Here is a 249,947-nt window from a genome sequence, read left to right on the forward strand (position 1 = left end):
GTACAGGAAACCATGGGAATGTGACCAATAAAATCCAGACCATGGAACACTGCAGAATAAACAACTTCAACAAACCAATTACAGGGAAAAAAAGAGATAGAAAGGCCTATAGATTTAAAAAGACATAAGAAACATATCAAGTAATTACAAAGGACCATTTTAGATCATAAAAAGATCAGACAATTGGGGAAATTTGAACACTTAGATATTTCATGACATTTTAAAAATATTGTTAATATTTAGGTGTGATAATGGTATTGTTATGTTTACACAAGAGTCCCTGTCTTTTAGAGATACAAACTATCAATATCTTCCAAAGATCACCAGGGACACACGTGGTTGAACAACGTTGGATTTATTGACTTGTGGCAAAGAGAGAGAATGCATACCATTGGAACCATGGGACGTCTCAGCAAGAGGGTGTTCGCAGGGACTTATGATAAGATTTGGACTTATGTTAGGTGATTTGGAGGAAGGTTCAAAGCTGCAGGCTTTACTCAGGATTGGATTCTTTCAGGAAGTGGGAATAATGATATGATTGGGTGTCCTAATAATTCTTAACTAAAAGGCTAGAAGAACAGAGCAAGGCTAAAGCTCTGACTGATGAAGAAGCAGCAGTCACTCATCTGAGCCAGTTTAAGGGGATGTTTGCCCATTTTTGTGGTTTGGACAATGTTCGTGTCTTTACCTGGGTTCAGACATGATTACAGAGTCAACTTCTTTTTGTCTCCATCCAACATGGTCATAGAGTGGCCTTGTCTGGTATTGGTGTTCTAGCTGTGAGTGACAGGTCAGATCCTTGTCAGGTCAGTTCCCAACTGGCAGGGGCTGCTTTTCTCTTTCTCAATACTGAAATTTATGAATGAAATAGTATGCGGTCTGGGATTTGCTTTAAAATAAAGGAAGGGAGTGGGGGCAACTGAAACAGGACCCACCACAAGTTCATAATTGTTGAAGCAGGGATAATAGGTCTATAGGGGATCACTATGCTCTCTTCTCTACTGTTATGTTTTAAATTTCCCCAAACAAAAAATTTAAAATAAATAATGGACAAAACAAGCCACCAGACATAATGTTTGGTCATAGAACCTGGAACTTTAATATTTCTAAGTCAGCATAGCCAGTCTTAAGAGAGTCCATTTCATACAAACTCCCAGTTATAAAATAAGTCATGGGGATGTAATATACAGCATGAGGAATACAGTCAATAATATTGTAATAACTTTGTGTGGTGACAGATGGTTACTAGACTTATTGTGGTGATCATTTCACAATGTACATAAATGTTGAATCACTATGTTTTATACCCGAAATTAACATAATACTGTATGTCAACTATACTTCAATAAAAAATATATATGAAAATAAATAAAATAAAACAACTATGTTTTCTGGACACAGCAAAAAAAAAAAAAAGAGTGAGAGAGTCCACTTCAGGCCCTCACTGGCAGGAGAGGGAGCAGGCACAAAAGAGCTTGTCAAAGCCACCCATCTCTCACTGGGAGGGGCCTCTATGGGCGCTGAGGCTTCCTCACACACTGGTCAGCCCGGCTATGCAGGCAAGAAACGCTCCCCCTTGGAAAGTTCACCGGGAACCGTGTCTCCACCACCTTGACCCACAAAATGTGGCTAGACAACCGCTGAGTTATTATCAAGGGACGTTAACAAGGACTTTCCCTTGTGTTATTTTGTTTTCCAGAATTCCTTTCTCCGAAGTTGTCCTCAAAAACGGATGCAATCATGCAGGGTCAAAATGTATCTCTAATTTGTTCCAACGAGAACAAATCACTACAGATCACCTATGATTTGTTTCAGGGTAAGAAACACCTGATAAACCAGCAGAGAAAAGGTGAACCCATGATTTTTAACATGAGCATTTCAGAACCCCAGGATTTGGGCCCCTACAAATGCAAAGCCCAAGTTTCTAACTGTTCAAAATACAGTCAACAGTTCAACTTCATATTTGTCGGTAAGTAGGGTGCTCGTTCCTCGGGGGCTCTGTGATTTGTGAGATTCTTTCCTGTTCTGTGATGGGCTCTCCATTCCCCTTGCGAACACTCACTCAAGAGCCTGGAAAGTATGTCAGTGAGATCCTTATTCTTGATCATTCTTTTTCGCTTTCTCTCCCAAAGACTTTTGGCTGTTTCAGATAATAATAGCTGATTGCCTTAGACAAAAAGTCTTATAGCAACAATTTGGAAAGTTGCTGAGATCTTTTCTAGATGCTTTACTTGAATTCTCATCATGGACGCAAAAATGACTTTTTCTCTGAAGACTCAAGTAAGAAGTCTTAGAATCAGTGTTGGACCATATGGCAAGAGTCTTGAAAGCCTTAGGCTTTTTCCACCTGCTTCTCTTTGTAGTGACCATTGGCCAGCATTTCTCCTGCCCAACCACATCTTATTACCGCTATATTTTTCTCTCCCATCTTCCCACCCCAAGCCTCTCACAACGTAGCATTAATGGCCTCATCGATGAAGGTGATCTTGATAATGGACTCCGGGGAGAGAGAGAGAGGGTTTCCAGGTAATATGTGTACATCGTACCTGGAGACTTCTAAACATAGGAGACCTAACTTACTGATGAAATTTCTTTAAGTGATTTTCTAGGTCTGTGCTCTCCACTATGGTAGCCACTAGGCAAGTGTGGTTGTTTAAATTTAAACTCAAATTAATTAAAATCAGATGAAATAAAAAATACAGTTCCTCAGTCTCATTAATCACATTTCAAGTTCTCATTGGCCACAGGTGGCTGGCGGCTGCTGTATTAGACAACACAGACATAGAACATTTCCATCATTACAGAAAGTTCTATTGGACGCCTCTACTAGAGGTCAATGGTTCTTAGCTTTTTATGTTATAACTGTCTTAACAATCTAATAATGATGGATACTTGAATACTCAAGAGACTGCAGATGCAAGTTTCTGCATAAGGCTTTAGGGGATGCCCTGGGCTCTGGATTAGAACCAACATCTTACGACAATTTTGAGCACAAACTGAATAAAAGCCATAATTGTAAAAGAAATGTGAAGAAAGGGGAAAACTCTGCAAACGTGGTCCTGCGATATAGTGGATAATTTTTGTTTTTTGAGGAAGATTGGCCCTGCGCTAACATCTGTTGCCAATCTTCCTCTTTTTTTTTTTCTTTTTTCTTCCCAAAGCCCCAGTACATAGTTGTGCATCATAGTTGTAGAGTTGTAGCTCTTCTGTGTGGGACTTGGCTTGGCTTGATGAGCGGTGAGTAGGTCCGCACCCAGGATCCGAACCGGCGAACGCTGTGCCACCTGAGTGGAACACGCAAACTTAACTGCTACGCCACTGGGCCGGCCCCTGTAGTGGATAATGTGAAGGCAGTACCCTAGCTGATAACAGTCTCTGGTGGTCAGACTTTTGCTGGACTGGGCAGCCTGGTATTGCTGAAGGAGCAATGGAATGCTCATCAGGGAACTGGTGTCCCTCTACCTTCCTGTGCAACTTTGGATATTCCATTTGGATATACCTTAGATATATCTCCAGTCCTCAATTATTAAAACATGAATTGAGAAGATAGGCAGTATGACCCTCACATTGTCTGATTTTAACTCTGGATGAGAATCTCAGGCCATGGTGGGTGGAATGGGGTAAGGAGGGTAGGCATTTAATTGGCAGGGAAAATATCTGATTGCCCTTCAAATCACTGAGATTCAGTGTGAGAAAAGATGGCAAGACCCACCATTGGTGTGGAGTTCCTCTGTTCGAATAACAGGGGCCTACATTCCTGTAAGAAATAAGCCCAGTCTTCAATGGTTTATGAACTTAAAGGTTGAAGCCTTAAATCAACTGATTGAAAAACCCCAAGTCTTCATTTCCTGAGCTTCTGTCCCACAGATACATATAAAATCTCCCCACATCCTGTCTTCCAAGTAAATGCACAGGTTTCCTGCAATCTGTTACAGTGATTACACTGCCCTGTAGAACTGTTTTGATAGATTATAAAACTGTATCATCTTCATTTAGGTCAGATTAATAGGTATCTGAGTACCTACTCTGTGCAAGTAATTGTGTTGGGTGCTCCCAGGGTTTCCTTGAGGCCTAAGACATGATCTTGTCCCCAACCCAGGAGGGTATATGAGCCATGAACACAAATTCATTAATCATTGATTCACTCATCAAATATGCAATGATATCCTAGATGTGCCAAGCCCTGGATATACACTAGTTCCTGCCCTGGTGGAGTTTATAGTCTAGTTGGGGAGATGCAAAACCCAAGTACCAAAACAAATAAGTTCATAACCACAAACTGTGTTCATTGTTATAAAGAAAAAGAAACCGACACAGTGATGGAGAGAAGCAGGGGTTGAGGGAGGGATCTACTTAGACAGGTAGTTAGGGAAGGCCTGTCAGAGGGGATGACACTTAAGTAGAGCCCTGAAGGATAAGAAGGAGATAGCTATGTGAAGAGACAGGGAAAGAGGGCTCCAGTCAAGGGACAATAGCCTGTGCAGGGGCTCCAACTTGGGAAAGAACTTGGCTCGTTGGGAAGGACCTAATAGGATGCTGGTGTGGCTGGAGGTCAGCTGAGGGGAGTGTGACCCCAGGTGAGATGAGACTGGAGAGGGAGGGGGTCCAAATCAGGCAAGGCCTATGACCTAATTTATCATCTTCGGAGTGAATTCATTCTAGGTGGGGCAGGGCAAGAGTAGAGGTTGGGGACTGGTTGGGGACTGGTTTGTCATCCAGGAGACAAACGATGGTGGAGATGGACAGAAGTGGACAGATTCAAGATATATTTTGGAGGAAGAAACAATAGGACTTGCTGATTGATTAGATTTGGAATCACAGGTAGTGAAGCTGAGGAAGGAATCAAGAATGACTTCCAGATGTCTAGTGTGATCAGCTGATGAGAAGTGGTGCCGGGCCGGCCCGGTGGCGCAAGCAGTTAAGTGCACGCGCTCCGCTGCAGCAGCCCGGGGTTCGCCGGTTTGGATCCCAGGCGCACACCAACGCACTGCTTGTCAAGCCATGCTGTGGCGGCGTCCCATATATAAAGTAGAGGAAGATGGGCATGGATGTTAGCCCAGGGCCAGTCTTCCTCAGCAAAAAAAAAAAAAAAAAGAGGAGGATTGGCAGATGTTAGCTCAGGGCTGATCTTCCTCACAAAAAAAAAAAGAGAGAGAGAAGTGGTGCCATTTACCAAGATGGAGAAAAATGCAAGTTGTTGTTCATTGGGTATAAAGTTTTGCTTATGCAATATGAGTAAGTTCTAGAGATCTTGCTGTACAACATTGTGCCTATAGTTAACAATACCGTACTGTGCACTTCAAATTTTAAGAAGGTAGATCTCATGTTAACTGTTCTTACCACAATAAAATGAATGAACAAATAAAAACATTTTTTAAAAGACAAGATTTTAATATATGTTTAAAACTGTATCTACTGATTGATTCATTAACTAGCAGATTAACTAGAATTCAAACGGGTTCTGTTGAGGTGACCATGAGACATCCAAGTGGATCATGTAATAAGAGGTAGAAAAAGTAATATGATGAGGGGTCCAAGCACTGGAGGAGGCAGGGGAGGAGTGAGCACTTCTGCCTGGAGTGTTTTATGGGGACCTGTTTCAAGGAAAAGTTTTATGGGGAAGGTAGCAGCTGAACGAGCCTTAAGGCACCCTTTGAAATTTTTTAATATAACTTTTTTAATGAAGAGTTTCAACTATCCCCTGATCACCCTGATGCTGTGATGCCCTGTACCAGTCCTTTACAAACTCTCCAAGAAGTTTACGTCTTTCCAGTCCCTTTAGATAACAATCCTTGGTCCAGTTTAAATCATCTCATCTCAGAGAGGAGTCCATGCTCTCTGCTTCCTCATGAATGTTTCAATGCCTCCTTCCTTAAAATTACAGGAGGTAGATTTCAGTTCTGTAGGGAGAACATCCTATTGGTGCTATTCCCAAAGTTGCTCTGTGAGGCCACCATCACTGGGTGCCACTCTGTTGAGGATGCTACCACAGGAATTCCTGCTCAGGGGAAGGATGGTGCAAGGAGACTCTAAATTATTTTATTTTATTTTACCTATACTTTGGTCCCCATATTTCATTGTTTCTGTGCCAAATTGATATTGTTAAAAAAAAAAAAAAAGCATCTGCTCAAGAGTTGGCCCTGGCTTTGCCATTTACTAACTGTGCGACCTTGGGCAAGTCTACTAACCTCTCTGAATCACAGTGGGCTCATCTGTGGAATGGGCATGATACTATCCACCTTACAGTATTGTTGTGAAGTGAAATGAGATAATGTGGGTAGCAAGCCTGGCACATGATGGATACTCAACAACTGTCCTTCTTTTCCTATAATACTCTCTTATTAATGAATTACATAATAAATCATGTGGCTGGATTCGCCCACGAAGTAGGGTATGATCTGACAGATACCCTATTTCTTATTTCTGGTTGAGAATTTGCCTTGAATCTATTTATCAGGGTTACTTCCTGTTTTTGGGAGGAAGTGGAATGTAATTGTACAGCTGAACTCTATAAATAAAAATACAGTTAGAAAAGATAATATTTTTAGATTTCTTTGATTAAAAAAAACTCACTATAATCTTCTAAGGATTGTGGGCCGGCCCTGTGGCTTAGTGGTTAAGTGCGTGTGCTCCGCTACTGGTGGCCCTGGTTCGGATCCCGGGCGCGCACCGATGCACCGCTTCTCTGGCCATGCTGAGGCCACGTCCCACATACAGCAACTAGAAGGATGTGCAGCTATGACATACAACTATCTACTGGGGCTTTGGGGGAAAAAAAAAAAAAGGAGGAGGATTGGCAATAGATGTTAGCTCAGAGCCGGTCTTCCTCAGCAAAAAAGAGGAGGATTAGCACAGATGTTAGCTCAGGGCTGATCTTCCTCACACACACACAAAATAATAATCTTCTAAGGATTGAGAATAAAGCACCTCTCAACTTCATACTTGGAACTGAATCTTTGATAACATTATGCTCATTATCAACAATAAACAAATTGTGAATTTTTTTCTTTTTTTTAAAGATTTATTTATTTATTTTCCCCCCAAAGCCCCAGTAAGGATGTGCAGCTATGACATACAACTATCTACTGGGATAGTTGTATGTCATAGCTGCACATCCTTCTAGTTGCTGTATGTGGGACGCGGCCTCAGCATGGCCGGAGAAGCGGTGCATCAGTGCGCGCCCGGGATCTGAATCCGGGCCGCCAGCAGCGGAGCACGTGCACTTAACCACTAAGCCACGGGGCCGGCCCCAAATTGTGAATTCTGATGATGGTAAGTTTGCACTCTGATCCCTTAAAGCAGAGAGACACTCTCCACCTTCTGACTTTCTCAGGACCGAGCTCATGTTACACGGCTTCTCAAGAAGGGTGTCATTCATCTTTGGGTCCACAGCCAGGAATAGAGTAGGGGCTCAATCCATGTTTGTGGACTGAGTGAGTGAACCCAATCTGCTTATCCCTTTAACATGCACCTTTATTTTTCTAGAACCAGTGACTACACCAGTGCTGAACATTAGTGCCATTCAAACAGAAACAGACCAATATATAACACTACGCTGCATCTCATTTAATGGCTCTCTGCCCATCAATTATACTTTCTTTGAAAAAGACATCGCCATATCACCCACTATTTCCAAGAATGTCAGGGAGCCTGCTGAATTTAACTTAACCAAGAGGGACACTGGAGAAGGGGAAGAGTATAGGTGTGAAGCTAAAAACAGATTGCCTGACCATGCAGAATACAGTCGACCCTTCACCAGGCCCTCAACAGGTAAGGGCTACCTGAGCTCTTTCAACAGGATCTGGATTTGCTTCCAGAAACTGCAGCTACTCCTCTGCCCGCCCTCTTCCCACTTTGGCCACCTGCTTCCAAATGCCTTTCCTTTGATAGGGTCCACACAGACTCTGATGAGGTTGCTTTCTGCCATAAAGGAACCATAGAAAAGCCTAGAAGCTGGGGCAGGAAGGGACCTTGTAGTGAGACTTCCTGACTGGACTCTGCTTCCTGTCCTTACCTTCCACCGCCCAGGTTCTAAGCAATCACAGAATTTGCGTCTCTCTTGGACCTGCAGGTCTCTTGACTTTCTTTTGCTTTTTCATCATTTTTTATTGACTTATAATACCTATATCCACCTGCTTGGCTGCTTATTGCCCCACTGCTAATGCTTGGTGAGGCTAGACTTCAGTACCACCCTTAGCTTGGGCGAGAAGGGCCTCTGTCCCAGTCCTGTTTGGGGCTGCTGCTCTGGTGCTTGTTGGCCACGCACCTTCCCACAGGCTGAGGAGTCCAGGGGGCCACGGGAATGTGCCCACTTGGACCCTATATCTCCACTTTTCCACATCACACTCTGGGTACCCGAACCAAAATTCCCTACCCAGTCAGATTAGAACCATCTTCGAGGGCCTGCACAAGTCTCTTTCCCAGCTCATCCTCCCGAGGGTGGACCACAGTGAGGATGTGGGCATGCCTGGACCCGAGTCAAGGCACCTGTTTGTTGGGGGTGTGGATGGCATTTGGACATGCAGGCTGGGGGTCCACGTGCATGCGAGGCCCCTTAGGGTGCAGGTCAGAGCCTGGGTGGGAGAGAAGTGGGCCAGGCCGGGGCTGGGGCTGGCTCTCCCCGTGCTGTCATGTTCCAGCGCAGAACACAGAGGAGTCTGAGAATTCTAGATTCAAACCTGGCCTGCCGGGTCCTTTTGAAGGGACAGTGGTCAAGAGAGGAGAAGGTTAGAACAAAAACAAGGTTAGCAAATGCAATAGGCATGCTTGGTCATTGAATACTTCACCCGGCTTCATCCTCAGAAGAACAGAGCCCACACACACCCTGGTGTTCACTAAGTTCTAGCAAGTGAGGCAGCTATCAGAGTCAGGCCCCAGAGTCAGGCTTTTGCCTACAAATCACAGCATTTCCAAGATGTGTGACCTTAGGAAAGTCACTTAACCTCTCTTGAGCCTTATTCTACTCATTGTAAATTGGGAGTGATACCAATGACATAAATAAGGCAACACATGTAAAGTGCTCAACGCAGTGTCTGGCATGTAGTTAATACTCAATAAACAGTAGCTGTTTGGGTGACATAAATCATGCCAATGTGACTAAAGGCTTTGCCCAGTAAACAGCCAGGCTGCACTGAGGCTTATGACCCTCACAGTGTGGCCAGTAGTCAGTCTGTTAAATGCTGTGCTGCTTTTCTCTCCCTCATATGACCCCTTCTGGAAGATATACTTGGTCATGACTTAACTTGGTCACTGACTAACAAGTCAACTCTCAAGAGTTGCAGGTGTCCATCACATACGGGGCCCAGGTGTATAGTAACTGGTTACCTTGGGAGACAGTGTGATCGCTCTTTCCAGAACATTTCACAGTTCAGTGTCATAGGAAAAGAACGCTGTGCAGTGACCAGCGAATGCTGTCTTCTTCCAGGCGCAGACGGCTGTCCTTTCTGCCTGCAGCTACTGCTTCCGGGGTTATTACTGCTGCTAATAGTAATAATCCTAATTCTGGCATTTTGGATACTACCAAAGTACAAAACAAGTAAGTTCTTTAGGAGCTTTTCCACTGTTTTCCATGGGTTTTGGATATGGACAGCAGGGAAAGGGTGAGGAGGAAGGGAAAGGGGAATCAGAAATGGGATGTGAAGAAAATGAAAAGAGAAGGAAAAGAAGCGAAAGGGAAAGGTAATGAAATCAATTTCCTGCACAGTTCACGCATAGGCTGGTGCTCATTTCTCTGGTAAAAGCCTTTCTTATTATTTTTTTTTTTTTGGTGAGGAAGACTAGCCCTGAGCTAACATTCATTGCCAATTCTCCCTCTTTTTGCTGAGGAAGATTGGCCCTGGGCTAACATTTGTGCCCATCTTCCTCTACTTTATATGGGACCCTGCCACCACATGGCTTGACAAGCGGTGCATCAGTGCGCACCCAGGATACAAACCTGAGAACCCTGGGCCGCCAGCAGTGGAGCGCGTGCACTTAACCACTACGCCACCGGGCTGGCCACAAGCCTTTCTTATTTAGATTGCTCATGGGTGTGTGGCCTGTGCAGTCACACAGGGCCCTGTTACGCTGTGCAGTCACTTTCTTAAAATTCTTAATACTTTTTTTTTACTCTTTTTTAAATTATTTTTTTAATTGTGGTAAAATATATATAACAATAAAATGTACCGTCTTAACTACTGTTAACTATACAGTTCAGTGGCATTAAGTACACTCACATTGTTGTGCAGCCATCATTACCATCCATCCACAGAACTCTTCATCATGTAAAACTGAAACTCTGTCCCCATTAAACAATAACTCCCCATTCCCCCTCCCCCAGCTCCCGGCCACTACCATTCTACTTTCTGTCTCCATGAATTTGACTACTCTAGGGGCCTCATATAATTGGAATCATACAGTATTTGTCCTTTTGTGTCTGTTTTATTTCACTTAGCATAATGTCCTCAAGGTTCACCCATGTTGTACATGTGTCAGTCTATCTTCATTTTTAAAGATGAAGAATATTCCATTATAGATAGATATAGATATAGATATACACTTTGTTTATCCATTCATCCATCGATGGACACTTGGGTTGCTTCCACCTTTTGGCTATTGTGGATAATGCTGCTTTGAACATGGGTGTACAAATCTTAATAATATCTTAACAAGAGGCCCTTATTTTCACCTTGCAGTATGCCCTGCAAATGATGTAGGTGGTCCTGATTGCCAGCTCCTCAAAGGCAAAAGCTTTGCTTTGTATTTTTCAGCATCCTCACTGGGTCTGCCACTGGGAGGAAGCTCAGCACATGAAGACAAACAGAGCATCCTTCCTCTCTGCCCCACCTGAAGTGCTGCATCAGGCCCCAGTAACTGCTTTTCACTCTACACGTCTTATGACTCCCTCCAGTTACAATTTCAAAGTGGCCTTTTCATTTGGCACACAAGAATGGAGGAATATCGAGATCTGCACAACAGACAGTTAGTGTCACAGCATCAGCACCCACCAGCGAGCTGAGGGGCTCTGAGTGGGCTCCTTTGCCTGCGTGAGCCTCAGTGTTCTGACCTGTAGAATGGACCCAAAGGAGATAGTGTATCAGAACTGGGGAGAGAACTAAGTGATCAATGTTGGGCTCCTGTGCCTCCCTCCATGTCTAGAGAGTCATAACTCAGAGAAGTCAGGGACTCAGTTGACACAAAACTTGAAAATAGATGTCAAAATTAGTACATCTCATACATTTTTAAAACCTGTCTCCCCTTCCTACAGAAAAACCCAAGGTCTTGCAAAAGTGGAATTAATATTCTTGATTACTCGCCAGGGCTAAATAGAACTCAGCTGGGTAATTTACTATCTCTTACAGATATTACAAAGCTTTTTACAGACTGTTCTTCTCAGCAAAGGAAAGAAAATGTGTCTCTGGCCATCTCAAACGTAATCTGATAGTCAAAGGATGCTACTTGCAGAGCTGGGAAGATAAAGGAGAAGGGTTCCTGGCTTGGAGAAGCAGGAGCAATGGACTCCTTGCTGAGTCCATGGTTTTCCTTCGATAGACAACAGTTTAGGTGGTTGGAGCAGGTCATTCTTTCTTTCAGAACTTTGGGGAATTCTGCTCCTTGGCAGAGGAGATGAGAAAAATGTGGCTGAATTCGTTTAATTTAATGATTCTGCACCAATTTATGTAGGAAAAGCTATGAGAGATAATGCACCCAGAGACTATGGATATACACCCAAGGAAGTTGGAATATATGCAAATATCTGTCAAAATCAAGCAGGTAAGAGAACTTTGTTGAGTATTTTGGTTGGTTTTAGGTTTTTGTCTTTTTTGTTTTTTTAAGCTCATACAGACACATGGTTAAAAAATTGAAGAAAAGGAATAGAGAACAATGTCTCCCTCCCACCCCTGACACCCAGTCCCACTTTCCAGGGGGCAACAACCAGTTTCTGAAATCCTTCCATAGATATTCTATGTGTCTGTTAGCATCTAAACAAACAGTAGCATTGGTAGCACGTCACAGATATGCCATTCTACACCTTGATTTTTTCACTTAACATATCTTGGAGATTTTTTCTATTAGTTCAGAATGATCGGCACTGTGTTTCAATCTCTTTTATGACTACCTCTTAAAGCAGGCATCATACACTGCTTGAGGGTAAATAGACCCAAGCCCTTGGCCAACAATGAGAAAAATCCAAGTCAACATTGACTGAGGGCTGGCCATATTCCAGGCACGGTGCTAAGCAATTTGCCTGCCCTGTCTGATGCAAACACCACTAACTCCCAATTTACATCGTTCCCATTTTACAGATGAGGCATCTGTGCCAGGCTTGGAACCGAGGCAGTGTGTTTCCACAGCCCAAGATGGTAAGCGCTCTCTGCAAAGCTCAGAGGCTACACGTCATTGCAAGGGCAGCTGGCTAAGCCACTGCCCTCAAGTGATCAGAGATTTGAATTATAGGCCCAATATCTCTGCTCTTTGTCTTTTGCCCAGGGACTGGACACTCCCAGGAGATACACTATGCGACCCCCGTGTTCCAGGAGGTGGCGCCAGGAGATCAAGGTGAGCCGCAGCTTGGGATAAGAGATGCTATCGAAATGAGACAGTGGTCCCTGTGAAGCCACCATACTCCTGGGTTTTAGGATCCCAAGGATGGGATCGATGAGGGCAACATGCACACCCCAGGAAACCAAGAGTGACCAATACCACGGATCCTAACAAATCTAATCTCATCAGGAGATGGGTGGGTGGGGAGGAGGGAAGGATGTGGGGGGAGAGTATCATATAAAAATTCCAGAGTGGGGGATGCAGGTGCACTTCTAAAACGTTTTCAATAATAAATTATTTAATGTAGTCCAGGAAAAAACAGTTCATACTTGGTTCTGTCAGTCCACCCAGCTACTAAAATTGGATTTCTTAAATAGCCTGTGTGGATATATATCCTAAATTTGCTGCATTATTTTCTCTTTTATATTTCAGAAGCCTGTAATGATTGTAAAACTGGATATGTCTATTCTGAACTCAACTTCTGAAATTTAAAAATACAAACTACATCTCAGGGTAAGATGCTTTTTATGAAGCTGATTTACATGAAGAAAAAGCAAACTTGATTGACACTTAAAAATGTTTCACCTGGTTATCTAAAGCGAATGACTGTTTCATGTTTAAACAGTATTCCCTTGGCTCATTCAGGTACACCCAATCCTGTCATCAGACAACAGTTTTGTCTGTTGGGATCCTGACTGGTGACAGTTTTTAAATACTTTTGCTATTTTTAGGCATGGACCGTTCTTCCCATTTCCATATAATTAAAAAAAAACAATTGTTAGACCACTGTGCTCTTCATAAGCACATCCTAGAAGCATTGCAATGATCATCTTCTGGGTTTCCCCGTTCCCATGCCCACTGAAGGTTGAGAAGCAAAAACACAAAGCAAAAACCAAGTCTATATTCTAAAATAAAAACTGATGACCTTGAAAATAGATCTGAAGAAAATAGTGCCTGCAGACCCCATGGGAGGAAGGCAAGCTTACTCAGCAAGTACACATTCTTACCCGTTGCCATTTAAATTTTCTCTCAGATTTTAGAAGGCTGCGAAAATATTTATATTGACTTTCATGGGCTTTCTCAGCCCTCAAGATTTAGCTAATGTCAAAGGCATGTCATTGTGTGCTGCATTTCCCATCAGTGTTCTGTGCAGGGAACAGCCCAGAGTTGAGTTTGGGGAGAAGGGAGAATGGATTAGTTTCCTAGGACTGTTGTAACAAATTACCACAAACTGGTGGCTTAAAACAAATTTGTTTTCTCGTAGTTGTGGAGGCCAGAAATCCAAAATCAAGATGTGAGCAGGGCCCTGCTCCCTCCAAAGGCTCTAGGGGAGAATCCTTGCCTTCTCCAGTTTCTGGTGGCTCCTGGTGTTTCTTGGCTTCTGGCTGCATAACTCCAATCTCTGCCTCTGTCTTCACATGGCCTTCTCTTCCTCTGCCTTTTTCTTATAAGGACACTGGTCATTGGATTTAGGAAACACCAGGATTATCTAGGATGACCTCATCTAGAGATCTTTAATTACATCTGCAAAGACTCTTTTTCCAAATAAGGTGACATTCACAGATTCCAGGAGTTAGGACATGGATTTATCTTTTTGGGGAGCCATGATTCAGCCCACTACAGGGGACAAAATGATTTCTGGTTTGAATCTCTCATCCTAGGAGTTATAAGTAAAGGCCAATAAAAGCCAAGAGGCATCTCTAGGGTTCCAGACAAACAAAACAACTTGATCAAAATTTTTCTGCTCTGCTCTTCTTCTGGGGATTGCCTGAACCTCAATCTTAATTGTCCCCAACAATAGACCTCTGACTGGAAAAATTATAGCTATCAGTTATTAGACACTAACTCTGTATAACATCCTATAAGACCAATATTAATTTGCCCTTACAAGTAAGGAAACTTAGACTCAAATGAGGGGGGTAATTTTACAAGGTCGCCCACAGCTTGTTAAGTGGTTGAACTGGAAGTTAAATCCTAGCAAAGAACAGCAGAAGCACTGGCCATGGGAAGGGATACTGTACACACATGTCCAGATGAATTTGAAGATTGTGTTGCCATAAAGCAGCATTTGTGAGCATAATTTCCAGCCCCCCACACTGATATTTTTATTTGGAGGAAATCGGTATATCACAGAAGCTAAGAGTGTGGGGGGCTCTGGAGTCAGACAGACTGAGCTGAATCCGGGCTCCATCATGTGCTGTGTAACTCTGGATAAGTTACCTAACCTCTCTGGGCTTCAGTTTCCTCATTTGGAAGGGGAGAGAGAGAAAGAGACGAGAAATAAAACCTACATCATGGAGCTGCTGTGAGAATTAACTCAGGTAATGACTGTAAAGAGCTTGGAACAGGGCCAGGAATATAAGAACTCAAAAAAGGCTAGCCATTCATGGTATGATGAGGGCTACTCTGAGTCTACTAATTGGCTGGTCCCCTTAGAAACCTTTAAGTCTTTGAAGTCATAAACTTGGCAACTTGGCCATCATTGGCTTCTTCATCTATCTTAACCTCAGCTCCTTCTTGAAGCAGAGCCTGAGACAAGGACTTGGGTGCAGATAGTTTATATGGGAGGTGATCCCAGGGAGCAGGAGTGAGGGCCCAGGGAGAATGAGACAGAGAAGAAAAGAACCACCACAAGGGGTGGAGAGGAGCTAGCAAATTAGTGACCGTATCAGCAACTAACTGATCCTGTTAAGATCTTCCAAGGTCGTGAAGTCCAGAATGCCTCTAGGGTTCAGAGAATGCCCTGAATTGATAGCCTCTCATTTTCTCCCTGCAAAGCTTCTAAAGCAGTTAGTAGAAACCAACCAACTCCACAACACATAATTACCATTGCCCCATGCCTTTCAAGTGCTCGCACTATTGCATAACCTAGTGCTTCACTTTCTACCTCTGCAGGGTAAAGTCTTGGTAACTGTGAAGCTATGGCATGTAAGGGGTATCACCACTCCCCTTACCACTGGCAACAGGGTCCTTGTTGCCATCCATCCAGGGAATAATTCCATTTCCCAGGACTGCTTTCTACAACCTTGTGATCCTTTGTCTTATCCTGGGCTAGCCCTGAAAGCAGAGTCTGAGATAAGGCCTTCTGTGCAAATAATTTATTTGGGAGGTGACCTGAGGGAATAGGTGTGAGGGGCTGGACGAACAGCCAGTACAAGGGTGCATTGTTGAGTTGGGCATTGCTGTTGGCAACTGGGGCTTGATCCCACTGGAACGTTCTGGGGAATGAAAGAATGTCTCTCAGAATTGTCCACTTGAGGACCAACAGTGAGAGGCATTTGTCCATTAGCTTCCATCCCCCATTAACAGAGGGTTGCCCAGGGAAGAGATGCCTCCCCCACTTCCAGGCTATGCATGTGGGCATTCCAAGTGAGCTTCCATTGGTGTCTCACCCAGGGCCCTGGAAAGCCCCAGGGCAGAAAATGAGTGATATGTGTTGTACACTTGAAGCAAGAAGCTGTCAACATAAAGTGAAGCCTCAGATGCAGTTAGAATCAGAGGTGAGACCCAGAGGATCCGGTGACGCAGGATACAGAGATGGCTGGTACGTCATCTCTCAACATTCCCCTTATAACAACCATAATAACGACAATAATAGTAACTGCCTTGTGTTGAGCACACACCAGGTTCCAGGTGCTGTGAACTGCTTTGTGTCCTTATCCTCAGGTAGTTCCCACAACAACGCCCTCCTCCCCAGCTCCCACCTACTGACTTCCCGCTCCACCTTACCGTACCCTGCACACACATTCAGCCCTACCCAGTGGCTTCTGGATTGAATAGTTTAGGAAGGGAAGAAGAGGAAAAGGCAGAAGAACATCTATTGGTTTCATTTTAACAGCTACTTTTTTTTTTTTTTGGTGAGGAAGACTGGCCCTGGGCTAACATCCATGCCCATCTTCCTCTACTTCATAAGGGATACTGCCACAGCATGACTTGATAAGTGGTGTGTAGGTCTGCACCTGGGATCTGAACCTGTGAACCCTGGACCACCAAAGCAGAGCACATGAACTTAACCACTACGCCACCAGGGCAGCCCCTCAATAGCTACTTTTTGTGTGTGTGTGTGAGGAAGATCAGCCCTGAGCTAACATCTGTTGCCAATCCTCCTCTTTTTTGCTGAGGAAGATTGGCCCTGGGCTAACATCTGTGCCCATCTTCCTCCACTTTCTACGGGACGCCGCCACAGCATGGCTTGACAAGCGGTGCATAGGTGGGCGCCCGGGATCTGGGCCTGCGAACCCTGGCCGCAGCAGCGGAGCATGCGCACTTAACTGCTAGCCACCAGGACTGCCCCTGTCAATAGCTACATTCTTTTGATGTCCAGAAATTTCACTTTGGTTCTTTTGCAAATCCGAATTTTTTTTTTACATTTCATTTGTATTTTTATTTGCATATATCTGCATAGATTTACATTTTAATGAAATTGGAATTCTAGTATACATGTGATTTCGTATCCTAATTGAGAATTTCCAAGCTAAATGAAAATTCTCCTAATGCATGATTTTTAAATAACTGCATAATATTCCAATATATGGATATGGGTTTTTTTCAGTTATTTTATTGAGGTCATAATGGTTTCTAACACTGTGTAATTTCAGGTGTACATTATTTACCAGTTTCTGCATAGACTGCATCATGCTCACAATCAATATTCTAATTTTTATCTATCACCATACATATGTGCCCCTTTACTCCATTCATCCCCTAACCCCCTTCCCCTCTGGTAACCACTAATCTGTTCTCTTTATCCACGTGTTTGTTGATCTTCCACATATGAGTGAAATCATACATCGTTTTTCTTTCTCTGTATGGCTAATTTTGCTTACCATCATATCTTCAAGGTCCATCCATGTTGTTGCAAATGGGACAGTTCTGTCTTTTTTTATGGCCAAGTAATATTCCATTGTATATACATACCACACCTCCTTTCCATTCCAGGCCCTTGGGTTGTTTCTGCATCTTGGCTATTGTCAATAATGCTGCAATGAACGTAGGGGTGCATAAATGTATTTGAATTGTTGATTTCAAATTCTTTGGATAAATATCCAGTAGTAGGATAGCTGGATCATATAGTATTTCTATTTTTAAATTGTTTTTTTTTTGGTGAGGAAGATTGGCCCTGACATCTGTTGCCAATCTTCCTCTTTTTGCTTGAGGAAGATCCGCCCTGAGCTAACATCCGTGCTCATCTTCCTCTTTTTTATGTGGGACGCCACCACAGCATGACTTTTTTTGTGTGTGTGTGTGTGTGAGGAAGATCAGCCCTGAGCTAACATCCATGCTAATCCTCCTCTTTTTGCTGAGGAAGACCGGCTCTGAGCTAACATCTATTGCCAATCCTGCTCCTTTTTCTTTTTCTCCCCCAAGCCCCAGTAGATAGTTGTATGTCATAGTTGCACATCCTTCTAGTTGCCCTATGTGGGATGCGGCCTCAGCATGGCCGGACAAGTGGTGTGTTGGTGTGCGCCCCGGATCCGAACCCGGGCCGCCAGTAGCGGAGTGCGCACACTTAACCGCTAAGCCACAGGGCTGGCCCCCACCACAGCATGGCTTGATGAGCAATGTGTGTAGGTCTAAACGTGGGAGCTGAATCCACGAACCCCAGGTTGCCAAAGCAGAGCATGCGAACTTAACCACTATGCCACGGGGCTGGCCCCTGTATCCTTAACTTTTAAAAAAAATCTCCACTGTTTTCCACAGTGGCTGCACCAGTTTGCATTCTCACCAGCAGTGTTATGAGGGTTCCCTTTTCTCCACATCCTCTCCAACATTTGTTATTTTTTGTCTTGGTAATTATAGCCATTCTGACAGGTGTAAAGTGATATCTAATTGTAGTTTCCATTTGCATTTCCCTAATAAATAGTGATATTGAACATCTTTTCATGTGCCTGTTGGCCATCTGTATATCTTCTTTGGAAAAATGTCTGTTCATATCCTTCGCCCATTTTTTGATTGGGTTGTTTTTTTGTTGTCAAGGTGTATGAGTTCTTCATATATTTTGGAAATTAACAGCTTGTCAGGTATATGATTTGCAAATATTTTCTTCCAGTTGGTGGGTTGTCTTTTCATCTTGTTCAAGGTTTCCTTTGCCTTGTAAAAGCTTTTTAGTCTGAAGTAGTCCCATTTGCTTATTATTTCTTTTGTTTCCCTTGCCTGAGTAGACATGGCATTCGAAAAGATGCTGCTAAGACCGATGTCAAAGAGTGTACTGCCTATATTTTCTTCTAGGAGTTTTATGGTTTCAGGTCTTACATTCAAGTCTTGAATCCATTTTGAGTCAATCTTTATGTATGGTGTAAGATAATGGTCTACTTTTATTCTTTCGCATGTGGCTGTCCAGTTTTCCCAACATCATTTATTGAAGAGACTTTCCTTTCTCCATTGTATGTTCTTGGCTCCTTTGTCAAAGATTAACTGTCCATAGATGTGTGGTGTTATCAAATCCACATATTGTTTAAACTTTTCTTGTGAAATAGAGCCCACATTATCAGAAAATGCATAAAAACGTATGGGTGCAGTTTAATAAGTTATATCAAGTGAACACTAGTGGTGGAGTGTTCCAGCAGCCCAGGAGGCCTCTGCCTGCCTCTTCCCAATCACAACCCCATTTCCTCAACCTAACTACTCTTTTATGGGAATCACTTCTTTGTTTTTCTTTATAGTTTTACCACCTAAGTATGCATTCCTATACGCCATCTTCAGTTTTGCCTCTTTATGAATTTAATATAAATGGAATCATTGCATTTATTCTTGTGTCTGGCTGTTTTTGCTCAGCGTTATATTTGCGAGATTTATCCATGTTGCTGCATGTGGCTGAATTCATTTATTCCATTACTGAATAGTATTCCATTGTTTGAATATAAGTTATCTATTCTACAGGGTTGTTGTCAGTTTGGGGCTATTACAAATAATGTGGCTATGACCATTCTTACGCTACGAACATGTCTCCTGGTTCCATGTACATGCAATTATGTTGAATACAAGTAGGAATGGAATTACTGGGTCATGGGGTATGCTCATCTCCAATCTGAGCAGATAATGCCATACTATTTTCCAAAGTAGTTCTTCTACCTCTTCCTTCCCACAAGCAGTATGCAAGTCCCCATTCCCCTACATCTGCACCAACACTGCCACTGTCTGTCATTGTAATTGAACCATTCTGTGGGCATATAGTGGCATCTCATTGTGATTTTAATTTGCATTTTTCTGATGACTAATTGAGTACCTTTTCCTATATTTATAGATAATTTGGATTTCTTTTTTTAAGAAGTGCCTGTTTGAGGCTCTTAGCCTGTTGTTCTACTGAGGTGTTTTGACTTTTTCTTATTTTTTAATAGTTGTGCTCCTACACTGTAGCTTGATTTTTCACTTTCTTAATAGTGCCTTTTGATGAAGTTTTAATTTAAGAACTTAGTTTGTCTACCTTTTCCTTTATGATTAGCGTTTTTTTTGCATATGTGTGTCCAGATGAAGAAATATTTTCTCAGCTTGAGGTCATATAAGTATTACTGTGTATTACTATCTACTAAAGGCTTTTTTAGTTTACTTTCATATTTCGGTTTACATCCACTTGGAATTGTTTCTATGAGATGTGAAATTGGCATCATATTCCTTCCTCCTCCCCTGCATGGATATACCTGGGTGCTCCAGCACTGTCTACTGAAAAGACTGTCCTTTCCCCACTAAACTGCAGTGTCATCTTTGTCACAGATCAAATGTCCATATATATGTGGGTTTCTTTCTGGGCTTTAGATTGTTTCATTGTTCTGCTTTTCTCTCCTGTATTAATACCATACTCAGCTTTTAAATATGTCTTGATAACTAGAAGAGCAAATTTTCCCATCTTGTTCTTTTTAAGCACGTCTTAGCTATTCTGGACCTTTTGCATTTCCGTGTTAATTTTAGAGTCAGCTTATTACTTTCTTAAAGAAAAAAAATTAACATAACAGGGATTTTGATTGATATTGCATTGATTTTTATAGATCAATTTGGGGAGAATTAGCATTTTTAAAATAGTAAGTCTTCCAAACGACAAATATCTCACCATTTGTTTATGTCTTCCTCAATTTTCTCAATGGTGTTTTATCATTTTCTGCATAAATATTGTGCACATTTTTTGTTAGATTCATTCCTAAGTACTTGATGTTTTGATGCTATGCTAAGTTGTATTTTTATTTCCTGTTGTTGATATATACAAACACAATCATTTTTCTTGGTTGACTCTGTATCCAGTAACATTGCTAAACTCTCTTTTCAATTTTAATAATTTATCTGTAGATTTTCTTACAATCTGGAGTCCAGAGAACTACTGCTGCTACTGCTACTGTTGTTGCCTCTGCCACAACTGCCTCATGCCAGAAACTGGAGCCCAGACAGTGTAATGTGGACCTTTGCCACTGCAGACATTAGCTTCTCAGCAAAAACCACCACCTCCTTCTACTTTCCAGATCCTGGGCATTTGTATCAAATTAGTGGAAGATATTCACAGCCATACCATGGCAGCAAGGGAATTGTAATTTTTTAGGTTTCTGATTCCACCAAACAGGAAGAGGGTTATGATGTGGCTTAAGAGAGCCAATCAAAACATCTACCACACTTGCCAAAATCTCAATCAAGACTGAGGGTGAAATAAAGATATTTTAAGACAAAGACTGAGAAGGAGGTTTTCTAATCACACGTTCTCACTGAAAGAACTACTAACAACTAAATAGTGTACATGATGAAGAAGGAAACTGAATACAGAGAAAGGGTGTAGGATTCAAGAGGTTTATGAGTAAATATAAATGAAAGAGGGAGAGGGAGAGAGAGGTGCGTATAAGGTTTGGAAACAACATCATAAAGTTACCATGATTCTAAAAGTGTGGTATTGGTATACGGGTGGACAAGTAGAACAATGGAACAGGATAGAAAGTCCAGCTATAGATCTAAATATATATGGGAATTTAGTATATGAAAAATATGGCATTTTAAATCAGTGGGGAAAAGATGGATTATTCAATATATTATAAAAACTTGAGAACCATATTGGCTCCCTACTTCATTCTTTACAAAATAAATTCACATAGATCAAATATTAAAATACCTAAAGATAAATCCACAGATATGCTAGAAGAAAACAGGAGGAATTTAAAAATAATCTTTTTTTTTTTGGTGAGGAAGATTGGCCATGAGCTAACATCCACTGCCAATCCTCCTCTTTTTGCTTGAGGAAGATTGTCCCTGAACTAACATCTGTGCCAATCTGTCTCTATTTTGTATGTGGGACGCTGCTACAGCATGGCTTGATGAGTATTGCGCAGGTCCGTGCCCAGGATTCAAACTGGCGAACCCCGAGCTGCTGAAGCAGAGCACGTGAACTTAACCACTATGCCACCAAGTCAGCCCCTTAAAAATAATCTTTAAGAGGGGAAGGCTTTTCTAGGTATGACTCACAATCCAGAAGACATAAAAGATTGTTAAATTTAATTAGATTAACCATTTAAAAATAACATTTAAAACCCATAAACTAAGTCAAAAGAATAACTAGTGGAAAATATTTTGAACCCATGTCTCAGATAAAGTACGAAGTTCCATAATATATAATGAACTCTTACAAATCAATAAGAAAAAGACCAATAGAAAACTGGGAAAAGGCAGTATCTGCTGGGTAACACCAGTACAGCACAAAAGCCTTGCTGGGATGAGGAGTTGCAAACAGGTGTGCTCTGACCAGCTGCCCTTGAGCATTTGTCCCTCTACCCCTTCTGCTCCAGGGCTGGTGGATTACAGCCTAAGGAGACTGCCTTCTCTCAATGCTGCTCCTCCTGAAGGATGTAAAGGGGAGATTAGCCAGAGGAATGATCAACAGTGGTTTTGTGATGCCCGAAGCTCATCAGTTTCCTTCTTTCTCCTTTACTGCCCTGGAGGGACATGGACTAGTGCCTTACCTTTGACCCTTCCCCAGGACACACCACCAGACACAGTAAGTGAGGTCTCCAATAGCACATAAACTTATAGGTTAGAAAACATAGACATCTAAGGATTACAATGATCTCCAAGCATGTCTCCTTGGCCCCTCAGACATCCCATGGGGAAGGGTGTAGCCAGAGAAGGGCCAGAGCAGGACCCTCCACACGGCAGGGGATCCTCTTGCCAGGTCTAAGAAGGGTATTGCTACCTCTCTTGTCCTGTCCACCATCACCTGGGCTATTGTTGGAGCCCCTTCACAGTTCTCTTCTACTTCCCTTCTCCTCCTCTACATTCCATTCTCTACAGTGATCTTTTCAAGGTAACAGTAAGTCTCTTCTCTGCTTAAAGCATCCCCTCCTGCCCCAGTCACTTCCCAACTCCTCACCATGGCCCCCATGGCTCGGAGTGATGTGGCCCCTGACCACCTCTCTGACCTCATCTTCTACCAGTCTCCCCTCTGCTCACCAACTCCAGCCCCTATGGCCTGCTTTCTCTTCCTTGATCCCTCCATACCTTTTCCCTCCTAAGGGCCTTGGCACTTGCTAGTCCCGCTGCCAGAATGTGTTGCCCCAGATCTTCACAGAGCTGGCTCCTTCATATCACTCAGTCTCAGTTCAAAGAGCACGTCCTCAGTGGCTTCCCTGCTCACCTATGTAAAGTACACTACTGCAGCCATGATCTAGCACATCATCCTGTTCCATTTCCCTTACCAACTACAACTATCTGCAATTACCTGAAATTGTCCATGCACCTACCTGCTTATTGTGTGTCCCCACCTGCCCACCCCTACAAGGGCCTTGTCTGTTTTATTCACCACTACATCCACAGCACCTAGAGTCCCTGGGACTTAGGTGCTCAGAAAGCCTTTGTGAATGAACAAAATGAACATACAAACAGATATCACATACAATAACAGGCCAGTCTTCAGGAGAAGCACAACCATCCCTGGAATCTAAATCTGAGAGAAACTTCTCCTATGCTTCCTCACAGGAAGACATGGTATAATATAGCAAACAAATGCCTTCAACAACAAATTGCTAAACCAAAAATGAGTTTCATAGAGCTATTTCTAATAACATCTTTCAATATATATTGGTATTGCACAATACCTGAGAAGGGTATTTGGTAAGAAAATGTATTAAAAGCAATTGGGTTGGAGGGCCAGCCCAGTGGCGTGGTGGTTAAGTTTGCGTGCTCTGCTTCGGAGGCCTGGGGTTTGTGGGTTCGGATCCTGGGCACGGACCTGGACGCTGCTTGTCAGGCCAAGCTGTGGTAGCATCCCACATACAAAAAAACGGAGGAAGATTAGCACAGATGTCAGCTCAGGGCCAATCTTCCTCACACACACACAAAAAAAAGGCAGCAATTGGGTTGGAAGGAAGTTGTGTCAAAACAATACCATCCAGCTCTCTGATAAATTTAATAGTGGTTACTACTTGGGTGAACATCCGAAACCACATGTAAATTTAAAAAAATAAGCTTGTGTCGGGGATGGCCCCGTGGCTTAGCAGTTAAGTGTGCGTGCTCCACTACTGGGGCCTGGGTTCAGATCCCGGGCGCGCACCGATGCACCGCTTGTCTGGCCATGCTGAGGCAGCGTCCCACATACAGCAACTAGGAAGATGCGCAACTATGACATACAACTATCTACTGGGGCCTTGGGGAGAAAAAAAAGGGAAAAAAAATATATACTTGTGTGGGCCCCACTGTCAGAGATTTAGCAGGTCTGTCTGGGCTAAAGCTCCATAGGAGATTCTCATGTGTAACCCCAGTGGGACACCTCTGATCTGGATAATCCTCCATAAGTATTACTTACCTCAACTGCAGTGTCAACATTCCAGGTTGCCAGTTAGTGCAGATGCCTTAACAGTCAGCTGATCTGAGAGCAGGAATACAATTCCCCTGTGAAGGCTGAGGCTCCTAAGAAGACGAGGTACCTAAATAAAGGTATCTGTGGGCAGGACTGAGATTTTACTCTGAAAAATAATTTTTTAAGACTTTTTAGATTCTCAGTTATATTAAAAACTAAGTATTGAACCCAAAACTGCAAAAATGAAATTTAAACTTTTAAGTAGACATATGGTGGTAATATTGATATTGCAATTCTGAGACTGCTGTGATTAAGATGAGATAAAGCAAATGAGCAGTTGTGTGGCATAGCATTCTGATTCTATCACCCTCAGTAGTCTTAAGAATTGGGATTCTTGACATGGGATGAGATAAAGATGTACGATAGAAGAAATTAAGTAAAAACCCTGCAGTCCTAAAGGCGCATGAGGAGACGTTTTTTGGGGTGATGGAAATGTTCTATACTGCATTGTGGTGGTGGCTACACATTTGCCCAAACTCATAATTTCTACATTTAAAATACATAAATTTATTGTATATAAATTATATCTCAATAACATTAAAACACACACACTCTCTGCAGTACTGAATTTGAATTAAAAGTATTAGTGTGGAGTGATGTCAGCAACATGGTGGAGTGAGCTGGTCCCTGTTGTCTCTCCCCCTTCGAACTACAACTAAAAGGACACTCATCGATCAGCGGAGGATACCCACAGCACACCAGGACGCCTGACAGACCCGAGAAGCTGTATATCTGAAGATGGATGGACTACCCACCCCCCGCCAAGGAGGTGGTGGAGATAGGTGAGCACCCTCTGGACCCCAGGCAGCCCAGTGCACGTGTGCAACTACTTTCCCAGCTGGAGCGATCATAGCACTGCTGTGGCCCCGAGGGCGGGAGCCTACCTCAGCGCGACTGTGGAAACAGGTGACGGCAGCCCTGAGCCCCGCCGTGTGATCACTTCCTGGTCTAGTGGGGGAGCCCTCAGGGCCACGAGCCCACAGAGAGCAGCACAGGCTTGGACCCAGTGGGGAAACCCCACCCACCAAGCACAAAGGCCGGTGCTACCTAGGAGTAGGGGGCAGCTGAGCTGCCGCTCAGGTGAACAAGCTCCCAGCTGCCATAAACACCCATAGTACTGCTGCGGCCCCGAAGGAAGAAGCGTGTCTTGGTGGGACTGTGGGAGCTGGGGCCAGTAGCCCTGAGCCTCCATGTGATCACTCTCTCATCTGGTGGGAGAATCCACAATCCTACCCAGTCCCAGGGAGTGGCTGGCTTGGTCCCACAGGGGAGCTCTCGCCCACCAAGCACAATGGCCGGTACGACCTAGGAGCAGAGAGCGGCTGAGATTCCAGTCCAGGCGACAAAGCTCCCAGCTGCCACGAACACCCGTAATAAAGCTGTGGCCCCAAAGCAGGAAGCGTGTCTCGGCAGGACTGTGAGAGCAGGCAGCAGTAGCCCTGAAGTCCGCGTGTGACCACGCTCACCTCTGGCGGGAGAATCCACAACCCTACCTGGTCCCAGGGAGTGGCTTTGGCACAGTCCCGGAGGGGAAGTCCCACCCACCAAGCACACAGCTGGTGTGACCTAGGAGTAGAGGGCAGCTCAGATACCAGCATGGGCAAACAAGCTCGCGGCTGCCGTGAACACGCATAGTACCGCTGTGGCCCAGAAGCAGGGAGCACAACCCCCAGGGTCTGTGGCAGCAGGCGGCAGTGTCCCTGAGACCCCCATGTGACTACTTTCCCATTCGGTGGGAGACCCCACAGGGCCACTGCGATCCCAAGGAGTGACCCAGGCTTGGACAGGCACAGCTGACAGGAATTGCGGCAGTGGGCTCAGATTACACAGCTCCTGCCCCGCCCCCCACCAAGTGGCAGCAGGTGGAACCTGCATCCAGAAACTATCACTATGCGCTGGCACAAATCCACTCCATCAAATGGTATAAAGAAATTTATTAATACTCCAGACCAGAAGGAAAAAGACAAACAACCAGAAACCAATCCTGAAGGCACGGAAATCTACGATCTAAATGACAAAAGAATTCAAGACAGCCATCATAGGAAAACTCAATGAGCTACAAGAGAATTCTGAAAGACAGTTCAATGAAATCAGGAACCAAATTACTGAACAGAGGGAATTCTTCACAAAAGAGATTGAAACTATAAAGAAAAACCAAACAGAATTGTTAGAGATGTAAAACACAATGGATGAGATAAAGAAAAATCTGGAGTCCTTAAACAACAGGGCTGATAATATGGAGGATAGAATTAGCCATCTGGAGGACAGGAACACAGAAATGCTTCAGATGGAGGAGAGAGAACTTAGACTAAAAAGAAATGGAGAAATTCTCCAAGAAATATCTGACTCAATCAGGAAATGCAACATAAGGATTATAGCTATTCCAGAGGGAGAAGAGAGGGAAAAAGGAGCAGAAAGCTTGTTCAAAGAAATAATAACTGAGAACTTCCCAAACCTGGAGACAGAGCTGGAACTACATGTAAAAGAAGCCACCAGGACTCCTAGTTACATCAATGTAAGACCTTCTCCAAGGCATATATTAGTAAAGCTGGCAAAAGTCAACGATAAAGAAAAAATATTAAGGGCAGCAAGGCAGAAGAGAATAACCTATAAAGGAAGCCCTATCAAGCTTTCAGCAGATTTTTCAGCAGAAACCTTACAGGCTAGGAGAGAGTGGAATGATATAATTAAAATTTTGAAAGACAAAAACTTATAGCCAAGAATACTATATCCAGTGAAAATATCCTTCAGATAGGATGGAGAAATAAAAACTTTCCCAGAAAAACAAAAGCTTAGGGAGTTCCTTACCACAAGATCCCCCCTACAAGATTTGATCAAGAAAGACCTCATACCTGAAAAAAAAGAAAGAAAGGGTTTACAAAGCCTTGAGCAAGGAGATAAATAAGCAGACAAAATAAGAAATTGCAACTCTCTATCAGAACAGATTAGCAGGGGCGGCCCCGCGGCTTAGCGGTTAGGTGCGCGTGCTCCGCTGTTGGCGGCCCGGGTTTGGATCCTGGGCGTGCACCGACACGCCGCTTCTCCGGCCATGCTGGGGCCACGTCCCACGTGCAGCGGCTGGAAGGATGTGCAGCTGTGGCATGCGGCTGTCTACTGGGGCTTTGGGGGAAAAATAAATAAATAAAATCTAAAAAAATAAAAAAATAAAATAGCATATAAAAACATCAAATACCTAGGAATAAGTCTAATAAAAGATGCAAGAACACTACACAGAACAGATTAGCAGACAGTTAAGTCTAAAGATAAAGGAAAAGAAAACATCAAAAATAAACATTATCACTTCATTTTAACCACAAATTCACAACACATAACAGAATAAGTTGTGACAACAACTTAGAAGGGGATGAAACCTACTTAGACTGAGGGAACAAGAGGTTATCAGGGAATGGACTATCTCATCTGTGAGATCTTTTAGACAAACAGCAATGTAACCACTAAACAAAAAATCAGAACAAAGACAAAAATGATAAATAAAGAGAAAACTGAGAAAACCATCACAGAGAGCCACCAAACTGAATTAGCAGTCCAAAATACATGGGATGAGAAACAAGGGAAATACATAACAACTGAAAAACAAGAGATAAAATGGCAGCATTAAGCCTTCATATATCAATAATCACTCTAAATGTAAATGGATTGAATTCCCCAATCAAAAGACACAGAGTGGCTGGATGGATTAAAAAACAAGACCCAACAATTTGCTGCCGCCAGGAAACACATCTCAGCTCTAAAGACAAACACAGGCTCAGAGTGAAGGGATGGAACACGATACTCCAAGCTAATGGCAAACAAAAGAAAGCAGGTGTTGCCATACTTACATCAGACAAAGTAGACTTCAAAATAAAAAAGGTAATGAGAGACAAACAGGGGCAATATATAATGATAAAAGGGACAATCCACCAAGAAGACATAACACTTATAAATATATATGCACCCAACACAGGAGCACCAAAATACATAAAGCAACTATTAACAAACCTAAAAGGAGATATCAACAACAACACAATAATAGTAGGGGACCATAACACCCCACTTACATCAATGGATAGATCATCCAGACAGAAAGTCAATAAGGAAATAGTGGACTTAAATGAGAAACTAGACCAGATGGACTTTAATAGATATATAGAGAGCACTCCATCCAAAAAGAACAGATTACACATTCTTCTCAAGCGTGCATGGAACATTCTCAAGGATAGACCACACGTTGGGAAACAAGGCAAACCTCTATAAATTGAAGAAGATTGAAATCACAACAAGCATCTTTTCCGACCATAATGCTATGAAACTAGAAATCAACTATAAGAAAAAAGCTGGGAAAGTGACAAAGATGTGGAGACTAAACAACACGCTACTGAACAACCAATGGATCACTGAAGAAATTAAAGGAGAAATCAAAGAATATCTGGCAACAAGTGAAAATGAAAATACACCATACCAACTCATATGGGATGCAGCAAAAGCGGTCCTGAGAGGGAAATTCATAGCAATACAGGCCCACCTTAACAAACAAGAAAAATCCCAAATAAGCAACCTCAAACTATGCCTAACAGAATCAGAAAAAGAAGAACAAACAAAGCCTAAAGTCAGCAGAAGGAGGGAAATAATAAAAATCAGAGCAGAAATAAATGAAATTGAAACCAAAAATACAGTAGAAAGGATCAATGAAAGAAAAAGCTGGTTCTTTGAGAAGATAAACAAAATTGACAAACCCTTAGCCAGACTCAACAAGAAAAAAAGAGAGAAGCCTCGAATAAATAAAATTAGAAATGAAAGAGGAGAAATCACAATGGATACCACAGAAATATAAAGGATTATAAGAGAATACTATGAAAAACTATATTCCAACAAATTGGACAATCTAGAAGAAATGGATAAATTCTTAGACTCATAGAACCTCCCAAAACTGAATCAAGAAGAAATAGAGAACCTGAATAGACCAATCACAAGGAAAGAGATTGAAACAGTAATCAAAAACCTCCCAAAAAATAAAAGTCCAGGACCAGATGGCTTCTCTGGAGAATTTTACAACATTCAAAGAAGATTTAACACCTATCCCTCTCAAACTATTCCAAAAATAGAAGAAGATGGAACACTTCCTAACACATTCTACAAGGCCAACATCACCCTGATACCAAAGCCAGACAAGGACAATACAAAGAAGGAAAATTACAGGCCAATATCATTGATGAACATAGATGCAAAAATCCTCAACAAAATATTGGCAAACCAAATACAGCAATACATTAGAAAGATCATACACCACGATCAAGTGGGATTTATACCAGGGACACAGCGATGGTTCAACGTCCGCAAATCAATCAGTGTGATACACCACATTAACAAAATGAGGAATAAAAACCACATGATCATCTCAATAGATGCAGAGAAAGCATTTGACAAGATCCAACATCCATTTATGATAAAAACTCTCAACAAAAAGGGTATAGAAGGAAAGTACCTCAACATGATGAAGGCCATATATGACAAACCCACAGCCAACATCACACTCAACAAGGAAAAACTGAAAGCCATCCCTCTGAGAACAGGAACAAGACAAGGGTGCCCACTCTCGCTACTGTTATTCAACACAGTGTTGGAAGTTCTGGCCAGAGCAATTAGGCAAGAAAAAGGAATAAAAGGAATCCAAATAGGCAATGAAGAAGTGAAACTCTTGCAGTTTGCAGATGACATGATTTTATATACAGAAAACCCTAAAGAATCCATCAGAAAACTATTAGAAATAATAAACAACTACAGCAAAGTTGCAGGGTACAAAATCAACTTACAAAAATCAGTGGTATTTCTATACTCTAACAACGAACTAACAGAGAACTCAAGAATACAATCCCATTTACAATCGCAACAAAAAGAATAAAATATCTAGGAAGAAATTTAACCAAGGAGGTGAAAGACCTATACAATGAACACTAAGACATTATTGAAAGAAATCAATGATGACATAAAGAAATGGAAAGATATCCCATGTACATGGATTGGAAGAATGAACATAGTTAAAACGTCCAAACTACCTAAAGCAATCTACAGATTCAATGCAATCTCAATCAGAATCCCAATGACATCCTTCAAGGAAATAGAACAAAGACTCCTAAAATTCATACGGGGCAACAAAAGACCCCGAATAGCTAAAGCAATCCTGAGAAAAAAGAACAAAGCTGGAGGCATCACAATCCCTGACTTCAAAACATACCTCAAAGCGATAGTAATCAAAACAGCATGGTACTGGTACAAAAACAGACACACAGATCAACAGAACAGAACTGAAACCCCAGAAATAAAACCTCACATCCACAGGCAGCTAATCTTTGACAAAAGAGCAAAGAACATACAATGGAGAAAGGAATGTCTCTTCAATAAATGGTGCTGGGAAAACAGGACAGCCACTTGCAAAAGAATGAAAGTAGACCATCTGCTTTTGCCATACAAAAAAATTAACTCAAAATGGATCAAAGACCTGAAGGTGAGATCTGAAACTATAAAACTCCTGGAAGAAAATGCAGGCAGTACACTATTCGTCATTGGTCACAAAGGGATCTTCTCGAATTCCATGTCTACTCAGACAAGGGAAACAAAAGAAAAAATAAACGAGTGGGACTTCGTCAGACTAAAGAGCTTCTGCAAGGCAAATGAAACCAGGATCGAAACAAAAAGACAACCCAACAGCTGGGAGAAAATATTTGCAAACCATATATCTGATAAGGGGTTAATCTCCAAAATATACAAAGAACTCACACAGCTGAACAACAAAAAAACAAATAACCCGATCAATAAATGGGCAGAGGGGGGCCGGCCCGGTGGTGCAAGCGGTTAAGTGCACGCGCTCTGCGGGGGCGGCCCGGGGTTCACCAGTTCGGATCTCGGGCGCACACCGACGCACGGCTTGGCAAGCCATGCTGTGGCGGCGTCCCATATAAGGGGGAGGAAGATGGGCAGGGATGTTAGCCCAGGGCCAGTCTTCCTCAGCAAAAAGAGGAGGATTGGCAGATGTTAGCTCAGGGCCAACCTTCCTCAAAAAAAAAAAAAAAGGGCAGAGGATGTGAACAGACATTTTTCCAAGGAAGATATACAGATGGCCAATAGGCATATGAAAAGATGTTCAACATCACTAACCATCAGGGACATGCAAATCAAAACTACACTAAGATATCACCTTACACCTGTGAGAATGGCTATAATCACCAAGACAAAAAAGAACAAATGTTGGAGAGGACGTGGAGAAAAGGGAACCCTCATTCACTGCTGGTGGGAATGCAAACTGGTGCAGCCTCTATGGAAAACAGTACGGAGATACTTCAAAAAATTAAAAATAGAAATACCTTATGATCCAGCTATCCCACTTCTGGGTATTTATCCAAAGAACTTGAAATCAACAATCCAAAGAGGCTTATGCACCCCTATGTTCATTGCAGCATTATTCACTATAGCCAAGACATGGAAGCAACCCAAATGTTCAACAGATGATTGAATAAAGAAGATGTAGTATATATATACAATGGGATACTACTCAGCCATAAAAAAAAAAGACAAAATCGTCCCATTTGCAACAACATGGATGGACCTGGAGGGTATTATGTTAAGTGAAATAAGCCAGACAGAGAAAGACAAACACTGTATGACCTCTCTCATCTGTGGAATGTAAACTAACACATGGACAGAGAGAACAGTTTAGTGGTTACCAGGGGGAAGGAAGTTGCGGGGTGGGCACAAGGGGTGAAGGGGCACATTTCTATGGTGACTGACAAATAATAATGTACAATTGGAATCTCACAATGTTATAAACTATTATGACATCAATAAAAGTATTAGTGTGACTTCATGATGAATTTTTAATTTGGGGGGAAATACAAATACACCACACTTACATATTTGCTAGCTCTAAACACTGAAAAGGGCTAGAAACAAAGACCACCTTCTAACAAGGAGCAGCCCTAGTACCTAGAGTATGGTCTCCAAACACTGTTTTCCAATAAAAGGAACTAGGGCTCCCTGGAGAAACTATGAAATATATAATCTTTATGTTAGATATTAGATACCAAGGAAGCTACTGAAGACTACTAAAGTTGTGTCAAAAGGACTCAAGGCCAACTTGAAGAGGTTCCCATTGGCCAAAGAGAGGAAAATTTGAGCATCAAAAAGAACAACTTTAAAGGGGACGAATCCACCATTTATCATACCTTTCCCATACCTCTAAAGTAGATGTGATGTTTTTCTTTATAGAAGTATTCTAGGGCCGGCCCCGCAGCTTAGAGGTTAAGTGCGTGCGCTCCGCTGCTGGCCGCCTGGGTTCCGATCCGGGGCGTGCACCGACGCACCGCTTCTCCAGCCATGCTGAGGCCACGTCCCACATACAGCAACTAGAAGGATGTGCAGTTATGACATATGACTATCTACTGGGGCTTAGGGGGAAAATAAATAAATAAAATTATAAAAAAAAAAACAAAAAAGAAGTATTCTAGCTAACGAACGAAGAAGGAAGACAGAATCAGATTATCACCATTTTGCTGTCTCTGACAAACTGACTGATCTAGGCATTGATCAATGATTGCTAGCATCCCCAAAAGAGAAACAATCAGACACTACTGCCTCCTGATGCCAGTAACAACCTACGAAATAATCTTGCCACCAAAAACTGAACTTGAAGCTGATCAAGCCTCTGGATTCGACTTTCAATCTATAGGAAATAGAGAGAGAGGAACAGGTTAAACTACACCATGGACATGTAATAAGCAAAATCCAAGCAGTGAAAAATCCCACAATGAACAACCCAATTCCTCAAAAAAAAAGAGAAAAAGAGCCTAAATCTATAGGATGAGAGAGATTAAAAGATCTAACCACCAATTTCAATAAATTGGCCTTATTTGGATTCTGATTCAAACGAACAGTACAAAATTTTATGAAATTATTATGCAATTGACAACTGAGTGGACATTTTATATTAAAGAAATGTTTTTTAAAAACTTATTATAAAAATTCTCAAACATACACAAAAACAGAGGCAGTATAACGAACCCCCATGTACCCGTCGACAGGCTTCAACAACTCAGCACCATCCTTGTTTTTCATCTATATTCCACCACTTTTTTTTTTTAAACTGGAGAACTTGAAAGCAAGTCTCAGATATCATATTATTTCACTCAGAATATTTAAGTATGTGTCTCCATCAGATAAGGACTTTTTAAACAGAAAAATAAAGCTATAATACCATTCACACCCAAGGAAATTGTCAATAATTCCTTAATATCATCTAGTATTAATTTTTTTAGTTATTGTAATGGTTAACAAGAGACTCTTAACTGAAATATTTACAAATGAAATGATAGCTGCGATTTGCTTCAAAATAATACGGAAGGGTGCTGTTGGGTGGATGAGGCAAGACTGGTCATGGATTGATGGTTGTTGGTGCTTCATAGGTATATGGCGTTAATTATACTATTCTGTATATGTCTGTATTTGAAATTCTCCACAATAGCAAAAAATAATAACCAGAAAATAAAAACCTACTAAGTAAAGTCAACTAAGACAAGTTAGCCAAACTTTCAAGATATTTTTACTTGATATTTTAATTCAAATTATCAGTTGGAATTTTTATCAGGTTGGTAATGATATTATAATTAACACAAACATAATCAGCACATAAAAGCTCCAAGATTTCTTATAAACATATCTGTTAGAATCAGACATGAAATACACTAATAGATTATGCATCTAACCCTTATTTTAGCTTGCTTTTCAAAAATCAACGTTCTAATTTTTAAAAGTTTAGTTTTAGGCTAACCTTCGATATTTGACAGTGTACATGTTGCAGGTTCCATAAAGACCCCTTCTTTCCTGATAACAAAACCCATTTTAGAGAGGATAAGACACTACTGTAGCCCCAAGGGATAAAACTGTTTGATCCAAATTAATCATGATATTCTTATTCCCTTGCATAGTGACTGACCTAGGAATGACCATGTGACCCAGTTCTGACGAATGAAATGTAAACAAGTCTTCTGATTGGGATGTCTGGGAAAGCTTTTACTTTCCTAATTAAAAAAGGAAGAGTCTTGGGTGGGGGGAGGGTGGAAGGGGTAAAGGGGTATGGTGATGGATAAAAACTAGACTTGGTGGTGAACACTACACAGTTTATACAGAAACTGAAATATAATAATGTACACTTAAAATTTACATAATGTTATAAGCCAATATAACCTCAATAAAATAATTTTTTAAAAAAAGAGGGAAGAGTCTTGGCTGGATAACTCTTATCTCTTTGACTTCCTAACTAGAATGTGGATGAGAAGGCTCATATAGAAATATGAGCCTATAGAAATATAGTGGCCACCTTGTGACGAAGAAGCAACAAGTATAAAAATAAAAGCCAACATACTAAAGATGGTGGAACAGAAAGATAGCAAGAGCCTAGGTCCCCAACTACAGAGGAAACAATTATACCAGCTCTGGACAGTCTAGCCCCTAGATTTCTCGTTATAAGAAAAATAAACTCCAATTTGCTTAATCCAGTACAGCAGGGTTTTTGTTTCTTGTAGCTGAACAAATTCCTGATACAACCGAATATATCAAGAAATATAAGTAAGAAAAACTGAATCAAAAGAAGCACCAAAAATGTCCACTTCATAAGTGCAAAGGGACTAAAACAAATCTAAGTTAATATAAGACAACCAAATTCGGAAAAGGAGAATATTTATTATACAGATATTAAAATCTATACATTGTTAGCTGATGATATATACTTGGTTAAAAAGTCTTTTACTTTGGATATATGCATCATTTCCTTCATTGTGGTGTCTCTACTTCTCAGATGTATTAATCCATTCTCCAAAGTAGCTTCAGTAATCAAAACTGTGAAGAGGATACTCATTTCATCATATCTAAGAAAAAAAGTAAACAAAATACATGAGCACAAATATAATCTGTAAATTCACCACATTACTAGCTTTAATCACTTTAGAGTCCATGCCACATTCAAGAGTCACAAAATTCAAAGGCATAGCTTGAGGGCTGGATCAAAAAAACCTTTTTTCAAGTTTCTGAATCATATTCAAAGGAAAATTTTCAGAAAGTTTCTGACTTATTGTAACAGCTGAAAAGTCATAAAAGAAAATAAAACTGAGAAATAAACACTGGTATCTCAACCCATCATTTGGGGTGATATTATGGATGAAACTCAGAATAACCTCAGCCTTTTGGTACTTGGATACAATCCAAAAAAAAATTATTTTAGACTCATGTCTTTTATTATACTACTATAATAAAGATCCAGTGTATAACAACTTATACCAAAATCATGCTTAATATATAACTTAGTATGCTAACTTATACAGTTGTCCCTCAGTATCCACTGGGGATTGATTCCAGGACACTCCCCCACCCCATGGATACCAAAATCTGTTGATGCTCAGGTCCCTAATGTAGCATAGTATTTGCATATAACCTACGCACATCCTTCCATCTACTTTAAATCATCTCTAGATTACTTATAATACCTAATACATGCAAGTGGTATTGAATAGTTGTTATACTGTATTGTTTAGGGGATAATGACAAGAAAAAAAGTCTGTACGTGTTCAGTACAGACACAACCATTGTAGGCCTTTAGATCCATGTTTGGTAGACTCTGTGGATGCAGAACCAGGGATTTGGAGGGCTGACTGCAGTTTCCAGTTCAGCAATAAATGAATATATCCACACTGGCCTTCTTTCTGCATATCCAGTCACACTATCTCAATGTTTCTTTGCTTTGTAGGACTCCATCAGAAATGATCTTATTTATCTATTTACTTGTTTATTGTCTATTTTCTCCCACTAGAATACAAGCTGTATAAGAACAGGAAACTTTTCTGTCTTGTTTACTGCTGTATCAAAGTACATAACACATCGTAGGCACTTAATAAATAAATATTTGGATAAAAACATCCTGGGACAATAAAGCCTTTACCATATAAAGAACGACTGTAACTTGATAATGTCCACGTGATTCAAAGATTAGGATTTTAGAACCCAAAAGGACTGGAAAGTTCAAGTACCACCCCTTCATTTTATATATGATGAAACCATTAGTTGCTTGATCTATAGAAACGTCCTTTTCTTCTGACATCATCTGAAAGGTATATTTTAACAAGTTACTAGAGAACTGAGGACCAAAACACAAAGCTTCACAACTTTTCACCTAAAAGATATACATTCAATACAAAAATCTAAAGAAATAACAAAATAAACCCAAAGGTGGGAAGAATGAATTACTTTACCAAAAAATAGAAGCTAGTGAAAAAGCAGGGGGTAAGACCAGAGACAGCGAGATCAATTAGGAGATTATTTCAATAATCCAGCCAAGAGATACTGGTGATCTTAACTTGGGTAGTGGCGGTGAAGATGGAGAGATATGGATCTGAGACATATGTAGGAGGCAGGATGACAAGATTTAGTGATGGACGGGATGTGAAGAGTAAGGAAGAGAGAGGATCCAGGTTTCAGTCTTGAGCAATAGGTGAATGGAGGTGAAGATCACTGAGAAGACTGGTTCTCTGTCCTCTTGGATGGAATTATCTTCCACTCAGCCTCAGAATGAACCACAAAGCCAGCAAGGAAAAGGCACTCCACTCAGCCCTGATTCAACAAATGCGTCCAATATACATAATTCCCACCCTGATAAAATGATCAACTCAGGTACATATACTTCATGCTATTAAGTCTTAAAGTTGCACATAGTATGCGCTCAGATATACCTGATGAATATTGTTCCCTGCTGTAGCAGTTAACTAAGGGCACATGGTTCTGTAAACGGGAAAGTTAGGAATAATTTTTAATTATATTATATATACATTTAGAAGAGATTTGTTACTCATAAAGAAACATCATGTGATCAAAAACTGAATAAACACAGTTTTTTAGTTACAAAGACAATTCTTACTTTGAATACAGTTGTTCCGACGAGGACTGCACAGTTTCCAAATAACCAGGCCACACAGAAATTCCACTTTCTAGTAATTCATTAAATAGCCCTTGACAAACCTGGGGAAAAATACAAAAACTTCAAATACGAAAGAAAAGTAGCCAGAGTGTTTACCCTATTTTTGCGAAACCACAAATCACGTTTCAATTTTTAAAATGGACATAAATTCCTTTAACTATGTGATCATATCATTTATAATTTATATATTGTATACTTATAAATTGTATAATTCCTCTGAAAATGAAGAAATTAAGCACTGTGAAGCTGAATACTAAATGCAGATCTTCTTTGAGAGCAATTTTTCTGCCAAATATAAGAATTTTTAGGGGCTGGCCAGGTGGCATAGTGGTTAAGTTCGCACGCTCCGCTTCCGTGGCCTGGGGTTCTCAGGTTCGGATCCTGGGAGCAGACCTATGCACCACTCATCCAGCTATGCTGTGGCGCAGTTCCATATAAAGCAGAAGAAGATGAGCACAGATGTTAGCCCAGGGCCAATCTTCCTCAGTGAAAAAGAGGAGGATTGGCAACGGATGTTAGCTCAGAGCTAATCTTCCTCACAAAAAAAAAAAAAAAAGAATTTTTATTATCTAAAACACAAACAAACAAAACCAAACAGATTCTATCAGAGAAAAACAGAAGTCCAAAAGGGTATGTTAACTCTAAACTCATCTGAGAGTTGAGAATTGAGCCCTAGGGTTATACTACCATGTCAGGAAGAGAAGGAAGAGTCAGTTAAGAAACTGAGCAGAATTAGCCAGAAAAGTAGGAGGAAAACCAGGAGAGTGGTATTCCTGAAGCCAACTCTTGAAAATGTTTCAAGAACAGAATGATTGATTCGTTTCAGTGGAATGCTGGAGACAAAAGCCTGACTGGAAATACAGAAGTAATAATGACTAAACGACTTAGTAAACTTTACTGTTTTCTTAACAAGCAATGGTGAAGCAAAACAAAGCAAAATTTAAAACACCCTTAACAATCTAGAACTAAAACTCTAAAGCAGGATTTCTCTCATTCCGCACTGCTGACGTAGGATGTTTAACAGCATCCCTGGCCTCCAATAGATGCCTGTAGCACCCTCCTCCATCTCTGGCAACTAAAAATGTCTCTACACATTCCAAATGTTCCCAGGGAGTGTGGGGGTGTAGGGGGTGCGCCTGAGCTACAGCACTGTTTCTCAAACTTTCACTGGCATCAGAATCACTTGGAAGGCTTGTCAAAACACAGATTGCTCAGCCTCACTCCCAGAGTTTCTGATTCAGTGGGTCTGGGGTGAGGACCAAGAATGTGCATTTCTAACAGGTTCCCAGGGTAAGACCATAGTGAAGTAAACGGGCATCAAGGTACTTGATATTTTGGGGATAGATGAGAATATAGATATTAATAAATCTAAGAAATTAACAGGGAAAAATAAACATGAGTTTTAATAAGTTAGTGGTTGCCAGCAGAAAATTTGCTCTTTCTAATGGAAGGCAGAAAAGGAGAGAAAAAGCTCTAAGCATAATTAAACGCTGAAGACATGAGGAAATGAGAACCCTCACACCATGGGTGAGAGTACAGATAGGCGCAGCCAATCTGGAGAGCAACCTGGCCGATACTGTGAAATTAAGGATATATATTCATTTTATCCAAAAATCCCATCCCTGTGTATATAACCCACAAAAACTCTTGTATAGCCCAGAAAGTTACATGCATAAGTATTCTCTCCATCATACTGCTAAGGGAAAAAGTTAAAAACAGAATAAGATATATAACACACTATCCTTTTGGTAAATTACAAACATTCAAGGCACAAAATACTACAATATTCTTTTAAGAAAACAAAAACAAAACAAAAAAGGCCCGCAATTGTAATGACAAAAATCTAGGGGGCTGAGTTCTTCTTTGTTCTTTAAGCAAAAAACTCTAGGAACTGGCTACCTACCAGGGTGTTGCGTGGTCTGCCACAACCCTGGGGGAAAATGTGGAAATTAAGCCATTATCTTCCCTTTCTCTGAGCTCACTATCCCCACCTTCCCAGACCTGTCCACAGGAGTCCTCGCAGAAAGCTGAGAGACTTTCAGTCTTTAAATCTTTCCAGTGTCCTCCTTCACTCAGGTCCTGGATGGGTCTGAGTCACCCAGACAGAAATGACTGCTAAAAGGGTCTCTGGAAGGAAATTAAAACCACCCTCCTAGCTTTTCTTAAGAGTAATTAGACCAGATAGATAGAAAAATCAAAATAAGATTACAGATCTACAACCTGTGTTTATACCAACAAGTATCAAAAGTGTTAAGTTAAAAAGAGAAGGGGGGAAGAAATAATTCACTAGACATCTGTACAAATATTTTGATTACCAAAACTATGCATACTCACTTTAAAAATGCAACTATGACCGGGCATGACGTTAACAGCAAAATCTACCAAATTGTATTCAGCTTCTTTAATATACTGTACTTCAAATTATCTATAACTATCCATAGTATTTATCCACAGTTCATTATTTTATTAAGATTTTTAAAAAAGCAAATGAAGCAAATAAAACTTTAAATGGAAAGCTACTCATTTACTTGGAATAACAGTTATAATTAAAATCATGACATTAAAACTCATTGAACCCACCTGTCTTAGTTCCACTGTTGGGCCTCTTCCCACATCCAAAGCAACCTTAATAGGGGCTAAACAAGGGTGAAGTTTAAGTACCTAAGGCAATTTAAAGAGAGGGGAAAAAGGACAGCACATCTTATTTAAATATAACACAAGCACTAACAAACATAGAGCTTCCTATAGTTAAAATTTTCTGTGTGAAAACGGAAGCTAGCTGAGGTCATAAAAAACCATGTAATAAGCTATTCAGCTGTCTATATCCAGCTGCTCATGGATTTCTCCACTTAAGAAATTCTGCAGAAATAAGTTCCCTGGATACTCACCCATTTTCCGACAACCCCATTTTCCCTCAGGCAAAATGCCCCTTTCTAAAAGGCATCACTGCCATCCCTACCCAGCCTGGGCCACGTGGCTTATCATTTGGACCTTCTCTCGCCCAAACCCACAACTCTTCTCACACATTCATCCATTTATCAAACATTTGAATGGCTCGTTGGTGCCAAAAACAGTTCTAGGTGCTAGGGACAAAAATCCCTGTCCCTCATGATGGAAAGAAACAAAATAAATAAGTAAATAGTGCTAAAAAAAAAAAAAGGGGGCGGAGGAGAAGATAGGAAGTGCTGGTCAAGGGGTAGGTTACGGGACGGCTGTTTGCAATTTTAAATAAGGTGGTAAGAGAAGGTGTCCTCTCTGAGGTGACATTTGAACAAAGACTTGAAAGGTGGCTGAGGAACAAGACTTGTGGATACTGGAGGAAGAGCATTCCAGGCAAAGGGGAGAACAAATGACAAGGCTCTGAGCTGGGAGCATGCCTGGCATGATCCAGAAACAGCAAGGAGGTCCGTGCTGTTAAAGTGGACTGAGTGAGGTAGAGAGCAGTAGCAGGAGGTCAAAAACGAAAAGGTTCTGTAAAACATTTTAGGGGCTTTGGCTTTTCCTTTGAGTGAGATGAGGAACTTACTGGAGTGTTTTGAGCAGAGGTGCAAAGTAACATGTACCCTTTAAAAAGAGCCACTCACTAGGGGGCGAGGGGATGATAGTGGCTTAGACCAGAGTGGAAGCAGTGGAGGTGGTAAAAGATGGTCAGATTCAGGATGTATTTTGAAGGTCGAGTCAAAGAGGTTTTGCTGATGGTTTGGATGTGGGGTATAAGAGAAAGAAAGGATCACACTTGTTTGTTTGCTATATATATACTACAAATCCCAACCCCAAAACAATTCTATAATCTGACTTTCTCTATGGCCATATCAGGCTAACTGAACACTGCATAATAAATCACTTAACTATGCAGAGTGTTGCTACAAACTCACGGCTGCCAATCCCAGTTGAGCACCCAACATGTTAAAACTTTTGATTTGGAGCAGCTCCCTTTCACATTCAAGAGGAAGCTGACTCACTCTTGCCACGTAAACCCCAACTCCTCCACATTTTAAGCTAATAATCTTGCCTCCTAATTCCCTAAGAAAACAGAGGGTCTGAGTAAAACTTCCTTCAAAGGCTAACACACCCTGGTAGCCTATTTATATCGTTCTCCCCTGCTGTTTCAAATAACTCCCTTTCAAGACCAATCCTTCCACTTGTATTCTTGATCCTGTCTTGATTCCCTCCTGCTTCTTCCAAAATCTTGCTCTATAAGTCATTTCTTTTCTCTCCAATAACTTCAACCCCTCCTCTCTCTTGATTTTGAGCCTATAAAAATGCTCAAGCTGCATGTCCTAAAATAAGCCTTTCCCTTGACTCAGGCCCATATCTAGTCCCTGTGATCCAGTGATCAGCCACTGGGGTCAGACCAGAAGCAGACAAGACTTGCTGGTCTGTCTTACTCCTACTTAACACTCAGCTTCTAATATAAACGGGAGCCATCAATTGAAAGGCTCAGGGGCTAAGAATTAGAGATAGCTGTCTAGCCGCCTATGATCAAACAGAAATGCCTTTGGGACTAACCAATAGGGATGCCTTGTTCTATTCTGTGACAACCCACTTCTTAGTCCTGCCGCCAGATTCTAAAAAAACTGAAAAATACTTAAGTTACTTGCACTAAAATAAATTTATTACTCAGAGTTTGTTAGAAACCAAGCATACTAATGTTAAAAAAGGGGGCAGGACATATATTTTAAGTTTCCCAAGTCTATCTCTGAAATATCAAAAGCACCTTTCTATGAAGATTTTTCTTTCTTGTAAAGGAGTTATCTGTTAGCTGGAAAGAATCGTAGAGGTAGGCCAGCATGCCTCGGTCTAGATCTCCATGTACAGATAAAACAGAAGGAATCACACTTTTTCGTCCATCTCGGCCCTTCACAGAAAAGTAGAGCAAAAATAAAGTCTCATTTAGCAGATCTATCTCTTAAAATCACGTATTTTAAACTTATAGAATCAGAATACAAACTGATGAATAAATCTAGAAGGAATGATAAAATTAATTTTAAAAATCACCATTTGGAAAACCTCACAGTAATAATGATTTGGGCAAGAATCATCAATGGATGCTGTAACGAGTAGGTCAAAATTTGGTGAGAAACAGGTTATTTACACAGTCTTAAAGTATCTGCCCACAAAAGACTTATTAATTACTCATTGCAAAATACTTATCAGTTTTACAGTGGAGAAACCTGGTAGAAACCTTAACCAAGTGATAAAAGTTAACATCACCAATAACAAATTGATGTTATATGCCTCCTGATATGATGCACTGAGAAGAGGGCGGCACCATTTCTGTGGTATTCTTAACAAAAATACATGAGGAAACATCAGAGAAACTCAAACCAAGAGACATTCTACAAATGTCTATACTCTTCAAAAATGTCAAGGTCAAGAAAGACAAGAAAAGATAAAAGGAATTATTCATTTGAAAGAGACTAAGGATACATAACTACATGAAATATGTGATCCAGACTGAATCCCGGACCTACAGAAGACATATTGGGATAACTGGTTATATCTGAAGGGTTCTGTGGATTGGATGGTAATAGTAGATTACCGTTACTTTCCTGATTTTGATGGTCGCATTGTGGTTATGTAGGTAAGTGTCCTTGCACTTGAGAAATACATACTGAAGTATTAAGAGGTCATGGGGCACCGTGTCTGCAGCTTATTCTCAAATGGTTCAGAAATAATCAGAGAATCTGAGTAAAGGATACACAGGAGCTCAAGGTAAAACATACGTGTAATTGAGACCCATTTCCAGGATACATGTGCAAAAGTTCATGATCTCCTAAATTCCACAGGGTTTCTATTGGCTCCTTTCCCCAGGGAAAATTGTAATAAAGTTTGTTTCCTTTTCGTCCCTCTTCATCCTGACAATCGCTGCTGCTGAAGTTAGATGGACTCATGGCAAACTGGAAAAAAAGTTTAAGTCTGTCTTATTAACTTATTAAAATAAATCTTAAAAAGTAAAGTTGCCTGAGATTTTTTATGCAGCAACTGAATGAAAGTGGTCAAGTCCCAAATAAAAATTGTTAAGTTTAATTAACTATGAGTGAATGTACTGCTAAAAATACTGTTTTTAGTCTGAAAGACCTACAGAGAAAAACAGTTGATGCTATCTAGCCTTTTTGTGGTCAATTAATAAGAGGGGAAGGTAACCATGAACTAAGTGGGATAAAGAAGAAAGTATTATATACTCACCATTCTTATCCTTCTGTGAAGAGCTTAATTATTTGTGATTATTCCATTTAGTTTAGCAGGGTGTTTGGGGATTTTAAGAGTTGGAGAAAGGTAAGACAATGGCGAGACAAAAATGCTTTCCTCAACTCTTTTCTCTTCAGCATATACTAAAACTTGATTGTAAATTACAGAACCAGTTTGACTAATATGGAGAGTTCATGGAGGTAGGAAGCAAAAGTTGAAGCTGTATGAGTGAGAAAGGGAAAGGCTCAAACTCTACACCAGCCAGGAATGCCTGGTGAGGGAGTTGAACTTTACCTTGAACGTAAAGACTTATCAACAAAAAGCTTCTGAGCAAAAGGGAGATAGCAAAGAATGTCTTAACCAAAGTAACTGTTATATGGAACAACAAAAATCATTACAAAGAGTTTTTTATTTGTACTTGTTGATTTATTATAGCTGCCTCTTATAAATATAGCATAGCTACACCAAATAAAATTTCATTTATTATAGAGAAGTATTACCTTTGACACACTAAGACAATTTACCTATTAACTATTAAATTAAGGGTAATTATTGTAGTACCTTTCTCCACCACAGGAGTCGATGACGTAACCAGAAATCAAGCCATTGGCTTGCAGTTCTTGCTGAAGTAAACCATACCAGTGAAGCTTCAGTCTTCTCACCGATTCTTTGGCTATCAGAAATACCAGATATTACTTATTTGAAAATTATATAATCTATCCCAAAGTGAAAATGACTGGTTCTTGACTATTTAAATACAAAGCCAAGTTATTTGCCATTATTTGGTACCTTTTAACACCATCAGGTGTCTGCTTAGTATCAGAAACAGGATGAAAACACACTCCAATCTGAGCAAGGCCAAAAGGTAGCCTCTTGTTTACCAGATCCAGGCAATTAACATAGTGTTCCAAGGCACCTGTCAAAAGATAAATCAAATCTATTCTATAAACCCACATCATTTTGGTCAATTTATAGACAAATTACTACTAATAATAATGCTAACACAGCAGTACAAGTAGCATGGATCTATTAAGGTAGATCTTAATTGATTACAACTTAATTTTAGGTAGCTTCCCTCCAACTTCTTAGTTTGAAGATTTTCAAATCTCCAAGCAAACTGAAAGAATAGTACAATAAACACCTGTAAACACTTCACCTAGATTCACCAATTGTCAACATTTTGCCACATTTGTTTTTTCTTGTTCCTCAAACATTTCAGTATGCATCTCCTAAAATTAAAAATATTCTCTGTATACTATGCACTATAAAATTAATCATATAATTTCATCTAACAGATGGTTGATATTCTGTTTTCTCTGATTGTCACCCAAAATGTCATTTATTGCTGTTCTCTTTCTCCCTAATTAAGGTTCATGCACGCATTTTGATTAGGTCTCTTTAATCTCTTTGAATCTAGAACATTTCCCCTGACTCCTCCTTCTCTACCTTTGCTTTTAATGATACTGACTTTTGATTTGAGTCCAGGCCAATCATAGATTATCTCACATTAGAGATTTGTCTGATTGTTTCCTTATGATTTAACTTGGGTTCATTATTTTTAGCAGGAATAAATACTACATAGTTGATGTGCATGTCTTTTTTTTTTTTTTTTGTGAGATCAGCCCTGAGCTAACATCCATGCTAATCCTCCTCTTTTTGCTGAGGAAGACCGGCTCTGAGCTAACATCTATTGCCAATCCTGCTCCTTTTTTTTTTTTTCCCCCCCAAAGCCCCAGTAGATAGTTGTATGTCATAGTTGCACATCCTTCTAGTTGCTGTATGTGGGACGCGGCCTCAGCATGGCCAGAGAAGCGGTGCGTCGGTGCGCGCCCTGGATCCGAACCCCGGGCCGCCAGCAGCAGAGCGTGCGCACTTAATCGCTAAGCCACGAGGCCGGCCCGATGTGCATGTCTTATTGCATCCTAACAGGAGGATCATAATATCAAACTACCCCACTATAAATGAAACTAAATTTGATTACCCGGTTAAGGTAGTAAACAGCTATTCCCCAACAATATGCTGCTCCCCAACAATCTTCCACCCAATTTTTTAGAATCCAGTGATGATCCTTGCTTGAATCAATTATTATACTGGGGATTGCAAAATCATAAAATAGTGATTCTTCTAATCTACCTTTCCTTCTACACTTATTGCATAGCTTCTGTAAAAACAAACTTTCTCCATCTCCTCCCTCCGCTGGCAGCCTCAATTACTTATTTTTTAAATTAACACTAAGGATTAAAATTTTATTTAATGTGTTAATGATCCATTACCATCAACATTTGTTTTAATGTTCAATTGGTCCCAAATTTAGCCAGTGGGAGTTTCCTTCAAGCCAGCACCTGTGTCCTTCTGACATGACCCCACTAGTCTTCAAGTAATTCTTTGCTTTCTAGCACTATAAACTGTCCCAAACTCACCTCGTACTTTCCCTGCCCCAGACCTGGAATCAGCCATTTCTCCAAGCACTGGTTCATTTTAGAAACCAAATTCTGGGTACTAGGTGTACTCACTGCTATTGAGTGTAATTGCTTCTAGGCCCTCTCAATGAAGAAAGTTAGGAAATATATATTTTTAAAAAATCATGAGGTCATATTGTCAATTCAAATTTAACATTACAAAGTTTATCCCTGCCTTCGTTTTTTTTTTTTTTTTTGAGGCAGATCAGCCCAGAGCTAACATGTATGCTAATCCTCCTCTTTTTGCTGAGGAAGACCGGCGCTGAGCTAACATCTATTGCCAATCCTCCTCCTTTCCCCCCCCCCAAAGCCGCAGTAGATAGTTGTATGTCATAGTTGCACACCCTTCTAGTTACTGTATGTGGGACGCGGCCTCAGCATGGCCTGAGAAGCGGTGCGTCGGTGCGCGCCCGGGATCCGAACCCGGGCCGCCAGTAGTGGAGCGCGAGCACTTAACCGCTAAGCCCCGGGGCGGCCCTATCCCTGCCTTCTTTTACATCTGTATCTCTTTTCTCTTACAGTGAAAATCTTGGAGCCTAATAACATTAATCTATCCATCTATTTGCTTTATCTTATAATATATATGAAATAGCTTCTGAATTATAATTCCAACATTTCTACTTATTTATTTTTTCAGGGTGAGGGGGACTAGCCCTGAGCTAACATCCGATGCCAATCCTCCTTTTTGCTGAGGAAGTTTGGCCCTGGGCTAACATCCTGCCTATCTTCCTCTACTTTATACGGGACGCCGCCACAGCATGGCTTGACATGTGCGCCCGGGATCCGAACCTGCGAACCCCGGGCCGCCGCAGCAGAGCTCGGGCGCTTAACCACTACGCCACCTGGCCGGCCCCCCAACATTTCTACTTAGAATAAATATAAGTTCAAGACTTCTTTGTAGTTCTTTATGCACTTAGATTATATCCCACTAAATGACAGCACTGTGTTCAAAAGTTACTTGAATTTGAGATTTCCACTTCTGGTAAGAGTTGACTAGCTTGTTGATAACAAGAAAAGCCGGTCAAAAAACATTAAAAAAAAAATCTGTTTAAAGACATAGGAGAGCTATCAAGGCAGTAAGTACTTGAGGGTCCAAGATTTGGAGAAAAGGGAAGAGCAGAGAGGTGAACCCAACACTTAGTGCTGCTTTTCCAATTCTCAAGCAGCAGAGCTGAGAAGTTGAAATGCTGAGTAGAGCTTCCAGACATGTTATGAGACTGGGAAGTACAAAAATTGTAGTTCCTAGCTCACCAAGGAGGAGCGGCCCTGGTAAACAAGACAGCCTCTCACGAGGGACACTCAAGGGACTACACTCTCGGAGTAGAGGCGAAAAGACTGAAGCCCAGCCCCCAATAAACTTAATCCCGGATTGTATTAAGAAGATATGCTCCCGGGCCGGCCCCGTGGCTTAGTGGTTAAGTACGCGCGCTCCACTGCTGGCAGCCCGGGTTCGGATCCCGGGCGCGCACTGATGTACTGCTTCTCCGGCCATGCTGAGGCCGCGTCCCACATACAGCAACTAGAAGGATGTGCAACTATGACATACAACTATCTACTGGGGCTTTGGGGGAAAAATAAATAAATAAATAAAATTATAAAAAAAAAAAAAAAAAAGAAGATATGCTCCCACTCTAGCGGCCTACCAAAAGCAAAAGTAAACCCTCCCAGGAAGAAGAAAATGCCACCCAAAGCTTCAATTTATCTCTACAATTTACACACAAATTACCTAGAATATCAGGAGAAAAGTCCAAATGACCAAAAGCCCAGAGAAAAACAGATACTAGAAACAGATATATCTGAGTTGCTAGACAGACTTTAAAATGTGATTAACGTGTTCAAGAAAGTTGATGACAAGATGGGGAAAAGGTCTAACATGTATAATTAGTCACAGAAGAACAGAAGAAAGAGAATGGGCATTTACAATACTTGGGGACATGACTTAGAATTTTACCAACTACTCATAAGCAGAGGCTACCACAGTAGTTCAGACATGGAATAAAGAGAGCAAGGGCATTGGGCATAGAGAGAAGTGGCAAATTGATTACTCTAAGCTAAACACTAGACAACCAAAGTATTTGGCAGATAAGGGGCTTAAGTTTCCTAAAGGCAAGAAAATATCTGGCACATCAATAGATGCTTTGATGAATGGACATCTAAGAGAGCCAAGTTTCATTTTCCAATAAAGAAGAAAAGATTAACTTGTTTTGGGACATGATAAGGAGCAGTGATTTAACTCTCCCAAAGTAAAGCCATTATAGGATAACTGAAGTAGTACAAAATTGTCACCTTTATTCACAAGTTTTAGTTTGCTTTATTTGGTTAAGGAAATCTTTAAAAAGGTTACAATACGGGTACTAATTTGCAAAGAACCATGGACATTGGTTATTTTAAATTACTTTATGGTACCACTTAATGAAAAATGGCAAGGATAGCATTTTGCAAGGATCAGATGCTGTGGCAGCAAGTCTGTCCTGTAAAGAACCTTAATTTTTTTTTTCAGAATCTCCGCAATCATGTTCTATTTTACTTTAAAGGTAAATGGTGCCCTACAAATTTCTGTGTATTCACTCAAGAATCACTTATAAAGCTTGATTAGTCCTATTATCTTGCAGACTCAAAAATTACCTAAAGGGCTCTTCAAACAACAGATTGTAGATCAGTTTTCAGTAACCAAAATTTGGGGGGAGGAAGGGGCATTTTCTTTTTGCTCTAGAAAAATGAGCTCTTGGTTGGTCTATTGTGTGTAAAATTGTAGAGTAACTCTGGAATATTCATAAACATCTTAGTAACGACGAACAAATGATTCAAACACACGATTTAATTTAGGTCCTAATTCCAGGGCTGCTCAATTGAACTCTAAAATCCTAGCCCCGTGAAATTGAGAGCGTTACCAGGTCCTTCGGCCAGATTCTTTAAGGAACAGTAACGATTCCATGGACCAGTTTTCTCCAGGGTAGACGCACTGTAAATAAACCCAACTACTTCAAAAAGATGAGAACCAGATAACTTCCTTTCCACGTGAATAAAGGGCCAGTTGCAATTCGCGAAATCGAGCGAGACTGCCTTTCCACCCCGACACCTATTTTAAAGCATGAAATCGTGAAGCGTACCGTGAAGAAGGCTCTCCCGTAGCTTCCCAGAAGTTTTTAATAAGTTCTCAAGAAATGCTACTAGCTGTTCCTTACTCAGCTCTTTGTCTTGCAAGATTTCGCGCAGCGTTTCCGCAGAAACTAACCTGAAGGCACTGTCCCCGGGCAGCGAAAGGCCTGGTTCATGGTGGAGGGCGTCCACCGGGAAGACCTGCTCCCTGAACACTACCACCGAGGACCACCATTCCGCCGCGAGGTTCTTCCGCAACTCTATGCCCAACGGGCCAAAGCCGGGGTGGCACCCGCTCAGAAGAGACTCTCGGCTAAGCTGCCGCTGGGTGCCGCTGAGGAAATGCCTTCTCTGACAGAGCTCCACCAGCGCCTCGCTGCCCTCGCCACCGGACTCCGGGGCTTCTCTCGGCTCGCTACCCCGCGGCAGCTCCTCGTGCGAAGTCAGGGGCCCTCCGAGAGAGCTACTCCCTTCCATCAACCGGTCCCGCCGCCCCCCATCTACTCGACCCCCAAACCCAGACAACAGGCACCTGCAGACTTTCCGGCAGGCCCTGACGGCTGCACCAGAGCGCATCGCCCTCGTCAGTTAAGGAGCACAGTCTATTAGACGGCTGATCCCAATAAACCGCCACAACGCTAAGAGCCCGAGAGCCAACTGCGCAGGCGCGACGGAAGTGACCGTGCGCGCGGCCGACCCCACCCACGGAAGCACGTCACTGTTCCGGCTACGGCCGCCGCGGGCCTTCCCCGCCAGCCATGGAGGAGGGCAGCTCGCGCCTTTTCTCACCTCAATCAAGCCTGGTACCCTCAAATTGTTCTTCATCTGACTTCATCAGCACGGGTAAAGGTCATTCCCATTTACTTTTCAGCCACCGTTGAGTCAGCTTTACTTTCCTTCCTAATGGACATCAAAATACTTCGGTGTTCTCCAAATCACCATTTAAATACACCTTCTCAATCTTAAATGTTAACGAAAAGAAACTTTGGTTCCCATTTTTAACAAGTTTCTTTATGATGGCTTGGAGACCCAGGCCTTCGTTGTAAAGCTGGTAAATGCTGCCGCCAGCATGCCTACTCACAGCAGTTCTCCTGGGAGTGTGGGGTGAGCTGTGACGGGGAAGGGGTACGGTTCCTACACATACTGGAGTGGTTCTCAAACGGCAGTCCTCGGCCAGAGGGTGGCCAACAGTACCTATCACTGGGAACACTAGAAACAAACCGCCGCGAGGAGCCCAGCATTGTAAACATGCCCTCCAGGTGAATGTGGAGGCACACTGCGAACCACTAGCATATAGTAAGGTCTTCTACCAGAGGATCCTTCTAAAGGTTCTTATCAAAATATGCAACCTTGTGTGATTACCTGTTTACAATGGAGATCCATGATTACCTAGCAGGCTTGTGACTTTATCTGTATTTTAACACTTAGAGCCCTTAAGAAAATTGCTCAAATAGTAAAAAAAAGTACACTCGACTGAGGAAAATGGTTGATTTCAAAGCCCATGATTCCTTACTTCTAACTTCCCTTAAAGTGGTTAGGAAAACTTGAAGATTAATCCAGGTGAAAGAAACAAGCTACTAGATTCCACTAGACTACCAAGAAAGGGCAGTTTATAAAAAGAGGGTAATAGCTTAGCAATTGAGTTAACATAACACAGGAGCAGCTAAAATTTTTCATCATGTGTAAGGTGTTGTGAGAGGCTCAGAAAACCCTTCTATACAAGGACATGTGCTCAAGTTTGTAAAAAGAGAAACTAGAAAATGAAACTGTTGTTGGAAAGCAATTGTTAGTCAACTGCAAAACTGGGCATTATTAACATGGTGTTTTCCACACTCAGGAAACACACACCAGGAGAGGCCTACACGCAAATAAATTAAAAGAGAGAATGGGGAGAAAAATCACATTTATTAGTGAAGACAACCACAGGCTGGACACAACACACATGCTAAAAAGTGGACTGTTTTTAAAAACTTACTTCAAAGGTAAATAGGTAAATGTTTTCCACAGCCCCACAATCATTTCAATAAATGTTTACAAATTAAAGGCCCAAGTTAGACATTAAACAGTAAAATATGTAATAAATACTCCAACCTACCCCAAAAGCTTCTTATAAGTTAAAAGTCATAATGAATTTGACTATCCATGCTATTGAAAACTCTTCAGTTACTAGAGAGGCTGAATCAGTTTTCAATGTATTAGTCCTAAAAACACCACTCCCCATCCCCCCCCCCCCCGAGGCAAATTCTAGTTTGTTTTACATTTTAGGATGAGGCATTAACACCAATTAAAGCCTCAGTTTAATAATCAGAATTTAAATGAAGTCTCATGAAGACCTCTCCTCTCCTGGCAAAAAGAACTAACATATATACCACTCTCTGGGAAGACATTCCGACCTACTTCTAGCCATTATTCAAATAAAGGATTAGAAAGATTGGTGAGCCGAAGTTAAATCTAAAGCTACCCCCTGGGATCTTTCCAGCAATAAACCCATGTTGACCCTAACAAGATGACTAGTACTATAGTCACTGTGCTTTTAGTTATGTTGCTTCCTCTTGGTTAACCATTAATTTTGATGAGAATTTCTTTTTCCTGTGTTCACTTGAACATGAGTAGACCTTACAGTTTGAAGTCCTCTCGAGTTTCCTGAATTATTGGAAAAACATTCATGACTCCCAGTGTGACTACAGTTAAGAGCCCCAGGAAGCCTGTGAAGACTAGAATCTATATATAACCTGCACTAAGAACACTGAAAACAAATCCAAACTTAGCTCTTGGCCAACCACCTTAAAATGTGTAATAGTCTTTTAGCTTTGTTCAACATTTCAGTAATTCACAATACAGCCAAGAGCATAAATATAATCTCTTTTGAAAAACCAAATTACTTGGAGCTTTTCAAATTATAAATTTTGCAAAAGGAACAAAGTCATCCATGTTGTTCTCACATTAAATAGTCTGAAGGTGGGGCTACACAGTTGATTATTTCCTATTTTAATATCTCATTTCACCAGTCTGCTAATACATAGATTAAATGACTCACCTGATGTTGGGAGGTACTAACAGAAAGCCTTTATGCAATTTAGCCTAGAATTATAAATTTACCTAAATCAATCCCATTTTAATGCTTGCAATATGAATATACATAATTGTAGGGAGGGCCTTCTGATCTCCCCACTTTCCAAAACTAAATAATGGAAAGGAGCAGTCAACTTAGCTTTTATGATTAAAAGACAGACCATCTAAGCAAAGTTTTACATGACATTATATATTGTAAAATAAAGTACAATTTCCACTTAATTCAGTCTTCAAATATTTTTTATTGGAAGGCCATGCATTGCCTTCATTTATTGTATTTCAAATCACTGTACATTTACTTTTGTGAAAACACTGCCTGCATTTTCTAGTACAAAAAAAACCTAAAAATTGTTTCAGGAATGTAGAGAAATATTCAACTTAAATAGCGAAAAAGTGCACCATAATTACTGCTGCACTGCAGTCATTTCTGCATTTCCCATGTTTCTTAAATAACTATCTTGTCTGATAACACACAATATAAAGAGCAATTATGAAAAACAGACATTTACATATACTTCTAAAGTCTTACTGAGAATATCCTGTTGGCATTGGATAACCAATCATAGGCGCAGCTGCAGTAGCAGGATATGCATATGCCTGTTGGTTCATACCATTGTGTATATTTGGAACATTACTTCCATATTGCTGAGTGCTATCATAACCATTCTGGTAAGTCCCTGTTGGGTTACCAGTCCTAAAACTGGTCTGTATACCAGCAGACACAAAATTACTTCCAAAGCTCCCATTGGTGTAATTTGCAGCACTGTAAACACCATTCTGAGTTTTTGCCCCAAAATCTCTCTTTAGCAGACTAGAGTAACCTCTGTCATAATTTTCCCTGTCTCTAAAGGTATTAAATCCACCCCTTTTGCCTGCAGAATATCTGTCCCGACGGTCATCCTTCATGCCTCCTCTACCCCTGGAACGACCTGTCAAGAAAAAGAATAATTGCAAACTGATTATTTCTATAGCACAGTTCACTACAAACACAAAAGGAATCAAGCAGCTCTAGTCACTATAGGTGTGTTTTCTCAAACTTAGCTTCACACTGAAGATTTTACTTACCGGCTGATCCTATTTAAATGGATTTGTAGACAAGTACGTGACCCAAAACCACCAACATTTCTTATCGAAGGTTGGTCTTACCTGAACCTCTGTCTTCGACCAACTGAAGCAACTTGGGATTAATTGCTTGATTAGCTTCACGAAGCACAGAGATAAGGTCGCTCACTTGCTTTATGTTATTAGGTGTAAAGAAAGTGTATGCTGTGCCTGTTTTGGTACTGCGAGCAGTTCTTCCAATTCGATGAATATAATCCTCTGAGGAGTTAGGGTAGTCATAATTGATGACAAATTTCACATCTTCCACATCTGTAAGGTGTTGCAGTGTGGCAAAATAGCAATGTACGGAGTTTTGCACACCACAACAGCCAGACCAAAAATAAAAAGTTAGACAATTGTACTCCCAAGAAGGTACGGGCTGCAAAAAATACAGTTAAAATGGTTATCCATTCCCTGTAGGAATACCACTGAGGTTGAAAGAAAGAGGGGGGGGGGGGGGAGAACACGTCAGCCATACATCTCATTACCCACCCAGTGACAGGGCATATCAAAGAGATGTGTATTCCCTAAAACATTCCCAAATCAGCAAGTCCCCTTACAGATCATCAAGTGACATCTGAATGCTTCTGCGCAGTAGGGCCACTTAAAGGTTCACAGCAACCTCTTCATGTGCTCATTTTGAGGACCTTTAAACAAAAATGTACATGGTCCTCTGCATTACACACTCATCAGAAGTTCAAAATTCTGGCCACACTGCTTGTCTTGCCAAGACCTTACAACCGCAGCTGCAAGAAAAACATACCTGTCCCCCAAAAGTTGTTTTTATGCACTGTGTCTCGTCTAGGCAAGCGCTTCCAAGAAGCCAGGATTCACTTGAGAATGTGTCTCTCTCTGGCAGGTCTCGACATGACGACTAGTGTGTAGGTGAGGGAGGAACTTTCAATGCACTGCTTTCTTTTCCCACTAAGTGTGAGAAGTTGCTCCTGCTCTAGATCTCATGTGCCAGTACTCACCAATTTGTAAAAGGCTTAGTACCTTTTAAAGCTGCTCTCTCCATTTCAAACTTGAACAAAAATTTCATTGAACATTGAAGTTTGGAAATATTTCTTCGACATTTCAGCAAACTCACTGAAACTCAAAGACCCACAGATCACAGTCAAGTCTGAAACAATGCTGTACCATGGCAGTCATGCAGAGCATGGGACAGAAGGAATACCACGGCAGTGAACTGTGAGGATAACTTCCATTTTTTTCCCCCAGAGAGAACAGTTTACGGGGCAGAGGTGGTATGTTCTGCCTTTTGAAGATTACTGGCACACTTTCAGCTTTTCATCTCTCTAATCGACTGGAAGCAGCCAGCCGATCACTAGTCCTCCATCCCCCTCGAGTCCTCCGATTGTCATGCCTAGGCCTTGCCACAAAGACTGCACCTTTATATGAAAAAAACTTAGAAAAAACGCAGAGGTTAAAGAAAGCAATAAACTTTCTTTAAAAAAATTATATGGAGATCTTCTGGGAAACCAAGCCATGAATTCGAGTTTGTACTAACCTAGCCCTCTGGAGGCCACATCTGTAGCAATCAGAATAGGAGCTTTTCCATGTTTGAACTCTGCAAAAGAAGGCACATAAACCATCACCAATCTGTGTGGAATTCTAGGTTTTGGGGGGGGGAGGGGGATCTTCATTTGAAATGCTTACCATTTAGAACCCAGTCACGTTCTTGTTGACTCTTGTCACCATGGATACCCATGGCAGGCCACCTAAATTAAAGAAAAATTCTATTAGTAGGCTCACATTTAAAACTTGACAGATTTTAGTCTAGTCTTTAACCATTTCTGGTCACAGACCCCTTTAATTTCGCCTAAATATTGTATATAACTACAGCTTTACCTATACTACCAGATGTTTCCTATCCATGAAACTAATACATTACTCCTGATGTAAGTGTGCCCCTCCTCTAAACTCAGCTCTAATACATCTGCTTCAGTGGAGGAAGCCTACATATACATACCCATCTCTCCTCATTTTTCTAGTAAGTTCATCACATCTTCTTTTGGTTTCAACAAAAACAATGGTTTTATTCTCCTTCTCACTCATGATCTCTTCCATTAGACGTATAAGTCTGGAAAGAGTGAAAAAATTGTGAATTTTAGAACAAGTCCATGGTTATGGCCACACATTTATGGTCAGTGAAACACTATATTCAATTTATGTGTGGCTCTAAGTCAAAAAGGAACCACCTGCTTAACCACTGATCAAACAAGTATACCTGTGGTCCTTAGGTAAACCACAGGACACAAGCTCTTTTTCTAATAGGAATGCCGTAAATATGGTGATAACCAATTGTCTTGTAAGGAAGACAATTTTCAGAAGAACTGACAGACTAATTTTAAAAGAACATATTCAGGTTCCACCCAACTGAAAGTCACTTTTAAGATAACCTATAAAACAGTGACTCCTCAATTTGTACAGCCAAGTCATTATTATAGTAAGACAATAGAAAACTTACTTTTCATCCTTTTCTACATCATGACACACATCCACAATCTGAAGAATGTTGTGGTTTGCACTCAGTTCTAGTGCACCAATGTTTATATGAATGTAGTCTTTCAGGAAATCTTCAGCAAGCTGTCTTACTTCTTTTGGCCAAGTCGCACTCCACATTAGGGTTTGCCTATCAGGCTAAAGAATTTCGGATAAAAAAATAAAAGTACTGTACTGTAAGAATGAATTTAGAGCTAAGTTTGAAGAGGTAACATATTTAAGGGCACTCACTCTTATCTGATCCACAATCTTCCTTATTTGGGGTTCAAAGCCCATATCAAGCATTCTATCTGCTTCATCAAGGACAAGGTAGGTGGTTCTTCTCAGATTGGTTTTCCCACACTCTAAAAAGTCAATCAGTCTTCCAGGTGTTGCAATACAGATTTCCACACCTTCAATTAAACACATAAATGTAACCAAGACATCCAAAACTTTTAGCAACATCAGTAATGAAGAGAACCTTTTTTGTTTACATGCCTCTCTCCAAATCACGTATCTGTGGTCCCTTGGGAGCACCACCATAGATGCAAGTGGACTTCAAGCGACATGCTCTACAGTATTCAGCAGCTACTTGCTGTACCTGTTGGGCCAGTTCCCGAGTTGGTGCCAGCACCAAGCACTAAGGAAAGAGGAACAGAAAGCAGAAGAGCTTTTACCAGAGACCTGAATCCCAGTTTTCAACTGCTAATTTATCAGTTTACAGTGGCATATTATTTTGCTGTCCAATACCCTAAAATGCTTTGTCTCCAGTCAACTCGAGTAGGATAACTAGAGTCTCCCCACAAAACCACCACAAATTATGTCTTTTGCTATATAGTCTATAAAATCTCTAAATTACACTTCTAGCCAAAAATTAAGAGAAAATACATATATACTTACAATAGGCCCATCACCTCTCTCTAGGAATGGCTGATGATTGATGTGGACTATGGCAGGCAGCAAATACTATTCAGAGGAGAGCAGACAACAAGGTACCATTAATATACTTCTGGTTTCTTTGTATGCCCAATCCATGTTCTCTAGACCCATCACAGAGTAACTCAAAAGTTCTCCCAAACTTACAGACAATGTTTTTCCAGATCCAGTCTGTGCCACTCCAACCATATCCAATCCACTTAGAGCAACTGGCCATCCCTGAGCTTGAATAGCAGTGGGTTCAGTAAAGTTCTGCCTTGCAATAACATCCATAACGTTTGCTGTAATTAGCAATAGCAACTTAGTAAAAATTAGTAGGGCCAAGAGAAAGGGGGGAATTAAAAAAAAAAAAGGAGAAGAAACAAAAGTAGCACTTACCAGGAAAGTTTGCTTCATAAAAATTCAGAACTGGCTTTGGGCAATTGTGACCTCTAACCGTAATTTCCTTGCTTCTTCTATATGTATCCACCTCTTGCTACAACACAAATTACAATAATCTAGTGTGTGTCATGATAACCGCCTCTAACACAATCAGTAGGCCCCTAAATTTATAATTGATTAGCTACATTAATGTTGCCATTTTAAATCTGGATCCACATATGAAAACCCTATATAGCCCAAGAACCCCATATCGTGTTACACTCAACCATTCTAAGTAGAAAAACTCAAAGCCAACTGTTTCCAAAAAGTAACACCTCTTCCCCAACTACCAAGTCAAAAAGCAGTAATTTCTCAAAACTTGGTCATTTGCTAGACCTTTCTGGTCCGACTTCCATTTACTATAAGTTGTTACTGAGTTACAGCCTAGTGGGGCCAACGAAATTACTCACTGCTGTGCGCCTAGCCAAATCAGGGTGTTCTTGATAAAAATTCTTCTCAAATTTGGGCAGCTCATCAAGGTTCCACTTCTTTTTAACTAGTTTCTCCCCAGGGTTTCCAAACTTCTTTCCAGATAGGGGCCCTGCCCTACTTCCTCCAAATCGAGGTGCCCCAAACCTGAAATTAAAAAAGAGTTACATTTTCAAACGCCTACACAGGGCTTTACATATAGACAGACTTACTAACCCTTGGCACACACTCAAGATCAATTAAAGACTTTTGGAGGTTTAAGATCTAGCTCTAGCCTTAATGATGGTCATTCTCCCAAACCCACAATCAGCATCCTATCTATCTCATTTCCCGTGGTCCCAAGTACACACTACTGAAGCTAAGTCAACAGCCCGGGATTTATCAGGTCGGAAATACACTGCCCAAACGCCAGAAGTTCAGACTACAAGTACAGACAACAGCTTGTGGCTACCAGTCTTTCCCACAAGCTTATGAATTAAATATCTGGGAGAGAAACAATACAAGAAAGGAGAAGCTTAACAGCTACGTTATTTCTCAGCTGTTTCAAGCACAGCAACTTTGGTTTTAAGTGGATAACGGGACAGTACAGGCAGCCAGAGCATTACAATGAGGGTTCTCCAGGACGCTGAAGCCAGTGGAGTTGGGGGATCCCGCGGAAAGGCCCCGGAGCAAGGTAGCAAAATTACATAACGCGAAAAAAAGAGGAGGAGGAGCTGGCGACTACCAGGGGAGGAGTCCCGACCCAGGCGGAGTCGGCCGGGCGGCGTTCCCGCTGGGGCGGCGCTTCCCCCTTTGTCTCGCATTTCTCTCTGCGCCACATTTTCTCGACGCTGCCATTTTGAGCTCCTCCGCCGGGCGGGGTAACAAAGGCGCCGCCGCCATGTCCGACGCCGGCATTTTGTACCCGCGGCTCAGCCACATGGCCGATTCCCGCGGCGCCGGCCACCCCCCTGCCCCCGCGGAGGCTTCAGAGGCGGCTCCCTTGGCTCCCGCTGAATCCTGGGGGCCCCTAAAACACCTCCGGAAAGCTTGCACCTAGAAGCGGCGACTCCGTCCGCCTCGAAGCGTCGCGCTCGCCTGCCCTAGAAATACGCTCCTCCGCATTCTCCCAACAGCGGCTAAATCGCCGAGGCCCTGATGGCCCCCGCAAACAAAGGGCGAGCTCGAGGGCCGTTAACAGGCGAATCTCTTCTAGTCACTTTTGGACAAATATCAAACATTCCATTGAAGAGGCCCATGGGTGGGCTGAAAAAGACAAGTTCCCACCCTCTCCACCGCCCGCCGCGACCCTTATCGGCCTCCCATCCCCCACCCGCCGGGCCTGACAGGTCAGTTCTCACACTTACCCTCGATCCCGGCCGCGGTCTCGGTCACTCGAATAACCCGACATGGCGTCAATGGTTGCGGTTGGCGGGGAACGAAGTGGAGAGAAACGGGTGCGACGAGTCGCTGGAGCTGGCTTCGACGACGGCGAAGCCTTGCGGGGGCGGCAGAAGCAGAGGGACAGCGATGACTGGAGCAAGAAGTGCTCCACAAGAGACTGGTGGAAATGAATGAGGTGCCGGCCGCGTCCCGGCAGCCGGTTTTATAGCCTGGACCGCCTCCTCCGCCGCACAGAATGCTGGGAGCCGCTCTATGACCTAATCACCCCGCCCCTGCGCTGAGGCCGCAACGCCCGCCGGCGTTCCGGAATCCGCCGTGTTCTCGCCCCTCCCCCCAGGCCCCTCCCTCAGAGTCGCCCGTTTTTCGCCCCTTTTATGGCTGGGCCCACCCACCACTGGGAGGCCCTAGCTTGCACGCTCTTGACTCCACCCTTTTCTCGTCTGTCTACACCTTAAGGAAGCCACCCTGCCCTTTTCCTGGTCCGGCCCAAGGGATAAAATGGTCAGCCCACTTGGAAATGTTTACGTCTCCAAAGAGCCTTCACGGCCATAACCAAACGAGAAGGCGTGAAGGCGGAGCCTGGCATTGTCACGTGGCTGCCCCCCCATCCGGTGAGTGGACCGCACTACTTCCCCAGTTGGCATCAGCGGAAGAATACAAAACGAAATAGCTCACCGGAAGTGCCGTGCTAAAGCCCCTGAGAGACCGGCCAGGGCTGCTGGGTGACCTGGGCTGTCAAACCCACCCACCGGAGAATCCCTTAGCAGGATCTTGTCGCGGAGAATGGTACCTCGACTCCGCAAACCGCCGCCCCGGCGCGTGCTACGAAAGGAAGTGCTCCTCTGATGACCAATCAGCAGTGAGAGGCCGTTTTAACGTCCCTCCCTCCTTCACCCCTCCTTCGCTGCGCTTTCGTTTCGTTCCGCCTCTTCTCAGCACTGTGTGTGCCCCTTGCGGCCCTTCCAGGACACCGTCCACCGCGCGCCCGGCCAGGAGTCTGGTGCCGACCTGCCTCCGCGACATGGCCGGGTCGGAGACTGGTGAGTCTCGCCTTGGAGCCGTGGTATGTGTGGACTGAAGCTGTCCAAATCCCTGAACGGCCCTGCCCATTTTATCTTGAGGCCTCGAGCCGGCTTCAACTAGGACTGGGCTGCCGCCGGGGCTGGTGACACACCCGGTCGTAGACGGTGGGCTCTCTGGATAGGGTCTCCTAACCCCATTCCCTGTCCGCTTCGAGGCCACCGAGCGCGATTTTGGGGCGGGGGAGAGGAGGCCCTGCGGCGAGGACCGTAGCACGCCGGTATCCTGGTGCAAAAGGGCGGTCAGCAAGTGTTTTTTTCGGGACTCTAGCCCTTGTCGGTGTGCTCTTTGCTCCTCGCTGTGGGAACTCAGGTCGTACCTGCCGTCTGTATTGAATTTCTGAGGAATGGCACTCTTAAGATCTGTTGATGCCCCTGCCAAAGTAGAATAGTGGTGGATTTTTCTCTTCAGTGCCCTCTAGAGTTACCGGCTTTGTCTAGCACCACTTGAAAAACGAGTTGATTTGGTTGTCTAGGACGCTTTCATCCTTTTCTCCAGGACAGCCTTCAAACCAGTTGTCATGGTTTGGTCAGCTTTGAGGGATGGACACGGAGAGAGGGAGATAATGTGCCTTGAAGACACATACACACATTTATTTCTAGGACATACTGAAGATATCGAATACGGAATAAAAGAACTTTCCCCTTAATCGCCAGTCATTTCAGGGAACAAATGTTTCAAGCTTTCTAAATTACCTTTGGTCGAAAAACCCTTGAAATAACTTGCCTAATCCCAACAGTATCTGGGGGTGGGGTGGGGTGGTAGGCAGGAAAGTTCAACAGTATTGGTAATGTACTAGTTCTGAATTTAGGGACATTTTATATATTTCCCATATTTTCGTTCATATGCATTAAATATAATTTTAAAAACCAACAAGTGTAGTAGTGTTGGCATCACTACTCCAGTTCTTAACAGCCCCTTTTTGGACACCAGAGAAATTCTGACTTGCACAAGATAATTGGGTAAAAACGTGACTAATGCTATTGGGAATTTGAAGCAACATCCATTAATTAGTTTCTAGTAATCTCAGATTATCATTAACTGTCTTGTTTATGACAGTATTCCCATTTACTTGTAAATATATTTTACATAAAAACACCTATGTATGGCTTGTAAAATAGGAACTACAATAAGTAACTTAAAATTTTCAATTGCAACAGTGAAAGCTGGATTCACATCGTAGTTTTGGCTACATTGAAATTCTGGCACTCTGGAAATCATCCCAAGAAATTAAATACATCTTTTCAAAAATCATGCCTAGGAGGGTCTTTGAAATTTTATAACAATCAAATCCCTTATCTTCTACAGAGTTCAGTGTCTGTTTTTGTGGGGCTTGTTTTTTTTTAATGTATGTATATGACTCTTTCTAGTGCTATTTAAGGTTGGTCTTTTCCCTTTCCCAACAGAGTGGGTAACCATTGCCAATAACCTTCTTTTGAAATGTCACATACATCTGAGGATACACGAACTAGAAGATTGTGATGCTAATGTTTTTATTGCTCTTTATCAATCCATTTTGGGAGAAAAGGTGCCAGGTAAGGGTACTAAAAAGTGAGAGTAATATTGTCTGTATCTTAGGCCGCAAGTTTCTAGTGCTGTTAGTTAGATCCTATGGTGTTTATAAAATCTTGAGTTTTCTCTTTGTCTGCTTCTTATTTTTATCTAAATATTGCATTCATTACCTTAATGACTGCCTAGGAGACCCACCTGTAATAACAGCCTTGGTCATCGCTGTTTAATTATGCCTAATGCCTTGTGAAAGTCATACCTTTTCCATCAATCTACCTTCAAAGGTTCTAAAATTGAGTGGAACTTTGAAACTTGTTGGGTCCTGTTGCTTAAGCAATATTATGGATAAGAATTGTTGTTTGTTACCCTGGTTAAATACCTCAGAGTCCTTATCCATAAATTCCTCTCTTGCCTCTGTTTCTTTCATAGTTGATAACCATTAAGTATTATAAGCTCTGTATAGTCTCTCTTCCTTTCCCCCTGTTACCGTGAGTCAGTGCCCTCATCACCTCTTGGAATAATGGGATGGTCTCTACCTGGTATCTTTCATGCTAGTCTCAACCGTCTTTAGAGTTCAGAGGCATGTAGTTATTAGACTAGTCCTTTAAAATACTTTTTTCATCCTACCCCAAAACATTCATCTTCCTCAATACCAGAGGAGAAACTCCAAATTTAAGTTGATATTAAAATCTTTCTGCACTTTGGTCCATACTGACCTTTTAATCCTTTGTACCAATAATTCCCAATAGGCTGCTTTAACACGACATGCAAGAATTCTACTTTCACACCTGTTGTGGGTTTTTTTCTCTCATGGAAAGCAGCCCATGGTTATGGGTTAAAGTGTCACCACATGTATTGCCCCCTTATTAGAATATTAGCATCGCCTTGAATTTAGGGACCTCTCTATCTTCCTTTAGCATGGTGCTCATTGTAGAGCACGTTCATATATATTTTGGTTGAATAAATATTCAGTCAATAATTATTCAACCAGTAAAGATTCTGCTGTGTGGAATTCAGGCTCTGTTAACTTTATTTGTACTTTATAGCCTGTTCTGTTTGGGCAGAGCTTAGTTTTGTAGCAGTGGAGCTTACTCACAAGCCTGGTCAGAGACAGATAGGTGAAAACTTGGCCCCTCATAGATGCAAAATTATGTGGCTTTTTTCCCACAGACCTCATAGCTATTCCTAGGAGTCAAGAGGATGACGCTCACAATGTACAAGCAGTAATTGATTCATTGGCCTTGGATTACCTGCAGGTCAGCTTGTCTCATATAACAGGTTGGTATATACTTAGCTATCAGATAATTTTGCATTTTACTTAAAATAATTTGTTAGGTAGAATCCCAGACATTGTTTAATTAACAAATGAGTAATCTTATGAAATAGACTAACCAGCAAGACTGAGCCAAGACAGTTGACTGGTGTAGTTAAGTCAGCCATCCTTGAGAGCTTTTCCAGAAGAGTCAGACATTGAGTTTGTGATGGCTCTGGGTCTGAGATGTAAGTATCCTAGCTGGTAATTTGAGGTATGTTTTGTTGTTCTTCTATTATTTTAAAGCTACCATCCTGCTTGTTTGTAGTAGCTAAAAATTAGAAATACCTAAATGTCCATTATTAGGGACAGGTTAAATAAATTATGATAGCTCATTACAGGGAACTACTCTGCAGCTGTGAAAGATGATTGATGATGCTCCTTAGGTACAATGTTTCACGTTAGTGGAACAATCTCCACTATATATTGTGTGAGAAAAATGTGGTGCACTTACAATGATAATGTGCAGAGTATGCTACTATTCCTAAAAACAAAGGTAGGGAGAATATATATGCAGTTGATTGCATACAGAAGAACTCGTTAGAAGCATATGCAAGAAACCTGTAATACTGAATGCCTCCAATAAGGGGAACTTCAGGTTTGCAGAACAAGGGTTGGATGAGACTTTTTGTTGTATACCTTTTGCCCCTTTTCAATTTTGAACTGTGTGAATATATTACCTATTCAAAATAAAACTGTAAATTGTTTTGAATCTTTTTCCAAAACAAAGTGTACCATGCTTGTATTCTAAAGCCAAACGTCCCAAGTATATTTATAAGTCCCTATATTTATAGATAGAAAATGAGGATTATTCCAGTAAATTATTTCAAGCTAATGAACAGAGGGAATCTTGGGGACTTGAAACTATACTTAAATCATTGAGAGGTTTATATTGTTGATCTATTCTTTGACAGTAGTTAAAGGAGATAAATGTTAATCAGGATAGGTCATTTACATCTCTTAATTTGATATTGACAAGAACAAATTTTTGCAAAAATACTTGGTCTTAAGTTTTTGAGAGCAGTTTTAGGTGAGTAAATGTTGTAAATTAGTTTGGAGATAATTCATTTTGAGAGATAATCCCAGGGTTTCCCTATTCTTTTGCAATTTGGAATTGCCCTATCACCCAAGTAGGGCAATTTCTGGTGTTTGTGCTTTATAAACATACTATAGCAAGGTGTGTCTGCTTATAGAACTTTTTAATGCAAAGCTGCCCTTGACAACTCACCCCCTGAAAAGTTGCAAAACTGCTTACCTCCTCCAGGAGACTGCAAAGCAGCTTTTACTCCTTGTGTTCTGTTTAAAGCAGTTTCTCCTACACCATAAATCACTGCATTCTGGCACGCAGTCTTAGTTGCTGGGGTGGCAGAGTATGGTCCCCATCCTGGAAACTGAGAAGTCTTGAATATGCCCTTGGGGTATACTTGTGTACCTTATTAAGCCAGAAAAACACAGTGCTTGAAACCAAGATTTCTGTTTGGTTGTTCTAAACAGAAAAAAACTGTCAAACGTTGTCCATCTTTACTAGTAGTATTGTAAAACGTCAGATTTCTAGTTTAAGTTTATTTTGCATCACGACTGAAGTCATGAATGACTGGATTCTCCCAAATATGAAATTTCCACTCTGCCTCTCCCATACTAGTTTGAACTTATGAGAATGCCAGGCATGATCTCCCAAAGGACACCCTGAGTGTCTCAAGAGTTAAGTTCGTCCGTACCTGATGTTGATCAGAGTCCATTTTAGGTGAGGTTAAACATGTCAAGTTTCCATGCTTTTGCCAGCCCCTTTCTTGTCAACATTTCAACTTAACATTTATTAAAAATCTTTTATGCTAGGTACTGTGCTAGGGACTGTTTAAAGGTTAACTTCTGGTTATAAAGTGGATTTGGTGGGAGATGAGGCTGGAGAGGATGGGGTGAGGTGAGATTAAAAAGAGTTTATATGCAGGGAGCCATGAATGATTTTTAATTTAAAAAACGTGGTATGATCTATGCAAAGTAAATAGGACTTAACAGATAGAAAAAAATAAGAATTCCTGATGAACATACCCCAACAAGTTTGCTTGGTTTGTTTTTATATTACTTGGCTGATATTATCTTCAGAACAAACCACTCATAAAACAGTATTCTCTCTTGCTATTTTTTTTTTCACCAGCCTAGTAAAATTCCACTTAGCTGCTTTGTATTTTGGTATAAAGCCTACTAGAGGATGTTTTCTTACGTCCCACTTATTTTGCTTCTTGATAAAGAAAGGAATATGCCAATGAATTATCAAATACCATATTCAAGACTACTCTCTTTGTTTCTTTAGATATAATCAAGCATCAGGAAATGATGTTTTTAATATTTATAATATCATTGTTTCTCCTGGGTTGGTTTATAATCCTTGTATCTTGAACACTATTTTCACAGTGATATATCCATTTCAAAATTATGAGGCTTTCGATTTCTTGGTTAAATTTTTTTTTATTGATGTTTTAATAGTTTATAACATTGTGAAATTTTGGGTTGTACATTTTTGTTTGACCATCACCATATATATGTCTCCCCTTGTGCCCTTGTGCCCACCCGCACCCCCATTGCTCCTGGTAACGACAATACAGTTTTCTCTGTCTATGTGTTGGTTTATATTCCACATATGAGTGAGATCACACAGTGTTTGTCTTTCTCTTTCTGGCTTATTTCACTTAACATAATACCCTCCAGGTCTTGGTTAAATTTTTTAATAGCTCTGTATTCTGTATTCAGGAGAAAATATAGTGAAAGGAGATAAGGAATCTATTAAGAATCTCCTGGAAATATTTGATGGGTTGTTGGAGTATCTCACAGAACACATCAGTGAAACATCTCACGAGAAAAGTAAGTTTAAGAATAGAAATTTGCTGGGCCGGCCCTGTGGCGTAATGGTTAAGTGCACACACTCCGCTGCTGGTGGCTCGGGTTCAGATCCCGGCGCGCACCGACGCACTGCTTGTCAGGCCATGCTGTGGTGGTATCCCACATAAAGTGGGGGAAGATCAGCACGGATGTTAGCTCAGGGCCAGTCTTCCTCAGCGAAAAGAGGAGGATTGGTGTGGATGTTAGCTCAGGGCTGATCTTCCTCACCAAAAAAAAAGGAATAGAAATTTTGTTTGGTTTCTATTTCATGGTGTGTCCCTTTTTACCTGTTATCTTTTTGCCTGTTTTTCTTCATTGGAATTCGAATCACCAATACAGTAAATGTGATAAATTTAACTGTAAGTTAAGTTTCAATTCTTACTGTTACAGGTGGTTGAAAACTCGGTCCTAGACTGCCATCATGTCCTTTGTCAACTTGGATGTTGCTTATAAATTACTTTAAAGCTAATCTATAGGGCCGGCCCCGTGGCTTAGCGGTTAAGTGCGCGCGCTCAGCTGCTGGCGGCCCAGGTTCGGATTCCGGGCGCACACTGACACACTGCTTCTCCGGCCATGCTGGGGCCGCGTCCCACATACAGCAACTAGAAGGACGTGCAGCTGTGACACACTACTATCTACTGGGGCTTTGGGGGAAAAAATAAATAAATTAAAAAAATAAAAAAAAAAAAATAAAGCTAATCTATAATAGAAAGCTAAATTCTGGATAAAATTGCTTATCGTCCTATTATTGAATGAAATTCTTTAGTCCAAAATTGCCTATGAAAGAACTGACATTTTTGTTACAAATTTGAATGTTGCTGAGGCATCAGCAGGAAGAATTGGTGAGTTTCTGTCTTCAGCATACACTTAGGTTTGTGACAGCCTGAATATTTTTTTTGGCCTTAAGCAAACTCCTGTTGCCAATCTTCCTCTTTTTGCTTGAGGAAGATTGTCCCTAAGCTAACATCTGTGCCAGTCTTGCTCTATTTTTGTGTGGTTTGCCACCACAGCATGGCTTGATGAGTGGTGCATAGGTCCACGCCCAGGATTCGAACCCCCGGCCGCCAAAGCAGAGCACATGAACTTAACCACTACGCCACTGGGCCGGCCCCCTGAATATTTTTTGTTTTACTCTTTGAGTAACCCAGTTCCCCAAACTGTGGCAATTTATTGTGTGAAATTTTGATTGTATGTTTTTTGATAATTATTATAAAAATCAATATTGCCATATTATTTTCCAAAAAGGTTATGTTTATTTAAACTGGATCAGCAGTGTGTAAGAGCTATTTATAATCTTTGGCTCAATAAATCTCATTTCTAGGGATTTATCCTAAGGAAATAATACAAAAGAAAATTAAGTGCTTGAAGGTCTTCATTATAAAGTTATTTATCATTGCAAAGAAAAAAGAAAGAACTTGTATGTCTTGGGCCGGCCCCGTGGCTTAGCGCTTGAGTGCGCGCGCTCTGCTGCTGGCGGCCCGGGTTCGGATCCCGGGCGCGCACCGACGCACCGCTTCTCTGGCCATGCTGAGGCCGTGTCCCACATACAGCAACTGGAAGGATGTGCAGCTATGACATACAACTATCTACTGGAGCTTTGGGGGGAAAAAAATAAATAAATAAAATCTTTAAAAAAAAAAGAACTTCTATGTCTTAACAATATGAGATTAGTTAAGTAAATAATGCTGTATGTCGTGGTTGGAATAATATATGATGCGTTTAAGAATGGGTTTACTATTGTAAAGTTATCCAAAAAAAGTTTTCAGCAGCAGTACCAGTTAACATAAATTCTAGTACAAATGAAGACAAAAAATTGGGGTAGGCTCATCATTTGCGATTCTCACATTATTGATGGTGAGACCTATGCTGTGATTATAACATTTGAAATTAGTCTTAAACTCTTCAGAGATAATTTTATACCTTTTATCCTTGTTGCTAAAAAGATTTAAAAGCATGTGTAATTAAGGCCTGAAAGGAAAGATTGAAAGACATACCATGTAGAATATTTCTTTTTTTATTTCAAGAACTTTTGAGTGTTGAGTATTTTGAGTGTTTAATAATATGTTAAATACCAGCCTAGGTACTCTGGGAGGATTCAGAGCTGTATACCATGTTTATACTCAAGTTAGGGAGATGGCCATAAATACATAGAATAAAAACATTATAGGAGAATTGGTGGAGAGTGAATAACATGTGAAACTCACTGGATTCAAGGCTACAGAAGGTATTTCGATGCTCTGTGGCTTTTTAGTTATTTTAGCAGCAAGATTAAGAGGTAGAAAACTACCTTTAAGTAAAGAGATTTATTAATTTGAAATATTATAATGACAGCAGCAGTTTTTACAATATAGTGCTTGATTGCAGGTAGGGGAGGGATGATAGTGGCCTGGCTGAGGATAGGGCAGTGAGGATGGAGAGAGGAGGACAGAACTGAGACATACTCATGTGTGAGTCTGGTAATAGTGAAATGTGGAGGAGAGGACCTTCCCAGGAGAGGTCAGTAGTATGTGGTGAGCTTAGTGCTGCTAGGAGGGAGTTGTTTAGATGGGGCGTCCCATAGGTGGTGGTACTTTAGATGGACATTGTTTTCTAAAGTCTGATTCTCACCATTGCATGTCCAAGTTCATATGGCAGTGTTACCTAGAGCTGATCAGATTCTTCAAAATGCCAATTAATAATGAGAAATAAATCTTTATTATCACTAGTCACGTCAGGTGTGCAGAGCAGCTTCTTCCTGATACCTGAGCTCGCATTATCACTTACCACTGAAGAACAAGAGATTTGAAGGCAGACCATGGGCTCAGTGCTAAGTTCTGCCCCTTGCTGTGTGGCTGAAGCTCTCTGAGCCTCAGTTTTCTCATCTAAAATTCTTTCATGGTTGTAGTAAAGATTAAGTAAGTAGACGTGCATAAATAGTTTAGCACCGAGCCTAGCTCAGAGTAAATGCACAGTAAATGTTAACTAATGTTATTAAAATATTGCTTGCTGGATACTGAAATAGAAAAAAATGAAAGTGGATGTTTGAACAGGGAATCTCTAGAAATGAGGGTGGGAATATCCAGAGGGGTAGATCTGAATCATAGGAGGTTTCACTCACATTGCTTCTGAAATCACTCTCGTAGTGATTTCATTGATACCTCCTAGTGATACCACTGGTGAAAGTGTATTCCTCGGGTATGTTGGGGTAGAAAAAGGTTGATAGTCCTTAGGAAAATTTCATCCAAGCATTGATGTGGTCTGACTCTTGGTTAAGCTAGGGCCTGATTGTCTTGGAGCTTGAGGTAGGCTGACAGTCATATTTTTCTGAAGCCACACCCTAGTCATCTTGCCTCAGACATTCCTTAAAAATAGAGAGGTATAAAGAATAATAAATGAAGCTACCACCTTGCTTAAAAAAATAAATCATTGCTGATACAACTGTAGACCCTGCTTTTAAAGCAGTACTTGTGTTCTTTATTACCCAGGTAATACATGCTCATTACAGGTGACGATTTGGTTCTTTCTAATTTTACATTCACAAGAACCCAGTTTACTAGGAGGAGCTGAGAGTGCCTTACTGTCCTTATCTCTACCCACCCCCTGTATAGAAATAGTAGTATTAACTAGTGGTCTCTTCTGGGAGGAGTGGAGGGCGCTGAGCAGCCTAAGGCTGTGCAGGGGCAGGGGTAGCACTCAGAGCCCACAGCGAGTGGCTCCTAGCCAGCAGCCGATGGGGGGGTGACTCTCTGCCCCAGAGCCTGCCCTGTGTGCAAAATGACTCGGGGACATGGCCTAGCTGGGAGGAGATGCTGATGTCCTAGTGAGTCATGGCAAGGGGCTGATTTTAAATGAAACATTCTGAACTCCCCCCCCCCCCCAAAAAAAGAAATAGTAGTATTAACTTGGGTGGTGGTGGTGGTGGTTTTTATCTATCCTGAACAGGTGAAACTGGACAGGATTTTCAAGAATCCAGTCGAGGAGAACCTTTGGAAGAGCCGGAGAGTACTCAAGAATCGAAATCATCATGGAAAAGAGTTTCTTTTGGGAGGTAGTGCTCAATGTCTGTGAATTTAATCAACAAGTTATGCTTTTCCTTCTACTGAGAATTAAAATTGCACACAATATACCAGAATGACAGCAAAAAAACAAAGCTACTGTGAAAATTTTACCAACTTCTCATATTTTAAACCTCCTGGAGGGAGTTTTAAGAACTTTGAACTATATATAATACTTAATTCTCAGCATTAACCACCTACTCATTTTTCAAGCACCTACATATTTTTTGATTTTTCCCTTGATTATCAAAGTAGTTTATGTTCCTTGCGGAAAACTTGGAAAGTATGGGAGAAATAAAAAAGAAGCAGGAAACAAAAAAGATGAAACCTGCCATTCAGAACTAAACAACTGCTTGTTAACATTTTGTTGTACTTTAGTCTTTTTTACTGTTTTTTCTGTTTTGGATTTAGTCATATTGTCTATATAATTTTGTCTCCTGCATTTTAAGCTTTAACACATCACGGGCCGGCCCCATGGCTTAGTGGTTAAGTGCGCGCGCTCCGCTGCTGGCGGCCCTGGTTCGCATCCCGGGTGCACACCGACGCAACACTTTTCTGGCCATGCTGAGGCCGCGTCCCACATAGAGCAACCGGAAGGATGTGCAGCTATGACATACAACTATCTACTGGGGCTTTGGGGGTAAAAATAAATAAATAAAATTATAAAAAAAAAAAAAAAAGATTTAACACATCAAGTCTTTTCCCAAGTTGTTAAACTCTTTTTTTTTCTTTTTAATAATTTTTATTTATTTATTTTTCCCCCTAAAGCCCCAGTAGATAGTTGTATGTCATAGCTGCACATCCTTCCGGTTGCTCTATGTGGGACGCGGCCTCAGCATGGCCAGAAAAGTGTTGCGTCGGTGTGCACCCGGGATGCGAACCAGGGCCGCCAGCAGCGGAGCGCGCGCACTTAACCACTAAGCCATGGGGCCGGCCCATGTTAAACTCTTTATAATCATTCTAATCACTGTGTAGTGTGTATAACATGCCATTGATATGGATGCATCATAATTTACTAAACCACTCCTCTAAAGTAGGTCTGTTTTTTATACTATTTTTTTTTTTAAATGTGATATATACCTTTGTTGATTTTCACCTCTTCTCCCATATCTTTAAGCTACATTTCGAAGTCAAAGAGTATGAATGTTATAAGGCTATTGAAAGTTGCCGAATTGAGGAGGCCAGCCCTGTGGCGTAGTGGTTAAGTTTGGGTGCCCCGCTTCAGCGGCCCAGGGTTCACAAGTTCGGATCCCGGGCGCGGACCCATGCACCGCTTGTCAAGCCATGCTCTGGCCGCGTCCCATATAAAGTAGAGGAAGATGGGCACGGATGTTAGCCCAGGGCCAATCTTCCTCAGCAAAAAGAGGAGTATTGGCAACGAGTATTAGCTCAGGGCTAATCTTCTTCACACACACACAAAAAAAAAGTTGCCAGACTGCTTTCCAAAAAGGCCGTTACTGTTTATACACCCACAAACAGTATAAAAAGTGCTAGGTTACTGCACTTTCGTGAACCAGTATTATTGACCAATATCAGAGTTTTCATAGACAAAAATATAACGTCGTTACAGGTTTGATTGTACTTCTGCTAACCAGAGGTTGAATATGATGCTATCACTTTCTTTTAAATACCTGATTCTCAGTTTTTTTATGGAGTTTGTCATGGTTTGAAAAGCACAGGCAATGCCTTCTTGTTTAGGCAGAGTACATTATGGAAAACATGTCTTAAAGGAGACCATCACAAGATAAATTTCTTTATTTTCATCATTAGGTTTTTAAAAAGGTAACAAAAGTGCAAAAGTGAAACAATACAAGGATATTTAATGCAAAATTAATGCCCTACCCATCCTGCCCTCCACTCCCACACCCCTAGAGTAACCAGTGTTTTATTGTTCTCAGTGTGTATTCTCCTATATATTTAATCCTTGACATTTTATACACAGCTGTTTCCACCATACATATGTCAGTCAAAACAGATAAGCAGCAAGAAGTGATAAGCAGCAGAGGGGAGTGTCTTTCCCTTTTTCTGCGCATAGCGATGAGCAATCTGAACACCCACAGGCAGGCTGCTTGAAGCAGCTCTCGGGATGTTTATGGGCCAGGCCCCTGAGTAAATGAGGGAACTCTTTCAGGTGCTCCTTATCGTCTGAGGTGTTGGGCCCCTCTTGGGATGGAGATGAAGCAGAATCCACCGGTGAAATAATTAGACTCGGAGACACAGCACACACCTTTTCTCTAAGGAGTAATGGTGAGTAGTTAAACTTTGAATATCAGTTATTGTTATTCAACATACAACTATGAAAATGTAAATAGTTATACTTAGGAGTATTTAAAGTTGAGAAGAATAGAGAGAGCCCTAACTGGACATCAGAATTGAAGTTCCAGAATACCACCATTACCCACTAAATATAAACAGTTACTGGAAATCAGTCAGGTGGGAGTCACAGGCACATGGGCAAATGGGTGGATGCAAGTTTGCCATGTATTATGTGGGACTTGTGTAGACTTAATAGTCTAGTCACACTCAGGTACCCCTTAAGTGTAGTTTCCTGAATTGGATGACTCACTTTTTTCATGGTTTCAACCAACAAGTATGTACATCCAGTGGCAATTTTTCTCCTAGGCTTCAGGCTACATTTCTAATAGTGTCCTGCTTATATACACAGTAAACTTGAATATCTTTCAGGCCCATCTTGAGCCTCTCACCTTGCCCTCCTCCAACCATCCCATTCCCTGTCCTGCCCACCTTGGTTGCCATGTTCTTCTCTGGCATCATATTGTTTCTTCTGCTGAGATGCTCTTCATTCCTTTCTCTTTCTGGCAAACTCTCCCTACAAAGCCCAGCCTCCTCCACCTGCCTCAGACTCTGAGGCTCTTTATTGCTGCCGTGTAGCCTTCTTACCTTATTTTGGTAACACCATTCTCACATTGTGTAGTAACTTTGAGTTTGTCTGTTATGGAAATTGTGAGTTCCAGGGACAGTAGCCACATTATAGTCATTAAGCAAATATTTATTTAGTGGTTTCCCTGTGCAAGGCGGTGGTGATAACAGTGGTAAACAAAACAGACACAAGTCCCTTCATAGAGCTTACGTTCTACTTGTGGAAGCAGCCAATAAATAAGACAAATAAGCAAAATATGTAGTAAAATTATTCATCTTAGTATTCCAAAACTTAGCAAAACACCAGGCCCAAAATAAGTATTTTTTTTTAAAGGAAGAACAGGAATACTAGAGTGGAATTAAGTACATTAAATTGGGATTCAAGTGGCCTACATTCTCATCCAGACTCTGCTACTGGCTGTGTAACTTTGGACAAAGCCCTTATTTTTTCTGAGCCCTAGTTTCTTCAAGTGTGAATTTAGAGAATTTAACTAAACCATCTCTGAAATCCCTTTCAGCATTAATACTCTGATTCCAAGGAGTTGTCACTGCATTGCAAGGAATTATGTTCAAAGAACCTAAGTCTGGAAGGTCAGACAGTAGACCAAAGATATGTACTTTCCACTGGGATGGGCAAAGTAACAGAATGACCAGAGTCGAGTGTAGGTAATACAAGAGTGTTTCTTGAAGGAGGAGAGTCAGATGGATTGACAGAAGATTGAAGGGATGGTTATTTTAGAAATGGTGTTCTGTGATAGCAAGTGCCATGTAGAAAGGTTGCATCTGCATAAAGTGAATTACTTGTTTTCAGATTTTACCTATTTAGATTATAATGCATTAAGGCAAAGGAGAAAAGGTTGAGAGAAAAGCCAGGCTGAGGTTTGATGTCATAAAAGGGCTTATGGTAACTTCCTTTTATATTTGGATTTAAGTCATCAGATAACTGTCATCATACACATTCATAGGCATCTAATTTAGGCTTCAATTCCTGGACTATAAATATTTTTTTTTGAGGTAGCATTGACATATAACATTATATTAATTTCAAGTGTACAACCTAATGATTCTATATTTGTATATATTGCAAAATGATCACCACAGTAAATCACCACACAGTTACAATTTTTTTGTTCTTGTGATGAGAACTTTTAAGATCTTTTAAGATCAACTAACTTAACAGCTTTCAAATATACAATATAGTAGAAACTATAGTCACCATACTGTACATTACATCCCTATGACTTATTTATTTTATAACTGGAAGTTTGTACCTTTTGACCACCTTCACCTATTTTTTCTTTTTTGTAAATGAAATGTTATGCATTTATTATGTAGATACTTATATAATCGAAATTTTATTAATGCTTACAGTAGAGAAGTTTAGGGACTTTGCAATAATAAAACAATATGTCCTAAAACAACCTAAAGATTATGGAGAGATATTTGAGTGTGTAACTTTTAATATGACAAATTAAAAGTTTCAGATGTTAACTAAGCATAAGATTTTAAGAGAAATTCCATCAAAAAGAAAGCATATGAGGGCCGGCCCCGTGGCTTAGCGGTTAAGTGCGCACGCTCCGCTGCTGGCGACCCGGGTTCGGATCCCGTGCGTGCACTGACGCACCGCTTCTCCGGCCATGCTGAGGCCGCGTTGCACGTACAGCAACTTGAAGGATGTGCAGCTGTGACATACAACTATCTACTGGGGCTTTGGGGGAAAAATAAATAAAATTAAAAAAAAAAAAAAGAAAGCATATGAGACGGTCATTCAAGAAACTGAAGAAAAAAATGGACCCAGATGAAAATGAATTAGCTTGGGGTCAAACTGATGACAAATTCAGTATCAGGTATCAGTATCAGGTGGACCAAGTTATGAATTTTGAACATTAGATCTTAGATGGTCTTCATGTGAAATATGAAGTTATGGAGGGAGATTCACATATTTAAAACATTGCGATGTGAAAATGGTGATATCGCAATGGATTGTGGAAAAGGAGAGCACAAAAAAGTATTTTAATATAGCTTTCTATGTAATAACATCATAAAGCTGATTCAAAATATTAAACATTCAAAAATTAGAGAAATAAAACAATTTGTTTGACCTACAAGTCTTTGATTTTGGTACCAGCCAAGATCCCTAGCTTAGAGATATACCCATGCAACTGTCAGTGTTTCTACAACTCTGGCACCCATTTTTCTAAAGCAAAGTAGTGAAACATTGTGTAAAACTTTGCTTTTAAGTTGTATAAATGATTCTGAGCTATAGAACTACATCTTGCTATCTGATACTTATTTTAGAGTAATTGGTATTTTGAGCAGTCAGACCAACATAGTTCTATATTATGTCATGCCTGAGATTTTTATCCTCTGGAGATAGAACTCTTGGCTTTTAGTATTGTTTTTTATTCAGCAATAAAAAAATTTTACCTTGAATATTTTGTTTTCTAGGTACGCAAGGTCCTAACGAAATGCATTCTAAAAAAGCCTCAACTGTACTGTGTTCTAAATCACACGAAGAAGTGTTGAACCCCCCCTCATCTTGTTTTTTGTCCAAGAGTAGGACATCCTTTGTTGAAGACAGTGAGTAGTAATGTGTGATTCGTTCTTGAGACTATTGCTATGAGTTGGAGACAGTAGTTAGTTCCTGGGACAATTGCGTTTTTGCTTTTGTTGCTCTGCATTTTACATGATTCTTTTTGGTTTTACATGATCTTGTTTGTAAATGTTTGCTATTAATTATGAGCTCTGATTTCTTTTTAAGATGGTCTTTGGTCACGTGCTTTGCATCCACTATTTTATTATCTAAATCCTCTCCTCTCAAACCAAGACTTTAGGACAGTAAGAGTCTTTGATACATTAGTGTATCAGTTGGTGGCCTTCACATTATTAGTGAATGACAGAATATAGTAACTTGAAAAATATTATCATCTCTGGAATTTTCATATGGTTAGTATTATATAAAATCATGGTTAAAAGCTAACTAGTTTCATAACATGTGGATGAACCATAATTTACATAGCTATTCTTCAAGCCATTTAAGTTTTTAGTAATTTTTTGTTATTTTTAAATAACTTTTCAGGGAACATTTTTATGATAATAACATTAAAATTATATTCTTCCCGATTTAATTAGGTCCCCACTTGTTTGCTGGGGATGAGTTCCTGATTTAATTGTTTTTCTGTGTGTACTTTTTTTTTTATAATTTTATTTATTTTTTATTTTTTCCCCAAAGCCCCAGTAGATAGTTGTTTGTCATAGCTGCACATCCTTCTAGTTGCTGTATGTGGGACGCGGCCTCAGCATGGCTGGAGAAGCGGTGCATCAGTGCATGCCCAGGATCCGAACCCGGGCCCCCAGCAGCGGAGCGTGTGCACTTAACCGCTAAGCCACAGGGCTGGCCCATGTGTGTACTTTTTTAAAAAATCCTGTTTAAGTTATATTTCTAAGTAGTATGTATGAACATATTTATATAGGTATGTATATATAAAATGATTTATTTCTTAGAGTTTCATCTTAATGTCTACTTTAATTTGTCCAACTAGGGGAAATTCCTTCTGTGGATATGATTCCAAGTGCTAGGAAGCTGGGGGAGCCTATCCAATCAGCTATTCCGTTACATCCACCCTACCACCCTTCAGAGCCTCGAGCACCCTGCCCCATAGGAAAAGAATACTTGCGTTCAAGTCATTGCTCCCCTGCCATGAATTCTACTGGAGAGGGCACAGCATTTTCTGTGGTAGGTGGAAAAGCTTGCTTTCAATTGAATAGAAGACTATAGATTTAAAGAGGTCTCTGCCAGAATAGTAGTCAGGGACACTGCACTAATCAGAGCACTGTACTTCTTAAAATTTACGTTTGCATACACCTGCATGTTCTTATTCTTGGAAGATAGGAGCAGGATGAATGTATAAAAAGGGAAGTAGTTAAGAGCCAACACATATTGAGTCTTTATTTTGTGCCAGGCACAGTTCTGGCTACTTGACAGATATTGAATAATTTACTCATCATAACAGCTCTGGAGTAGGTACTATTTTTATTTCCCATGGGGAAGTTGATATGCAAAGGTTAAGGATCTTATCTGAGGTCACACAGCAATTGTAGAGTCAGGATTTGAACTCAGGCATTCTAGCATCAGAACCCATATTTTATGTCCCGAATTAAATAATTTAAAATTTTAAAAATATAAGAAAGTGTGAAAAATAACCTTTCATCCATGTTCCTATTATCCAGCATCAACTACTATTAATATCTTGACCTACTTGTCTCCACTGCTTTCTTTGAAAAAAGAAAATCCCTTTTTATACAGTCATCCTGTCCCTATCTTCCTAGAAACAAGAACAGGCAGGTATATGCAAAGGGTGAATTTATAAACAATGATACATTCTCGTTAATGAACATTCAAACGAGAGAAAGTACAAAGATGAAGTAAGCATCATTAGCATTAGGTGGCCATCATTCTAAACATTTTATGCATCTTTTCAGATAGGAAAGTAGATGGATAAAAAGAGAAAAAAGGGATCATAAGATAATGGTTAATTTGGAGGAAGCTTAGGGGGAGATGGTAGAAGGGCTTCTGAGTTGCTGGTAATATTCCATTTGTTGACCTAAGTGTCAGTTAAGTGGGAATGTTAATTTTGAAATAATTCGTGAGCAGGACACTTAAACTTCAATAAAAAAAGTTTTTAAAAATGTGATTATATTATAGTTATTTACTGACAAATATTAAATTTAATTTCACTTTAATAGAAAAAAAGATACTGAAGTGAAATTGAAGAGATTCTTAAGCATCTACTGTTTCTTCACCACAAGAAATATTTTCTGTAAGATTCCCTCTAAGGTTAAGAAATAAATTGTTAAAAATGTTAAGAGTTTATATTCATGTTTTTGGAGGTTTTGTCTTTAACTGTTTCAGTTTGGAGAGTTTCTGTTGACTTCTTGATATGAAAGATAATGATTTAATACTTTTGACTTGTGATTTGATCATTTTTTTCATTGTCCAGGTGTAGTTGTAACCCCTGAATTTTTGTACTTGAGAATACCTCACCTGCCTTTATATTTGAGTGGCATCCTGAGCCACACTTTGTTTTTTCCTCTAAGTTTATAGACATTGCTTCATTTCTTTGGCATTGGGGATCAATAGAGTATTTTGACAAATGTGTTTTTAAAAAAGCAAAACATGGAGAATAAAGGAACCTAGCTTTGTGCCACAGGCCCTCGCTTCCCCCAACACCACAAATGTTCTTAATTTTGTATGTCGTCTTTGTAGTTTTTCAAATCAACTCTCTTCTGTTTTTAATAGGAATCAGATGATAAAGTTTTCTTGACTTCCAAGTTACCTAAAGATAGCAAACAGGAAATGTGTCCAGCTCAGGTCCAGGGCCCTAGGACACGGAAGCTTCCCAAAGGAAAAAGGTAACATTACTGCAGGCTTCAATGTTTGCAGTCTGTTTGCAAAGGGAATTAAGAGTTAGGGCTATACTCTCCAAACTTAGCTGTGAAGACCAGTATGAAATATTTGTTAAAGCACATTATTTTGAACTAAGTAATGTACACTTGGCAACTTAAATGTCACATGGTCGCTTTTATTACAGGTATGAGAACAGAGCTGCAGGCTCATCCTGGGATTCACCTTTCTCCCAGAGGCCAAGAAAGAGGTTAACAGAACAAGAATTATGTGCAGTATCAGAGAAACTCTCTCAGCGGCTCTCTGAACTAGATTGGGCAAGTCTTGTTTTTTATCAATGTTGAGATTGCCATCGTTGGTGAGCATTTAAGGGATCTTCCTGTTGAAGGTGAAAGCTAAGCTAAGGTACTGCAAAATTAGTTGTGTCTTAGTTACTGGGCAAATGTTCCATAAATCATGCAGGTAGGACATAGGATGAGAGATGATCTCCTAGCCTTTAATGATATAACCAAATTTGGTACAGATTAATCCAAATTTTTATTGAATTCTGATGAAAACTACATCATTTAGCATAAATGATTACATTAAACCATTTATCTTTAGATACATCTATATAGTTTCTCTTTGTTACTAAAGATAGATTTGGTATAAAATTAGATGGATCTGTGATTCTCAGAAAATTCTCAGACAGTTTGGGGGTGTCATTGAATAAATGTACTAAATCCCTATGTGACTTATTCTAAAGTTTATTGAAACTGAATAGTCCATAGCACTGATATATACACCCTTTAGAAACTAAACATGCATAAACATCTGAAAACTTGTTATTAGTGCCTAATTATCAGAGGAAGCTTTTTAAAAGTTCTGTCTATCTGCTCCTTCCAACTTGCATTCTGCTGAAATCAATGAAAGATGTTGAAAAAATTTTTCTCGATAGATGTTAAGAAGTGCCCTGGGTGATCGAATTAAAGAAAAGACTGACTATGAAGAAGAGAATATTGGAAATGAAGAGCTGGAGCGTGGAAATGATGAGACAGTGTCTCAGCACAGTGACAGCATTGTGGAGTGTGGGCCGAAGAAGCGAAGGCCAGGTACCTATCCCAGAGAGGCCAGGATGAGGACATCTCAGGGAACCAATTAGGCACTTCCATCTACTTATAATGACTGGCTTTCTCATTTTAATATTTCAGAAATATATAAAAGGATCTAAAATAATATCAGATACCTGTATCTTCACCATCTAGAAGTAACAGATGCTAACAGTTATGTTTGCCTTATACCTCTTGGGTTTAAGAAATAAGAGTTGATATCCCCTCTGTCCTCCCCGCAGTCCGTTCTTTTTTCCTCTCTCGAAGAAACTACTCTCAAAGTTGGTATGTTTTTTTCTTATCCCCGTTTTTATATATTTTTTATTTTTTTACAGTTTTATTGAGACATAATTAACATTGTATTTGTTTAAGGTGTACAGTATAATGATTTGATATATGTATATTTAGCAAAATGATTACCACAATAAGTTTAGTTAATATCTATCACTTCACATAGTTATAGATTTTTTTTCTTGTGATGGTAACTTTTAAGATCTATTCTCTTAGCAACTTTCAAATATACAATACAGTATTGTTAACTATACTCACCATGCTATACATTACATCCCTAGAACTTACTTATTTTATAACTGGAAGTTTGTACCTTTTGACCACCTTCATACGTTTCGCCCACCCCCCACCTCTGGCAACCACAAATCTGTCCTCTGTATCTATGAGTTTGTTTTTTTTTAGATTCTACATGTAAGTGAGATCATACAGTATTTGTCTTTCTCTGTCTGACTTATTTCGCTTAGCATAATGCCCATCCATGTTATTGCAAATGGCAGGATTCCCTTTTTTTATGGCTGAATAATATTCCATTATGTGTATATATACCACATTTTCATTATCCATTCAGCTGTTGATGGACACAGGTTGTTTCCATATCTTGGCTATTGTAAATAATGCTGCAGTCAACATGGGGGTGCAGATATCTTTTTGAGGTAGTAATTTCATTTCACTTTTGGATGTATACCCGTAAGTGGAATTGCCGGGTCATATGGTAGTTTTATTTTTAATTTATTTTTGTTTTTAGGAAACATTTCTTTTTTTATTTATTTGTTTTTTATTTATTTCTTTTTTATTGAGATCATAATCGTTTATAACATTGTGTAATTTTGGGTGTACATTATTATTTATCAATTTCTGTTTAGACTTCACTGTGCATACCACTAGTAGTCTAATTTTTGTCTGTCACCATACATATCTGCCCCTTTACCCTTTTCACCCACCCCCCAGCCTGTTGCCCTCTGGTAACCACTAATCTGTTCTTTCTATTCATGTATTTGTTTATCTTCCACATATGAGTGAAATCATGCAGTATTTGTCTTTCTCTATCTGGCTTATTTCGCTTAACATCATACCCTCAAGGACCATCCACATTGTTGCAAATGGGACGATTTTGTCTTTTTTATGGCTGATTAGTATTCTATTGTGTATATATATATATACCACATCTTCTTTATCCATTCATCCATAGAAGGGCACTTGGGTTGCTTCCACATCTTCGCTATTATGAATAATGCTACAGTGAACATAGGGGTGCATAAATCTCTTTGGATTGTTGATTTCAAGTTCTTTGGATAAATACCCAGTAGTGGGATAGCTGGATCGTATGGTATTTCTATTTTTAATATTTTGAGAAATCTCCATACTGTTTTCCATAGTGGCCGCACCAGGTTGCATTCCCACCAGCAGTGCATGAAGGTTCCCTTTTCTCCACATCCTCTCCAACATTTGTTATTTTCTGTCTTGGTAATTATAGCCATTCTGACTGGTGTAAGGTGATATCTCATTGTAGTTTTGATTTGCATTTCCCTAATAATTAGTGATGTTGAACATCTTTTCATCTGTCTGTTGGCTATCTGTATATCTTCTTTGGAAAAATGTCTATTCATATCCTTGCCCATTTTTTGATCGGGTTGTTTGTTTGTTGTAGAGTTGTATTAGTTCTTTATATATTTTGGAAATTAACCCCTTGTCAGATACATGATTTGCAAATATTCTCTCCCAGTTTGGTGGGTTGTCTTTTTGTTTTGTTCATGGTTTCTTTTGCTTTGCAGAGCTTTTTAGTCTGACGTAGTCCCATTGTTCGTTATTTCTTTTGTTTCCCTTGCCTGAGTAGACATGGTATTCGAAAAGATGCTGCTAAATAAGACCAATATCAAGCAGTGTACTGCCTATATTTTCTTCTAGGAGTTTTATGGTTTCAGGTCTTAACATTCAAGTCTTTAATCCATTTTGAGTTAATTTTTGTGTATGGTGTAAGATAATGGTCTACTTTCATTCTTTTGCATGTGGCTGTCCAGTTTTTCAAACACCATTTATTGAAGAGACTTTCCTTTCTCCATTGTATGTTCTTGGCTCCTTTGTCAAAGATTAACTGTCCATAGATGTGTGGTTTTATTTCTGGGCTTTCAATTCTGTTCCATTGATCTGTGTGTCTGTTTTTGTGCCAGTACTCTGCTGTTTTGATTACCATAGCTTTATAGTATATTTTGAAGTCAGGTATTATGATGCCCCCAGCTTTGTTCTTTTTTCTCAGGATTGCTTTGGCTATTTGAGGTCTTTTGTTGTACCATATCAATTTTAGGATTCTTTGTTCTATTTCCTTGAAGAATGTCATTGGGATTGCATTGAATCTGTAGATTGCTTTAGGTAGTATGAACATTTTAATTATGTTTATTCTTCCAACCCATGAGCATGGAATATCTTTCCATTTCTTTATGTCTTCTTCAGTTTCTTTCATTAATGTCTTATAGTTTTCAGTGTATAGGTCTTTCACCTCTTTGGTTAAGTTTATTCCTAGATATTATATTCTTTTTGTTGTGATTGTAAATAGGCTTATATTCTTAAGAGACTTCTCTTTCTGTTAGTTCATTGTCAGTGTATAGAAAAGCAACTGATTTTTGTAAATTGATTTTATACTCTGCAACTTTGCTGTAGTTGTTGATTATTTATAATAGTTTTCTGATGGATTCTTTGGGGTTTTCTATATATAGAATCATGTCATCTGCAAACAGCGAGAGTTTCACTTATTTCTTTCTGAGTTGGATTCCTTTTATTTCTTTTTCTTACCTAATTTCTCTGGCCAAAACCTCCAGTACTGTGTTGAATAGGAGTGGCAAGAGTGGGCACCCTTGTCTTGTTCCTGTTCTCAGAAGGATGGCTTTCAGTTTTTCACCATTGAGTATGATGTTGGCTGTGGGTTTGTCATATGGTCTGTATTATGTTGAGGTACTTTCCTTCTATACCCATTTTTTTATTATTATTTTTTTTTTGGTGAGGAATATTGGACTTGAGCTAACATCTGTTGCCAATCTTCCTCTTTTTGCTGAGGAAGATTGGCTCTGAGCTAACATCTGTGCCCATTTCCTCTATTTTGTATGTGGGGCACCACCACAGCATGGCTTGATCAGCAGTGCGTGGGTCCACACCCGAGATCTGAACCTGTGAACCCCAGGCTGCCAAAGCGGAGTGCACAAACTTAACCACTATGCCTCCAGGCTGGCCCTAGAGTTTTTATCGTAAATGGATGTTGGATCTTGTCAGAAGCTTTCTCTGCATCTACTGAGATGATCATGTGACTTTTATTCCTCATTTTGTTAATATGGTGTATCACATTGATTGATTTGTGGATGTTGAACCATCCCTGCATCCCTGGAATAAATCCCACTTGATCGTGGTGTATGATCCTTTTAATGTATTGCTGTATTTGGTTTGCCAATATTTTGTTGAGGATTTTTGCATCTATGTTCATCAGCAATATTGGCCTGTAATTTTCCTTCTTTGTGTTATCCTTGCCTAGTTTTGTGTTGACCTCATAGAATGAGTTAGGAAGCATTCCATCTTCTTCAATTTTTTAGAATAGCTTGAGGAGGATGGGTATTAAATCTTCTTTGAATGTTTGGTAGAATTCTCTAGAGAAGCCATCTGGTCTTAGACTTTTGTTTTTTTTGGGAGGTTTTTGATTACTGTTTCAGTCTCTTGTGATTGGTCTATTCAGATTGTCTATTTCTTCTTGATTCAGTTGTGGGATGTTGTATGAGTTTAAGAATTTATCATTTCTTCTAGGTTATCCAGTTGGTGGGCATATAGTTTTTCATAGTATTCTCTTATAATCCCTTGTATTTCTGTGGTATCTGTTGTAACTTCTCCTCTTTCATTTCTAATTTTATTTATTTGAGCCTTCTCTCTTTTTTTCTTGGTAAGTCCGGCCTAAGGGTTTGTCAATTTTGTTGATCTTCTCAAAGAACCAGCTCTTCGTTTCACTGATCCTTTCTACTATTTTTTGAGTCTCTACTTCATTTATTTCTGCTCTAATCTTTATTATTTCCCTCCTTCTGCTAACTTTTGGCTTTATTTGTTGTTCTTTTTCTAGTTTGGCTAGGTACAGTTTAAGATTACTTAAGAAATTTTTTGTTGAGGTGGGCCTGTATTGCTATGAATTTCCCTCTTATAACTGCTTTTGCTGCATCCCATAAGAGTTGGTATGTTGTATTTTCATTTGTCTCCAAGTATTTTTTTAATTTCTCCTTTGATTTCTTCGTTGATCCAATGGTTGTTCATAGCATGTTGCTTAGTCTCCACATATTTGTGACTTTCCCAGTTTTTTTCTTGTAGTTGATTTCTAGTTTCATAGCATTGTGGTCAGAAAAGATGCTTGAGATGATTTCAGACTTCTTAAATTTATTGGAGCTTGCCTTGTTCTCCAGCGTATGGTCTGTCTTTGAGAATGATCCGTGTGCACTTGAGAAGAATGTGTATTCTGCTGTTTTTGGATGGAATGGTTTCTATATATCTATTAAGTCCATCTGATCAACTGTTTCATTTAAATCCACTATTTCCTTGTTGACCTTCTGTCTGCATGATCTGTCCATTGATGTAAGTGAGATGTTGAGGTCCCCTACTTTTATTTTGCTGTTGTTAGTTTCTCCCTTTAGGTCTATTAATAGTTGCATTTGTACTTTTGTTTGCCATTTTCTTGGAGTATCATCTTCCATCCCTTCACTCTGAGCCTGTGTTTGTTTCTAGAGCTGAAATGTGTTTCCTAGAGGCAGCATATTGTTGGGTCTTGTTTTTTAATCCATCCAGCTACTCTGTGTCTTTTGATTGGAGAATTCAATCTGTTTACATTTAGAGTGATTATTGATCTATGAGGGCTTAATACTACTGTTATCTCTTGTTTTTCTGTTGTTCTGTGTTTCCATTGTTTCTCTTCCTTTGTATTTCTCACTGCCATTTCATTTTGGTGGTTTTCTTTGGAGATTTTCTCAGTTTTTTTTTTTTTTTTTCATGAATTGTGGCTCTGCTCTGATTTTCAGTGGTTACCATGAGATTTGTATAAAAGATCTCGTAGATGAGATAGTCCGTTTTCTCATAGCCTCATATGTTCATTAGCCTAAGCAGGTTCCATCCCTTTCCTCTTCTCCTCCTGAGTTGTTGTTGTCACAAATTAGTCTGTTTTGTGTTGTTTGTGACTAAGTTGAAGTGTTTATAGTTACTTTTGATGCTTTCCTTCCCTTTATCTTTTAAGTTATAATTGAGTATTTGCTTCCCTGTTCTGATAGAGAGCTGCAGTTTTCCGATTTTGTCTGTCTGTTTATCGCCTTGCTCAAAGCTCTCTAGACCTTTGCCTTTTTGTTTCCAGTATGAGAGCATCTTTAATTATTTTTTTTTTTAATAATTTTATTTATTTATTTTTTCCCCCAAAGCCCCAGTAGATAGTTGTACCTCATAGTTTCACATCCTTCTAGTTGCTGTATGTGGGACGCGGCCTCAGCATGACCCGACAAGCGGTGCGTCGGTGCGTGCCCGGGATCCGAACCCGGGCCGCCAGCAGTGGAGCGCGCACACTTAACTGCTAAGCCACAGGGCCAGCCCTTTAATTATTTCTTATAGGGGAGGTATAGTGGTGATGAACTCCCTCAGCTTTTGTTTATCTGGGAAAGCTTTTATTTCTCCATGATATCTGAAGGATAGTTTTGCTGGATAGAGTATTCTTGGCTGAAAGTGTTTTTCTTTCAGTATTTTGAATATTCCTTCTGTTCACTCCTAGCCTGTAAAGTTTCTGCTGAGAAATCCGCTGAAGGCCTGATAGTGGTTCCTTTGTAGGTTATTTTCTTCTGCCTTGCTGCCCTTATTATTTTTTCTTTGTTGTGGACTTTTGCCAGTTTTACTATTATATGCCTTAGACAAGGTCTTTTAGCATTGATGTAATTAGGCATTCTATTACCTTCATGTACTTGTAAATCCAGTTCCTTCCCCAGGTTTGGAAAGTTCTCAGCTGTTATTTCTTTGAACAAGCTCTCTGCTCCTTTCTCCCTCTCTTCTTCCTCTGCAATACCTGTAATCCTTATGTTGCTTTTCCTAATTGAGTTGGATGTTTCTCGAAGAATTCCTTTATTTTTTAAAAATCTTACTTCTCTCTTCTCCTCTACCTGTAGCATTTCTATATTTCTATCCTCTAAATCAATAATTCTTTCTTCCATAACATCAGCTCTATTGTTTAAGGATTCTAGATTATTTATTTCATTAATTGTGTTCTTCATATCCAGAATTTCTGCTTGGTTTTTGTTTTATAGTTTAAGTCTCTTTGGTGAAGTATTCCTTCTTCTCATTAATTTTATTCCTGAGCTCTTTGAATTGTCTGATTTTTCTTGTAACTCATTGAGTTTCTTTATGACGGCTATTTTAAATTCTCTGTCATTTAGATTGTAAATTTCTGTGCCTTCAGGGTTGGTTTCTGGAGAATTGTCATTTTCCTTCTGGTCTGAATTGTCGCTGTAGTTTCTCATGGTGTTTGATGAACTAATCTTTTGTTGGCGCATTTGTGGTAGTATTAGGGTGGAGATTCCACCTGCTACCATTGGGGGAAAGGAGGAGCTGAGTTTCTGATCCCACCCCTTCTGTTGGAAGTTGTGGGGGTACTATGGGTGCTTGTGCCAGCCTGGAGAGCGGGGGACACATATGTAGACTGTGCTTGGTGGGTGGGGCTTCCTTACAGGGACAAAGCTTGGGCCACTCCTTGGGGCCACAGTGGCAGGGTGGGCTCTCCAACTGCTGGAAAAGCAATCATGAGTGGGCTAAGGGTTACTGCTGTCTCTTCCTTCAGTCTCGCCGAGGTGTGTTCCCGCTTTCGGGGCACAGCAGTTCTATGGGTGCTCGCACGGGCTGGGAATGCACTTGTCCCGGCACTAGATCTGCCACTGCCTCTTCTTGCAATTGCGCCAGGCGCTGTGCTTGGTGGGCAGGGCTTCCTCGTGGGGACCAAGCCTGAGCCACTCCTTGGGGCCACAGTGGCACGGTGGGCTCCCCCACCACTGAGAAAGTGATCACGAGCAGGGTAGGGGCTGCTGCCGCCTCTTCCTACATCGCCATGGGGCGTGTTCCCCCTTTCGGGGCTCAGTGATACTATGGGCGCTTGCGCTGGATTGGGAAGTGTTCATATGTGTGCACAGGGCTGCTGAGGAAGGGCAGGGAGTGCTTACTTCCTGGAGGGTCAGTCAATCCACCTTCAGATGTATAGCTGCGTGGGTCTCTTAGGCGTCCTGTTTTGCTGTGTGGGTTTTCTCCGTTGGTCGATGAATGTCTATTTAATTGTAGCTCAGAGGGGGAAGGATATAAAGGGAACAACTCACTCCACTGTGTTGCTGATGTCACTCCTTTAACCTGTTGAGGAACCTCCATACTGTTTTCCATAGTGGCTGCATCAGTATACATTCCCACCAAAAGTGTGCAAAGTTTCCTTTTTCTTTACATTCTCTCCATCATTTGTTATCTTGTCTTTTTCGTAATAACCATTCTGATAGGTGTGAGTTGATATGTGATCATGGTTTTGACTTGCATTTCCCTGATGATTAGTGATGTTGAGCACCTTTTTGTGTACCTGTTGACCTTTTGTATGTCTTCTTTAGAAAAATGTCTATTCAGTTCCCCTGCCCGTATTTAAATCAGATTTTTTTGCTATTGAGTTGTATGAGTTCTTTATATATTTTGGATATTAGCCCCTTAGATATCTGCTTTGCAAGTATTTTCTCCCATTCAGTAGGTTGCCTCTTCATTTTGTTGATGGCTTCCTTTGTCATGCAGAAGCTTATTAGTTTGATATAGTCTCACTTGTTTATTTTTGCTTTTGGTGTCAAATCCAAAAAAATCATTGTGAAGACCAATGTCAGCGAGCTTACCCTTTATGTTTTCTTCTAGGAGTTTTATGGTTTCGGGTCTTATGTTAAAGTTTTTAATCCATTTTGAGTTGATTTTGTGTATGGTGTAAGATCATGGTCCAGTGTCATTCTTTTGCATGTGGGTGTGCAGTTTTCTCACCATTTATTGAAGAGACTGTTCTTTCCTCATTGTATATTCTTGGCTCCTTTGTTGTAAATTAATTGACCATATATGTATGGGTTTATTTTGGGGCTCTATTCTGTCCTATTGGTCTGTGTGTCTGTTTTTATGCCAATACCATACTATTTTGATTACTGTAGCTTTATAATATAGTTTGAAATCAGGCAGTGTGATGCCTCCCCAGCTTTGTTCTTCTTTCTCAGTATTGCTTTGGCTATTAGGAGTGTTTTGTAAATACCCTTGGAGTTTTGATAAAATTGCACTGAGTTTGTAGATCACTTTGGGAAGTGTGGACATTGTGGACATTTTAGCAATATTAATTCTTTTATTCCATGAACACAGAATATCTTTCCGTTTGTTTGTGTCTTCTTCAATTTCTTTCATCGGTGTCCTTTAGCTTTCAGTGTACAGGTCTTTCATCTCCTTGGTTAAATTTATTCCTAGGTATTTCATTCTTTTCGAAGCAATTGTAAATGGGATTTTTTTCTTAATTTCTCTTTCTGATCATTATTAATGTATAGAAATGCAACTTATTTTGTATATTGATTTTGTATCCTACAACTTTACTGAATTCGTTTATTCTAACAGTTTTTTGGTGGCGTCTTTAGAGTTTTCTAGATGTAATATAATGTCATCTGCAAATAAAGAGTTTTACTTCTTCCTTTCTGATTTGGATGCCTTTTATTTCTTTTTCTTGCCTAGTTACTTTGGCTAGGACTTCCAGTACTATGTTGAATAAAAGTGGCAATACTAGGTGCCCTTGTCTTGTGCCTGATCTTAGAGGAATCACTTTTAGCTTTTCACTATTGAGTATAATGTTAGCTGTGGACTTTTCATATACAGCCTTTATTATGTTGAGGTACGTTCTCTTTATACCCAGTTTGTTGAGAGTTTTTACCATGAAGGGATGTTGAATTTGTCAAATGTTTTCTCTACATCTATTGAGATAATCATATGATTTTTATCTTTCATTTTGTTAATGTGGTTTATCACATAGATTGATTTGTGGATGTTGAACCATCCTTGCATCCCTGGCATAAATCCCACTTGATCATGCTGTATGATCATTTTAATGTACTGTTGAATTCATTTGCTAATATTTTGTTGAGGATTTTTTGCATTTATGTTCATCGGCGATATTGGCTTTTAATTTTCTTTTCTTGTGCTGTCTTGTCTGGTTTTGGTATCAGGGTAATGCTGGTCTTCTAAAATGAATTTGGAAGTGTTCCCTTCTCTCCTTTTTTTTGGAAGAGCTTGAGAAGGGATTGGTATTAATTCTTCTTTAAATGTTTGGTAGAATTCACCAGTGAAGCCATCTCATCCTGGACTTTTGTTTGTTGGAAGTTGTTTTTGTTTTTGTTTTTGTGTTTTTTGTGAGGAAGATCAGCCCTGAGCTAACATCTGATGCCAATCCTCCTCTTTTTGCTGAGGAAGACCAGCTCTGAGCTAACATCTGGCTTTTTCTTTTTAGATTCCACATATAAGTGAGATCATACAGTATTTGTCTTTCTCTGTCTGACTTATTTCACTTAGCATAATGCCCTACTATCCATCCATGTTGTCACAAATAGTAGAATTTTCTTTTTTATGACTGAATAATATTCCATTGTATATATATACCACAACTTCTTTATCCATTCATCCATCAATGGAAATTTATGTTGTTTCCATGTCTCAGCTATTGTACATAATACTGCTTTGAACATGAGGGGCAGATATCTCATCGACATGGTTTTTTTGTTTCCCTCAGATATATTCCCAGAGGTAGAACTGCTGGATCATGTGGAATTCTATTTTTAATTTTTTGAGGAACTTTCATACTGTCTTTCATAATAGCTGTACCAATTTACAGTCCCACCAACAGTGCACAAGGGTTCCCTTTTCTCTACATCCTCACTAACACTTGTTATCTTGTCCTTTTGATGACAGCCATTTTAACAGCTGTGAGGTGATATCTCATTGTGGTTTTAATTTGCATTTCCCTAATGATTAGTGATCTTGAGCACCTTTTCATCTACCTGTTGGCCATTCATATATCTCCCTTGGAAAAATGTCTATTCAAGTACTTTGCCCATTTTTTAATTGAAATATTTGTTTTTTTACCTTTGAGTTTTATGAGTTCTTTGTATATTTTAGATATTAACCCCTTATCAGATAACTGATTTGCAAATATTTTTTTCCCATTCCATAGGTTGTCTTTTCCTTTTGTTGATCCTTTTTCTTGTTGTGCAGAAGCTTTTTAGTTTGATATAGTCCCACTTATTTGTTTTTGATTTTGTTACTTGTACTTTATATGTCACATCTTTCTTATTTTTAATGTAGCCATTTATTGCTGTAAACTTTCCTCTTAGAACTGCTTTTGCTGCATCCCATAAGTTTTGGCATGTTGTATTTCCATTTTCATTTGTCTCAAGATATTTTTTTATTTCTCTTTTGATTTCTTTTTTGACTCATTAGTTATTTTATAGCATGTTGTTTAATCTCCATATATTTGTGAATTTTTCAGTTTTCTTCTTGTAATGAATTTCTAGTTTCATAGAAACCATTGTGGTCAGAAAAAGATACTTGATATGATTTCAGTCTTCTTAAATTTATTAAGACTTATTTTGTGTGTATCATATGACCTATCCTGGACAATGTTCCATGTGCACTTGAGAAGAATGTATATTCTACTTTGGGATACAGTGTTCTGTAAATGTCTGTTAAGTTATCTGGTCTAATGTGTAGTCCAATGTTTCCTTATTGATTTTCTGTCTGGATGATCTATCCATTGCTGAAAGTGGGGTATTGAAGTCCCTGGTACTATTATATTGCTGTCTATTTTTCCCTTTAGTTCTGTTAATATTTGCTTTATATATTTAGGCACTGTTGTGTACCTAAATATATACTCCTGTGTTGGGTAGATAAATACTTACAAATGTTATATCTTCTTTTATGAATTGTCCCTTTTATCATTATAGATAATGCCCTTTGTCTCTTGTTACAGTTTTTATCTTAAAGTCTGTTTTGTCTGATAGATGTATAGCTACTCTGACTTTCTTTTCGTTTCCATTTCCATGGAATATCTTTTTGCATCCCTTCACTTTCAGTGTGTGTGTGTCCTTAAAGCTGAAATGAGTCTCTTGTAGGCAGCATATAGTTGTCTTGTTTTTTTATTCATTCAGCAACTCTGTGTCTTTTTATTGAAGAATTTACTCCATTTACATTTAAAGTAATTATTGGTAGGACTTTGTGTTGCCATTTTGTTAATTGTTTTCTGGCTATTTTGTAATTCTTTTGTTCCTTCTCCTCTTGCTCTTTTCTGGTTTGATGATTTTCTCTAGTGGTATGCTTAGATTCCTTTCTCTTTATCTTTTTTTTGTGTGTGTGTGAGGAAGATTAGCCCTGAGCTAACATCTTTGCTGAGGAAGATTGGCCCCGGGCTAACATCCGTGCCCATCTTCCTCTACTTTATGTGGGACCCCGCCACACCCATGGCTTGACAAGCAGTGCGTCGGTGCGCGCCTGGGATCCGAACCTGCAAACCCCGGGCCGCGGAAGTGGAGCGCGTACACTTAACCTCTGCGCCACTGGGCCTGCCCTCCTTTCTCTATATCTTTTGTGTATCATAGATTCTTTTCTTTGTGGTTACTGTAAGGCTTATGTAAAACATCTTATATTTATAACAGTCTGTTTTAAGCTGATAACAACTTAAGTTTGACCACATACTAAAGGTCTACATTTTTACTGTCCCCCCCATTTTGTTTTTGATGTCACATTTTACATCTTCTTATCTTGTGTATCCGTTAACAAATTATTGTATAGTCATTTTTACTACTTGTGCCTTTTAACCTTCATACTAGATTTATACGGGACTTACCCACCACCACCTTACATATTATTATATGTATATGTATATATATGTATTATATGTATATGTATATTATAATATTAGAGTAGTCTGAATTTAACTATATATTTATGTTTACCAATGAAATTTATACTTTTATATGTTTTTCTGTTACTAATTAGCACCCTTTCAACTTGAAGAAGTCCCTTTAAAATTTCTTGTAAGGGGGGCCAGCCCTGCGGCTTAGTGGTTAAGCACGCACTCTCCGCTACTGGTGGCCTGGGTTCGGATCCTGGGTGCACACTGATAACACTGCTTGTCAGGCCATGCTGAGGCGGCATCCCACATACAGCAACTAGCAGGATGGGCAACTATGACATACAACTATTTACTGGGGCTTTGGGGAAAAAAAGGAGGAGGATTGGCAATAGATGTTAGCTCAGGGCCGGTCTTCCTCATCAAAAAGAGGAGGATTGCCATGGATGTTAGCTCAGGGCTGATCTTCCTCACACACTCACACACACACACACACACACACACACACACACACACACACAAATTCTTGTAAGGCTGTTCTAGTATTGATGAACTCCTTCAGCTTTTGCTTGTCTGGAAAACTCTATCTTTCCTAAAATTCTAAAGGATGGTTTTGCTGGGTAGAGTATTTTTGGTTGGCAGTTTTTCTCTTTCAGCACTTTGACTATATTGTCCCGTTCCCTTCTGGCCTGCAAAGTTTCTGCTGAAAACTCTACTGATAGTGTTATGCGGTTTCCCTTGTGTGTAACAAGTTGTTTTTCTCTTGCTGTTTTTAAAATTCTCTCAAATTTGACAATTTAATTATAATGTGTCTTAGTGTGGGTCTCTTTGGATTCATCTCATTTGAAAGTTTCTTGGCTTCCTGGATCTGGATGTCTGTTTCTTTTACCAGGTTAGGGGAGTTTTCAGCCCTTGTTTCTTAGAATAAGCTTTCTTCCCCTTTCTCTCTCTCTTCTCCTTCTGGGACCCCTATAATGTGAATATTGGTCCACTTGATTATATCCCTTAAGCTGTCTTCGCTCTTTTTCATTTTTGTTTTTTCTTTTTGCTCCTCTGGATGAGTTCCACTGTCTTATCTTTAAGTTCACTGATCCTTTCTTCCACTTCGTCTGGTCTGTTGTTGAACCCCTCTATTGTATTTTTCAGTTCAGTTATTGTATTCTTCAGGTCTGTGATTTCTGTTTGGTACTTTCTTATGTTTTCTTTCTGTTTGTTGAAATTCTCACTTTGTTCATGCATTGTTCTCCTGACCTCAGTGAGCATCTTTATAGCCATTATTTTGAATTCTTTATCAGGTAAATCCCTTATCTCCGTTTCATTAAGGTCTGTTTCATGAGTTTTATCTTGTTCTTTTGTTAGGAACATACGCCTTTGTTTCCTCATTTTCCTGGAATCTGTGCTGGTTTCTGTGCATTAGGTAAAATAGCCACTTCTCCCAGTCTTGAAGGAGTAGTCTTGCATAGGAGATGAATCTTACCATTCAGCCCATCTCTAGCTCTTGTTTGTCTCTCAAACCTTGGTGATTGTCCAACCCACCTTCTTTGTTCTTTTTTTTTGTGTGTGTGAGGAAGATCAGCCCTGAGCTAACATCCATGCCAATCCTCCTCTTTTTGCTGAGGAAGACTGGCCCTGGGCTAACATCTGTGCCTATTTTCCTCCACTTTATGTGGGACGCCGCCACAGCATGGCCTGACAAGCGGTGCATCGGTGTGCACCCGGGCACGTGCACTTAACCGCTACACCATGGGGCCGGCCCCCACCTTCTTTGTTCTTAATGGCTCCCAATAGATGAGAGTGTGCCAAGACCCATTTAAATGTGAGTTTTTCCTATTCGCCTGGTGTGTAGGAGCCACTCAGCTAGGGTGTGGATTTCTTTCAGTGGGAATTGTTCCATATGTAGCTGTAGATTCTTTGTGTCCATAATAGGGGGTGGTGAGTTCAGGAGCTTCTGTATTGCCATCTTGAACTGGAACTCACTCATCACTGTTTTTATACTGTAACAGCTTATGTGTTACTTATCTAAATAGTCTGTTGTTTTATGTGTTGTTTTTTTTTTAATTTACGTAGAATACTGTCTATATTATTCTGCAACTCGCTTTTTTCTGTTGACATTGTTTGGGAAATCTATGTTAATATTTAAAGGTCCAGTTCATTCATTTTAACTACTGTGTAATAAGTTCATACAGTGTACCCCATTTGTATGAGTATACATATCACCATTTCCCCTACTGCAGGACACGTTGATTGTTTCCAGTTTTCATAACTAGAAACAGTTCTGCAGTGAACAACCTGTAACCTGTGCAAAAGTTTCTGTAGGATCTACATCTACTAGGATTGCTCGATCATGGGGTTTATGCTTTTTCACCATTGCCAAATTCCCCTTCAAAGTGATTGCACCAGTTTATATTCATATCAGCAATACTTGACAGTTTCTGGTTTGCTACTTCCTTGCAGATACTTCCTACTGTTTGTTAAAATTCAAATAATTATCCTATCCTCCACCACCTAAAATTCTGTTTTCCATTACTTTTATCTACCAAAACTTCCTTAACTTTTTCAGTTGTTTTTTTTACTGCAGGCATACTCTTTTCTCCTCTTGATCATTTCATCTCTTTCCTTGAACTTGACTCAGATAATCTCTAGGAAACCTCACTCAGTAACCTACATGTTTCCCTTACTATACACATACACATGGTATCCTGTTTTGAAAACACATTTTAAGTTAAAACGTTACTTTAACTGGATCTTCAGTTTCTAAAGAAGAATACATTATGGACATAGTAAAATGGCATAAAAACATTTAAAATAGATCATACAAGTCAGTTTTTCTTAATATCTTAGAGTTTAAAATGAATTTGAAAGATTTGAATTAAGAGAGAGTGAAAAGAAAAAAACCCAGGGAAATAAAATTTATTTAGAAAGCTATCAAACTAATTTCCTTGACCTTAGAGTGATATTAAATTATCTGCTTTTCCAAAAAGGCAGAAGTCCCGCTCTTCACAACTAGCAGATGCCCAAAGACATCTGTAAACAATGAAACATAAAAAGGTTTGTGGAGAGAGGTGATTTGTCAGCTCTCTTGGACAGTGTGGAATTAGGAAGGCTAGATCACTATTAAATAGGGAAGAATTGGAACTGCTTAGAAAATCCTAAACTACGTTAACTTTTCCTTATAAGCATGCTGCTTTATAAGATATTATACAGCCTGTCTGGCTGTCAGGAACTAATGGTGCATGTCTCTTCTATGTTGTAGGACTTACCATGCGTAGAAAGCCACCCTACAGATCTCATTCACTCTCTCCATCTCCAGTTAACAAAAAAACACAATTCCACATGGAGAGAAAAAGGCAGCGAAAGCCAAAAGAAACAGATATCCGTCGATTCCAAGCAAAGGTACATACCGTCTCTTGATTACCATTGGATAGCAGGCAACCCAGTTTATCCTCAGCCAAATGCTACAGCGAACATGCTGTTAATTAAAGGCTTAAAATGCATTTAATATTCTTGAGCTGAGTGGATGATAGAAAATTATGTGACATAGTTTTTATGTTCTCCATTAGGGATCATAAAACTTGTACTCATGAAACTCTAAGAAAACTAATCTTGTCAGATATAGCCCAGTACTCCAGGGGATTAAGAAAGTGTAGATCAGTGTGGGTTGATATTTTCAGAGACAAAGAAAATTTGAGGTGGATTAAACGTGACAGGCCACTTGAGTTATAGATAGGATGAAAGTGCCCAAGACAAGAATGAGAGGAGGTGGTTAAGATTCAACAAGGAGATTACCTTGATTACATGATTACCAAGGAAGACTTTCTGCTAGGGAATAGGGATTTTGAAATGCAGCGTAAATTTAGAATGCTTAAGTTGTTTGCTATAGTAATGTTTTATAATGATGAAAAACTGAAACTAATTCAGGTTTCTTACAGTAATGTGTAACTTCAACTCAATATGTAACTCAGCATGTAACTTCTACTCAATGGAGTATCAAAATAATTACAAAAACTATAAGAACAAAAAATGCAGTGTATAAAATTCCACTTTATGTCCTAATTATATGTCTGTTAAATAATGTGTATTTGTGATATAGAACCTGAAAGGAACTTAAAAAAATAAAGTGAATGGAATGGCAGGATCTTAGGTGAATTTTTTTCCCTTCATTTTCATTTGCGTACGTTTTTAATAACTATGATATCATATGGCTTTTTCCTCTCTAGGCAATAACTGAAGCATTTGAAAGGGAACTAAGAAGAAATAAAGTTCAAGAGAATATTGGACCTCTAAGAATAAATGATGAGGAGGAAACAGTGGGTAAAAGTCTCTACTATAATAAATGCCATCAGATCAGTGGAAAGTGCAGAGATGATCTTTTTAAAAAGAAAAAAGAATCAACAGGGCCTTACTCATTAGCTCCTTAGAAAAAGGCAGGATTTCATTTTATGTGTGGGATTTTTTCTTATTCGTAGGGTAGCCAAGTTGCTAAAATGTGGCAAGACATGGTATCAAAGAACACTAGCATTTTTCCTTTCTGTCCAAAACTTACATCAGTTTTTTTTTTGTGTGTGTGAGGAAGATCAGCCCTGAGCTAACATCCATGCTAATCCTCCTCTTTTTGCTGAGGATGACCGGCTCTGAGCTAACATCTATTGCCAATCCTCCTCTTTTCCCCAAAGCCCCAGCAGATAGTTGTATGTCATAGTTGCACATCCTTCTAGTTGCTGTATGTGGGACACAGCCTCAGCATGGCAGGAGAAGTGGTGCATCGGTGCGCGCCCGGGATCCAAACCCGGGCTGCCAGTAGCAGAGCGCGCACACTTACCCGCTAAGCCCCGGGGCCGGCCCCGCTTACATCAGTTTTAAGTGGTTCTGTTGCTTAGCAGTTCACCAAGGGTTTATTTATTTTATTTATTTTTTTGCTGAGAAAGATTGGCTCTGAGCTAACATCCGTGCCCATCTTCCTCTGCTTTATATGGGACGCCGCCATAGGATGGCTTGACAAGAGGTGCGTCAGTGTGCACCTGGGATCCAAACCTGTGAACCCTGGGCTGCTGCAGTGGAGTGGGCGCACTTAACCGCTTGTGCCATTGGGCTGGCCCCGGTCACCAAGGGTTTAAAAGATAGTAGACTGACAAGTAGAGGCTGACAAGTTAAGGGGGAATAAGAGAAGATAGGAAATCCCAGTTGTTCTAGGCCTGGTTGTAAGAAACCCAGAGCATAAGTTTTCGTTGCCTTTCAAAAGGATGGTTACAGAAACTAAATGAAAGAATGGGAAAAATGGGTATGCTAAAATATTCATGAACGAAACAGGATGTAAAATACAGTGTGGTTACAACTAAACATTTTTTAAGAACTTTTTTAATCTATGTGGGAAAAGCTGTCAAAGAAGCAAGTACATCAAAAGTATTATTATTAGGTTGTATTTGGGGTGTGGAACTATGGTGACTATGAACCTTGAAAAAGATTCAGTGCTTTTTTAAATTCCAAGGGATACCAGAAGTCAAAAGATGCTTTTTAAGTTAGAGTAGATAAATGCTAAACAGATTTTAGAAATTTGAAGTAAGGTAGTTTGGCTGGAGATTAGTTAGCTGTTTTGTCAGTATGTAATATTTAAGATGATGTATGAAAGAGTGATTAGACTTCTCTCTTATTTCTATACTGTTTTATGTCTGCTTCTAAGGAAAAAGTATACAGAGAAGCTGTTCATAAAGGAACTCCAAAACGTAGTCAGCCCTGGAAGATTTACTCTAGAAAAACCACAACTCCAAGTCCAAGAGGTGGCTTGCCAAAGCCAAATAAAGCAGTTCCAAGTAAGAACCACAAAATTGTACTTTATGGAAAACTGGCATCCTTTGAAAGTGTGTGCTACATTCCAAGGACACAGCACTGGAAACTAACATCCACCGGTTAGCTGGAGAAAGTTCCCTCTTTTATAACTGCCATATGCTAGATTTCTATAAAGAGATATAAAACTCTTAAATAATAACTCTTCAGGAGGCCTATATATTGGCACCAAAAGACTGCTAGGGCTACTACCTGCTGCTCCAGCTTCAGCTTCACTCTGTTCACTCATGCTGGTTGCCTTTTCTTTGTTTCTGGGAAGTTGGTAGAACTAAAGGAATGCTCCAAAGCAAGCAGATGGCCCGTCCACCTCCTGTTGTATTGACAGTTGGTGCCAGTGTGTGTTAGAGTCCTGTTACAAGGAAAACAAGGTCATGTGAAATGCCAGGGTGCAGTTTCAAAGGCTGCTGGCCTTCTAACTACATCTCTTCAGACAGAGACTTTGCCTGTGAGGAGGGCTGAGGAATCTGTTTGACCACACACAGAGCATCCACTCCAGGTGCTGAGTCAGCTGAGCAGTTAGGAAGGACTTCACAAGACCAGCGTGTCGTCAATCAGAACTGTTGAGCTTATTTTCATCCTTACGAGTACTTGGCTTACTCTGATCAAAGAAGGAATGCAAAAAGTAATAATGTACTTTTAGAATTATTCTTTTCAGGATCAGAACCACATCACTTAGATAAGCTTTGATCTACCAGGAAGGTGGGATGAGAGTTCTTATTAAAAGCTGTCAGCAAGTCTCTCAGATTAAGAGCATCTTTTTTTACCTTGCAGTGAAAGTAAACGAACACAGTCTCCTGCCCCTGATGCTGGAGCAGTTTCCATTTCTCTATGTTTCTGGCCAAACACTAAGCAGAATGTGGAAACAGCAAATTGCACAGGTTGAACAGCTCAAAAAAGATGCATATAGAGAAAATCGATCAAAGAAGAAACTCCAGGATGAAGTAAGTTAACTGTCAATTTTAAGCATAGGAATATAAACCAGAAAGGGGAAGAGCTTATCCTTGAGCATCTAATGAATAGCATTATTAACCTCCTTCCCTCTGTCCCCCTTAAAGATAGAAGAAGCCTTAAGAAGGCATGACCTCCTTACTGCGCTTGTCAAGAAAGAATATGAACATAACAAGAGACTGGTATGTCAAGATCAAGTTGGGTATTATAATTTTGAATTTGTAAGTTATATTAAATTTATTCGTAGCAGCTGGATAATAGTCCCACAGACTCTTACTTCTGACACTTGGCTGTGGAAGCATCTAGGGCTTTCACCAATATTGATGAGGGGGGAAGGTGCTAGGTGCTTTATATAGACAGTTTCATTTAGTCTTTCTAGTAACATAAGAGATGTTTTCTATGAAATGAGAAACCTGAGGCTTTGATATATTAACTTGCCCTGAGTCCCATCATAATCAGCGAGGGGCAAAGTTGAGATTTTAATCCAGGTCTGTCTCTACCTCCACAGCCCCTTTGAGGTACAAGGTGGTGGAAACGTAGTGTTTTTTTGTCCTCTTCCATCTTTCTCCCAAGTAGAGAGCTGAGGTAGTTTACCAGCCTCCATTATAATTTGGATTGAGAATAATACATAGCACAACATTATCCTCTGTTGAGTATAATGAAGGAAGAGGACAGAGGTCAAAGACCATATACCAGACAGAGAGATTGTAAAACCCTTGTTTGATTGTAGAGTAGAGATAAGCAATGAGAACTATAATCCTAAACAATTCCAGAGAAAGAAAGGGAAGCCACCTGAAAAACTGCATGTGGTACTTTTGGTATGGAAGAAAAGAAAACAAATATCTGAACACCTAGTTGAAGGCTTTATGTACATGACCTCATTTCATCCATACCACTTTGTAAGATATTGTCTAATTTCCTTAGTTTTGATGTAAACACTCTTGGTAACTCAAGCTTTGCTTGCAAGTCTTTCAGAGAGCTATTTTTTTATTCCTTTTAAGCTGGCATCTGGGTGTAGCTTAGGGAATCCCCTGGTAGAACAGGGAGATGAAGTCCTCAGTTCCGCCAGGATCACTGCTGCTCTCTGCAGCAGAGGGGGCTCATTGGGGCGGCACTTTGAAGTGAGGTGCTGAACCTACCAAAGGCTGGAGGGCTTCCAGGGGCTGATGGTCTTTCACATACTATGCTCAGGCAGTAGGCCACTGGCCCTCTATGCCTGGCTTACTGCTTGAAGACATCGTGTTGGGGAGTGGGACAGATGAGAACTCCAAAGTCTGTTTTCCTCTTGTCTTTACCTCTTTTTCCCTTTCCCTTTCTTAGCAAGACTTTAAGGACCGCATTCATAGACAGAAGTTGACCCAATCAAAGATAAAAGAAAATCGGCAGCAGATTGTTCGTGCCCGAAAATATTATGATGATTATAGAGTTCAGTTGCATGCAAAAATGATGAGAATGAGGACCCGGGAAGAAATGGTAAATATGGCTTTTCTTTCCAACCCTGTTAAGAAGGTGAATTTTGTCTTTTACCTTTCAGGACCACCTTCTTTGTGACTCATCCTAGTTTGATTCCAGAATCCAAATGCAAGTTCTAAAATGCTGACTGTGAGAGTTTAGACTTGTCTGTGCCTCATTTTATTACTCCCATAGTGCACCCCAGTCTTCTCAGTCTCCACTGCCCTCAGTCTTACTTCCCTCAGACCTCCTGCATGTAGGTTCATCTCCAGTACGGCTGCTTTAGGAGTTTGGGAGCATGTTATAAGAGACAGAAATTTAAGGTGTGATTAGATGACCTAAGATTCCACATAAAACCAGGAAAATAGTGTAGGAAAGATGTGCTGTGAGGTGTTTCCACAAGGTATTTGCTGTCTCATCCTAATCAAGCTGAAATGCTTAATCTTTTGGGGTTCCAAACTGGCAATAAATTTCATCTCTAGAATAAAACATTAAGGTAATTATAGTTAACTGCACTAAATACTCTGAAGTGGGTCTTACTATTATCCTCATTTCTAGAGGATACTGCTAAGGCTTTGAGAGGTTAAGTAACTTGACTGAGGTAATATGGTTGGCTAATGAATATATAGCTATAAGAACCAGTTCTTTGATCAAGAATTCTTACTAATCAATGGAAGACAAGTGGGCATATCCAAATCCTTTGAAGAGTTTGTTTTCCTGTGGCCTACTTAGATGGTAACCACGTCACCCTCAGTTATGCACAAGTGTGGCTGCAGCATTCGTTTCTGTTCTGGGGTTCTTGACCTATATACATGGCTGCTTAAGAATTCTTTTCTGAAAGCAGTAAAGAATCTTTGGGATATAGGAAAAGATGCTGAACACCATTAGTCATTAGGGAAATAACAATCAAAACCACAATGAGATACCACTCACACCCACTAAGATGGCTGAAATAGACAAGTGTTGGCAAGGATGTGGAGAAGTTGGAATCCTTATGCAGGGTTTTTGAGGTTGTAAAGTGGTACAGCCATTTTGGAACACAGTCTGGCAGTTCCTCAAAAGGTTAAACATAGAGCTACGACATGACTCCATCTTCATTCCTAGGTATATATCCACACAACCTCTACACAGATGTTCACAGCAATATTATAATAGTCAAAAAGAGGAAACAACCCAAATGTCCATCAACTGATGAATGGATAAACAAAATGAGATACATCCATACAGTAGACTATTATTTGGCAATAAAAAGAAATGAAGTATTGATACATGCTACAATATAGATAAACCTTGAAAACATTATGCCAAGTGAAAGAAGCCACATACAAAAGGTGACATGTCATTCTATTTATAAAAGTGTCCAGAATAGGCAAATGTATAGACATAGAAAGTAGATTAGTGGTTGCTGGCTGCTAATTGGTATGGGGTTTCTTTCTGGAGTGATGAAAATGTTCTGAAATTAGTGGTGATGGTTGTACAACTCTGAATATACTAAAATCTACTGAATTATACATCTTAAAAGGGTGAATTTTATGGTATGTGTATTGTATCTCAATAAAGCTGTTAGCTAAAAAAATCTTTGTGAAATACAATCAGCATATACCTCCAGTTGGGCAAAATGATTATGTTCCTTCATGAAAAGTTCAGTGTAACTTTGTTTTTCTGACTAAATAACTGACAGATATTTAAGAAACTGTTTGAAGAAGGTTTACAAATTCAAAAGCAAAGATTACGAGACCTAAGAAACTATGCCAAAGAAAAGCGAGATGAACAAAAGAGACAGCACCAAAATGAACTGGACTCAATGGAGAACTACTATAAAGACCAGGTGGGCTCACTGTTGCTTGTCTACATTCTAATGTGCTTAATCCTGACCACCCTGGGTCAGAAGTTAGCTTAGTCTGTTGAACAGTAAACCTCCACATATTAACTCGGAACTCGTCACTATACAGGTTAGACTGACCTCATTTTCAAGATTGAAATTTGAAATAAAATAAGCCTAGTGCTTGAACCTAGTACAGACTCTATATTGCCTTATTTCCATTCAAATAAAGATTTTAAGCCTGTGAACATTAAGTGTAAGAATTGTTATATTTGGACTACAGATAAGTATAACATTTGGTTTTTTTCTTCCCTGTAAACAGTTTTCATTGCTGGCAGAAGCCATATCACAGGAACGTCAAGAACTCAAAGCCAGAGAGAAATCCCAGGCCCAGGTAATAATTAACAGGGTAGAAATTATTTATTTACATTTTTAAGAAATAGAAAACAACTGTATTACACCTTGTAAGGGGAATGGAGAGAATACTAATAAGAAGATGCATCTATGATCCACAAAACATTTATCCTGTGATTTTAACTATACCTGTTCAGGTGTTTGTAAGAGCTGCTGCTCAGTTATTAAAATTACTGCAGAAGCTTGATGAGCTGGAAGGTGGAGAGGGAATAAAAATAGATGAGGGCCTGGATAAATGTTGTGGATAGCAGGATGACATGAATTCTCTTTTAGACATTATATAAGGTGAAGAGGGAGCTGAGATCTAAGATGGAGAAGGAAATTCAACAACTGCAGAACATGATAACGCAGAACGACGATGATGCTTTCTTCCGGGAATTGGAAGCTGAGCGCTTCAGATCTCGGCTTCATCTGGCTTCCTTTCAGTATAGTAAAAATCCCTTCCCATGAGGCCAAACTTTATAAGTGACGTTTCTGGAGAACTTTACCAGGGCAGAGCTAGAATTGAGCCAGTAAACAATCTAAACCAAAAGAATCATTTCTAAATGCCTTATCTATATATTCATTCCAATACTTTTTATGAAATAATTTTTTAAATAAAAATTGTTTTCTTAAAGTTTACTGCTTTTGAATTTATGACCTGAAATGGGGAATAAAGGTATGCATTCTTCATTATTCATATTTGCACTAAAGCAATTAACAAGCTTTGAGCAGCCAGCTCCTGAAGCCTATTGCTGTAGGTCAACAAGAGCTGTAAAAAACAGTATGAGTGGGTATCATATACGTAATCAGTATAATCAATTCAATATAGAAAAGGTATGGAAGAAGACTCTGAGTGGTAGAATATATAAACTTTCACTCTTTGCTTAATGTACTCGAACATTATTTGAATTTAAAACAAACATGATGCTTTTATAATTTTTTTAAAATGTTAAATGTTTTAGGAGGACTTTTAAGTTGCTAGTTCTGCCAGCTCTTTACCAAGATAAGAAGTAACTAGGAATCACCAAATGGGTGAGGAAATTTACCAGAGAAGGGATAGAATTGTTAGCAAAGGTCAAAGAATAGGGAGAGGAAACAAAAGATGCCAACGTATTTTCGAAAAATAGAAAGCAAATGAAGTGGTAACAGCAAGTAGAGGATGTTGCAGTCCAAGTACTTGTGGAGAGAGGATTGTACATGAAGCCACTTTGCCCAGAAGAACCCAGGAAAGGCCTCATCATCATAATGCCCACATTTGAAAAGTTATTTAGAACTGACATAACTGTATTATGTGTGTGGTAGGGGGAGGGCGGTTACAGAATGAGGTAGTTGGTGTGAGAGCTAAATCCTTAAATACCATAAAAAGGAAACTAACCAGACTATATCTAAAATTAATGAAGAGCGGTATTACCATATCATTTAGAAATGTGGAAGTAAATATCCGAAGAGCTGACAGAAGATTTGGGAGGAGTAGCCTCTGGAAAGCAAGACTGGGGATGAGGGGAAAGGCTGATGAAGAGTTTTCTTTTAAGCCTCTAAGTGTATATGATTTTTTAACTATGTATGTTTAGCTGTATATACATTACTATATCATGTGGGGCACTGGAGAATTAGCTGCCTCCTCTTAAAAATGTAGCAAAGGAAAGGAAGAACCAGTGTTAAGGTAAGGCAGGAGAACAAAGTCTTCAGTGAAGGGACTAAGGGTGTAGGAGAAATTTATTTGCAATGGAAAGAAGCATCACAGTAAAAAATGGTTGGGGGAGATCTATGATGGGAGAATGAGAAGGGCAGACAGCAGATGGAGTCATTAAGAGAAGTGGTATAAACTAAAGGAGGAATCCCAGATTGCGGCTTAAGCTGCACCTTACAGAGGGATGGATTAGATCCCAAATCTAGACATGCTGAAAACGTGTTTTATCTGGCATTTCAAGCCATTCGAACCATTACCCAGCTAATTTGATTGATGTGATCAGTTTCTTGTCTTAAAAAACATTAAACTCAAACTGCGTTTAAAACTTTGCCCTCTGAAGAAGAACAAAGCTGACCCTGATATCAAACTATATTACAAAGCTGTAGTAATCAAAACAGTGTGGTACTGGCATAAAAACAGATACTTAGATCAATGGAACAGAATAGAGAGCCCAGAAATAACTTCACATGTATATGGTCAATTAACTTAAGACAAAGGAGCCAAGAAGATACAGGGGGGAAAGGACAATCCCTTCAATAAATGGCATTGGGGAAACTGGACAGCCACATGCAAAAGAATGACAATGGACCACTACTGTATACCATCCGCAAAAATTTAACTCAGAATGGATTAAAGACTTGAAGATAAGATCTCAAACCATAAAACTCCTAGAAGAAAACATCAGTGGTAAGCTTGTTGACATTGGTCTTGGTGATGATTTTTTGGATTTAACACCAAAAGCAAAAACCAAGCGAGACTCTATCAAACTGAAAAGCTTTTGCACAACAAAGGAAACTATCAACAAAATGAAGAGGCAACCTACCAAGGGGGAAACAATATTTGCAAAGTAGATATCTGATAAGGGGTTAATATCCAAAATATATGAAGACCTCATACAACTCAATAGCAAAAAACCAAACAATCTGATTAAAAAATGGGTAGAGGAAGTGAATAGACATTTTTCTAAAGAAGACATACGGATAGCCAACAGGTACATGAAAAAGGTGCTCAACATCACTAGTCAGGGAAACGCAAATCAGAACCACAATGAGCTATCACCTCACACCTGTCAGAATGGCTGTCATCAAAAAGAAAACATAAGTGTTGGAAAGGATGTGGAGAAAAAGGAACCTTTGTGCACTGTTGGTGGGAATGTAAGTTGGTGCACCCACTATGGAAAACAGTATGAAGGTTCCTCAAAAAATTAAAAACAGAACTACCATATAACCCAACAATTCCACTTCCATATATCCAGAAGTGAAATGAAATTACTACCTCAAAAAGATATCTGCACCCCTGTGTTCACTGAAGCGTTATTTACAATAGCCAAGATACAGGAACAACCTAAGTGTCCATTGATGGGTGAATGGATAAAGAAAATGTGGCATACACACATACACACACACACACACACACACACACACACACACACACACACGAATATTATTCAGCCATAAAAAAGAAGGAAGTCTTCCTATTTGCAACAACTACCACACAATCTTAATTATATGTGGAATCTAAAAAAAAAAAAACTGAGCTCATAAATACAGAGAACAGATTGGTGGTTGCCAGAGGCGGCCAAAAGGGGGGGGTCAAAAGGTACAAACTTCAGTTATAAAATAAATAAGTCATGGGAATGTAATGTACAGCATGGTGACTATAGTTAACAATACTGTATTGCATATTTGAAAGTTGCCAATAGAGTAGATCCTAATAATTCTCATCACAAGAAAAAAAATTTATAATTATGTATGATGATGAATGTTAACTAGACTTATTCTGGCAATTGTTTCACAATATATACAAATATCAAATCATTATGTTGTACACCTGAAACTAATGTTACATGTCAGTTATACCTCAATTAAAGAAAAAAAACTGCCCTTCTGGTCTCAGTGGTTCTTTACCTTCTTGCCCTGCCAGCAGCATCTTTGGGAGAAGTGAGTGGTTTGAAAGGTTGAGTCTGATGTGCCACCTTCACTCCCAGTTCCTGGGCTGAAAGTCCGACTTCATGAACACTCAGGTGGGCAGGAGAAACATCTTGGAAGGGTCCCGCGCCTACCCCACGTGCTGCTACAGTTGTCTCTCCACCTCCTTCACATATAAAACACTATAAGGAAGACAGAAGTAGGGTTTACAGCTCATATTAGAGACTAATTGATAACCTAGATAAATCCCAGCCCAAATAGCCACAAAAGGTTTGCTAATCAGCAACAGTTGAGCCTGTCACCTTGGAATTGTAGCCAATTGTATAATGAACACAAACACAAGGAAGGAGCTACCTGTCCTAGAGACAAGTATCTCTAGGATCTGAGGTGTCCTGGGGATGGGTGTGCAAAACCAGTTGTTTTAAAATCCATGTCTGGGATTTGAGGCCTTGCTGAAGTGCGGTATTTAATTCTGTGCTCCCATCATGACCGACTTTGCTGTGCACAAACTGAGTTTTGAGTACCTAAGTTTGAACTTCAGCTTCTAGTGAGGCATAGGCTACAAGCACTAGTTTGGAAGTTCAGTTTTCTAACCACCATTCAAAGCTATATCCCTAGCAGCTAGTACAGAGCCTGACACATAGTAGGAGCACAATAGGTATTGGTTGAATGAACAAAGAATAAGTCACATTTAGGCCAAATACCTTTTAATAAAATGTAACTTTAAAATCTGGTTTGTCTAGTTTGCTAAGAGTGTTAATGTATGAACATCACCCTTTTTCTGTATAATTATAGTCATGTGCCGCATAATGACACTTCGGTCAACAACACACTGCTTATACCACAGTAGTCCCATGAGATTATAATGGCGCTGAAAAATTCCTATCACCTATCGTCACAGCCTTTGTAATGTAGTGCAATGCATTACTCCCATGTTTGTGGTGATGCTGGTATAAACAAACCTACTGCACTGCCAGTCATACAGAAGTATAACACATATAATTATGTACAGACACAATACTTGATAATTTAAATGACCATGTTACTGGTTTATGTATTTACTATACTTTGTGTTAGAGTGTACTCTTTCTACTTATAAAAAAAATTACTGTAAAACAGTATGCTGTGTTAGACTGGCAGCAGCCTCCTCATGTTGTATGTTTACCACGTCTCTTGATCGCATCATTTCTCCTGTGCTAGATTTGTGTTGTTTTGTTCATCATGGCACCTAAGCATACAAAATCCCCTCCTAATGTTGCCAGTAAGAGGCCACATCAAGTGATTGACCTGGAAATTAAATTAAAATTAAGGACTACAAAGGTGGGAAATCAGTGATGGTCATTGCTTGCCAGTCAGGCATGCCCCTTTCCACCACAACTACGATCGTGAACAAGAACAAAGTGATGAAGCTGTTAAAAGATCTGCTTCAGTGAAGGCAACAAGACTAACACAAATATGAGAAGGGCCTATATCAGACGTGGAGAAACTTCTAATGACCTGGATTGAAGACCAGACACAGAAGCATTTTCCTCTCAGCACCATGACAGTCATGGCCAAAGCAAAAAGTTTGTTTGCGATGTTGAAAGAAAAGGCTGGACCCAACTACGATTTTGAATTTACTGCTAGCTCTGGGTGGTTTAAACAATTCAAGAATCGTTATTCGTTACATAACGTGAAAATGAGTGGTGAGTCTGTGAGTGCTGATGTGAAGGCAGCTGAAGAATTTTTGGAAACTCCAGTTAAGCTGATTGTGGAGGAGAATTACTTGCCAGAAGAAATACTCAATATGGACGAAGCCTCCTTATTCTAGAAATGGATGCCTAAAAGGACTTTTATCCATAAGGAGCCCAAGTCAATGCCAGGTTTCAAGGCTTTTAAGGACAGGACAAGAGTCTTGCTTGGGGGTAGTGTTGCAGGCTGTAAGTTGAAACCCTTTGAGATCTGGCACAGTGAGAATCCCAAGGCCCCCAAGGCATATCAATAAACATACACTGCCAGTGGACCACAGGAAAGATAAATCACAGATGACCTAGCTCCTCTTCCAAGATGCCCTCCTGAATTGCTGTGCCAGCAAAATAGAGAAGTACTGTTTGGAGAATAATACACCTTTCAAGAGTTTGTCTATTGTTGATAATGCTCCCGGACATCCTCCTTTTATTGATGATCTTCCTCCCAATGTCAAAGTGGTGTTTCTCCCTCCAAACACCACCTTTTTGCCCAACCAATGGATCAAGGAGTTATAGCAGCTTTTAAGGCCTACTACCCAAGGAAGACCTTTGCCCAGGCTATTGCTGCAACTGAGGAAGACACTAATACAATTCTGGAAGAATTACATCTATGACTGCATCAAGAAGCTTACTTGGGCTTGAGGTGATGTCACCAAGGAGTGTATGAATGGCATCTGCAAGAAGACACTCAAGAGGTTCATCCATGATTTCAAAGGATTTGCCAAAGATGAGGCGGTTGCAAAAATGAACAAGGCTGTGGTTGAGAAAGCAAACAACTTTAACTTGGGCGTGGATGAGGATGACATTGAGGAGCTCCTAGAGGTGGTCCCTGAGGAACTGACTAATGGGGAGTTGGAACTGAACAGGAACGCATAGCTGAAGAAGAGGCAAGAGAGAAGGAAACTGCAGGAGAAAAAGAACCACCAAGAAAAGAACCACCAAGAAAAGTTACAGTGAAGGGTTTAGCTGAAGCTTTTGCAGACCTCAGCAAGCTCCTTAAAAAGTTTGAAAACATGGACCCCAACCCCAAAAGGTTTTCATTAATAGAGAAGAATAGGGCCAGCCCTGTGGCCTAGTGGTTAAGTTCGAGATGCTCCACTTGGGCCGCCAGGTGCGACCTACACCACTCATCGGCAACCATGCTGTGGTGGCAACCCACATACAAAATAGAAGATTGGTACAGATGTTAGCTCAGGGCAAATCTTCCTCAAAGAGAGGAAGATTGGCAACAGATGTTAGTTCAGGGCCAGTCTTCCTCAGCAAAAAAAAAACAAAACAAATCTATGATAAAAAAAAAAAAACCAAGCCACCATGGACATATTTCTGAAAACAGTGACACTTCCTCTCAAGAAGAGCCTCAGGCAGGTGCTTCAGCAAGTATTCCGAAAGAAGGCATTGTTATCATAGGAGATTACAGCTCCATGTAGGTTATTGCCTCTGGACCTTCCATTATTGATCAATATTGATGATCCTGATCCTGTGTAGGGCTAAGCAAATGTGTGTGTTTGTGTCTTAGTCTTTAACAAAAAAGTTTAAAAAGTATTTAAAAAAAATAAAAAATAGAAAAACACTTATAGAATAAGGATATAAAGAAAATCTTTGTACAGCTGTACAATGTGTTTGTGGTTTAAGCTGTGTTATTACAAGAGTCAAGTTAAAAAAATTTAAAGGGGGCCGGCCCTGTGGCATAGTCATTAAGTTCGTGTGCTCTGCTCTGGCAGCCCTGGGTTTGCAGGTTTGAATCCCGAGCGCAGACTGAGGCACTCCTCGTCAAGCCACAATGTGGCGGCGTCCCACATACAAAATAGAGGAAGATGGGCACAGATGTTAGCTCAAGGCCAATCTTCCTCAAGCAAAAGGAGAAAGATTGGCGACAGATGTTAGCTGAGGGCCACTCTTCCTCACCAAAAAAAAAAAATCTAAAGTTTATAAAGTAAAAAAGTTACAGTAAGCTAAGGCGAATTTATTGAAGAAAATTTTTTTTTTATAAATTTAGTGTAGCCTAAGTGTACAGTAAAGTCTAGAGTAGCATATAGTAATGTCCTGGGCCTTCATATTCACTCACCACTCACTCGCTGGCTCACCCAGAGCAACATCCAGTCCAGCAGGCTCCATTCATGGTAAGTGTCCTATACAGGTATACCATTTTTGATCTTTTATATTGTATTTTTATCGTACCTTTTCTATGTTTAGATACACAGTTACTTACCATTGTGTTAGTTGCCTACAGTATTCAGTAGAGTAACATGCTGTACAGGTTTGTTGCCTCAGAGCAATAGGCTATACCATACAGCCTAGGTGTGTACGAGGCTGTACCATCTAGGTATGTATAAGTACAGTCTGTGATGTTCACACAATGACAGAATCGCCTAACGACATATTTCTCAGAACATATCCCCACCGTTAAGTGGTACATGACTGTACCTCTATCCTGTTACTAGGCTCTGCTTCTGTTGCATATATCCTACTGTAAGCATTTGGGGTACGAAATACAAACAAATATAGCGGGTGCCAAGGTTAACCTTCATTATAACGAAGGGACAACCCTTTCAGGTCACCACACAGCAGAAAAACTCACCACATATTAGTCAAATCAAACTTCTGGGTAATTTATAGACTGTAATAATACTAAAATCTTTAATGTACTAAATTTTAGTAACTAACTTTACAAATTTTAGATAATAACTAGTAAATGTGGCAGTGAGACAAAGAAAAAATAAATTTCAAAAGGATATAAAAACTGGACAGCATGCCCACTCTTTGAACTTTAATACACCACTACTACTTACATTGCATTTCCAGACAGTCCTCTCTGTGTGGCCTATGCTGTGGAGAGACAAAGACTGTATTCTGGTTGAAAAAACATCCATTCCCTGTGCCGCCCATGTATTTATTTAGCTTGACTTTCATCTACTATCATTTATAGAGTTGTGAATCATGACCCTTAAAGTCATGGCTTCTTGGAAAAATATGATTTCTCCTTTCCATTTTGGGGATCTTACTGCTGAACACCAAGGTAGCATATGAGGCCCCTACCAGAGCTCTGCCCTCCAGAGTCCTGAAAGACACTGTTCCAGTACTGGAACCCTCTTCCCCAGTGAGCCCAGACCAGGCTCAGAGATCCAACTCCACATAGCGCCCAACAGGCACTGCCAACCCATCCATTTGCCATGACAGGAGAAAACAAGTACCTTCTCTGCTCCACTTGGAGACAGAAAGGGTGTCCTGAGTTCTCTGAAGCTCTGCAATGTGAAAAGGCGTCAACTAAGAAAGGCATGTGAGTCTTCTTCAACTTCTCATTTTATGGCTCAAATGCTGTCATTCTTCATAGATCTAGTCAAATTTTTTCAAAACAATTCATTATAAACTCAATATTTTTTAAAAACTTTGATGCTGTGACAGTGCAAACAGCATTCATTTTATTGCTCAACTTCGGCATGGGCACATACATAGTTAATTTTTAAAAACCATTTATACAGATGTTATTGATAAAGCTCATGTAACAACTGAGTGAAAATACAAAGAATATCAAAGCTAAAACACTCTGTAATAAATACAAATACAATGAAAATGATAAAACTTTGTTTTTAAAGTCAGTTTGAGAGAAGGAAGAATATTACATTTAGTGAACTAATTACATCTAGAAACAAAACAACTCAGCACTTGGTACAATCATCATCCTAACATAAGAACGTTAAATACCACAAAGGGTACCCGCTGACTGCTGCAGCTGGAAACAGAAGCAGGAGGAGCCGCTCCACCAAACTGAAGACAGCTGGAACATCTCTAACTCCCATCAGTGCGATCAGCTCAAGACACCAGAAGTTCAAAGCAGACTTAGTGTTGTAACAGAAAGCAAATTACATTGTAATTTTAAAAGAAAGGAAAGTTGTGCTCTGGACTGTAAATACAAGGAAAAAAAATACTTGGTAAAAATAAAACCCATTCAGGGCAACAAACTATGTGCAAAACAAAATGTACACTATACACAGCACTACTGAAACACTCTTTACACCAAGAAATGAGACCCTCTGAAACAGAACTCATCTCTGTCCTGCATCTGAGCTCTACAAAGTAACCACTGTAGAGAATTAAGCATTCATGATGGAAAGGCAATGTATGGGAACGTGACATCACATATCTGAAATAACTAGAGGAAGGATTAGAAAAACCCAGTTAAGAGGGACATGTGGAAATAAATATTCACATTAAACATAACGTGCAAGTCCAAGGTTCAATGACACATTGGGGGGGTTTGTTTGCTTAGCACCTATTTGGAAGTAATCAGGTAACAATTTTGGAAATGAAATCTAAATCATCATGTTTTTATAAAGTATGTTGGTGATACCACAGACTGTTAGGGAGAGTAATTTATTTCTTTTAAAGCTCTATTCAGTCATTAGTATAAAGTTAAAAAGGCACTCAAACAGCGATGGTATTTGCCTGCTTTATATTATACATTATGATAGTAGCATTTCATTATTACTGCATCCATCAATTAGGATTTCTCTGAAGCATTCATCATGTACTTTTTACTGAAAGATTATAAGAGTAGGCACAATTACACTGCACTAGTGCTTTAATATAAAAGAGAGATGGACCTGCAACCAATAAGGTACTATTGTGAAAGCTGAAAATTACTGATAATCAAATAGTATAGAAACCTGTTCTGTACATTTCAAGATGTTTTCAGTACTACTAAAGAATGTGGTAGGAAAACACAAAGTGTTTGGGAAGAAAAAGATCAGAATAAGCACATTACCACTGCACAGTTATGATTATGACTAGCTTGCATGTAGCAAATTTGGCGGAATGAAATAAATTTAAATACTTAGAAACTACACAAGTAGTTCTCAACATTTTTTTAAGCAGCAAAATTTCCCCTTCTTTTATCCCACCTATCCCCCTGCCCTCCATGCAATTTTACTTGGAATTCCAATATATAAAAGAGAAAACCTGGAGCTGCTCTGGCTAAAGGGAGTGGGGGTGGGGAGGTAGAGGTCCTTACTCAAATACTACCTCGGCCTTTCCGCTCCCTCTCTTTGTCATTCCTCTCTTAAACTATTACTTCTGAGGCACCTCTGAAGAACCCCTTGGCTCCAAGAACACAGACTGAAAACCAATGCATCAAATGAAAGAACACAAAGGGCCTATTCACTTGATAAGTAAGCTGCAAATTTAAACAGAGCTATCTCATCAAAATTTGCTATTCTTGATTTCACATCAATGTAAAAAAAAAAAAAATACAACAGTGTAGAGATTTCTATTGGTTGAATTTAAAAATCCACCCATGATTTCAGATTTTTCCAATCCCTCACTCCAGAATTTTGCTTGCCTTCTGGATCATGCAACATGCCACACACCTTGAAAGCTAAATCTGGGTATTTCAAAATCAGATGCTGATCTTCAACACCAAGGGAACTGGGATTCCCTTACTTCCAAAATTAACTCTTCAGTTTTAAAGTAATTTATACCATAGAGTTAGAATCACTGTTTCTTTAGTACTCACATCCCCTGCCCCACCACCCCCACTTCATTTTGTTAGGTAAAAGCAGGGTTTTCTAAGCTTGCTAAATAATCTTTAGAGCAGAATTTTTCCTTTTTCATAATTTTAGCTGATTAAAATATCATGAGCAGCTAAAGAAAGATTCAGGATGGTTTACTTGATAGAAACTTACACCATAATTAAAATATAATATAAATTAGGTGCACTTGTCATAGAAGACTTTGGTTTACAGAAATAGTATAAAGATAAGCTGACCCAGCAAAAGAATGAAAATCTCATCCCATCCACGTGGTCTGAGGAGCTATAAAAATGCAGTATTTCCATTTTAGATGAAAAGTCAATCCAAAATACCTGATCATACTGATTCAAGATTTAAAAAATTAGGATTTCTTTTTAAGTCTCTTAAAAACAGGGAGCCCCTGAATGCATCTTATTATAGCAAACAAGCTACTAAGTTTAGATTAAATGGTTGCATTAGGAATCTGACAACCAAAATTATATAGCTGTATTCCAGGAAATTCATGCTTGAAAAGTATTAAAAAGACTCACTTAGGTTAGGTTGAAACATATAATGCTTTTAAAATATAATGCTTTGCTATAGAAAAATGTAATTAAACATGTAAATGGCTTAATTTTTTAAAGATAATGATTCTTTTAGCCAATTGTTTACAAAGGTAGAATAATTCAAAATAATTTTATTTTATTTTTTTACAAAGAGCAAGTACAGGAGCTGTTCAAAATCATGTATTCAATTAAAATGAAATGTGACTTGTACCGACTGCTGAGGTTGTCGATGTTTGAGAGACTTGAAATCTGTGAAGCGATTTGAATAGATTACCTTTTATAAAAATAGTAGTAGTCTTTAAGTATAGAATACTGCCTAACTCTGGAAATGTAGGAAAAGTCAGCATTCTTTAGGTTCAAGATATTAATTTTAAATAGCAGCTGAATGTGGCCTCATGACAAAGCATAAAGACCTCTTTTTTTCCTTGAAAAGGAATTTCAAAATTGTCCTTTCCCCTCACAGTGTCCTAAAATTTAAAAAAAGGGGGGAGGGGCATTTTCCTGTATTTCAGCATTCCTTGAAACTCTGCTGAAAGGAGGCTGTCGGAGGGGTATAAATAGAGTCCTGGGTAAATCCTTGAAGTTCGTCATTCCACAGCAAATCCACATGTTTCTTCGATGGCCGTTAGCAGCTTTTCATATAACTTTTCATAGCTTTCATAGGGCGGAATGTCTATTCGATTGAAGCTGTAAATAAGCAAATCAGATTTTACACAGTTCATTCAAGTAAACCAGCCTAGTAAGTGTGTACTAATACAGCCACATCACTCTTTGTGTCACATAGAAAATTAAAAGAAAAAGGTCATATTTCGTTCAAGTAGAGATTACCACTCTCAGATTTTCCTACCAATTTCTGAATAATCTTAAATCACTTAAAAGAGTTGCTTATCATTCTTTTTCAAGGTCCATTTAGTAGTAAGAACAATAAATGAAACGTCAAATCTGTTTGAAACTAACACCTACATACATGGAATGAGGAGAAAAAAACCACAAAAATAACTTACCAAGTGTGGGCTTTTGGCAGGTTGTTAGTGCAGGCGTCGATCTGGTGTATGGTAAAGAGTCGTGGGCCTGCAGCACCTGCAGAAGAAGTCGATGTTGGTCAAATCTCTGCAGGTGCGTGGACTAGTCTCCAAAATCGCAATAAAACTGGTACATAAACCACAGGGTCTAGGGATGGGGAAGACTGGTGACCACACAAGCTGCCAAAGGGCAGCAGGAAAGAATCGGGTTTTGAAAGCTAGAATTGACCTTGGATAAGGCTGGATTCATTACTATACTAGCATTTCAATTTGAAAAAAGGTTCAGGATTGAATCCTTGGCCAAGTTCTATCTTCTACAGAAAAATCAATGTCCCAAAAGTATGAGAAGAAAAGTAAATGAGCAAATCCAAGACGAAACACATACACACACATTCAAAAAGATGACAGCCTAGTGCAAATTTAGGTTTCATGACTCAAACTTGGCTGAGAGTAAAAGATGACTAGTCCATGGAATCAATTTCAGTTAACATAAGGCACCCCGTACAACTGTACGTGGAAATACAACTTCACTTTATGCATCTGAGCAGTCTGATGATGAGTTCTCCAAATAGGGAAGGTAAGCACAACTCCAAGTACGCTTTCCCCAGGGACCCTGGACATATGTGCTGTAGGCAACACTGCCGAATCATGTACCATCTTGCGTCAGTCATCCTCAGTCAGCAGCAGCAGCAGCAGCTTTGAAAATGAAGAGCTTCAGAGGTAAAGGAAGCAACTGCCACACAATGAAGCACCACAATCATCAGCAACATTACCAGCTCATCCCCAAGTTAAACAGCTATTCCATGGAAAACGATTCCTAAACACGGAATATGGCTGTAAATAAATAGTCTGATGCCATGCAATAAGTAAAGTGCTCTGACCAAACAAATGGCTTCCACAACTCATGCTGCCTCTTTCTATTAAAAGAATAAAAAAGTAGAGGGGAGAGGCACCTCTCCCTGTGGGTAAATGTTTTGCCACATTGAGATGTGAACAAGGAAGCAGACAGACTTCCCCTGTAGGAATGTGCAGCAGAATTTAAAAGCAAGGTGACCAGAAAAGAAAAGGCAGAGCATCACACAGACAGTCTGTAACATGCGGCACTCACTACAATAACAGAGAACCCCAGCCGAAAAGGCTCTTGGGAGGGGAACAGAGGAAAGGAAGGAGAAGAAGGTGTCAAGACAGAGTTATAGATAAGAAATAGAGGGAAAAGAGAATCTGTTTATAAGCACATGGTTTTAAACTATCTGTATAAACAAAATACTGATTCCCTTCCCCCAATTATGTGATGCCACGTGGTCTGTCCCTCTGGCCTTTTTACCTTGTAAAGCTTTGAAGCCCTGCAGAGGAACTCTAGATGATCCCGTCACAAACTGAAGTAACCGTGCTCGTCGTTCTTCATCAAAAAACTCCACAGCTTTCCAGAACCACTTGACGACATTGCTGTCTGGTGTACAGTGTTTTAAGCGGGTGTTTACCTTCCAGTCATTAACATCTATCTTTCCAAGTCCACAAATAATGAGCTGTTAAAATATTGCACAAATAATGAGCCAATGGAAATCCAAGTTAAGCCAAAAATTCCTCAAAATAGAACTTTAGATCTGCGGCGTTGGCTCTCATATGGTGGTTCTTAATCAAGGATGCACATCAGGATCATCCGGAAAGTTTTTCAAAATATACACACCAGGTCCTATGCTCAGAGGTTTTAATTCTGTGAGTCTGGGGGACACTAAGGATCTGTATTTTAAAAAACTCCACAGGTACCTGCTCACTGCAGGTTCCCTACTCAGGGTCTGAGAACCACCACTGTGATGGATGTTGACAAGATAAAAGTTTCATAATTTCATAAGTAGAACTCTAAATATTTTTTTAATGGACAGAAACTAGACTCAAAGAGTAAATACAGTTTATATGTGCCTTCCTTAAGACCTGCATCACATTATTCTGGTTTCACTTATTAGCTTTGGGATTCCAGGCAATTAGGTTCATTTCTCTTGGCCAGCAGTTTCCTGTGCTGCAGTACGGCAGTAACATCTATTGCACTTCATCGTGTGCAAGCAACCAGTAACGCACAGGAACTCAAGAAATGTTAGTTGAATAAGTGATACAATCTGCTTGATAACCTTAAAGTTGTATCAAAGGATGAAATATGCGAATGCACCGATACAGAGCTCTGCTTGGCGTCCTGCTGCAAGGTGAGTAAGATGAACCATATCAAAATCACTTTGATACTATCAATATTCACATCTCCTGAGGGTCCAAGACTAACTTGTCTTACTGCTTCTAACAGTGAATTATGATAGTGTGTAGTGTAAAACATAATGTAACTTGCAAATCCTACATTTTATAATTAATTCTATTAACCCAGTATAACACTAAAAAATATACATATATTTTTATTAAAAGTTGAATTTCATTAGCAGTAGAAACTATATAATAAACCCTAACCCTACTGAATAAAATCTCCAACAAAGCTTCTACAGAGTTCTGAAAAGATTACTGAATCAGAGCCACACTGAACATTCAAATATGATTACAGATGTATTTATAACACAAAAGATACCTCCCTGAATTCTTTTCTTCAGAGGTGGTAATTTTAAGACCAAATCCCTCATTCATTATATGAACAGATGAAAATGCACTGTATTTCAACTTTATTGCCATTCCTGCTAAGTGTTCTTCCTCCTCCTGACTACTTCCTTCTGGCCATTTCACTATTGAATAGGTCAATTACAAAAGGAATAGGGATGATAGCAGTCAAACCAACCTTTTTAGATTTGTTTGTTAACAAGTCTGTTAACAGATTTAATTAGAAAGGACATCGAAGTTAATGAATAAAATCATGTTTTACATTATTTGTAGACTTCAAATATTTAAGCTATCCCTAGCCACTAATTAAATTTGGGACCTCTGGTAGAATAAAACCTTGTTGTTTTTTCAGAGTAGTTCAATGGAAATTCAGATATATTTGTTAAAGGTCATAAATAAAACTAGACCTAAGGTGCTTTAAGGACTAGCTTTAAAAGAAAACAAAAAATGGTTAACTGTTTATTACAGCTACAGTTAGTAATGAAATGTTTCCAAAGAGACCAAGGATGTTTTAGATACAGTTTATCCTAAGTGTTTAAATTATTTCCTCTATGATCTTATTTACCAAATGCTTTCTTGCAAACCTTAGTGTAAATCCAACTGAGCCTGGGCTTTTATTCCAAATAAATTTTGATATGGCGGAGACCAATTAATGAAGTTTTATTTAACTAAATCAATAAACACTTAATTAGGGAACAGAAAACAACACTGGAAGAATGTACACATAAGACAAGAAATCTGTTGGAAACAAGAAAGGATAATACAGAAAAATTAATTAAGAATGTTCACCACATAAGAGATTGCTTACATGTAGAAATTCCAAAGCAGGAAAGACTTTTCCTGTGAATAAGAATTCTCACAGCACTGCACCATAAAATTTCACAAACACCAGAAATACAATTTTCCTCTAAAACTTAAGTAACAGAAAATTCCCAGTCTGTCTTTGTTATACTAGATGATGTCATGACATTAATACACTGACCTCTAACTCCTTCTCATCAAATGTCTTCAGCAGATGCTGTGGAATTACTTCATTAAATCCCTTCTGCAGAGCCAGGAATTGCGCCTCAATGCCTCGTAAGAATCTCCAGTTCACATAGAGCCTGTAAGCATTGGGCAGGGGTTTCATATGATCAAATATATTCAGATCTGCTAATTAATGAATGTCTATCTTTAGCAACATTGCACTTTACAAGCATCTAGCATTAAGAATTTAGTCTAAAGTCTAAAAGAATCTCAGATTACTGAGGGTAGATGGATCCTGAGCTGTGAGGCAGTTCACTGTAAATCAAAAAGGTAACCTTCCACTTACAAAAGCAGCATCAGTAGAGCCACTCTTCAAATCAGAGAAACTTCTAGTAAACTGGAAGTTGGCTAGAGCTTAGATGGGTCTGAAGTTACAATCTGGATGAAACTTCTTTCTAAACTTCTAACATGCATGCCAATGACCAGGAAAAAGAGTCCATTCAACCAAAAAATGACTATTTTTCTGGTTTCACTTGAAAATATAATCTGAATGTATTGGGTATTTTGTTTATATTTTGGGGGCAGTATATGGGGGATGAAGAGATAAACAGAATCCTCATATCCAAAATGAGAGGAAATAGTAAAAGCCAACAGTAAGCACTTTTTTGATTGAATACTCATTATTCCCTGGAGGCTTTAAAAACCCTGGAAGATGTAATTTTACCAACAAAAAGTACACTAAACTACATCTAATGTGTAGCTTTACTTATGCTTTTGATTTGGACTTACAATTTATAAGTGAATTGTTTTTTTAATCTATTATTTTATATAAAATATATAATTTTTATATAATTTTATATAAAATATACAATTTTAATCTATAATTTTCTTTTCTGCCAGGAAAACCTCTCAGAACTATTCATCTTCCAAATTTGTCAATATTTCCTTTTCCAAACTTGGAGAAATAGTTCTCTACTTTAAGAAATCAGTTACTTAACATTATATCCTTTGGGGGACCTCATTTTTGTTAGTTTGTTTAAAGGGACAGCAAAACTGCACATATTTAAAAAGTTGTTCTTTGTCATTTTTTTTTTTTAATCTCAAAACTATTTTATAAGGGATAATACTGTGTGTTAAAAATGTGACTGAGGGGCCAGCCCGGTGGCGCAAGCAGTTAAGTGCCCGCGCTCCGCTGCGGCGGCATGGGGTTCGCAGGTTCGGATCCCGGGCACGCACCGACGCACCGCTTGTCAAGCCATGCTGTGGCAGTGTCCCATATAAAGTGGAGGAAGATGGGCACGGACGTTAAGCCCAGGGCCAGTGTTCCTCAGCAAAAAGAGAGGAGGACTGGCAGACATTAGCTCAGAGCGGAACTTCTTCACAAAAAAAAAAACATGACTGAATCCTGGAGAGTGGGACTAGGAACTTAAGTCCACACTAGATCCTGGAAGTGACAACACTACTAAAATTCAGGAAATTCCTATTCGTTCTTTTATTTTTTAATTAGAAATGTAATACATGCTTAGTATACATATATATAACAATCAGACATTAAATGCGGAGACAGAGTAAAGTCTGAAAGTCCATTCTGTTATCTTTTTTTCCCTCTCTACTTCCAGGCCCACCACCTGCACTCCCTCATCCTAGGCAAACACTTTATTCGGTAGGTAGCCTTCCTACCTTTGTTATAAAACAACACAGACTTTGTTCTTACATAATTCTTCTAAGATTTGCCTTTTATATCTGAGAGCTTATGCAGAGTTTCTTGTTCTTTCTTTTAAATATCCACATAATATTCTGTTGACTGTATGTATTTAATCATTATCCTCTAAAAACACTTTAGCAGTTTTCCATTTTTTTACAAGTAATATTTAACTGAACATCCTTATTCATATTTCTTTAATTACATATGTGTTTCCGTAGAATAGATTTCTAAAAATGGATCTGCTAGTCAAAAGGCATGTGCATTTCCATTTTGGTAGCTGTTATCAAATTGCTTTCCAAAAAAGCTATACCACTGTTCACTCCGATCAACAGTCTATGAGAAAAGTTTAGTCAATAAGATTTGAGGATATAATCTATACAAAAAAGTATAGCATGCATGTTTCTGTGTGCATATGGTGAAGTTCAAACTCCTAAATATGACTACCATAGTTTTATGTTTAGAAGAACTTTAGTTACCATAAGCCCAATGATCTAACCCAATACTTCTAAATTCCTCAATCAACAGGTGATTTTATAAAATGCAAAGAATCTTTTCTTATATTTATCCCTTAAACTCACAATGTGCTTATTTATAAACAGGATAAGTGCTTCTGTGTTGCTAGCTGTAGTAGCTTCACTACACATGGCCCCATGTACCACATTTCCTGGTATTCATGCCTTTGTACAGCCCCTCACCTACACTGAACCCGGCTAGCATGTAACTCACTTTAGCCAAAAGAATATAGCAGAAGTGATGTTGGCCAGTTCCAGGCTTAGGCCTTAAAAAGACCTGACAACTTCTGATTTTGTACTCTGGGAAACCAGCCACCCCATAAGAAGTCTGGCTTTCTTGCTGGGGAGAGAGGCCACTGGGAGAGGGAGAAGCCTCTGATACCACATGAGGATAACCAAGGAACCCAGCCAACCGTGAGAACTAGGCCTCAGATGGTGACCCAGTGGCCCTTCCAGCCAGTCCCCAGCCTTTGAACCATCCTAGCTGAGGCATCAGATATGTGAGTGAAAAGGTCATCTTGACATTTCAGTCCCAGCTGACACCACACGGAGGAGCAGTGTGCTATCCCTGTTGTTCTCTATCTAAATTACTGACCCATTGAATTGTGAGAAATAATAAAATGGTGGTTGCTTTTAATCCACGAAATTCTGTGGACGCCTATTTTGTAGGAATAATTAACACTACCTAAATACTTAAAATGTTTTTCCCTACTGCCATTCTAGACCATTAAAACAATTCTCAGGCTTGAGATCATAGAAGTGTTTACCTGACATATTCTTTTTTATTTTCTTCAGTAACAGGGATACTCTTGCCATTTGGTTTAAGTTCATGCTGAATAATTTCACCATAAGCATTATGTTCCACGCAGAAGGTATGGTCCAAAACACCTGTAATATCATTCTCACTAGAAAGGAAAGAGAGGGAAAGATACTTAACCGGAAAATCTAAAATACAGATCCTATAGATGTATTAATTGGTGAAATGGATAAAACTAAGATAGTTTTATGATATGTCAAATATAAAGTCAGATTCCTCTTACTAGTTCTTGTGCTACCATATCTCCTAGTTGTTGGACAGACGAGTCAAAGATCTTTAGCTTTCAAAAACACAGGAAACATTTCACTTCCTGAGTAATGAGAAAGAGCCCCAGACAAAGTGGGCTTTACCTAGGGAAACTTCAGTTATGTTTGGCAGTCAGGTAAGAGGCCCTCCTAGAATCTAGGTACCCCCAAGGGACCAAATGCCTGAGTATCCCCAGTGAGAAAGCTAATCGTTTATTTGGTAAAAATAAGTGTGGCCAATGTTATCTTCATAAACTAATGACCTCCTGCAAAACAGAACTTGTCCTTACAAATACCCTTTTAAAAGTATGGTTTCAACAATCAGCACTTGAGCAGGAATTTGCTATTCTAACACATGTAGGATTGGAATAGGTCTTGCATCATGTTGAGGAAATCATATATAGTACTTTTTTTTTGTGTGTGAGGAAGATCAGCCCTGTGCTAACATCTGCCAATCCTCCTCTTTTTTGTGCTGAGGAAGACTGGCCCTGGGCTAACATCCATGCCCATCTTCCTCCACTTTATATGGGACGCCACCATAGCATGGCTTGACAAGCGGTGCGTCGGTGCACAGCTGGGATCCGAACCGGCTAACCCTGGGCCGCCGCAGCGGAGCACGCACACTTAACCGCTTGTGCCACCGGGCCAGCCCCGATATAGTACTTTTAAAAATAAAATATGGTAGTTTTTTTTTTGGGGGGTGAGGAAGATTGGCCCTGAGCTAACATCCATTGCCAGTCTTCCTCTTCTTGCTTAAGGAAGACTGGCCCTGTGCCAATCTTCCTCTATTTTGTATATGGGATGTCACCACAGCATGGTTTGCTGAGTGGTGTGTAGGTCCGAGCTCAGAATCTGACCTGCAAACTCTGGGCCACCAAAGTGGAGCATGCAAACTTAAACCACTATGCCACTGGGCCAGCCTCAGATTTTTTCCTTTTTAAAGTAATAACACTCACTAACTTTTGGCAATTTGAAATATACAGGACAGCAGTAGAAAGAGGGAAAGTCGTATGTGGTCCTTTCACTCAGATCATCACTCTTAATATTTTCTGTGCATTGTTTCTTAAATTAAAAAAAAAAAAAGTACATCCATTTTGAAACATGCATCTTTTTTAAAAGCTCATATTCTAACTATAATGAACAGATACAAGACTCAATACATACAGTATCCACACTAAACTGTTATGAAGATCTGGATCAACTAACTCCATGTCATCCAGAGTAATTGACTTCCCAAGCAACTGCTTATAAAAAGGCAATGTGAAACCACCATCAATATAATGTCCATGAAACACCGCCATTCCCATTATGCGTCCAACAAAGTGGAAATACGATAAATGTTCCTGAAATTGAAAAGTTTATATAAATATGCAAGTTAGACACTATCCAGGGATTTGTAAGTAAAAATTAGATATTTAAGCAACATTAATCTACTTTTATAAAAAGTATCAACTTATACTCTAATTTACAACTATTTAAATGGAATAGGCTATCCTACCAAAGCTTAATCATTAGCGAGAGTCTCTATAGGGCATGCTCAAGATTCTCTACATTGCTATAAAATACTACATCACAGTCAATGCCTCTCTCAAAGGGTATAGTCACTCTGTAAAATTTATCTTTAGAAATTAAGTCCAAACTACAGTAACTATAGCTTCATTAAATCACTCACAGACTCTGTTCCCTTCCTCTCCTCTCATTTCCTACTGAGCTCCATACAATCATGGCTCTGTCCTGGGAAAAAAGCTTTCAATCCCAAATCTCCCTATTTCCTTGACCTAACTAGAAACTGAACTTCAAAATATCACAGATTTAAAAGCACAGATTTGGTGTCTAACTTGGACCAGAGTCCTGATTCTGCCGGTTACTAGCTATGCATACCTGGGCAAATTATAACCCCCATAGGACTAATTTTCCACATCTGGATAAAAGAGGGTAAAAACAGTATCTAAAAAGTATCTTGAGATGATGAAACCCATGGCACTGGACCTGGCATATAGTAAACACTCAACAAACGTGGGCTGTTATTACTCCAGTGGCAGTAATGGACTCCCCAAGCAGAACCTTCACCTAAAAATCTTCCGTTTATAAAGGATTCCCTGCAATGAATCTAACATTTCTACCATGTTTGCATAGATTTGGTCTTTCATGATAAATTTTGTTAGGTGGATATTTGCATTTTACTTCTCTATTCAATAAGTAATCTTTTAACTCATCTTTAAACTTTCCTTTTATCTTAAAAATAGCTTTTGTTTCTTTTTAAAAAATAATACATGTTCACTACAAAATATTTAGAAAATATGGATAAGCAAAAAAGAAAAAATCACCCATAATCTAATACCTAGAGATAACTACCATCAATATCATAGTGTAGAGCCTTTCAAAGTTTACACATATACATATTTACCAAAATTCTATCATACTATTTTGTAACCTTCTTTTCACTTAATATATCATGAACACCATCTTTACATGTTATTAACTATTCTCCCACGACGTCATTTTAGTGGCCGTATAAAATATGCCCTTGTATGGAAAGATAATAGAAATAATATAAAAACAACAAATTAATAACAGCTGCTAACTTTTGTTGAGCGCTTAACAATATATAATAGGGTTAAAAATGTATAACTCTGTGCTTAATATTTAATGTGCAGGGCCTCATTTAATTGTCACAACCTTCTCTAAGGTACGAACTATATTTATTATTATTAGCAATGTTAAAATTGAGGCTTAAGTCAATGAATTTGCCCAAGGTCACAAAGCTAAAGCTAGTAAGTAATGGGACCAGGATACGACCTCATATCTTTCTAATTCCAGAATCTATGCTCTTAACCATTAATGTCATTCTGCTTCGTGTCATAATTAATCAATCAACCCCCCTCTTATGGACGACGACATTGTTTTTGGTTGGGGCTACTATAAATGATGACACAGTAAACATCCCTGTGCCCAAACAGCTGGACATATCCATAATCATTTACTCAAGAAAATTTTCTAGAAGAGGAATTGCTGAGTGCAAGAGTGTGACAAGGACAGTAATGCTATATCATAAACTACACTGACATTTAAAGCACTGCAGGTCACAAGTTAATTCACATCATTATAACTACCAATCATACCGGATTAACTGCAGAATCAGGATTGATCTGCAATGTATAGATATCATCTCTTGAATACTGGAAGAGGCCATAGTATGGATTCAACATTTCATGTGACAAAAGATATAACCACTCCCTAGAAAACAAGATATGACAAAGGAATTTTTTGTTAATGAATATATTTTTATTAAGATATGCTATTAATCAATCATTTCACCAAATAATTTTTTAAATAAACCACTGACTGTAGTTATATAAGATCACACAGAAAAATCTACCATGCCCAGAAAGCAAATGAAAACTCTTATTTTGTTATATTAAAGTTACTTCTCACTCAATTTTGGGCAATTTTATGACATTTTAGCATCAGAGAGTATAAAGATATTATCCAGAAGCACCATTACTCATTAGATGTGCAGCCCAGTGGTCTGTTACTTTTAATTGCTAAATAAGTTTGTAATCCATGATAAATATAAGACGAAGGGAAGAACACCATTTATTTCACAATGTCCATGTGATCTATACCATCCTGGTCTGCTCCTCTCACGGCAGATTTATATTAGTTTATGCAGATAAATAATATAGCATTAATTTACTCTCACTTTTAGACAAGGGTGTGTTTTGTTGTTGGTATTGTTTTAGTAAGGAAATTTCATTATCCATTTCACCATCTTTTTTTGTGTAAACCCTAAAATATACCATGATAAAAACATACGTGGTCAGAGATTGCAAGGCATTTTGTGTAGGCAGGAACACAAGGGCAAGCCTGCACTTTTGGGGGATGTTCCTACCACCTCTTGGTTGGTTTTCAAGCGTATATCAATGAAATCTCATAATAAATAGTACCATCACCTTAAACTTTATATTTTTCAAAGTATGAAAGATAACTTGTTATTCATCTTGGTGAAACTGAAATAAAATCACTAGTCTAGGACTGAAGGAGATGTAGTTCTAGTCTCAATTCTTGTCATTCCTCAGGAAAGGTTTAAGTGATATGTTCTGATATCACGGATTAAACAGATTGAATAGCATATTTTTAGCAAATGTAGTGAAATACTATTAACAAGTAGTTAAAGGAAAATGTTTCAATGTTCTATAATGTGAGTCTAAATCAAATCACTGCAATTTATGTAATACTTAAAAAACTCAAGATTAAAAAAAAAAGTGACGTCTCCATATAAGCAACGTTCCCAACACACATAACGCTCACCTGATGTTGATGTGTCTCATAAGCTTTTTATGCACATACATGTTTTTTTTTAAAGAAAATCCAAATTTTTGTTTTGTTTCACCAAGTATTTAGAACACATGTAAGAGCAGAACCCAACTACTTTTGGTTTCTACTATGGAATAAAAATTAGAAAAAGCAGTTCACTGCCATAGCCCATTTAGTCTGCCCCAACTCTAACAATAGTGAGGTTAAGAAATAAACAACAGGGCCGGCCCCGTGGCTTAGCGGTTAAGTGCGCACGCTCTGCTACTGGCAGCCCAGGTTCGGATCCTGGGCGCGCACCGACGCACTGCTTCTCCGGCCATGCTGAGGCCACGTCCCACATACAGCAACTAGAAGGATGTGCAACTATGACATACAGCTGTCTACTGGGGCTTGGTGGGGGGGTGGGGAGGAGGAGGACTGGCAATGGATGTTAGCTCAGAGCTGATCTTCCTCAGCAAAAAGAGGAGGATTAGCATGGATGTTAGCTCAGGGCTGATCTTCCTCACAAAAAAAAAAAAAAGAAAAAGAAAAAAAAAGAAATAAACAACAAATAACTGACTACTTATTTGGCCTATACATATAATTACAGCATTTAGACTCCATCAGGAGATAATTTATTTTTTATTTTATTTTTTTGCTGAGGAAGATTCACCCTGAGCTAACATCCACTGCCAATCTTCCTTTTCTTATATATGGGCCGCCACCACAGCACGGCCACTGATAGATGAGTGGTGTAGGTCTGCACCCAGGTACAGAACCCGGGCCACTGAAGCAGAGCATGCTGAACTTAACCACCAGGCCACCAGAGCTGGCCCCATCAGGAGTTAATTTAAAAGTTTTCCCAACAAGCATTTAAAATCTAATTATGAGTAAACCATAAGAATTCCACAGAAACTAAGTCCTAAGTATTATGTACAAGTGATTGATTCTAAAAATCCAAACTAATACCACAGGAAGTATCTTAAATTTGTTAAGTATAAAGATCCATATGTCATTTACTGATGAGGAAGTCTTTACCTGGCAACCCCTCCATAGTCAAGGCCTTCTTCTCCACGAAATTTTATCATTAATCGCTTCCAGAGATCTTTTGGTCTCATTTTCATGACTTGTCGATATGATTCCTGAAAAAAAATTTAATATACTATTATTACTAGGGGCTTTTAACCTGTTATTTAAACTCTCCCTCCTGGGCTGGCCCCGTGGCTTAGCGGTTAAGTGCACGCGCTCCGCTGCTGGCGGCCCAGGTTCGGATCCCAGGCGCGCACGGACGCACCGCTTCTCCGGCCATGCTGAGGCCGCGTCCCACATACAGCAACTAGAAGGATGTGCAGCTATGACATACAACTATCTACTGGGGCTCTGGGGGAAAAAATAAATAAATAAAATTATAAACTCTCCCTCCCAACTCCACCTACAAACATACATTTATTTAAATAAAGTGAAATCTGTTCAATCAAATCAGTAGATAAACTCCAACTGTTTGAAACCTCGTGGAACTTCTAAAAACAAAATGGATACAGCTTAATACTACTGAAACCAATTCATCTGATAAATATTATATTAAAAGCCTACTAAGGGCAAAACTCCATGTTTCAGATCTATGAACCACAGCAACGGTTCCACTCACATTAAAAACAGAATTTGACAGAAGTACCAAATTCTTGGAAGTTTGCTGACCTAATTCTAGGTCACAGGCACTAGCAGAAAGCAAAGATAAGAAAAAGAACGTTTCAAAAGAACATGAGTAATCATTAATGTGATCTTCATTAAATCAACAACTTTATATTATTTTAAAATACAAATGACTGACCACAAACAAAACTGTTTCAGAACTGTTCTGAGAGACAAAAGTTCATCCTTTGGGAAAAACATTATCAAGTCTCCAAACATCTTGCCCAGGAATCCTCTAATGAGTGGGAAACCCCTGCCTTGGACCTCTGCCACTTACTATGTAAGAACTTTGAAGCTGATGTTAGGGCTATAAAATCCAAAGATAAATGGGCATTCTAGAAAGGAAGATTTTCAACAAATTAAGGAAGTGGTCCAATAGTAATTAAACAAAATGATCTTTTGATTTAAGAGTCCCTTACCTTTTGGAAAATTAGAAAGTAAGAGATGAATAGTATATACTATCCATGCGGTCTTTTAAAATTCATTAACAAATAAGGATTTGCAACGCAGAGACCAAGCTGTACCAAGTGAAACATCTCACACTCTTCCTCCCATTTAAATGTTGATCCTATATATTAAATCTCTTATATTGTTTTTATTCTCCACAATTAAAAAAGAAATTAATAAAAACTCTTCCATTCTAAAGAGATATGAGTCCCAAAAATATTCTTAGTAATAGAGAGTAAAACACTGAAATTTAATTTTTCTCCATAAGACTTGTAAGTTTACCTCAAAAATCTCTTCCCTGGAAACTTCAATGCGGCAATGGCCAGCCTGAGGCTGTTGTTGGGAGAGTTCTTGCCGTAAAATTTTTAGTTTCTGAACCAGGTCTCGCTTGTACCGTGGGACTGTCAGACACTCTGTGTCATCAGGGCATAACGATACCACTTGCTGTTGCTGTTGGTCTTTCAATTGGTTCTGCCGACTAAAAGTAAACAGCAATATTAAAGTATTTTAAATAAAAAAGACTGCTATTATACATACTGTAAAACAAGTCCAGCTATATCATTTCCAGGCCTTATTATATTCTTGGCTTGACATTTTTGACAACAATCAACTAGCTCCAAAGCTTATTTCTCAGAATCCATATGAATTTATGGACTTGGATAATGGAGTTTTATCCATAAAGCTTTATACAACTGCCGAGAACAAATTTCTCAAATACTGCTTCCATTTTCTTCTGCATAGTTTACCATCACCCATTTTAAAATTCAGGCATATGCCAAATCCTGTGGCTGTTACCTAGAGTCTGTCTCTCTGGAAGAAACAAACATTTGAACTGGCAGCTTGGCAGGGACTCCTCTCCTATACACACTACAGTCTAGACCACGAGAATGTGGGAGGTCACATGTAAGTTACTGGCACAGAGAAATGAGCACTTTTCAAACAAGTCTAAATGCTTTATAATATGACTACTTTTCTTTTTATTGTGGCAAAATATACATAACATAAAATTTGCCTTTTTAACTATTTTTAAGTGTTTAGGCAGTGGGATTAAGTACACTGACATTGTTGTGCTGAAGTGACTTCTAACTGCACATATACAGTTTACCACAAATACATGAAAATAATCTCCCAAGTACAACAGAAAAGTAATAATAATTTTTAAAAGGCACATTGCCTAGAGATATTTTTCTTGTCCTAGAAAAAATATTATAAGTTGCATCTAAGAATTTTTTTAAGAACCTTATGATATAATGAACTTGTTCATTCCAATAAATTCCAGGAAATAAAAAGTCACATAAATCACTATTGATGTCTATGAAGATGCTGAGTGATTCAGTTGGAGTTTAATTTGACACACAACAGACAAAAGCACAATCTTCTGACCTACAGGTAAAGGGTGATATAGCTGTGATGAAATAAAGAACAACTTCCTGTTCTCTAACAGATCACAACTTCACCTTACGTACAGTGATTCTTATGCATCAGGCCCAATTTTACACCTAAAAAATACAACTATCTAGAGAAAATGCAGCTTTGATGAAATTACAAATCACTAGTTACTGTTCTCACAAACATTATAATAAAGGTGTTTTTTAATACACACACACATATACAAACAAAATCGAAACAGAATATTAAAAAATACTCCCTAAACAATTGTATTAATCCTATGCCAAAAAAAAAAAAAAAAAGAACTTGGGTACACCTTACACCAGATACAAAAATTTAACTCAAAATCCATCAGAAACCTCAATGTAAAACCTAAAGCCATAAAACTTCTGAAAGAAAGAAGAAAATTTTTATGACTTGTGTTAGGCAAAGATTTATTAGATATGACAGCAAAAAGCACAATTCATAAGTGAACAAATATCAATTGAACTTCATCAAAATTTCAAAGAAAACTTCTGCTTTTCAAAAGACACTGTTAAGAAATTGAAAAGACAAGCCATGGACTCTAGGAGAAAATCTTTCCAAAGCATATATCTGATATAGTACTTGTATCTCAAATTATCTACAGAACTCTCAAAATTCAAAAATTAAAAAAACTCACTTTTTTAAAAAAGGAGGCAAAAAATTTCACCAGAGAAGATATACAGATGGCAAATAAGCACATGAAAAGATGCTCAACGTTATTAGTTAGAGAAATGCACACTAAAACTACAATGAGATATCTATTACAATGTCTCAAATTAATAAGATGAACCATAATAAGTGTTAGCAAGGATGTGGAGCAACTACAACTCTCATACACTGCTGGTGGGAATGTCAAATGGTATAAACACTTTGAAAAACAATCTGGTAGTTTTTTAAAAAGTTAAACATAAATCTATCATATGATACAGCCGTTCTACTCCTAGGTATAGATTTATCCAAGAGAAGTGAGAGCGTATGCCCATACAAAGACTTACAATAAAAGTTCATAACAGTTTTATTTGTCATAGCCCCAAACTGCAAACAATCCAAATGTCCATCAACAGGTTATAAATTGTGGTACATCCATACAATGGAATACCACGCAGCAATGAAAAGAAATAAACTACACATGCAACAACAGAGACGAATCTCAAATAATGCTGGGTAAAAGAAACCAAATAAAAAAGAGTACTGTACAAATCCATTTATCTAAAACTCTAGAAAATGCAAATTAATGTATAGCAACAGAAAGCAGATCAGTGGTTGGCTGAAGATGGGGTGTGTTGTGGATTGAATTGTGTCCAAGAAGATATACTGAAGTCCTAACCCTGGGTACCTGTGAAATGTGACCTTTTAGAAATAGGGTCTTTGCAGATGCAATCAACTTAAGACAAGGTCATACTGGATTAGGGTGGCCCTAAATCCAATACACTGGTATCCTTAAATGAAGAGGGAAATTTGGATCCAGACATACAGGAAAGAAGGTGTGGCATAATAAGAAATATACCTTGGTCTTTGTCCTGGGTTCCTGATAAAGAACTCCTAAAATCCTTGAAATTTCCTGAGTAACAGAGGTGACAGGAGTCTTTTGTTCTAATATTTGGTCTTTGTCCCCAGTTCCAGATAGGGAACTCCTAAATCCCTCAGAACTTCCTGGGTATATGAGCATTTTTTGTTTTAATGCGGTGACTCTGGATGGCCTCCTAGATAGCTTCAGGACGGGGGCTGGTCGCCAGAAAGACCGAGGCTTGATTAGAAGCTTGGAACTTTCAGCCCTATCTCCCCAACCTCTGGGGAGGGGAGAGGAGCTGGAGGTTGAGTTAATAATCTATCATGCCTATGTGATGACATCTCCTAAATGGTGGCATTCAGAGAGCTACCGGGTTGGTGAACACTTTGAGGTGCTGGGAGGGTGAAGCAGCTGGAGAGGGCATGGAAGCTCTGTGCACCTCCTTGCCCTATGCCTCTCTTCCATTTGGCTGTTCCTGAGTTGTATCCTTTATAATAAACTGGTAATAGTAAACAAAGTATTTCCCTTAGTTCTATGAGCCATTCTAGCAAATTATTGAACCCAAAGAGGGGGTCTGGGAACTCCTGATTTATAGCCCGCTGGTAAGAAGCATGAGAGGCCTAGGCCTTGTGATTGGCGTCTGAAGTGGGGACAGTCTGGTGGGACCGATCCCTTACCCTGTGGGGTCTGACACTAACTATGGGTAGTGTCAAAACGGAACTCAATCAAGAGTGACGTCAGCATCGTGGCAGAGTGAGCTTTACCCATGGAACTCTCCCCCTCTAAGACACAACATAAAGGACATTCATATTCCAACAGAAGCTATTCACACAACACAGGGGACATCTGAGGCACCCACACAGCCGTACACCTGAGGACTGAGGTGCTGGAATCCCCAGAGTAAGTGGAAGGAAGTAAGAGGAGCTTCCTTCCTTCCCCAAGGACTGCGACCCAGAGACTGAGACCACGCGGCTCTCAGAGGAGGGGGAGGGGCAGCTCGCCCTGTGAAAAACAGCGCTGTCCAAGACCCCTCACAGTCTGAGGGGTTCACCCTATGGAGGGAGCAAAACTGTTGCCAGGGTAGTTTCAACAAGCTAGCCCCCAGGAGAGCAGAGAGTGACAGCGAGGTGAGAAACCTCTGAGATTGGGGAGGCGAAAGTAAGCGCCCCTCCCCCACCCCGGCCAGCCCGACTGGCGCCGCAGCTCACCCCTATCCCCAGAGGCAGCGGCCGTCAGGCACCCGGGCCCCACTCCACAGGCAGCAGCCCCCAGGAACCTGGGCCCGACCAGCAGTGGAGCGAGCCTGCGCCCCCACACCAGAGGCAGCGGCAGCTCAGGCCCCACCACGCCACAGCCCCAGCTGCTCCAGCTGGACCAAGCCACGGCCCCAGCTTCCCCGGCTCCACCATGCCATGGCCCCAGCTCCTTCGGCTGGACCGTGCACCACCCCCAGCTCCTTTGCTGGACCGCCCCCATCCCCCTGGCTCCAGCTGCTTCAGCTTGGCCTGTGCGCAGACTCCAGCTGACCTGGTACCAGCAACTTCCGCCCACTGCACTCCAGTTCCAGTTTCTTTGGCCCAGTGCACTCCAGTTCCAGTTTCTTTGGCCCAGCACACTCCAGTTCCAGCTTCTTTGGCCCAGTGGCGCTTCAGCTCTTCCTTCTTCAGCCCAGCGCTCTCCAGTTCCAGCTTCTTCAGCCCAGCGGTGCTCCAGCTCCCACTTCTTTGGCCAAGCGCCACTTCAGCTGCAGCTGCTTCAACCCACCAGCACCAGAGCCCCAGCTGCTTCAGCCTACCTGCGCTCCAGTCTCAGCTGTTCCTACGCTCCAGCTCCAGCTGTTCCCACACTTCCTCTCTTGCAGCCTCCACTCAGCCACGCCTCAGATCAGCCAGGGGCCAATGAGAGTGCCCACAGATCGAGGCACCCAGCCTTGACCCTGACCCAGCTGCAGCAAGAGGAAACTGCGACCATATATTTTCACTGTGTGGAAAAGTAAGCCAACGCTGACAGGCACCATGCAAAAATATATTAAATCTCCAGACCAAAAGGAAAATGACAAGCACCCAGAAGTCAACCTATCAGGCTCTCAGCCAATTTCTCGACAGACTTTACAGGCTAGGAGAGAGTGGAACGATATATTCAAAATTCTGAAGGACAAAAAGTTTCAGCCAAGAATACTCTATCCAGCAAAAATATCCTTCAGATATGATGGAGAAATAATAACTATCCCAAATAAACAAAAGCTAAGGGAGTTCATTGCCACAAGACCCCCACGACAATAAGTGCTCAAAAAGGCCCTCATCCCTGAGGAAAAAAAGAGAAAGGGGATTCACAGTTTTGAACAAGGAGGAAAATAGGTCGACAAAACCAGAAAAATTGCAGTCCTCTATCAAAATAGATTACCAAACACTTAATTATAAAACCAAAGATCAAGGGAAGGTAAGCACCAAGCATAAATATAACCTCATCATGTTAAACACAAACTCACAACACAAGAAAGAATAAGATGTGACAACAATAACGCAGAAGAGGAAAGGGATCAAATCGACTTAGTCTAAGGGAATAAGAGGCCATCAAAAAATGGACTATCACATCCACGAGATTTTTTTATACAAACCTCATGGTAACCACTAACCAAATAATCAGAACAGAATCACACACGATAAAGAAAAAGAAAATTAAGAGAACCCCCATACAGAACTACCAAACTAAGTTTGTAGTCCAAAACACATGGGACTAGAAACAAAAGAAATGCAAAAGAACCGGAAAAAGAGCAATAAAATAACAACAACAAGCCCCCATATATCAATAATTACCCTAAATGTAAATGGACTGAATTCTCCAATCAAAAGACACAGAATGGTGGGATGGATTAAAAAACAAGACCCAACAATTTGCTGCCTCCAGGAAACACATCTCAGCTCTACAGACAAACAAAGGCTCAGAGTGAAAGGATGGAAGACAATACTCCAAGCTAATGGCAAACAAAAGAAAGCAGGTGTTGCCATACTTATATCAGACAAAGCTGACTTCAAGATAAAACAAGTAATGAGAGACAAAGAGGAGCAATATATAATGATAAAAGGGACACTCCACCAGGACGACATATCACTTTTAAATATATATGCACCCAATACAGCAGCACCAAGGTACATAAAGCAACTATTAACAAACCTAAAAGGACATATTAACAACAACACAATAATAGTAGGGGATCTTAACACCCCACTCTCATCAATGGACAGATCATCCAGACAGAAAGTCGATAAGGAAATAATGGACCTAAACGAAAAACTAGATGAGATGGACTCAACAGACATATACAGAGCACTCCATCCAAACACAGCAGATTACACATTCTTCTCAAGCACGCATGGAACATTCTCAAGAATAGACCATATGTTGAGAAACAAGGCATTCTTATATAAATTTAAGAAGACTGAAATCATAACAAGCATCTTTTCAGACCATAATGCCATGAAGTTAGAAATCAACTACACGGAAAAAACCAGGAAAGTGACAAAGCTGTGGCAACTCAATAACATGCTACTAAACCACCAATGGATCATTGATGAAATTAATGGAGAAATCAAAGCATATCTGGAGACAAATGAAAATGAAAATACACCATACCAACTCATATGGGATGCAGCAAAAGCAGTCCTGAGAGGGAAACTCATAGCAATACAGGCCCATCTTAACAAACAAGAAAAAGCCCAAATAAGCAACCTCAAACTATGCCTAACAGAATCAGACAAAGAAGAACAAACAAAGCCTAAAGTCAGCAGAAGGAAGGAAATAATAAAAATCAGAGCAGAAATAAATGAAATTGAAATAAAAAAAACAGTAGAAAGAATCAATGAAACAAAGAGCTGGTTCTTTGAGAAGAAAAACAAAATTGACAAACCCTTAGCCAGACTCACCAAGGCAAAAAGAGAGAAAGCTCACATAAATAAAATTAGAAATGAAAAAGGAGAGGGGCTGGCTCCGTGGCGTAGCGGTTAAGTGCGCGTGCTCCACTGCTGGCGGGTGGGGTTTGGATCCCAGGCGCGCACCGAGGCACCGCTTGTCAAGCCATGCTGCGGCAGCATGCCATATAAAGTGGAGGAAGATGGCTACGGATGTTGGCCCAGGGCCAGTCTTCCTCAGCAAAAAGAGGAGCATTGGCATGGATGTTAGCTCAGGGCTGATCTTCCTCACACACACACACAAAAAAAACAAAAAGAAATGAAAAAGGAGAAATTACAACAGATACCAGAGAAATACAAAAGACTATAAGAGAATACTATGAAAAACCATATGCCAACAAATTGGACAATCTAGAAGAAATGGATAAATTTCTAGACTCATACAACCTCCCAAAACTGAATCAAGAAGAAATAGAGAACCTGAATAGACCAATCACAAGGAAAGAGATTGAAACAGTAATCAAAAACCTCCCAAAAAATAAAAGTCCAGGACCAGATGGCTTCTCTGGAGAATTTTACCAAATATTCAAAGAAGACTTAATACCTATCCTTCTCAAACTATTCCAAAAAATAGAGGAAGATGGAACACTCCCCAACACATTCTACGAGGCCAACATCACCCTAATACCAAAGCCAGGCAAAGACAATACTAAGAAGGAAAACTACAGACCAATATCCCTGATGAACACAGATGCAAAAATCCTCAACAAAATATTGGCAAACTGAATACAGCAATACATTAAAAAGATCCTACACCATGATCAAGTGGAATTTATACCAGGGACACAGGGATGGTTCAACATCCGCAAATCAATCAAGGTGATACACCACATTAACAAAACGAGGAATAAAAACCATATGATCATCTCAATAGATGCAGAGAAGGCTTTTGACCAGATCCAACATCCATTTATGATAAAAACTCTCAACAAAATGGGTAGAGAAGGAAAGTACCTTAACATAATAAAGGCCATATATGGCAAACCCACAGCCAACATCATACTCAATGGGGAAAAACTGAAAGCCACCCTTCTGAAAACAGGGACAAGACAAAGGTGCCCACTCTCGCCACTCTTATTCAACACAGCATTGGAGATTGTGGCCAGACCAATTAGGCAAGAAAAAGGAATAAAAGGAATCCAAATAAGCAACGAAGAAGTGAAACTCTCACTGTTTGCAGATGACATGATGTTATATATAGAAAACCCTAAACAATCCATTGGAAAACTATTAGAAATAATCAACAACTACAGCCAAGTGGCAGGGTACAACATCAACTTACAGAAATCAGTTGCATTTCTATATACCAACAACAAACTAACAGAAAGAGAACTCAAGAAGACAATCCCATTTACAACTGCAACAAAAAGAATAAAACATCTAGGAATAAATTTAACCCAGGAAGTGAAAGACCTACACAACGAAAACTATAAGACATTAATGAGTGAAATCAATGATGACATAAAGAAATGTAAAAATATTCCATGCACTTGGATTGAAAGAATAAACATAGCTAAAATGTCCATACTACCTAAAGCAACCTACAGATTCAATGCAATCCCAATCAGAATCCCAGGGACACTCTTCACAGAAATAGAACAAAGAATACTAACATTCACATGGGGCAACAAAAGACCCTGTACAGCTAAAGCAATCCTGAAAAAGAAGAACAAGGCTGGAGGCATCACAATCCCGGACTTCAAAACATACTACAAACCGACAGTAATCAAAACAGCATGGTACTGGTACAAAAACAGACACACAGATCAATGGAACAGAATTGAAAGCCCAGAAATAAAACCTCATATCTATGGGCAGCTAATCTTTGACAAAGGAGCTAAGGACATGCAGTGGAGAAAGGAAAGTCCCTTCAATAAATGGTGCTGGGAAAACCTGACAGCCACTTGCAAAAGAATGAAACTAGATCATCTGCTTTCACCATACACAAAAATTAACTCAAAATGGATCAAAGACCTGAAGGTGAGACCTGAAACTATAAAACTCCTGGAGGAAAATACAGGTAGTACACTACTTGCCATCAGCCATAAAGGGGTCTTTTTGAATTCCATGTCTACTCAGACAAGGGAAACAAAAGAAAAAATAAACAAGTGGGACTTCATCAGATCAAAGAGTTTCTACAAGGCAAATGAAACCAGGATCAAAATGAATAGGGAGGGCCAGCCCCATGGCTTAGCGGTTAAGTGCGCACACTCCGCTGCTGGCGGCCCGGGTTCGGATCCCGGGCACACACCGATGCGCACCACTTCTCCGGCCATCCTGAGGCCGCGTCCCCCATACATCAACTAGAAGGATGTGCAGCTATGACATACAACTATCTACTGGGGCTTTGGGGGGAAAATAAATAAATAAATAAAATCTTTAAAAAAAAAAAAAAAAGAATAGGGAACCCACCAGCTGGGAAAAAATATTTGCAAACCATATATCTGACAAGGGATTAATCTCCATAATATATAAAGAACACACAGAACTGAATAACAAAAAAACAAACAACCCAATCAAAAAATGGGCAGAGGAAATGAACAGACACATCTCCAAAGAAGATATACAGATGGTCAATAGGCACATGAAAAGATGCTCAACATCACTAATCATCAGGGAAATGCAAATCAAAACCACACTAAGATATCACCTCACACCCGTTAGAATGGCTATAATCACCAAGACAAAAAGCTACAAATGCTGGACAGGCTGTGGAGAAATAGGAACCCTAATCCACAGCTGGTGGGAATGCAAACTGGTGCAGCCTCTATGGAAAACCGTATGGAGAGTCCTCAAAAAATTAAAAATAGAAATACCTTATGATCCAGCTACCCCACTACTGGGTATCTACCCAACAAACCTGAACTCAACAATCCAAAGAGGCTTATGCACTCCTATGTTCATTGCAGCATTATTCACTATAGCCAAGACATGGAAGCAATGCCAGTGTCCCTCGACTGATGACTGGATAAAGAAGATGTGGTATATATATACCATGGAATACTACTCAGCCATAAAAAAAGACAAAATCGGGGCCGACCCGGTGGTGCAAGCAGTTAAGTGCGTGCACTCCGTTGCGGCGGCCCGGGGTCTGCTGGTTTGGATCCTGGGCGCGCACCAACGCACCGCTTGTCAAGCCATGCTGTGGCGGCATCCCATATAAAGTGGAGGAAGATGGGCATGGATGTTAGCCCAGGGCCAGTCTTTCTTGGCAAAAAGAGGAGGATTGGCAGATATTAGCTCAGGGCCGATCTTCCTCACCAAAAAAAAAAAAGACAAAATCGTCCCATTTGCAACAAGATGGATGGACCTGGAGGGTATTATGTTAAGCAAAATAAGCCAGAAAGAGAAAGACAAACAGTGCATGATTTCACTCATATGTGGAAGATAAACCAACACATGGACAGACAGAACTGTTTGGTGGTTACCAGGGGCTAGGGGGGTGGGAGGTGGGCACAAGGGGTGGAGGGATGCACTTATATGGTGACTGATAAACAATAATGTACAACAAAAATTTCACAATAAAAAATATAGATATATAAAAAAATTGGAAAAAAAAAAAACGGAACTCAATCATTGTACACCCAGTTGGTGTCTGAAGACATGGAGAATTAGTAGCTTTGAGGGAAAAAACCCACATTTTGGTGTCAGAAGTTTTGTGGGTAGAAACATCATAGAAGGCCATGTGAAGACAAAGACAAAGATTGGGATGATGTCTCTATAAGCCAAGGAACAGCAAGGTTTCCAGCAACCACCAGAAACTATGACAGAGGCATAGAACAGGTTCTCCTTCAGAGCCTCCAGAAGGAAGCAACCCTGGTGACAACTTGATTCTGAACTCCTAGCCTCCAGAACCATCAGAGAATGAATTTCTGGTGTTTTAAACCACCCAGTGTGTGACATTTTGTTACGGCAGCCCTAGGAAACTAATATAGGTGGAAGCACTACGGGAAGGGACAGGAGGAGGAATTATGAAGAGGCATGAGGAACCTTTTGGGAATGATGGGTATATTCACTATCTTCAGTGTGGTGAGAGTTTCACAGGTGTATATGTCACAACTTAAACTGTACACTTTAAATACGTACAGTTTACTGTACATCAATTACATTTCAATAAAGCTCATTTTAAAAAAAAATCCAGGGTACATCAAGCCCATTCATAAAGACTTGTGTGAAAGACTAAGTCCTACAAATGGGAAAGAACGCCTAAAGATGAAGGACCGAAAAAAGCAAAAAAATCCTCTGGAATGGATTCAGCTATCCTGGAACTATTTCTGATGCACTCGGGAGGAAAAATATCTATCTACCCCATAAAGCAGCCTGTCTCTTCAGGTGTTAGGGTACATCTCTGATACATACCTTTTTCCTAACATTTCAGGATAGGTTCCTACTTAAACACAGTGGGATTAAAATACTCATATCAGAGTAAAACTTGTCATACTCTTACATAAAGTTTTGTTCCACAAAAAAAATTTATAATCGAAGAGAGTAGACACTCTATAACATTTATTACAAAAAGCATCTATAAGTCTTCTCTTGTTCAGAACCTGCATTTTACCATGTAGTGTTTCAAAAACTTACTTTAGAACTAAATGCAAGTTAGCAGAGAGTCGAGGATCTGTGAACTGTGTTGTTCTGTTGTTATGGTCAACAAAATAAACTCTGCCTGTTGCCGTATTACGGATCTCCCATCCAGGAGGCAACGGACCAAGCTCTTCACAATTGATGTTGCTAAGATCCCTGCAAAAACAAATATAAAGTAAAAAATACCTCATTGCTGGGCCTGCTGAGCCAAGCAAGTGTAAATGACACAGAACAATTTCATGAAGTCTGAGAAAACGTATTGTTTCAGAAACTTGAGATGTTCAGCTGGAATCTTTAAATCCCAATGGTTTAACAAACTCGCATATTCAAAACCCAATCCATAAATGGTTCAGAAATGTATCACATAGCCTACATTTTTAGTTAAGTTCGTTCCTGGGCTTTAATGTAATACAGATTTTAGATTACTATAAAAGCAATCACAACATTTGCCAATATAAACTGTACTTCAATACTTGTCTGACAAAATATTGTTTTACAAATGTCAGTAAAATAAAGAATTAAATGTTTTCTAAAATTCCCTTCAATTATTTGTCTTTACTACACCATAAAATTTGTGTAAATAAATGTTCATTCCATGATTAATTTTAAGCTCTCCAACAAAGCAAAACTGGAAATGTTACTGAAATTATGATCCTGAAAATAATCACAGTATATATTTTAAAGGATAACTGCTCTATTTTGAATTTTGAAATCTGTAAAGTTAGTAAATGAAGAACCTGTTTAAGACACCTAAGGAAGAATGCTCTAAGGCGTACTGCTACAATAAAAAAAGCAAAAAGACTTCTAATGGACCAAAGACCATTGTTGTTATATTACACATTCTTAAAACACTATTATATACAGACAAAGATTTACAGGACCTTAAAGAATGAAATAAAAGCAGCATGTCTAATGTAAACAAACTATAACAGATAATTATAATGACAAATCTCATCAAAATCATGTTTTAAACGTTAAACTAGAAAAAGATTTTTCCTGAAATAACCTCTTTTTGGTCATAATGAAACACAATGATGGGCACATATAAGCACCCACAGATTTGTTGAAACAATGATTTTGACTTTCTGCTCATAGGCACTCCAAGAGACTCTTCTGGTACTGAACAACTAATACTTGGAAAGAACACACTATTTGAGACACTGCTAGTCTCAAAAGAGGCAGAGGAAAAAATTCCAAGAATCTTCCTCAAATGTTTTTTTAAAAAGTGAATTCAGCTGGAGCTGGTACCTGAGTGGCAGGCAGGCAGAGGGGTAGGGCTGCCAGAGGGTAGTTGTTAATTGGGAAACTCAGCCCTAGGTCAGCAGTAGGGTTGGAAAAGGAAATTTGGAACTTCCCTACTAAACAGAGAACTCAAAGAGAGGATGAAGTAATTTCAGGAAAACTTTCTAAATTCCCACTTTAGGTCCACACAACTCCAACCAATTAAGATCAAACAAACTCATAATCAGAGATCACCAACACTTCAGAAAGGAAAATCATGATGACAGAGTTTCAGTGAAAACAGTAAACCACACGATTACATCCCCAAGTCCTGTCAGAGATCACAGAGATAACAGCTATGATATGCAACACAAAAAAATAAAAGGATGGGGTCGGCCCCGTGGCATAGTGGTTAAGTTCACGCGCTCTGCTTCAGTGGCCCAGAGTTCACAGGTTCAGATGCTAGGTACGGTCCTATGCACCGCTCATCAAGCCATGGTATGGCAGCATCCCATATACAAAATGGAGGAAGATGGGCACAGGTGTTAGCTCAGGGCTAATCTTCCTCAGCAAAAAGAGGAAGACTGACAACCGATGTTAGCTCAGGGCCAAGCTTCCTTACCAAAAAAATAAATAAAAGAGAACAATTACAAAGACAAACTATCAATGAGAGATAATTAAGAATGAACAGATGAAGTTTTTAAATGAAACTTTTAGAAATGAAAAGCAGTTATTGAAATCAAAGAATGAATAATTCTTTTGACGTAATGCAGAATTTGGTTTTATATCATTTTACTTAGAATTTTATAAATCTATAGTCATATGTGGGCGAGATCTAAACAACTGATATAAAAGAGCAGAAAACTGGAAATAATCTTTATGTGCAATTGGTTATGCACATGATTAAAGAAAAATGGAATTCTATGCAGCCATAAAAAGTAATGCAGATCTGTATTTCAAGACTACATAGTCAGTATGCAATATAATGCATAACAAAGCATTAATCATTGTTTTAAAGAGAAATGCAAAACATGATAAAATGAGACGTCTCAGATAAATCTAAGTTTACTGGATATCTTTAAATACAGTTAGTTTTAAAGTGTCTGAGGGGGCCAGCCCCATGGCGTAGCGGTTAAGTGCATGCGCTCCACTGCTGGTGGCCTGGGTTCGGATCCCAGGTGCACACCGACACACCGCCTGTCAGGCCATGCTGTGGCGGCGTCCCACATAAAGTGGAGGAAGATTGGCACGGATGTTAGCTCAGGGCCAGTCTTCCTCAGCAAAAAGAGGAGGAGTGGCATGGATGTTAGCTCAGAGCTGATCTTCCTCACAAAAAAAAAAAAAAAAACACCTATATTTAGGGTGCTGGCCCCATGGCATAGCGGTTAAGTGCATGCGCTCCGCTGCTGGCGGCCCGGGTTTGGATCCCAGGCGCATACCAACGTGCCGCTTGTCGGGCCATGCTGTGGCGGCATCCCACATAAAGTGGGGGAAGATGGGCACGGATGTTAGCTCAGGGCCAGTTTTCCTCAGCAAAAAGAAGAGGATTGGCGTGGATGTTAGCTCAGGCTGATCTTCCTCAAAAAAAAAAAAAAAGTGTCTGAGTTCCACAATTTTATAAATGTCTTTGATTGAATAGTGATGATATTTTAATAGAACCTAAATATTTATAGTCTGCTTTGATAAAAGATCCTCCACACAAAAGGCATATTTACTAAAGGATGCTCCAAAAGATATGATATACATTTTTAAGATAATTTGGAGCATAGGGACAAAAGAAATCTGAGTATTATTTCATAAAGTCATTATTGAATACTCAACATGAAATAGTCGTAAACCTTTAGAGAAACCCCTTACTCATTAATGAAAAACTGACATGTTTCCCTAGGAATAAGAATATTACCAACAATCGTGACAAAATCCCTCAATTTCAGCTTCACATGAACTATTCTTTCAACAGATAACTCAAGATCAACTTTCTCACTACTGTAAATCATTTAGTTAAAAAAAAATCATTTTTAAACTATACATCTCCTTCCAATGATTTTAAGTTATTTTATAGAAAAGCTCATTATTGACTTTCAATTTGCTTAACAGAATCCAAAACGCTTCTTTTCATAATTTGCATAACAAAACTCTTATTTCTAAAAGTTAGGCCCTTGGGTTTTTTTCGGTGAGCTTATTAATAAAATAAAAATTTCCTCTCCATTACTTTTTCAAAACTAACAGCTTATATTATCAAGACACAGAAATGGCAACCTTGAGACAATAATTAATAATAGCACATTTTCTTAGTTGCCACCTCAAAAGATTCTAATTAAGTTCTATCACAAAGTAAAATATTTTCATTATAATAGTTTTATTTATAAATAAGATCAAAGCAATCCAAGATCAGCTAGTCACATCTATTTTTGATTCAAATATGTGATTCTTGACAAGTAGAGCTCTGAATATAAGCTTTAGGCAGAAAAAGATCTCTTTTTTTTTTTTTGGAGGGGGATGCTGCACTTAATATATAAAATATCCTCATCTTACAAAGGTATATGTGCAGTTTACAAAGTTAATTTAGAATTTAATTTAAAACTCATCTCTTTTTTTTGCAACTTCAACTGGACTACTTGGCACTCTGCAGCTGTTCATTAGAAAATAACTCCAAATAGCTAATAAGTGTTTGAAAAACTTATTTATACTAAAATGTATCAAAAATTATATGCAATTACTAAACTGATTTGTATGTCCTTCCATCTTCTTAAAGTTAAAAGATAGCTGAAGATAGTTGGTTAGTAAATGCACTCAACAATGCCTGCAGTTCAAATGTACAAGTTTTGGCATTTTAAAAAAATTTAATTAGGTTATATCTTTTCTACACTAAAATGAAACTTTATTAAGGAACACAGGAAAGAATACTGAATACACTGATATAAGGTTAAAAATAAAACAAAAAAAAAGTCTACCCAGAAATAAAAATATCAGTCTACTACCCTTTAAAAAAAGGGTATGTATGTTTTTGTAAGGTTTGTATGTTTTTACCCAGCTCAATTTTCAAACTCCTAAAAGACCCATGTTTTTGCCCCAATTTTTTTTTTTTTTTTTTGGTGAGGAAGATTGGCCCTGAGCTAACATCTGTTGCCAATCTTCCTGTTTTTTTGCTGAGGAAGATTGGCCCTGGGCTAACACCTGTGCCCATCTTCCTCTATTTTGTATGTGGGATGCCGCCACAGCACGGCTTGATGAGTGGTGTGTCAGTCTGTGCCCAGGATCCGAACCTGTGAACCCCAGGCTGCCAAAGAGGAGCACGTGGCCACCGGGCTGGCCCTTTTGCCCCAATTTTTTTAAAGGGGAGAGGGGAGAGGGACTAGGGACTGGTTGTGGGGTAGGACACGGGGGTGGAATTGCAGAGCAGTAGGTAAGACGTTCTACTAAATGTCAAACTGAAATGACTATCAGAAAGAGCCAAACTTTTACATAACCTATTTTAAGAAGTTAAAGATTAAATAATCAAAGAAATCCTGAGTAAAATGGATATTCAACGGTATGAAGAGTATTTAGAACAAATTGTTACCTAGGCACTCTTGGATCATGCCACGTGCTCACACCAGTCTGAGTATGTAAGAAATACACCTGGCCTTGTTGTGTGGTCCTCTGTTCTGTAAAATTAAGAAACACTAATAATAAAAACATATTCAGAATGTCCAAATCAAAGACAGATATAGACACTAGGATGATATTATCTTAATAGGTAAATGCTCCAAATTACCAATCTATTTTATTACCAAAAAATTGCTTTACAAATCATTTGTTCTGAACTCAGAATACACTTTCTCCTGGAAACAATCTTATAAATGGTGATGAGGGTCATAGGCCAGCTATCTAAAAGCCAACTACACTTATAATGTGGCTCAAATACTAAACATGCTGCAATGGAAAATAGAAAACAAGAGTGTCACAGTACCAATAATTAAACAAAACAAACATGATGAAATGATCTTTTATTTGTCTTAAATGTGAAGCCTGAAGGGAACAAAAGAAGGCTCAGAGAAAAAGGCTAGCCAACTTTGGGGAGATTCTGGGGAGACTTGCAGCCACTGTCAAGGGTTTGCAGGTTGGTAATGCTTTTTTATTATGCCTAATTTTATATCAAAACTTATGTTTTTTTCTTTTCTTCAGAGAGGTGTATTCTCAAGACTACATTTGGACTCAAATGAAAGCAAAAGAGATGGAATACAAGGAAAGAATCTATAGTCAAAAATGGGCAAAGATGGAAAAATAACCAAGTTTGAAAGAGGAGGACTAAAGAACAAGTGTGCATACTGGGGAGAAAAAAGCAAAGGTGAAATTAACTCCAAGTCTTTGGGGAGAGAGTGAGGAAGCCAGGGAAAAGAGAAGGAATCTGTGAAAGGATTTCTTCAGTGGTGGTTTCAGTCTTTATTTATGATTTTACGCAACAGAACTCACTTTTCTTTAAACAAAATCTAATGAAAAATTCCCACATATAAAATTATAAAACTATTGCTAATATATATTAGTATAAATTTAATTTGCTTATAAACCTATAATAAATTAATCAACTTAAACTTTAAACTTCTAAAAATTATAAACATAAAAATGTTTATAATTGGTTACAGATGACAGCTGCAATAATTTCAGCCTTGGTATCCACTTTATTCCTATGTTTTGGTTGTACAAAAAAATTTTTTTAATCCAAATCACACAAATATTGTAAAAGTATAACCATTCCCACTTCAAACAGCTTGCCTTATAATCTCAATTAAAGAGAAACGGCAGGAGATACTCTATTCCACGTTCTGAACATTAAAAATAACAGCTAAAATTTACTGAGTGCTTTCTATGCAGGACACGGTGTCAGGCACTTCACATGAAATTATCATTTATTTCTTGAAACAAACCTACATATTGGTACTATTATTTCCCCATTTTATAGAAGATAAAATTGAGGCTCAGAGAAGTTAAATAACGTGCCCAGTATCACACAACTAGTATGTGGCAAAGCCAGGATAGGAACCCAGGTCTGTCTGTCTTCTAAGCCCATGTTCTAATCACTGTGCTATAAGTTAACCTGTGCAGCACAGCACAGTTAACGGAAAAATCGGTTTTTTTTTGAATAGTTAAAATACTTTTAAAAATAAAGTTAGAAGGGCCGGCCCGGTGGCGCAAGCAGTTAAGTGAGTGCGCTCTGCTGCGGCGGCCCGGGGTTCGCTGGTTCGGAGCCCGGGCGCACACCGACGCACCACTTGGCAAGCCATGCTGTGGCGGCGTCCCATATAAAGTAGAGGAAGATAGGCACGGAGGTTAGCCCAGGGCCAGTCTTCCTCAGCAAAAAAAGAGGAGGATTGGCAGATGTTAGCACAGGGCTGATCTTCCTCACAAAAAAATAAAAATAAAAAAAATAAAGTTAGTATCATGCATTTATGGAACAGTTTTAAAAATATTCTAGAGTAAAAATAAAATACAAGTTAGATTAGGCGATTCCCAATGTTGGTCATTAGGTGTCACCATCAGCCCACAGGCTCTTGAGAGGGCAAGGATGTAACTAACATGGTTAGATTTCAGCAAGAGAGGAGAGAACAGTTGAGTTCATACTACATACAAGAGTCTTCACAAGTTGTGATTAATTTAGAAAGTTCTGTAATCAAGTAGGAGAAGAGTCATGGCATCTTCCACATGAAATTCTACAATTTAGGATATTATATAAGATTATAATAATTTTATACAAACACAGAACTAAATCATTTATAATAACCCAATCACTCAGATAACTCAAAATTATAGACAATATATAAATATCATCAGAAATAAGCTTAAGACATTTCTAAATACGTATGTCTAGAAAATTACATTGCAAGTCTTACTTGAGATCACCATTATCAATAACAATACCATCTTACCTTTATACAGTGCCTATTTACAAAGGACTCTCAATTGTTTCATATGCTCCTCATAATTCCTTTGTGATAAGGAGAGGTATCATTCATCTTATTTCATTACAAAAGAGCAAAAAAGCTGAGGTGAAATGACTAGCCCAAGGTCAAATTGTTGGTTAGGCCGTCTTCTACCACTTCAAAGACTTTTCAAAGTTGGGAGGTTTTACATTTACTTTATTTTCATGCAGAATCCCTAAACCCAGATTAATAACTTCTTTAAAAGTTGACTTTCTGGCTTTCTTAGCAAGCTAAAATCAGTACACCACACTTTATTTTCCCTCTGCTAGTTGTCATACCATAGCCTTCTGGTAGGTCTGGAGGAGTATGTAAATGTGTCCTGCTCATGTAATTTCTATGTCGTTGTGACCTGACTCTCCTCTCTGCCAGTCTGGGATCTGAAGACTGTCCACATGTTGCACCATTTGTTCCACTAATTGGAGTGTTCTCATCAACAAAGCAGCTAAGAGGTCTGCCAGGACTAGAATATTCAGATGCCGGTCTATTGAAAAGTAACAGGGAAAAAAAGTTACTCAACTCAGATATCAAAAGTAGAGTTCTCTAGACAATGTATGTACTGCAGTAACAATCACTTATAAGAAAATGTAATGATTAATATAAATATAATGATTTCAAGAACTCTGAATAAAAGTAAGCCTGAAGTCTCTAATCACCAAAGAAACAAGTGATAAGCAGATTGTCAATTATGTATTTAATCATTTTATATTGATCTTACATTTTATATGAAATCCACATATATTTGTAGATGTTAGCACTAGCTTACAAAGCACTACAGTAGTCCTCCCTTATCCACGATTTTGCTTTCTGCAGTTTCTGTTACCCGTGGTCAACCGCAGTCCGAAAATATTAAATGGAAAATTCCAGAAATAAACAATTTGTAAGTTTTAATTTGCACAGCGTTCTGAATAGCATGATGAAATCTTGTGCCAACTCGTTCTGTCCCACGAATCATCCCTTTGTCCAGCATATCCATGCTGTATACATTACCCACCTGCTAGTCACCCTAGCCATCTTGGTTATCGCATTGTCTGGTATTGCAGTGCCTGTGTTCAAGTAACCCTTATTTTACTTTACAATGGCCCCAAATCACAAGAGTAGTGATGCTGGCAATTTGGATATGTCAAAGAGAAGTTACTGTTGCTAATCTCTTTCTGTGCCTAACTTATAAATTAAGCTTTATCACAAGTATGTATGCACAGGAAAAAATATACTATATATAGGGTTCGGCACTATCCGCTGTTATAGGCATCCACTGGGGGTCTTGGAACGTGTACCCCGAGGATGCGGGGGGGGCCACTGTACTTCACTTATCTACAGCCTACCTCTCAGACCTATTTCCCACCATTCTCCCACTCTGCTTCTGCCACACTGACATTCTTCTTGTTTTTTGTACTTGCCCACGTTAGTGCTGGAGAGTAGCATTTCCTTCCACTTAGAATGCTTTTTTCTCCTTTTCTCCCTAGGCCAGGTTCCTTTTTGTCATTCACATCATAGCTTAAGCTTAAATGTCATCTCTAAGAGGTCCTTTCCGACCTTCGAATCTAAAGTAGTCACCCAGGCATTTGATAATACATTACCTTACTTCCTCAGCATAGCAATTATTTCTGATATTTTTCTTATTTGCATCCTTGTTTTTGACTGTCCTCCCCCACTAGAATATTTGAGAGAAGAGAGTCTGCCTAGTTTGTCCTCCACTGTATATATCCCCTGCACTTACAACAGTGCTTGGCATATATATGAGTAGCTCAATAAATATTTATTGAATGAAAAAAAAAATTTATTGAATGAATAAAGGAAAGAAGATAGTTTGTCTCTTCAAAAAGTTTCCAGTCTATTGTAGGTCATCCAAAATAAGAGGATAATCAAGAGTTAATCTTTAAACATTTACAACACAATCAACTTTATAAGTGTTGAAATTAAAGTCAATTTTATCAGTCAAATGAGTTAGAAGGAAATGGACTTCACTAAAACACTGACACAAGTATACATTCATTTACGCTCAGGTATAAAAATGAGTCTTTTGACTTCAATAAAATCCTTGGCAGTTTAACACTAGAAATGCAACTCTCAAACAAGCATTTTTTTAAAATGGCAACATAAGCTAAGCTTTTACCTGAGAATCATAATAGAAAAATTGTGATTCATTTAGTTAAGTAATTCATCTCCAATAAATAAAAGTAAGTATAACTAATGAGAAGCATTTGATGTTCTACGCCTGGTGGCAGTCCTGCTCAGGAAAAAAACAAAACAAAAATGGGGCAAAACAAACACTGAGTAGAGGTGGCAAACATACTTTCTTCTTACTTTAAAAAAAAGAAAAAAGGAAATTCAACCATTTATCCCACTCAGTTTCAGTTACTTAAAAAGCACTTCCTTGGAGTTTCCAAAAATTATCTTGCATCCCCATGGCTTTATACATTAAGCTCCATGAAGGCCTTCCTGCCTTGTTCACTGTTATAGCCCAAATGCTGAGCACAGTGCCTGGCATATAACCATTTGGTGAACTGAACGATAGCTGTTACCATGACCTCGAACACCCTTCATCACCTTCCCCTTACCTGGCTAAATTCCAACATTCTTCAAGATTTAGTTCGGAGATTCCACTCCTTCAGAGTTTTCTTTACAAGTTCTACCATCCCCTCACCCCCCACTCTAAGTCAGGTGCCCCCCTATATGATCTCAGAGCATCTGGTTCTTATCTTAATCACAGACCTTACTGGATGCAATATAATATAATCATCCCCCTACCTGACTGATCAAATGGAGATTCTGTATATGTATTTTGTTACTGCCATTCAATAACGGACTCAAAAAATAATTTTAAGAGTCCCAGAAAGAAGATGATTTCTCAATTTATTCATTTAATAAATATTTATTGAGTACCATTGCAGGCCCTGAAGCTACAGTAACAGGATGACTTGCTAAACAATCTTTATTGAAAATTACTTTTTAAAAATAATAATGGCACTTGCTATAAGATCTAGTGATCGAGAGCAGTATAAGCCAAAAAAAGCTGATAGATAAACAGAAAGGGATGACTTCAGGAGGGTGAACAGCATAGATCATGGGAAGACACTTGCACGTTCTTACCGTGTTGGGCGTTCCCATTGCGTAGTTCTTGTTATGTGGTTTAGGTACTGGATTCTTCCAGAGGCAGTTCGCCTTTCTTCCCAACTTAAATAAAAATATTGAGAGATGAGGCATTAGTAAGAAGCTGGATACAGAATGTTTTTAGTATAATAACCAAGCCAGGAAGACATCTGCTGTTGTGAATCAGGAATGACGAAATGAAATCTCAATACACAGAATTTTTTCAACTTATTTTAGACCATACAATATATCTTCTGGAATTCTGAAACTTCTAAAATATTTACACTGAGGTGTGACTAATATTTCCCAACAGCCAAACTCAGAATTTTCAATAATGTCAACAATGCCCAATTAAATCATATTAATTTCTCCAGAATTTAGTGGGGAAAATTTAAGGCTATACTAAAAATAAAAATCACACATAATTTTTTAAATTAAATTTAACTAGAAAAGTATATAAAAGCATTTAGCCTACCCAAACTACTTTTTTAAAAAGCAAGAATGCCACTTCTTCCTCAATATTTTATTAATTCATATAACAAAAAAATACACAAATGACTATAGAAATGTGGTAATGTTAATATTTCCACCAAAACATTGGCAGAGGTTTGGAGGCCTTAGAAAAGAGAGATGCTAAGAGGTTTTTTTGCCTCTGTGATTCCAATTATAGTACAAAAATATACAGCAACTTTAGAAAAATAAGTCCTACAGTATTATAAATGTCTCAATATTGATTAGTTATTACATCCTAAACTTCCCCTTCAAAAGTACCATAATCTACTTCACATACATAAAAGTTAACAGATCTATCAAGAAGCTAAAGTGATCTATAAACAGACTTAAATTATAGCAATTTTTAGCAGTTTAAACAAAATGAGCAAATACCATAGCTTGGAGGTAAAATTTCATGCCAAAAATAATTTAAGTCAAAACTCGACCAATTTATACACTTTAAATGGATATAATTTGGGGCCAGCCGTGTGGCATAGCAGTTAAGTGCACACGCTCCGCTGCTGGCAGCCCGGGTTCGGATCTCAGCCGCGCACCGACACATCGCTTGTCAGGCCATGCTGTGGCGGCGTCCCATATAAAGTGGAAGAAGATGGGCACAGATGTTAGCCCAGGGCCAGTCTTCCTCAGCAAAAATAAAAAAATAAAAAGAGGATTGGCATGGATGTTAGCTCAGGACTGATCTTCCTCACAAAAACAAACGAATAAATAAATGGACATAATTTATTGTATGTAAATAATACCTCATTGAAGTTAATAAAAAAATTTGAAAGTTAAAAATAAAATCAGAAAAGTGTCAGAACTAGTATCAAACAAAGATAGAGAGCAGTGATAAAAAACATGCACTTCGGAATCAAGGCTTAAATCTGTGTTCCAGCTTTGCCACCTACTATGTGGCCTTCGGCAAGTTACTTAACTTCTCTGAGTCTCAGTTTTTTTAATGTATGAAATGAATGAGGGTAACAATAGTAGTAGCAGTAGTAATAATAGTAGCTAATTATTTATTAAGCACTTACTATATGCAAAGACATTGTCTAAGTGCTTTTCATGAATGATTTCATTTAATCCTCACAATAATTTATGGCATATGTAATATTATCACTATCCTCTTTTATAAATAAATATAAACCAAAGCTTACAGAAGTTAAATAAATTGATTAAATTCATAAAGCTCATAAACAGAAGAGTAAAGTTTGGAACCCAGGTGGTCTAATTCCAGATCACGTTACGAGAATTGAATGACATAATGTATTATTTAAAGTGCTTATAACACATGCATGCTCAATAAATGTTACTATGGTATTATAATTACTATTACACAAATTCTCTATCCCATCCCTCTAATAGAGCAATATCTCAAATTCAGCACCCATATGCCCTGTTTTGAATAATTTAATCAAAGAAGTTTTCTTTTAAATATATAATATTTACAGGAGAGTTATATTTGTCAATAAATTTATTTGTCTCCTAGTCAAAACCCTTAAAAACCAAATTTAAACACATTTAATTCATAGCTGATTTTATAAAACCATTGTGACAAGACCCCTCACTAATTTTCCAAGTACAAGGAAAACCCTAGGTTCCGGAATTGGTCAGCAAATTTCTAAAGTTAAGTATACAATAAAGACCAACTTATTTCTCACTCTTTCAAGGGTATTACCAACGTATTTCTCTAACGACTTCAGCTTACCCGTCTGGTAAATCATTATCAAACAAACGGCTGCAGTCCACCACTTGTCCTCCTGTGCCTATTCGGTCTCTGGACTGAAGACTAACTGTTAAACAACAGAAACATTTCTAAGAGCCATAGAATTAGAAAGAATTATTACAATTTAAAATATGTATCTTTCAAAGACATCTGGCTTAGCTTATTTTAATACTTTAGAATAAACTCTTTAGTTTCTACTAAATTCTGTAATTTCTTTTTCCATGAGATTTTTCCCTTTAGGAGCGATATTAGAATTTTAAGGTTTTCTACACTTTATCTTGTTCATGGAGGAGAGTCTAATTCCTTTTTTCAACATTATAATGGGACAATGCAAAGCTACTACCGCCCTTAAGAAGAGGCATAACACATGAAAGGTATATTCACGTAGAGAAATTTGAAAAGTTCACATTAATTTGGGTTTAATTCTTGACCCATCTTTAAAAAAAATACACTAGATTCTGGCAAGAGGGCAATACTTGGATTCCATGAGTTAAAACAGTACATCATCATCCAGTGTAGTATTAAACTACCACTATAAACTTAGAAAAAAGAGCCGTGAACTCTAGATCAGGCTCTACCAACTAGTCTAGCACTGTGACCTTGAACAAAACACTTAACATCCTTGAGGTTTAGATAATCCCAATCTGAATAATGAGGAAATTAGGCTAAATGATATGCCTGAAGTCCTTCTTGCTGCTCCAGTAGTCTTTAATTCTATTTTTGGCAACTCTCTCAAAAGACAGAAGAGATACAGGCAAACTTGACTATAACCCAACTTCTTAAAGAATTAATAGGTTACAATACAAAGTATGACATCTTAAGACCCTTCATTCTAGGAAAGATCTCAAAATTATGAAATCTTCCAGCTCTGTAAAAATTTTGAAAAATCAGAAAGTTTAACATATTACACCTTTATGCAAGTTCATTTATAGGAGACAACACTGTAACACACTTCCTCAGCGAATGTAAACAAAATGTTATGTGAAAATTATACTAGAAAACTGTGTTAATCAGTTGTTATACAGAAAAGCTAAGTGAAATGCTTACCAAAATACAATCACAGTAGAAACAAGGTATTTTCTCAGTAGCTTTGTTTAGAATAATATTAAGGTTCAAAGTTAAGGATTTCATGAGCTTCAATGTACATCTCCAAAATGCTGTATTACAAAACACCTAAGCAATTTTTAGGTGGGACTGTGTTTGTAAATGGCCTAATTCTAGCAATATATAAAATGAGTCACAGAAATTCTATGTTTATCAGAGCACTGTTCATAACATTAAAACATGAGAAACAACTTAAAGATCCAACAATAAGGGATTGGTTAAATTAATTATTTGCCCACCATGGACTACCATACAACCTTAAAAATGCTATAGAAATGTACCCATGGTGTGTGCGCTGTGCTGTGGCAGCCCGGGGTCCGCCAGTTTGGATCCTGGGCGCACAGTGACACACCGCTTATCAGGCCATGCTGTGGCAGCATCCCATATAAAGTGGAGGAAGATGAGCACGGATGTTAGCCCAGAGCCAGTCTTCCTCAGTAAAAAGAGGAGACTGGCAGATGTTAGCTCAGGGCTGATCTTCCTCACAAAAAAAATAAATTAATTAATTAAAAAAAAAAGAAATGTACCCATGGACAACAAAAAGATGTTTAAGGCAACAGGTTATTTAATCTGCATGGTATAATCTCATTTATAAAAACATAGAGAAAAGGTATACATCAAAGTGATGACGATGCCATGTTATGGGTGTTCCTTAGGTTCTCTGTCTATATTTTGATTTGATTTTATAATAAAAAACAAAAGAAAAACCTCAGAAGAGATGGAAAGAACTAAATAAAAGTTTTATTTTTTTATTTTTTTTATTTTTATTTTTTAAGATTTTATTTATTTATTCTTCCCCCCAAAGCCCCAGTAGATAGTTGTATGTCATAGCTGCACAACCTTCTAGTTGCTGTATGCGGGACGCAGCCTCAGCATGGCTGGAGAAGTGGTGCGTCAGTGCGTGCCCGGGATCTGAACCCGGGCCGCCAGCAGCGGAGCGCACACACTCAACCGCTAAGCCACGGGGCCGGCCCCTAAATAACAGTTTTAAATGCAAGGGAATAGGTTTGTAATCCTTGAATCAATCATCTCAATTTGAGAGATTTTTCTCTAAGGTAACAATCAAAAAAAGGATAAAGCTAAGTGTACAAAAATGTTTGCAAGTTTCAACATTATAATAGCAAAAAATAACAAAGTTCAATGATTGATTAATTTATGATATATTTATATAATTCATCCTTTAAAAATCATTATAAACACTAATAATGGCTACAGTAAGTGAAAGAAAGCAAAACAAAAATTTTATGTTTACTGTAAGTAAAATCATAAAAATATATACATATATGTATATAAAAATACTAGAAGGGGATACATTTTTTTAAAAGTGTTCTAGTGTAGTTTTCTCCATTTTTCAAAAAGATGTTACATATCAAGATGCTGTAAGTATTTGTAAAGGTCTGATTCAGCAAGAACTAGAACTCATTCTGTTCTTATAAACTGCAGGATTATAAAGGCATAATGTTTGAGTCTGGCCTGCCTCTACTATGAACACCAAATTTACTTAAGACTTTTAAATCAAAAAAAAAAAAAATACACAGACACTTTAAAGTAAAACATTCTTTTTTTACGTAGTATACCTCAGTAGGTATATTTTTCACAGCTAACAAAGGAAAGTCTATTTTTTTTTTTTGCTGGGAAAGATTCGCCCTGAGCTAACATCTGTTGCCAATCTTCCTCTCTTTTTCTGATTTCTTTTTTTCCTCCCAAAAGCCCCAGTACATAGTTGTATATTCTAGTTGTAAGTCCTTCTAGTTCTTCCATGTGAGCCACTGCGACAGCATGGCTACTGACAGACAAGTGGTGTGGTGCTGCTCCTGGGAACTGAACCCAGGCCACTGAAGCAGAGTGCGCCAAACTTTAACTACTAAGCCATCAGGGCTGTCCCAGTCTGCTATTTTTTTAAATGCAAATTTACACCTAATATAAAACTATTTTGTTACTAGTAGATATTAGTTGGCAAGCATTATATAACATACCAAATCAAATAAAGTAGGAACAATTACATTTAAAAATCTTGTACGCTAAGATTTATTTTTGAGATTTTTTTCTTTTTTTTTTTGTGAGGAAGACTGGATCTGAGCTAACATCCATTGCCAATACTCCTGTTTTTGCTGAGGAAGATTAGTCCCGAGCTAACATCTGTGCCCATCTTCCTCTATTTTGTATGCGGGATGCCTCCACAGCATGGCTTGATGAGCAGTGCGGAGGTCCATGCCTGGGATCCGAACCTGCAAACCCCAGGCCACCAAAGCAGAACACACAAACTTAACCGCTACGCCACCAGGCCGGCCCCTTGAGATGTCTTTTATTCCTTTCTCAATCTAAGAATGACAGGAATCATCAACAATGCCATGACGTAGCTATTTTCCTGTGATAACCACAATAGGGCTTTGTTGTGTTGCTACTCTGGCAATTCCCTATGAACCCAATTCATTGCCTTGTAAAATGAAGTCCTTCAAGTACCTTCAGTAACTAAAATCTCTCTGTTGAGTTCATAATGAAATCACCTTATTCTTAATTCTGTTCTATAGTGAAGTGGTAAGATTCCAACTGCATTTTTCTTCTTTAATTTAAGAAGTCTCAAGCAAGCCCACCTCATTGTCCTACCATGCTATGTATCTTGATCAAATCTCAATTCACCAATTCTTAGGAGACGTCTCAAGAGATTTTATACAAAGCCCTTCCCTCCGGGTCAGTTCAAGACAGCCCAATTAGCCCACTAAGTGCCTTATGAGTAAGGCAACAATTTCCTCTTTTTCCAATCAGTGCTATCCTACCATTTCTCATTCTGTTTTTTTCAATTACCACAGATTATTTTAAAATTATAAAACATTAAACAAAGAGTTCAACAGCATATTCTCTTCTTACTCAAAAATCAGTTTGAGAATTATTTTCAGAAAACTTTAATACCATCTATAAAGTCTGTCTCAGTGCTCTACTATATCTGTACACTTAAAAAGAATTCCTCCCTAAAGGATCAATAGTTCTTCACAACATTAGGAGCCTCTATTATTTTTTGACATTATTTATAGGTTATTTTTTTAAATTAAGTTAGCCTGGATCCTGACTCCACTGTTCAAAACATTTTACAAGACTCACATTTAATTCATGCCAATACAATGAAGCTATAGATATTGTACTTTGATTTAAAGGCATTTAGAGTTTAGGTCAATTTAAATGAGGTAAAAATTCCACACTTTAAATTCCGCACTTACCTACTATCTGTCCTCTAACAGTATCATTGTCATTTGGCCCAAGTTTGCATAGATCCAACCTCTGATCTATTTCAAATCAACAAAAAAAGCAATTAAAAAGTAAGCTGGTATCAGAGATTCTAACATCTATCAAGTGACAGTAAATTTCCACAATCCATTGGAAATTATGCCTATCATTTAAAGAATTAATCATGTTTTAACGATGAAAAAAATGTTTAAAATTCTCTAAGTGCATATATAATTAGTGTAAGTATCTCAACAAAAGTTTTGATAAATTCGGACTTCAAAAATCATAAGACACTGGTATGTACATTGCCAACATGCAGTTACTTTCTCTCTAATGAAGATTTCAGACCACTTCAATCTGAGTCTTGGCTTAACACTTAACAGTTGTTGTTCTTAAGCATTTATCCCTGAGTCTTGAATTTCTCATGTATGACAGCAATACCTACCCTCATATTTTCTAAGGATTAAATCAGATAATTATGTAAAACTCTTAGCACAGTACCCGGGACATAAGTGTTCAATAAATGTTAGTTGTTGCCATTATTGTTGTTATTTTTTATCTAACCCATTCAAATAAATAAACAAATAAATAAACCCACACAAGTAAAGTAAGTATTAAGGAGAAGCCAAGCATAAACTGTAAGATATGGGTTTCAGTCAGTTCTGCTACAAACTCTTTTAGGGGCAACTCATTTATTCTCTCATGCCTCATCTATAAAACAGATATGACACTGGCCTGGCCAGTTACAATGTCCAGTAAGGAACAATGTTACCCACAGCACGCTGGTTTTACTTTGATTGTAGCATTTATAACTAAATTCCTTTACAGCTGTATGCCACCTGTCTACTTAAATAAATCATGAGTTGATAAAAGGAAGAGACTCTACCTTAGTCTTTGCACTCCACTCCAATCTGGTAGGATACTACATGAGGTGCTCAATAAATGTTGGATAAATACATTGCACATCAAATAAATTAATGTAACGAAACTTCACAAGCAGCAAAAAGAAAAATCCACGCCCCAAAACTATAACACCTTGTTATCTAGCCAAAAATACAGACATTTTTCCCTTTGCCAAATAAATGGACACTAACTACTAAGTCAGCTATACAGGGGACTTGTACAGAGCAATTCTTCTTCTCCTGTGCAGCCCTTCCAATGTGTCCTGCTCCCTCTGCCAGCTGGCCTATGCCCTCGCTTCTCAGAAAACAGGATCCATGCCCTTTTCATCTTCATATCACCAGGGTTTAGAAGAGTACCCAGCACATTAAAGGTTCATTAAATGTTGGTTAAACTGAATCAGAAATAAGATCATACATGTGATCTCTAAGTTTTCAGTATGCCTGCTGGGTTGGGTAATAAAACAGTTCATTTTTACATGCCAGAACTTTTCCAATCCCAACGTCTTCTCTCTCCTTTTGGCCACTTTGGCAATACAGAAATGTAAGAAATTCTCAGGTGCCTTTAAATTCTTCTGATTCAGAACTTTTAGCGCAATTTTCTCCCTTTTTCAAATTTTTAACAGATCAATACGTACGTATCTGGGCTATGGCATCCTTTTAATGTATCAAAAAGGATCATCTCTTAATATATCTAACATTCAAAGCTAAATATACTCTATTTTTTATTTATTAATTTCCTTAGCTAGATTCCACGTCAATTTGTTTAGCCTAGGCATCCAGGCTAAAATCCCATGACAATGGCTAGGAATTTTTTTTTTTTTTGAGAAAGATTGGCCCTGAGCTAACATCTGTTGCCAATCTTCCTCCATTTTTCTCCCCAAAGCCCCAGTAGATAGTTGTATGTCATAGTTGTACATCCTTCTAGTTGCTCTATGTGGGACACCACCTCAGCATGGCTTGATGAGCAATGCATAGGTCTGTGCCCAGGATCCAAACTGGCAAACCCCGGACTGCTGAAGCAGAGCACACAAACTTAACCGCTACGCCACCAGGCCGGCCCCAGCGATATTTTTTTATGTTATATAAAAAAAAATTCGGGGGTCGGCCCCATGGCCGAGTGGTTCAAGTTCCCCGTGCTCCACTTTGGCAGCCTGGGTTTGCGGGTTCAGATCCCAGGTGCAGACCTACACCACTTGTCAAGTCATGCTGTGGGGCAACCCACACACAAAATAAAGGAAGACTGGCACAGATGTTAGCTCAGGAGAAATCTTCCTCAGCAAAAAAAGAATTCTGTAGAAACAACAACAACAAAAAATTCTGTTGAAAAAGATATTTCCATCTGTGTCCCAATGGAAATAGCCCCAAAAAGATGCTTTGTCACCTGGTTCCATGAATTACACATATGCTAAATCACCTTGCCAATCCAATATGGAAATCACTTCTAATGTCTTGATCTTGGTCTAATCTTCTAAATGCCCATGTTGGTGAAAAACTGAGCTATAGCTAAGTAGTTGATACAGCTGTCTTATACTCAAAATAATGTCTTACCTTTCTATAACTTTAATTTTTTCACAGCAGTTTTATATATTATTTACTAATAATCCCCTTTAACTGACACTTTAAACACTCTAATCACCTAAACAGAACTCACTTCATCTCATAAATCCACCAAAACCAGAGAAGGATGCTAAGAAATTAAAAAAAAAAGGCATATATACTACTGTGACACCTTTATTTTCACTTTTTTGAATATCAATCATTTCTTAACACTTATAAATTCACTGGAAACTAAGCATCAGCTCTGATTCAGCTCTAGGATTCACATATTTAAAATGTTTAATTCTTTTTTTAAAGTCCACAAAATAAATTTAGACCAGGAATTTTTACCAATGTTTCAAATGGACACAGGAAGTTAAGTTTTTGGACCTCTTCTTGCCCCCCAAAACATAAATACATATTAATAAATATATTATATATATTTAAATTTTAAAAAGCACTAGTATCTACTCACAACCAGTGTCTTTGAGGCGGTTGATGGCATTGGAAAGAAGACGAACACAACCAAGAAATCCAGCACCTTGTTTTTTATGGATCTTTTTGTGATTCCATACACTGATCGTAACTGAATCAGACTTTCCAATATACCTAAAAAACAAAATGGCTGGCTAAGTAACTTGGCAATTACAAGTAGTTAGTGTAAAAGTTTTCTTTTGTTTTTACAGTCTAAAGTCACACATGTTTCCGAGTATGGCTAGATCATGCAAAATATGTTTTGAGTTCAATCAATCCACAGGACTGAATTTAGATTTTTCAAAAATCTTAAAAGTAAAATCTAAAAAGAATTTTTAATATAACCTTTAACACATCTGCCACTCTCAGACTGAGTAATAATTTTTATCAGTAAAAAAACTATTTTAGTAGCTAGTGTCTAATAATACTACGGGAGTTTGTAACGATTCTTACTTTCCAAGAACAAAAATCTTAGAAGAACTTTTACCACCATCACATTTTAAATACATATCACTGACATGACCTACTACCTCAGAGAGTACTTAGTTCATTTTCAAGGGGCATTGTCAAGGCTGACAGACCAAAAATCTGACATACCTGTTATGTTTTAAAATGCTGTAGAACAAAAGCTGTTTGTAACGCTTTTCCCCTGCTTCTTTCCTGTATGCAGGCCTTGAGCGAGCAGGACTCTTGCAGATTTCACTTCACTGCCTGCAGACAAGCAGAGCAGGGAAAAGCGTTACTATACTTGTCTGTGCATATACCTGCAAGTATGTAAAAGCTCTAACACAGCCAATTGTTAACATGGTGTCAATCCATGCAAAAATATAATAAATAACATAATTATATCAGCAGAACCCTAATTATATTTCACTGACTCTAAAAGGTCAAATTTTTGGTCCAGCAACCTTGACCTTAAAGTATCATTCAGTAAAGCAGCAACATCAGAAAAATTTACCTAGTATATACAAACCTTTAATAACGTGAGGACTAAAACTTTTAAATGAGGAACACAGAAGCCACATTTGAGCCCCTGGAACCAGCTGTGCTTAATTAAAGCATGCCCACCCCTGGACTTTTTTTGTGTGTGTGTGAGGAAGATCAGCCCTGAGCTAACATCTGATGCCAATCCTCCTCTTTTTGCCAAGGAAGATTGGCCCTGGGCTAACATCCTTGCCCATCTTCCTCTACTTTATATGGGACGCCGCCACAGCATGGCTTGACAAGAGGAGCGTTGGTGCGCGCCCGGAATCCGAACCTGCAAACCCTCGGGTCACCGAAGCAGAGCGCATGCACTTAACCACTACGCCACAGGGCTGGCCCCCACCCCTGTACTTTTAATTATGCAAGCTAACACATTGCCTGTTTAAAAAGAAAGACAATTTGGATTTCACTTCTGTTGCTTGCAAATGAAAAGATCTGGACTAAAATATCATTTAGTATGCATGCACCAACTTTCAAACAGACCTAACAGACTTGGCATGTATCTACTACATGATATGTCAAAATTTTACAGCCAGAATCAAGTATTAAACGGCTAAGTCACCCCAAACCAAACATTAAAAAGAAACCAAAAAACATATTAAATCAATTTCCCAGCTGGTAAGCCTGATATATAGGTATTCTAAAATATTGATTTCCTCAGACCTTAGAGCAGCCTACCACTGGCTTAAGCATACTATCAGGAGGCTGGATGTCAAGGCCCAGAGAGTCCTTGAGAACAAACATTAAAAACATGGGAGGTTCCATCAGTCTGTGTATTTGAATGACTGTGTGACAGTGTCTCGTCTCCCTGCCAAATGGACTTTATATACAGAATACACCTGAAAATCTGGGGTTGTCTATTATATCAGTTAACCTGCTCTAACCAATACAAGCGACAAATCATAAAGGGCCTTGTCAGCCATGGTATGAACTCTGGCTACTACTCCAAGTAAGACAGGAAGCCAATGGGGGATCTGGAGCAGAGGAATAACAAGATCTGAAAGATGTTTTAACAGGATCACTCTAGCTGCTGTGTTGAGAAAGACAGTAGCAGCAAAGCTGGAAAAGCAAGGGGCCCAAGGCAGGGGTCAGCAAACCCCAGCCTATGAGCCAAATCCAACAGAGCACAGGGTATACAGCATGATTTTTTTTTCAAGGATAAAGAAATTTTTAAGTTTTAAGGCCTTATTAAAATTATTTAGAATGTCTACATATCTCCATTCACATTACCACTTTTCTAACATAAAGTCATCATTTTCTCTTTGCTAGATTACTCCACAGTGTTGGAACCAGTCTCCTTGCCTTTCTTGCCTCCCTCTAAACCATGTTTCACATTATAGCCAGAGTGTCCATTCTTGGACATAAATCCAATCATAGCATTTCTGCACTTAAAACGCTTTCATTGGGCCGGCCCCGTGGCTTGGCGGTTGGGTGCGCGCACTCTGCTGCTGGCGGCCCGGGTTTGGATCCCAGGCGTGCACTGACGCACCGCTTCTCCGGCCATGCTGAGGCCGCGTCCCACATACAGCAACTAGGAGGATGTGCAGCTATGACATACAACTATCTACTGGGGCTTTGGGGGAAAATAAATAAATAAATAAAATCTTAAAAAAAAAACGCTTTCATTGCTCCTCATTGTCTTTAGGAGAGTATTCAAACTTACTAATAGGTTTTCGAGGACAGTCATGAGCTGGCTCTGCTCATCTTTTCCACACTCCCTTACCTTACATGAACTCTCCAATGCTGCCTCTCTGAACTGCTTTCAGTCGCGTTCTCTCTCACCTCTGGGTCTTCAGACAGACTGCTTTTGCTTAGAGCCTTCCCACCTTTTCCTTTTTCTAACTCCTACTTAAGGTCTAAGCGTAAATGCCACTTTTTCTAGGAAGCTCCCCTCAACTCCTAAATCTATGTAAAGAAGTTCTATGTATTTCAACAACACCCTATACTTCCCCATATTCTTATCATACTGTTTATAATTTCCTATTTACTTGTTTTATACACCGCTTAGCTGTAAGCTTGGAGGACTAAGTCTTGTTCACTGTTGTAGTTGGGTCTCTGGCTGAATTAAATCTGATTGAAGCTAAAAGAAATGGCTTAAAATAATCTGACTAAAAACCCAAAAGCTTAGTCAGCTACATAGACAGCTTATTACAGCTGTGTTTTCAAAATTCTTAAAGGTCAAATCAAGTAATAAAAAGTTTGTGACCTAAAATATATTTACTAAAAGCATCTAATATTTGAGAATTACATGCCAGGTACTAGTCTAAGCACTTTACACATATTATCTCAATCTTCATATCAATCTTCTCAAGGCATTATTGCTGTTGTTATTATTAATGGAAACTGATACAAAAGGGGTTAGTTAGACAACAAGCTGATGATCATACATTAAGTGGTAGGGGTGGGAAGCTGGGTAGTCTCACTTCTCTATTGCCTACCTTTTTAGTTCCCATTTATTTGCTTATTAACTCGGAGTTACTGAGCCATAGCACTGAGGGGCACACACAAAAGCATTCAGTATGCCTCGTCGTCTCCAGGTATCTTAATGTCGCAGGGAAGATACGACATTTGTTCACACGTGGTTTAGAAAGGAAAATTCAAATAACTGACCAGAGTCTAGGCTGAACTGGGTACTCTAAGGTAGTTCTGGAGCTAATGGTCTAGCAGTAAGTAGGTGAGATGTCACACACAGAAGTTTGTTTGTGTGTTTGTGTGTGTGTGTGTGTGTGTGTGTGTGTGTGAGAGGAAGATTAGCCCTGAGCTAACATCCATCCAATCCTCCTCTTTTTGCTGAGGAAGACTGGCCCTGGGCTAACATCTGTGCCCATCCTCCTCTACTTTATATGGGATGCCGCCACAGGACACAAACCAGCATGCATCCGAACCTACAAACCCCGGGCCACCTAAGCGGAGCATGTGAACTTAACCACTATGCCACCAGGCCGGCCCCAGGCATAGAAGTTTTGATGGGAGGTCTAAGATTAGTTTTTGTAGGTAAAGTCAAGTGGAACATTTTGAAGAAAAGTTGAGGTTGATGAAGAGTGAAGTAGACTGACTGTGAAGCTTAGAAGTCTAAAGACTTAGAAAGTCTGAGTATCAGGACAATTAACTGTTTGTAACTTAAGACATGTTGACAAAATGGTAGAAGCTTAGAGAGCATGTGATAAGTAAATTAGCAACCTGCAGAAAATGGAAACCTAAGTCTGTAGGGAGGAACAGACAAGAAGCAAGACTATTACTGCCACCAAACCCCTGAAATATTCCCAAACTGTATGCCCAAGATATTCTGACAGTGATGGTGGGGCTGAAACAGAAGGACTGGGGAAAGAGTTTAAAAGGAATGGAAAGACGTCCTCAATCCCTTCTCCCACCCAGTTCATCCCCAATCCTAGCAGGAGATCAAAGGTTTATTCTCTGAAAAGTTCTCTACTTAGGGACACTAGGTACATCTGAGGGAGGAGGTGAAATTCCATAATAAAAACAGGGGTAATAAGGAGACATTAATCTAGTGAAGAGAGAGACCTCCTAGCATCCTTATACTATTCAGTTCCAAAAACACTAGTACCCAAGAATATAGTCCCTAGGCAGGAGAGAGGAGAAGTCTGTGCAAGGAAAATATCACAGTCACACCTGATTACCCTAGCAAGCTGATTAGCTCTACCCATAGGCACAGAGCTTCCAATCAAAGTTTAAGTGCCTCACTTTCAATATAAAAGACAGACAGCAAAATTGAACTAACAAAAAAGAGGAACTATGAGAAAACAGAGGCAATACAGGTAACAGAAGAAACTACAATACTCACTTCTCTCATCAGAGAAGTTACTGCATCCAAGAAATAAGAGGAAGTTATGAAAAAGGGATATTCAGAAAGCAAAATGATGTTGGAAGTTAAAAATGTGAGAGTAGAAATTACAATTAAATAGGAATGCTGGAAAACAAAGTTGGGGAAACAGCCCTGATAGTTCATCTTATATAAAACATAACTCAATAATTATATTGATTACATGTCAAAATGAGACTATTTTAGATATACTGAATTAAATAAAATATATTATTAAGCTTAATTTCATCTTTTTAATTTTTTTTTAATGTGGCTACTAGAAAACTTAAAATCACAGATGAGCTCCCATTTGTGGTTCACATACATCTATTCAACAGTGCTGATCTAAACCCAGAAGACAATGGAGTAAAGTATCCAAAATTTGGGGGAAAATGATGTCTCACCTAGAAGTCTATACTCAGACAAACTATCAATCAAGTAAAAAGATAAAATATATTTTCAGACAAGATCTCAAAAATTTTTTCCATCTTTGCACTTTCTCAAGATGACAATGGAAGATAGATTTCACAAAAACAGGGAAGAAAACAAAAAAAACAGGAAGTCATTTGGACCTAGAAAAGACAAAGAAAATTCCCAAAATATTGATAAAGGCAAGTCTGAGGACACTGTGCAGCAGGTCTTCGAGAACCACTAGCCCAGTCTCGAGCAAAAGGACAGAGGCTCCAGGATGGATATCTCCAAGAAGAAAATAAAGCCAATGGAATACCTCATGTGGTTGAACACATGCAGAGGAGATGTTCAGTTCCGTAGGAGGGTTTGGGAATTAACTGATGAGACAGATGGAAACTAAGCAAATGGCAAAGTAAGATAGTCATTAACTTCAGAAAAAACAAAAATTGTCAAGAAAGGAAATGTAATCATTGCACATACCATATTTAATATGGCTCAGTTATAAATATTTGCATGATCATAATAATGTAAACACAGAATAACAGTATAACCAAAAAATGTTCAAATAACTATTACAGAAGGGCTAGGAGAAAGGAAAGGGCATGCGGGTGTTATGGGAGTAGGGATGAGGGCTATCAGTTGTAAAAGCTAAATCATCTTCTATGGTAGGATATTTAAAAATAATACATAAAAAAAAATCAAGATGCTATAAAATAAGCATGATATTCAGAAACAGAAGAAAATACCAGAATAAACAGCCAAAGCTATTGAAAACAGCTACCATGAGAAACACGAATCAAGAATAAGAATGGGACAGACAACTGCATTTTCCCATTAAAAGCCTTATAGTATCACTCGCCTTTTTAAAAAGGTATATATACTACCATGATTAAAATAAAATTTAAAAGAATGAAAGAAAACATTCATAGAGAAGCAAAAAGAATGCCTATGAGTGTATCCGAATCCTGACTTCTGCTTTTATACTTACAAGTGGCCTAAAGTGAATTAATACCTTTTTTAATTGAAAAAAGGGAGGGGGGAACTGCTCTATGCTGTGAGCCAGCTTCATTTCGTTCTTTATAGGCTTATTAAGGGTACCTCATCCTCCAAAACCTGCTATCCATAAGCCAAAGTACCTTCCCACTGGTTTTGTACCCCTCTGTGAAGCCCAAATTATACCACAGATAAGACTCAGATCATTTTCAGTGATTCCTTTCAAAGACTATATCAAATAATATTGATTCTATGTTTCATTTCAAATTAATCATTTAAACCTACAGGTCATAATGCTGATTCCACTTTGGATCGAGCGTATTCTTCACAGTATCTGTAGAATGGCATTGCCCAGATCCATCAACCACCACCTTAGCAAACGGATCAGGAAGTCCTGTGAAAAAAGGGAAGATGTTTTTTAATTAAAGAATATTTTGACATGGAAGATAGATTAATTCTATAAAGACTACCACTTGCTACAAAAGATTATTCCATTCCTTAGCTCTTTTTAAAAAGTTTAACATCAAGCCATAAATGAAAAGTGGTACATTTTAAAACTAAGATTAAAGTTAATTCTACACTAAATACCAAAAATTACATTTTTTTCTTGTTTCTGTCTCAAAACATTCTCGGTGTAAACTACCAAAGTCTAGAGGTTACCTCATAATGTGGAAGTTTTTATAGCTCTTTACCAACCCTTTGACCCCAGGAAGGTGAATGCTTAAAACATTCTTGGCTCTCTTAGAGCTTTCCCAAGGTCTCCCTTAGTAGTTCATTTAAAGAAAGAGCTGTTGAAAAGTTTTCACACAGGAACATGGGCTACAAAGAAATCAAGTTAGCCAAAAAGTTTTACTGAATAATTACCATGAGTAATGAGAAACTGAAACAAAAAATCTAATACTTTGCCTTAAAAGAGCTTACTATCTAATTGGAGAGATAAGAATATCCTACATGGGGTGAGGGATGGGGGGAACCTGAGAATAACCAAGTATTTGACTGTACTGATTATAAAGAAAACACCTGTAATACTATGTCAGGCACTATTCTAAATGCTTTACATATATTAAATCTCTTAATCTTCACAATAACCCTGTGGGGTAAACGCTACTATAATCTCTGTTTCACTGATAAGGAAATTGAGGACAAAGGGGTTAATTAACTAGCCCAAGGTCACACAGTAGTAAGTAGCAGAGCCAGGGTCTAAAGTTCAAATTCTAAACCCATGCACATACAGTCTGGCTCTCAATTTCATGTTCTTTATCCACTATACTGTATTATACCTCTCGTTTACTATGTGGTTCAACAGTGAGTACAAGTAAGCTCAGAAACACAGGAGAACAGTTTGAGTTTGAACAGTAAAGAAAGGCTTGGGACTCCTTGGGGCTTTAAAGGACAAATAGGAAGAGCACCAAGTAGGGCATGACGGTATTTGAAGGGCTTTGAGGAGTTTAACCAAAGTATTTATGCTCAGGTGTAAAAGTAAATAACACTGGAGAGAGAAGACTGATCCAGGAAGAGAGGCTTAAAAGTCAAAAAATAAGAGCTTGGAATGACTGAGGTAGATAATAGGGAGCCATTTTAGGTTCCTGAGCTTGGCTGTAAATACACTGTCATATTTTTCTATCAAGGGTATTCAGGGTGGACTGGGAGAAGGAAAGACTAGAGGCATGGAGACCATCTATGAAGCTGTTGTAACAGCCTAATTAATAGTAGGAATGAGAAGACCCTGAAACTAGGAAAGTCGCATAAAAAGGAAAAGGAAATGATAGTTAAAAGAGTTACTCTGAAAGATCTAATATGAATTAATAAACTAGTATCAAAGACGACATTACAGTTTTCAGCCCAAAGTAACAATGAAAATAGTGGTCCTCTTGACCAAAAAAAAAAAAAAAAAAAAAAAACAGGAGAAGGTGAAACTAAATAAAATATTAAAGACAAAAATGACAATTTAGATGTTAGACATATTGGGAGACTGTAGATTTTCTACAGACAGCTGAAAATACCAGAACAAAATGTTAGTAAGTGTTGATACCTGGAGAAGCTTTGCACTTTGATAACTATGTTAATTTTTTTTAAAGTCAAGATATTAATTTGCCAGGATTCAGGGCCAGACAGAAATCACCTAGACAGTTTCCCAATTCTACGATTCTAAGATCTGTCAACTTCAAATAAATAAGAGAAGACCAAAACTTAAGAATGTTAAGTATTTAAGAAGAAACTTGGTAAATTAGGGTATCAATCTATTTAACTATATTGTTCTTGAAGTTTACTGCTATTCACATTATTTCAATAATACCTAACTATTTGCAAAGGTGCTTAATGGAAGAATCCTTTTCCCTCTACCTTCAATAACATTGAGTATTTTCTCTTGGGAGGAATCCACTCTTGTTTCTTTGATTCTACCATCTAAACAAATAAACATATGAAGGTATATTTGTAAGAAAAACAAACAAACAACAATCACATTTCTAGCTTTCCCTTTGGATGTTATTTAACTAGTTAAAGAATTAAAGACTAAGAGAAACAACTTTTTCCACAAAAAAACACTAGCTGTGGCTTCTAGATCCTTAATTATGAAAGTCTGAGTCCCATCCTCCTATGTTTCTCTTCTGTTAAGCTCTATACCTAACCAAAAAATACCTAGGTTTCAACTTACCTCATTATATTATTCTACAAAAATTTAACTTGAGAGCCAAATTGCTCTAATGTGGTCAAAAGCTATCAAGTTTTCTGAAGTTAGTGAGACCTCTAGTGGTAAATATAAAGTGGCTCAAGTATTTTCTGTGTTTTTTAAAAATTTCTCAATTCTCCCCATCATCTCTGAGTCATATAAAATATAGGAAGCTCAAAAACTTCCTTACTACACAAATGCACTTAATGAGCTGCAAATAATAATGGAACAAAAATCTCAACTTAAAAGGAAGTTACTTTCCAGGGAAAATAAAGCTTTATTTTTGATTGGGGGAATGAACAAAAACATTCAACCAACCATCTTGGTTCTGAGTAACTTCAAATTGGCCCCTATACAACACCTTAACACAGTATCTTACACACAAATATTTTACTTAAATGTTGGATAAAAGAGAGAAAAAAAGTTTACACTAATGAAAATATTCTTTAAAAAACACAGATAATGACTAAATGGATAGATATATGATAAACTTAATGGCAGAATCCAGATGGTGGGTATTCACTGTAAAATTCTTTACATATTCCTATATGTTTGAAAATTTTCCTGCTAAAATTTTGGAAGAAGGGAGAAGTAACCCATTTTTAAAGCCAATAAACTTGAAACAGTTTGAAAAAATGAATTAACAAAACTTTCCTCAGCAAGGGTAGATACCCTGAAATAAATAGTATTATCTCAAATTATACAAATTAACCTTAGAAAAGACAACACATGGCAGCGTATTTTTTGCGTATTTTTTCCTATAGTTAAAAAAATATATATCTCTTTCACCAGCCCATAGCTATGCTTCATATTAAAATTTACTTTTCTCATGCAACAATTTAAATTGCATACTTAACTATATTTCAGTATCAATGATAACTGTACTCTGATCAATAAACACACATTCTCACTCATATTTAATTAAAAGATTTAGGAACTATTATTTAATTCTTCCTCTGAAATTAATAAACTGATCACCAACAGATGTCAATCAACCACAGCAGGAGGACCTTCACCAGTGTGAACCTGGGGGATACTTCCATCCCGGGCTGAGTCTCTTCTGAAGGCCTCAGACCTGGCATTCCTGTTTCCCTTTCCAGGGCCATCAAATGTTTCTTCCATTCTGAGTCTTAAAGATAATCACACAGTTTCCCCTAATTTTCTTATCCCTGAAGCAAGCTCACAACACTTAAGAATTTTTATCAATTTTTACTGCCCACACAAATGAAAAAGAGAAAGATAGAAAGATTTTCTTCTTTTTTTTCACATACAACTTAAGGACAGATAAACATCATGTAAGTGATCATAACTGGCTCCCAGAGGTTTACAAAGAATTAAATTAAAATAAGATTCCTCTCAATTTCCTAGGAAAACTGAGACAAGGATATCTGGATATTTTTTTGGAGAAGCTGTGTCTTAGGGCTCTGCAGAAAGGAAAAGAATTTGGGAAGGAAGGCTGGGAGACAAAACTGAAGATTTTATCTTTACAACAGAGCAGGTGTCTTAGAGGGTCTAGAAGCAGCTTTAAGAGCGTGCATTTCCTCACTTCCCTCCCTTTTCTCCTTGTCACCTGCCTATCCAATCCTATTTGCCACTTTGCAGTCCTACTAGGATAAATCCTACCTCACATCAACCTTAAGAAGGGTAAAAAGAGTACACATCGGTTATTAGCGACAGGGATGAGGTGGGTAGTTCAGCAACAGCCTGTGAAGATAACATTAATCGGTGGCAGCATGCAGTGGGGTAGAGGGCACATGGTACATAAATTGGAGACTGCTTATAACTTTCTTCCTAACTACATCCCAAATTATCCTATTTAATTGCTTTCCCATATAAGCACAGATACCACAAATTTTTTAAATTATATAGCTTTATAAGATGTTATTTTATAAACTTTAATTCAGTTCTACTCTAGAAAGATTGGAAGTAAAAAAACTTCAAATGGAATGAATTAAGTATGACTTAAAAATCTATTAAGAGCTTATTTCTTTTCATCAAAACCTCGAAAATTATCCAATGCCTTATTAAATTAGCACACATAGCCAGTTTTTGCTGGTTGGTAGGATTTGAATTTAAAAATCGAATGACTCTTCTCTATTTCTAATTTCAAATATTTAAAATTTTGTTGGCTTAGAGTTTTTTTTACTAAAACTTCTATCATTTTTACTCAATAATTTAAAGCTACTGTGAAGTATAATATTACAAGGTAAAGACTTTAAACACTTGTGAGGGGTACTTCCCACTCCTCCCTCACAAAACTTAATCCTAAATAAAGGCAGAAAAAAATTCACAACAGATTGGCAAAGAGACTGCAAATATGGGAACCAACTGTCTGCTTTGGAGGCTGACAAACAACAACATCTATGACCAATTGTGGCAGAGATCTCTTTCCTACATTCTGGAAATTTCGAGTAGGCTCAATGACTTCTCTACCTTCCAAGGAATCCTGAATGCATGGGTAAAATTTCCTATAAAATGTTAGAAAAGAAAAAAAGTGTTTACAAAATAATCTCTAATCTTTTTTGGAAATCCAGTAGTACGCACACCTTCATTATACATTACACACATCTGCTGACAGACATATTTCACACAAACATGTGGGAGGGTGGACAAAGGGAAAGCAGCTGAGGCTAAAAGAGCACAAAATCCTCTAAAAAAATGTGATGCCAAAAGGCTCTGAAACCAAAGCATTCATAAAACAACACTGAGTATATTTCTGAATAGAGAAATCCCTAAACCAGACAATTCTGAAAATACTATCGAAAACATCTACACACAATATACAAGATTTAAAGTTAATTTACTTACGGAAAAAATCCTTTTTCACCAAGTTTTTTGCACAGAGTACTGTAAAGGAAACAAAAAATACATGGAAGGAATTAAAATGGTAAGACTGCATTATCAAAAGTTTCATTTTAAAACACTGAAAACACCAGTAAATAATTATTAAACATTAACTACGGCAAGGTATGAAATATGATCCCAAACTTCCACTAAAGACTAGCAAAAGACAGCTGAACCAGTGCTTGCAACTTTAACAAGGATCACCAGTAAGAGCTGAGGGCAAGAAAGTTTATAAATCTGGTATCCTAATAAGGACTCAATTCCTATCTTCCATCAAGATTTATTCTCAGAGTAGCTCAGTGGCAAGGGAAAAATAGTCCTAAGAAGGAAATATGTAAATTCAGGTTGATATATATATTTTCAGGATGAAATAATTTTATATTGAAAGGGATTATAAATAAGATTAAGCTTTCTTGATATAGATGAGATTTTTTTTTTTCCTGAGAAAGATTCACTCTGAGCTAACATCTGTGCCAATCTTCCTGTATTTTGTATGTGGGTCGCCACCACGGCATGGCCACCACCAAGTGGTGTAGGTCCATGGCCAGGAACCGAACCCGGGCCGCCGAAGCAGAGCGTGAAAAACTTAACCTCTAGGCCACAGGGCCAGCCCCAGATGAGATTTTCTTAAAACAATAACGTTCTGTTATTTACTTTCCATCTAAACTCCACAGGAACATTACAGGAGAGAGAAATTTTCTCCTAAATCATCAGCTCAATGACAAGATAGATCTACTATATCTTCCCAAAATTAAAAGTTGATATATTGAGCTAGATATCCTAAATCCACATTCTCTGGATTACTTTGCATTAAATTATTACTTAACTGGTGATGGATGCACAGTCTTGTGAATATATTAAAGCCACTGAGTTGCATACTTCAAAGGGATGAATTTTATAGTATGTGAACTATATGTCAATTAAAAAAAATACTAGGCCAGCCCTGTGGCCGAGTGGTTAAGTTTCCACATGCTCTACCTCGGCGGCTTGGGTTCACAGGTTTGGATCCCGGGAGCCAACCTACTCCACTCATCAGCCATGCTGTGGAGGCACCACACATACAAAATAGAGGAAGACTGGCACAGGGCTAATCTTTCTCAAACAAAAAAAGAGGAAGATTGGCAATGGATGTTAGCTCAGGGCAAATCTTCCTCACCAAAAAAAAAAACACTGCTTATATAGAGAGACATAAACTTAACCTCTTTAATTCAAATTTGATACAATTGAAGGAAAAACACCAATTTCCATATATTTATAGTTTAATTTATAAAATAGCTATGAATGTAATGTTTCATTAATTTCTATCCACTTCTACTCACAGTTTAAACAGTCCATTCAATTAGTTACAATTATTGGAAGTTTAGTGTATAAAAATTCACTTAACATAACAAACCTTGGGAATAAGTCTAAATATAAACTAATCACTTTAAAAGTTCAAATAAAAATCATTTTGAAGACAGATGCCACTGGTAAGTGAATAAAAAATTATTAAACAAGCACAAGATACTGATTTCCTAGTCAGTCTCTTGGGTGCTGTCTTCAAGACAGTTCTGTTTTTAAAAACATAAAAACTCAATCATGAAAACTAAGGCCATAACTAAAAACACCAATTCACAAACTTGATTTAGCAGAACTCCTCCCTAAACTTTTATCATCATATAAACTGAATATTCAGGATCAATACATATACAACACACATACACAAATCCAAATTATAATCTTCAGTATAGATGATGTAATCATATTTGTTAACCACCACTCTATGATTTAAAAAGTGAAATGATTTCATACCTTACATCAGAGAAACAGAAAATATATGCGAATTCCTCCAACTTCTTGTCACTAATCTGACGAACTTACTGTTTTGTTACTCATCCTCTTTTTCTTCCTTCCACTTACGATGTCCATTCTCTGGTCTAACACTATCCTTCCACCTGTGCTCTGGATCTCATACTCAACTCACCACTTTCTCAGGGGCCTTGTCTGTAGTCCCTCTACTGACAGCCTCATCAGCATGTAAACATACTCAAGTCTCGCCCATGCCTCCTGCCACCATCCTACCTCTTCTCCTTCATAACAAAACTCCTTTAAAGACCTGTCTACACTTTGCGACTCTACTTCTTTACCTCCCACTAATGCCTCAAACCACTGCAATCTGGCTTCCTCTCTCACCACTGCCCCTACACTGCTTCTCCAAAGCCCTGGGGACCTAATTATTAAACCCATTCAGTGGACACTATACATTCTTCATTGCTCTTGACACTTAAGAGGCATTTGCCACTACTGACTACTCCCTCTTCTGGAACTATCTCTTTTGGTTTCTGTTTAACACCACATTCGCCTGCTTTTATACCAGGCATAAAACTCATTCTAAGTCTTGTTTGCCAGATCTTTTTCCTATGCTTCATTCACGAAAGTTGAGATTCTTCAGGGGTTTGCCCTAGGTCCTCTTGTTTTACTCTATAACCTGAGGAGCACAGATGCCCATCTTTGTAAATCTTGGAATTATATGTAACCTGTCACATGTACGTGTATTTTTCTGGGGAGAGAACTCACATTTTTACTGGGACAGAGTTCATAGTTTAACACATTGACAAAACTCTTCCTCTCCTCTTGAAAAATAAGTTTGAAGAGCCACTTTTCCATACATTCTCCCTGGTCTTTACTATTTTGATGACACCTAAATCTATAAACCCAACCCTTAGCTCTCTCCTGAACTCCACGTCCATACAGGCAAACTAAATATGCCCCCAAAATAAAATCACTATCTCCCCTCTCCCCCAAAACTGCTCCTCCAGTTCACTTTCTTGCAATAAACAGCCTTGCTTTCCACTGCACTGCCTGACTCAGAAACCTCCACAGCAACCTTCACTATTTCTCCCCCTCCCCATCTCCTGGCAATTATCAATTCTAATCAATTCTGCCTCTGAAATATCCTTCATCTGTCCACTTCTATTACCAATGCCACCACCCTAGTCTAAGCCACCATCAACTACCGTCTATGTCATTACAATAGCCTCCCAATCAGTCCCCTGCCTCAAGCCTCAATCCCCTCCAATCAGTTCTCCACACTGGACCCACAGTGATCTTCCTAAAAATATGATTAAGTCTTTCCATCCATTTCCCCTCCTCCAAATAACATTCCAAAACATCCTTAAAACATTCCTCAAAATTATCCTTCCACCTGTACTCTGGATCTCATGCTCAACATACCACTTTCTCAGGAACCTTGTCTCTCTTGCTTCCTCTCTGACCTCCATCCTTAAAACATTCCTAAGATCTTTGGGCCCAAACTTCTCATTGGTTTACAATGCCCTTCAGACTCTGGCTGCTCCTTACCTCTCTGACCTCATCTTTCATCACCACCCCTCCCTCCAAGCCCCCAAGTCCAAAATCCAGTCACACTAAACTTTCACTCTCTCAAATGTACTCCCTCTCTCACTCAGCCTTCACGTGCCATTCCTTTTGCCTGAAACATTTTTCCAGCTTCTTCACCTACTCATCTTTTAGGTCTCAAAAACAGAAGGAAGCCTTTTAGAACATGTTACCTTCAGCCCTCCACCCACTTATCTTTTCAAAGAAGCCCATACTTATCACAGGCACTCATCACACTTTATAATTGTTACTTTTATTTTTATTTTTTTATAGGGTTTGTTGTTGTTTTGTTTTTTTCTGAGGAAGACTTGCCCTGAGCTAACATCCACTGCCAATCTTCCTCTTCTTGTATGTGAGCTGCCACCACAGCATGGCCACTGACAGAGGAGTGGCGTAGGTCCACACCCAGGAACCAAACCCAGGCTGCCGAAGTGGAGTGCGCTGAACTTAACAAAGAAGCCACTGGGGCTGGCCCTAACTGCTTACTTTTAGAATGTTGCCTATAACTATGGAGTTGTAAACTCCATACAGCATAAATCATGTCTGCCTCATTTCTTTGTATCTCCAGCACCAAGCACACATTGCACCAGTATTTGATGGGCATTCAATAAATATTTGTTGAATGAATGAAACAGACTCCAAAATAAGCTAAAATAATTTCACTGAAAAGGGGACTTTTTATACTATATGACAGATAAATTACCAATCCTTAAGCAATCATGATTTTCACTTACGAAATCTTATTTTTATCATTTCCCTTTATTTAAAATATACTCATCAGGTCATATTTGACAAATTTTCTTATAAAAATCATAAATAAGGGGCCGGCCCAGTGGTGCAGTGGTTGGGTTCGCGCACTCCACTTTGGCAGTCCAGGGTTCGTGGGTTCAGAACCTGGGTGCGGACCTACACACTGCTCATCAAGCCACGCTGTGGCGACGTCCCACATGCAAAATAGAGGAAGATTGGCACAGATATTAGCTCAGGGACAATCTTCCTCAAGCAAAAAGAGGAAGACTGGCAACAGATGTTAGCTCAAGGCCAATCTTCCTTACCAAAAAAAAAAAAAAATCATAAATAAGATGTTGCTAATGTATGACTAAGTTTCAAAGGGCACTTGAAAAATCAAAAGAACAAAAAGAACTTAAAATCAGGTTCAAAGTTTATGAAGAGAAATTGAATTTTAGTAACCCATAGACTAGGGAAGATAATATCAGGGTCCTAGAAGAAACAAGATTAATTTATAACATAAAGAAATATCTGGATCGGTCAGATTGCCAAGCAGATCTCAACAGCTCCAGCCAGTTTCTGCTTAAATTATTTTATATCCTATAAGCAAAGACTCTCATTTATAAATTTTAAAAGGAAGACTGTCAAACATGACTTGAGATTTGGTAATTTTATTTATTTGCATAATAAATTATTTTCACAACTTGGAGCCTTTACTGCATTGTTCTTTTTCTTGGGAATGCACTCCGGGTACTAGAGTACATTCAACACAGCCCATTGCTCATTCCATCCTTGGTACCAATTATAACAGCTCAATAAATAATGAATTAATGAATTTCAATAGAACAAACTCCTATTTGTCACGATAACAAATTCTCAACCAAGGAGGTACATATCAGAATTTCCTGGGGAATGTACATATAATATTATAATGTAATTTTGTATTCTTAACATAATTTTGTATTTATACTTGTATGATTTTATATTTGCAAGTCTAGCTTTTTTTTGTAATAGAAACTACAGAAAGTTGAGCCAAGACGGGGAAATGTGGATCTAGGGAGGGGGAGCAATGTGGAGGAACTTTCATTTCTGTTTTCTAAATGATTATTACAGGAGAGAGGTAAAAACAATGTTGAGAAATGCTGGGCTAAGTTACAGGAAGGGATTAACAGGAGAGACAACTTGTAAGATGAGGGGGGCCAGAATAAAGGCTAAGGAGTGCAGACCTTCTTCTAGACAGCTATCAGTATTTCAATATCTTTAATGTTTAGTAAGCTTTCTATTGAAGTAATATATACTCAGAAAGGTGCAGGAATCTTAAGTATATAATTCAATGAATTTCACTAATTTTCCACTAAAACAAAACATTATAATGGACTCCAGATATTTAGTAGTCATGTGTCAATTCTGATTAATGCTAACTACAGATGTGGCATTACACCAGCATAGTACCATTACTCCAGAATTCATTCGAGACCATGTCTCAGAAGGTCTGTAGATTTGCACTAGATTAATTTTACTGGACTACTATGATTATGTTACTACCCTTCTCAAATTCCTTCAAAGCATTGCTCATTCTTAAGTCTACACTCTCAAAACCTAGCCTGTTCTAGCTATTCTACTCACCCCTTCTGCAGATAGATGATTTGAAACAGGTAGAAGAGATGATCAAAATAAACTTGGGTCAGCCATGCTAGTATACCAGTAACTCCTCTCTATTTCACACAGATGCAGATGTGACTATCTTGAAATGGTTAATAAGAAGGGAGTACTTCCTACATCATTCACTCTTTCATTCAACATTTCCTGAGCACCCACTTTGTGCCAAATGCTATAATAGATTCTGCAGATACAAAGATAAATAAGATATAGTCCTTTGCCCTCAGAACTTGCAGGTCAGGTATAATTCAAATATCGTGCTACAAAGCCTTTTTATGTTGTTGTTTTCTCAAGAAGTGTTTTTAAATTCCACAAAAATCTCCTTTAGTATATTTTATTTGAGGCAGTGATTGGAGAAAACCGTTTGCAGAAGTGCAGATGCAATAAATATTACCATTTCATTTAAGTCAATAATTTTTCTGATTGGAAAGGAGTTATCTATATGCAACACACCATGTAATAATGAGTAAATCCCAGCTGTAGAAATAGAATGCTATTGCTGTTCTTACTGAGTTGTACTCATAATGAATAGCTGTCTATGCTTAATCTGAATAAAACTCCCAACTGCTCAGTATCTTCTTGCCAAAAATTCCCCTTCCTCCTCCAGATTGGAGTTGCATTCCAATTACACTGCTGACTGGAATGAGACTGCTTGAGAGAATAAAAACACACTACTCAGGCATCCCATCTTCCTTTGCCCCACAAAAACAGATTTTATAATACTGTTCCTGCAACTCAAAAGTTGTATACACTATTTTTAAACACAGTAGATTTCTCTGGATTTTCTTTGAACTGATCATTATAAAATAAAACTGAAGTTCAGGATAACATTCCTATATAAATTCCAACAAGATGGCCTAGTGCTTTAAAAATGTTTACTAATATGCACCCTTCCTGATCACTGGCACGTGACAGCAATTTAGATCTTTCTGCTCCAAGAAACAACCTCTACCTCAACTCCTAAACGTAAAACGAAAATGAAATTCAAGTTCTATAGGAAACTTGTACATAACATAATCTTTATATGTACGTGTTTTAGTTATTGTTGCTTGAAACAGGAGCACTACACAAAGATTCATATTCAAGAGCGTTACTACAAAATATTGCAGTGAGCAAAAATATCAGATACAAGCCTATGTGCACAACAATAATGAAACAATTAAGGATGACAGTTAATGTTGAAATATTACACAGCCATTAAAATTATGTAAATATGTTTATTGACAAGAAAATATTTTCTTAATGCTATTAAGAGTAAAAGCCCACTTACAAATGGTACATTTAATAAAATGTAATTTAAGTAAGGAATATAGAAAGATTGGATAATTTTTATTGAATATTTACTAAGTGCAAGTGCACACCAACCACTCTGTGAAGTAAGTAGTATATTACCTACATTTTAGAGATGAAGAAACTGAGGTTCAGGCATAAAAGACTTACCAAAGATTACACTGTAAATGCTAGATTCCAACTCAACCAGTCTAATTCCAGAACCCAAACTCTTAACCATTATATTTAGAATGAAACATAGTCTCTCAAGTTAGCTCTTCCTTTTTAAAGCAACTTAACTCTGGTTAAAGCAATCATTGGTCATACAGGTTCATGATATGGTTATTAGAAACCTAGGTTGCAACAGGGCCTTCTCCAAAAGATTATCCAATTTCCTTCTTTGAGTAGATGTAATAGTTTACCTCTACAATCACATTAGACCTACTTTTAACTAAATATCTTGCTACAATGTCATTTAATCAAGGGATTTTAGGCAATTCATTTCATGCACGTTGCAAAACAAACCTGGTCTCTAAGTTTAACTTAATGTATTTAGTATCTGGCAGGTAGTTAACTTTAATTAGTATATTAAATGATGTTTAAAAGATATAGGTTCTACCACAATGTGGTAAATATTCTTACTAAAAAAAACAAACAATATCAGTATTTAAATATTTCACCAAAGGGAAAATTGGTTCTCAAGTTAACCAATTAAAAACGACCTTTCTAAGGAAAGTCTCTTCAATAAATGGTGCTGGGAAAACTGGACAGCCACATGCAAAAGAATGAAAGTGGACCATCTGCTATCACCATTCACAAAAATTAACTCAAAATGGATCAAAGACCTGAAGGTGAGACCTGAAACTATAAAACTCATAGAAGAAAATATAGGCAACACACTCTTTGACATTGGTCATAAAGGAATCTTTTCGGATGACATGCCTACCCAGACTAGGGACACTAAAGAAAAAATAAGCAAGTGGGACTTTATCAGATTAAAGAGCTTCTACAAGACAAATGAAACCAGAATCAAGATGAACAGACAACCCACCAGCTGGGAGAAAATATTTGCAAAACATCTATCTGACAAGGGGTTAATCTCCATAATATATAAAGAACTCACACAACTGAACAACAAAAAAACAACCCGATCAAAAAATGGGCAGAGGAAATGAACAGACACTTCTCCAAAGAAGATATACAGATAGCCAATAGGCACATGAAAAGATGTTCAACATCACTAATCATCAGGGAAATGCAAATCAAAACCACACTAAGATATCACCTCACATCCATTAGAATGGCTTTAATCACCAAGACAAAAAACAAACGTTGGAGAGGATGTGGAGAAACAGGAACCCTCATACACAGCTGGTGGGAATGCAAACTGGTGCAGCCTCTATAGAAAATGGTATGGAGATTCCTCAAAAAACTAAAAATAGAAATACCCTATAATCCAGCTATCCCACTACTGGGAATCCATCCAACAAACCTGAAATGAACAATCCAAAGAGGCTTATGCACCCCTATGTTCATTGCAGCATTATTCACTATAGCCAAGAAGTAGAAGCAACCCAAGTGTCCCTCGACTGATGATTGGATCAAGAAGATGTGGTATATATATACAATGGAATACTACTCAGCCATAAAAAAAGACAAAATCGTCCCATTTGCAACAACATGGATGGACCTGGAGGGTATTATGTTAAATTAAATAAGACAGAAAAAGAAAGACAAACACCGTATGATCTCACTCATATGTGGAATATAAACCAACACATGGACAGAGAAAACTGTAGTGTGGTTACCAGGGGCAATGGGGGTAGGGGGTGGGCACAAGGGGTGATGGGAGACATGTATACAGTGATGGACAGACAAAAACGTACAACCAAAAATTTCACAATGTTATAAACTATTAAAACATCAAAAAAAAAAAATGACCTTTCTAGCTCACTCATATCAAACAACTGTTAAGTAACTACTTTTTTAAAAAAATTTCAAACCTATGAAGATCTTGGTCCAAAATTTCCCAAACAAGTGTACTTTTTAACTGAATAAAACAAACAAGATTAGGGTATACAAATAAGCTTTTTAAAAATTAAGTTCAAGTTTATTAACTTTTTCAATACAAACCCAATGATCTACTTTGACATAATAAATGCAGATATTATTTGTTCTAGCCACAACTGTAAATTTTTGCCTCATAGTGATCAGAGATAATTTTAAAATAAAGTTTCTCTTACAAGCATAATTATGAAGTTCTGGTATAAGTTCACATGTTAAAAAATAAATAAGGTTCAGCTAAAGCCTAAAGCACATCCAGCATGAAAGAAATGTAAAGCACACAGTCTAGACACCTGACACATAGCAGGCACACTATAACAACTACTAGTATAAGAAATTATCTGAAAGCATTTCAGCTATATATCTTAAATCAATACTTCCAGGAATTCTTTTCTCCAGATTGAGGATGAAAATACAAAAAAGTACTGTCCTCCATTCATAAGGATGGTAAATACACTATGACTTAACGCCCTCCTGTGCTGTTTGCAGACTAAACACTACCCTGGCTAGTGCTATTGGAGACTCAGCCACCGCCTCTTCTCTACTGGACATCTTCATTTAAACAGATCCACTTCATAACTGAGGGCTGCTCAAGAGATTGATACAGTATATCTAAACAACCACACAATAATTTACTTTCTTTATCAGAACACCCAGAGGAGGAAACCTTATTATAAAACTCAAGTATATAGTTGCAATGAAGCCTGAACACTATTCTACATATAGGGAAAAGTTTCATCACTTCCTGGCCACTCCCAAGTTTCTCCTTTACCTTCTTTTTCCAGAGACACACTCATAGAGACAGCATAGTATAGTGTTAAGCTATAAGCACTATATAAAGCTAAATATTTAGAGTCAGAATGCCTGAGTTTGAACCTTGTGCTGTCACTTATTAACCTGTGACCTTGAACAACTACTTAACGTCTCTTTACCTCAGATATCTCATCTGTAAAACCGAGGATACTAGGTGCCCTCTCAGAGTGTTGTTTTTTTTTGTTTTGTTTATTTATTTATTTATTTATTTATTGTGAGGAAGATAGCCCTGAGCTAACATCCATGCTAATCCTCCTCTTTTTTGCTGAGGAAGACCGGCTCTGAGCTAACATCTATTGCCAATCCTCCTCCTCTTTTTTCCCCAAAGCCCCAGTAGATAGCTGTATGTCATAGTTGCACATCCTTCTAGTTGCTGTATAGGGGACGCGGCCTCAGCATGGCCGGAGAAGCGGTGCGTCGGTGCGCGCCCAGGATCCGAACCCGGGCCGCCAGTAGCGGAGCACGCGCACTTAACCGCTAAGCCACGGGGCCAACCCTCAGGGTGTTGTTTTAAAGATTAAATAAATTGAAACACATAAAACACTTGGAACAGTACCTAGTATACAGCAAGCGTTCAATAAATATTAGCTATTATTATTCCTTCTACTCTAAAATTTCTAGTTAAATTAATCCACCAGGTTGCAAGCATCTTAAAGAGCAAGAAAGAAGTCTTCTCACAACCTGGTGAGAAGTCTGTCTTAGTTCAGGTTGCTATAGCAAATACCATAGACTGGGTGGCTTAAACAACACTTATTTCTCATGGTTCTGGAGGCTGGGAAGTCCAAGATGAAGGCACCAGCAGATTCAACATCTGGTGAGGGCCCTCTTCCTGTTTTGCAGACACCCACTTTCTTGCCATATCCTCACACGGCCAAGAGAGGGATCATCTCTCCTGAGTCTCTTCTTATAAGGGCACTAATCCCAATCACAAGGGTTCCACCCTCATGACCTAATTATCTCCCAAAGGCCCCACCTTCAAACACCTTCACATTGGGGGTTAGGGCTTCAACATATGAAATTTGGGGAGATACATTCAGTCGATAACAAAGTTTATGCATCTAGTAAGCTTTCAGCAAATGTTGATAAGCAAGTCTCAGTCTGTATATCTAGCCTCACTCTTCTCCCAAGCTCCAAGCCCACATTTCAACTACCTACCACATACATCCACTTGGATACCTCACCAGCACTTCAAATTTATATTTATTCAAAATTGATTTAATCTGCTTCCCTACTGAACTAACTGGCTCTTCTTCCTTTTGACCTCCCTAGTTCTGTGAAGTGTACCACATGCTTCCAATCACCCAGTAAGCAAATGTCTTTCTTATCTCTCCCTCTCCTTGACCACCCTACATCTAAAGCAGTTGCCGGACTGTATCAGGTGTCACATCTCTCTCTGCCTATTTCCATTTCCAGTGTTCACATTTAAATAATATATCTAGAGTATTTTGCAATGTACCAAAAAAACTTCCACAAAGAGTCTCTTGCTTGATCCTTACAAGTTTGTGAGTTATGTTCTAACATCCACAGAAAAGGAAACAACAACTGAGACTTGTGACTTGTCCCAACCTGTTACCAAGTGAATGTGCCTAGGCACTTTGAATGCAGGCTCCATCCTCTTTTTCTACAGATTCCTCACTCAAAAGCCTGTCAACTTTCTCTCTCATTAACCCCTAGATGGAAAATCTCATCCTCTTTGTCTCCCCCCAAATAAGCCCAGGACTCTTCTGCTTTTGCTTTTATTCAAAATATTCCTCCCACCTCAAGTGCTATTATTCTAACCACTGACCCTCAAAATCTTATCTATTCATCAAATTTCAACCCCATGTGAAACATTTTCTGATTCTCCTCCTTTCTCACAATCTGATTTTGATCTCTCCCTTCCTGTGAACTTGCAACACTCTGATGCTATTTGTTTTTTATGTCCCTTCTCACTTTGCTTGTATTAAAGTTATTAACGTGAAGTCTTATCCTTCCTTCCATGACCCATTAAGCTGTAAATTTCCTGAAGACAAAGTTGTGACCTATTTTTATCTCTCCTACAGTTTATTATATAATATCTCAAACAATATGCACTCAAATACTTGCTGAATCAATGAAAATCCTCGGAAAACCACTGACGAGGTGTAAGAACGAGCAAACTAAAAGGTAAAAATAAAACAAAACTCACTCCTTGCTTCCCTTAACCTAGGAAGTCTTTTTGTTCAAATAAGGATGGCTTCCTCAACTATTTGTAAGCATTCCGCTTACACTGGGGCCCAACTACCTATTGGAGCCCTTTCCTAATAACGGATCTCACTGAGCCTTCCCTCTCACACACAACAAAAAGGTATATTGTCACATAATGTTCTCCAATTATATTAACCTTATTTCTACAACAATGTAAACAAAGATAAGCTCCCAGGTCGTCTGCATCCTTCCAGCCTCTAAAAACTGTAGTCGCTCAAATACCCGATGAGCTACTCAGAGCAAAGTGCTGAAGATAAATATAGGCTTCATTTGTAAACAACAGGCCACTAGTACCGATAGGAAAGAAACTGCAAATATAAAAAGCACAGTAATTTATAATAAGAAAATACTTCTTTATAACTTCATACTTTTGAAATATTTCCTGATTGATAGGGAATAACTAAATTTAAAAACTTTCTATTTTAGAATAATTTTAGATTTACAGAGTTACAAAAGTTAGAAAGATAGTACAGTGTTCCCATACACCCCACACCCGTTTATCCTATTATTAATATCACTTTACATTAGTATGGTACATTTGTCACAATTTAATGAACAAATATTGATACATTATTATTAACCACAGTTCATATTTATTCAGATTTCCTTAGTTTTCACATAATGTCTTTTATCTGTTCTAAGATCCCACTGAGAATACCATATTACATTTAGTCATCATGTCTCCTTAGGCTCCTCTTGGCTGTGACAGTTTCTCAGACTTGCTGTTCACGGGCTTGACAGTTTTGAGGAATACTGGTCAGGTATTTTGTAGAATGCACCTCAATTGAATTTGTCTGATTTATCATGATTATTCTGGGTTTATAGGTTGTTGAGAGGAAGATCACAAAGGTAAAGATACCATTCTCATAACATCATATCAAGGGTATATACTTATCAACATGACTTATCACTGTTGATATTAACCTTGACCTGGCTAAAGTAGTGTTTGTAAGGTTTCTCCACTATACAGGTACTCTTTTATCCTCCTTTCCTTACCGTACTCTTTGGAAGGAAGTCATTATGTGCAACCCACACTTAAGGACAAAGGAGTCATTCTCCCCCTCCTTAACAGCAGAATGTCTACATTAATTATTTGGAATTCTGCATGGGACATTTGTCTCTTCTCCATTTATCTATTTATGCACTTATTTATATCAGTATGGACTCATATAAATATTTATTTTATACTTTGGTTTTAATCAAATACTACTTTATTTTGTTGCTCAAATTCTTCCAGCTTTGGCCACTGGGAGCTCTTTCAGGTGGTTCCTGTGTTCCTTTGACACACCCACATCATTGGGGGTAGAGAGGTTGCACTTCCATACTTTCTGACACTAGAAAATGCTCTAGGCTCATCTTGTATGTTCCCTGCCCCAGTCCTAGAATCAGTCATTTCTCCAAGGAGCCCTGGGAATTACCAAATTTAAACATCCACAAAGATCTACATTTTTCAAATATAAACAGTTAAGCCAATTAACCTTTCAGTTCCTAAGGTCTTCCCCCACACTAAGTGAACATTAAACTCAATGAGGTCAAGAACTTAATTTTGATCTACGCTGCATCCCCAGAGCCCAGAAAACTGTGCACAGAGTACGCATTCAATAACTACTATAAATACAGAAGTCTTAGAAATTCTGAAGCTCCAAAAGAGGGCTCAGGATTGAGTCACAACATAACCTGCCATTCAAATGGAATCTGCCTGTATTCATCATGTTTGGACCCCTAACATCTCTATGCCTGATTCACTGCATTGTTTTACAGCAAACAAAAGGCCTCCTTTTTCCACTGCTCCTCCCTCTTATTCCACTGCAAGCCAAAAGTTTAATATTCTCCAGTAAAATTTCCAGTGCAAAGAACTAAATGCATCACATTTCGTAGAATCTTTCTATAATGGCATATTGTCATTTACATCATCTTGTCCAAGTTCTATTCAAATGATCATTTTTATGTAGAGTTTAAACCAAAGGCATAATGCCAAATCCTTATCAACATTGGCAGAACAAGTACTGACAATGAAAGTGCCAAAAATCTCCTGATACCTGTTTACACATAATGCTCCCTCAAACACCCAGTTAGCATGCACATAAAATAAAGCATCTGAAATCTACCAATATCTTTTTATAAATCTGTAATATGTGGAAAGAAAAAAACATAAACTAAACAGATACTCTCTTATGTGTACACGGTTTGATTATAATCTGTTTCCACAGCCTATCCAAACACATGCAAAAATAAACCAAGAGTATATGGGATGGTTCTACTAAATAACCTACGTCTACAATATAATTATAATATTCACTAAATAATTTGTGATGGCTTGTTTTTTAGAGAAAGATACTGTAAGGAAAAAGAAAGCTACTCACTACTAACTAAAAGGCAAGTCAAGTAGTCCTACTTGAACCTTAACAGGATATCACAATGCTATAAATTATACTACCTCAATAAAATGTAATCTATAACTACAGATTAAGCCATAGAAGATAAGTATCAGAGGCTGTATTTGTAGTGTGTGATCCTGATCCACTGGCCACCTGACTGGATGATGAGCAGCCACCAGATCCAAATGAGCCAGTCAGATCCTCTCTCCTGAAATTAGCATTGCAAGTCAGAGCCACTACAAAGAAGGAAGTTAGCACTTAGAATCAAGAGGGTTCTAAATGGCTCTAGGGGGCCACAGGGAATAGCTGTCTCAGTTGCTGAGGTTTTCCATTTCCTGGATCCCGTCTCACCTAAAGCTAGGCTGCACTTTTCCCTCTGGGTATCAAAACTATATCCTCCCAATAATGTCTCTTTTTGCTTAAGGTAGTCTAAGTGGATTGTTTCCTGTTACTTGCAACCAAAAATGTCTTCATTAAGATAAAGGTAATTCACAATGCTTACCAAAGCACTGTCATAGACCAAAAGGCGCTTAACTGAAAGTACAAATATGTTAAACCCAAAGTCATTAACATTTTATATACCAAAATGTTTTCAAATATTAGTTCTAACCTCAAATATCAACAAAAACAATATTTGCTTTAAAAAAATGCTATGCAGGGGCCGGCCCGGTGGCGCAAGCGGTTGGGTGCGCGCGCTCCGCTGCGGCGGCCCAGGGTTCGCTGGTTCGGATCCCGGGCGCGCACCGAAGTGCTGCTTGGTAAGCCATGCTGTGGCGGCGTCCCATATAAAGTGGAGGAGGGTGGGCACCGATGTTGGCCCAGGGCCGTCTTCCTCAGCGAAAGAAGAGGAGGATTGGCGGATGTTAGCTCAGGGCTGATCTCCTCGCAAAAAAAAAAAAAATGCTATGCAGACAAGAACATATGAACATGCTTATTATAGAATTTTGTATTCAACAGATATTTGTATTCCATAATCACATCAGCAAATTAACATTAGCGTAGATTATATAGATGAGTACAGATTATGGGCCAACATATATACAACATATATAGAACCAGTATTTGTTAGATTGTATCTTACTCTATAGAACTAGTATTTCTTAGATTATATCTACTCTATCATCTTAAAGCATGGTTCTCAAATTTTACATGTATTACATCACCTGCAGTGCTTGTTAAAACACACTGGGGGTTGAGGGGGTGGTGATACTGAGTTAGAAACTCTGAAAGTGTAAGTCTGGGGTGGGGGCCCAGGACTAAGTTCCCAGGTGATGATGATGATGCTGCTGGTCTCTGCACCACTTTGAAAACCACAGCCATAAAGTAATAATTGTTAACTTTTGGGTGGCTGAGATGGTGGTGGTAAAGGGCCACTTTGAAAATCTAATTAAAACTGTACTTACACATACACACACACCCACTTTAAAGGGTTTATGGAAACTCAGAGGCTCATCTATATCCTCTTGCAAATAATTCCAGGTTAAGAATATCATTAAAATAATAATATAAAGTCCTACATATACATGTTTTTCAAGTATACTTTGGAATTTTTACCTAAAATTTATTTCACACATTCATCTTGATTTTTTAAAAAGCAAAGTCTTTTTCATTCAAATTAATATTAACATAAACAAGATTCTGTTTTAAAAACCTACCTGAAAACAATTCCACATTGTCACAAAAAGACAAAATTATATCTACAAAATAGACAAAATCCGTATCTAGATTTAATTACATAGAAAAGAAAAACATTTAGGAATAACTGAATTATCAAATGAAAGACATATCTGTATTCCTTCAAAAAAAAAAAAAAAAAACCTCTAGATTAGAGCTAATGTATAAATTCCTTTCTATGAAGAGTCATTCCAAAAAGCAAGTTCTCCTTTGAAACCTCCATATAAAATCCACCATATCTGGACAAAGCTTGAAAAACTCACTCACAGAAAGCTCTCTGGGCCATTGGAAAAATCCAGACACATAAGCACTTTTACATAAAGTGTAATATTCAGATCATTTATCTTGCAAGGGCAGAATGTTTAGGATTTTTGTTTTAAAAGGTTATTAGGTCCTTGTGTCCTCAAGAGCATCTATCATAGTGACTAAAATGTGACAGGCACTGTAATAAAATTTGTAAATAATAAAAAGCCATACCATTTCACCATTTGTAATTCATAAACCTTTATTTCTACATTTGAAAAATTCCTGATAATAATGTTTTATTTTTAGTAGGGTGTTTTTTTATGGAAATTAAGACAAGTTATTTTAAGGTATATAACTTTGATATAGTTGAAAAATGGGTATGCTACAGACTGAATGTTTGTGTCCCTCCAAAATTCGTATGTTGAAACTTAATCTCCAATGTGATGGTATCTGGAGGCCGGCCTTTGGGAGGTGATGTGGCTCTCTCTGGGTAGTCACTTTGGAACTGACCCAGGCCACAGAAAGAGGCCACTGGTAGGGATTTCAGCTAAGAGTCCCAGCTAAGGTCCCAGCTCACAATCAGCTGAAATGCCAGAAATATTAGTGAATAAAACCTTCAGATAACGTAGCCCCCAGCCTTTGCACCACAGCAGCTGACGCTGAGTGGAACAGAGACAAGCTAACCCTGCCAAGCCCTGCACTAATTGCAGATTCTTGAGCAAAACAAATGTTATTTCAAGCCACTATGTTTTGGGGTGGTTTATTGTATATCAATAGATAATAAGAACACCATTAGATGAGTTAAGAACAGAGTAAAACCCATGAAAGCCAGCATTTTTCTCCACTAGACCACTTTTCAAAGTATATAGCTATACAACCATACCCAGACCTCTCTCCTAAAACCCACACCCTCATATCCAGACAACTACTAAACGCTAATAAACCCTGACCTGGCCACCTAGCCTGCTGATGCTAATGCAGCAGCTGGATGACATAATCTTAACTCAGATATATTACATACAAAGTAGAGGCAGCCAGACATCATAATTCCAAACCACACGTATGCTACAGACTATCTCCAGCCAGTCCAGGGCTTACCAACCAACAAACCCAGATATTACCAGCCAATCAACAACACTCAAAGATTTGTCTCCTCTAATATGAAGCAAAGATAATTCACGGTCTTTTGGCTTTAAAGAACCTACCCCATTTCTTCTGCCCTGAACCTCATCCCTGAGAACCTGCTTAGAGTCTGGGCGGATCAGGTTCCATGTTTGGCAATAAAGCTTTTTCACTTACTGCACAACCTTTGGTCTCTAATAGTCGTTATTCCTTCTTTACCAGTTTGGAGATCCCACAGAGATCATATGATTGAGCCATCCAGTGAAGCTGACAGACCACCGACACTTAAGAACCTATTAAGCTCTGGATTTAGCAGCTTTTGGGCACCTTCTGATGGTGATTCAGCTGATTTCAGCTCTGAGTTTGTTCTGTTCTGTCTCACAAGTTTCTGTTTATTTTGGCTCTGAGCCATCTGGTTTCTCCTGGGTAGACATGGAGAGGAAATCTGGTCTCTTTCTTGAATGACACAAAGAAAGGAGATCTTTCTATCTACTCTGTATATGTTCTGTTGTTAGTCCACCTATGTTTTGTCTAAGAGACTCCTCAGAAAACTCACTGCTTGAGCCAGATTCAAGGATTGCAGGTACCAGACTACTGGTTCTCTCTCAACTGCCTAGGTACTCTTGTGTATACATTTGTCTACCAAATAGTAAAGGAATTTCCTTTTTGTTATTTGTTGTAGGGGCTGTCAATTCAAAGAATCAAGTATATGTATATTCATTATAGCCCAAGGTCATACATATGTCCAGTAATATAGCATAATTATACCAAGGATAGTTTATAATTGCAGCAGCCCCTTTGGAGAACTTATGATTTCATCAAGGGCTTATACTTCTGTAATGCCTTAGAACCAAAGGAGGTAAAACTGCCAAGACAAAAGTCTACTCTCTTAAACTGGTACACCAAGGCACCTAAAGGCCTCAATAAGTCAAAATTAACTTCCTTGAAGGATTCCCTAGCAAAAGCTAAAGAAAAGGCAGCTTTTTCTCCGTCTCTGAATTTCTGCCTCCAAAGCTCAGCCTTTATCCCATCTTCTAGAATCCTAGCATTTTAACTCTTCAGATGAAGACCTCATATTTCTCTCACAACTTCTTTATCACCATGGGGTTTCCCTAATATCTTCTTCCCTTAGATATCATGGTCCTATCTCCTCCTCTATTGCTGAGCACCCACATAGCAAGGGACAGACAATCATACAATTTCCATTAAGGACTTACCCCCCCTCTTCAAAAGAAGGTCATGCTGTTGTTTTTAAACTATAGTCCCACATGGAACCCATGAGAACCAAAGGTTTATTGAGGAGTTTAGAATACTTTTAGACACGTTCCCAGGCCCGCCAGAACATCACAAGCTTATACAGACTACCAGTTTCCCCAATAGAAGTCACAGATGGTTCGAAAAAACAGGTGGGGATCCTAATGCAGATCAGATATCACAAATCAGAAGAAAGTTTAAAGAAAGCTAATGCCACAGGAAAGTGTTTGCTTCTAGCCATCCCAGAAACCTTTCTTATCAAAGGAGATTGGACCAAAATCCAAAATTGCAAGCAAAATCATTCATAACCAGAAGATTTCAGAAACTTCTAGGAAATATTTTGGTATAGACCTAGAGGCAAACCACTACAAGGTCTGTTCAGCCCCTTAATGCATTTAAACCAGAAATAACCAGATTAATGAGAAGAACGTCAGTGGATTGGCAAAATATATTATTTAGATGAATTACAACACAATATTGTCAAAAAACTCTAAAAGAATGAAAAGGAAAAAAAACCCATATGTCCCTTCAAATTAAACAACTTACTCAAAGTCTAATACTCCCTCCTATGACAGATAAGGGAAAGAACTGTCCTGGAGGGGATGCTGAATCCATAAAGAGTTCAGGTGCTAGAAAAGTAACTATCCCTTAAAAACTTAGAAAGGAGTCCAACAAGCCGAGTTAGAGAGACAGTAATGACATATCTCTGAGCATCTCAATAATACTCTATTATATTCTCTGCTGTTACTAGACAAAATGAAGTTAATTTTCTGTTCAAGAACAGGTCTCCAAATTCCTACCGTATACAGGGCCTTCTGTTTCCACCTTAAATTCGTTTCTACTCTTCTCCACAGTACTAAGAGAATAACAGCAGTGGGTATCACCAATAACCCTATTATCTCCTAGTCTCCCAACTTTTACCTATTTCAATTAGTCCATTAGAAAAGGAAGACACCTTCCTACAGTGTGACCTCTGCTCTGGCTAGTTTACTAGGCTAAGGTTTGTTCTGTAGATAGCATTGTCAAATTAAATGCTCTACAGAAAGCATATATTTAGAGATCCCAAATGAAAAGTGTGCACAAAACCAAATTATAGCAGCCCTAGACACTCTTGTTTTCTTGCACATACTGGCCTCTCCTAACCCACTGTTAGATCAGATACCTGTACTCTTTGGGCTAAAGATTTTACTGACATAGGCAGAATATATGGTGCTGACCCTATTAAGAGTTTAAACTGATCCTTACAAAACCTTGCCTCGGTTACTCCAATATCCATTCTGAAGTGATTATCAGAAATAAATCTCATATTGAGTCCTTATTAGAACAAAGATGTTGTCTTTTATAATACTCCCCTATTGCTCCTTCAGAAACCAAATGGAAAAGACTACAGATTTGTTTCAGATCTCAGGGCAATCAATACAATTGTGATCCTTCGACTCTCAGTAGCTCTTAACCAAACACTTCGCTATCCTCCATTCCTTCTAAAAGTAATCTAACAGCACTGTTCACACCAGAAGCCTACTGCTTATCTTGCTAAGACATACCCTCCCTGTTTGCATTTGGTGGCGCTTTCTCCACTCACTCAGAAATGCTACACAATTCTTGTTACTTCTAAGCGATATTCAACATTTCTGTCAACCATCTTATCTCGTATGAAATCCTTTTTTGTTTACTTTGTGTATCACTCTTTAACTTTGCTCAAAACTTAATCTTGCAACATTACTCCCTCTTCAGATGAAGGGTAACTACATGATTGTTAAGCAATAACTCAAAAATTAATTATGCCTAGCTCTGATCCTACAGATACTCCCTTTGGTCAACTCTGATTTAATATTGTTTGTGGAGTGACTTACCTTAAAAATGATAAAGGTATTCTTTGTACAGAATACCTGTTACTACTGACCACGTAGGCACTGAAGCAGGTTCACTGCTTAATGAAACATGGGGAATCCCTACCTTCCTGTCAAATGATCAAGGAATTCATTTCACTGGAGGAATTACATAGAAACTATGTAATATCCTTAATGCAGACACTCCACTGTCCATATTATCCTCGAAGTTTCAGATACCTCTCATCTTTCCTAGCGTAAAGGTTTGCCACTAGCACTAATGGCCATGCAACTGTTCCCTGAGAGCTCACACAGATTTTCTCCCTATGAAATCATTACAATATGCCCAACGCAACTGGGATCCAACTCCACAAAAAACTTCCTCTATACTCTTACATGCAAATCTAGCTAAATACTGTCAGAGACTAACCTGATTTACTCAGTCTTATACCCAACAAGTATAAGTTACCTTTACTCTCTGGAAAGGACCTCACCTAAAGGGACCATTTCAGGTCCTCTTGTCAACAGCTACTACAGTCAAGCTTTAAGGTGTTGATGCATGAGTTTATGCGTCACAGTGAAAACAAGCTACCAATCCAGACCACTGGCTTTCCACACCTCTGAGTGATCTTAAACTAAGTCTAATTAAAAGGACTCCAGAAGCAGATAACTCCAAGAAACACACAACTTGCCGCAGAAGTGCAGATCAAGCTGATGACTACATATATAGACAGTTTCTGCACAAGATATTGGAATAAAACATAGAATAACTTGTTCTTTTTAAAAACTGATTGTTATAGTAGTCTTCTGGTGATTTAATTCAAACACCAAGTGATCACTGTTTTCTCTTTGCATAGTAAGACTGAGCTTAACTATGTTTAGTTCCTGGTACAGTTAAAACATAAATTTACAGGTTAGCCTGTGCACTGGCAGCTGGCTACACACCATAATCTCAAGACAGGCACATACATATACACTCAAGACACATACACAGACCACTTCCAGCCAGTCCACTGCTTATCTGACCAATAAATTCATATGTTACCAGCCTGCCAACAGCACTCCAAGACTTTGCTTTCCTAATAGAGCTATCTATTAGAGATTTCCTACAGAGATATCTTGTGGTCTTTTGGCTTTAAAAGACCCACTCCATTTCTCCTACCCCAAATGCTGTCCCCCAAAACCTACCTAGACTCTGTGCTATATCAGGTTCCCTGCTTGGCAGTAAAACTTCTTCATTCAATGCTCAATTTTTGGTCTCTTAGTCTTGTCTTTAGTAACTGTTTCTACAGTTCTCCCCAATATTAAATTCTAATTCATCTTTCCCACTCCACCTCAAGTTTAACAGCATCATCAATCCACATAGTCATCAAGGAAGCCTTTATCCATCATCCATACACCTTAAACTTTCTAAAATAGAACTCTGACTATATCACTTACTTGCTTAAAATCCTTCAGTGGCTTGCCAAAACATCTTAGCACACATGGTACTTTATGATTTGGTCCCTGAACACCATCTTCTCCAGCCTCACTATACACTTCCATCTCACTATAACTCCCAAGTACCCTTTGTCCACTACACTCCTTCACTATTCCCCAGCTTATACACCGGGTTAAATTCTACCAATCCTTAAAAATTGGGCACAATCATCATTTCCCAGCAGAAAGTAATCCTTAACACCTACTCAGACCTCCATGGACCTGGCCAAGTTTGGTTTTCCTCTCATAGTCTTCTCACGGTGCTGTATTTATCTTCACCATAGCACTTAACAAAATATATTGAAATACCACACTGTAAGCTATCTTAAAAACAAAGAAAATGTCTTAACACCTCTTCTCCTACCACAATGCATGACACATATCAACTACTCAATAAGTATTTCTTTACTGAATGAACGATGCTCTCGTATGTTGGACTGTCACTACTTTAATGGTCTAAGAGGTCTGTTTCTTTTTTTCCCCCAGCTTTACTGAGATATAATTGACATATAACACTGTGTAAGTTTAAGGTGTACAACTTGATGATGTGAAACACATATACACTGCAAAATGATTACCACAATAAGGTTAGTTAACTGAGGTCCATATCTTAAGAGGGAAAAAAAACTTTTTATATGTAGATGCTCACTATCTTTTAGGTATCATCTTTTATATAAACTGTCCTTTTAGTCCCACAACAATCGTATGAGGTGTATATAATTTTACTGATGAGGAAATTGAGACTCAGAGCCTCAAAACTACTAAGTGGAAAAGGAAGATTTAAAATTCAAATTTTTCTCACTTCAATATCCATACTCTTTTCACTACTTTTGCTGTCTAGTTATGGATAAACTCTAGAGAGAAAATAGCTCCCCTCATCTAATGTGGCAACTTCATTCTTCCCCAAAACACGATTATAAATTGTAAAGAGTATTTAAGAATCCTTAAGGCAAGTTAGAGCAATTATCATTGCACTAGAATTAAAGGGACAACCAGACCAGGGTAAACCATGAGTTTCTAAAGAGATGAAATTTCCAGAGGAACCAACTGATGTCCTAAGAAAGAATCTTGGAGACTGGGACTGATGTCCTAGGTCAGAATCTTGAAAACGACTTTTTAGTAACATTTGCAGTAGAAAGAAAAGCTAGAGAGAACGAAAGATAAATTGATTTTAAGAAAAGAGGCCAAGATGAACAAGATGTTAACAGAATTTTAAGAACAACATAGCAAAAGGAGACAGAAAGCAAACAGAAAAACAAAACTAAGAGAACAGAGGCCAGGAAAAACAATCATGATAATAAACATGTAAACTAACTTTCCACAACCAAGGAAAGCCTATTTAGAAACCTGCCACAGGAAGAGCCTAGAACATCCACCAAGGAAGGCTGCCTTGAGACAAGAGTTTTGACCTAAGTCTATAAGAAACAAATTTGGTGACCTAACTGCAAGAAAAATACTTATCCAGAAACCTAGGCTGCTGGGAGAAAAAATAAGGGCTTAGGCCCAGGAGAAGATGTAGAGAAAACTTATAAAGACAATAACCCTAAGTGTTAGTTAGGTTTAGAAGAATGACCTGGGAAATAACAAAAGGTACCTGGAAGGGGCTATTTAATATTTTTAACAAGTGTCAAGCTAGAGACATGAAACTACCTATATTTCAACTATATATAGTTTGAACCCAGAAATGCTCTCATAATATGAAGATTAGCTATAAACCTGACCTCAGTGAGCAGGGTGGTTTTACAAAAGAGACAATGAATGACAGGAAAGACTGGCCACTTGGTGTGACTGGAGAGAATAATCATCTGCTTTTACCCCTAGGTGGTAAAATATAAAATTAACGTAGATTAAGTAGTTAGCAAAGATCGTAGGTTTTTTTTTTACAAGAGGCTTCCAAAGTCTTCATGTCTGCATCAAGTAGCAAACCACTTCATTTGAGATATTATCAGTCAATTGCGAGTTTCTAAAAATATATGATCCCATTCAAACTAAATGCCACAAAAGGGAGCCTGTTACTCTGCATGTGTGCAGAGAGCTAATCTGCCAAAACATGAGAAATTAGTTCCTGCCACCACACCCAAACTGGTACAACAGGTTAGTGTAAGCAGTAAAGCAGGAGAACCGTGTGTTAACACTGTCAGACCTAAAAATTTCTTTTTTTTTTTTAATAATTTTATTTTTTTTTTCCCCCAAAGCCCCAGTAGATAGTTGTAGGTCATAGCTGCACATCCTTCTAGTTGCTGCACGTGGGACACAGCCTCAGCATGGCCGGAGAAGCAGTGCGTCGGTGCACGCCGGGGATCGGAACCCGGGCCGCCAGCAGCGGAGCACACGCACTTAACCACTAAGCCACCGGGCCGGCCCTAAAAATTTCTATTTAAAGGTTCTAGGACGACCATCAGGGGAGAGAAAACAAACGATGGCCCACCCAGAGGTGCAACAAATTTAGCCCAAATTGGTGTTTTAAACTGTCCTTAGAAAACTATAAGAATTACTGTAGAGTTTGCCCCCTCATTAGCTGAACTGATAAAGATAAGAACAAGTTGCTTTTACGAGCTCCTTGAAAGCTCCAGCTAAGGGCTTTCCTTGTATGACTGGGGAGAACTTAAAACATCCCCTGAGGCCCTACCTTCAACAGCACTCAACTAGCTCTAGGGTATCCTTAAAAAGCAACTACTAGTCAAATGAAAGGGAGGTCAAGAAAGGTAAGATAGAAAAGTCTCCATTCCTTTAATCAATTAGGGCATCATTATCCTCACCAAGAGCAGTTTTGTAAGAGTACTGAGCAAAGATTGGATTAGCACACAAATGAAAGGTGAAAAACGTGGTGCAAAATGCGAGTAGAGTACTCTTTTTCTAAAAGTCAGACTTGAAAAGAAGAAAGCACAAGTTAAAGGAAATGGGCTACAGAAGGACTTTTTAATATAAGAGGCACGTGTGGATATTTAAATTCTAAAGGAAGCAGAAAACGTACTTGATGGGGCAAAGTTCCAGATCCCAAAAGGAAAATTAACTGGCCTTGATGGATGAGGAACACACCTTGACGGGTCTTCTTCATAAAACCAGCCCAAGCTATGATCTACTTTCATGACACAAAATTCACTTAACCAATGCCCTCCAAGAAAAAAAAAGAAACACTAGAGAAATGTGACAAGATCCTAAATTCTAACTTCTGACCTCATTTTCACACCCTCTTTATTGGGTGTAAAAATTATTTACACGATAATGACTAATATTCATTGAGTGTTTACTACTTCTTAGGTACTGTGCTAAGCACTTTATATGGACCAGCTCACTAAATTCTCTGGATTAATATTATTATTCCCATTCTTCAGAAGAAATTTAAAGTTTAGAGAAGATCAGCATATGATCACCCAGCAAAGTTGCACTTTACTATCATATACTGTCTCTCATCATCTATTAACCACCCATCACTCTAGTGTTCTTCTAAACCTCTCTTTTTAAAAAGAGAAAAAAGGCAAAGCTTTCAATCTCCAGAAGTTTTACTTGATTAAGTTTTGGCACATTAATCACAAATTTCTCTATTAGCTCAGATGTCTGAAGGCAGAATGGCCAAAGCATCCTGTGTAATCCACACCACATGGTTATTAACTCACCATGCCCCAACACAGTCCTAACATCAACACCAGCCCACCCCCCACTCCCCGGAATGTTTGCCAATTAAATCAAATGAATCTCCAATTGACTTACACTCAGTCAGCTGTAGCAAGAGACATGGGCAGAAAAAAAACAAACTTCTCTCTCAGCCTATTTGACCTAAATAAAATCTGATTTTAAAAGAATTTACAAACGTTTCTGTCTCCCTTTTTTAGCTGGAGGGAAAAGTGAGACAAAAAGGAACTGCTTAAAAAAAAAAAAAAACAAAACTGTTCAAGGGCCTCCAGATCTCTCTGTCAAGAGATCTAAGCTAAACAATTTGGGAAGACAGTATAACACAGAGCTTAGAGACGACAGTAAAACACATCTGTGTTCAAATTCTAGCTCCCCCACACTTACTAGCTTTGAGCCCTTTGAAAAATTAACCTCTCTGTGAAGAGTGTTTTCTTTTTTTTTTTTTTGTGAGGAAGATCAGCCCTGAGCTAACATCCATGCCAAGCCTCCTTTTTTTTTTTTGCTTAGGAAGACTGGCCCTGAGCTAACGTCCATGCCCATCTTCCTCCCCTTTACGTGGGACACCACCACAGCATGACCTGACAAGCAGTGTGTTGGTGCACGCCCGGGATCCGAACCCAGGCCGCCAGCAGCAGAGCTTTACAGCTATGCCACAGGGCCGGCCCCTGAAGAGTGTTTTCTGATGGTAATATTTGTACCCACCTACTTCACAGGATTACTCAGGGAATTAAATGAGATGATTTGGGTAAAGAATTTCTTAACACTTGGTGACTAGAGGTACATGGTGTTTATTATTATGAAAGGCAGAATCCCTAATGACACATTCCTCTATACCCAAGGTATTGGGAGTTGATCAGGATCTCTTCAAGTCAGATGGAGGGAACAACAACTTCAAAGAGAAAGCAGAGTATAAAAACAAAAGCAGAGGCAAGAAACTCCCTTTCCATTGACCCCTCCACACCCACTCTCGTATCATTCCATCCCAGGTGAAATGAAATTCCATCCCTGGGAAAAACTAATAATAAATGCAGTCATTTATATAAACCCCTTAGCATATATTTACCAAACAACATAAGAATAACCATTAAATGTGTCATATTCACTATACTGCAAGCTTAAATTCCAGGCCTCAACTACCTTCATTGGTTTGTTGTTCACATAAAATGAATGATTTCACAACTTCCATTAATTAGAGGCATCATGGGTATCAGTAAAATTCTGGTACCTACAACTCTGAGGCTTTAATAATATGCTTAAAACACTGAACAACTCTCAATACTGTACTTTATTTAGAGGTAATTTAAAAACATAGGCAACTACCAACAGATTAGCCAAAAAATGCTGTGAAGAATTTTATACTCTCCATACAAAGATACTATAAAAACAGAAAATACAGAGAGAGTGACGTCAGCATCATGGCGGAGTGAGCTTTCCCGTGAATTCTTCCCCCACAAAATACAACAAAAGTAACAGCCACAGACCAACAACGGAATCCCAGACAGTCAAAAGCTGGAGCGGAGGGATCCACACTGCCGCACATCTGAGAGCAGAACGTGCTGGGCCCCCGGAGGAAGTGGGGAGAGGTAAGGAGAACTCCGCTCCCTCCCCATCAGATCAGCGATCCGGTCCGCGCGGCTCCCAGAGAGGGGGGAGGGGCGGCCCTCGGCGGGAAACTGTAGCTCTTCGGGCGCTCTCAGCCAGTGGGAAACTCCCGCACAGAGGGCTCAGAGGAGCCACAGGGCTACCATCAACATCTGAGCAACCCAGAGAGCGGATAAAGAGGGGCAAACGAGAAGCCTCCCACGTCAGGGATCCAGAGGGCAAAAGAGAGAGCTCCCCCCTCCCCGCAACCCGGAGTCTGCAGCTCGACCAGATCTAGCGGTCCGAGGCAGACCTGAATAAACTGGACTGGACCCGTGGATCGCAGTGGGGAAAAGAAACAAAACAAAACAAAACAAAACTGCGGATCGCAGCAGAAAAACCAGGGCAGAGCGCAGGGGGCTTAGACTACACAGCCCTTTACCACCACACAGTGGCGGCAGGTGGAAATTGCAACCAGAGACTTCCAGGATGAGGAAAATCAAAACCAACACAGGAACCACAATGCAAAAATATATGAAATCACCAGACCAGAAACAAAATGACAAGCACCCAGAAATCAACCCCGAAGACACAGAAATCCATAAACTAAATGACAGAGATTTCAAAATAGCTATCATAAAAACACTCAACGAAATACGAGACAACACAGACAAACAATTAAATGAGATTAGGAGTTTCTTCACAAAAGAGATTGAAATCATAAAGAAAAACCTATCAGGGCTGATGGAGATGAAGAACACAATGGAGGAGATAAAGGAGAATCTGGAATCTTTAAAGAACAGAGCTGACAATATGGAGGAAAGAATTAGTACTTTAGAGGATAGGAATACAGATATACTCCAGATGGAAGAAGAGAGAGAACTAAGACTAAAAAGAAATGAAGAAAGACTCTGAGAAATATCTGACTCTATTAGAAAATGTAACATAAGAATTATAGGTATTCCTGAGGGAGAGGAGAGGGAAAGAAGAACAGAGAGCCTATTCAAGGAAATAATAGCTGAAAATTTCCCAAATCTGGGGAAGGAGCAGGAAATACCAGTAAGCGAAGCCAACAGGACTCCTATATATATTAACAGACAAAGGCCTTCACCACGACACCTAGTGGTAAGGCTAGCCAGGGTCAACGACAAAGAAACAATATTAAGGGCAGCTAGACAAAAACAAAAAATAACGTACAAAGGAACTCCCATCAGGCTCTCAGCGGATTTCTCAACAGAAACTTTTCAGGCTAGAAGAGACTGGAATGATATATTCAAAATACTAAAAGACAAAAACTTTCAGCCAAGAATACTCTATCCAGCAAAAATATCCTTCAAATATGATGGAGAAATAGTAACTCTCCCAGATAAACAAAAGCTAAGGGAGTTCATGGCCACGAGACCGCCACTACAAGAAATACTCAAGAAGGCCCTCAGGCCTGAAAACAAGAAGAGAAAGGGAACACAAAGCTTGGAGTAAGGAGAAAAGTAGGTAGACAAAATCAGAGAAATAGTAGATCTTTACCGGAATAGGTTAGCAACCACTTAAATACTAACCTCAAAGATCAAAGGAAGAAATTCACCAAAAATAAATTTAACCTCATCACTGTAAACACACAGCCACAACACAAGATAGAATAAGGTATAACAAGAGCAACTTAGAAGGGGAAGAGGAAAGTGACTGAATTGACTTAGTATAAGGAAATAGGAGGCTATCAGATAATGGACTATCTCATACAGAAGATTTTTCGCCCAAACCTCAAGGTAACCACTAAACAAATAATCAAATTAAAACCACATATGATAAACAAAGAGAAAACTAGAAGAATCATAAGACAGAACAACCAAACTGAATTGGCAGTCCAAAACAAATGGGACAAGAAACAAAGGAAATGCAAAAGAACCAGAAAATAAGTGACAAAACAGCAACATTCAACCCTCATATTTCAATAATTACCCTAAATGTAAATGGATTGAACTCTCCAATCAAAAGATACAGAGTGGCAGGATGGATTAAAAAGCAAGACCCAACAATATGCTGCCTTCAGGAAACACATCTTAGCACTAAAGACAAGCACAGGCTCAGAGTGAAAGGATGGAAGACAATACTCCAAGCTAATGGCAAACAAAAGAAAGCAGGTGTTGCCATACTCATATCAGACAAAGTAGACTTCAAGATAAAACAGGTTAAGAAAGACAAAGAAGGGAAATATATAATGATAAAAGGGACACTCCATCAAGAAGACATATCACTTATAAATATATATGCACCCAACATAGGAGCACCAATGTACATAAAACAACTATTAACAAACCTAAAAGGAGAAATCAACAACAACACAATAATAGTAGGGGATCTTAACACCCCACTTACAGCAATGGATAGATCATCCAGACAAAAAGTTAATAAAGAAATATTAGACTTAAATGAAAAACTGGACGAGATGGACCTAGTAGACATATACAGAGCACTCCACCCAAAAACAGCTGACTACACATTCTTCTCAAGCGCGCATGGAACATTCTCTAGGATAGACCATATGTTGGGAAACAAAGCAAGCCTCAATAAATTTAAGAAGATTGAAATCATAACAAGCATCTTTTCAGACCATAAGGCTATGAAACTGGAAATGAACCAGGAAAAAAAAACTGGGAAAGTGACAAAAATGTGGAGATTAAACAACATGCTACTGAACAACCAATGGATCATTGATGAAATTAAAGGAGAAATCAAAAACTATCTGGAAACAAACGAAAATGATAACATGCCATATCAAACCATATGGGACGCAGCAAAAGCGGTCCTGAGAGGGAAACTCATAGCGATACAAGCCCACCTTAACAAACAAGAAAAAGCCCTAATAGGCAACCTTAAATTACACCTAACAGAACTAGAAAAAGAAGAACAAACAAAGCCCAAAGCCAGCAGAAGGAGAGAAATAATAAAAATCAGAGCAGAAATAAATGATATTGAGACCAAAAAAACAGTAGAAAGGATTAATGAAACAAAGAGTTGGTTCTTCGAGAAGATAAACAAAATAGACAAACCCTTAGCCAGGCTAACTAAGAAAAAAAGAGAAAAGGCTCAAGTAAATAAAATTAGAAATGAAAGAGGAGAAATTACAACGGATACCATGGAAATACAGAGGATTATAAGAGAATACTATGAGAAATTATATGCCAACAAATTGGACAATCTAGAAGAAATGGATAAATTCTTAGACTTATACAACCTCCCAAAATTGAACCAAGAAGAAATGGAGAATCTGAATAGACCAATCACAAGTAAAGAGATTGAAATAGTAATCAAAAACCTCCCAAAAAATAAAAGTCCAGGACCAGATGGCTTCTCCAGTGAATTTTACCAAACATTCAAGAAGATTTAATACCCATCCTCCTCAAACTATTCCAAAAAATAGAGGAAGATGGAACACTTCCTGAATCATTCTATGAGGCCAACATCACCCTGATACCAAAACCAGACAAAGACAATACAAAGAAAGAAAATTACAGGCCAATATCGCTGATGAACATTGATGCAAAAATCCTCAACAAAATATTGGCAAACCGAATACAACAATATATTAAAAAGATCATACACCATGATCAAGTGGGATTTATACCAGAGACGCAGGGATGGTTCAACATCCGCAAATCAATCAACGTGATACATCACATCAACAAAACAAAGAATAAAAACCACATGATCATCTCAATAGACGCAGAGAAGGCATTTGACAAGATACAACATCCATTTATGATAAAAACTCTCAATAAAATGGGAATAGAAGGAAAGTACCTCAACATAATAAAGGCCATATATGACAAACCCACAGCTAACATCATACTCAACGGGGAAAGACTGAAAGCCATTCCTCTGAGAACAGGAACGAGGCAGGGCTGCCCACTCTCACCACTCCTGTTCAACATAGTACTGGAGGTTTTGGCCAGAGCAATTAGGCAAGAAAAAGGAATAAAAGGAATCCAAATAGGTAACGAAGAAGTGAAACTCTCACTATTTGCAGATGACATGATTGTATATATAGAAAACCCTAAAGAATCTGTTGGGAAACTGTTAGAAACAATCAACAACTACAGCAAAGTTGCAGGGTACAAAATCAATCTACAAAAATCAGTTGCATTTCTATATGCTAATAATGAACTAACAGAAAGAGAGCTCAAAAAGATAATACCATTTACAATTGCATCAAAAAAAATAAAATACCTAGGAATAAATCTTACCAAGGAGGTGAAGGACCTATACAATGAGAACTACAAGACATTATTGAGGGAAATCTACGATGACATAAAGAAATGGAAAGATATCCCATGTACGTGGATTGGAAGAATAAACATAGTTAAAATGTCTATATTACCTAAAGCAATCTACAGATTCAATGCAATCCCAATCAGAATCCCAATGACATTCTTCACAGAAATAGAAAAAAGAATACTAAAATTTATATGGGGCAACAAAAGACCCCGAATAGCTAAAGAAATCCTAAAGAAAAAGAACAAAGCAGGAGGCATCACAATTCCTGACTTCAAAACATACTACAAAGCAATAGTAATCAAAACAGCATGGTACTGGTACAAAAACAGACACACAGATCAATGGAACAGAATTGAAAGCCCAGAAATAAAACCACACATATACGGACAGCTAATTTTCGACAAAGGTGCTAAGGACATGCAATGGAGAAAGGAAAGTCTCTTCAATAAATGGTGTTGGGAAAACTGGACATCCACATGCAAAAGAATGAAAGTGGACCATGTGCTATCGCCATTCACAAAAATTAACTCAAAATGGATCAAAGACCTGAAGGTGAGACCTGAAACTATAAAACTCATAGAAGAAAATATAGGCAACACACTATTTGACATTGGTTTTAAAGGAATCTTTTCGGATGACATGCCTACCCAGACTAGGGAAACTAAAGAAAAAATAAACAAGTGGGACTTTATCAGACTAAAGAGCTTTTATAAGACAAATGAAATCAGAATCAAGATGAACAAACAACCAACCAGCTGGGAGAGAATATTTGCAAAACATACATCTGACAAGGGGTTGATCTCCATAATATATAAAGAACTCACACAATTGAACAACAAAAAAACAAACAACCCGATCAAAAAATGGGCAGAGGAAATGAACAGACACTTCTCCAAGGAAGATATACAGATGGCCAATAGGCACATGAAAAGATGCTCAACATCACTAATCATCAGGGAAATGCAAATCAAAACAACACTAAGATACCACCTCACGCCCGTTAGAATGGCTATAATCACCAAGACAAAAAACAACAAATGTTGGAGAGGATGTGGAGAAACAGGAACCCTCATACACAGCTGGTGGGAATGCAAATTGGTGCAGCCTCTATGGAAAACGGTATGGAGATTCCTCAAAGAATTAAAAATAGAGATGCCCTATGATCCAGCCATCCCACTACTGGGAATCTATCCAACGCACCTGAAATCAACAATCCAAAGAGGCTTATGCACCCCTATGTTCATTGCAGCATTATTCACCATAGCCAAGAAGTGGAAGCAACCTAAGTGTCCCTCGACTGACGATTGGATTAAGAAAATGTGGTATATATATACAATGGAATACTACTCAGCCATAAAAAAAGACAAAATCGTCCCATTTGCAACAACATGGATGGGCCTGGAGCATATTATGTTAAGTGAAATAAGCCAGAAAGAGAAAGACAAACACTGTATGATCTCACTCATATGTGGAATATAAACCAACACATGGACAGAGAAAACTGGACTGCGGTTACCCGGGAAGTGGGGGTGGGGGGTGGGCACAAGGGGTGAAGGGAGTCATATATGGGGTGATGGACAAACAAAAATGTACAACCCAAAATTTCACAATGTTAGAAACCATTAAAATATCAATAAAAATCAAAAAAAAAAAAAAAACAGAAAATACAAATAAAACACTTCAGCCGATGAAAACTGTCCCCCCAAAAAACAAACACAATGAGAAAAATACACCTGTAACAAAACACTCCAAGTTGAATTAAATATGCTCAAACAAGAGTTTGGAAATATACTAAAACTAAGAACCGAAAGGGCGAAAGGAGAAGGAAGAGAGGAAAGGAGAAAAAGAATCAGAAGGAGGAGGAGGAAAAGGCAACAATAACTGACCAAACTCAGGAAGAAACTGAAGAAAGATAAAACCATTGCAGAAATGAAAAATAAATTACAAGGTGTCCACAGAGAACATAATCAAATGAAAATCTAACAAGGATCACTGAAGAAAGGCAGGAAGACAACCAAGAGAATGAAAATGAGATAAAGAAAAAGTAAAAAGGGTCAGAGAGAAAGAAGTTGAAATGGAAGGGAGGCAAAGAAGGTCAATATACATATAATTGGAGTCTCTAAGGAAGAAACACAAAGGTTTTTAGAATATTTAAAACTATAATCCAAGAAAAGTTTCCAGAAATAAGAGAAAACAAATCTACCTATTGAAAGGGCCCATCGTATACCTGGGAAAACTGACTCAAAACAATAAACTCAGACATATTCAAGAAAACTAGACTTTATAGACAAAGAAATCCCCAGGGCGTCTAGGCAAGATCAAATTACTCAGAAAATAGTTCGATATCGAACTTCTCAAGAAGAACACACATAGCAAGGCAACTGTGGAGAAGCATTTTCAAGAAATTCAACGAAACAAAGTGGAAGCCAAGGGCTTTTGATACTTTGATCCTTCAAGTATCAAGGCTATTAAAAAACAGTTATACTCAAATGTGCAAGAACTCAAGAAATATCCTATCCATGGACCCATCTTGAGGAATTCAGCTGCAGGATGAGCCTCATCTAAGCAAGAAATAACTCAGGCAACTTAAGTAAACGAACTGGCAGTGAGCATTTATTATATTTATTTAAAGACAGAGGCAGGAATATGGGTAAAAGAATAGCATACAAATATTATGTTTTGACAGATTTTATACATAATGTCCTGATTATAGAGAATATTAAGCACACACACCCAAAGAATCATCACAGAAATTGATCATATAATAGGATCCACCTCCCCCAGCAAAAAATCAAAAAGTTCCATAAAGTAGAAATATGGAGGATATTTTATCTCAGAATCAACTGAGAAATAACTGCAAATTCACCAAGTACTAGTGAATTCCAAAATGTAAAGGCTTTTTTGTCAAGGAAGTGTGATGACATTCTAAAGTAACTTTCAGAAATTATTTGCAGCTTAGTCTGTTTAACACTAAAAACGACCATCCTCTTAGACACAAAAAGACTCATTGGTGGGTTCATCCCCAAAATGAGGCAAACAACTTTGATGGTTTATTAAACATAAAAGAAAAACTCAAACTGTCAAATACAGTAGCAGAAATATGTTTATCACATTTAAATTTAAAAATTAGATCAGTGCAACTCTTGTTGACTCGTTTTTTTTGGGTCTACCCTCAAATATTGGTGATCATTATCCCTGGGTACTGTCCCTAGCCCTAGGTTTTTATGTCATTTGTGATTTTATGTCTTCCTTTCTAATTCTCATATTTTTTCTTGTCTTATAAGTACTACCTATGACTTCTAGTACAATGATGAACAAAAACAGTAACACTGGACTTTCTGCTTATTCCTCATCTTAAAGGGAATACTTCTATCATTTGATCATTCAATATAATTTTTCCTTTAAGATTTTAGTAAACAATCCATTATCAAGTTAAGGAAGTTTCTTCCAAGCTTGATTTGCTAAGCATTTTTTTAACATAAATGAGTGTTAAAATTTGTTCCTGCATCAATTATGATGAACATATGCTTTTCCTATTTTATTCTGTTAATGTGGTGATCATGTAACATGTTTTCCATAGTTAAATCACCCTTGCAATCTTGGAAAAAACCTACTTTGTCAAGGCGAACTTTTGTTATTTTTTTTAGTTTTAACTATTTCATATTTTGAGAGCAGTTAAATATTACTAGAATCAGTTCACTAATCATTTATTTAGGACAGAATTTCCTCCAGAGTACCTTCACAGAAAATATGCTCAAAATTGTTGAGCAGTCACAAGTTCTATTTGTATATGCTTAGAATCTCTTTAAGTAGCATAATTATATGCTTACTAAAACATCAGAAAAGAGAGCCTTCAGTTCAAAGTGATACAAGATTTCACTCTTCCTGTTACTTCACAGAAAATAAACAGATCTTCTAGACTTTCATTTCTTAGAAAAATGTATCAGTTCTAATTGAAATCAACTCTGTGGAAAAAAAAGAACTTAAAAAAAAGCTACAGAAACTACAGCCCTTTAAAAGTTGAGTCATTTCACTATCATCTGACATAATCCGACTATTTAAATTACTATCTTCATAATTTAAAATTAGGAATAAAAAGAGCCTTGTATGCAATGTTACACTTAGAAGGATGATTTTTAAGTGTCCATGTTAAAGTAACAGTAAGAAAATGAAATAAAACTATAATCAGTTAAGACTTATCAAACTTTTCTTAAAAAGTTAAAACCTACGGGCTGGCCCAGTGGCGTAGTGGTTAAGTTCACGCACTCTGCTTCAGCGGCCCAGGGTCACGGGTTCGGATCCCAGGTGCGGACCTACACACCGCTCATCAAGCCACGCTGTGGCAGCATCCTACATACAAAGCAGAGGAAGACTGGCACAGATGTTAGCTCAGGAACAATCTTCCCCACCAAAAAAAAAAAAGTTAAAACCTAGCATAATAATTATAATAATGTCAATTCTATAATGCCCGATTTGATCTTCATGCAATATTAAATTTGAATCTTATCACAACAATTAACCATTAATAACTTCTGTATAGCAAAAGTTACCATAAACAAAGTTAAAGGAGAAATGACAGAAACAAAATATAGAGTGTAACAAAGGATTAATATCCAGAACATATAAAGAGCTTCTACAAACCAATTAGAAAAAATTCAGACAGAATAGAAAAATGGTTAAAACAATATGAACATGGAATTCTCAGAAGTAGAAATGGCAAATAAAAATATGAAAATACAGAGGCCTGCCCAGTGGTGCAAGCAGTTAAGTGCACACGCTCTGCTGCAGCGGCCCGGGGTTCGCCGGTTCAGATCCCGGGCGCACACCAACGCACTGCTTGGCAAGCCATGCTGTGGCGGCATCCCATATAAAGTGGAGGAAGATGGGCATGGATGTTAGCCCAGGGCCAGTCTTCCTCAGCAAAAAAAGAGGAGGATTGGCAGATGTTAGCACAGGGCTGATCTCCTCACAAAAAAAAAAAAAAAAAAAAGAAAATACAATTACCACACTAAGAATCAAAGAAATTAAACTTAAAACAAATATCACGGTAACATTTCTAACCCATCAAATTGGCAAAAATTTAAAAGATCTATTAAAACTCAGTATTGTCAGGGTTATAAAGAAAAAAAGAATTTTTAAAATATGCATGGCCATGAATGTAAACTATTACAATGGAGGGCAATTTTGCAGTACGTGACAATATTTAAAATACAATTACCCCACCCAGCAATTCTAGGACTATATTCTACAGACATACTAAAACATGAAACAAAAAATGCACACGCAACAATGTTCACTGGGTCACTGTGTATAACAGCTAAAAAGAGACAACCTAAATATTCAGCAATGGAAGACAAAAGTCCTCTATTTTTAATAACAATGGAAGACAAAAGTCCTCTATTTTTAATAACTGTGTAGTATTTTATACTATCCATACTATAGTTAAAAAAGAATAACTTGCAGACAAATTGAAAAAAGCAAGTCATATAACACTTGGTACAGTATGATTCTATTTCCGCGTTTTATTAAGAGAAAAAACGTGTGAGTGTAAGTCAAACGCACACAACAAATCTAGAAAACTTATACACTGAACTATAAACAGTTGCTATTTCTGAGGAAGAGAGTAGGATGAGTTATGAGGACGAACCTACTACACTTTTACTCTATTTACTTCTATATTGTTCAAAATTTTTACAGTAAGCATGTAGACTTAAAATACTTGTGCAATTAAAAAACAATGAAAATTAAAATATTTAACATTTACTACTTTCTGGGTTTTTAAATAATTTAGATTTCCAAAATCTACATTATAAAAGGGAATATATTTGCAGTTTTTATTTTTTTTATTTTTTATTTTTTTTGTGAGGAAGATCGGCCCTGAGCTAACATCTGCCAATCCTCCTCTTTTTGCTGAGAAAGACTGGCCCTGAGCTAATATCCACGCCCACCCTCCTCTACTTTATGGGACACCGCCACAGCATGGCCTGACAAGCGGTGCGTAGGTGCACGCTTGGGATCCGAACCAGCGAACCCCGGGCCACTGCAGCAGAGCGCGCGCACTTAACCGCTTGTACCACCGGGCCAGTCCCTATTTGCAGGTTTTAAAAACAATAAGAGCCAAGAGTTACTTATTTTTAATCTAAATTATTATATATAAGTACCAAATTGTTTCTCCTTTTGTTCTTTGCCTAGTTTTAAAGCCTCTGAATTGAACACAAACTGCCAAATTCCACTTCAAAAGCAGACTCCACTACCAATTTTACTTTATATTAACACTTGTCTGTTATAAAACCAGACAGGCATACAATCTAAGTATATTTTTTGTCACAAGTCCTTATGTATTTATGTTTTTATATATTCTATGTATTTATGTTGAAATACTCCAAAATGATTAGCAAAATACTACAACATGGAAGGCAGTGATTTTTCCGTGGTTTTAAGAAAATGAGAATTACTAGGCAAAAACAAAGACACAAGAATACACAATATTATTAAAATCAATTGCCATTAGTATATAATTCTAAAACAAACATACATATATCTCCTCAAAAAAAAGGTAATATATTAACCATACAAAGTGGTAACTATAAAGGACACATTATAACAAACTGCCAACATAAAGAAAACAAGAGGTGTCATAAAACCAACTATCCCATCAAATTCAAATTTCAAACACAGAAAAAGACACTCTTATCACAGACTAAGTCCTATAAAACACAACTATTTCAAGTAGAGAAGCTTTTGATTATTTGAACAAAGGAAAATTAAAATTATAGAAAAGGACATCATACTGTGTTTGTAGCAAAAAAAAAAAACAGGCTAACTGAACCTCTGTTTCTTTCAAATATAACCTAATCTAAAGCTATAGAAATTCCATATTTGTGTCTACTTCTTTTTCATACAAATATACGCATTTTTAGAGGCCTGAGAAATACATTTTTAAATTTTTTCAGTTATTTATTTATTTTTCTTTTTGTGAGGAAGATCAGCCCTGAGCTAACATCCAATGCCAATCCTCCACTTTTTGCTGAGGAAGACCGGCACTGAGCTAACATCTGTGCCCATCTTTCTCCACTTTATCTGGGACGCCGCCTCAGAATGGCCGGACAAGCGGTGCGTCGGTGCGCGCCTGGGATCCGAACCGGGCCGCCAGCAGCGGAGCACGTGCACTTAACCGCTAGGCCATGGGGCCGGCCCTTTTTCAATTATTAAAAAGGCTCCAAGTCCAATAATCAGTTGTCAAGTATTTCACACCAGACAGGAGCATCTCTGCACTATTTTTAAAAATGAAAAACATTACATGCATTATTATGGAAAGATTCTGGGAGTATACATTAGACATTTTCTGCCCTTAAGAATTTTATAGTCTAGTTGAGAAGCCATGACTAAGAAACATAAAAACACCACCATCAAATTAGTGCTAAATAATGAGTGCTAAACTGAACTACCAAAACATTTATAATCAGCACACAAGGTAGTCTAAAATAGGAAAGCTCAATTAACCAAACAAGTATTTATCAAGCACACAAGTATATGAAGCCACTGTGTGTGGGAAATAAACACCATAACTAAGTCACATCACCTCGCAGGGCAGTTAAGACAAACAAGCACAGTAGAAAGCATGAAGTGACAAGTGCCTTAAGCACAAGCAAGGACTTCTGAGATTTCAGAGGAAAGAACTCAAACTAGCTTCTAAATTATTTAAAGAAGCTGTAAAAGGGAGGTATAATTTTAACTGAACTCTAAGAATGGGTATGATCTTGAATGAGTTAAGAGAGACAAGAAAGGATAACCCAAGAGGAAAAAGGAAACAGAGACAAAATTAAAAAATGGAAGAGGCAATATACATGACAGGGTGAAAAGGAATATTCCGAGTTCTCTAGAACCTAGGTTAAATAAAGGTAAAAGACAAGGCTTAAAAGGTAGACTGGGTTAATTTTTAGAACAGCTTCAATGATAGGCTAAGAGTCTGGATCTTATCCTGTCAACAACAGGGAGGTATTATAGGTTTATGAGCAGATATGATCAAAGCAAAGCTCTAGGTAAGATTAATCTGAGAGCAATGTCCAGAACGGGCTGCAGGACAAAGGACTCAAAGCAGAGAAACCATTTGTTTGCTAACTACGGCAACAATCGCAGTCTGATGTAATAAGGACTGAATTGTGGTAGAGGAATGAGTAAGAATGGAAAAGGAAGGGATGGGTCAAGAAAGATTTCAAAGGAGAAAAAGTAGGGCTTGACAATCAGGGTTGGGAGGAATGGGGAATTAATTACAAATCTAAAATTCCTCCCTTGTTTGGAAATGTTGATTAACTCCTGACTACCTATTGGATAAAATCCAGACTCCTTAGCCTACCATTTAAGTCACTGTACAATCTGACCTCAGCTGTTCCTTTTCTTCCCCTCTCTACCCCAGTCCACACAGGTTAACTTGGCATTTGATATTCTTTGCTTTTGCTCATGCTTCTCTCTCCACGTGGAGACTAGAACAGCCTGAGTCTAGGAGGTAGGCTTGGACTGAAAGTGGGACAGAAGAGGTTCCCAAAAGGAAAAGTAGGATAAGCTACCAAGAGAAGCGGGCTTTAAAACCGCAAGCAACCCCTACTTCAGCAGTTGGCAATTTACAAAGTAGGTGAAACTGTTAACTGATCACATCTGGGGGGAGCCAATCAAGAAACTAGGGTAACAGATGGAAATTAATCTTTTCACTGTACAGTCTTTTGTACAAGCTATATTTGCCATGCATATACATTTAGCTTATTCAATTTCCTTAAACTTTTTAAAATCATGCACAAAAGATATAAAAACTGGGTAACAACTTGTTTCTTCAAGTCACCTCAGATCAATCACAATATCAGAACAAGTCCCAAGTCTTGTTCTTCATAGTTCAAGCTAAATAACACTACCCCAAGGCAACTCTGATCTTTCTCCTTCTCATTGTGTAGCCAAGTTAAAAACTTTTAAATAGAGAAACAAGGCAAAGAAAGTGTTTGACTGCATGTCAATATAAATCTATTTTTAAACTTAGAAAAAGAAAATAATTTCCCTATTAAAGCATATTTCTGGGCCATAGATTATTAACAAAAGAAACAGTTTCAATATAAGTCCAAAATGTAAGGTAATCCCTGGGTAATGACTTCTTTTTCCACTACTTTTCAGTAATCTTCAAAATTTCTAAAATGTATCTATTATTTTATAATCAGTTTTTCTTAAACAATGTTACAAAACTGACAATTTCAACGTTTAAAATATATCCTAACGGACTTAAACTCAGGTTTTATTACTTAACAAATAAGCTTTGAATTCTCCTTATATGCTTGATACGAATTACATAAAATAAGTCCCTGCCCCCAAGTAGGTTTCAGCCTAGTAAGAGAGACAAGATACAGCATTAAGCTCAGTAGTTGCTCAAGGGACACGTCACAGAAAGGTACACTAGTCCTTAAACTTTATATTCAAAATTAACTAAAAGCTTAGGAATACGCAATGTGTATTCAATCCAATTTCCTACAGTACTTAAGGCTTCAATGCTAAAATGCATTCACACTGACATTCAAACCGCAAGAGTGCAGGATCCCGAAATGGCCATTAAGATATTACTAACTAGGGCAGGGGCTGGCCCCGTGGCTTGGAGGTTGAGTGCGCGCGCTCCGCTGCTGGCGGCCACGGTTCGTTCCAGGGCGCGCACCAACGCACCGCTTCTCCGGCCATGCTGGGGCCACGTCCCACGTACGGCAACTAGAAGGATGTGCAGCTATGACCTACAACTATCTGCTGGGGCTTTGGGGGAAAAAATAAATAAATAAAATTATAAAAAAAAAAAAAAGATATTATTAACTAGGGCAGAAAAGGAGACTCACATTTTAGAAAAAATTTCAACACAGTAGATAAAACAATCCAAGTTATCCCTACTCATTCTTCAACAATTCCAAAAAACATATATTTATAAAATGTATGTGAGAGATGCAGATTTTAACCCTTTAAGAATGTTTCCAGAATTTTTATTTCTTTTTCACAATTTTTTCCCTCATAAACAGAAAAACATAAAAATTTTATTCTCCATAATGCTAAGGACTATTTGAAATGTCTCACTATTTTAGGTTAGTCAAATTTTTTAACTTTAAAGTGTTTTAACACAGTATATCACTCAAGAGAAATTCCTATCAGTTCTTAGATTCATCTGAATCATATCACACATTGTTCGAGAAATTTAAGTGATCATGTAACAAAAACCACACTAATTCAAGACCCTGAAGACAGCATGATGTAACAGGGGAATGCACACCAAAATAGGAGTCAGGAGACCACTGCTAGGTCATTTAAACTTTCTGAGCTTCTTTTTCTGTGATATGAAATTGGACCCTATACCAGGAAAAAAAAAGTTCCCAGATTCACAGTACCTACCAGAAGCCAATCCACAGACTTCTTAAAGGTCTACATATCCCAGGTTAAGGTAATTACTTGGTTCTCAGCCAGCTCGAAAGCTTGAGTGTTTCTATTAACAAGTATTTTAGCAATAAAGCCATAAGGTAATTGACAAAGCCAAGAAAAAGAAAAATGTTCTGACAGTACAAGTGATCAACTTCATTAATAAAAGACTTTCAAACTCAAAATTTTTAAAACATACCATTTCTCTCTCTTACGAAATTGTCACTAAAAAATTGATAATGTTCATGTCTGGCAATGCATTTTTTTCCAAAAAGTTTGGCTTTTTATCATTTATAAACAAGAGTCCCAATTCAGACCCTCTCCCAAGAAAAAATATACAAGACATTGCATAGAATTTCAGAGTCTCCTACTCTGGACTTTAGGTTTATTGTCCCAAGACTTCCCTTTGTGTACGAGGATACACTCACCCGTGTATTCATTCCCCTTTCATAGTATGCTCCCTCATTTTGGTGAGCATATCCTTCAATAGCTTTCTAAGGGATAAGTGGAAATAATGTTTTGAGGTCCACCATGCCCCAAAACGCCTTTATTCTGCCTTCATACTTGAGCAAATGGTTGGATTCTAGGCTAGAAGCCATCTTCCCTCAGAATTCTGAAGGCATTGCTCAACTGTCTTCTCGGTTCTGATATTGCTGTTGAGAAGTCCGTGTCATTTCTAATTCTTCATGTGAAAGTGAAAGTTTAAGGAGTTTTGAGACCCTCCCTTCCTCACCTGGCAACTGATAACTTTCACTATGGGGTATCTGGCAAGATGACCTGTTTCATTGGGAGACTCAAAACATCAGTACAGTCATGCGTCACTTGGAGAGGATATGTTCTGAGAAATTTGTCATTAGGTGATTTTGTTGTGCAAATACCCCAGAATGTACTTACACAAACCTAGACAGGATAGCCTACTACACACCTAGGCTAAATAGTCCTAATCTTATGGGACCACTATCGTATATGCGGTCCATCATTGACCAAAACGTCGTTATGCAGCGAATGACTGCTTTTATAAATGTTTTATCTGAAGCTGTCCAATTTTTTCCAGAAAAGACTTTTTAATAAAGGATAAAAGACATAATTGGCTGCTAGTGTTCTTGGAGCTGAGCGGTGCAAGAGAGCTGGGCGTTTCACCATTTAAGATGTCGCCAGTCCCCTTATTTTCAGGTGAGCACTTTCCCCCCACCTTCCACAGTGCCAGGTATCCCTGGGTCCAGAGCCAGTTTGGTTAACTTTCTCCACAGAATAAGTCTTCACCTTTTTTCAAGGGTTGAGGAAGAACCACCACCTAGCTGCCTGGGATGAGGTACACACAGTACACACAGAACCTTTTACAGACTTTAAACCATTTCCCATTTTCAGCTTCACATCTCACCTGGACCCTCAGAGATATCTGGTGCTTCCAATTCCTGAGTCTTTTCTAGAGATGTGTGACATGAAGTAGCTGGAATATCACAAGGATCTGGTATCCTCTTCAGCAGATACTTTATATTGTACTTTCTCAGCTAAATTACCTACTCCAACCACCTTCAATCTTCCTGAAACTTTTTGGTATCACTTACATGCTGTCTCCTCTTCTGTTCTTCTTGCTCTTCTAAGTGTATGCCATTTTTATCCCTTTATTCTTATTTAAACGGGGTTTGAAGAGAGAACAGAAATAAACGGTCCATTCAATCCCCCATGCTTAAAAAGACAACATAGTTCTTGAATGATTTTTATTTGATGCTAATATATATTCTGGGGGCATCCAGGTTTTGTGGAGCCTGGAGTTCATACAGTTTGGGGGGCTCCAATTCAAGAATAAGAATACAAAATTAGGCAGGAAAGCAAATATTCAATTTAGAAAGAGAAAACAAATTTTAACAAGCTGACAAATATCACGAACATCTTAAAAACCAGAAAATAGCAATATTTTTGTTAATTGACACACTCCTAATAATACCTTTTTTTTAGTTTTTTGGCTGCATACTCTTTGATTACCTCTTCCCACATGACAGGCTTTATTTGCAATTTGTTTTATTGAGATAAAGGTCACATAACATGAAACTCACCATTTTAAAATTTGCAATTCAATGGTTTTTAGTATATTCCCAATGCCGTATAACCATCACCACTAATTCCAGAACATTTCCATCACCCCAAAAAGAACCCCCATACCTGTTAGCAGTCACTCCCAATCCTCCCCTCTCCCTATTCCCTGGCAACCACTAACCTAACTTTATGTCTCTATAAGAGATTTGCCAACTGGAATCATACAATATGTGACCTTTTGTGTCCGGCTTCTTTCACTCAGCATAATGTTTTTGAGGTTCATTCATGTTGTAGCAGGTATTCGTACTTTATTCCCTTTTATGGCTGAATAATATTTAATTGTATAGATACATCACATTTTGTTTATCTAGTCATCAGTTAGTTAATGGACATTTGGGTTGTTTCCACCCAACTATTTTGGCTACTCTGAATAATGCTGATATGAACATTTGTGTACAAATTTTTGTGTGTACATATGTTTTCAATTCACTGAGTTACATACCTAGGAATGGAATTGATGAGTCATATGGTAATTCTATGTTTAACTTTTTGAGGAATTGCCAAACTTTTTGCCACAGTGGCTGAACCATTTTACATTCCCACCAACAATGTATGAGAATCTTTGCCAACACTTATTTTCCTATTTTTTATTACAGCCCTTCTAGTGGGTGTCGTGGTATCTCATGGTTTTGATTCGCATTTCAATATCATGACTCATGATATTGAGCATCTTTTCATGTGATTATTGGTCACTGGTAAATCTTCTTTGGAGAAATGTCTATTCAAATCCTTCATCCATTTTTAAATTGGATTGTTTGTCCTTTTGTTGTTAAGTTGTAAGAGTTCTTTATATATTCTGGATACTAGATCCTTATCAAATATATGATTTACAAATATTTTCTCCCATTCTATGAGCTTTTTACTTTTGTGATAGCGTCCTTTGTGGCACAAAAGTTTTTAATTTTCATGAAGTTCACTTTATTTCTTCCTTTCCTATTTTTGCTTGTACTTTTGGCGTCATATTTAAGAAATCATTGCCTATCCAAGGTCTTGTGTCTCCATCTAAGAGTTTTTATGGTTTTAGCTGTTACAATTAGGTCTTTAATCCACTTGGAGTTAATTTTTGTATATGATGTGAGGTGGCAGTGCAACTTCATTCTTTTCCACGTGGATATCTGGTTTTCCAACACCATTTGTTGAAAAGACTAACCTTTCCCACTGAATGGTCTTGGCACCCTTGTCGAAAATCAACTGACCACAGATGTATGAGCTTCTTTCTGGACTCTTGCTTGTATTCCATTGATCTATATGTCAACCCTTATGCCAGAATCACACTTTCCCAGGAGTTTTATAATGTCATTCTCTATAGAGATAGAAAAATAATTCAGTCCGTCATTTTTGTTGTTGTTGATGGTTTAGAAAAGTTTCTTTTAGCACAAGGCCATTATTGGTAATGTTATGTAAACTTTTAGGACTGTGGTCAAACTTGGGAAAACTCTTAACAAGTCTCTCTCATATGAAGCTTTAAGATTTGGAAGAATTTTCCACAGACTGGCTTCTGGCATCAAACTTCGTTTTTCCTCTACTAACCACATACTTTAAGTGCCAGATGCCACGCGACACATTCATATCACTATACCATCTCTAGGCCTGCATGTTTATGTTACAATGCCAGGTGAGTTAACACAACATGTAATATTCCTAGAAACTATTCCCATACTGGGATAGCTAGCAGTACTCTGACTATACATGAAGAGACTGTGAACCACATAAACATATCCTACCAAAACCCAACTAAAGGTATCCCTAGTCAGTTTCCCCACAGCCAGATGCCCAAAACGCCTATAGCCATTCCAATGCCACCAACATAAGAAGTGTGATAGAGGGTAAGTCAGTGTCAAAAGAGACAGCAATCTTAACTGACTGTGATTAAGATATCTTACATTCGCAAATTTTTCATAACTATGTGACAATATACAGGAAATTTTCTGTTTCTTGATCTGGGTTCTGGTTAGACAGGTGCGTTAAGTTTGTGAAAAGTCTTAAGCTGCATACTTATCTTTGCATTTTTTCTGTGTATATAATACATACCAATAAAACATTTTTTGTGTGTGTGAGGAAGATCAGCCCTGTGCTAATATCTGCCAATCTTCCTCTTTTTTTTGCTAAGGAAGACTGGCCCTGGGCTAACATCCGTGCCCATCTTCCTCCACTTTATATGGGACACCGCCACAGCATGGCTTGCCAAGTGGTGCGTCAGTGCACGCCCAGGATCCGAACTGGCGAACCCCGGGCCGTCGCAGCGGAGCGCGTGCACTTAACCGTTTGCGCCATCAGCTGGCCCCACTAATAAAACATTTTTCAAAAGCGACCATGGGAACTCATTACTAGGGTCCCTCCCAGGCCCTCAGATAGGATCTTGAAAGTTAAGCTTCATTAGCTTCAAGAGTTTCATTAGCTTCATGAATTTCACAGTAAACTCAACTCTATATACAGTCATGCGTCACTTAACGATGGGGATACGTTCGGAGAAATACGTCATTATGCGATTTCATCGTTGTACAAACATCATAGAGTATACTTACACAAACCTAGATGGTATCGCCTACTACACACCTAAGCTATACGGTACTAATCTTACGGGACCACCATCATATATGTGGTCCGTAGTTGACTGAAACGTCGTTACGTGGCACATGACTATATAGCAAATTGGATATCAATAAGATGTGGTTTCTAGTACCACCTTGGAGTCTTGGGTCTTGCTAACTAGCCATGGGACTCAGAGAAGACACATATGACCTCCCTGAACAAGTTACTCACTTAAAATAGGGAAGAGGTTATTCTATAAATTCTAAGACATCTTTCTAATAGTCATTCTTTCAAGAAATATTAACAGAGTACCTCCTAAATGTTTAGCATTACACTAGGTGAATGAAACACACATAGTCCCTGCCCTGCAGGAGCTCCCAATCTAGTAAGGATGAAAGACAATGAGCAACATCAGGTAAAAACTAAGGAAAGAGAAAATGAGCAACATTAGGTAAAAACTAAGGAAATCTGAATAAAGTATGGATTTTAGTTAATAATAATAATAATGTATCAGTATTGGCTCATTAATTGTGACAAATGTACCATACTAACATAAGATTAGTTAGTAATGGAGGAAACTGGGTGTGGAGTATATAGGAACTCTCTGTACTATCTTTGCAATTTTTCTGTAAATCTAAAATTAATCTAAAACTAAATTTACTTTTAAAAAACAATAAAGAGGTAAAGAAATGAATATGAAAATAAATTATAATAAGTCTTCTGAAGTTAACAGGATACCGTAACAGAGAATAATGAGGGTAGAAGCTACTCTAGACAGAGTACTTAGGAACTCTTTGAAATGACTGTTAAACTGACATAGAAAAACAATAGACAATAAGAGAAAGAAGATCCCTGAAAAAAAAAGAATACAACATAAAGGCCCTGAGGTGGGAAAGAGATTGGCCTTTTCAAGAAATTAAAATCAATGTGACTAAAGCATAATGAGCAAAGGAAAGACCAGTCAACACCAGATTATACAGGATCTTGTGCAAATATCTCTATTTCATACAAAGTATAATGGAAAGCCATTGGAGGGTTTGAAGCAGGGGAGCAAAATTATCCAATTTACTTTTTTTTTTTTTGTGAGGAAGATTAGCCCTGAGCTAACATCCATGCCAATCCTCCTCTTTTTGCTGAGGAAGACTGGCCCTGAGCTAACATCTATTGCCAATTCTCCTCCTTTTTTTCCCCTTTTTCTCCCCACAGCCCCAGTAGATAGTTGTATGTCATAGTGCTGTATGTACGCCGCCTCAACATGGCCGGTCAAGCGGTGCGTCAGTGCATGCCTGGGATTGGAACCCAGGCTGCCAGTAGCAGAGCTCGCGCACTTAACCGCTAAGCCACAGGGCCGGCCCCAAATTTACTTTTTTTTTTTTTTTTTAAATTTATGAAGCTACTCTGTAGAGAATGAATTATAGAAAGGTTAAAGAAAAACAATGCAGACCCAATGGAGGAGCACTAAAATTCTCTGATTCTTAACCCTGAATTATGTTTTCAATATAAAAATAATTCCAGAGAATTAAAGAATTCATACATTTGCACAAATTATTTTATTCAAGTAGTATCTGCCGTACTTTTTACAAGTCTGCTCATGTCTCCATTGAGTATCTTTTTTTATCCTTTACTAAAATAATTTATGGATTTTTATACTTTAATAACAAACTATCATAACTCTTCTGGAAGCTGTTGAAAATTTTCATGCCATTTGTTAAGTGCTCTGTAATAAAATCCCTGGATACTTTAAAGGCAGAACATAGAATAACTAAATTATAAAAGCTAGAAAAAGGTATCTATTAGATTAGGATACCAAAGAGTATGCAATCCAACCCAAAAAACAAAAGGTAGCAGCAGCAGCGGCTACTACTACTGCCACCTATGACAATTTTTTAAATGGCTGCAAATTCTGACACTTTTTCCATCAAGAGATGGGTCTATGTTCTTTCCCCTTGAATCTAGAAGAGCTGGTAACTAACTTGCTTGTAACCAATAAAATGCGGCAAGGAACTCCTAGGCTAAGTCAGAAAAGAAGATGCGGTTTTCTCCTTGTTCCAGGGACAGTTCCTGCTGGTGTCCTGAGCCAGTCATATTAGCAGTGTAACTGCCCAGAGCTGCCATAAACTAGCCAATGCAGAAACCACGTGGAGAGGCTCTCAGATGACCTGAAGAGAGATAAACGCCCAGCCGGCCCCCAGCTATTCTAGCCCCAGCCACCATCTGAATAAAACACATGACAAGGGCCGGCCCAGTGGCTTAGCGGTTAAGTGCTCGCACTCCGCTACTGGCGGCCCGGGTTCGGATCCCGGGCGAGCATCAACGCAACACTTCTTCAGCCATGCTGAGGCCGCGTCCCACATACAGCAACTAGAAGGATGTGCAACTATGACATACAACTATCTACTGGGGCTTTGGGGAAAAAAAAGGAGGAGGATTGGCAATAGATGTTAGCTCAGAGCCAATCTTCCTCAGCAAAAAGAGGAGGAATAGCATGGATGTTAGCTCAGCACTGATCTTCCTCACAAAAAAAAAAAAAAAAACACATGACAAACCCTGAGCCAAAACCACCCAGCTACTAACCCACCGAAACCATGAGAGATAATAAAATTACTGTTTGTGTTTTGGCCTCTAAGTTCTGGAGTAATTTTTTATGTAGCAATTCTAACAGGCCTTAATAGCAAATATATGATATTAGTTCAACTAATTGGGGGAAGGGGAAGAATTTGTTTGGCTAGCAATAAGGATAGATTTTTCCAGATACAGACCAGCTTTCATATATTTAGGAGATTTGCTACGTAATAACCCATAGAAAGTCTAATAAGTAAGGCACATTCTTCCCGAAGTCAACATAATTGGCCTTATAGCCTCTACAGATTCTTTCCCTGCGTCATGCTTCCCCTATAGCAAAAGAAAGTACATAAATATACTTACCAGGCCACTGAGCAGCCAACTCAGAGTCTTGCATTATAACCATTCTAAATAAAGCTGTTATCTATTATGGCCTAAATTAATCCCTGGCCTCTCTTCAACCAAAACAAGTGAGCCAATTATTGCAGAAGCATCAAAACTGCCCAACAAAGCAAAAATTATTAGATTTACTCTTTTTTTTTTCATAATTTTATTTATTTTTCCCCCAAAGCCCCAGTAGATAGTTGTATGTCATAGGTGCACATCCTTCTAGTTGCTGTATGTGGGATGCGGCCTCAGCATGGCCGGAGAAGCGGTGCGTCGGTGCGCGCCTGGGGTCCGAACCCGGGCCGCCAGCAGCAGAGCACGCGCACTTAACCGCTAAGCCACAGGGCCGGCCCACATTTACTCTCTTTTGAACTAAGAATCATCACATATTACCATTAAGTCTGACAGACCCTTTAAATTATGTATCTCATCCACTTCTTTTTTAAACTTCTATTCATTTAATTAACAAATATCTAATGAGCACCGTGGGTGTGCAAATATGAATAAGAGACAGTTCAGAGCTACAGAAGAGTTCACAGTGCTATGGGAAAAATACCAATACAACCAATGAATGTTCAGTCAAGATGATAAATGATACAATGAAGTATACTAAAGCACTGTAGGAATATAAATAAGGTATGCTGGGATATTTCTACCTGCTCCTTCAGATTCATTCTCCATCTTTTACTGTACTTAAATGCCCTAGGAGGCTGACCTTTATGGACTACATTAACGGGGCTCCTCTGCTCTCTGGCTTCAAATTGGGTTCAGTAAATAAGAAGCAACAGTGAGGGTCTCTCTGGGATCTCATAACCACTCTCTCTCTGTCTTGGCTGGCCCAAAGATGGTGCAACTTCCTTTCAGTGCTAGTTCCTAGGTGCTGCACTATTCCTTGTTGGATTCCCTTAACCCTGCCCATGCATTGTAAGTAGTCCCTTCAAGACACTGTTTTTTATCTATTTTGAAAGTATTACCTGTTTCCTTTCAGGACCCTAATTGATAAGAGGGGGGCACCTAACTCAGCCTGAGGAAGTCTCGGAAGACTTCTCAGAGGGGATAATGCTTCAGCTATGTCTTCAGAGCTGAGTAGTTTAGGTAGGAAGACTAGGCAAGGAAGGAAGTAACAGAGTCTAAGGAAACAGCACTGTCCAAAACGTGGAGATAGGACAGAATGCGAAAAGAATAAGAAAAGATGAGGAGTTCAGTGGTGGAACATAGGAGTATTATGGGAACACAGACATGATGGCAAACAACGCTAGAACCAAATCATAAAGAGTTTTTAGATGAAGGTATTTAATAGACCTGGTGTCTATAATAAATTCAAAGAAAATTCAAAGAAAAAAGGTTGGGGGGACTATAGTTAAAAGCGACTTGAGACACACCAACCAAACACAATGTGTAGACTATTTCTGCACCCAGATTAGAACAAACTAATTATTTTAAAAGGGGGGAGGGGAGGAGGAGAAAAAGAAGAATTGGAAATGTAACTCTTCATAAGATGGATGAGGTTTTCTTATTTTCAATTAGTTCATGTATCTGAGTGAATATTATTTATTCTAAACATTCTATTCCTATTTTTCATTTTTATAAATATAAAGGCTAAGAAAACTTATTCACATAAACAAGTAGATGGGAGGGCAGGCCCCGTGGCTTAGCAGTTAAGTGCACGCGCTCCGCTGCTGGCGGCCCGGGTTCGGATCCTGGGCGCGCACCCACACGCCGCTTCTCCGGCCATGCTGAGGCTGCGTCCCACATACAGCAACTAGAAGGATGTGCAACTATGACATACAGCTATCTACTGGGGCTTTGGCGGAAAAAAAATAAATAAATAAAATTATAAAAATAATTTAAAAAGTAGATGGGAATAAAAGGAGTTATATTATAGCAGTGCCATCAAATTATTTTAATTCTTTGAGTTACATGCCAAAAAAAAAAAAAAATCACAATAATCTATCACGCTTTTTTTAACTTTCTGGAAAATAATGGCATTTATTTGACTTCTCTATTTTTTATGAAAATTCTTTTTATTAATCGGCTAACAACTTGAGCAAGTCCTTCAATTTTGTTGAAAATTAAGGACTGGAAAGCACTTGACTTGTAAAAAGATGTTAGTCATTGGAGTCACTGCCTTCTCAACAATCTCACCAATATTCTGATTTGTCTCTTTGGTGCCCTGGAAGGCCTCTAACCACAGGACAATGTACTATTTGGGATGGCCAAGAGAGGTACCTTTCATTTGTAAAGGCAAAGGAAGAAAATATGAAAGACCAATAAATTTTAGAATCTGGAAATTGAGCTCCCCTGAAAACATCCATGGGCTTTATTCTTCTATTTCACCCTCATTGTGTGTACCACCAACTCTAGCACTGACTGGTTATTTCATCCATCAAGTTTTGTCTCTTAGTCTGTTTACACTGCAAGTCCCCTGAAAGCAAGATCAGGGTCCAAACCTCTTCCTGAAATCCCAGAGCCTGCCCCTCAGTGTTAGGTACATGGAAGACTCTCAACAAATGTTCTCTGAATATGTAAATATTTCATCACCATTCCAAGGCCTTTTTCTAGTTAGAAAAAAACAGTCTTAAGAGCTAACCAAACTGGAAATCAGAAGAAATTTGAAATATCATCACCAACCCCATTTTAAAGTAATAAAAAGACAGTTTCCTACCTAAGGTTTCCTTTGTTAGTGCTGTCTTGTCGACTCCGACTCCTAGTGCCCCTGTGTACAGCACAGTGGAAGACTGCCCGGTCTTTTTGTGCCATTCTCACCTTCCACTGCTATTCACAGGGTTTTCATGGCCAATTTTTTTCAGAAGTGGGTGGCCAGGTCCTTCTTCCTAGTCTGTCTGAGTCTGGAAGCTCCACTGAAACCTGTCCACCATGGGTGACCTTGCTGGTATTTGAAATACTGGTGGCATAGCTTTCAGCATCATAGCAACATGCAGCCGCCACAGAATGACAACCAAAAGATGGGTGGTGTGGTTCCCTGGCCAGGAAACCAACCCAGGCTGCTGCAGTGAGAGCACCAGATCTTAACCACTAGACCACCACAGCTGGCTAAGCTTTCCTAGCTACCCAAAATAAGAAAGAAAAATTCAAAACAACCAGGAAATAGAAAACTAAAATATACAAGGATCGATATTTTATTACAAAGGACTTTTGGTACAACTAGCCTCATTTCTACAGAACTGGAATAGTTGTACCAACTGCTCCCTCAAAAATCTATTACTTAGGAGGAAGTCAAGATGGCGGCGTAGGCAGACTCTGAACTCAACTCCTCCTGCGGACACAGCCAATTTACAACTACTTGGGGAAAAATTACCCAAGACAGAACTGAAAACTGGATAAGAGGAACTCCTGCAACAACGGACAATCCCGACTGAGTTCAAGAGGCAGAAACTCCCTTCTGGAGAGGAAAAATGGCGCCTTCACAAGCCGCAGCGCCTCATGGCTGCCCAGGAGCCGCCCAAAGGTACACAACCCTCCCTGGAGGTGCGGGGCCCTGAGCCGGAAGCGCCCCCGCTGGGGGCACTTTGTGGACCCAGCACAATCGAGACAAGTGGCATAATATCTAACTTTGCCTGCTACTAAAACATTGGGGAGTACCCCCAGAAAAGCTGGTTCACAAAGAAAGTAAAACCAGCTCTTAAAGGGCCCACACGCAAACTCACCCGTTTCAGAAAGCAACCTAAAATCACCAGAAAGAAAGGTGCACAGTGCTTTGGTGAAAAGAGACTCACCTGATAGGTGCTGAGTGCATCTCGGTGAGAGGTGAGACCTCTCCAGGGACTGGGACATTGGCAGTGGCCATTGTTGTGGCCTGGTGTGGGTGTGCTGACACAGACGCCATTAGAGTTCTCCCTGAGGCCTGCTAGCCCAGGGTCAGCCCCACCCGCTAGAGCACCTATTTAATCCAGCTCAGCCAGGGCAGGCACCCCACCCTAGAGACTGGCCCCACCCAACAACAAGCCCTCAGGCAACTTGTGGGCCTGCAGAGATTGGTGACTGGATTCTCTGCAGCCTGGCAACTGAGCCCACTTCAGTGAGGCAGGGCATGCACAAGGAACAGGTGGAGAGTGTGGGGCGGTGGTGGAGTGTGTGGGGCTCCCGGCATGGAGAGACTGAGTCCGCTTCGGGAGGTCGGGGCGCGCACACGGGGCAGGACTGTGTTGACTGTGTGTGTGGACCTGTGGGCGGCAGGGCTTGTCAGCTGCAGAAGACTTGTGCTTCTCAAAGACCCACATAGGGGGTTTGCCCCACCTTCCAAAGCCTGAAACAATTGGGTGCTCCTGTGCCTGAGGCCAGCCCCACCCAGCTGCAATCCTCAGAGAGCTGACAAGAGACCTAAAGGCTGGAGGCTTATAGCAACTGTAAGGCCCTGAGCCTAACAACCTGCCACGCTGGGGGCCTACTCACTTAAAAGAAATACTGCAACACAAATGTGGTATTAGAACTTGCAGCCAACTGTGCTGGGGCTCCCCACACCTGATAAAGAGACTGAAGGGCCCACAACAACTACAAGCAGCTGAGCATTACAACAGCTGGCCAGGAGCATAACTCGGCCTCCCTGGGCGCCTACAGGGAGAGCAAACAGGCTACAACAGAAGGACACACGTAGCCCACATAGGGGTCACCCCTGTAACATTGAGAACTGAGGGAAGCACACTGCAGGCCTCCTAAGCCATCACTTACATAAGGTCACCTATCCAAGAGCAGGAGACGTAGCTGACCTACCTAATACGTAGACACAAGCACGGGGAAAGAGGCAAAATGAGGAGGCAAAGGAATACATTCCAAGTAAGGGAACAGGACAAAACCCCAGAAAAGGAACTAAGTGAAACAGAAATGAGCAACCTATCCAACAGAGAGTTCAAACAAAGAGTGTTAAGGATGCTCACTGATCTGGGGAGAAGAATAGATGAACTCAGTGAGAATATCAACAAAGAAATGGAAGATATAAAAAAGAACCAATCAGAAATGAAGAATACAATACTGGAAATGAAAAATTCACTAGAGGGACTCAAAAGAGTAGAGGATCCATCTCAGAGTAGAGGATACAGAAGAACAGATCTGTGAGACGAAAGACTAGAAGAAATTACCCAAGCTGAACAGGTAAAAGAGAAAAGAATTAAAAAGAGTGAGGACAGTCTAAGGGACCTCTGGGACAACATCAAGCACACTAACATCCATATTATAGGTGTCCCGGAAGGAGAAGAGCGAGACAAAGGGGCAGAGAATCTATTTCAAGAAATAATAGATGAAAACTTCCCTAACCTAAGGAAGGAAACAGACATCCAGGTACAGGAAGCAGAGAGAGCCCCAAACAAGATAAACCCAAAGAGGCCCACACCAAGACACATCATAATCAAAGTGCCCAGAATTAAAGATAAAGAAGGAATCCTAAAAGCCGCAAGAGAAAGTCAAGTTACATACAAAGGAAACTCCATAAGGCTATCAGCTGACTTCTCAGCAGAAACCTTACAGGCTAGAAGAGAGTGGCACAATATATTTAAAGTGCTAAAAGGAAAAAACTTACAGCCAAGAATACTCTACCCATTATCATTCAAAATGGAAGGAGAGATCAAAAATTTCCCAGACAGGCAAAAATTAAAGGAGTTTGTCACCAAGAAACCAGTGCTACAAGAAATGTTAAAGGGACTGATTTAAGAGGAAAAGAGAGGACCACAAATAGGAAAAATTATCTATTTCCATGATAAGAGGGTAATGGATACAAATGCACAAAAAAGAGGTTAGATATGATATCAAAAACATAAAAGGAGGAAGGAGGGGAGTTAAAGAGTAGAGCTTTCAGACAGAGGTCAAACTAAAGAGACCATCAACTCTGTATAGAAGAAGAAAGGAACAGAGAAGGAGTACTAAAACACTGAGAGAAAAAAAGTTAAAAAAATGGCAGTAAGTACATACTTATCAATAGCTACTTTAAACGTCAATGGACGAAATGCTCCAATTAAAAGGCATAGGGTGGCTGATTGGATTAAAAAACAAGACCCATGTATATGCTGCATACAAGAGACACACTTCTGACCTAAAGACACTCACAAACTGAAAGTGAAGGATGGAAAAAGATACTCCATGCAAATGGCAATGAAAAGAAAGCTGGGGTAGCAGTACCCATATCAGACAAAATAGACTTTAAAACAAAAACTGTAAAAAGAGACAAAGAAGGGCATTACATAATCATCAAGGGAACAATCCAACAAGAGGATATAACACTTGTAAATACCTACACACCCAATGTAGGTGCACCCAAATATATAAAGCAATTATTAACAGACATAACAGAAATAGACAGTAACACAATAATAGTAGGGAACTTTAACACTCCACTTACACTAACGGATAGATCATCCAAACAGAAGATCAATAATGAAACACTGGCCTTAAATGACACACTAGAACAGATGGACCTAGCAGATATATACAGAGCATTCCATCCAAAAACCAAAGAATACACGTTCTTTTCAAATGCACATGGAACATTCTCCAGAATTGATCACAAATTAGGCCACAAAACAAGTCTCCATAAATTTAAGAAGACTGAAATAATACCAAGCATCTTTTCTGACCACAACAGTATGAAACTAGAAATCAATTATAGGAAGAAAATCAGAAAAGCCACAAATACGTGGAGATTAAACAAAATGCTACTGAACAACGACGGGGTCAACGAAGAAATCAAAAAATACCTGGACACAAATGAAAATGAAAATACGACATGCCAGAATTTATGGGATACAGCAAAAGCGGTTCTAAGAGGGAAGTTTATAGCAATACAGGCCTATCTCAACAAACAAGAAAAATCTCAAATAAACAATCTAACAATGCACCTAAAGGAACTGGAAAAAGAAGAACAAACCAAGCCCCAAATCAGTAGAAGAAGGGAAATAATAAAAATCAGAGCAGAAATAAATGAAATAGAGACCAAAAAAACAATAGAAAAAATTAATAAAACCAAGAGCTAGTTCTTTGAAAAGATAAACAAAATTGACAAACCTTTAGCTAGACTCACCAAGAAAAAAAGAGAGAAGGCACAAATAAGTAAAATCAGAAATGAGAGAGGAGGTGGGCCGGTCCCGTGGCTTAGCGGTTAAGTGCACGGGCTCCGCTGCTGGCAGCCCAGGTTCGGATCCCGGGCGCGCACCGACGCACCGTTTCTCTGGCCATGCTGAGGCCACACCCCACATACAGCAAGTAGAAGGATGTGCAACTATGATATACAGCTACCTGCTGGGGCTTTGGGGGAAAAAAATAAATAAATAAAAATTAAAAAAAAAAAAAAGAAATGAAAGAGGAGAAATTACAACAGACACCTCAGAAATACAAAAGATTCTGAGACTACTATGAAAAGCTATATGCCAACCAATTCGACAATCTGGAAGAAATGGATAAATTCTTAGAATCACACAACCTTCCAAAACTGGATCAAGAAGAAGTAGGGAATTTGAATAGACCAATCACCAGTAAGGAGATCGAAACAGTAATCAAAAACCTCCCCAAAAATAAAAGTCCAGGACCAGACGGCTTCCCTGGTGAATTCTACCAAACATTCAAAGAAGACTTAATACCTATCCTTCTCAAACTCTTCCAAAAAATTGAGGAGGGGGGGAAGCTCCCTAACTCATTCTGCAAAGCCGACATTACCCTGATACCAAAACCAGACAAGGACAACACAAAAAAAGAAAATTACAGGCCAATATCACTGATGAACATCGATGCAAAAATCCTCAACAAAATACTAGCAAATCGCATACAACAATACATTAAAAAGATTATACACCATGATCAAGTGGGATTTATTCCAGGGATGCAGGGATGGTTTAACATTCACAAATCAATCGATGTGATACACCACATTAATAAAATGAAGAATAAAAATCACATGTCAATAGATGCAGAGAAAGCATTTGACAAGACACAGCATCCATTTATGATAAAAACTCTGAATAAAATGGGTATAGAAGGAAAGTACCTCAACATAATAAAGACCATATATGAGAAACCCACAGCTAATATCATCCTCAATGGTGAAAAACTTAAAGCTATCCCTCTAAGAACAGGAACCAGACAAGGATGCCCACTGTCACCACTCCTATTTAACATAGTACTGGAAGTCCTAGCCAGAGCAATCAGGCAAGAGAAAGAAATAAAAGGGATCCAAATTGGAAAGGAAGAAGTGAAACTGTCACTATTTACAGATGACATGATTTTATATATAGAAAACCCTAAAGAATCCACCAGAAAACTTTTAGAAGTAATAAACGAATATGGTAAAGGTGCAGGATACAAAAATCAACATACAAAAATCAGTTGCATTTCTGTACACTAACAACGAAGTAGCTGAAAGAGAAATTAAGAATACCATCCCATTTACAATTGCAACAAAAAGAATAAAATACCTAGGAATAAACTTAACCAAAGAGGTGAAAGAGCTGTACACCGAAAACTATAAAACATTGCTGAAAGAAACTGAAGAAGACACAAAGAAATGGAAAGATATTCCGTACTCTTGGATTGGAAGAATTAACATAGTTAAGATGTCCATACTTCCTAAAGCAATCTACAGATTCAATGCAATCTCTATCAAAGTTCCAACAACATTTTTCACAGAAATAGAACAAAGAATCCTAAAATTTATATGGAACAACAAAAGACCCCGAATAGGTAAAGGAATCCTGAGAAAAAAGAACAAAGCTGGAGGTATCACACTCCCTGATTTCAAAATATACTACAAAGCTATAGTAACCAAAACAGCATGGTACTGGCACAAAAACAGACACACAGATCAATGGAATAGAATCGAAAGCCCAGAAATAAACCCACATATCTATGGACAGCTAATCTTTGACAAAAGAGCCAAGAACATACAATGGAGAAAAGAAAGTCTCTTCAACAAATGGTGTTGGGAAAAGTGGATAGCCACATGCAAAAAAGTGAAAGTAGACCCTTACCTTACACCATACACAAAAATTAACTCCAAATGGATTAAAGACTTGAATGTAAGACCTGAAACTGTGAAACTTCTAGAAGAAAACATAGGCAGTATGCTTTTCGACATTGGTCTTAGCAACATATTTTCAAGCACCATGTCTGACTGGGCAAGAGAAACAATAGAAAAAATAAACAAATGGGACTACATCAAACTAAAAAGCTTCTACATAGCAAAGGAGACCATCAACAAAACGAAAAGACAACCTAACAATTGGGAGAAGATATTTGCAAACCATACTTCTGATAAGGGCTTAATCTCCAAAATATATAAAGAACTCATGCATCTCAACAACAAAAAAACTAACAACCCAATTAAAAAATGGGCAAAAGACCTGAACAGACATTTCTCCAAAGAACATATACAGATGGCCAACAGACACATGAAAAGATGTTCAAAGTCATTAACTATCAGGGAAATGCAAATCAAAACTACAATGAGATATCACCTCACGCCCGTCAGAATGGCTATAATTAACAAGACAGGAAACAACATGTGTTGGAGAGGATGGGGAGAGAAGGGAACTCTCATACACTGCTGGTGGGAGTGCAAACTGGTGCAGCCACTATGGAAAACAGTACGGAGATTCCTCAAAAAATCAAGGATAGAACTACCATATGATCCAGCTATTCCACTGCCGGGTATTTATCCAAAGAACTTGAAAACACCAATTTGTAAAGGTACATGCACCCCTGTGTTCATTGCAGCGTTATTCACAACAGCCAAGACTTGGAAGCAACCTAAGTGCCCATCAAGGGACGAATGGATAAAGAAGATGTGGTATATATACACAATGGAATACTACTCAGCCATAAGAAACAATGAAATCCAGCCATTTGTGACAACATGGATGGACATTGAGGTTATTATGCAAAGTGAAATAAGTCAGAGGGAGAAGGTCAAATACCGAATGATTTCCTTCATTAAGTAGTAGATAATAACAACAATAAACAAACACTTAGAGACAGAGATTGGATTGGTGGTTACCAGAGGGGAAGGGGGGAGGGAGGAGGACGAAAGGGATAATTCGGCACATGTGTGTGGTGATGGGCTGTAATTAGTATTTGGGTGGTGAAGATGATGTAATCTATGCAGAAATAGAAGGACAATGATGTACACCTGAAATTTATACAATGTTATAAACCAATGTTACTGCAATAAACAACAAAAAAAAATCTATTACTATTCTCTTTATAAGATTTAAGAAAAAAATTTCATCAGACAAAGGGTTCTCATTTCACTTTCACTCATTCAGAATACCTATAAAGTCAGGATTGAATAGTAATTAAATTAGATAATAAATGAGGACACTTTAAAACTGCAGAGCTCTGAAAGAAATATTAATTATCTTCCTAAATTGACAGACTAGTTATGTATGTGAATTTTCTTAGATGACAAACAAAAAGATCTGCAGTGAATCTCAGACTGATCTTTACTTTGCTAAGAAGTAAATTTTGCAGAGTATGGTAAAAGAGTTCTATCCATCAAGTCAAATAGTAACAAATGAATACTTCAGTCCTATATCTTTATAACTTAACGTTATCAAAATTACTAAACTATAAATGTCAGTTAATTTAATAATGACATCACAAAGAGAGATCATATTATTTGTTTCAAATGAGGTCTTTAGGACTATGTAAGGTTTTTTTCAATTTCGTTACTCTGTTAGACATGGTATTTTGAATGTATCAAATGCCATTTTAGGGGGCCGGCCCCGTGGCTTAACGGTTAAGGGCGCATGCTCCGCTACTGGCGGCCCGGGTTTGGATCCCGGGCGCGCACCGACGCACCGCTTGTCCGGCCATGCTGAGGCGGGGTCCCACATACAGCAACTAGAAGGATGTGCAACTATGACATACAACTATCTACTGGGGCTCTGGGGAGAAAACGGGGGGTAAAAATGCCATTTTACTTTACTTAAATTTAAAAAAAGATATTTTTCCATCCTTCTTCCCTTACAAAATTCCCAAAGTTCAATTTTTTAAAAAAAAAGCTCCTTCAACCTTATTTACAGTATTAGATTCATATGATTCTGAATAATCCGACCAATCACATTTTCTTCCTCACTGGAGGAAGAAAGTTATATTTAAAGCCTGATGATATAAGATCATACAAAAAAACAAAGCAGAGGGTCCGGCCTGGTGGCAAAAGCGGTTAAGTGTATGCACTCTGCTGCGTCGGCCCGGGGTTCGCCGGTTCAGATCCCGGGCGTGCACCGGCGCACCGCTTGGCAAGCCTTGCTGTGGTGGCGTCCCATATAAAGTGGAGGAAGATGGGCATGGATGTTAGCCCACGGCCAGTCTTCCTCAGCAAAAAGAGGAGGATTGGCAGATGTTAGCTCAGGGCCGATCTTCCTCACACACACAAAAAAAAGCAGAACTAATTAACTATTTATGTATGCAATTCTAACATAATAAAAAGAATTTTTGAATCTGCATCTATAACATGTAGCATATAGTTTATATAAGAAAGTTTATCCTAAGGTATGGATTTTCATTAGAAGCCAGTGTCACTTTTGATAGTTTCTATTCTTCAACTCCATTAATTTCAAGTACACTCATTTAGACTTCAGGTTTCAGTTCTACAGGTCTTCACTCACTCTTGACATCTACCTGTGCAGAAATATCCCCATCTACTGGCAAGAGGTGCAACTACAGCCTATTTATGAAAGTGCCAGCAAGCTACAGGGAAATGTATTAAGTCATTAAAGACTTGGATCCAAACAGTTTCCCTATCTCCAAAATCCTGACCCATTCTAACTATTCTCCAAAGCTCTTCTACTTCTTAATAAAAAGAAGGAGCGGAGAGGAGAATACAGTTAACTGTCTAAATGTATGGTATATTATTTAAAGATAAAAATTATAACACAGCTAATTTAACTAGATGAATTCTTTATGATACACTGGCACCCCAAGGTGTACAAGACATTTATACCGATTTTACAAGACATGATATCATTTAAATTATTAATGATTATTAATCATTAATTATTGTTAATGATTATTAATCATTCTTAATTATATATTAATCATTATTAACGTTGTACTTGTTCCTAAAAACACAAAATATAATTGGTTATTACTAACTTATTTAAAACATAATCTTTGGTCAAAAATGACAAAATACATTAATGTAATACTTTACAGCTTGAACAGTATTTTTCACGTTATTTAATTTCTTGTCCAGCAAAATCCTAAAATAAATAACATTGTTATTTCAAGCATGCATTTTTAACTAAAAGCACAGGCACCCAAATAATCAGTGATTTGCTTACAGGCACAAAGCTTATTAGTGGCACAACTAGGATCTGAACCCAAATTTTCTGCCTCCAAGTTCTATACTCCTTCCACAACATCTCAACTGCCTCCCACAAAATTACCAACTACCTTTCACACAGTAAATAAGATCTATATTATGGATGTCTGTTTTATGACAGTTCTCAGGAATGCACTGTGGTCAAATTGAAAATGTCTGCTTAGATTTTAATAAAATTAAGTTTCTTCCTTCTTTTGTCGAGAAAAAATATATATATGCTCATAATATAAAATACAAGTAAAAAATATCCATAATCCAATCCACATTTAACAAAACATTATATCCTTTCTTTTCTATTGCCACATTTTATATATGTTTATTCTTTTTATCCCACCTTTTTTCAAAAATGATGAGGGGGCTGATGGCTGATATATACACAAACTTTGTTAAGTCATGCTTGTTGCAAACCACTTTCATCAGTAAGAGATAAAAACAAGTTTTTTAAAGGTCCATAATAGAAATTTTGAAAAGAAAACTATAGACCCCAATCTAGTTTATTCTGATTTCTTATATCTCCATTCATGGTACTATATAATAAAAATTATTGCTGTCTGGCACATGTAAAGAAATTGACAAATATTTGTTAGCTGAATAAATGAAATAATGGCTGTAAAGCATTACAAGACCCTAAATCATTACAGGATCCTAAATTAAACTCAATTATGCTTATTAAACTGTTCTTATCAAAATGTTTACGAAAAGCTTTTTATTAATGTTTGAAACCAGAAGACTTACATTAAAGCTACAGTAATTAAGAAAGTGTGTATTACAAACAATAAACTTATAAAGAGTAGAATTATAGATAAAGGGAACAGAATAGAGTCCAGAAATAGAACTACATGTATATTGTCAACTGATTTTCAGCCAAGGTGTCAAGACAATTCCATGGTGGAAGCAAAAATATTTTAACAAATAGTGGTAGGTAACTCAGATATCCAGATAGGGAAGAAAAAAAAAGAACCTGACCCTTACCTCTCATATCATATCAAAAATTAACTTTAGAAGGATCATAGAGCTAAATGAAAACATAAGAGAAAATCTTTAGAATTATAGATTAGGAAAAGATTTCTTAGGACATAAAAAGCATGAACCATAAAGAAAAAATTAATGAATGGGGCTTAATCAAAATTCAAAACTGCTCTTTGAGACACTATTGAGGGGAAAAAAGCCACAGATTAGGAGAAAATACTGGCAAAACACATATCTGATAAAAGACTTGTATCCAGAACACAAAAAGAATTCTCAAAACTCGATAATAACAACCGAATTTTAAAACTATGCGTCAGGGCCGGCCCCGTGGCTTAGCGGTTAAGTGCTCGCGCTCTGCTGCTGGTGGCCCGGGTTCAGATCCCGGGCACGCACTGACGCACCGCTTCTCCGGCCATGCTGAGGCCGCGTCCCACATACGGCAACTAGAAGGATGTGCGGCTATGACATACAACTATCTACTGGGGTTTTGGGGGAAAATAAATAAATGAATAAAATTATAAAAAAAAAAAAAAAAACTATGCGTCAAAGATTTGAACAGATATTCACCAAAGATACATGGATGATAAGTCCATGAAAAGATGCTTAACATTTTAGGTCAATAAGAGATTTAAAACTAAAGCTACGCTGAAATATCTCTACATACCAACTAGAATGGCTAAAATCAAAGACTGACAATAGAAAGTGTTGTAGCTTTGACTAGGATTGGGAGCAACTGGAACTCTCATACATTGCTGGCAGAAATGCAAAACGGTACAACTTTGAAAAACAGTTGAGCAGATTTTTTTAAGTTAAATATATTTACCAAATGACCCAACAATCCTAATCATTTACCCAAGAGAAATAAAAACACATTCACAGGGGGGTTGGCCTGGTGGCATGGCAGGTAAGTGTGTGTGTTCCACTCTGGCAGCCCGGGGTTCACCAGTTCGGATCCTGGGCAAAGACCTACTCACCACTCATCAAGCCATGTTGAGGCGGCGTCCCACATAGAAGAGCTACAACTCTACAACTATGATATACAACTATGTACTGGGGCTTTGGGGAGAAAAAAGAAAAAGAGGAAGATTGGCAACAGATGTTAGCGCAGGGTCAACCTTCCTCAAAAAAAAAAAAAATGTTCACAAAGAGACATGTGCTCAAATGTTCATAGCAGTTGTATTCATCATGGCCAAAAATTAGAAACAACATATGTCTGTGGATATTTGTGAGTGGATAAACAGAATGGGCTATACGTGTACAATGCAATATTCCTCAGGAATAAAAAAGAACAAACAAGAATGGTCTCAAAAGCACTAGCTAAGTGAAAAAAGCCTGACCCAGAAGACTACATACTGTATGATTCCATTTACATAAAATTCTAGAAAAGACAAAACCATAGTGACAGAAAGTAAACCAGTGGTTGCCAAGTACTGGGGATGAGAGAAGAAGACTGGCTATGAAGGGGCACAAGGAAACTTTTTGAGAAAAATGAAACGCCCTTTATGCAATCATCTCTGTAGGAATTCCTACCTGAAATGAATCATCAAGATTTATTTTGAAACTTAAGTTTTATGTCTGCTGTCAATTTTTGGTAAGAAACCATACCAAACTGCCAAACTTAAGATATATATTGATACTTCTTAATATACCAAATGTAGTTTTTAAAAAAGTAATCAGTGCCTTCAGAAGTTATTCTAACACTAACATAAAATTCCTCACTTTGTTCAACTAAGTATACATTAGTAGAAAAATCCAACAGGAAAGAAAAATTTTAAATGTTAACATTCAACTGAAAAAAATGCCCAATACTGATACCCAGAAAACTAGCATTAAATGAAATACTAATAGGTTTAGCGTCCAGCAAAATTGCTCTAATCTAGCAAAAATACATGTGACTGTATTCCTAAATACAAGCAATAACTAAGATTAGAAAATACAACAAAAACGCCACAAATATAAATTATCTGCAAATACGTTAAAACATAGAAGAAAATTATTAAACTATCCTAAGCAATATTGACGAAGCTTAAATAAACATAAAAACGTAGTGTGCTCCTAGGTGGGAAAACTAAATACACTTAAATGCCTCCTTTTCCGAAAGTAATGCAATTCTAATTACAAAGCCAATGAAATTTCTTTTTAAACTTAAGTTTAATATTCATGTGGAAGAGCAAATAAGTAAAAACATTGAAAACAATTTTCTGACACAATGAGAACTAAACTAAATTATAAAGCTACAATAATGAAAAGAGTATGGCACTGAACAAGAGATAGATAATCTGACTCTATTATAACTAATTTAACATAACTAAAAAGATATCACATCACTGCAGAAAGAAAGAACTGGTTAATAAATAATGATGAGATGACTTAGCAATTTGGGGGGAAACATCTTCCTAAACCATTTCTTTAAAAAAACAATAAAATAAAATGTACTTAAATATTTACTAAGCCTCTTGAAGAAAGAGGCCTTCCTAAGTATGGAAATAATAAAGAAAACAAAAGAAAAGTTGGACAGATTCGACTCCTAAAATAGCAAATTTCTGCACATCCAAAAATAGTCAAAATTAAAAGACAGACTGAGGAAAATGTCTGTGGCAAATGTGACAACAGAATAATATGTTTTTAATTCTCAGGGTGATCAATAAGAAGAACACTAAGACCCTAACAGAAAACTAGGACAAGGCCAAACAAGTCAACAAAGAGAAATATAATTGGTAAACAGACAGGAAAATATTCAACCTCATGAGTAAATGTTTAAATACTATACGCCATGAAATTAGCAAGAAATTTAAAAAACAAGAGCCAATGCTTATATAATAGAATAGTAAAAAAAGGGACACTTATTTATCCATTACTGCTCTAAATAGGCATAATTCTTTTAGAAAGAAGCCTGAAGAAAGATTAATCAAGAACCTTAAAAAGATCCTCACCCTTTAATGCAATAGCACTCTTTCTATGGAAATAGCCTAAGAAAATAATCCTTAAAAAAAAAAAAAAAATCAAAGTTATCTACACCAAGATGTTTACAGCAATTATCTGTAATAACAAATAAATTAAAAGTTAAAGCAAGAAAAAATATGAACAATGGTTGCTGTAGCATCCTCTTAACTGGTAATCCTAAAATCAGTCTTCACAGTTCTCATCCCAGTTCATTCTCCCCATTGCCCAAAGATTAATGTTTCTAAACATCAAATACACCAAAGCCTAAAATCTTTCAATGGTTCCTACCACCTTAAAAAAAAAAAATCAAACTTCTTGGCAAAATATAATATGGTCCTAAATGGGTCGGTCCCTGTCTATAGCCTCATCTCTCATCACTCACATCCAGTACATTAGCCACAAAGAACACACCAAGAACTATACAGAATTACTTCTACGTTTCCAGCATTCATTTAATAAAATGCCAGAAAGTTCCTAATCCATGCTGAAACAAGGATTCTGTCCTCATGGAGTTTACAGCATGGAAACAACAAATGCCCTTCAGTGAGTTAGGTCTGACACTAGAGGAAGAGCCTCTTAGTCACAGAGGAAAAGTCAACTCAGGTCAAGGAAAGTTCTAGGGATAAGGGTAATCCTTGAATTAGCCTTAGAAGATGAGTAAGGATCATAAGGGGCAAGGGCAATTCCAAATAAATGGAATGTATTTATTTCATTTTTCCACACAAAATCTTATAAGTTTGGGGGCCAGCCCTGTGGCGTAGTTAAGTTCAGCGCACTCTGCTTTGGCGGCCCAGGTTTGCGGGTTCGGATCCTGGGCGCAGACCTACACCACTCATCAGCCATGCTGTGGCAGTGACCCACATACAAAACAGAGGAAGACTGGCACAGTTGTTAGCTCAGGGCTAATCTTCCTCAAGCGAAAAAAAAAAAAAAAAAAAGAATGACAAAAGATATTAGCTCAGGGCAAATCTTCCTCAGCAAAAAAAGAAAAATAAGCTTTCCAGATAGACAACTTGGGTTCTGACATCATGTACCTTTTTATTTTATTATTTATTTATTTTTTTTTTTTATTTTGCTGAGGAAGATTCGTCCTGAGCTAACGTCCATTGCCAATCTTCCTCTTTTTTTGGCCTGAGGAAGACCAGCGCTAAGCTAATATCTGTGTCAATCTTCCTCTATTTTGTATGTGGGTCGCCACTACAGCATGGTTGATGAGTGGTGTAGGTCTGCACCCAAGATCCGAACCTGCAAACCCGGGCCAAAGTGGAGCGTGCCGAACTTAACCACTATGCCCCCTAGGGCCATCCCAGACGTGTACTTAACCTCTCCAAGTGTCTCCTACCTTTTGGAGCTATTGTGAGAATTAAAAATAAAAATAGAGGGGGCCGGCCCCATAGCTTAGCGGTTAAGTGCGCACGCTCCGCTACTGGCGGCCTGGGTTCGGATCCCAGGTGCGCACCCACGCACTGCTTGTCAGGCCATGCTGAGGCAGAGTCCCACATACAGCAACTAAGAAGGATGTGCACCTATGACATACAGCTGTCTACTGGGGCTTTGGGGAGAAAAAGGGAAAAAAAAAGAGGAGGATTGGCATGGATGTTTGCTCAGGGCTGATCTTCCTCACATACACAAAAAAAGTAAAAATAGACATAAACCTAATACAGTGTTTGGCACTTAATAACCATTCAATACACGTCAGTCATATGGAAACACATAACAATGCTGATTACAACAGTATATTTCAAGGGTCCAGCATTCTTAGAGAAAGTAACAGTAAACAAAAACGAGGCAAGGAGAGAAAAAGCAGTAAGAACAGGGTTAAACAACATATCACCATATACCCAGAGTCAAAAAGTTCCCTCTACACACCATGATGATACCCTCGTACTACACATTACATAGCACAATAATTTATATTCATAATGATACTGAATCATAAGTAAAACATTAAGTTCTGTTAAGTATGGTCTATTCGAAAGGACATATGACATCCTTAAAAGCCTTCAAAATCTTTAAAAGACATCAAAAATGGCTAAAGTAAAAACTTGTGTACCTAAAGTGTGACTCTTCATTGACCTTGAAAATTGAGTTATATGCTAATATGCTAAATAAATGACATGTTAGTATGTCGGGACAGTTACAATTCAACCAACAGGAAAAAAGTAGAATCCATGATTAAAACACACACACACACACACACACACACACACACACACACACACTTTACTCACCAATGAAAACCAAACTATATGAAGCACCTAGGCAGGTTCAACTGCCTGTCTGAACGTTAGACTAGAAGAGATAATTTAAGAGAAAAGGAAGGAGCTAAGGCACACTGGCTTCCTTCTCAGAAACCAAGAAAATAAAATGAATTGGGGACATTCAAATCACTAACATCCCCAGAGTAAGACATTATGGTGTAAAGGCACATTCCTCTTTGGAAACCTGAGAGAGAGAACCAAGTTGTAATTTTTAAAGCCTTGAATCAATAAAAGGTGCAGTAAAACAATACTAAGATACAGCATATCTAAAGTGAGACTTAAAGTTAATTTTCCTTTAGCTATAGACAAGGTTAACCTCATTACTGCCAATGGTTTTATAAATTAATAACATCAGGAGCAGCACACAAAAACATCTAAATTACAAAAAGGTCTGCAATAAATGTTCTGGAGAAGTAATCTGTTATTTCTCCATATCTAAGAATTTTAAACATCAGAAATTATACTAAACTGCTTTTTCCAGCCTTTGGTTTTCAAAAACAATAATGATACCAAAAATTACCCCCAATTTTTTTTTTATTATAACCGAATACAAAGAATATTTTCTATCCAAACCATTGTAAGAAAAGCCTATATCAGATATTCATAAGTATAATGTACAAAAATTTTAGATTTTATAATCAATTTGCTCTAGAAATACTAGTTGAAAGTGATAGCTTTACCATACAGCCCATTTTAATGATCAAACGTTAATGTGTCATAAAGAACAAGAGAAGTAGTTTGATGGACCAAATCAGATTTTAACCACCAATGGCCTGAAGAATCTCGAGTTTGGGATTAAATCAGCCCTGCCTTCTTAGCATCAACAAATACCAAACAGTTCACTAGTTGATTGCGGTCTTAGGAATAATACTGTATGTGGGAAAGTCTAGTATCCGTTGTGGGCAGAGATCTCAGGGCTCAAATATTTCTTATCTTTCATTTTGCATGTATGTGTGAGTATGAGCGTGTGTGTGTCATCACACAAGAATTGTTTACACCTTTCAGTAAAGGGGCACCTCTACATTAAAGATATAATTGAGTAACGATAGTTCATAAAGCACCATGGAATCAAAAGCACTCTATAAATTTAAAATACTAGTACGGTATTAACATAAAGCAAAGAACAATAATTTTAAAGCATCTTACAGCCCAAGTGTATTGTAAACCAAATAGAAATTCACTGTGGGATCTGCCTTTTTTTCAGTGATTTTCCTCTATTATAGAACCCGGATCTAAATGAACTGTTAAACACTTAGTCTAAAGGTATGCCAAACATTTCTTAAGGTCTTAACAAAGAATCAGCTTTTTTTTTTTTTAAAAACAAAATGAGGCCTAGGTTAAATATTTTATTTGGCTTCTCAAGATGGACTGAAAAGTTGGGCACCGGCTCCAGACCAATTCCTGGACACACATCAAACACAGCCCTGTCATTTATCCAGTCAGTCAAAACAATCTTTTCCATCTAACCCTTTAATGTTTATGTCCTAAAAAGCTGCTAATTGAATCCAGCTCTTGAGATCTATTTGTTAAAATCTATACCATCTAATTTGTAAATGAACAAAAATGAAAAAATATATGTTAGTTTTCCTGGCAAAACAGAAGAGAATCCACCATATGTAACCAAAAGGGAGAGGGCAATGTTTTTAATATTTAAATAGTTTTCTCTTAAAATATGTCAGAGACAAATTCCCAATGGTTTTAAGAAATTAAGAGTACCTCAAACTGTTTTTACAATTAAGGGGACACAGTGTGTTTAAAATTCCTCAGAAAAATCTAAAAATACCAAATCACTCTATAAATTTAGTCGTGTTTCCTCTCCCCCCTAAAAATAAGTGTAATCTTTTCTAACTTTACTCATGAATTTTTATAATGTATCATATGCAGTAAGAAAATTACAGATAAACACTTTAAGATCTATTGAGTCACATTAAAAATCTCAAACTCATTTTATCTGCAGAAAATCAAAATCCCTGTTTTTTCCTTCATTTTCTCATTATGTGAATAGGCTAGAAGGAAGTACATGGCCAACATCCTATTTCTGATGCTTTTTGCACACCTGGACTCACAGGTTCTTTCCATGATCACTGACACAGGACTGACTCCAGAGAGGAACAGCAGTAGATAAACTCTAAAGCAACAAAGATCCCTTATAAAGGTTTTCATTGATTTATAAGAAAATAAGGAAACTGGGGGAAATAGGGGAGACAGGCATCCCCCAATCCAGGTTTTCCATTAAGAACCACTCAGTTAATGATTCTTTGCCATTTTCCCTAGGGAAAGTAAAACTGTCGTGAAAGTAATATATTTTTTAAATTGCAGCCAACATACAGTCAAGCTAAATTCTCAAATACCAACTTCGCTGCAAGTTTTTATCTCCAAGTTCAGCCAGCGGACCAGGATGTGACACACAAGCATTCAATTACAAAATTAGTCCATATAAATCTTAAAGTCTAGTATAGGCAAACATAATTATAGTTTATTCTTACACGCGCACCCACACACACACAGATCCTCTTATGAAAACCATCTTTCTCACCACACATCCGAATATCAACATGGATAATTTATTAACACTGAATGGTGAAACTAGGATAACTACACTGATTTCAATTACACTTCTCAAACGAAAAATAATTTTTTCCTAAAATGGGGTAATGCGACCATGTAAGAATACCAAAAATGGCAGCGTAAGCAAAACGTACCTGTAATGTTAAAGATTCAACGTACTTGGAATCATAAACACTTTGCAAGAGAAGCCTTCTATCTAGCAACCCCTCCAGACATTCTTTTCCATTTAGAAAAGGGAAGGGGAGGAGAGTGGGGAAAGAGCGATTTCGCTTGAAAGTTTGTATGAGCACATACTGAGAAATGTACCCAAAAAAAGTGTGTTCTTAAAGCAGGTCTAGAGTTAGAAGTGAGACACAAGTTCTGCGGCCTACAAGGAACAACCCATGTTGTTCTACATGTTACCCTACAATCAAACACTTCCAAAACACAGAGTGTACAAAGAGCCCGAGTCGTCGGATCAGGCAGACACACCGGAAAAGTCAACCTCAGTCTCCTTCCCTCCCAACGACGTGCGTTTCAGGTGTGTGGCGGCGGCTGCCGCGGCTGGCAGCAGAGAGTGAAGGCTCTACACGCGGGCATAAGTGGGCGAACAAGTTACCAACCAGGGAACACACACACACACACCCTCCCGTTAAGCGCTCCATCTTTAAGGAGTGTTTACTGCGCGCAGTCGGCAACCGGATTCAATAATCCCCGCCACAGGAGTTCCTCATCCCCTCGACCACCCCACCTGGGCAGGAGCCCAGGGGCTGCTCCCCGAGGCCCCGGGACAGAGTCGTGCTCCCCGGCCAAGGCTTTTCGACCTCATATCCGCCCGGAATTCCAACCGGGGGATCCCTCCCCTCAACAAAAGACCCCAGAGTCACCCTGGGCTTTTTTACGAATTTCCAAACAAGGGAGAGTGGTTTTGCCATTACTCTCCCTGAACTAGGCCTTCCCACGTCCCCGACCCCCAACTCACCATTGATCGCGACCCTGGCCCTTCCCAAGGCCACCGACACCCCCCGCCGGCTCGCCCACCCCGCGGCTGCCCCGGCCCGGACCCCGCCGCCCGCCCGCCCCCCCTCACCTGTCAGGCGCAGCTTGACGGGCCCGTTCCTCCGGCCCCCCGGGTTAGACATTTCCCCGGCGGCGGGGGCGGCGGCGGCGGCGCGGGGCCCGGGGCCCGGGGCCGGCGGGCGGGGCGGGGGCGACGGCGAGGCGCGGCGGAGTCACCACAGCTGCCGGGGCTGGGGCCCGAGCAGCCGGCGCCGCGGCCGCCACGGCAGGAGGGTCCCGGATGTGCCGAGCGTCGTCGCCATGAGCCGCGGAGGGAGCGGGACGCCGAGCTCCCCCCTCCTCCCACTTCTCCTTCCTCGGCCCGGGCCGCACAACAAAGCGGCAGCCGCGGCCGGCCGCACCGCCTCCGCCCGCGCCCGCGCCGCCTCCACGCAGCCGCCTCCGCCTTCCCCTCCTCTCGGCTCGGCGAGACCCAGGAGCCGACGGGGCTGGTCGGCTGAGGCGGGCGGTGTTCGGCGGCGCCGCAGCAGGACTCCGGGCTCGGCCGCTTCCTCCTCCACCCGCCCTCTTGTCTGAGCGAACCGGGTCCTGGGGCCGCCGCCGCCGCCACTCGTCGGCTCCGGGGGGCGGGGAGGAGACGGGAGGCGGGGCCGGCGGGGCGGGGCGGGGCCGGCGGGCGGGGCCTGGGCGGGCGCGCGCAGGGTGCCCGGGGCGCGGGGGCGCGAGGCCCGGGCTCCGCTTGGCCTCCGGCGGGCAGGACGGGCGTGGGCTGCAGCAGAGGGTCCCACGCAGGAGTCTAGGAGGGAGCGGGCCAAGGAACAAAGTGGCGGCGCGGAGCTCTGTGGCACCAGGAGGGGCTTGGTGTCCAGCCCACTTAAGGGAGAGCGTTTGTCCGTGCAACACGGACTGCATTTTTTAGACGCCCACTGCGTGCAGGGCACTCTGAGAGGCTGGGGCGGGCAAGGTTAGAGCCGAGTCCGCTGCCTTCAGGGAATTGAGCGTCGCTGAGGTGAGGGAAGAGACGGTGTTCCCACACCGAGGATTCCAGCAAATCCCCAGGGGTGTTTTGCTCCTGGTATCGTAGTTGCCACCTCCATCCAGGACTCACCTGGTGAGCGAGATCAGGTTACCTGCCTGCTCGGGCTCTTTTTCCAGCTGTAGCACAAGGAGAGGAGGATGATAATAATGCCTTAAAGGATTATGAACAAGATAAACCTTGGAGAGCAATGTATGAAAAGCTTTTCATACAGTACTGTATTTCCTTATCTCAGGGGGAAAAAACAGAAAATGAAATAAAAATAACTGTACTTTACTCTTTGACCCTGTAATTGCACTCTTAGGAATTTATTCTTGACGTACAGTAATACAGAAGATATTCTTTGCAAAGTTCAGTTAAATAACAAAAGGAGGAATGAGCAAACAGTCTAATGGCGAATTATATTATATTAGCATGAGTTATTTTTATTTATTTATTTTTTGCTGAGGAAGATTAGCTCTGAGCTAACATCTGTTGCCAATCTTCCTCTTTTTGCTTGAGGAAGATTCGCCCTGAGCTAATAACATGGTGCCAGTCTACCTCTATTTTGTATGTGGGTCGCTGCCGCTGCATGGCCCGGGGGAGTGTTGTACCGTCAGCACCTGGGAACCGAACCTGCGCTGCGGAAGCAGAGCTGGTGCAACCTAACCACTACGCACGGGAAGGGGGAGTGAGGCCCGTGGGGCTGGCCCCTGGCATGGATTTTTATGCAGCCATTTAAATGGCAATTATGAAGACCATATAATATGGAAGAGTTTACAAATGAAGTTTAAAAGCAGATTGAAGAGTTATATGTATGCATGCAAAAGTATCTAGCACAATGAAAACTAAGGGTAACAGCATAGGCGATTTTTTGTGTACTGTTAGTTTTGCTTAAGGCTGTTAATGCAATTTTAAATGTTTAATAAAGTCTAATATATTTTAATCCTAATTCAGTATCAATCATTACTTTTAATTCATCAGTAATGTCACTTCATTCTCCAGATGAAGTGACCTCCAAGAGCATCCCGTCAGTCTGGATACAGCTCTACAATTAAAATGATCCAAAAATTATATAAAGTGCTAGAAGTTAGACTAGAAATTCAGGGGATGGTGCTAGAAATTCATTCAACAAATACTGAGTGCCTCCCATGTGTAAAGCAGTGACCCAGGTCCTTTAGAAATGCTTCTTTGTACTACAGAAGCCCTGAAGATACACTAATCAATTTGAACAGTAGCTGCTATCACAACTTAAAACACTGGATGGGTAATGGCAATAAAACTTAGCAAATTGATATATACGTATACATTTGCCTTATTGTTATGGCACGCCCTTTGTTCCCAACCACCCACTAACATAATTGGTAGCTTTGTATTAGATAATAAAGTTAGGATTTCAGAATGTGTGGGGAAGCTGGAGAGATTGCCTGTTGTGAAGTTTAAAGCACTACATTCAGATATGTAAGTGATGGTGCAGAAAAATGTATACGTACTTAATATGCAGGGGAGGACTCTGTTTAAGCTTGCCTGTGTATGTTTAAATCTTATTGTTTAAAATAAAAGATTCAGATAAGAATAATACTTTAAAACATTCATACTGTTAAGGAGAGCTAAACTTTCATTAGATTAAATTTCAGCATTGGATGTATAGCATTGCTTCATCATGGCAACACTTCTAGACATAATTTTTGAGAAAAAGAGGGAGGAATAACAATTCTTAGGGAATTCACCCTTTTCTTTCTTCCTAAAATAGAAATCCACTTCCAAGGTAAATTGTACCTATACATGTCTCTAATGGGTATGGGAATTGCAGAAAATCTTTTCAAAGGCTTTTTATTCCCTTATGACTTCTAATTTGCTCTTGGTAGAATTGTGCACCTTTTATCAAATCATTGTTTTAGGCATCTGTCTCAAATATACTAACTCCACCTATTTCATACCAATAAAATATGTCTTTTTCCATAAATGCCACTTAAAAGAACCTTCCAATGAAAATGCTAACAACCACTCATTAAATAACATTTTTGAGCAAAAGTTTTAAACTTTTCCATTAATGTTTTTTAATCACTGTAAGTTGCACTCTTTATGATGGTATCCTAGACTAGAGGTGAAAATCTACACATGGTTATAAGAATATTTAAAACTTTTTGTTTAAAACTTGTTTCTATTTTCCAAGGCTAATATTAAATCTGATGTGACGTTGCAAGAAAATGCTTACCATCTGTAGTTGGTTTTTTTCTTCTGCTCCAGCCATTAATATATTTTTTACATAGAAGAGTTGTCTCCAGTAATAAAAAATCTGTCTGAGGTAAGGTTATGTTAATAATGGTACTCCTGTGAAGCTATTTTTGTAGTGTAAATTTCAGATTTAATACAGTTTATGTGCCATGGAAAAAGCAAACGTCAGGCACTCAGCAGTTTCTACCACTGCTTAAAATTCAACTTTCTTTAATGTTTAAAATGTCATGAATTTAATTTAATTTAATATCTACTTCTAGCTTCCTCTATTCAGCTTACAACTGATGAAGCAGCCAAGCACAGCCCCCCCCTGTACTTGCTGTTGTCAACCTGACCCTCCTTCCCTCCCCCATCTTCACTCATTTCCTCTCTGCCTCTGCCTGTCCCAGGTCCTTAGTTAGGTTCACTGAAAACCCTCATGTGCCATCCTGTCCTGACATGGTTTAGGATTAGGTTGCATTACAAGCTGCTCTCTGTGACGCCTTCCCTGACCCCCTCCCAGCAGACCTCGTCCCTGGTGATGGAAGCTGAGGGCACATCAGGGACCTGTGTCTCTCCAGATCTGGGCTCCCTGGTGCCATTCGCCTTGGCTCTTGCCTTCTCCGCCTCTACCCTGGTGTACTAAGATGGTAGTCCCTACTTGCATCTCCTTCTGAGGGAATCTGCCCTCACCTACTGTTGTAACATAGTGTCCTAGGCCCCCTCCCCAGAGATACTGATTCAACAGGGTGGGGTGGGGCCCATGAATTTGCATTTCTAATGCTGCTGGTGGGGAGAACCCACTTTGAGAACCACTGCCTTACATCAAGGATGAGCCTGGGTGGCCTTATTTGTGTTAGGTGAGCGTGGCCTCAACTAACTGAGCCAAAGGTGGGTGGCTGATCAAGAGGCCAATCAGAGTCTCTCTCCTTGGAATATGTGACAGAGATACTGGGAGGCTGTTAGCGGTGGGGAGCTGGGTTGAGAGGTCATAGTGTTAGCAGCTGAGGAAGCCATTTTAAGGTTCCAGTACATTAAAAAAAGAGGAAATGAGGGCCGGCCTGGTAGCATAGCGGTTAAGTTCACGTGCTCTGCTTCGGCAGCCCGGGGTTCACAGGTTCGGATCCGGGGTACGGACCAACTCACCGCTTGTCAAGCCATGCCGTGGCAGCGTCTCATATAAAGTAGCGGAAGATAGGCACGAACGTTAGCCCAGGGCCAATCTTCCTCACAAAAAAAAAAAAAAGAGAGAGAGAGAGAGGAAATGAGTGTGTAGAAAGAGACTAACAAAATAGAGAGAAGTGGAGATAAGAGGCTTCATAACCCTAAAGAGAGAAACAAAGAAAGTGATTGTCTCACAGATTTCCTGCCAGTACTCCTGGCCCAGGTGTGACTTCTCACAGTTCATTTCCAAGGGATCTCACTGTGCAGAATAACCACCTCACCCCTTACTTAAGCAAGTTTAAGTGGGTTCCAGTCCCTTGCATTCACTTGTCTCCACTTGGAACACCTTTTCCTCTTCAGGTCTGTCCTAAGCACGTCCCCAAACACCTTTGATTGTCTGCCTTGCTCCTGCCTGTGTTCTTCTCCAGAACTGAGTCTCACCTGCAACCCGGCCTATAGCTTGGATCCTACAACCCAGGGGCAGCACTTCTAGAATCTAGAGAAGTCTAATACATATGGCTATCGTGCTCTTGAAAAATGGCTAGTGATGTGCTGCAAGTATAAAATGCATGTTGGATTTTGAAGACTTAATATGGGAAAAAAGAAGGCAAAATATCTTATTTTTTATATTGATGACATATTGAAATGGTAATATTTTGGATATATTGGGTTAAATAAAATATAGTAGTAAAGCTAATTTTCCCATTTCTTTTTACTTTTTTTAATATGACTACTGGAAAATTTGAAACTACAAATGTGACTCACTCTATACTTCTCTTGAACAGTGGTGATCTAGAGGATGATGACCATCCCACCCATCTACTTCCAGAATGTTTGCCACCAGCTGGATTCCCCATCAGTGGGCTTCGTGTTCTGCCCAGCACCAGACTTTCTCTGTTTCATTCTTTAGACCCTATCTTACCCACCCAGCTCTCCAACCAATTTCTATAGTTAGGTCAGTTCAACAGCAACAATCTAACCCTAGTGAGATTCAGAGGATTTGGTGCCAGGACCCTCTTCCTGCCCCTACCCCACCTACCTGGTTTTGACTTAAATTGACTATCATGCCTTGTGCCTAAGTCTTAAGATTGGACAAATCTTGTACAGCAGACTCATATGTCCTGGAGGGAGGTGGACTAGATGACCTCTGTTATGGGTTGAATTATATCCCCCAAAAAGGTATGTTGAAGTCCTAAACTCTACCTCCTGTACCTGTGAATGTCACCTTATTGGGAAATAGGGTCTTTCAACATGTAATCAAGTTAAGATGAGGCCATTAGTGTGGGTCCTAATTCAACATGACTGGTATCCTAATAAGAAGAGGAAAATGCCGTGTGAAGAAGAGACACACAGGAAGAATGTCATGTGACAACAGAGGCAGAGATTGGAGTGTGTAGCTACAAGCCAAGGAATACCAAGGATTGCTGACCACCACCAGAAGCTAGGAGGAGGCAAGGAAGGATTCTACCTAGAGTGTCAGAGAGAGCATGGGCTTGCCAACACCTTAATTTTGGACTTCTAGCCTTCAGAACTGTGAAAGAATAAATTTCCATTTTTTTCAGCCATCCAGTTTGTGATACTTTGTCACAGGAGCCCTACGAAACGAATATAACCTCTAAGTCCCTTCCACACCCAATTATATTACGTACAATACAGGCAAAAAGGCACATTGCATAGCTGATTTTCATTATTTGTTGCATTTACAATACTGTTCTTTTTAAAAAATAAAAAATCCTATAAATCTAGGCCATTTTTATGTACCCATTTTCAAATGTCTTAAGTATACAGGCTGCCCTGTTATATTGTGAATTCTAAGTTAAAAGAGAATGTAATTTGAAGAGATTGCATATTTTCCAAAGCCAGTTTGGTGATTTAAGCATGGAAGTATTACAATTAAATGTTTGAAAAGTTATCTGTGCATGGTTTGCTGTAAGCTGATATCATGAAGCAACACATCTTTTCAGGATGAGGTAGCAGCCCCAGCCCCGGGGGAAAGGGAGCGGGCGCATCACTCGACTGCAACTACTTTGGACAACTGAGCAACACGAGCAGGCTCAAAAAGAGAGTCATATCCAATCATCTTCAAAATAAAAACTGTAGTAGCTACACACGATTCTCTAAGGGCGGGATGGGAGGAGATGTGGAAATATTTCTATGATGCAGTCTTTATGGGTAATGCAGAGAATATGGGCCAGAATGAGATCAACATGGCTCACAAGCCAATGGGTCAATGTCAACCACTGCTTAAAACCCTTCAATGGCTGCTTGTTGCCTTTCTAATCCACTCCAAACAGCTTTAGTGACATAAAGGAATGCTCATAATATAAACCTACAAAATTTTAAAAAGCAGAAAGCAAAATATATATGAAGAATGATCTCAATTCCAATTTTTAAATAAATATACTTATTTATTCATTTATTCAAAACGATATTTACTTAGCATATTCTAGCTGCTGAGCACTGTTCTTAGAGCTAGAAATCCAGTAGAGGAAGACAACCAACAATGAAACAATCCATAAAACACAAAGGGTAAAAAGCGAAGTGATTATCAGTTGCTTTCTAGAGTGCGTTTTCAATGCTGAGGTGAAATCAATCACAGTGATTCTCCAAAGTTTTACTGAAAATGTTGAGAAAGATTTTACCTCTGTCCCACTAGACACAAACTAGGAAGGACAGGCATTCCTGGGCCATACTGTGGCACTCAGTGGTAGGCACTGTCTGAGAGTGGAGTCAACACAGAGGAAGAGGGGTCAAGAGATGGAGAGAGTGGAATCTGATTCTGATTATCTCATTTGAGCCCCTGTATCCAGCCATTCCTAAAGCCATCACGTAGTTTGGGTCAGGTTTTCAGTCACTTGCCCAGAAGAGTCCTAACTAACAGGTCCTGACAAGAGTCCTATACATCCAATGAAGCAGAATCTCTGGGGGTGGAAGCTGCAATCCGCATTTTTAACTAAGACCCCATGTGAATAACCACTGAGGAGGTAAAGAATTGACTCCAGAATATGGGCCGGCAAACTTTTTCTGTAAGGGGCCAGAGAGTAAATATTTTAGGCTTTGTCAGCTATAGTGTCTCCATTGCAACTACTCAACTCTGGAATTGTAATGCAAAAGCAGCCATAGATGAATGGGTGTAACTGTGTTCTAATAAACGTTTATTTATAAAAGCAGGCAGTGGGCTAGATTTGGCCCACTGGCCATAGTGCCAACCCCTGCTCTAGATCTACAGCCACAAGTAAAGAGAACTGTACCATACCTGGGAGGATCAGTAGGATTCAGTAAAGTGTTTTTCCAAGATCTGTGAAATCTGAAAGCATTTAAGAGTTGAGGGAAAGAAGCCAAAACAATTATAACAAGAGATAGTATTTACTGAGGGCTTACTATCAGGAGCAAGGAACAGAAAACCTGACTCAAACAAACTTAAATAACGGAGAAGACTTGTTATTTCATATAGCAAGTAGCTCTGAG

The 249,947-nt window shown here is 38.9% G+C and overlaps 5 protein-coding genes across 10 annotated transcripts in view; 2 read left to right on the forward strand and 3 right to left on the reverse strand.

Annotated features, from left to right (window-relative positions):
• MILR1 (mast cell immunoglobulin like receptor 1) overlaps window positions 1–20,889 on the forward strand; it is a 23,723-nt gene extending 2,834 nt beyond the window's left edge. The window contains exons 2-9 of the mRNA XM_058561395.1: window positions 1,700–1,969; window positions 7,486–7,770; window positions 9,425–9,535; window positions 11,662–11,751; window positions 12,285–12,341; window positions 12,469–12,537; window positions 12,955–13,035; window positions 20,800–20,889. Of these exons, the coding sequence (XP_058417378.1) occupies window positions 1,700–1,969; window positions 7,486–7,770; window positions 9,425–9,535; window positions 11,662–11,751; window positions 12,285–12,341; window positions 12,469–12,537; window positions 12,955–13,007 (935 nt within the window). The 3' untranslated portion in view covers window positions 13,008–13,035; window positions 20,800–20,889. The remainder of the gene's footprint in view (window positions 1–1,699; window positions 1,970–7,485; window positions 7,771–9,424; window positions 9,536–11,661; window positions 11,752–12,284; window positions 12,342–12,468; window positions 12,538–12,954; window positions 13,036–20,799) is intronic.
• Window positions 20,890–35,048: 14,159 nt separating this feature from the next.
• Window positions 35,049–51,450, reverse strand: POLG2 (DNA polymerase gamma 2, accessory subunit). Of its 3 annotated transcripts, none has more exons than XM_058561390.1 (8): window positions 49,114–51,450; window positions 44,334–44,460; window positions 44,106–44,217; window positions 43,079–43,252; window positions 42,070–42,210; window positions 39,933–40,013; window positions 37,293–37,393; window positions 35,049–35,253 (listed from the first exon to the last, which is right to left on the reverse strand). In XM_058561390.1, exons 1-8 carry the CDS (start codon window positions 49,676–49,678, stop codon window positions 35,088–35,090), a joined length of 1,467 nt encoding a protein of 488 aa, XP_058417373.1. In that variant the 5' UTR covers window positions 49,679–51,450; the 3' UTR covers window positions 35,049–35,087. The 3 variants fall into 3 exon arrangements, with proteins under 3 accessions (XP_058417373.1, XP_058417375.1, XP_058417374.1); XM_058561391.1 differs by lacking the exon at window positions 35,049–35,253 and adding an exon at window positions 35,268–36,482; XM_058561392.1 differs by lacking the exon at window positions 43,079–43,252.
• A 946-nt stretch (window positions 51,451–52,396) lies between these two features.
• DDX5 (DEAD-box helicase 5) lies at window positions 52,397–59,096 on the reverse strand. Its single transcript, XM_058561393.1, has 13 exons — window positions 58,891–59,096; window positions 57,526–57,691; window positions 57,074–57,170; window positions 56,843–56,976; window positions 56,660–56,725; window positions 56,258–56,399; window positions 56,012–56,172; window positions 55,746–55,918; window positions 55,248–55,358; window positions 54,935–54,996; window positions 54,786–54,845; window positions 53,321–53,545; window positions 52,397–53,103 (listed from the first exon to the last, which is right to left on the reverse strand). Exons 1-13 carry the CDS (start codon window positions 58,932–58,934, stop codon window positions 52,700–52,702), a joined length of 1,845 nt encoding a protein of 614 aa, XP_058417376.1. The 5' UTR covers window positions 58,935–59,096; the 3' UTR covers window positions 52,397–52,699.
• A 174-nt stretch (window positions 59,097–59,270) lies between these two features.
• CEP95 (centrosomal protein 95) lies at window positions 59,271–102,420 on the forward strand. 3 transcript variants are annotated; one of them, XM_058561377.1, is made up of 20 exons: window positions 59,272–59,967; window positions 61,414–61,542; window positions 62,687–62,794; window positions 65,577–65,687; window positions 69,627–69,732; window positions 71,871–71,986; window positions 75,068–75,199; window positions 76,162–76,355; window positions 77,919–78,031; window positions 78,211–78,340; window positions 78,961–79,114; window positions 94,576–94,715; window positions 95,540–95,629; window positions 97,000–97,129; window positions 97,935–98,104; window positions 98,219–98,293; window positions 99,432–99,584; window positions 101,245–101,391; window positions 101,708–101,779; window positions 102,073–102,420. In XM_058561377.1, the coding sequence occupies exons 1-20, from the start codon at window positions 59,949–59,951 to the stop codon at window positions 102,247–102,249; spliced, it is 2,466 nt and encodes an 821-aa protein (XP_058417360.1). In that variant the 5' UTR covers window positions 59,272–59,948; the 3' UTR covers window positions 102,250–102,420. The 3 variants fall into 3 exon arrangements, with proteins under 3 accessions (XP_058417361.1, XP_058417360.1, XP_058417362.1); XM_058561378.1 differs by lacking the exon at window positions 65,577–65,687 and having other exon boundaries at window positions 59,271–59,967; XM_058561379.1 differs by lacking the exon at window positions 75,068–75,199.
• A 10,889-nt stretch (window positions 102,421–113,309) lies between these two features.
• On the reverse strand, window positions 113,310–242,471 carry SMURF2 (SMAD specific E3 ubiquitin protein ligase 2). Of its 2 annotated transcripts, XM_058561381.1 has the most exons (19): window positions 242,154–242,471; window positions 170,380–170,418; window positions 165,186–165,294; window positions 158,694–158,827; window positions 155,774–155,839; window positions 151,437–151,521; window positions 149,237–149,320; window positions 146,425–146,627; window positions 143,749–143,833; window positions 138,963–139,121; window positions 127,773–127,968; window positions 126,390–126,493; window positions 124,178–124,292; window positions 122,220–122,398; window positions 120,761–120,898; window positions 117,793–117,913; window positions 115,543–115,744; window positions 114,201–114,276; window positions 113,310–113,883 (listed from the first exon to the last, which is right to left on the reverse strand). In XM_058561381.1, exons 1-19 carry the CDS (start codon window positions 242,203–242,205, stop codon window positions 113,784–113,786), a joined length of 2,247 nt encoding a protein of 748 aa, XP_058417364.1. In that variant the 5' UTR covers window positions 242,206–242,471; the 3' UTR covers window positions 113,310–113,783. The 2 variants fall into 2 exon arrangements, with proteins under 2 accessions (XP_058417364.1, XP_058417365.1); XM_058561382.1 differs by lacking the exons at window positions 170,380–170,418; window positions 242,154–242,471 and adding an exon at window positions 167,244–167,337.
• Between the last annotated feature and the right edge of the window lie 7,476 nt (window positions 242,472–249,947).

The sequence above is a fragment of the Diceros bicornis genome, chromosome 18 (genome assembly GCF_020826845.1).
Source record: "Diceros bicornis minor isolate mBicDic1 chromosome 18, mDicBic1.mat.cur, whole genome shotgun sequence".
Taxonomy (NCBI): domain Eukaryota; kingdom Metazoa; phylum Chordata; class Mammalia; order Perissodactyla; family Rhinocerotidae; genus Diceros; species Diceros bicornis.

What these genes read in the sequence shown, in the direction of transcription:
- POLG2 (XM_058561390.1), bottom strand. Translation starts at nt 49,678, where the DNA reads ATGCGCTCTGGTGCAGCCGTCAGGGCCTGCCGGAAAGTCTGCAGGTGC. An exon ending in ACGGGAGAGCCTTCTTCACG is followed by an intron (nt 44,461 to 49,113) that starts GTACGCTTCACG and finishes ATCTTTTGACAG; the next exon opens with GTGCCTTGGAACACTATGTT. An exon ending in ACACCTGATGGTGTTAAAAG is followed by an intron (nt 44,218 to 44,333) that starts GTACCAAATAAT and finishes TATTTCTGATAG; the next exon opens with CCAAAGAATCGGTGAGAAGA.
- DDX5 (XM_058561393.1), bottom strand. Translation starts at nt 58,934, where the DNA reads ATGTCGGGTTATTCGAGTGACCGAGACCGCGGCCGGGATCGAGG. An exon ending in AGAGAGGTGATGGGCCTATT is followed by an intron (nt 56,400 to 56,659) that starts GTAAGTATATAT and finishes CTCTTTCCTTAG; the next exon opens with TGCTTGGTGCTGGCACCAAC. An exon ending in GGTCGAAGACAGAGGTTCAG is followed by an intron (nt 53,104 to 53,320) that starts GTAAGACCAACC and finishes TTTTCTTGACAG; the next exon opens with GTCGTTCCAGGGGTAGAGGA.
- CEP95 (XM_058561377.1), top strand. An exon ending in TTTGGGAGAAAAGGTGCCAG is followed by an intron (nt 61,543 to 62,686) that starts GTAAGGGTACTA and finishes TTTTTCCCACAG; the next exon opens with ACCTCATAGCTATTCCTAGG. An exon ending in ATGAACATAACAAGAGACTG is followed by an intron (nt 98,294 to 99,431) that starts GTATGTCAAGAT and finishes TCCCTTTCTTAG; the next exon opens with CAAGACTTTAAGGACCGCAT.
- SMURF2 (XM_058561381.1), bottom strand. Translation starts at nt 242,205, where the DNA reads ATGTCTAACCCGGGGGGCCGGAGGAACGGGCCCGTCAAGCTGCGCCTG. An exon ending in TGGAATCAGCATTATGACCT is followed by an intron (nt 158,828 to 165,185) that starts GTAGGTTTAAAT and finishes TTTGTTTTTTAG; the next exon opens with GTATATTGGAAAGTCTGATT. An exon ending in TGTTAGAGGACAGATAGTAG is followed by an intron (nt 151,522 to 155,773) that starts GTAAGTGCGGAA and finishes GTTGTTTAACAG; the next exon opens with TTAGTCTTCAGTCCAGAGAC.